General features: G+C 43.2%; 1 protein-coding gene across 4 annotated transcripts; it reads left to right on the top strand.

Annotated features, from left to right (window-relative positions):
* The first annotated feature begins 54,201 nt into the window (after positions 1-54,201).
* Positions 54,202-264,866, top strand: SRL (sarcalumenin). 4 transcript variants are annotated; one of them, XM_069210460.1, is made up of 9 exons: positions 54,217-54,308; positions 145,548-145,625; positions 145,701-147,152; positions 170,680-170,778; positions 177,142-177,237; positions 222,988-223,023; positions 233,447-233,563; positions 234,712-234,945; positions 260,451-264,866. In XM_069210460.1, the coding sequence occupies exons 1-9, from the start codon at positions 54,248-54,250 to the stop codon at positions 261,260-261,262; spliced, it is 2,985 nt and encodes a 994-aa protein (XP_069066561.1). In that variant the 5' UTR covers positions 54,217-54,247; the 3' UTR covers positions 261,263-264,866. The 4 variants fall into 4 exon arrangements, with proteins under 4 accessions (XP_069066562.1, XP_069066561.1, XP_069066559.1 ...); XM_069210458.1 differs by having other exon boundaries at positions 145,548-147,152; XM_069210459.1 differs by lacking the exon at positions 222,988-223,023 and having other exon boundaries at positions 145,548-147,152.
* The last annotated feature ends 23,492 nt before the right edge of the window (positions 264,867-288,358 follow it).

The raw sequence follows: 288,358 nt of genomic DNA, 5'->3' as shown, positions 1-288,358 counted from the left end.
TTTTGCTTCCTGCAGGTCTCCTTCCCAGCTGTTCCCTTCCTAATCCCCTTTTCCCCACTTGGACTCTCTTAGACTCTGTGACAAAACTAATCAGAGTATTGGAGCTGTCTTGTGGTGGAATTGTTGGGAACGTGCACAAACCCTGAGGATCTGGTGACTCTGACAGGTTTCCACAAACCATCCCTTCAGAAACTGACAGAATTACAGTAAAAGAGGTAACAATCTGTAGCTTGTCCTGTCACTCGTTCTTTTCCTCCCCCATACTTTTTATGTCTGCGAGAAAAAAATCATCCTCACTATATCGCACAAAGATACTGCCAATTTGAGTTTTGCATGATCAGTGTCACCGGATATGAATGGCAGCAGGCAGGACATGTTAAAAACAGAAACCTCCTTTGGATAGGGGCAAAGGAACAGTGACATAGTCACACTCATTTGGGTAGTGCCCATGTAGGTAAGTACAGATTATGACATTCGGACCATTGGCATCTGTGAGCAGGTGAACTCAGAACCAGCAAGAAGATTTTGTCAGTATTTTCACTGTACAATGAACGTCGATCCTGAGTGCGGACTTGTGCAAAAATTCAGTTGGTCTCATGGCACCAACCACTCGATTTTCAAGACATTCCAACACACAGAGCTAGACTACAAGGCATAAAGTGAAACATGCTGGTCAGACCCACCTCAAGATCCAGTAACTGGAGGTCTCACAGCCTAAGTTGGTGTTGGTGGAAAGGATGGACTGCATTTTGGCATGTGTGAGGTTGAGAATGATCACTAGCTGGAACCACTTCTTAAGAAATTGAAGCCTCAAGCCTTGTGATTCAGTGATCAGTGAATCCAGAATAGTTTGTGTAAAAGAAGCTTGAGTACCAGGTACAGCAGATGGAACAGGGCTCGGATCTCGAAAGTTAGTCCTTTTGCAGTGGCTAATATGAATCCAGGCTGGAATCCCATGACACTTCACAGTGGAGTTAATAATAAGCAAGACCTGGAGGGGACCATGCCACAGAGGTTGGCTGGTGGACCTTTGCTGATGCACACATATGTGGGGCTAGGCTGCAGGTAATGACAGGCTTCAGTTGGGCAACGACAAAGGGCAGCGTGGACCTGAGAATGGAAGTTGTAGTGTCACCAAACGCGCTGCGTGCAGTAGTGAAGGACTAAATAATCATCTAAATGTAGGTCAGAAAAGAGAATAATGGGAAAACCCATGACATTCTGACAGGGACTGAGTTTAGTTTTCTGAGTGTAATGGTTGAATCGACAAGCATGCCAGGTTCATGTGTCCTGCCACTTGAGGCCAGTTTTAGAATAGATTTCTGCTAGCCTATTTTTCAGTATACAGCTCACAACCTTTCCTGGTGGCTCACGATGGTATGCACTGTGGAAGTGTTGCATAATTCCTAAAGCCTGAACTACAACTCACACAAAGTGGGGTGCCTTGTCACTGGATAGCTGGAGAAGGACCCCAAACCTTGTATGAGAACTCAGATTAGCATTTTTGCCACTGTGATAGAGCCTGCTGATGTACAAGGGTGTTCCTCAATCCAACGTGAAAACATTCAATTACCAGTACACAAGAGAAAAACAGCATTGACAGATTTGGATAAGATCCATCTGCTAATGAATGAAAAGACCCATTGAGGAGGGTGGACATTGAGGGTGGTTTTAATCCCTTTTGCAATATGGGCAATAAAACAGGAGTGGCAGTATTGAGGGTTAACAAAAGGAAGGATCTGAGCAAACCAATGGGAGCCTACAGCACATATCAAGAAATCTCAGTTGACTTGGGCAACGGCAAGGTACAACTTAACAAGGTCAGGTAGAAGAAATGTCAAGGCAACCACTCTCTTCATGCTGTCTCTGCCCCCTCCATCAGGGTCCCATTTACAATTTTGTTTCATCCATACCTGTTTCTCAGCTGCTGCCGTACAATGCTGTGATTCACATTTAGCATTGAGTGCAGCTTTAACTGATACAGCAGTTTTGTCTATGTACAGAGTCACATCATAATTTGGGGAAAACAAAGATTTCATAGCAGTTTTCACAGCAAAGGCATTACACCATGACAATTCACCCCAAGAAGAGTGATGAACAGCATATTTAACAAAATAATTTGAAAAGGTAACATAAGTGCATCAAGCAAGCCTTTAGGTATGTAACCCAAGTCACAGGCCACTTTGAATGTGTATTTCCGGTCAGCAAATATGGTTAACATTTTTCGAGCAGTGACGATGCATGCATGGGTAAGAGCGATCAATTTAGATATTTTTGACAAAATGCACTTGAGGTAAACCATGTTTCTCGAGAACTTTGTATAGTGTTCATACAGCATAACCGGCCACTAGTGTGCCACAATTATTTCTTAGACGTCAACCATCAATATAGTATATTAGTTCACAATTGGCTATTGGTGCTTTAGAAAGTTCAGTATGGGGCTTAGTCAGATATGTGGTAACCAGTAAACAATCAGGGGGTTTCCTGTCTTAGGGATCAAACCAGTGTCAGGGCAATGGACTAGGGTTGTGTGAATGCAAGCATTAGGAGAATTTTGTACTGTGACAGTCTGGCAGTGGATAAATCCTGGGTTTTAATGGTGAGCAGAAGAGCAGCCATAGCATGGGGCACTGCTGCAATGCGGATAGAGCCAAGAACCATATTTTTGGAGGCTTCTATGAGATGAGCGGTAGCTGCTACAGCTCCTAGACAGGTCAGAAGACCCACTTCAACTGCATCAAGTGTGGAAGAGAAATAGGCTATAGGCTTCTTTTGATCTCAATTATCTGATTTCAGTACACCTGAAGCAGACTTATCTTTTTCATGACAGTATGGACTAAATGATTTAGAAAAAGCCAGATGACCCAACACAGGGGGAAAGGGGTAAAGAGCTTGCATCAGATTTACAAGGCCTTACTCGGTCTCTCTAGTCCATTGCAAAGAGTCTGGAAAGTTTTTTTATTGGAAAGACTTAATCATCAAAACAAAGTCCACGAGTCATACTTTACATACTTTACAATAGTCTGCCATTCCCATTAAAGTGCTTTCCTGAGCAAAGATGACATGTTGTGGTAACTTACGAGTGGTTTCCAACCAGTATGTAGAGAAGTACCTCTACCCTGCCAGAATGTTGTGACTTAAATTGTTAATACGGAGAAGATAAATTTGAAATATCTCCTATGGCGCCTTAGGTTCCCTTTTAGCTAATTTAATGAGATGATGAACAAGAGAGACAATCTTGCATTGGTCTAGCGAATCAAATGCAATGAACAGATCATCTACATAGAGAACCAAAGTAGATCCAGCGGGAAAGACAAGGGCATCCAGGTCCTTCTTCAAGGCTTGCGAGAAGATGGCTGGTGACTCAGTAAGCCCTTGTGGGAGTTGATACCACATCATATGTCCCCAAAAATGAGAATGTGAATAATTATTGACAGTCTTCATGTATAGGGATAGAGAAAAAGGCAGAACAAAGACCTACAACAGTAAACCATTTGACAGTGAGCAGAATACAGGGCAATATGCTTGTAGGGTTAGTCACAACAAGAAAGCTGGGTATTTCTATTACATTAATAGGTCTAACTTCTTGCACATATGCAAATGAGTTCTTCCCTGTTATCTGCAAACTGGTAGTATTACACACACTCATGGTGGGGACTAGGATCCCCTGCTTTGCAGTCAGAGATATCCAGTCAAATTCTTGCTTCTGTTTCAGGTCCTAATGGGCATGGGGAGATACAAAGCATTTTCTACACAGGATTTACTTTGATTTTTAGCAGCTAAAGCCAACATCACTAGCGTGTTTGGATTATAAAGTAGAAGGGCACTTGATCAAGAATGTCACATAGAGATTTAGGTGCATCTGTTTTACAGTTGAATCATCCATGCAGTCAGTAGTTTCACATCAAACAGCTAAAATTTAATTTTCATTTACTTTCGGTACAGTCTAATATATATGATCATTACAGCAGTACAATGTACAATTCAAATTAGGTAGAAGGCCTCTTCCAAACAGGTTCAAGGGAAGGCAGGGTTCAAAATGAATACATGCTGATCAGTAATGGGGCCTAGGATAATGGATGGAGGACCAGTAGTAAGAAGCAACGGTCCACAGTTAAAAACATGAACCTCCCCCTTGTCTACCCCTCTCATTCTGTAAACTCATTCCTCCCTGTCCCTGCATTTTTTAATTGCATTTGTAAAGACATCAATCTAGATTTGTTTCACATCTTTTTCCTTTCTTGCACTGCCAAGCACTGGTTAGCAATATAAAAAATGTGGTCAATACCTTAGTCTGCTGGACAAGGACTGGGTGGAACCCAATGATCAGAGGGAGATGGAGAAGGTGTAGGACCCCCTGGAGTACCCACGGGTCAGTAGTGGTACAGGCACGGGTGTTGAGCCAAACTGAAGGTAATCAGAGGGATGGGTGAGGATGGACCTGAGTGGTGAAATGTGTGGGGCCCACAGGCCTGGGCTGGGCAGATGCATGCTAGATGTTTGACTGTTTGATGAGGAAGCCTAAACCCCCACCCCCACTCCACCCCCCAGTGAGGCATGGTGGAGTTCCAGCTAGTATTCTGTAATCCATGTACGGAGCAATGCTGCAATGTTTTGGAGTCATTTTGTTATTGTTGTAGATGTCTGTTTTGGAAAATCTGAAATAAACTATCTTTAAAGAAATCTTAGTCTGCCACCCAAAAACAATTGTTTCAAGCTGTTCTTGCACCTTTGGCAACAAGTCCTGATCAAAGAGACCACCTGCATCTTTGTGAGTGTTCTCAAAAGTTTGGGAAATACTAGAATATACAGTATTTTAAACATACACTTTAATCGATCTAAATAATCAGCAAGAGATTTTCCTTCGTTCTATTAACAATTTGAAATTTTGGTCCAATCAGCCTTGAATGGACATACCTCAATTATTGCATGTAACAAACCATCCTTTGGGGCTGCAAAGTCAGTGCTATCATCCAGAACATGCTGTGGCCAATTCATCTTTTCCATCAGTCGGTCTGCAACTTTACTTGGCGCCACAAGTCGCAGCAGTTCATTCATATCAGCCCAATTACGTGTGAAGCATACAAACACAGTTTAAAGGTCCTTGCAGAACTTCATCACCTTATTATTAACAAGACGTGCAGAGGACCGCCGGTCCAACTGGTCCGGGGTATTCTCAGAAAGGGAAAGGGGTATTCTTGTGATTACTGCATTCAACATCACTAGATGAGGGAGTATGTTGACCATTCTGGGGTATCTTTAAGATCTTCTCAACTTAGACTATCCCGGCTTATAGTTGAACTGCATACCCCTGCCAAGATACTGGCTAGATTGGTCCAGTAGGGGTAAAAACACTTGATATTAAAATATTAAACAACAGAATAACAGCATTAAAATAATTACAAAATCACTACAAAAGATAAATAATACAACATTTATATTAAACAAAATGTTAACATTAAAACATAAAATACATTAAAATACATATTAAAACCATTTTTAAAAATGCAGATGCGAAAGAAAATACACTTGGGGGTTCAAATTCACTACTCCCACTCCAACCTGACTAACAATAGGGTAAGCGTGGGACTTTGTGGGGGCAGGTTTACTATTCCCACTCCGATCTGAGCAACAGTAGTGAAAGTGTTGGTCTTTCTAGGATGAGGCTTACTATTTCTACTACAACTTAAGCAAAACTAGGAAATGTTAGACTACAGAGGGGTCACATCTACCTTCCCACTTCAATCTAAGCAGCAGTAGAGAAAGTGCTGGACTATCTAGAGTCAAGTTTACTATTCCCACTCCAACATACGCAAATGTAGGGAATGTTTTATACTTTGGAGCGGTCAGATTTACTATACCTATTCGATAGAAGCAAAAGTAGGGAAGTGATGGATTTTGTAGGGATCAGGTTTACTACTCAAACTTCAATCTTAGAAACAGTAAAGAAAGTGTTGGACTATGGAGGGGTAAAATTAACTATTCACACTCTAATCTTAGCAACAGTAGGGAAACAGTTAGACTTTGAAAAGGGTTCAAATTCACTATTCCCAATCTAATCTGAGCAAGTTATGAAAGTTATGGATTTTGTAGGGGTCAGATATACTAATCCCACTCCAATATAAACAATAGTAGGAAAAGTGGTAGACTTTTTGGAGGAGTTCAGATTTACCTTTCCCACCTCAATCTGAGGAACAGAAGGGGCAATCCTGGAATGTGGAGGGGTCACATTTATTATTCTTACTTCAACGTAAGCAAGGTAGGGAAAATGTTGGATTTTGGAGGGGTCAGATTTACTATACCTACTCCAATCTGAGCAAGAGTACCAAAAGCGTTTGACTTTGGAGGGGGTCAAATTTACTATTCACACTTATAAATATAGACAAAACAATTTAAAAACATCTTTAAAATAATACCATTGTTAAATACAATTACATACAATTACATCTATTAAATACAAATTTTATAGTACAAACACAATAAAAAGTCTCTCTCTCTCTCTCTCTCTATATATATATATATATATATATATATATATATATAAATATATACATATTACCAAATAAAACATTTCACACAAACTTTACATACTACATGTGATTTCAGTTCTCATTCAGGACCCTTTTCCTCTTAATAGTAATAGGACTCTACCCTGGCTAAAGTGTAAAGTTGAGTTATTGCACTTGACACTGTAAAAAAAAAAGACCCAATCCTTTAAAGTAGACAACGTTACCAATATTAAAGGGGTCTTTCATTACTGCTTATATAGAGTGCATTCACTTCTACAATTAGTGTCATTGCCAGTTCTTCAGTTGCACTTGTTCAGACACTTTTCAAGCTATCATAGGTCTTTAGAGATTATTATTAACATTGATACACAACCACAGAGCCAATTCCAAGGATGCCCATCATTCAAGGGTTGCATAGCCCATGGTCCAGGTCATAAGCAATGTACCTTGAATGTTTCATACAGTACAATAGTAAGTATTGCAAAAACAGTACATTTACTGTTGCAGCAGCTCAATATTCATTCCTGTAGCTTCAAACCATTTATTCCAAATCTTTGCATGTTTAGTGGAGCAACCTCGTGCCTCATACACTGGCTTTTCTTATTGGGCACACCTGTCGTCTCCCCGCTTCTATTTCAACAATGTCAGAGGCCCAGGTGCTTTCCAATGGGCTGCAATATCCCCTTTAGCCACCACCAGGGTGGTGGCAAGTAGTGTCCTGTACGCCCTGGAGCCCCCACCCATTCATCTACCCCTAGCAGAACTGCAGGAGGAGAGTGGTCCAATGAGAGGCCCAACACCGTGGAGAGCTCAACCAGCACCATTTCCCTGTAGCGCAATTACGGGGCATGACCATACCATATGAAAGACATCAGCCGGAGTGTGGGAGCAGCGGCTACACGCTGTCTGGCTAGCAGGCCTGCCCGGAGCAGCCTGACAGTATAAAGATACACACAATACTAGTAGTATACTTGCACTAAGCAGAGTCTGGAGGAAATTGTGAGGACTCTAGGCCCCATCAATGCGTCTCGCCAGCCCTCATTGTCTAGAGGTTCAAGCAAGTCTTCTCATCGGGCCCTGAGGGAGTGTAGAGTTTCAGGGGCATTTATTATCAGGGTGTGACATATCTGGGAGACCACTCCCTTACCGAAGGCCCCCATCATCACACTTGCCTCCTTGGGGCTTAAGTCTGGGATGGAAGTGGCAGGGGAAATGTGCACTCACAATGCATGATGCAAGAATTTATAAAATTGTATGCAAGATAATGCATTTGTCTGCTGGAGTTCCTGAAAGTTCATGTGTGTGCCGGTTCACACATCTCCTAAGAGTTTGATGCCTATGGCGTCCCACCAACTAAATCCCTCCCAAAACCATGTGCCATGCACCTGTCACCCATTTAAGAAATGAATTCAAAGTCCTATTGTCCCCCCAGTTCGTTTTCATAAGTGTCTTCCTGGTTTGGGATGGAGTTCTAGGTCAAATGTTTTCAAAAGGCTGTGTCCAAACTGCATGTGATCCCAACAACATCAGGTATATACTAGACCAGTATAAAGCAGTGGGGTGTATTGGGGATATTTTTGATGATTTTTGCTTCACCCATTCCAAGCTTTATTTAAAAGACTAACTGAAAACTTGCAGATCAGATGCAAGAAGATTGTCCAGGCAATGTGATTGGGGATAGACAGTGATGTATTCAATAATATGTATTTGCTTTATGATCAGTGAATGCCTCTGATAAGCTCCTTTATGAACACAACACCTTTTCTATATGTTTTTTCTTTGAAAATAATATTGCTGAATTACTTTTTAATTCTAAGTTTTTTTCAAGATATGGAGCATGTTTAATTTGAACTTAAAATGCAAAGATGAAAAAGGATGATGAGTGGCAGTAAGCTATATTTGAATTTTTGGTTTATATATTTCTCTATGACTTTTATTCATGTTTCGGGTGCCTCATTATTGCTTACCCATCCTTTGCTTGCTAATGCTACTGACTGCGTAATTAACTTTTGGTACTCATTTACCCCAATACAATAAATGTATTCAAAATAAAGTGTGTGTTAACTGGAAATTGCATTATGCACTGACAAGGATCAGGTGAATGTGAATGAAGTTTGTCTTTGCAGCATTCTACCTACGTCATACTGGAAGGAAACCAGATTCTGAGATTAATGCTGATATTTTACCTTACATTCCAGCTTTGGAGAGCAGAATAACACATTATTAACAATTGTAACCATGGTAGTAGATTAAGATGAAAATAACCTTTTTGTTCAGCAAGAAAATGATTGTTTTTCTACCCATGTCCTGCATGCCCTATCGCCTCAATACCTGTCTTTAAAAATACATGTGTCTAACCAATGGCAAAAATATTTCAGTTCGCCTATGAAATATGCTTTAAATCTGACCTGTACTATAGCTTATTTTATCATTACCTGTTGCCATGAAATTATCATTTTCCTATTGAAACCCAGCTCAATATTCATCCAGACCAACGGATTTAACTTTAAAATGGCAAGGACCAGAATGACATCATGCCATAAGGCACTTTTTACAACGGTGACAGTCTGTCAGCTATGATGATTTGACATATATAGTAGCTGAACTGTGCTGAAAAGTCAACTAACAACTCTGTCTTCCCACAATCTAATGAGGACAGACTATAAATGCATTATTTTGTACAATGTGCCAATGCTCACTATGCATTGAATTATTACCTCTATATGCATCTCAATTTTGACATTTGTCAGGTACAGGAATTGGCAACCTGCGCATTATCATAGAATTTGGTCAACAGAAGATGCTGGGAATTGACCCATGGCCCCTTGTTCTAAAGTCTGAAACTTAGATGCTACTCATCATCTAATGGTAAGGGGACCAGCAACGATTGGAGGATTGTTTCCTTCTGCCTGACTACCCTACATCATGTGGTGGTGTCACTGGGAAATACGTAATAGTGGGAAATGGAGGTAGTTGAATGACTTAGCTTGCACAGCTTATTGGTTAAATAGCCACATCTAGACCAAAAGCAAGAGCCTGCCTTCTGTGTGAACCGTACCAAATCTATGTACAATTGTTCGCTCTGTTTTTCCATCTCGCTTACGCCTTCTTGCTCATTGGAGGTGTTGGAGACCTGAATGTAAAAGGATTTTGCATCCATTCTGCCATTTTTAAGTATGACGATACATTGACCAATATGTCATGATTGTAGATGTATTGAGATTTTTTTTTTATTTAGTTCTGGTGCTGTATATTTTGCACTGTCGGAGGTGGAGGGAATCTGGATAACTCAACAGCATATGAATTTGAATTGTGAGCTGTTGACCAACAATAATTACAAAAATACATATAAATTGTTGCAGGCAGACTAAAAAAATAATAACAATAATTAAGATTCATGCCTGAAAGACACATTTTGAGATCCACTTTCTCTTTTCAAAAAGGGTTCAATTATTCGACTTAGAACTTCATTTTCTGGTATGCTTTATGTACCTAGGATCCTTGGGGTAACAACATTCCCTACAAAACTGATCCCTTTGCAACCTTTGGTATTTTTTTGAAGTGATGTCCTTGTGTAAAGAATAGGTTTGTTAAGTCTTGTCAGCTGCAAAAAGTCATCTGTAGCTCATAGTGTTGATCCCAGAGATCAATCCAGGGCTACTTGAATTATACGATTGTGCGCCCGCTGCATTTTTTGCATAGTTATGGATTTGCCTCATTTGCCACTTAATCCCTCATCTGCTGCATAATTTCGAGACTTTCACATAAAACATTATTTCTATCTTAAACGGGTCAAAAGTTACTAAAAACATAGTAGCACATGTTGCTGCAAAGTGGATGGCCCTTTGCAAAGGTTGACTGGTTATATTTCTGTTGCTTTATTTTGATGTTAAACTGGCACTAATAAGGTGCAACGTATGCCCAGACAGTATTAAGGAGTGTAAAAATGACAAAATGATGAAGTAGTGGTACCACAGAATATGCTGTATAAATAGCCAATCTTGCCACATTATTTGATCCTCCCCTGCTGCATAATTCCAGTGGCCCTGATCACATGTAACCCCTTGTTCATGACTTCTTATGATTTGACCATTTCTACTGTTACATGAACTACCTATGGGCATACCCAGACCACTTACTCACTAAGAACAAAACCTGATTGATACAATGTTCACATTTTCAAAAACATGAATTACATTCAATTGTGGCTATTACAGCTAATTGAGCCCAAAACATTGCTTAAGTATGAAACAATAAAAGCACTGTTGTGTAAACGTGTTTAGGGTTCTTCTCCCTGGTTGCTAAGGTCCATGGGAAGGAACATGTTGGTAATTGTTTCCATACAAAAGACAGATACCACCATAGAAAGAAAAAACATTTGTTCAACGCTGGCTGTTTCCTTCTTTGACCACCACTCACATCAAGCATGTTCTTGCAACCACAACTACAAACACGTGGAACATTCAAGACACACACACATCCATGGACACACATGCAGAACACAATACAGTACCTACAAGTGTGCGTGCGTGCCGACACACACACACACACACACACACACACACACACTGAGGGCAAGAAACAAGCCCCATAATTGGCCACTAAATAGACTTTACCATGAGGCGTCTTCCTCATCAGCAGTATAGAAAGGCATGAGCCCCTAAACACAGGATCATTTGACACCAACTACTGGTCTCTTAATTACCTATGTTACAGGGGCAGATAGTATAGATAGATGGGGTTGGAAGTACACTTTGTATCCCCCAGGCCAGAAGAGTCTGGTGGATTGGTGGGGAACATAAAAAAAACATGGACCACCGCCAAAGGGCTTACATTCTGTAAAGTCCACAGGGTTGAATCATAGGGCAAGCCACAAAAAATATGTACTGGTGCAGTGTGACACAGCTTTCCTAGCAGTGCTAGGAATTTCATGCTTACAGTCTGAAATGACACTACCTGGAGCACACAAAGGAACGATAAACTGGATTTAGGCATGCTAGCCTGGTGCTCACACTGAATGAGGTAAATCTAACACACACATTCAAAAGCATTACAGTACTCATTCTCCCTGATTTGGTTGTTAGCCCTGGCCATGAGACTACTTGTGTGCATCCGCTGAGTACTGAAGACACAAAAGGCAGCATGCATGCAGTGGCCTGCTGGTTGCCTGTACAATATGCTGATTTCATGGCTCGGGACACTTTACTCACAATCTCTCTAAGGAGTGATGTATTCGGACTAATAGTCAATCCATACACACAAAAATGTGGAACAGTACCAGACCGCCCTGACCAATGATAGCCCCTGTAAAATTGCAGAACTGCTGTCTAGCGGAGCTGAATTACTCTGCAACTCAGCACTCAAACAGAAAGGTAGTCTCAGTGGATGTCAAAGGAGACACATGTTAGACAGCAAACAACTTCCAGGGCAGAGACTGCAACCAGAATGCGAGAGATATGTGTGAAAAGATGCCGGGATACAAAATTAAAGATAAGTTGTCCTTTTTAAGCGTCAAGGTTCACGACTGTCAGGGAAGCAGGAACACAGCAACTGTCTTACACTTCAAACAACAATACTAAGTTTACTGGTATATGCTGACCATAACAAAGCTCACTTTATAACATTCCACCTAGTAAGGACCCAACACATCTTCCCGTGTTACACACAATCAATAAAAATAAGAGAAAATGAACACAAATGAGCAATGCCACAAAAGAGAACTAACGCAATATTACAATTTGAACTGTAAATACACAATATAGATAATAACATTTCAGAAGAAAGGTTTAATTGCTTCGTAATAAATCAAAGCATATAATCATGAAACTTAACAGTAAGAGGACTTTTCCTGGATGATCTTCTCGGACAACCAACTTGCTGCTGCGACTCTACAGCTCTCTCCTGCCCTGATTCTACAACTGTTTGCTCCGGTTCTGCTCAATGAAAAATGTATAACTTATCTTTATTCCAACATTTCCCATTATCTAACGTTACAGAATGTTTACTCAAATTACCTACGTTGTTAGGTGCAGATAATCAAGAACTCTTGTCCCTTCTATTGGAGGTTTCGTTTTACTCTCACCCAATTTCCTTTCACATTATATTGTCGACCTTTATCCGTTACATAATTTTCCTCTCCTTTTCAATGCATCTCACTCACATTCCATAATACATTTTCTGATGGCAATTTATTTAGATCCATTTTGGACTCAGGTAACCTACCCTTTAACAAGATAAATGAAGAGACATTGGTTTCCGAATTAGGTGTGGTATCAATCGCCCACAAAAGATTTTTCACTTCTTGCATCTAGTTTATTCACTTGCATGCATCCAGTTTAAATCATTAACCAAGGATAGTTGTATATTATCCTTAGGTATGCAGTTCAAACCATTTACCAAGGATAATTTATGTTTTCTTTAATTACCCTGTTACAACGTTCCACAAGACCATTAATCTAGGATGATATAAAGAAGCAGTAACATGTTTGATTCCAAACTCTTTTAGAAAAACCTCAAATTCATAGGAAATAAATTACAGTCCATTGTGTGTAACAATTCAATCAGGAACACCCTCTCTGAAGAATACATTTTCTAACATAGTCTTAACTGTTGTAGATGTAATACTGCTTACAAAGGCACCATCTGGCCACTGGAAATAATAATCTATTACTATGATACCATACTTGACCTGACTCTTAACTGCTCCCAAAGGGTAGTATACTGTTCCAAAGTCAACAAACAACCAGCCTCCGAGATAGGATTACTACACACACATAACAGTTAACTTACAACAATTTTCTCGTTCTCCTTGGAGGCAATGTTTTCCTCCTCATCAAACAGCAAAGGTAAACTTGAAAGGCAATCAGCCACCATAATGTTTATACCTGGAATAAAATCCACATGGCAATGAAATTCCTGCAATCTGTACTGTTGTTTGGCAATTGTAGATGTGACTCTACCTGCTTCTTTAGTGGTAAAAAGGTTGACAACATGCTTATGATCCACCGGTTTAACAAACTCAGACCCTTTGCATACTGGTGAAAATTATTCATGCCCCACCAGCAAGTCAAAGCTTCTCACTGAACTACGAGTATGAGGACTCAGCCCTTCATAAGGCTGCGACTGGCAAAAGCAATGACTTTGTCTTTTTCAATCCTTCTCTTCAGCAACACATCCCCTAATCCATACTGACTAGCATCAGAAACCACAACATTAGGGTCTTCCTTATTGAACGTCGTGAGCGGAAGTGTATTTGCAACACCTTTCTGAATTTTATTAACTTTTTGAATGCATGCATCTCTGTAAACAAATCTTTCCCCTTTTGTTAGTAAGAGGCACAATGAATAGGTTCTTTCAGCACATTTAGGTATAAAACAAGAGTAGAACTCCATCAAACATATGAATGATTGTAATTGATCACTTTTTTGTGGCACAGAGGCACCAACAATGGCCCTAACCAGTTTCTCTTTGGGTTCTACACCCCATGCAGAAAATCTGTGTTCTAAATAATCCACAAATGCCACCCAAATTTACACTTTTCTGCCTTCAGTCACACCCGTTTCCTCCAATGTGACTAACACATATGCCAATCTTCTATCATAGCTGAGATTGTCTTCAGTGTATATTAACCAGACATGTTGTAAACGTGACTTTCTAAACATCTTTAAACAACATATTGTTACTGAAAATATAGAAAGAGGAGAAGGCCCATTTTTGCTAATGCATGAATTAGGAGGAAGATATGCAGAGTCGTACATGATCAGAGAAGAGTATAGGCCCTGAGTGCTCATGGCATCCAAATAGAGAGCTCAGTGCAGGAGGCATGGAAGCAAGACAAAGACAAAGTTATTCATAATGCAGCTGCACGTAGAAGGCCGTAGAAGCTTGAATCATAACTCGATAACATATACACAGGAAAGGCGCACATTCCAATCCACGTTCATAAGGGAAGGACACACCACAGGAGTTTTAGGAAGGGAACACAATAAGCATTGATGCTTGAAGGCCAGCAGCTGTGTGAGGGAGGCCAAACAGACAGGGTTCCAAGTCTAGAGTTAGACAAAGGAGGAAGCACAGACAGCCTTTAGAACATGAGATAAAAGACATTGCTGTTTATTAACAAATGTGGCCATGACAGATGTGTAACCTTCGCTTTCCTGCAAACGTGTAATTAGATGGTTTCTCACGAGAAATGTGGCTTTATGCTGACGTAGGTAGAGATACATGTACCAAACAAGCGCTTAAATCAAAATGCATGACAAGTGATAAGACGCATTCAAGGTGCCGAAACTGTATAAAAAGGGCTGTTTGAGTTGACAAATTTGAGTGCGGTTTCAGTCACAGAGCTGTGCTGCCCTCCCGGCCGTTATTCATAAATGCTCATATTAATTGCCAAACTGAGTCTTGTCATTCTTTATTCTTGACCCTACAACATCTGGTGAGCCAGCCAGGAGCCCCTTCTCTTCTCCAGACCGCAGCTGAAGGAAGAGCCGCCTGCACTGCTTGAATAGAACACTGCGCGCAACAAAAACAGGTGAGCTTGCACCTGCCTATTCAAACACGTAGTCGGGATTCCAGATGTTGCTGTCCTAAAGGGTGGAGAGAGGTTGGGCTTGTACCTTATTATTTTTAATTGCATGATTCTTTTTGGCAACTATAATATGACAAAAGGCATGCATGATTTATGTGGGGTTTAAATGCAATGTTATGTTGTTATATTAAAAATGTATTGTGATTCCCCGGTTAGACCGGAAGACTAGTCAGGGGGTTAAAGCAATGTTTGATGGTATGGTATTAATAAATTGTGATTTCCCGGTCAGACCGGAAGACTAGCTAGTGTAACAGACAGTAGTGTATTACCCAAGGGGCAGCCCCTGGAAGGGACATTCATTTGGGAATCCCTACCAGATATCCCGATTAGATCCGGAGGGTCAGAGTAGAAAATAGTGAGGTGGACCGATTTAGTAACATCTGGAAGGCGTCTTTGAGGGAAAGCGACCAGGGCTGAGATATTAGTGGGAGTCTGAGTACAGCCAGACCCTTGGTTGCAAACCTACAAAGCGCAACAGGGACCAGTGAATGCATTTAGTGAGTAATGAGTAAAAAAGAGGACAAAAATAGTACTGTGTTTTAAAATCATAAAGGTCAGGTTATCTAGAAATGGCAGGTGTCCCCACCAGCTGTCACGCAGTCAGATATAAGTGAGGAGGAGAGGGTGCGAGATCTCTGCCATATTTTTGACATCCCAATAGACATCCTTAAAGCGTCCCGTTAGGGGGCAATAATCAGTGTAAATAAAACACAGGAGGTTGAAATAAACAATCCCAAAGCAAGTAAAGGTTGATAATAAAACCCTATGAATGAGGTTGATGATTCTCTGTGGCAGGAAACAGATACCCTTGGGTTAACATTAGTATTAAATGGCCAAACGGGCAACCCCCATACCCCGCGGTTTGAAATAATAACACAATCACCCTTGATATTAGAGGCTCTTCTTGATGCAATTCTCACAGATATTCGTAATTTCACAGCCTTAAATAATGAATGTCTCAACACATCCCTGAGCACCGCAAATACTCATCTACATACATGACAACGTCATAACACGCATTGCTTCAGCTACGAATCCACTTAGACCCCCCATAAATTCACCCGCCCCAGATATCACCATAGAAGAGGTGTTACACAGACTGGCGATCAGTATGGCTGATGTTCACCAATACGGTCTCACAACCATGTATGTGAAGTCAGGCAATACTGAGTAGGACTGTCCTTACATAACACTGCTATAGGTTAGTAACAGTGATAAAACTAAAATACACACAAGACAGGAGACAACAAGTTGAAAGGAAATACTCAGCGCATCGGTTAAACTGCAAGAAGTACGCATAGGAAACACCTGTCCTATGGGGATCATGGATACCCCTCTGGACCACATGATGAAAACGTTCCCTTCAGATAAGAAAAGAATACTAAAATATTGCAAGCAGTGGCATAAAGGCACCGAGGGTCACGCTCAACCATGGCCTAAAGAAGGGACATTTGACCACGACATAGCTGAACACGCATTAACTTACATTCGCTCAACATATAAGAAAAAGAAAAGACAGAAGAGGGAAACTATTCTGTCACTATGGCGAGTATTCTGTCATGAAAAAGAAAAGGAAAAGTCTATTGCGCCCGAAGAGGCAGTGGCACAAACACAAGAAGTGGCAAAAACACAAACAGAATCCCCAGGAGACTCACTAGGGGAGCCCCCACCTTATGGGTTGTACCCTATCCTGCCAGCTGCAGGATACCAAGATCCAGTTCGGGTTGAGCCTAAGGAGGAGAGGTTGGAGGCACACAGAGCTGAGGTGACCCCCGCTCCTGTCCCATCAGCTCCTCGAGCTGACCCCAAACAGAGCAGAAGAGATAGGCTAGTAAGTGAATTGCAACACACAGTGAGACAGGCATAGCAATCTAAGAGCCTTGCGCCCCTTCGGGGACAATGGACTACAGGGCATGTCATTCTTAAGCTTGGAGACACATCTGCAGACACACTGAGAGAGGCAGCAGAGGAATGGATAGAAGAAGAAGAGGAGTGGGGAGGAGGTGTAGAGACGCCACTGTATGAGGAGCCCCCAGATGGCTCACAGGTCGTAACAGGGGCAGAAGATGATGAGGAATGGGACAATGGGTTTAATAGGGGTGCGCATGAGCAAGGAGTCAACAGAAGGTTATACAATTTTCGTATGGGCCCTCCACGAGAACTAGTAATGACAGCCAGAGATGTCTCAGTCACAAAAAGACCGTCAATACTCAAAAAGAGGTCAGAATTGACGCCTATAGAGATAATAGAGCAAGAGGAGGGTAGTTATTATTGTTACCCCTTCTCAAATGAATTGGCGAGGTGGACTAAAAGAGAAGGAGGGAAGCCATGGCCCGACAAGGGTCTTTTCAACCCTTTCATTTAGGGACTGCGGAAGATTGCATACGGCATGGACAGGGTGACCCAAGTTGGAATTACCCTTACATGCAAGAATGCCTTGCAGTTTGGGAAAAGTATGCCGAAGATAAACCAACTCAAGTGACACGCAGTACTAGACCAGATCCAAGATTAAGCCTCAGATCAGGAAGCCCTCTACCAATAACTCAGTTGCCCCTTATTTTTAAGGGAGGGCAAGTGCCAACGTACGTACCATGGCCACAAAAGGACAAAGAGAATTTAAAACGAGCACTACTCCCGTTGTCTGAAGGTGCAGGGAAATGAATAGGATGTTTTGAAAAACACACTGCCGGGGTCAACCTTGCCTTAGGTGATGTCAAAAGCCTGCTCAGCTCATTAGTGGGAGATGAAGTAAATACAAATTTTTGTGAGGGCAGGGTTCCCTCAAGTAACATGGATAAATACACAGTTTGACGGGTCATCTTTTAAACATGTCCGCCAACATGTTTGGGTTGCGCTCAGACGGACGTATCCAGACAGGCCGGACATTGGAGCCCTTATGGCAGAAAGTATAAAGCCAACTGAGGATATTGCAGAATTCATTACTAGAATGAAAGAACGATGGGTGCAGGAGGTAGGATGTAACTGGGAAAACACGGGAGGAAATGCAATTTTGTTTTATAATGTATTAAAGCGAGGCCTTCCCACTGATATTCAAGCAATTCTAGATGGAGTGGTGGGAATAGAGGCTAAGCCATGGCCCGAAATACAGGCCCACATAATACATTATTTTAAGCGAAAACAAGAAAAAGACAAGGAGAGGACAGAGCAGGCAGAAAGAGCCGCAGCAAAGCTGGTGCAACAAAAACTTAAGAAGCTGAGTACAGAAGGGGCACTTGTGACTGCGCCACCAATGTCTGTCACAATGCCAGTACAGGTGCAGACACCAGCAGGACAATCAGCAAGTGATATAAGGAAGGGACAGGGGAGTTTTACAGGACAGCAAGGGACAACACAAGGGATAAGACAGGGAAATTATAGGGCAGGACAGCAATGTTATTATTGCGGTAAGATGGGCCATTTTCCAAGAGAATGCAGAGCTAGGAAAAACGATAAGAGAGCGCAAGGTTGGAATACCCCGCAGGGGCAGATGAGGCCTCAACAAATGCAATGGGCACCCCAACAGCAAGCAATGCAGGGACCCCCACCGGGCCCCCAAGCCCAGTGGGCTGCACCTTAAGGGCCAATGTCGCAAGGCGGGCCCCAAGGCGTCAACAATCCTACGGGAGGACAGGCACAGGTGGGAGGGGTAATAGTGCAAGGAGGCAACCCCTTCCAGGCATCACCCCAAATGTTCGGGGGAGCACCAACTCAAAATTATACGCAATGACAGAGCCCGCAGATATCCACTGTGTGTCCAATACTATCGGTAACCCGCAGGTCAGATAAGGGAACCCACTGTGACGGTAACCATAGAAGGTCGCCCCTATAGGTTTTTAATCAACACTGGGGCCACCAAATCGTGTATTAAGGAAGGGAAACTACCTCTTTCTTGCTACTCAATGGACACACAAGGGTTTTTTGGGGCTGTGAGCAGGGTTCCATTCACCAAATCAGTGAACATGACTGTGGGATATAAACAAATTGAAGGACCACTATTATACTCCCCAGAGTCACCAGTCAATCTTCTTGGGAGAGATTTGATGAGTAAACTGAATATGATCATCTCCTTCCTGGAAGATGGGTCAATGTATGTTACACACCAGGTGTCACACCAAGCAGGATATTGTCCCTCATAGCTCATGGGGAGCTAGGACAACAGGTCAGAGCAGTTCCTGTTGACACAGAAGCTTTTTTGCACGGTGTATATGCCTTGATGGCACACACACCAGCGCTGCAGGGGAAAACAGTGCAGTTACCGAAGGAACTGTTGTTCAGGCCTTACGAGCCTGTGGATCCTATTAAAGAACATAAAATGATATTGGAAATATCCGCCCTTGAAATAAGATCAACATATGCCATGTTGTTTGCAACTGACAGAAGAGAGGAGATGTGGGCATCAATAATATTCACAGATCCTGGGGTTAAATTAAGAGATATATCAGATGAAGAGCTATTCGATGATTGCCCACTAACTGAGACAGTTGTGTTTGAGATGGACATTGACATTAGAGTACAGCTACAAAACAGATCATCGTCCAGACATGCACGAGACCCAACAATAACTGAGAGAGATTTGGCAAAGGTCCCAGAGGTGTTGTGGACAAAGGATCCATATGATGTGGTACTAATCAAAAAGGCTGAGCCTGTGAAGATTACCTTGAAGCCTGGAGCAATTCTGCCCAGGATACACCAGTACCCCTTGTCCAAGAAGGCAGAAGAGGGAATTCTCCCCGCAATACAAGCATCACTTGAGCAGGGAGTAATATATGAGAGGTCGACACCGTGCAACACTCCAATTTTCCCGATAAGCAAGGCAAAGGGGGGAACTTGGCAAATGGTTCAAGATTTTCGCTCTCTTAATGATGTAGTGATATCAGAATTTCCAGTGGTACCTGGCCCCTCAATCATACTAATAAACATTCCTAAAGAGGCCACTTACTTCTCAGTGGTCGATCTCAAGAATGCGTTCTTCAGACTCAATTCTGCTACAGGCGTTTGCCTCAAGGCTACTGTGAATCGCCAAGTATTTTTAACAGAATAGTGAAGAAGGATTTAGCAAACATAGAGTGCAGGAGTACATTGTTACAATACGTAGACGATATCATGGTTTGCAGCACCACTGAAGACATATGTAGAGATGACACCATTGGTGTCCTCTGCATGCTTGAGGAAAAAGGTTACAAATGGGACAAAAACAAATTACAGTACGTGCAGACAGAGGTCCACTACTTGGGGCAGATAATATCTAAAGATGGGAGGAGGGTGACACCGGACAGAGTAGAGAGTATTAGAAACATGTCTAAGCCCACAACCACAAAACAAATGCAGAAGGTTTTAGGACTCTGCAATTATGTGAAACAGTGGATTTTTGACTATGCCACCCTGACCGCACCACTTCTCACTGCCCTAAAAGAGGCCCACGCAAACGCAAACAAAGTAGACTGGACCGATGACAGGGAGACAGCCTTCCTGGAGCTAAAGAGAACAATAACGAATGCTCTAGTGTTAGCTACACCTGATTATAATAAAAATGTCTACCTCTTTTGTCATTGTAATGGAACAACGATGACAGCAGTACTGACTCAAAAGACATCTATGGGACACAAACCAATTGCCTACTACAGTGAGCTGCTAGATCCCGTCATGAAAGGGCATTACCCATGTGAGCAAGCTCTGGCGACAGCAGCATTTGCGGTTCAAAAGAGCACAACCATAGTGATGGGATCACCTTTAGCACTGTATGTAGAGCATGCGGTATTTGCTATCTTACAGAAGAGCAAGAGCACTCTTACAACTCAGAGAGCATCTGGATATGAAGTAATACTGTCAATACCATCCTTGCAAGTGGTACGGTGTCACACAGTTAATCCTGCAACATTCTTTGCACACCCAGTTTCTGAAGATGAACAAGTACATGAATGTGCCACTTACACCCCAGAGAAAGAAAGTGAGATAGGAGAAGACCCTATCCCTGGGAGCATGTTGCTCTTTGTTGATGGGTCTTCTTTCATAGATCAGGAGACTGGAATTCGGCACTCAGGAGCAGCAGTTGTAAAAGCCGAACAGCAGGGATCCTCTGACACCTTACAGATCGTGAGACAGATACCACTTCCATCCCATTTCTCAGCACAAGCTGCAGAATTAGTAGCTATGATTGAAGCGCTGCAACACGCTGACGGATTAGAGGTTACCATTTATTCAGATTCAGCATATGTCACCACCACCGTGCATTCTAGCATTCACCGGTGGGAAAGGAGGGGATTTCTCAAATCTGATGGATCCCCTGTAATGCATAAAGATCTATTGGCGCAATTGATAAAGGCTTTAACTCTGCCATCTAAGGTACTAGTTATAAAATGTGCAGCACACACCAATCAGCCAGACCTTGTCTCCAGGGGAAACGCCTTGGCAGACTGGGCAGCAAAAGAAGCTGCTAAAACATCTCTGAATTTTAGTGAACAAGATGAACACACGATAGGGATTATGACAAGCAGACAATAGAGTGCTACTGAGTTACCACCCCAATACACTGAGACAGCACGATTGCATTTACGCGAATTGCAAGAACAAGCACTACCTCATGAAAGGGAGCTGTGGGAGCAGCGAGGGTGCATACAGTCACCAACAGATTTTATCTATAGGCAAGAAAGTACAGGCAAGCCAGTGATGCCACAAGCCCTGCTGTATACCGCCCTTGAGCAACTACACCTCCCTGCACACACTGCCAAGGAATACCCTCTTGCCACGTTACAGACTGACTGGTTCATTCCACAATTATCTGAAATGATTACGATGTATATTGCAAAGTGCGCAGTATGCCAACAATACAGCCCTAGGCCTACACTAAAAGTAATTACATCGACTATACCACGTCCGACAGGCCCATTAAAAAATTTACACATAGACTTTGTTGACATCATTGAGAGATGTAATAACTACAGATACCGTATCGTAGTGGTCTGCCCCTTTTCAAGGTGGATCGAGGCAGGACCATGTGTACATAATGATGCCAACTTTTTGATAAGAGAGGTCATACCTAAGTGGGGAATCGCAGAAGCGATCCGCTCAGATAATGGCACTCATTTTGTTAATGCAATGTTTCAGCACATCTGCACCTCTTTAGGAATAAAACATAAATTATCATCTGTTTATTATCCCCAAAGTAATGGTATAGTGGAACGCCTTAACGGCCTGTTGAAGAACAAAATTAGTAAATTATGTGTCACAATGAAGAAAAACTGGCTGTACTGCCTTCCCCTAGCCTTGTATGCCCTCAGGGACCAACCAGGAAGTGACCATCATTTGACCCCTCACCAGATAGAAACAGGACGGCCCATGCCAAGTCCCTTAGCAATAGCTCGATAGAGGACAGATGCTCAAAAGACAGCTGAGGTCTTAGGATAGGAAATGAGTAGTTATTTATCTCAGTTATTGAAGTCTGTCAAGTTCTTCTCTAAACAGGTGGCACGACAGGAGAAGTGCACCACCGCAGCCCAGCAGACCAGTCCAATCTCCGTGGGCCAGCAAGTGTACATCCGCAATTTTGTACGACGATGGAAAGACAGCAAGTTCGAGGGCCCCTACCTAGTTACCCAGAGCACCCCCACAGCGGTGAAGGTGGAGGGCAGGATACACCTGTCAGAGGTTCGATTGTCCCCGGCTTCATGTCATACATCACCATCTTCACAGGAACTTTTAGAGAAAGACAAAGACAAAAACGAAGGACAGCGTCCTTCCTAAAGAGGCCAGCGGAGCTCCTATTCGACACTGCTGGTGGACAGTTATGTATTTCGATTTAGTTTTTCTGTTCATGTTTTGTTATGTTAGCAATTACCTTTCAATGGTATTTTAGTCCACGCATTGCAATGTGTCAGTATACTAAGCGCTTGCAGAGAGAAGTATATAAGTATGAAAATGTATCCCACAATATTCATGCTAGCTTACTAGACAACGGATGGTATCAGCACATGACAGAGATAGGCATGCAAACTACTAATGAATCATATTTTGTTTGTTCTCTGATTCCACATGCTAGTGACACAGACAGGCTGCACTCGTCAAAAAAGGTATCTCCAAATATTACTCAATGTTTATTACACTTGTACCTTTGCAGGATGAGAGCCCGGATGCAACCCTTACAGATAAGACAGGGAGCGTTTTTAGTAAACACCACACAATATGAGGAGGAGTTAGCCGATATAACCGATGTCCGGACAGATCGCAAGGAATTAATAGTGAAGTTAGGGAAAATGGCTGAGATAGGGGTAATGAAGTACAAGAGTAGAAATTGGAAAAGCAGAATATTAGAGCAGGGATTCCTAGGAATATCACGATCTACACTTTTCTGTAAGAATTATTCAGCTTCACCTATGCCCCAAGATTGTCAGGAGAGGCCATATTTTCAAGTAAATGGATCAGTATATGTCCATGGTCAGTGGTACCACGGTGCAACATTTGGATGTAGAGCTCTCTCTCTATGGATGGGAAATCAGACTGATAATAGCACACAACAGAAGTGTCAGGCTATATGGGATGAAAATATATCCAGATTAACTTGGGTGGAAATGCCAACAACTCTTCGAGCAGGTAGAACACCAATTGTTTTCTTTTTATGTTTCAGAGGGAATGGAACAGTCCCCGTAGGGAGGAACATCAATTGCATCACCACAAAGTACAATGCCGATATGAAATGGGGCACCTCCAGTCTGATGGACTATTATTGGCAATGCGGAGAATGGCTGTATTCGTGAATTCCTTCCGGATGGAGAGGTCTTTGTTCCTTAGTGACTGTGCACACCCCCTCCCTGGTGATTCCAGGGGTGGACCGCTCAAAGTTACATGAACACCCCATGAGCAGTCCAACGACCTTATTGCATCATCGGAAGAAGAGATATGCAGAATATATGGGTACCACAACCTGGAGAGACATTCCACGAGAGCACAGGTTGTTTAATGATGCCCAATTGTTCTTCGGAAGCATCTTCCCCTTTGTTCCAGCAAAGGCCACGGCCCGCTGGCTGCAAATAACAAGATGGGAACTGATGAAAACCATAATGCAACCGAAGATGGGTTCAATGCAGTCAAGGAAGAGATGCGGGCTCTGAAAGTGATGCTTATGCAACATAGGTATGTGCTAAACTTGATGACGGCCATGGAGGGTGGGGTCTGTGCCAAAATCGGAACTGTCTGTTGCACATACGTGCCAGCCAATGATGCAGACAATGGAACAATAACGGAGGCCATACAGACTCTACATAACTTACGGAAGAAGATGGCAGACGAGGGGGGTGCCCCCGACGAATGGTTTTCAGGGTGGTTTGTATGGATACCATCCTGGTTGTCAGGACGGGTTAAGGGGTTATTCCCGATATTTGTGGTGATCTTATTGATGTTCTGTATTTTTCAGCTAGTGATAAGATTCTGCAAGAGGGTTAGCCAGAAGTTAGGTGGGATGTTCACTATTAGGGTAGCCAGGAAAGTGCAGGAGGATGAGGACCACATATATACCCAAATGAATGAATGTAGCAGGGATGGTGTAGTAGTAGTTGAAAGTTCAACTAAAGGGGGGAATGTTACTAAAAATATAGAAAGAGGAAAAGGCCCATTTTTGCTAATGCATGAATTAGGAGGAAGATGTGCAGAGTCGTACATGATCAGAGAAGAGTATAGGCCCTGAGTGCTCATGGCATCCAAATAGAGAGCTCAGTGCAGGAGGCATGGAAGCAAGACAAAGACAGTTATTTATAATGCAGCTGCACGTAGAAGGCCGTAGAAGCTTGAATCATAACTCGATAACATATACACAGGAAAGGCGCACATTCCAATCCACGTTCATAAGGGAAGGACACACCACGGGAGTTTTAGGAAGGGAACACAATAAGCATTGATGCTTGAAGGCCAGCAGCTGTGTGAGGTAGGCCAGACAGACAGAGTTCCAAGTCTGGAGTTAGACAAAGAAGGAATCACAGACAGCCTTTAGAACGTGGGATAAAAGACATTGCTGTTTATTAACAAATGTGCCCATGACAGATGTGTAACCTTCGCTTTCCTGCAAACGTGTAATTAGATGCTTTCTCACAAGAAATGTGGCTTTATGCTGACGTAGGTAGAGATACCATGTACCAAACAAGCGCTTAAATCAAAATGCATGACAAGTGACAAGACGCATTCAAGGTGCCGAAAATGTATAAAAAGGGCTGTTTGAGTTGACAAATTTGAGTGCGGTTTCAGTCCCAGAGCTGTGCTGCCCTCCCGGACGTTATTCATAAATGCTCATATTAATTGCCAATCTGAGTCTTGTCGTTCTTTATTCTTGACCCTACAACAATGTGCATTAGGCACTGAAAAACAGCAGCAGCTGAAGGCAAACAAAAGGGTATTTTTATTAAAATGAAAAACACCCACTGGAGTGACAAAAGAAGTTAAGTGGCTGTCATGCAAAACAATATTATGGTATGCGGAGGCCATGTCCAGGGTAGAAAATATATTTTGACACCTTTAATCAATTATAACATGTATATAATGTTGGACAATGGATTCCTATCCACTGAAATTTGAGAATTGATATACACACAAATCCTCAAGCCTCCATTGGTTTTGTGTTCAAGAGCCACAGGGGTCACTCTTTCTGATCTTTCAATGGGCACTATGATGTCTTGCTTGCACAACTTGTCTAATTCCTTTCAGAATTCAGGTTTAACTACTAACGGAACCCTTCTAACTCTGTGAACAACTGGTTCCACCAATTTAAGTTGAATCTTATGCTTGAATCTTTTGAATCTTCTAAGATTTTCTGTAAAAAACTTAGGAAACCTAATTTTCTGCTCAGAAAACTGCAATGTCCAAATGCCCAAACATTTGTTCTTCAACAAAACTTGTTCCAGGTTGTTTGGGTCCAAAATGATCTCCAAATTACATTGTTCCAACCCCCCCAATAATGATGAATCATATTTAACCACATACACTGTAGCATGTGTGAAATTGCCTTTAAAGGAAGCAGTAGTATTGATTCCCCACACATTTTCAAGAGGTTTACCACCACATGCTACTGGTTTGATCACAGATCTTCTTATTTCGATGCTTTGGAAATGTTTTCACTCAATCACCCAACTTAATGTAAACGGTGATCCTGAAACTACCATCCTAATCACATCAACACTAACCACACACTTGACAATATGATCTTCCAAAGGTGGTCATATCCATTTGCATTATACTGTTCTCATAAACTTCTGATTCCTGTGGAGATATCGCTACACATAACAGAACAATCTCAACACTTTAATCAGGGGATTTTGAACTGAATTCTTGTTTACTGATGATGCTCACCACTTACCTTCTCTTTTCTCTTGGATGTGTACACTTTTGCAAAATTTACCTTTTTTATAGTTCATACATATCTTATCAACAGCAGGACATGACGCAGAATTTTGCAATTGAATGGTATTTCAGATAACCACAGAACAGAACTCTTACATGGTGAGTTTGTGATAATGGTAGCAGTGGGGAATACGAAACTACAGCCAAAGGCAGGACAACATTTCTCAATCAATGATGTCCAATGCTGATTCACTTCGAGTTTTAGACACCACTGCCTATCTTTGGATGCTCATGAAAAGCTGCCAGGATACAAAATTGAAGGAAAGTAATCCTTTTTATTTAAACATCAAGGTTCACAGCTGGTAGGAAAGCAGGGACACTGCAACTGCCTTACACTTCAAACAGAAACACACCATTTACTAAACATGCTGATTCTAATCTACATGTCATAACAGACCTGGCATAATAATATTCCAACAATTAAGAACCCAGCAGTGTGTTTTGGTTATTTTACATAAGGATCCACAATTTACTTGCCACTGAAGTCAAAATGGAAGAGAAGCATTTACTTCTACAGCATGCTTCCATAGCATTCTATTAGCACTCTCAAAATGCACATACAGTCTTAGTGTACTTCAACAAGTATGAGAGCAAAACTCAATAATGGTTTACTTTTGTGTTTCCAAAACCTTCTTTCAAGCATACTAGATAGCTTTGTGTTGGGATCCAAACCACAGATTTCAGCTCAATATGACTAAATGCTTCTCACTCTGGAATGGAACACTTGATCCACTTCTGACAAATGTTTGTTACTGTGAGATCTCAACAATAAAATTGCCCCACTGGCTCCCCTACACTGCATTTCACTGATGATATTATACATATTATATATTTTTCATAAGTAGGTAAATTCCATGAATATGTTCAAATGTATGCTAGCCCGAGAAAGTGTGAAGATAACATTTATCAGAGAGAGGCCATGAATCCTAATTTTAACTTCATTTTATTGATGGCCAGCCTTTGTTACATACATTTCCACTGCTTGATGGTTAGTCACAATTTGCAATGTTTGGTCTAGCAATAGGGTTATAATCCAATGGGAAGAAGACAGTGGAACTTTAGGTACTGATTAATAACACTGTTAAGTAGAGAAGACCTCATCCTATATCCAGTCTATACAGAGCCTTCTCCAGTTCTGCACTGATGAGACCCTTTATTGATTCAGTAACTCAAGTTTCTTAGTGCCTCCATAGCTTCAACATTTAGCTGCAATGACTTAAGATTGATTGATCTGGAGCCATCAACTGACTCCACTGCAGGTTTCTGCTGATTCAAGGGTGGTTCCTTCCAATAAACATTGACACACAGGTTCTAAAAGGCGCCCTTGTATTACTCTTCCTGTGGCTTTGTACCATTCACTACATTCTCCCTTATGCTCAAACTTTACTTAGGCTGATATCTGTGTTTGTAGTGCTGTCATGATTTTAAATATGATGCGGTTAATTTTATGTCTCTTAATGTATTCATTGTCTATCTATTTAGTAGTGAGCTGAAGAAAACATCAAGAAAATTCCTCAATTGGGTGTTTAGGTTTCTGCCAATTACAAATATCTAACAGTCTCATTAGGAGCTTTTGGTGGATAGACAGTTTGGTTTGCTTCCCATTTTGAGGTACAGGGACTGCCTATTTGGATATATCTCATGCCTTGACACTAAGGGCCTGATTCCAACCCTGGCGGGCGGCGGTAGCCGTCCGCCAGGCGGGAACCGCCATTTGGCCGCCATGCGGCCAAAATACCGCCTCCCCCATTCTGACATTCCCGCTGGGCCGGCGGGCGCTAACCAAGTTAGCGCCGGCCGGCCCAGCGGGAATGGGGGTCGCAACACAGGAGCCGGCTCCGAATGGAGCCGGCGGTGTTGTGGCGGTGCGACGGGTGCAGTTACACCCGTCTTGCTTATCACTGTCTGCTAGGCAGACAGTGAAAAGCTTCATGGGGCCCTGTTAGGGGGCCTCAGGACACCCCTTACCGCCGGCCTCTTCCTGGCGGTGAAAACCACCAGAAACAGGCTGGCGGTACGGGGGTCAGAATCCCCAGGGCAGCGCTGCCCTGGCGGATTCTCCCAGCCGGGGCAAAAACGGCGGATGACCGCCGGCCCCGGCAATCCAACCGCGGCTTTACCGCCGCGGTCGGAATGGGGATTGAAGCACCGCCAGCCTGTTGGCGGTGCTTCCGTCATTCGTGGCCCTGGCGGTCAGAATGACCCCCTAAGTGTAGCCCCTGCCTCTCATCACCCCCCTGTTCCCACTATCCTTTGTCCAAGTCAAACGAGAGGTGATTTAAATTTCAGCATCAACCCAGATTTAAGAACATGTTGTTGCTCAGCTGGCCACTGAGAGTTGTTGCTGTACTACTGCAATGTGTACTGTTCCAGGGTGCATTGATGATCCTCTGCTGATAACTTGTCATTATCCACAAAGAGCTGCATGGTGCCACATGCATCACTTTGTCTACAGAGCTCTGTCAAGTTTCTTAAGAGCGAGGACTAACTAGCATTTTTTATGACATCACAGAAAGTGGTGTCACACACATTTTGATATTAAAGACAACACGAGCAGTGTCATGAGGGAAATAAAAGAAAAAGTTAAAATAAACAAAAAATGAATAAAGCAAGACTAAAATTGCACTACAATTGACTATGGCTTACAAATGTATTGAGCAGCTTTCAGCTTGTTGGGATTCACAACTTAATCCATACTCTCACTCACAGTTAGTGAGCCTTGAGGCTTCTGCCTCTGGGATAGTTTGTTATCATGTGATGAAGGAGTATGGAATTAGAAAATGTTCATTTAAGGCAGGATCAGCTTGATTAACATGTGGGTGGTCCCCTTCGTCAATAAGACAGCCAAACTAAAAGACGGATAAGCAACACTTGCTTAACTATTTACATCGCATTTTTCAAAATCTGTAATGCTGATGTGTATATTACCCAGAAAAGGCCCACTTATAGGTGCCAGAAGTCAAGGCTGCCCAGCTAGACCATTAAGGCATGGGAAACAACTGCACTTGTGTTTAGCCCTCAAAAGCCAAAAAAAAGAGGTTTTACTGGAAAGAAAAACTCATTGCTTGCATCCTTCCTACCGAGACAAAGATAAAGATGAGTAGGTAGAGTAACAATATAGTGAGCTATGTTAAACCAGTAATGGCACTGATTTCCCACCCATGAATATGGGTGAAAAGACAACACACACACAGTGGGGTTCTTTTGCACTCTATAGGCTTGTTCTCTGTGGAAGTAAGGTGGATGCTGATGGTCCAGAGACAAGTAACAAGAAGGGGCAATTTTCCTACTCCAAGAGAAACAACATCTGGTGTGCTGTAACCAAGAGATTTTACATCAAGCAGTAATGTGGAAGGCTGTAAAACAACAATCTAGGCGTCCCCTGCAAGTGTGCCAGAAAACCAGCCCTACTACATCTGGCATGCAAATGGTTCAGTCTTAGAGAAAATTATGAGCCCATATGTCAATACTTTGGGGATCCTCAGGTCGATTATGGTCTAGAACCTGTTAGCAGTACAGAAAATAGTCAAATTTTTTAGGACTGTCTGAGATGGCTCTTTAGAGCTATACAGAGGCTGTAACATCGGCATCCTTGGAACTTGGTAAGTTGAAAGAGACTTTCTAGTTTTAAAAAAGAGATCAACTGATTTAAGGATCAATAGACTTCTATGAGGTGCCAAAGGTGGAATATTGGTAGAAGACTGGTGAGGCAAGGGTGCAACAACCTACTGATGGTATTTTAAGTGTAAGGGTCAAGATTTTGTTGAAGTTGTAACCGGTAACCAAATGTTTTTCTGTTCGGATATTAGTGCAAGAGCTCTAATATTTAATTTGTTTGGGACCGACCACCTTAGGGTGAGTTGCCTGTGGTTTGTTAAGTAAATAGCCTTGCTGTAATGATAAATGGAGGGTGAAAGAAAATTAAAGTTATGTTTTATGGTGGAAAGCTATTGGTCCACCATGATCATAAATTGTCTTTCACTACATTCACATAGCACCTCTCACCAAGCCCCTGCATTTAGAAGTCAACAAATGCCACAATTAGATTATACAGAATGAGACTATTTATATATAAATCTGCAGTTTGTGAAAAATTTAGTATAATGCATGGAGAGATACACAGATATTTAGAGATGAGACTAACAAAAAATAACTAGTAAACATGAAGTCATTCCCTGAACGCTAAAAAATAATGTCTTATTTGTTAGGAGTTTTGTAAAGGCCATTTTATTAAAGTACCCTCAAACACTACCAAATTTATTAGTGTGGTGTCAGTGGTGCATTCACTTCTCAAAGAATTAGATATGCAAGAGATTTTGCATACAGTAATGTGAATCAGGAAGAATGGTATCCCACCAATAACGACCAATTTGTAGGTGGGCAATCAAGATAGGCCTTAAGAGAAAACTATTACTGATTGTGGTGGTGATCCCAAATATAATCAGCAACCTTCTAGGCAAACTTTGTAAGTTGAGTGCCTGGGGGATTATGGGGAAGCAGGGTCAAAGGATAGGACATGAGGCAAACATGAATCAGATCCTTATTTTAACAATGACGTTGAGTGTACTGACAAGATGTTCCTGCTTCAGCAATCCATCGAAGGATGAGATGGAGTAATGTACAAATCAAATTTGGAGCAGTAATGGTGTTGTCTAACTTTAACCACAGAAGTAACTTGATTTACCTTCATAAGTGAGTCCACAAAGAGATCCTGGTTAATAACCCAACTGAGTCATAAAGCCACTTCTTGGTCCATTTGGTAAGAGAATCTTCTGTGGTGCTAATACAGAGCTTATATAAAAAGTAAATTTTGAATGAGGGGGTATATATATAATGTCAAGTAGATTATTTTTAAAAGAGTATCAGAAACCTCGACACAACTTGAACAGTTTACAAGTCTGGCAGTAATGGTAATACCCCACAGTGCAAAAAACAATACTAAGTCAACTTCAGTGCTTAAACCCCAAAGTTCATCTGCCAGGAAGCCTCCTACATTACACATAAAACACACCACAGAAGGAAGCACTCACAATTTAGTGTGGTCCTTGATCCTTTGTCACATTTCAAATCATTGGGATCCCAAATATACATGATGTTAAGGTAAAATCATTTATTTTTCATCTATCAAATGCACTACAACATAGTTGATTGCAAAAATGTATAATTCATATTTATTCTTCAACCTTCTTGATATCTCATAACAAATATCATATCAGCCCGGCCAGGGTGTTTCATCCAAGGGACCTCAACAGGGCTGCAGAAAGCATATTCGGAAATATTTTATATAAAAACATTCTGTAGCAGAGCAGCGGCGGTGGAACCAGGAAGTCAGGACGATATCATGGAAGAGACAGCAAGCATCATTGGCGGGTGCCCCGGGGCACAGAAGACCAGTGGACTAGAGCTCTAGCCGATTCCCAGGACATGCCCTCCAGTTACGACATGACCGCTCATAGGAGGAGTGAGCCGGCCTTGGCCGTGAGAGAGAGACACTGAAGTGGAGGAAGATGCCAAGTGAACAAAACAAGAGGAGCCATTGTCAGGACGCGAGAGCAGACAAAAGGAGGACAGCGAGAGTGCAGATCCAGAGAGCCACCGACCCCACAAGACGCCTGGCCACGTTCCTGGAGGAACATAGCTTGCCCAGGTACGAGCTCTCCTATGTGGGCATTGCAGGCGGTGGGGAGGAGCAGCGGATGGGATGGGGTAACAAGGGACACTGGTGGCGACTGTTTTGGGTATATAGGCCTGGTAGAAGTGGTTTCACTGCCCAGTGGATCCTGGGAGAGCGATCTAGTGACAGCGAACTAGACAAAAGATTTTCTTCTATCTGCATGTCGGTACCTAAGGGGAGGTGAGCACAAAACGGTGTTGGAGGCACCATATAAAAGCATACGCACAGGGCGTTACCCTTGTCCCTCACCCACACTCCCAGAGATATTGACCCCAAATTCCCCAAACACTTACCTGAATTATTTCCTTTTCTCCCGAGGCGCACGTTCGTGAGGTGTCGCATGAGAACCAGGAACCTAAAGGAAGAGAGAGAAAAGGACAATGAAAATCCTATGTGTGGAGCAACACCTGACTACCTCATTTTGTTTTATGTAGCCGTACAGAATAAAAAGCAAAAGGGAAATAACCTGGACCTCTATCTGGTTATATCACCTGTTGAACCCCTATAGCCATTAGTCAGCCGATCACCCCCTAGGCCTAGTCACACACGCCTCCTGACTTGTGATGGAAAATATGATTTGTTGCTCTGATACTATAAATTGTTGCCCATGTTGTTTTGGCAGTGTAAAGACAAGTGTTGAGGAATATAGGTGACATGTGCGTTGTTTAAATCCCATGATGGGAACTCACACTTAATTTGTTTTTTTTTGTTTTTGTTTAGGTAGCTACCAGCGAGGTATAGTTGGAATACGAAACAATCAAGAAGAGTGATAAAGTTGACTTTGTACTAATGTAGGCAATACATTAGGATTGATAATTTGGCAACTAATAAAGGTCGCTAGAAGTGATATCTGTGGCATTTGACTTGGGTGGATGGGTATCAATGACGTGAGGTACTAGTATCTCCAGGACAGAGAAATACATTCTAAGATGGCGCCCACTCGATGAATGATTATGTACACACTCCATTTAGTGGTCGGAACAGAATTTCAATTATCAACCCTTGATATATGAGATAAGTGGGAATAGAGGAGATACCAGGTTTTAGGAGTACTGGTGACATTGTGGGATACCAAGGAACCAGAGCTATTTAACTATATGTGTAGGAAGGGAGTTTCTTAAGGGCCGATTTATATATTGGCAGATAGAGGTTTTGCAGTCAAGGCAACAGAGTATCTTACTCTGTGCCTTGACTGCACGTCTGCCTGCCAAATTGCCAAATCATGAAATGACAGCTAAACTGGTGTTCATTTCCTAAAGCACTGGCAGGAACTGCGGTCACGGCAGTTTCGTGCAGGGCTCTGACAAGAAGATGGAGTTCTGCACCAAACTGTTTTCCTAAAGCATAATTTTCTTTTTGAAAAAAAAGAAAGAAAATGCCCCCTCGCCATGGGAGCCATATCTCAGGGCAAGGGGGGCATTCTTTGTTTTACTGCCCCTTACACCCGGGGTTTGCCTGAATAGCATTAGAGTTACTTTTTACCTATACTAAATGACAATGAATATCCTTTTGTCACACCATTCACAATAATAAGAAAGTTATTCATTTCAGATCTATCTGCAACTTCCAAACACCGTAGCAGTGCTACGTAGTATTACTGTCAGTGAAATTGTCAAAGCGATTGACTGGATTACCCCAGGGAAAGGGCCATGGTTGGAAACGGTACACGCGGAACCTGATCAAAGTCGGTAAGGATATCTGGAACCCCTATTTTGCCCTGTATTTTAATAGTAATATGGGTGGCTCCCCAATGCAACCTATCTGGGCAGAGGCTGAGATCATCCTGATTTTTAAGAAGTGCTAAGGTCCCGCCCTTCCAACTATCGGCCAATTAGCCTTATGGATAGCTCTCAGAAGCTTGCTAGCCGAATCATGTTGGACAGATTGCTTGACTGGATAGAGGATGTGACTCCCTTACAAGCTGGGTTCAGGGGGGGTACTAGTACCATTGACCAAGTTTTCCTAACTGCCACTACTTTATTGGAAATATGTTACCAAAAGGGAAGGACGACTTTATGTAGTCTTCGTTGACGTTCAATCAGCATTTGGGCTAGTACCAAGGGAGGCCCTGTGGAGGATTTTGACTGACCTGGGAATTCCTACATACCTTGTAGATATTAGTAGACTCCATTTAAACAACTACACTTAGGTGAGATGTGGCTTACTTAGTGAATTGACAGCACTGCCCCCAGCCACAGGGGGTGTAAGGCAAGGTTATGTACTAGCCTTGACCCTGTTATAATTATATATCAATGACCTGGTGGCCCAACTAGAGTTGTGCAAGCATGATGCCCGAGCCTGGCCAATGGGAAGGTCCTGGCGCTCTTGTTTGTGGATGACACCTTATTAGCTTCTAAATCCCCTATGGGAATTCAAAATCTGCTAGGCTGGTTTGGTGTCTTTTACAGACAGAGCAGGCTGGAGATTAACCTTTCAAATACCAAGTATGTGGTTTTGAATACCTGTCCAACGACTCAAACACATCCAGTACTTAACTGTGCTCCCCTGGAGAGAGTCCGTACATTGGAATACCTAGGGTCCACACTCAGAGAGCAGTTTGGCTGGTCATAACAGATAAAGAAGTGCAGACTTAGGTTTCAACACTATACGGGGGTAATTGATGGCTCTACGTGGCTCCACTAAATTTGTAATTTACAAGCACTTGGGCGGTCTTTATATGGTGGGGAACTTTGGGGGCATGAGAATGCTAATGATATGGAGCTGGTGGAGAACCGCTTTCTTCGACTCCTTACTAATCTCACTGTTAGTACCCCACTCATTCCCCTCTGGTTAGAACTAGGCCGCAGACCCTCACCCATAGACTAGGACTCAGACCAGTGCTGCATTGGCGGAGGGTCTGGGCCTCTGCAGATTGAGCACCCTATCAGATGGCTTAGCGGGCATTTTAAAACTACCTGGGGCTGCTAGGATCCAATGGTTTGGGTTCATTAAATGCCGTTTGATTGAGCTTGGGTGCAAGAATCTTTGGACGGACCCATAGACCGCATATAGGGTACTGAAGCCTCTTCTCAAGGGGATTTCCTGGAGGCATATGGATGGCGAGATCAGCAGGACTGGAAAGGTGGGCTCTCCTTCCTCGAGTTCAAAGATGTCTACTCCTTGGAAGTGTATACTGTACAGATGAGATTGAGCCCCGCTCACCAGGGCACTATGTATAAAATTTTGGATTGGGATGTTGCCACTTTGTACAATGACAGCCAAATGGCAATGTACCTATACAGAACTAGACATGACCTGTGCCTTTTGACCTGAGATAAAAGAATGTATCGAGCATGTTGTCTTTTTTGCCATCATTATCATGTCCATAGGAAGTGGATATTGCTGTTTTGCTGCACCACTGGGGCTAGGGACTTTAGGACAGTGGCTAGGATGTTAAGAACTAATACAACACAGCCTATCATATTTGCTGTTTCCCGCTTCCTCTTAAATATGTGGAGATGTAGGCAAAAAAGGTAGTCCCTTGAATGCTGTGACGGTTGAAAATTGAGATAGCATTATCAGTTGTGTTATGGATAATACGATCAAATGATTTTAGACTTTGTGTCGGATGGACTATATTGCTGCTTGTAGCTACCAAAACAGGCTGCGATTGTAAGAATTTTATGTGTACTACCTACCACAATCATAGGTTTTCAGCAGAGTTTATGTATTTTATGTATTTTATGAATACAGTTTGTTTTTTGGATTATAATTGCACTTTACTAATTATGCTGCTATTGTACGGATTTCTTTTTTAAACACCACACTAATTTATCTTTAAGATGATTTTAAACGGTTTTACTATACTGATGTTTTATTTCTATGTGCTTTTATGGCAACCTTGCTGAATAAATAGTATTTGTGTGTGTAAATGTGTTTTTTGGGAATAGCAAGTTTTAGGGTTACCATTGTGATTAGTGTGACAATAGGGTATTTATTGTCATTTAGGGATATGGATAGTGTGGGCATTCTATATTCCAACAAGGCAGAACCCTATGATGCACCCTTGTAAATAGGTAGTTTCATTATATTCTGACCTTTGACCTTTAAAAGTGATCACTTTGACAAAATAGCTGTTATGCTGCTGGATTGAATAGAGAGTGTTGGTACTGCTCTATTTATCTCTATTTATTTCTTCACAGGTAAATGTTTGGGGTGCTCCACAAAATGTAGGTGATTCACATAATGAGTGGATATTGCGGGTGGCCAATTCTCTACTGAGGAGTTAAATACAGAAGGTTTTGATTTTTTTGTACGATATTTTGGTTATGGACATTGTAAAGAATATTGTCAATTACTGATCCCACATTTGATGAAGTTCAATTGATATATTCATGGGGAGGAAATTCCAAAATGGCTGTGTAACAGGGTGTTAATTTGTTAAAAATGTTTATATGGCTAGAGCTGTTCTTGGGATTATAGAAACAGTAAAAGAGAGATGGGTTTGTCCATTTGGGATTCCTACTTATGATTTGGCTCTTAGAATTAAATGTGATAGACATGTATGAGAAAATCGCTGTAATGTATGTAAGTATGGTTAATATTAATGTAGCATTTGGATTTATAACTAATAGCCATAATATATCCCTGATGAAGTCCCTTGTATGGTTTTGAGATAATATCCTACACTGCTGACACTCAATCGGTCAGCTTTTGAGCAGGATCTGGACAGGGTGAAATCCCGCTTTTCTGACATGGGGCCGGATGTACAAATCTTTTTTTGGGTCGCAAACGGTCCGATTTGCAGAATCTGACCGTTTACAACCAGAAAAAAGTATTTTCGAAATGTACAAAACCCCTATTTGCAATTTGGTAACCTATTACCGAATCGCAAATAGGGTTTGTGATACAGTATTAGGAAGGCATGTGTTTAGGGCATCCCTTCCTAGTAATGACTCACAGTGGTATGTGTGAATGTTTTGTGACCAAAATGTGGTCACAAAACATATGCATTTTACTGCCTACTTCGAGTAGGTGGTAACCCGTTCGCAAATAGGAAGGGGTCCCCAAGGTACCTCTTCCCTTTTGAGAATGGTAAAAATATTTTTTAATAGCAGGCAGTGGTCATTTTTGTTTTTGAAATGCATCCCGCTTTCCATTAAGGAATACAGGCTTCATTAAAAATAAATTGCTTCATTTAAAAAGCAATCACAGACATGGTGGTCGGCTAACTCCCGCAGGCCAACATCCTTGTGATTTTAGGGATTCCCAAAGGGGCGCAAATCGAGACCTAGCTCATGAATATTAATGAAGCAGGTCTATCTGCGACTCACTAGGAATCACAGATAGTGTCAAGAAAACCTTCGTACATGGGTGTTTTTGTGAATACCAAATAGCAAATTACAAAAATTTGATGTTTGGTAATCGCAAAGCTGGCCCTGTATAAGGAAAATAGCTCTTTGGATGTCCAGCAACTGCTTACAATTACATGGAGACAAAATTGAAATACTGTTATTCGTTAAAGCTCAGCATCTGTGGAATACGGACTGGTGGCCATTCGAACTGGGACAAGTTCCATCCCCAAACCTAGCAGCAAAAAACCTTGATGTAAAGTTACATGCTGCTCTGTCCATGAAGGAGCATGTCTCGACTAATTGTGGAACTTGCTTTACCACTATGCTTTTACTGAAAAATTTATTTCCTTGGCTTCCCCCAACTTCCAGAAAAACCTTAGTTCAAGCATTAATTAAGACTTGCTTGAACTACGGAAATGCTTTATTGTAGGCAGCCAATGATACCTTGCTGTCTAAACTGCAGGTGGTGCAGAATACTGCAGCTAGATTAGTCTGCAATCTCCCATATGGTTTCACTTCTGCTCCGATTTTGAACTTTGCATTGGTTACCCATCAGGTGACTTTTAAGCCGTACTGTCTCACCCATAAATCTCTGAATGGCAACACTCCATCCTATATACATAATAGGCTTAATTACTATCGGCTTGTCAGACTGCTGAGGTGTCAAGATAAAGCTTTACTTCAGAGTCCACAAATCTGTACCTCAAGATTCAAGGGGAGGTCTTTTTCTTATCTGGCCCCCTTTCATTGGAACAAACTCTCCCTGCTAATCCATTCATGTATGGAGTATGGTAAGTTAAAAAGAACTCAAAATGTGGCTGTCTGAGTTAGTTTGCTTGCCTCATGTCAACTAAGCACTGAGATAATCCTTCGGATATGATTTGTTGCACTATATTAAGTGATGTTAACATAACCTAAACATAACGTAATGTATTTTAATGTATCTACAAAAATGGAATACTGATACATTTTGTAAATAATATCTTACCATGAATACTGTAAAATAATATATCATGAGTAAAGAGGAATATTTTGAATTGTCCGGTAATAATGCTGATAGTAATGTCAATGTACACAATTTTGGGGGATTATGTTTATCTGACCTTGTGCAACATAAAATGTATATATATATTTTCTGTATATTTGCTCCTTTGAGTGTTTTTAATTGTAAATATTTTCATATATTTGTTTTTGCAGCTCTGATGAAGTCCCTTGTAGGGACAAAACATGTTGGCTGGGCTGATATGATGTTTGTTATGAAAAATCAAGAAGACTGAAGAATATTGATTATACTTTTTTACCACCAACTGTGTTGGAGTCTATTTGATGGACAAAAATGCACTTGAGATGTTAATGTAAGGATCTGAGTTAGAGCATAGAAGCATATCTTTACAAGAGTGGAATAGAAGGCCTCCACTCCAGTGACACAAATAAAATGGCCTTGTCACAACTGCTGATTCGCAAAATAAGGTATGATGGCACCACCCCTCTCAATGCTAAACCTATTATGGGGATAGAAGTCCACTGTCAGTCAAAGGAGAGCATGATTGGTGCCCCTCCCCAAGTCACAGTTCCTCACTCATGTAAAAGGAAAAATCCAGGCACACACTAGATTAGCATTCGGCTAGGGTCAAAATCAAACATCAAGGTACCAGATACTTGCAGTCGGGCACTCAAGGTAGGGAAACATAATTGTACACCATGCAAGGAACATTTCTGTCCCAACAGTGTGCTACAGATAATGGCGCCCAACTGGTTTTCTATTCAATAAAGACTTTTTACAGTGCCATAATATGTGGTGTATCACATTTGTCTTTTATGCTTCTCAATTTCAGTGAGAAAGGGTAATTTGAGCAGGGAGGTGGTGACGGGCCACCCACACAACCAGATACACACTCACTCACACCCATGCATTCACACAAACCTGCTGCAGCATTTCAACTTCGCAGCACAATGCTTTAAAAAAAAGTCAATAAATCTTTAGACCCAGCATAAGGGTGTGGAGAAAACGTCACTAGAATTTACAGCAAATCAATTTAATTACACAGTATGAGTAATGTGACAACACAAGGAAAACTCCAATCTGAATAAAGTTACGGGGTTTTATTACAAACTCAAAGTCATGTAGACAATCCTCAAGACAAAATTATAAAGATGCACGATCTCCAAGGGTTCACCAAGGGGACAAAAAAGATTCAAGCGAACTAACATTAGCAAAACTAAACATTTAACATCACCTGATGTACAGCAAACAAGAGCTGTTCGGCTCTTACAAGCATCAAGACAGTTTAAAGTCATCTAAGTTTAGCTATTTTGGGCAAGGAAAAAAGCTACAGATAAAACGATCAAGAATTAACATGTCCTGGGCTAAACATGTGGGCTAAAAGTAAAAAAGGACAAAAATTATTTGAAAAAAGGGAAATCTGGGGTAACAGGTTACTAACTAAAGTGGGAAAAAGGGAAATAAAAAGGAAAGATGCTAACATTTCAGAAGCTTGGTCACGAGTCTTCTTCTCTGGGTCAGTGGAAAAGTCTCTTAGACTCAACAAGGCATTTCAAAGGGGCCGGGGTAGAGAGGACTATAACTCTCAGAGTCCAAGGGGTTCAGCAAGTGATGAAGAATGGAAAGGATTCTGTTCTGCGGGGTCTGGAGATGGACTCTGCTGCAAATCTGTCTGGAGAACAGCATATTTAAGTTCATAGGGCAAGATGGTTTGTCAATCCATCACTCCATATGACGCATAAGATGTAAAATCCGATAGAAATTGATCATGCGACACAGACCGCAACACTGCCTAAAATTCTCATTACCAATAGGTAGAACATTTTCCATCTGGTATCATCCATGCGAATTGAAACATTTGTATATGTTACCAGTTCCAAAGGTCTCAAGGCCAGGTTCCCAAGCACTCCATGCATAAATCCATAGAACGTCTATTACTAAGCTAGCTTTCTCATGAGAATTAAGTCTGAAAGAAAGGTTCACGTTAAGAAGAATGACTAAACATTTTGTGCACAAGCACAAAACAGGCCTCACTTAGGTTAATGCAAATGAATTAAAACAGCACATTCATCTATGCATTTAAACACGTTTAGCATCCTAAACCATAACTCAATATTAACAAGTTACCAGACTTGTTCATGTTACAATACATGTAAAATGAAAAAGATTCTGTTAAACCTTTCATGTAGCTATAATATATTAATACAATTTCTACATTCGCATGTCACTTTTAAAGTATTTTTTACATAAAATTCATTATCGTTTTGGTGTACACTATTCATTTTCATCATGAATTACAACATAATGATGAATCAACTGATCATACAAGAGCTTCAATGGCTATACCACATATTTTTCGACTACTGACCTAGAGTGAATGAACATTAATATGGCTTATCAGTGCACCACTTTACAACTAAACTGTTAGTACTTTGATTAACATAATGCATACACTGTCACGTATAGATGATCACTGTGACATGAGGGACAGTACTACAATTTCTGGTACATCACATCCATTCCCAGCAGGCTCTCACATATACACATACATTAAAACACTATGCACACACCAAACATTAAAGAACATCAAATGTACTGGCTGCAGTGTCTCGGGTGGCAGGAGAGAAGCCTTGGGGGTTCCTGATGGTCGGAACTGTCGTCTCACCTTAGGTGAGCCAATGAGATGAGGTAGCAGTCCCTTACTTGTCACAGATTGGGATGGGGTCACTGAGACTGCTAGCCCCTCCTGACTTTGTGACGAGGAGTGATTGATAGACCCTGGGCACTTCGGAGCTTAAAACTGAAGCTCCTAGGTCCAAGGCTATCAGTGACGCTCCCCCATCGTCATGAGAGGGAGGACCACTAAGTGCTTTGCCTGACTGAAGAGGTCACGCCCACAGGGTAGTGACATCTGCATCTTCAACCTGACAAAGTTCAGTTCAAGCAGCCAGGTGCCTGCACATTTAGCGCAAGTACAGTGTCTGGCTGCCTGAGCTGAACATGAAGAGTGTCTGTCAGGCTGACCTTGGCTGAGCCTGACAGACACTATTCATGTTTGGAAAAAAGTGAGGAGCCCTTAATGACATGCCACCGCTGCTCCATGTAGCAGTAGGGTGGAGCACTTCAAACATGTTCTAAAAGAAAGTGGTCAGTGAACAAAGTCAAACGAAGCTCACTAAATTAATTAACATTGAGAGAGAAAAGTAGGATGCTAATAGGTTTACACCCTATTCAGTTACTGGGTAAAGTTCATTTCAGCTGAACAGGTAGAACACCTGTATCTATTGTTTTCAACTGCTAGTTATAGAGAAGGGAACCTGAGGATGAAGTAATGTGAGAAGGTTGAGCGTCAACACGTTTTGAAGAATTATTATGATAGTCAATGAAGTGTTACCATTTATTTTAGTTTAGGAGAACAGGTGTGCGTTTTGAATCTTAGTTGTAACAATAATGTTCAAGTTTAAAAAATGTATTAAAATAGTGAGTAAACTCTTCCACGGCTGACACTGAGGTAAAATAAATGGAAAGTAAGATGTGCTTCCAGGTGTGACAATTGAAGGTTCTAAAAGGAAATACTGAAAATTAATTTTGTTGGAAGTAAAACTGGGTGGTGGGTGTGACAATGCCAGGTTTAATAAAGAAATATGTCACTGGTTTATATAACATAGAGGGTGGAAAGACATTTAGGTTCCTTATCCTTTCTTCAGATGATTTTTTAGTCTCCAAAGTGAAAGAATTTAGAAGAATAAGAAAACCTTCCTGCAGATTTGCTTGACTAATGTCATGCGGTGTTATATTGTGGTATTTCCTCACATGCTTTTTCTTTAAGGGAAGAGATGTATTCTTATCTTAACAATTATCACTTGCCCTTACGTTATCTGTTCAATATATTTTGGTGGTCATTAATTTCTTATTATCATTCTTCCTGCCTTGCACTTGTTGACCTCTCAGCCAATTGCACATCCTTTGGAACTCTTGGATCAGAGTTCTAAAGCTGACTGGCTTTAGGACTAGAACTGTGCCGTTTCTCTTTTACCTTTATGATTCCCAATAAATACATATGTCACTGTAAGGCTGCAACCTGTCTTCTTTCAGAATCCTCAAAAGTGTACACTAATAACATCCATCTATCCCTCAAGGTTGAGCAAAATGTGTGTAATTGTAAAATGTCTGTGAACTGCTGTGTGCGCTTCCAGGACCTGATGCTATCTATTTGCATAGTGATACATGCTTCCAAGACAGATATCCTACTCTTTGAGGGCTATGGATCCAATACCCTTTCAAACATTCAATTCACGTGGCTTCTCTCCATGGGCTTTATCTCAGTTTCTAATCCTCCTGTCCTCAGTCTTATCATGAGTGACAGGGGCAATAAGGAGGGTGACTCTTTGCTAACTTTTGTAAAGGCACTAGAGAGGAATCATATAGAACAAGCAATGCAGGAAGATAATTAATTCATAAGAGCAACCAGGTGACAGACATGGTAGGGGACAAGCTCTCAGCAAGTCTGCTGGGGTAACAGCTAGGGCAATATATTGTAAAGTGTTTCGCCTATGATTGTGTGTGCGGTGGTTCGGGGGACACTATGGGGGTCATTCTGACCGCCAGGGCCAACGACCGCGGAAGCACCGCCAACAGGCTGGCGGTGCTTCCTGGGCCATTCTGACAGCGGCGGTAAAGCCGCGGTCAGAAAAGGGGAACCGGCGGTTTCCCACCGGTTCTCCCCTGGCCCAGGGCATCCTCTGTGGCGGCGCTGCTTGCAGCGCCGCCATGGGGATTCCGACCCCCTTCCCGCCATCCTGTTCCTGGCGGTTCTTACCGCCAGGAACAGGATGGCGGGAACAGGTGTCGTGGGGCCGCTGGGGGCCCCTGCACTGCCCATGCCTCTGGCATGGGCAGTGCAGGGGCCCCCTAACAGGGCCCCATAAAGATTTTCAGTGTCTGCTGTGCAGACACTGAAAATCGCGACGGGTGCCACTGCACCCGTCGCACCCCTTCAACTCCGCCGGCTCAATTCGGAGCCGGCTTCATTGTTGAAAGGGCTTTCCCGCTGGGCCGGCGGTCGCCCACCGGCCCAGCGGGAAAGTCAGAATGACCGCTGCGGTCATTTGACTGCGGTACGGTCTTTTGGCGGTTCCCGCCAGGCGGCCGGCTCCCGCCGCCCCCCCGGGGTCGGAATGACCCCCTATATCTTCAGTCTGCGCTTCTTCTTTGTGCCACAGGTTAACGTGGTCACCCTTCCGCCAATTTGGACTTCTTTTAAGCATTCTCTCTTCTGAGAAGTAGCACATTGGATAGCATTACTTTCTGCAGTCTCCAGTCCCGGCTACGTTCTGCATACCATCTGTGTCATGCTGCATGCTACAACTCCATTCAGTCTACAATGGTCAAAAAACAATCATATCTGTCTTATCTGCAATCTAAAGTCTTCTGACCATACACCAATGCCCTGAAAAGCTATTCTGGCTACTAATAAAATATTATATTGACTTGAAAACTTTAGGCCTCACTGGTCAAGCGCCTCTCTATCATTGCTTTCCCATGCTACTAGTTGATCATATGTCCACGGTTGGCCCTTCAAAACATGCTGACTATCTGCTAGCTAAAATAAAACATTTTGGAGGTAGATTTCTCCACTGTGATGTCTCCTCTCTCTAGATTTACCTACTGTAGCAAACGTGCCATGTACCTCAAGATTTAATGTTAAGAAAATTACTTACGACCTTCATGTTCTTCGCTACACAAGTTCTTAGAATACTGAAATTGATTATGCTGCATTGGCGGAGGGTCTGGGCCTCTGCAGATCGAGCACCCTATCAGATGGCTTAGCGGGCATTTTAAAACTACCTGGGGCTGCTAGGATCCAATGGTTTGGGTTCATTAAATGCCGTTTGATTGAGCTTGGGTGCAAGAATCTTTGGACGGACCCATAGACCGCATATAGGGTACTGAAGCCTCTTCTCAAGGGGATTTCTTGGAGGCATATAGATGGCGAGATCAGCAGGACTGGAAAGGTGGGCTCTCCTTCCTCGAGTTCAAAGATGTCTACTCCTTGGAAGTGTATACAGATGAGATTGAGCCCCGCTCACCAGGGCACTATGTATAAAATTTTGGATTGGGATGTTGCCACTTTGTACAATGACAGCCAAATGGCAATGTACCTATACAGAACTAGACATGACCTGTGCCTTTTGACCTGAGACAAAAGAATGTATCGAGCATGTTGTCTTTTTTGCCATCATTATCATGTCCATAGGAAGTGGATATTGCTGTTTTGCTGCACCACTGGGGCTAGGGACTTTAGGACAGTGGCTAGGATGTTAAGAACTAATACAACACAGCCTATCATATTTGCTGTTTCCCGCTTCCTCTTAAATATGTGGAGATGTAGGCAAAAAAGGTAGTCCCTTGAATGCTGTGACGGTTGAAAATTGAGATAGCATTATCAGTTGTGTTATGGATAATACGATCAAATGATTTTAGACTTTGTGTCGGATGGACTATATTGCTGCTTGTAGCTACCAAAACAGGCTGCGATTGTAAGAATTTTATGTGTACTACCTACCACAATCATAGGTTTTCAGCAGAGTTTATGTATTTTATGTATTTTATGAATACAGTTTGTTTTTTGGATTATAATTGCACTTTACTAATTATGCTGCTATTGTACGGATTTCTTTTTTAAACACCACACTAATTTATCTTTAAGATGATTTTAAACGGTTTTACTATACTGATGTTTTATTTCTATGTGCTTTTATGGCAACCTTGCTGAATAAATAGTATTTGTGTGTGTAAATGTGTTTTTTGGGAATAGCAAGTTTTAGGGTTACCATTGTGATTAGTGTGACAATAGGGTATTTATTGTCATTTAGGGATATGGATAGTGTGGGCATTCTACAGTATATTCCAACAAGGCAGAACCCTATGATGCACCCTTGTAAATACTGTAGGTAGTTTCATTATATTCTGACCTTTGACCTTTAAAAGTGATCACTTTGACAAAATAGCTGTTATGCTGCTGGATTGAATAGAGAGTGTTGGTACTGCTCTATTTATCTCTATTTATTTCTTCACAGGTAAATGTTTGGGGTGCTCCACAAAATGTAGGTGATTCACATAATGAGTGGATATTGCGGGTGGCCAATTCTCTACTGAGGAGTTAAATACAGAAGGTTTTGATTTTTTTGTACGATATTTTGGTTATGGACATTGTAAAGAATATTGTCAATTACTGATCCCACATTTGATGAAGTTCAATTGATATATTCATGGGGAGGAAATTCCAAAATGGCTGTGTAACAGGGTGTTAATTTGTTAAAAATGTTTATATGGCTAGAGCTGTTCTTGGGATTATAGAAACAGTAAAAGAGAGATGGGTTTGTCCATTTGGGATTCCTACTTATGATTTGGCTCTTAGAATTAAATGTGATAGACATGTATGAGAAAATCGCTGTAATGTATGTAAGTATGGTTAATATTAATGTAGCATTTGGATTTATAACTAATAGCCATAATATATCCCTGATGAAGTCCCTTGTATGGTTTTGAGATAATATCCTACACTGCTGACACTCAATCGGTCAGCTTTTGAGCAGGATCTGGACAGGGTGAAATCCCGCTTTTCTGACATGGGGCCGGATGTACAAATCTTTTTTTGGGTCGCAAACGGTCCGATTTGCAGAATCTGACCGTTTACAACCAGAAAAAAGTATTTTCGAAATGTACAAAACCCCTATTTGCAATTTGGTAACCTATTACCGAATCGCAAATAGGGTTTGTGATACAGTATTAGGAAGGCATGTGTTTAGGGCGTCCCTTCCTAGTAATGACTCACAGTGGTATGTGTGAATGTTTTGTGACCAAAATGTGGTCACAAAACATATGCATTTTACTGCCTACTTCGAGTAGGTGGTAACCCGTTCGCAAATAGGAAGGGGTCCCCAAGGTACCTCTTCCCTTTTGAGAATGGTAAAAATATTTTTTAATAGCAGGCAGTGGTCATTTTTGTTTTTGAAATGCATCCCGCTTTCCATTAAGGAATACAGGCTTCATTAAAAATAAATTGCTTCATTTAAAAAGCAATCACAGACATGGTGGTCGGCTAACTCCCGCAGGCCAACATCCTTGTGATTTTAGGGATTCCCAAAGGGGCGCAAATCGAGACCTAGCTCATGAATATTAATGAAGCAGGTCTATCTGCGACTCACTAGGAATCACAGATAGTGTCAAGAAAACCTTCGTACATGGGTGTTTTTGTGAATACCAAATAGCAAATTACAAAAATTTGATGTTTGGTAATCGCAAAGCTGGCCCTGTATAAGGAAAATAGCTCTTTGGATGTCCAGCAACTGCTTACAATTACATGGAGACAAAATTGAAATACTGTTATTCGTTAAAGCTCAGCATCTGTGGAATACGGACTGGTGGCCATTCGAACTGGGACAAGTTCCATCCCCAAACCTAGCAGCAAAAAACCTTGATGTAAAGTTACATGCTGCTCTGTCCATGAAGGAGCATGTCTCGACTAATTGTGGAACTTGCTTTACCACTATGCTTTTACTGAAAAATGTATTTCCTTGGCTTCCCCCAACTTCCAGAAAAACCTTAGTTCAAGCATTAATTAAGACTTGCTTGAACTACGGAAATGCTTTATTGTAGGCAGCCAATGATACCTTGCTGTCTAAACTGCAGGTGGTGCAGAATACTGCAGCTAGATTATTCTGCAATCTCCCATATGGTTTCACTTCTGCTCCGATTTTGAACTTTGCATTGGTTACCCATCAGGTGACTTTTAAGCCGTACTGTCTCACCCATAAATCTCTGAATGGCAACACTCCATCCTATATACATAATAGGCTTAATTACTATCGGCTTGTCAGACTGCTGAGGTGTCAAGATAAAGCTTTACTTCAGAGTCCACAAATCTGTACCTCAAGATTCAAGGGGAGGTCTTTTTCTTATCTGGCCCCCTTTCATTGGAACAAACTCTCCCTGCTAATCCATTCATGTATGGAGTATGGTAAGTTAAAAAGAACTCAAAATGTGGCTGTCTGAGTTAGTTTGCTTGCCTCATGTCAACTAAGCACTGAGATAATCCTTCGGATATGATTTGTTGCACTATATTAAGTGATGTTAACATAACCTAAACATAACGTAATGTATTTTAATGTATCTACAAAAATGGAATACTGATACATTTTGTAAATAATATCTTACCATGAATACTGTAAAATAATATATCATGAGTAAAGAGGAATATTTTGAATTGTCCGGTAATAATGCTGATAGTAATGTCAATGTACACAATTTTGGGGGATTATGTTTATCTGACCTTGTGCAACATAAAATGTATATATATATTTTCTGTATATTTGCTCCTTTGAGTGTTTTTAATTGTAAATATTTTCATATATTTGTTTTTGCAGCTCTGATGAAGTCCCTTGTAGGGACAAAACATGTTGGCTGGGCTGATATGATGTTTGTTATGAAAAATCAAGAAGACTGAAGAATATTGATTATACTTTTTTACCGCCAACTGTGTTGGAGTCTATTTGATGGACAAAAATGCACTTGAGATGTTAATGTAAGGATCTGAGTTAGAGCATAGAAGCAGATCTTTACAAGAGTGGAATAGAAGGCCTCCACTCCAGTGACACAAATAAAATGGCCTTGTCACAACTGCTGATTCGCAAAATAAGGTATGATGGCACCACCCCTCTCAATGCTAAACCTATTATGGGGATAGAAGTCCACTGTCAGTCAAAGGAGAGCATGATTGGTGCCCCTCCCCAAGTCACAGTTCCTCACTCATGTAAAAGGAAAAATCCAGGCACACACTAGATTAGCATTCGGCTAGGGTCAAAATCAAACATCAAGGTACCAGATACTTGCAGTCGGGCACTCAAGGTAGGGAAACATAATTGTACACCATGCAAGGAACATTTCTGTCCCAACAGTGTGCTACAGATAATGGCGCCCAACTGGTTTTCTATTCAATAAAGACTTTTTACAGTGCCATAATATGTGGTGTATCACATTTGTCTTTTATGCTTCTCAATTTCAGTGAGAAAGGGTAATTTGAGCAGGGAGGTGGTGACGGGCCACCCACACAACCAGATACACACTCACTCACACCCATGCATTCACACAAACCTGCTGCAGCATTTCAACTTCGCAGCACACTGCTTTAAAAAAAGTCAATAAATCTTTAGACCCAGCATAAGGGTGTGGAGAAAACGTCACTAGAATTTACAGCAAATCAATTTAATTACACAGTATGAGTAATGTGACAACACAAGGAAAACTCCAATCTGAATAAAGTTACGGGGTTTTATTACAAACTCAAAGTCATGTAGACAATCCTCAAGACAAAATTATAAAGATGCACGATCTCCAAGGGTTCACCAAGGGGACAAAAAAGATTCAAGCGAACTAACATTAGCAAAACTAAACATTTAACATCACCTGATGTACAGCAAACAAGAGCTGTTCGGCTCTTACAAGCATCAAGACAGTTTAAAGTCATCTAAGTTTAGCTATTTTGGGCAAGGAAAAAAGCTACAGATAAAACGATCAAGAATTAACATGTCCTGGGCTAAACATGTGGGCTAAAAGTAAAAAAGGACAAAAATTATTTGAAAAAAGGGAAATCTGGGGTAACAGGTTACTAACTAAAGTGGGAAAAAGGGAAATAAAAAGGAAAGATGCTAACATTTCAGAAGCTTGGTCACGAGTCTTCTTCTCTGGGTCAGTGGAAAAGTCTCTTAGACTCAACAAGGCATTTCAAAGGGGCCGGGGTAGAGAGGACTATAACTCTCAGAGTCCAAGGGGTTCAGCAAGTGATGAAGAATGGAAAGGATTCTGTTCTGCGGGGTCTGGAGATGGACTCTGCTGCAAATCTGTCTGGAGAACAGCATATTTAAGTTCATAGGGCAAGATGGTTTGTCAATCCATCACTCCATATGACGCATAAGATGTAAAATCCGATAGAAATCGATCATGCGACACAGACCGCAACACTGCCTAAAATTCTCATTACCAATAGGTAGAACATTTTCCATCTGGTATCATCCATGCGAATTGAAACATTTGTATATGTTACCAGTTCCAAAGGTCTCAAGGCCAGGTTCCCAAGCACTCCATGCATAAATCCATAGAACGTCTATTACTAAGCTAGCTTTCTCATGAGAATTAAGTCTGAAAGAAAGGTTCACGTTAAGAAGAATGACTAAACATTTTGGGCACAAGCACAAAACAGGCCTCACTTAGGTTAATGCAAATGAATTAAAACAGCACATTCATCTATGCATTTAATCACGTTTAGCATCCTAAACCATAACTCAATATTAACAAGTTACCAGACTTGTTCATGTTACAATACATGTAAAATGAAAAAGATTCTGTTAAACCTTTCATGTAGCTATAATATATTAATACAATTTCTACATTCGCATGTCACTTTTAAAGTATTTTTTACATAAAATTAATTATCGTTTTGGTGTACACTATTAATTTTCATCATGAATTACAACATAATGATGAATCAACTGATCATACAAGAGCTTCAATGGCTATACCACATATTTTTCGACTACTGACCTAGAGTGAATGAACATTAATATGGCTTATCAGTGCACCACTTTACAACTAAACTGTTAGTACTTTGATTAACATAATGCATACACTGTCACGTATAGATGATCACTGTGACATGAGGGACAGTACTACAATTTCTGGTACATCACATCCATTCCCAGCAGGCTCTCACATATACACATACATTAAAACACTATGCACACACCAAACATTAAAGAACATCAAATGTACTGGCTGCAGTGTCTCGGGTGGCAGGAGAGAAGCCTTGGGGGTTCCTGATGGTCGGAACTGTCGCCTCACCTTAGGTCAGCCAATGAGATGAGGTAGCAGTCCCTTACTTGTCACAGATTGGGATGGGGTCACTGAGACTGCTAGCCCCTCCTGACTTTGTGATGAGGAGTGATTGATAGACCCTGGGCACTTCGGAGCTTAAAACTGAAGCTCCTAGGTCCAAGGCTATCAGTGACGCTCCCCCATCGTCATGAGAGGGAGGACCACTAAGTGCTTTGCCTGACTGAAGAGGTCACGCCCACAGGGTAGTGACATCTGCATCTTCAACCTGACAAAGTTCAGTTCAAGCAGCCAGGTGCCTGCACATTTAGCGCAAGTACAGTGTCTGGCTGCCTGAGCTGAACATGAAGAGTGTCTGTCAGGCTGACCTTGGCTGAGCCTGACAGACACTATTCATGTTTGGAAAAAAGTGAGGAGCCCTTAATGACATGCCACCGCTGCTCCATGTAGCAGTAGGGTGGAGCACTTCAAACATGTTCTAAAAGAAAGTGGTCAGTGAACAAAGTCAAACGAAGCTCACTAAATTAATTAACATTGAGAGAGAAAAGTAGGATGCTGATAGGTTTACACCCTATTCAGTTACTGGGTAAAGTTCATTTCAGCTGAACAGGTAGAACACCTGTATCTATTGTTTTCAACTGCTAGTTATAGAGAAGGGAACCGGAGGATGAAGTAATGTGAGAAGGTTGAGCGTCAACACGTTTTGAAGAATTATTATGATAGTCACTGAAGTGTTACCATTTATTTTAGTTTAGGAGAACAGGTGTGCGTTTTGAATCTTAGTTGTAACAATAATGTTCAAGTTTAAAAAATGTATTAAAATAGTGAGTAAACTCTTCCACGGCTGACACTGAGGTAAAATAAATGGAAAGTAAGATGTGCTTCCAGGTGTGACAATTGAAGGTTCTAAAAGGAAATACTGAAAATTAATTTTGTTGGAAGTAAAACTGGGTGGTGGGTGTGACAATGCCAGGTTTAATAAAGAAATATGTCACTGGTTTATATAACATAGAGGGTGGAAAGACATTTAGGTTCCTTATCCTTTCTTCAGATGATTTTTTAGTCTCCAAAGTGAAAGAATTTAGAAGAATAAGAAAACCTTCCTGCAGATTTGCTTGACTAATGTCATGCGGTGTTATATTGTGGTATTTCCTCACATGCTTTTTCTTTAAGGGAAGAGATGTATTCTTATCTTAACAATTATCACTTGCCCTTACGTTATCTGTTCAATATATTTTGGTGGTCATTAATTTCTTATTATCATTCTTCCTGCCTTGCACTTGTTGACCTCTCAGCCAATTGCACATCCTTTGGAACTCTTGGATCAGAGTTCTAAAGCTGACTGGCTTTAGGACTAGAACTGTGCCGTTTCCCTTTTACCTTTATGATTCCCAATAAATACATATGTCACTGTAAGGCTGCAACCTGTCTTCTTTCAGAATCCTCAAAAGTGTACACTAATAACATCCATCTATCCCTCAAGGTTGAGCAAAATGTGTGTAATTGTAAAATGTCTGTGAACTGCTGTGTGCGCTTCCAGGACCTGATGCTATCTATTTGCATAGTGATACATGCTTCCAAGACAGATATCCTACTCTTTGAGGGCTATGGATCCAATACCCTTTCAAACATTCAATTCACGTGGCTTCTCTCCATGGGCTTTATCTCAGTTTCTAATCCTCCTGTCCTCAGTCTTATCATGAGTGACAGGGGCAATAAGGAGGGTGACTCTTTGCTAACTTTTGTAAAGGCACTAGAGAGGAATCATATAGAACAAGCAATGCAGGAAGATAATTAATTCATAAGAGCAACCAGGTGACAGACATGGTAGGGGACAAGCTCTCAGCAAGTCTGCTGGGGTAACAGCTAGGGCAATATATTGTAAAGTGTTTCGCCTATGATTGTGTGTGCGGTGGTTCGGGGGACACTATGGGGGTCATTCTGACCGCCAGGGCCAACGACCGCGGAAGCACCGCCAACAGGCTGGCGGTGCTTCCTGGGCCATTCTGACAGCGGCGGTAAAGCCGCGGTCAGAAAAGGGGAACCGGCGGTTTCCCACCGGTTCTCCCCTGGCCCAGGGCATCCTCTGTGGCGGCGCTGCTTGCAGCGCCGCCATGGGGATTCCGACCCCCTTCCCGCCATCCTGTTCCTGGCGGTTCTTACCGCCAGGAACAGGATGGCGGGAACAGGTGTCGTGGGGCCGCTGGGGGCCCCTGCACTGCCCATGCCACTGGCATGGGCAGTGCAGGGGCCCCCTAACAGGGCCCCATAAAGATTTTCAGTGTCTGCTGTGCAGACACTGAAAATCGCGACGGGTGCCACTGCACCCGTCGCACCCCTTCAACTCCGCCGGCTCAATTCGGAGCCGGCTTCATTGTTGAAAGGGCTTTCCCGCTGGGCCGGCGGTCGCCCACCGGCCCAGCGGGAAAGTCAGAATGACCGCTGCGGTCATTTGACTGCGGTACGGTCTTTTGGCGGTTCCCGCCAGGCGGCCGGCTCCCGCCGCCCCCCCGGGGTCGGAATGACCCCCTATATCTTCAGTCTGGGCTTCTTCTTTGTGCCACAGGTTAACGTGGTCACCCTTCCGCCAATTTGGACTTCTTTTAAGCATTCTCTCTTCTGAGAAGTAGCACATTGGATAGCATTACTTTCTGCAGTCTCCAGTCCCGGCTACGTTCTGCATACCATCTGTGTCATGCTGCATGCTACAACTCCATTCAGTCTACAATGGTCAAAAAACAATCATATCTGTCTTATCTGCAATCTAAAGTCTTCTGACCATACACCAATGCCCTGAAAAGCTATTCTGGCTACTAATAAAATATTATATTGACTTGAAAACTTTAGGCCTCACTGGTCAAGCGCCTCTCTATCATTGCTTTCCCATGCTACTAGTTGATCATATGTCCACGGTTGGCCCTTCAAAACATGCTGACTATCTGCTAGCTAAAATAAAACATTTTGGAGGTAGATTTCTCCACTGTGATGTCTCCTCTCTCTAGATTTACCTACTGTAGCAAACGTGCCATGTACCTCAAGATTTAATGTTAAGAAAATTACTTATGACCTTCATGTTCTTCGCTACACAAGTTCTTAGAATACTGAAATTGATTATGCTTTGACTCTATCTTTTTCATATCACTTTGTTTCTGAAAAAAAAACACAAAAACGGGAGTTCTCAGACATATCATCCATAGGGCATGAATGGCTACAAAACATATAGACAACGGTCATGCTGTAGCCCGATTCTTTGACCTGCACCCCTGTCAGTGGTCTTACAAAATCCCTTAGATGAAGACATAAACATTTGAAATAAACATTTAACACTAGGAATGAAAGGAGAATCGCTTCAAAGATTTGGTATGGTTGTCAAACTATCCCTATATAAATATTGGAATAAACAACGAGAGAATTGTCAGGCCAACCAGGACTCATTAGGTTGACAGGCAGGGTCTGGATGTCATTAGCCAGGCAAAGCTGTTGGAGTAACTGCCTGGTTGTTGAGTGCAGCTGATGTCCTCATTTCTGCGACAATACTCGGCTATTTATGTCATAGGGTCTGTGACAGCAACTCTTGTTTCTGTGACGCAATGTTTTAAATTCATGGGAAAAGGGAAAGTGCCAAGATATTTTACAAAAATAACTGAAACAATGTGTTCGTTTGTCTCGTATGTATTGTAAACCCACTAGCGCATGGTGCCCTGTCCCTCCGGCTGCCGATTTTCTTTCCCCCAAGGAGCCTGCTCCGCCGCGCTGGGCGCCGGTTCGAGGCGGAGGCCGCGGTTTGAGCGCCGGACAGAGGGGCAGCGGCATGTGCAGAGGGTGTGTGACTGCCCGTGCCCCGGCCCTCCTCTGCTGACGCTGGTATAAATAGCGGCCGCAGACAGCTGGGAGCTCCTGGCAGCCACCATGAGGGGATTCGGCCTGTTTTGCTGCTGCGTGGCCTCGCTCCTGCTCCTCGGGGCCTCAGGTAAGTCCAGCGCCTTCGCAGCATAGTTTTAATTCCGGGGTCTTGACCTTTCGGGCAGTAAATGTTAGTAGCACTTTTTATTGTGTCGCTGTACTCCGGTTTACTGTGTTTCTAAATGCTCATATTTTGAACACAGATACGTTAACTTATTAAATAACTTTTATGGTTAAGGCAACACTTTCTGGGCCAAAAAGGACTTATGCTCTGGACTTTTGAAGTTATAATTTGAATCTAAAGCTAACTACGATCTTTCCTGAAACAACAGCGGCTGTAGAGACATTTTCGAGGTTGTCATCGCGTACAGGTTTGCCTAGAGTTGCACGCTTCTCCGTGGAAGTGCGCAATTTTAAGAACATCCTTGTCCACGTGACGTGTCACTCCGAATTTAGAAGAATGTGTGAAAGTGACCGTTTAACGATGAGGGCGTCTGTATTGTACGAGCTAGAATTATTCTTTAGCAAACCCCCTTCAGTCAATTGAGTGTTGCAGTCAGTCAACGTTATGTAATTACTTTTTTCTTGGACTTTATAATCTCGCTCCTCACTCACTGCGCCTACTCTATCGCAGAGCTCCCGCGCTTGCTCTTGCAGCAAATTGCCATTCGCATATGCTACATTTTATGCAACAGCAGTGACCGTAAGATTATGAAAACGGACCCCTTTTTGTTTTTTAAAGAAAATATCTATAATGTTTATTGCTGGGGCCGTGCTTAATTTGAATAAACAAGGGAAGCGCAACCCCACAGGATTAAAGCAATTTGTCCAGGATCACTACTAAGCAAGTGCGTGCATTGAGATTAGGTCTCACATATCCATAATTCATTCTTGACAATTTATCACCGCTAGAACTGAATGCTGCACTTCTGACCCACTTAGCACTTTTTTGCTTGCAGTTCCTAATTCGTTGTGTGATATTGCTCTGCCTCTAGCACGTATCATGGTTTGCATGCTCCATTCATAGCGATGATACTAATTGTTTTAGCATCGCACTAAATAGATCGCATTGGCGCCACTTTAGAGTGCTTCAGGCTGGGCATAGGGGGTGTAAGAATGTCATGTAGTGAGATGAGTGTCACGGGGAATCACAGACAATAAACTGACAGGACCCAGGTGGTTTTGGTGGGATGTGATTTGTGCTAATCTGTTTAGATGCTCTAAGAAGGTTTGAATGCTAGGGTTATCTGATGCTTTGTAGAGCTTGCTGCTTGGCTGGTAGAAAATGTTTTCTATTGGCATACTGAACATCTGTGAAATATTTATGTGTGATCGAGGTAGTTGATTGTGGGGTTGTAGGTAGGGCTCTAAATTGGTGTGCAAATTGAACGGACAGTAATTTTATTTGAATTATTTTCTTGGTTAAAAGAGGTTGATGTCTAGAGCTGTTGCATTTAATGTCGAACTGCAAAGAGCCGTGAGGCAGAGACGGGGTCTTGCTCAGTCTATATTTTTGGACATGCTAAACAAGAGGTGGTTCAAACTGGATGTTTATATCAGAATTGGGGGTTGTTGCATTTCAAAGTGGGTTTTTTAATGTTCTCCCTTGATGCATGTGAAACATCTCTAAACGTAAATAAATAGCCATTGCGGAAATCTCAGTCAAAGGAGTGCTCATTGTTTGTGCATCCAAGCAGGTACATTCCCCTCACCTTCATTCTTGCACCTGTTCTTTCTTTCTCCTTGTAGGGTCTTCTCTCACCTATTGTGTAAACACATGCTTACATGTTTAAGGGACCTCATACTCCCAGTTTACTCTATAAACTAATGCATTATTCTGTGAGTTGTAGTTTTTGGGTCATCTAATCGGAATCGGCGAGAGTTACAGTGATTTTTAGCAGGACCCTGCATGGCTGGAAACGTTGTGCCCCCTTGACATGCATCCATGTGGTCACATTAATTTAATTGTCCTAATCTAATCTAATTCCCCTTGGCTTCTTACACCTTAGTTTTCTTTATTCCCCATTTCACACTGACTGCTGAAGAGTGTTTATCTGCAATCACTGTTCCACTTTCACTTGTTCATCTTGACAAGCCCCTTACTGTTTTCTCTGTAAGGGAAAGAACCAATTTCACCTCTTGAGTAAGGATTCCTCTAATATAGCTCCGCTCTTAGGATGCCCTTTTATTGTATGCTCAAGAAGTCATGACGCCTAAGTCTCTGCTGGGAATCTTCAGTCATATATTTGTATGCTCCTTTCACAAATTCCTACTTTTCCCCTATAAGTTTCCAACTTTCAGCGTTCTTCGGGGGAGATAATCTCTTCAGCATCCGTTTGAAGGAGTTAATATCTACAACAAATCTTGGAAGGTATCTCAGCTCTTTTTTCTTTTGTGGAATGCCATCCTTCACTTTGTGTTTGTCATGTTTTATAAGCATGCCCCACTGTGAAAATTCTTACCCATGGTGGGTTTTCTTATTCACCAGTGCTCACCTCACACTTTGCTCTGGGCCAGTGTTTGTGTAAGCAACATGCATTAATCCACTTTCAACATAATTTTCTTTTTAACCTTATATTGGGAGAAGCTCCTGTACTCCATAATCAAGCAAGCCTGTATATCCACTGTCTGATGCAGTTTATCAATGCGTCCCACAGGATCATTCAGTAGAGTCTAATTTGTACCTTCTTCTGTTGGAGGCTGAGGAAGTGATGAGTCTGGGATAGTCCTCATCTGACTGCCTGTCTTGTAAATAAATACATATGTCCAACTGTGCATAGACAAGGCTTCATTTCCTCCCCTTCCAATTGGGATTCTCCATCTACAGTTCTTGGCAAGAGGATTATCACCTCTCCTCCCTCATTCCATCCCTTCCTCCCTCCCTCTGGGGTGAAGTCAATCCCTGACCTCCATCTTGGGTGAGATGAGTTCTCAACCCACACTTCCTAACAGATGTCTTTGAATCCCTCCCTCTCTGGGGGTGTCTCTCTAAGAAGCATTGACCTTCTTTTTTATGAATGTTTAACCATCTCACTTTCCATTGTAAAGGAGTCTGAATCTCTTGAAGGTTTCACTGGACCAGATCTTTAAACTGCTTGGATGGCACTGTAGTGCAGTAGTAGGTAAATGCATTTAATATACCTAAAAAAGATGGCAATTTTTACCATTTGAAACAAAAACGTACACTGGATGTATGAATAGAAATAATTTGAGACATAGATTTTTGGAATCTGATTTTGGTTTTGGCATTTACTACTAAGATTGCTTTGAAGAGGTGGTGATATGCATATTAACTTTTTTTAAAATACCTAAACAAATTAGATGTGATCAAAGTCCTTGGTTTATCTCTCCTCCCTGCTTCTGTGGACCATGCTGGAGTTTGCACAGCCCCTTGAAATGACAGGGTGCTCATATCCTCTTTCATTGATTATCGCTGCACATGGTGAGCTCTGACCTGACTTTGGAAAAACCCTCCTAGACAGATAGTGGAATTTTACCTATGCGTACTTCAATAAGCTGCCAAATGAATTCTGCTTGGCATGCTGTAGTAGTTTAGTGCTCAGTAATGGGCACCCAAACCTAGGCTGGCACTGCCAGTCACTTTAAGGCTGCACCCTAACCCATCCCATGGTAGCACCACTGTTTCTTTATTGTCTTGTAGTTGGAGGAGGGCTGTGAAGTAAAGGGTGTGTAGGAACTAGAATGAGAGTCTGTTTTGTCCCGTTACCCTTCCATGACCTTGGTTTAATTTGGTCTGTGAGCACTCCTATGGAGGAGGCTAGAGTATTCCTGGTGGGAGCCAGCTGGCTAAGAATGGAAACAGTTCTGTAACTGAACACTGTGCCCAAAAGACATGCTGGCCCTGCCCTTCATCTCCTCTCTCTCCAGCTGATCCCTCATGGCCACCCACAGCTGCTGTCCTCCCGCACTGTCACAGGAGAAGGGGTCTGCCTGTTTTCTCCTTTTATGGCTATTATTTGTCATTCAGAAGCCGGTGCAGGAGTGCGCACTAAGGTGGCAGATTATCTGACATCATTGTTTCCTGCTCCCCCATTATTCAGAGGCGCAGGGGTGCTCTTCACCCACTGTGCTTGTGTCCCAAAAACGTAATTTAGTCCTACCTCTTTTATTTAGAGCATGTTACGTAGAGCCTTGTTCCAGGGCAACATATGAGGCAAGTGACTGCAGTACTTTAATACCTGCGTGAGAACGAAGTGTGTAGGTAGGTTTGGCTCCGCTCTCACACACATCATGTAGTACGATTTGCCAGCAAAGTCTCCTTGCACCACTCCACATAACGCAAGCAGCAAAAATGCTGTCTAATGATTTCCCTCAGTTGTGTCGCATGGCAAAGCTTTCTATAACTTTGTCTGACGTCCGGATTGTGTGGCAATTTTAAAGTCCGACTCAAAAAACTAATTGCGAAACACTTACGCCGTATATATAATCTGTGTGCATAAATATGTTCTTTGTTTTGAAAAAAGACGGTGACTGTCATTGTTTTTCTATGGCACCAACACCACAGGGAGGAGGGATCTAGCAGGAAACCTCTCGAGGATCCTGTGATCGAACCAGGCCCAAGGGTGAGAAGCGAGTTTTTACCCAAGCTCTAAAGACTCCATTACCGTAGGCATAGATGGGGCGGAGTTCCCCAAGGTTACAGTTGGAGATTGACTAAGACCGAGGCAGGAAGGTGGCACCTCAAGGGTTAATTACAATGGCAGAGGCAGGTTTGGCCGAGGCTTGAGACTAGCCCGCCGTTATTTGCAGAGCAGAGGATATGGTTATTGTTAGATGTTATGCAATTGGATACTTGCTGACTCTTACTAAAGGGGGAGAGAGCTGTGCCTCGGGGGATTTGAAAAACAAAAGAAAATCTTGAAGAAAAGCCAGGACCGCATATAAAGGCAACGGAGGAACCGGATTCTCTCAAATCTTTATAGAGTTTAACAAGAATGCTACTGGAATTTGTCCAGTGTGGATGGATTCAGTGTGCAATTTTGCCCGTATTTTTGACCGTAAGTGGGACTGCCAAGAGAGAGTCTACAAAATATGTGTGCGAGTGTCAGAGCAATGTCACCCAATTACATAGTGGGCATTCCAGAAATGTAGTTTTGAACAAGCCTTGTTGTGATTAAATATTGAGAAAGCAAGATGCAGAGACTTGACTCCAAGGGCCTGATTTATGAAAAGTTAACGCCGCCTTTTTATTTTTTGACGCAAAAGAGGTGCAGACGTATAATTATATTTTGTAAGTATGTGCCGCTTTTGCGTAAAAAAATGACGTAAAGGCGACGCTAACTTTTTATAAATCAGACCCCATGTGTTTACAACGTACAGCGCATAGCTCCATATTGACCAATCTTAGCCAAGGCAGCAGCATAAATCCTGCTTTACCAAAGGAGCTGGACTCATATATTTAAATGACTACCCTAATTTCACCAATCTAAATTAAGACTAAGTAATGAACATGCTCTGAAGTTACCACATGACAATGTCTGTCTGTCTACATATAAAGGCCGAAGGGTATTTTATTACTTTTAGTACATGGTCACAACCTCACCTTTTCCGCAAACTGCTTAATCCTTGATGTTTTGCCTTTTCATATTGAAGAGACGGATGTTTGCAGGCATCAAGAATAAAAATATAGGATGTAGCCTAAAATTAAAAATTCTAAAAGGAGTTGATAATTATTTGCATAAGGATATTAGAATCATTTTGATATAAGTGGGATAAAAATACTGTAGATCAGAATATGTAGAGACCTACACAGGGGTGTGGAATTTAATAAAATACCTACTTGTCCATGGGGCAGGTTGCGTCATAAATTTATTTGTCCTGTGAAAAAATCTACTTGTTCCTTTGGTGCCATATAGTGCGGTGACAAGTTATTTCAGTAATCTCATTATGTAAGAGCTCTGATAATAGCCTCTCTGATTAAGCCAGGGCTAATACCATTGTACTTGAATACTAACAATTTCCTTATTTTGCTACCTTTCTGCAGATCTACATACTGAGGCTGGAGGTAACAGTAAGCAATAGTTCCAGGGTTGGGATGCCCTTTTGAGTCTGTGCAAACCCGCTAACTTGCACGTTTTAAGGGTTTTCATCAGGTCTTCCCATATCGTTTCCCATGCTGAGAAAAGTTGGAAAATTACTCCTAACAAGGGTCAGAAGTAAAACTTCTTCCAGGGCTGAGAAAAAAGTAGTTAAAGGGAAATTGAACTTCTAAACGTTCAACAAATTTTCGCATGAGCAAACCTACACCTGCATATGTGCTCTTGCTAAAATACAGTTCCCAAATATTGTCTAGAAGTGTGATTGTCTGGTCTACATCTGTGAATTCCTGTGAGTTCATGAATTAAGCGAATCTGCACTAATGGAAAGTCATATACCATGGATGCACTTTAGTGACTTTCTTTATGGCTTGGGCCCCTAATTAGGTCTGGCTCTAACCAAGAGCTTTTGTATTATTAAAATTATATTTCTCTCTCTATCCATCTCTCAGCTTGCTTCACTGTGACTGATCCTGCTGTAGAACCTGCTTCTACTCAGCGCCTATATACCCTCACGGGTGACAAGTTCAATACTCTACAAATCCATGTTACATTACATTACAATGATAGCAATCTGCTCTTTCACAGGGAGCATATCAGCACAAAGTAGTTTTGTTAAGTGCCAGGAACTACTGTGGCAGTATGTGCTTTTTGTGGGCAAAATATATTTTAGCTTTTTGCTAATTTTTGTTACAATGGTGAGGGCCCAGCAGGTGCCACAACAATAAAATTTTGCAAAAGCCATGTCAAAACAAGACATGCATTGGCAAAACCAAAAGATTGACCACCAATATCGGACCTATCTTTGCCAATGTTTGTTTATAATCATGTTACTCAAAATCTTGTTGAAACTGGTAACAATGACTTCCAATTACGAATATTTTTGGGAAAAAAATGGTACCTAAAATTTCACAGTAGTTTAAAAGAACGTTTTTTGTTCTTAGTTGCATTGTTTTTGTAAACGTTTTATTTTGAAATAAAAAAAATAAATTTTCTTTTTAAACTTCTGCAAATATTTGCATTTAATCACAGAGCATTCTTGGAGCATGATACGTAGGCTCATATTTTTACATTTTACAAACATGTGTACACATTTTTTTATTGGAACCACTGTCAGTAGTGCAGTTTGAGCTTACACTTATTCAGAACACTCAACCTAACAATGAAGATGTTGCATTAATGAACCATAAATACAAGTTTGAACGGCATTAACACAAGAGCACCAGTATTACTTCAACTGCAGGCATTTACTTTCTTTCCTCTGTAGTGTGGTATCTTAAATTGGCAGCCAAAGGGTTTGTTCGGCAGGGGGTTGGGCCTACTTGTCCCAAGAACAAAATAAACCTGAAAACCTGTTGTTCAAGAACCCCAAACAATATGTCCTGGGTTGAGCTATAGGAGTTCTGCACCACTGCATACAGAGAGACTCTATCTTTCAACTGATTATTGTTTCTTTAAAAAACAGATTGAAGAACGAAAAGCCAGTTTACATTTTTGTTCTTTAAGTTGCAGCTGTAAATATTTGTATGTGACTTGCCTTTCACTTTGGATGGTACGTCTGACAACAGGCCTTATTATGACATTACAACTGAACTGCAATAATTTATTAGTTGAGCAGCTGTGTCACAATTGGACAGTAACGAGGAAACTAGAGATTTGCTTTTATTCAGGGATTGCAGGCTTCCATGCATATAATTATATATAGGATAAAGTACTCCCACCGGACACTACAGGGATATTGCAAGTCACTTAGGAGTTCCATGACCATATAGAGAAATGAGGTCAAAGGTCACCCACACACCCCCATCAATAATTATACTGTAAATGTTACAGTGATATTTTAAATTATGTCATAGAAGATGTCATGAGTAATATAATATCTTGGGTGATTAGTAGTGCATGGCGAAGGCGCAAGTTATAGTTACCTTAGGGTACAAGTTATTGTTTCTTGAGATAACTGTAACTATAGCAGTTGGATTTCTTGTTGTTGGTTTTGTGCATGTACAATCTGAACCTATAACCTCCTTGTAACCTTTGTTTTTTTTTTTTGTGAACTTTACATTTAAAAAAAGCTCTACTCCTTAACTATAACACCCCTGTAACCTTTGTTTTTTTCAGTTAATTTCTAGTGTTTTTTAATGTTAACTAAGATGCCTGTCATAATGCACGGTAGGAGGTGGTGGGTGGTGGACACAGGGCCTGGCATTGTGTTGCCCCCACCCAAGCTTGCTGCTCCTGCACTGCCCGCTCCTTGCCATCCATTGCCCAAATCCATGCCCCTGCTCCCTCATTAGAGCTGTTTGTGACAGTTGTTGTGAAACTGCCCTTCCCACCTGCCCAGAACAGTTAGCTTGCTGCCCCATCCACCTCCTCCCTGCCCTCTGTTGTCCGAATCCATGCACCACCCCATCTCCCCTGCCTTGCATGGTCCTATGTGCTGCCACTGCCCTCCATTTAGCTTAATATCCCTACCCACTCCTCCTGCCCTCCTTTGCCCTATTCAGTGCCCCATTATTGCCTCTCTCCTTAGCCTCTGTGCTTAGCTTGCTGCTCCTACCTTCCTTGTCCCTGCCCACCGATGTCTGTGTGCATGCCCCTGCTCCCTCCTTTTTGCCCACCTTGTTCCATGGACCTGCCACTGCGCCTCTATCTACTGTAAGTGTTTTGTTGAGCTGCCACTGCCCCTCCTACCTGCCTAGCAAGGTCAGATGGCTGCCGCCTGTCCTGCCACCTTCACCCTGCCTGTCTGAGTTCCATGCCCCTATCCCCACCGTCATGTCCTCCATGGTAAAAAATGTTCCACTTGCTTCTGCCCTCCATGCTCTGTTGTATCCCAGCTGCTCCTCCTGCCAGCCCTGAGTTTACTCACACAGAACAATGGAAGAGAGCTTCTCTGAGCACAGGCCGGCCCTGGGAAGGTGGTGGTACCTGGGGCTTATTAGAAGCCCATGAGGATGGTCCACGCAGCCTCCCTCTATTATTAAAGATAAAGCCATGGGGAGGTGGTGGTCCCCAGGGGATCAATGAGCCTTAAGAGGGGGGCCCCATGCGCCACCCTCCTTCCTTAAAAAAAAAATGCCCCAGGACCTGGTCCACCTGGGGGCTCCATTCAAAACAAGTGCAGGAGCCCAAGACCAGAACTCAGGGGTCAGGGTGTCTCTACCCTGCCCCCTTTCCTTTTTGTTTTCTTACATTTTGTCTGGGACTTTGATGAAGTCGAGTCCCAAGATGGCTGCCAACATTTCCTGGTTGAAGTATTGGCAGCCAATCAGATCTCAGCACAAGACAGGGAGCATTTGCATCCCTATACATACAAATTAGATTTTTCTTGATTATCTTCCAAACTACTGAACGGAATCACACCAAATAACAAAAAGTTTTCTTTCTGGATCAAGAGCTACCTTTCTGCCAAATTTGGTGTAATTCCGTCCAGTGGTTCGGGCTCAAAATCCCTAAAAGTGCATGGGGAAAATGCGTTTTAAGACCGCCCTTTTTCTCGGCCCCCGCTTGACGGATCACCCCAAATCTTTCCAGAGAGCAGCTGAACTGAGCGTCAAATTTTTTTGGGAAAACTTTGTAAAGATTCATCAAAGGCGCCAAAGATACAGAGAAGTCAAAAAATGCTTTTTCTTTAGAAACTAGTTCCTAACTATAACTACCTAGTGGCAACCACCACTAGGTGTGCATATGTATGTATATATATATATATATATATATATATATATATATATATATATATATATATTACATCTATTGCCACTGGGTAGTTACAGTTAGGATCATATTTTTTAGTTTACTTATATCTTTTGCACCGTTTGCTGAATCTTCAGGAAACCTTTCCAAAAACATTTTTTTGCAACTCAGGAAACTTTTCCCAAAACATTTTTTTTTTCAACTCGGCTCCTTCCTGAAAAGTTTTGGGGTGATTGATCAAGCGGGTGCTGAGAAAAAGGTGGGTCCCAAAACGCCATTTTCCATAGGAACTTTAGACACAGCTCCATCCCAAACCGCTGAACTGATCTACACCAAATTAGACAGAGAGCTAGATCTTGGTCCAGAAAGAGTGTTGTTTGTAATTTGATGTAAATCTGTTCAGTAGTTTTTGAGTAATTAAGGCTCACACACTTTGTATATTTTGTGCCTCAGAGGACCCGCAGCAGATCCTCAACTGATTTGCAGATCTGTATGCTTAATCATGCGTTGTGATTGACTGGTGCAACCTGAAGGAAAAAGTTGCGGCTACAATCTTAGGACTCGGGAACTCGGTCAGAGTTCTAAAAAAGACAACAAAAAAGATATAAGGGAGCAGGGCAGGGTTATCATGACCCCGTGGGCCTTGTGTATTGAGGAGGGATGTTCCCAAAGGGACCCCCACTAAGGGTTAAATTTTAAAAAAAATTTCTTGTTTCCATGAATCCACTACACCACCCCTAGTTTTCACTCCGGATCCACGGATCCAGCATGGCACCCAGGGATGTTGCTTTGAGTATCGCTGTGGATCTGCAGATCCAGGAAACCCCCCCCAAAAATAATAAAAAATAGGAATGGGTGCACTCAGGGGGTTGGGGATGGGCTGGACGCAGGGCAGGCCCTACCACTAACCCCAAGCTGCACAAGGTCACAGGCCATTCTTAGAGGGGGCTGCCCTGAGGGGGTTGCCCGGGGGGGGGGGTTAGTTGGTCACAGTGCCTGGCTGGAGGGCAGGCCTTTCAGCCAACACTGCACGTGCCTGGAGGTGTGCATGGCATGAGGTTGCTTTCTTGCGAGGTTTGGGGTTGGCTTTACCTCTGGTTACTTCTGTAGTACTACTGTACTACTAAATTACTTCACATAAAAAAAACCCCAGAAATTCCCTGAAAAAAAACAAAACAAAGGTTAAAGTGACGTTATAGTTAGAAATTGTAATTATATTGTACTTTACACAAAAAAAGTTTGAAATTCATTGAAAAAAACAACAATTAAAGGAAGATTATAGTTAGGTGAAATCGTCAGTTAAAACATGCTGTTTAAAATGAACAGAGCCACAGAAATTCACCAATTATAGTTATCTCAAGGAATTACACCTCATGGCCTAAAGTAACTATAACTTGCGCCCTCACCATGCACTGCTAATTTCCCCACCTATAACATCACGCTTGACATGATCTACAATCTCACTGATACATCTGAAATTACATCATTGATGAAAACACTGTGCTTGGCATGGGCGGATTTATACCAAACTTAGCATTAAAGTAGAGCAGTGATTTCCAATCTGTTGATGTTTGTGGACCCCCACTTTATTATTACTGGAACCCGGGGACCCCTACTGAATCATGATTGGATTCCGGGGACCCCCTCACTGAGGCATTATTGAAAGCTGGGGACCTAATCTGTTAATATTATTTGATTTTCTAACCAGTCGCGGACCCCCAGAGGAGGCCCCAAGGGTCCCCGGACCATAGGCTGTGAACTACTGAAGTAGAGCTTTACTCAAAAACAGTGCTGAGAAAGCATGCTTCCAGGATGGATTGGAATGTATGAGAAATAATTTATTTGTAAAACCTTTGGATTCTTAAATGGTAAGCCTTCTTAACTTGGTCCATTTAGAATTGCCAGAGTCAAGAAGAAAGCTGTGATTCTTGAGTCACATGAGACTTGGAACATGCAGAGACTAACATAACGCAGGTGATTCTAAAGTTCTCCCTAGAGATGTTCTGGCATGGAGCCTGGTAATGGGCTCCTAATGATTAGGCGTGGCTGGTAGAGCTGGTTGAATTGGGGGTTTCCAAGTTGAAGCCGAGACATTGGAAGATGCCGCTCTGGGAATGGACAAAGAAATGGACAGCTTCCAAACTTGTAAAAAGGAAGTATTCTCGAAGTCCCCTGAGCCTGTCAGAAGCCAGACTACATTGAAGACTTTGGGCCTGATTTAGAGTTTGGCAGATGGGTTACAGTGACTGAGGGTGAGTGTTTGCATTGTTCAGCACTCCGTCCATCATCCTTTAGTGTTGCTAAAGTTGCCCTAAGTGGAAAGGGTATGCCCAGACGTGGGTCCTGTGCTCACTGTGCCACTGGATTCAAGCGAGCCTGGCTGGTGAAGGGTGATACCCTGAAACCGGTCCCAGGATGCTTGCTTCCGGTCCTGGGAGGACCTGGATGTGCAGTTCAGGCTGGACTGTTCCCATGAGGAACAGGTTCAAGACTGATTTGCATATGGCTGGGTCCAAACTGGGGTGGCATGGTGAGCAAAAGAACAATGGATTAAACCCAGATCTGTGACTGGGGGTGAGTGTTTCATTGTTCAGCACTCCGTCCATCATCTTTTTGTGTGGCTGAAGATGGGTTACAATGCCACAAACATAATGGGTATCCTGTCCACCATATTATAAGTGCCATTGGGTACAATTCATATTTAACAAGGCGGATAGGACATCTCACATTTGTGACGGAGTAACCCATCTGCCGAACCCTAAAACAGGCCTTAGCTCTAATGAGTCCATGTTGTGTTGTTTCTGCTGAACTTCCTCATTCTCCCCTAAGAGTTTTGTATTTCCTCCTTTGCAGTCAATAGTGTTTTGACCCAGTCTTTTGATTTTCCTTCTTTTTGGCTTTGTAATATAACTTTTTTTGCTGCTGTTCCTTCCTAACTGCCTAATTGTGGTTCCCCATGTCTGTCCTTGTATAAGAGGAAGATGTGTCATGGATTTTCTTTCCTTTCATGCAGTCCTGACTAGTGAATGTTCTTGTTGATATGAACTGCTGAGTACAGAGATTCCAGGTCAGTTGGCCTCAACTGTGGTTCTGTCACCACTGAGAAGCATTGCTCTTCAATCAATAAACCTTGAAACTTCTACTTATTTGCATCATATTTTAAAGGTTGAACATAGCACATCTGCTTTTGATTCTGTGTAAAATCTTTCAGTATGTTTTGAAATATTTCCATTTAAGTGGCAGTGGGATCTAAAGGAATAACATTTTAGTCTAGCTTGTTGGTTGAAAAGCCATTTGTTATTGCGCTTATAACATGAGCACTGTTTGGAGAATATTGTTGAAAATTGTCAGACACTTAGTACTTCATATTACTGCTGGTATTGTCAAATGTGTGCAAATCTTTAAAGGGTGAGGCCAGTTAAAAACTGAGGAGTGTTCATTTGCTAATAATTTTGACAGGGCGTGATGAATCTGCACAAGATTTTGCAGAAGTTATAAAGGATTTGTTTTCGATTGATGTGTCAAGTTTTGTGAAAATCCTTCTGACTTGTGCTGAATGTGTAGCAAGTACTTAGCAAGGGATACTCAGTGCACTTATATTAGGGTTTGTGAAGACCCATTGGAGAGGAAACATTAAAGAAGCCGGGTTAAAGAATTTTGGCTGTAATAATAACTTTGGCACCATTTGGTGGAACAGTGTGAGATTTGGCAGTGGCTTAGGTCAGTGGTTCTCAACCTTTTGACTTATGTGGACCCCCACTTTATCATTACTGGAACCCAGGGACCCCCACTGAATCATTATTGGAATCTGGGGACCCCTCACTGAGTCATTACTGAAAGATGGGGTCCTAATCTGTTAATAATATTTAATTTTCTAAGCAGTCGCGGACCCCCTGAAGAGGCTTTGCGGAACCCCAGGGGTCCCCGGACCACAGGTTGGGAACCACTGGGCTTAGGTTGTTTAACTTAGTTTTAGTGTATTTAACCCCTTTGGCACCAAGGACGTAATAGTTACGTCCGGTGGCGCAGCACTGGGGTGCCGTGGACGTAACCATTACGTCCTGGTACTGGCCAACGGGGGGGAACCCTAATGCTCCCCCATGAGCCTCCCACCCCCCCTCCCCTGGGGAGGGATGGAAGGGAAATTGCTTCCCCTTCCACCCCGCTCCCAGTGACATCTGATGATCGCGCGCTGACCTCATCAGAGGTCGCCCCAATCTGAGCTTCCAGCGTGATTGGAAGAGAAATTAAAGCATTTCTCTTCCAATCGGGGATGGGAGCGGACAGAGAGACATGAAAGGCTTTTTCTTTCCTCTCTTGTCTTTCTGAGCATTTCTGTAGCCTGATCGTAAAGCAATCGGGCTGCAGACATGCCCACTAGACACCAGGGATGTTTTTTTACAGAAAGTAAACAATAAAGGGGAGTGACCCCTTGGGCAACGGTCACTCCCATGGGGGCATTTTTCTAATAGGTCTTTTCTTCCACCCTGGGGGCAGATCAGCCTATTTTAATTAGGCCTATCTGCCCCGGGTTGGTGGGGGCAGAAGCCACTAGACACCAGGGATAATTGTTTAAAAAAAAAAAACTTTTTTACACATGGGGAGCGACCCCTTGGCAAGGGTAGCTCCCCTGGAGGGGTGGCAAATTTATTTTAGGCCATTTCTGCCCCCCCCCTATTTTAATTAGACCGATCTGTCCCCAAGGGGAGGCAAAAACCACTAGACACCAGGGATTTCTTTTGCGCCAATTTCAGGCAAGGGGAGCGAACCCTTAGCAAGGGTCGCTCCCCTGGGGGCAAATTTATTTTAGGCCATTTCTGTCACCCTTAGGGGCAGATCGGCCTATTTCTATTAGGCTGATGTGCCCCCGAGGGGTGGGGGGGGGGGGGCAGAAACCACTTAGGCACCAGGGATTGGTGTGTATGTGTGTGTTTTGTTTGGGGGGCCAGCCCCTTGGGCAAGGGTCGCTCCCCATGAGGCCACATTATTGTTGGCCATTCCTGCCCCCCCTTGAGGGCAGATCGGCCTCTTTTTGTAAGGCCCTCTGCCCCCAAGGGGGGCAGAAAGCCCACGAGACACCAGGGAAGATTTTTTTTTCAATAGGAGATTGGGGGTATGGCCATACCCCCACCCCAAATAAATGGGGACAAAGTTGTTCTCCCCACCGGTGGGCAGATGGGGCATTTACCCCCGATCCACTCCCTGGGGGGACAGAAAGCCTACTAGATGCCAGGGAATTAAAAAAAATAGTGGGGTGGTGGCTATCAACGGGTATGGCATGGTTATGTCCCCCCCCAACTGAAGAGGGTAACAGTCTTTCAGCTCTCCCCCCCTGCATACTAAAAGATCTTATACCAACAGGAAGCAAGAGGACATTTGATTATTTTGGGTTTTGGTATTACTCTTGGGCCATGAGAGCTTGTCTTAAGCTCAAAATCATCCCACTTGGAATGATGAGGGCTGCACTTTTTGGACTTTGGGACGCTGCCATGTAGAAAAATCTATGAGACCTTGACACATCTGAAAACTAAACATGTAGGTGAGTCCAGGGTGGTGTACTTCACATGCACCCCGCACCATTTTCTTACCCACAATGCCCAGCAAACCTCTAACTTTCCATGAAATCACACATTTCCCCCACATTTTTGTGATGGAACCTTCCGGAATCTTCAGGAATACACAAAATTCCTACCACCCAGCATTGTCACATCAATACCTATAAAAATTCTGTCCCACTTGTCAGCCTAAAAATGTTTTTTTACCAAACTGCCTTTTTGGGCCCGCTTTGGTTCCCCCTCAATTTCAAAATGTTTTTGGCTCTTCTCTGTCATAGGCACTTGGCCCACCTACACAAGTGAGGTATAATTTTTATCAGGAGACTGACGGTATGTTGGGAGATAGGAAATTTGTGCTGGTGTGGTGAAATGTGGAGAAATTAGATTTTTTAGCTAGATTTGAGGTTTGCACACCTCTCTGGACTCCCTCGGGTGTCTAGTTTTCAGAAATGTCTGGGTTTGGTAGGTTTCCCTAGATGGTTGCTGAGTCCAGGACCAAAAACGCAGGCCCCCCTTTGCAAAAACAGGTAGTTTTGGATTTGATCATTTTGATATGTCCACGTAGAGTTTTGGGACATTTCCTGTTGTGGGCACTAGGCCTACCCACACAAATGAGGTACCATTTTTATCTGGAGATGTAGGGGAATGCTGGGTAGAAGGGAGTTTGTGGCTCCCCTCAGATTCCATAACTTTACAGCACCGAAATGTGAGGAAAAAGTGTTTTGTTTGCCAAATTTCGAAGTTTGCTAAGGATTCTGTGTTACAGAACCTGGTGAGAGTGCCACAAGTTACCCCATCTTGAGTTCCCCAGGTGTCTTTTTTTCAGAAATGTCCTGGTTTGCTACGTTTTCCTAGGTGCCGGATGAGCTAGAGGCCAAAATCCACAGCTAGGCATTTTGCAAAAGACAGGTCAGTTTTCTTTGGGAAAATGTGATGTGTCCATGTTGTGTTTTGGGGCATTTCCTGTTGTGGGTACTAGGCCTACCCACACAAGTGAGGTACCATTTTTATCAGGAGACTTGGGGGAATACTGGGTGGAAGGAGATTTGTGGCTTCTCTTAGATTCCATAATTTTCTATCACCGAAATGTGAGGAAAAAGTGTTTTTTTTGGCCAAATTTTGAGGTTTGCAAAGGATTCTGGGTAACAGAACCTGGCGAGACCGCCACAAGTACCCCATCCTGGGTTCCCCTAGGTGTCTAGTTTAAAAAAAATGCGCAGGTTTGGTAGGTTTTCCTAGGTGCCGGCTGAGCTACAGACTAAAATCCACAGCTAGGCACTTTACAAAGAACACGTAAGTTGTCAATGTAGAAATTTGATGTGTCCATGTTGTGTTTTGGGGCATTTCCTGTTAGGGCCACTAGGCCTATCCACACAAGTGAGGTACCATTTTTATTGGGAGACTTGGGGGAATGCTGGGTGGAAGGACATTTTTGGGTCCTTTCTGATTCCTGAACTTTCTCTGACTGCAATGTGAGGAAAAAGTGTTTTTTTGCCAAATTTTGAGATTTTCAAAGGATTCTGGGTAACAGAACCTGGAGAGAGCCCCACAAGTCACCCCATCCTGGATTTCCCTAGGTGTCTAGTTTTAAAAAATGCACAAGTTGGGAAGGTTTTCCTAGGTGCCGCCTGAGCTAGAGGCCAAAATCCACAGGTAGGCACTTTGCAAAAAACATGTCAGATTTCAATGTAAAAATGTGATGTGTCCATGTAGCGTTTCCTGTCGTGGGCATTAGGCCTACCCACAGAAGTGTTCAACCATTTTTACCTGGAGACTTGGGGGAACACAGAATAGAAGAACAAGTGTTATTGCCCCTTGTCTTTCTCTACATTTTTTCCTTCCAAATGTAAGACAGTGTGTAAAAAATACATCTTTTTTGAGAAATGCCCTGTAATTCACATGCTAGAATGGGGACCCCGAAATTCAGAGATCTGCAAATAACCACTGCTTCTCAACACCTTATCTTGTGCCCATTTTGGAAATACAAAGGTTTCCTTGATACCTATTTTTCACTCTTTATATTTCACCAAATGAAATGCTGTATACAATGAAAACCCATTGCAAGGTGCAGCTTCTTTATTGGATCTGAGTACCTAGGCTTCTTGGTGAACCTACAAGACCTATATATCCCCGGAACCAGAAGAGTCCAGCAGACGTAATTATATATTGCTTTTGAAAATCTGCCATAGCTGGAAAAATGTATAGAAGAAAATGGGGACAGAAATGGCTGTTTTTTTTCACCTCAATTTCAATATTTATTTATTTTAGCTATTACTTTCTGTAGGAAAACCTTGAAGGATCTACACATATGACTCCTTGCTGAATTCAGAATTTTGTCTACTTTTCAGAAATGTTTAGCTGTCCGGGATCCAGCATTGGTTTCACACCCATATCTGGCACTAACTGGAAGGAGGCTGAAATAGTAAAAATGGGCTATGTCCCAGTAAAATGCCAAAACTGTGTTGAAAAATGTGGTTTTCTGATTCAAGTCTGCCTGTTCCTGAAAGCTGGGAAGATGGTGATTTTAGCACTGCAAGCCCTTTGTTGATGCCATTTTCAGAGAAAAAAACACAAGCTTTCTTCTGCAGCTCGTTTTTCCCATAAAAAAAACGCCAAACTTTTAGCTATATTTTGTTAATTTCTTGGTCTCCTCAAGGGGAACCCACAAATCCTGGGTACCTCTAGAATCCCTATGATGTTGGAAAAAAAGGATGCAAATTTGGCATGGGAAGCTTATGTGGACAAAAAGTTATGAATGCCTAAGCGCGAACTACCACAAATAGCCAAAAATAGGCTTGGCACAGGAGGGGGAAAAGGCCTGGCAGTGAAGGGGTTAAGTTTATGCAGATCCACCAAGGTTGTGGGATCAAAAAATGTTCAGTTACTAATAGCATTTGCACTATGTGATGAATCTGCACACGATTTTGCAGAAGTTTGGAAGGTTTGGTTTTTGATTGGTATGTCTATATTTGTGCCTATCAATCAAAGGTGGCAGGCAAAGTTAAAAAGACAGCATTCAATTGCCTGTACCTTTAGCACTATTTGCTGAGTCTGCATAAAACAAGACAGGCAGTTAACAAGTTACATCCACTGCATATATTGTAGGTTTTGTGCAGATCAACAACAATGTCACACCGTGAGCATGGAATCCATGTCTGGACATTCGCATCACACTTAGCGTGTCTACTGCATCAAACAACTGAACAAGTGGAAGCAATGCCTGAATCTCAGCCACTGGTGATCATTCCAGACAATAGTTTTTCATCTACCATGCTACTGTAGGCAGAGACCAGTCATATGCAAATCAGCCTTCATACTACTACAATAGGAACAGCCCAGAATTAACTGCCAGCCCAGGCCTTCTCTCAAGAAACCCCAGATTACTTTCAGCCTTCTTGGGGCTCCTCACTGAGGCATGACTGGAGGTTTGGTTCAATGATCACGGGACCCATTGGAACCCATGTCTGGGCACACCAGGCACACTTAAGGCGTCTGCTGCAAAAAGCAATTTTTTACTGTTTATAGTAGACATGAGCATCCTGAGGAAGCTTGGAAGGTCTGCAGCTCATCAGTAATGTTTATCTAGTATTGAGTAGTTTTAGTTAGGACCATGGTTCCATAGGAAAATCATTTTTTGCATGTTAAATTTTTTTGCAGCATTTGACAAATCTTCACAGTACTTAAAAAAATCATCCACCTCAGCTCCTTCTTGGAAAGTTTTGAGCTGATCCGTCAAGTAGGTTCAAGAAAAAAAAGAGAGCGGGGTTCCAAAATGCTTTTTCCTCATTTGTTTTTCTGTAGGAAAATTGAACAGTGATATTGCAAAAATAGCAAAACTGAAAGACATCAGATTTGTGAGAAATCTCGTTCTTGGTCCAGAAAGCATGCTTTTTGTGATCTGTTGTAAATCTGTCAGTAGTTTTTGAGAAAATAAGGTTCAAAATAGATACTTGCATAATGCCACAGAGGATCCATGAATCCAACCAATCAGAAGATATGCAGACAGTATTTTAGGATTTGAGAACTCTGTCCCCTGTCCTGCAGAATTTGTTTTTAAAAACCTATAGGCGGTCAAGGTATGGATACCTTGCCCCCATAGGCTTGGTGAGGAGACGGGGCTCTGGGACGCCCCAGGGCCAAAAATTAAATTTTCTTTTATCAGCGAGGCCAGGGCCCTGGGATAGGCACTTTTATTTTGTGGGTAGAGGGGTTCGCAGCCCCACTCCCTAAGCCTTTTTTTAGACCACAGGAACCCCATTCCCAACTGCCTTTTCATAAATAGGGAGGGGCATGCATGGCCCGCTCCCTAAGCCTTTTTAGGCCCATGGACTGGATTCCTGCAGCTGATTTGTCCTTTCTTTCTTTTTAGGGGATGGGGGTCATGTGGGCTTTCTCCCTGGGCCTCTTCGGGGCCCCGGGGACCCCATCCCCAGGTCCAGTGTGGTTTATTTTTGAGGATGGAGCATTGGGCCCCCTTCCCAGATGTAGGTTGGCCCTGGGGATCCCATCCATTGGGTCCAGTACCCAGTGCTGTGTCCTGGAGACCCTACTCCCCAGGGCAAGCACCATGCATGCTTGCTTGGGAGTCGTCTGTTCTGCTGGTCCTTGGGACTCCCCCTACAAATTCCACAAAGGCAGCATTGTGGGTATGCACTTTTAAAAAACAATCTTGGCTCCCGCCAGCACAACAATGGGGTCTCAGTTGTACAGTGCATACAGGCTTTACTTAGGACAATGTGTAGAGTATTTATGCAGTACCAAAACAACTAAAAACACCAAACAATAAAAATCCCAAACCGAAATACATGAATGGAAAAAGAGTTCATAAAATGGCTCCAAAACAACAAAAATCCAATAAGGGTACCTGAGATATGAGTTTTCTAAGTTTTAAGAGAGGATAGTGCCCAAAAGCACTATGCACCAATGATAGTCTATGGTTGTAGTAGACCGGGATATGCACGATTTGAGGCCAATCGCCATGGAGCGCATGTCAGGTACTCTGACTTAAGCCTCTTTTATATCCTGGCAGACTGCCCATTGCCCCACCAGGGTATTGGAGTAAATAACTCCATTGCCCTGGATGAGGTACTGCCTGCCAGACTTATAAATGACCACCAAACTGGTGGTCAGTTATAAAGCTTTGGCAAGAACTGCTGTGATGTGCTTTTTGCAGTTTTGTCTAAAGCGCTGTCAACATGTACTCTGTTTTTATTTTTAAAAAAACTAAGTCACAATAACTCTCTCATGGCAAGAGAGGCATTTACAAGTTTTCAGTGCCCCTTACTTCCAGGGTATTCCTGTCGGTGACAGACAGTGAAAACTGACTTTTAATTTTGCCATCTAAACTAGGTGTGCGGAATTACAGGTATGTCTCTGATGTCTCTTACTCCACTGGGCTGTTGGTGGGGTTTAATCACAGGAGAGATGGATTAGTCTCCACTGTGATTTAACCAAGGTCTCCTGCATCTAGATTCGGCAGGCAGACTGCATTTTTGGTGGTAATAATGTTAATTTGCCATTGCAACAGAGTATCTTTACTGCCAAGAATTAAATCAGACACTTAGGCCCTCATTCTAAGTTTGGCGGGCGGCGGTTGCCGCCCGCCAAACTTACGCCGCCACTTGGCCGCTCCGGGGCCATTCAGACTTTCCTGCTGGGCCGGCGGGCGCCCGCCAAGGGAGCGCCCGCCGGCCCAGCGGGAAAGGCCCTGCAACACAGAAGCCGGCTCCGAATGGAGCCGGCGGTGTTGCAGGGGTGCGACGGGTGCAGTTGCACCCGTCGCGATTTTCACTGTCTGCAATGCAGGCAGTGAAAATCATGCTGGGGCCCTGTTAAGGGGCCCCTGCACTGCTTGGGCAGTGCAGGGGCCCCCAGGGGCCCCACGACACCCGTTCCCGCCATCCTGTTCCTGGCGGTGAAAACTGCCAGAAACAGGCTGGCGGGAAGGGGGTCGGAATCCCCATCCATGGAGGTTCAGCCCAGCCAGGGGAAATCCGGCGGGAAACCGCCGGATCCCCTTTTCTGACCGCGGCTTTACCGCCGCGGTCAGAATGGGCAGGAAAGCACCGCCAGCCTGTTGGCGGTGCTTTCCGTCGTTCACGGCCCTGGCGGGTTTTACCGCCAGGGTCGGAATTACCCCCTTAGACTTTTAAGTCCCAACTTCTCAGGGTTTCTGCAGCAGCAGCTCAGGGTCACTTCCAAGGCTGCCAGAACCTCAGATGCAGCACATAGGGCCAGGACGTATTCCAGCAGAGGCCACCAGCAAGGTCCAGTCCATGTCTAGTTGCAACTGGTTAGCTAAGCAGTCCAAAGAAAATGCCCGTTGCAGCTTGTTTTGTCTCTGTAGCAAATTAAGAAGTTAGGCTACTGATCCTTGGAGTCTACTTCCTCCTGGATATAAGAGGCAGCAGGTCCAGTCCTTTTGGGAATTTGCTTGGGTCACAAAGAACAGGTCCAGTCTTGTTGTAATCTTCTGCAGGTCCAGAACTTGTTTTGAGGAGAGTTTCTTGGGGTGTCATATTTAGGGTTGGGCCTAGCTAGTGGGTGGGAGATGATTTCTGACTCCCACCTAACCAATGGGGATAAAGAGGTATCAACTTTCCCAGGGTCACCACTACCTACTTTCTGCGCAGTTCCTGTTTACCCTGCTGCAGCAATCCCACATTGCCCCTACTCAAATCCCGGATGGATTTTGCAAAGCTCTTGTGTCCGCTCAGCAGTGTGGACAGGGAAATGAGTAGTTTCCTCTTTTGTGGTCTCTCAAATCCGTTTCTGGGGATAACTACTCTCCCACTAGGCTTAAAGACAGTCTGAATGAAAGCCCAAAGTGTTGCCTCTTACATTTCCCAGTGAAACTCCATTGAGTTTCTGGGTCCATCCTTACAGGTCTTCCTGCAAGGGGAACAAAAACACCTCCTCACACCCAGGTCACTGTTCCTTCTCGGTGAGCAGTATTCACACGTCATTGAGACCAAGTATAAACTGAGAAGCTTTTGTCATGATAATGTATATTGGCTCTTGGGAGATTCTGGCAGGCAAAGGGTAACTTTCTTATAGCAATGTTTCCTAAATATGTATTAAAAATCTGACTTCACCAATGAATTGGACTTTTAATAAATATGCAAATTTGTCTCCAGACAACCAGTTTAGCCGGTTCCTGTCAGAGTTACAGATTCAAGTTTAAAAGGGTTATTTTGACAGGTTGGACTGCAGGTTTAAACTGCAGCATTCAGGCTACAGTGGTACGCCTGAAGCCATATATTGCAGACCAACCCTGTGGATGGCACAATAGGTGCTGCAGGTCGTAGGTGGCATTTAACTTCTAGACCTATATGCATTTTATACACCATGGCAAGTTAAATATGTCTATCGGGGTAAGCCAATTTTGTCATGTTTAAAGATGGAGCACAAGCATTTACTCCAGCTTAGCAGGGGTAAAGCATACAGAGTTATAAAGCTAGAAAAAAATAGGATCCAGACAAAGGCGAAAATCTTAGTGTAATGAATATTACTTGCAATTAATCCCAACATTATTAAAAATACTCCTTCATCCTCTTCTTTGTACAGTCCTTACACTATTAGTGTTTAGCAAGAAATGGCCAGTTTGTGATCAATACCTGAAAGTAGTTGCTAGCAAGTCCTCTTTGAATTCTTGTTTGGAAAAGCCACTATTTATTCTTAATGCTTGGAATTACAGCCATCCATTTGGCATAGCGTTCTTAAATTGACATATTGCAAGGAACGTAATGAAACTAATACAGAAGACTCATTAACTTTTCCACCTCCATTAACTGAAACAGAAACAGAAACACAGCACATGAAGGCAGGCAGAGCACGGACCCAGTGTACAGTGAGGTGTCACAAGGTCTATTCAACCTGTTCCCAGTCTTTGACAGTAGAGGGGTAACAGTCTTATTCTATTTATTCCAGAAAGTAATACAGGTGCTCTAGCACAACAGGGATGTGGAATTCCTATAGCCCAACGCCCAGGTCATATTGTTTGTAATCAAGGACAACAAGTTTTTATTTTGTCTTTGAGACAAGTAGGGCAAACCTCCTGCAGCACAAGCCCTTTGACTGCCAGTTTACAGTTCAACATTATGCAGCAGACAGGAGCCATCTGCAGTTGAGGCAATATTTGTATCCGTATGGTAATGCTGTTCGAACTTGTGCTTATGGTAATTAATGTGAAGCATTTATTATTAGGGTGAGCGATCTAAATAAATGTGAGCATGGCCTGCACTACTGACTGGTTACAGTAAAAAAAATGTGTACTTACATTTGCATATATTAACAATATGAGGCTATGTATAATGCTCCAAGAATGCTCTCTGATTAGATGCAGATGTTTGCACAAGCGTGAAAGCAAGATTGATGATTTTTTGCTATTAAAATGAACATATTCACAAAAAATGCAACTAGGAAACAAATGTTTTGCTAAATTGCTGTGAAATCTAAGGCACCATTTTCTCTGATGCATCGTTCAGCAAAATGTGTTGGTGCATGCTGGTATTTCCAAAAAATATTCACAATGGAAAATCAGTGTAACCAGTTTCAAAAAGATTATGGGAAACATGAAAGTAAACAAGCATGGGCAAAGCCAATAGACTGGACATTGGTGGTCAGTCTTTTAGTTTTGTCAGTGCGTGTCTTATTTCAACATAGCTTTGGTATAACTTTGTTGTATGAGCTGCGGGGCCCTCACCCGTGTAACAAACATTGGCAAAAAGCAAAAATATTTTTTGAGCTCAAAAAGCACACATTGCTATAGTAGTTCTGGGCGCTCAACTAAACTACTTTGTGTGCTGATATGCTTTTTGGGAAAGAGCAAATTGATGTCACTCACAGTGAAGCCAGCCGTAAGATGGATAGAGAGAGAGATAACATTTTAATGAAAACAAAAGGTCTTGGTTAACGCCAGACCTAATTAGGGTCCCAATTCTTGAAGAAAGTCACAAAAGTGCACCCAAGGTAAATGTCTTTATATTAGTGCAGATTTATGTATTTCATGAATTCAGAAGAATTTACACAAGTACTACAGGAAATTGTACTCCTAGAAAATATTTGTGAACTCTATTTTAGCATGAGCAAATGTGAATGTGTATGTTTACTAATCTGTTGAGCATTTATAAGTTCTACTTCTGCCCTTGTCAGGAGTAAATTTCCAACCTTTCTCAGAATGGGAAAAGATTATTGAAGAGCTGATAAAAAGCCTTAAAACATGTAACTTAGAAGGTTTGCACAGACTCAAAAGGTCATTCTAATCCTGGAACTATTGCTTGCCGCTTCCTCCAGCCCCAGTATATAGATCTTTAGAAAGGTGGCAAAATAAGGAAATTCCTGGTATTCAAGCCCTAAAGAGTATTAGCCCTGGCATAATCAGAGAGGCTATTATCAGAGCTCTTATATAATGAGACTGCTGCCATAATTTGTCGCTGCAATACATGGCACCAAATGGGCAAGTATTTATTTTTACAGGACAAGTAGATATACGAAGCAACTCGTCACATGTTACTAGCAGTGCACCTTAAAAATCGGCAGCTGTTGCAGGTACTTTCTTGTCAATTTCTGACTGTTTTAAATCGGCACACATGCACAGTCATGGACCTATGGTTGTACTTGGTAGACTTTCCTTAAGAAAAGGGACAGTAATTTATATTTTTTTACATGCTGGCCACAGTGGTTTTGCTATAATACCTCTTCATTATTATTATTTTTTTTGGCATAGTGGCATAGGTCAAACATATTACTAAATGATACCTTAAACTAACCGTGTGTAAAGTTGCTCTTAAAAAAGCACCATAGTTTTGAATCTGTCTGTAACCTTCACATGTTTTTTTCAAGTTGCAAATATCTTTTGAAAACATTTTATTTAGAATGCAAACAACATGCACAGTATTTAATACAACTCTAAGAAGCTTTACAAAACCCTTAATAAATATTACATACCTGAGGGCTTGACATTCCTTCAATACAAATTGATTTACAAATTGTTTTTTAAGACTGTTTCCACATTTGTGGAATTCAGTTGGCTAAATTCATAAAATAAATTCACAAACCATGCGAAGCAACAAGTTTATCACAGATCAAGCCACTGGCAAATAAATCACTGTTAATCATCCGAAATTTGGTCTGCCTTCATCTGGACCAGAAAAGAAGAGCTGGCAAAGTGGGGAATTAAATTGAAATCTGTTGTAGGAGAAAAATAACCTTACATGTAAAAGAAACAACATCAGGAACTAATCCACCACACCAACTTATAGCAGGTCCAATAAAATAGGGTAGGATGCACTTTTTTATCAAATTAGACACCCTAAAAATAAAATTAGCCAACGAGCATGAAGCAAAGACAAATTACTATTTTTCTTGTCTGAATATCTAGAATTGCCATGTCAGGGTCTAATGGACTGTTAGACATTTAAATGCGGGCTTGGTGGTGCTCAATACAATTCCTGATAAATCACCTGATACTCTCACTATGATATCAAGATATGCTAATGGAACATTGCAAGATTGAATCGACAATTAAATCACAGTGAAACATACCTGACCAATTTTTTTTTAACATCATATCAACTTGTATGCCTTCATAAAACCTGGAAAATTGAGGACAGTTATATCCTCAGTTTGATGTATTTGAGGCACTAGCCTTTAAGAAAGGAATGGGAAGACCTAGCAGAGTTTTTTTGTCTCTTGATAATTAATAAACTAGACATAAAGCTTCATCACCATGAAAACTCTGTAACACATCTTTCCCCACCTGGGGTTTCCACACAAGGTTCAGGCTACCATCTCTCTTGTACTGTCTAAACTGCCAGTGGCTTCCACCACGGATCATCTCTATCAACGATGAAAAGATTACAACAGATTCAGAACTCTGCTGCTAAACTGCTTCTGCATATAAAACCACAAGCCCACATCTCCCGTGCCTTGAGGGCCCTACATTGGTTACTGGTTGCCAGAATATCCACTTTCAAGTTGCTTTGTATCACCTACAAAGCAATACATGAACGGGATCGCTTTTCATCAGTAATAAAATCAAATACATTCAGCAAAGGAACCTTCACCGCAAAACCCCACCTCAAAGCCACACCATACAAGAAAAACATAACAGGTGGTACATCTTACTCTGCTCAAGTGGCCAAACTATGAAAATAATTACCCCCAAATATAAGTTCCATATTATTTTCAGAAGACTACTCAAGAGTTGGCTTTTTCCTACATAAGCAACATACTCAAACAACAAGGAATAGCATATCCCTGTGTGTATAAACATTTATAATTTGACTATCCGTATATATCTATAGATGCGTATTTCTGTTGACAATCGTGTATAATAACTGTGTTTTTTTAAAAGCTGCATCCATTAACTCCTTCTCTTCCTGGGCCAAAAGCGACTCCATGAAGAAAAAGGCAGCACAACCAGGTGCAAAGTTTTTTCTGTACTTGTGTACTACTTTTTTTTCATCAAAAAGTGTGAATGATGACAGACAAAAAATATGGCGATGCGTTTCGGCCAAACCTTCAACTGACCATAAAGTGCAGATAGTGCAGATGAGTTGAAAGGAGGCTCTACACTCCTCCCCGTTGGTAGAAACAGACAAACCATTGAGCTATACAAAGATTACATTGAGCTATACAAAAGATTATGGGCCTGATTACCACCCTGGCGGAGGGGATAACTCCGTCCCAAACATGAGGGATATATAATGGAACTTGTAATACGGCGGACGGGATATCCGTCACGTTTGGGATGGAGTAATCCCCTCCGCCAGGGTCATAATCAGGCCCTATGTGTTTTTGTGCCACATATATATAAAACTTTATATATATAATTCTATGCTTACCATGTTCATATTTCATTGCATAGTTGCTATAGAAATTGTTTGATTAGATGCTTATTAGTCTATTTCATTTATTTATCACAGTAAGTAAATATTATCATAACTATCTACAAGCACTTCACTATTGAAATATTGAGGAAAAGATTTTAAAAGGCGAGTTAAAAAAATACACAAATAAATTACCTTCAAATACTGCAACACTTGAAAGTCTGTGTTTATACAACTTTAAATCTCAATATATTATCTTCCTAACACATATATTCCATTTCTATGTAATCATGTATCTATTTATTTATTACTTTACTCCTACTGTACAAAAGGAAAAAAAAGCACTATCTCCAATGCACGACTCTGACTCTACCTCTATCAATATATCCTCTGTCTCCACTCTCTGACTAATATCAAACCTCATTCTAGTACTATGATCTCCAAACTAACCCTTCCTAGACTCTCACCTCCTCTTTCCCTCCTGGCTCACCCCAAACCTCAGTTTACTACTATGATCACCCAAACAACCCTACTAAATTTTTCCCTCATGTATCTCTCCTTTGACTCATCCCAAACCTCATTTTGCTACTATGATCTCCCTAATCTTTCTACAGACTCTTCCCTCCTCCATCTCTCCTTTTACAAAACCCAAACCTCATCTTACTACCATGATCTCCCAATTAACACTTTCTAAAGTCTTCCATCTACTATCCCTCCATTATTCAGTTCAGTCCCGCTAAAAGACTCACATATCCACTGCTCAAATTAACTTATATTTCCCTATACTAATCCACTACCAATTTTCTTTGGGTTCCGAAGTAGAGTGCTACTTGCCGAAAAGCACTTCAACGCCTATCAGGTGTAGTAAGCACTATATAAATACAATTAAAATAAAACAGTCTAGAACAGCCATGAACACCAATAAAGTTATTGAGGTACTATTAGAATTTAATTACTTTTCACAACTGCTGATAGTAAACATTTATATACCTCCTCGACTATATAAAGAGAAATGCACATTTTTTCATACTTTGAACAACCTTGAGAATCTAATTATACTATCAAAAATGCAACCGTAATTATAATTTGATAGTGACTTCTAGCCACAGATTCCTTACTTTAGAACATTCCCCAGGGATCAGACTGGATCCGGAAAATCTGGAGCAGTATCTACGCTCATTGGTAGGTGGGATCGATCAGCTCTGCACTGGTGTCGGCTGTGCCAGAAATTATGTGTGCAGTGCCTATGTAGGCGCCACCTCATCGTGGTGACATCAGTACTTTTCTTCCCACACCATTAGTACAAATCCAGAGAGATTTTTCTCAGAACAATTTTTGGATTAGTTTTCCAAGGATTTATAATCTTTTTGAGCTTTTCCTCCCACTATGCACGTAGAGATATCCCCTAAAAAAACCTGTGCGGTTTAAAGCCTGGGGATCCTGTCACTGGCAGATGTCTGTGACACACCCTCCCCTCCCGGTTCCTGGAGCCAGTCATGACTCCAAGGCCTATCCTGAGTGTCGCGCCATGAATCCCAAGGCAGTTCGGGAGCGTTCCCTGAAGGTCTTGGTCACACAGTGCCAGTCGACTCAGAGATGTTCTAGGTCCCAGTCACGTGTAAGGTCCCAGACCCATTCAGGGACGCGCTCCCGTCGCTCATTATCAAGCTCAAAGTCATTGGTAAGTCTCATAAGAAATTGAAGTGGAAGAGCTCTTTGACTTCACCCTGACAATCCAAGTCTTTGAACAAGGTGAAGGAACGATGCTACATGTCTAGGCCCTACTTCCACATGTCAGTGATGGAGCCTGAGTCTGGGTCCACTTTGCACTTCCCAGAATTTCCTGGAGCCGGAGCAACCTGTGCACAATTAAAGGCGTTTTAAGAGGCCAGCTCTTCAAATGTAGGCAGGCCAACCACGCTCAAATGACTTTGGGACCACAGGTTCGGCAAGTGCCCCCACTGATTTCCTGCTGGCAGATTTGGCCTCAGTGGTGCCAGTTGGGCCCTTTGGATCCATTCCTGGATTGGTTCCTGTTGCAAGGCCACAACCTTCTTCTGAGCCTGTTAAAGTGGACCTTACACTGACTTTAGTGGCACTCAAGATAAACATCCTGACAGGAGTTTCAGCTGGCATTGCCTCCAGAGAACCTCTACTCCGTTTTAACAGAGCCCTCATGGATGTCCTGCTCAGGGTTTGGGCCAAGTCCTGTACAAGATCTCCTGTGCACAAGAGGATTGCCTGCTGCTAGTGCCCTGTGCCAAGGGACCCAGCTTTCCTCATCCAAAATCCCACCATGGAGAGTCTGGTTGTTCAGGCCTCCACATCCAAAATCAGCCCTGGTGCCTTCCCTAACACTTAATTGGATGGGGAATCAAAGAGGCTGGATACCTTTGGCAAAAGGATGTTCTGTACCTTCAGCCTTACACTGTGTTTGCTGAACAATGTGTGCCTCTTGGGCCGCTATACCTGCCAAAGCCATCCTGACCCAGACCTATTGTCAATTGCAGGGAGGCAGCAAAGTTCACCATACACTGCGGACCGGATACTACTGACTCACTGGTCAGAGCGATTGCATCGTCTGTTGCACTCTGTCGTCATGCGTGGTTGCGATCCTCTGGCTTTTCAGACGATATCCAGGCATCCCTTAGGGACATCACCATCAGCAGTAGCTTCCTATTTAGTGAGAAGACAGACTCCGAACCTGAGTGCTTTAAGGACAGGAGGACCACCTCCTCGTTATTGGGGCTATCCACTGCCTCACGTCAGTCCCACTCTGCCTTTTGCCTCTTTGTGGCTACAGTAGGGGCTAGCAACTGTGTCCTATTCTGCCCAGCCACCAATTACTTGCAACAGGCTTCCCGGTCCGTTTGTGAATGCAGACTTGATTCCCATAAGCCCTGTGGCACAAAAGGCCAACAATCTTCCTAGTCTGCCACTCACCTGGCAGCCACAGCCTCAAACCCCTTTAGTCTGCCATCCCATTATCATGGACAATGGGTCGATGGCAAAGTCAAGCACCACTTTCATCAATGGCAGTTCATAGCCTCGGACAAAAAGGCATTGCAAATTGTCCACAGAACATCTGATGGAGGAACAACTCTTTCAGCTGTGTCAGGAAGTACAGGCTCTTTTGGCTAAAGGAGCCATAAAGAAGGTGCTGGCATCAGCAGGAGGTCATAGTTGCTATTCCTGCTACTTTCTGGTGACAAAAAAGGGGCCTCCGTCCTAAACTAAACCTGCTCTCTCTGAACTTCTACATGAAGAAGGAGAAATTCAGAATGCTTATGTTAGCTCGGGTCCTGTCTGCCCTGGACCCCCAAAACTGGATGGTAGTGTTGGACTTACAGAATGTCTATTTTCACATACCCATCCTGCCAGCTCACAGACGTTACCTGTGGTTCACGGTGGGTCACAAGCACTTTCAGTTTGATGTGCTTCCCTCTGGCCTTACCAGCGCTGCTTGGGTGTTCATGAATGTGATTGCAGTGTTTGCAGCCCAGCTACGGAAGTCAGGGGTCCCAGTCTTCCCCTCATTCGACGACCAGCTGTTGAAGGGGGGCTTTCCCTCCAGACTATGGCAGACCTCCTGCATTTGCTGGGGTTCACTGTTAATCGTGCAGAAGTCACATCTGACTTCTTTTCAGATGCTCTCTTTCATCTGAGTCTTTCTGGACATGGTGTAGTTTCGGGCCTATCCTCCAAAGGGGCGAGTCTAGGATATTTTGACTATGAATCTCATGTTTTAGCTTCTATCCTGGAATTCGGTAATACTAACTCTGAGGCTGGTGGGCTTCATGGCCTCCTCCATCCTGCTGGTAGCACATGCCTGCTGGTAAATGCAGGCTCTGTAGTGGGACCTGAAGTCCAAGTGTATGCAGCATCAGGGGAATCTTTTATACTGGTCTAGATATCCGAGGGAACTGCGCAAGACTTCTAGTGGTGGCCTACGAACCTCAATTGGGTCAGCGGCAGACCCCTTTCCCTTCCCTACCCAGAGTTCACAGTGGTGACAGATGTGTCATTTCTGGGTTGGGGCAGTCATCTTGGAGAGGTGGAGGTCAGAGGACTCTGGTCTCTGGAATAGTCTCTGCTCCACATAAACCTCTTGGAGTTGAAAGCAATACACCTGGCATTGAAAGCTGTCCTTTCTTCCGTTCAAGGGGCGCCTGGTTCAGGTGTTCATGTACAATACCACTGCTGTGTGATGCTGTAATAAGCAGGGTGGGGTGTGGTCGTGGACCCTGTGTCAAGAGGCTCTGCCCCTCTGTACATGACTTGTAAGCCAGGATATCTTCCTGGTCGTACAACATCTGTCTTACTCTCTGAATGCCAGAGTGGACTAACTCAGCCATCAGAGCCTTGTGTATCATGAAAGGTGTCTCCATCCGGAGGTGGTGCAAGGTCTCTTCCATGGCTGTGGAGAACCCTGGTTATATCCACCGCATGAGATTGTGCATTGTCATCACTTCTGCATGTCAGAGTTTCTAAGGCTGCTCTCACTCTGACAAGGATTTTGTCTCCATTGGACTTCAGGTCTCCTGTATGCCTTCCTGCCAATACCACTTCTGCCCAGAGTTCTCAAGAAGATCACTAACAATGGTACGCAAGACATTCTTTGGCTTCTGTTTGGGCACAGAGAGTATGGTATCCTGAACTCTTGAATATGAGCCTTGGTCCTCTGGTCAGGCTGCCCCTATGGGAGGATCTTCTGCTGCAGCAAGAGGGCAGAGTTCTGTACCTGAACCTGGATACACTCTGCCTTCATGCATGGATATTGAGCAGCGACAGCTGACAGCCTTTGGCCTCCCTTCGCAAGTATGTGATGTCATTCTTGCAGCCAGGCTTCCTTCAACTAAGACCGTATATGGCTGCCTTTGGGACAATTTTCTGACCTGGTGTACTTACAGGAAGGCTGATCTCCTCTCTGCACCTTTGTCCAAGCTCTGGTTGTTTCTTCTTTCTTTAGCTTAGCAAGGCTTTGGTTTGGGCACAGTTAAATGGTATCTTTCGGCCAGTTTGGCTTTTTTATGGTTGCCGAATCAAACATGGTTCTCCTTTATGCCTCTTTGATATCAAAGGTGATGACGCCTTTCCACATCATCCAGACTATCATGTTGCCAACCTTCTTTGCTCCGCCTCACCCTTCTAAAGAGGAAGAGAGACTCTATTGACTGAAATCAAAAAGAGTGTTGTTGTTTTGCATTGATTGCACCAAAGAAATCCAGGAGGACGATCAACTCTTCATTGGGTTCGCCGAAGCAAAAAAAGGAAAAAACTGTGCAGGAACTGACCATCTCCAGGTGGATTGTGCTCCGCATTAAGATCTGCTGCGCATAGGCCAAAAACAACCCCCTGAGGGTTTGCAGGCTAATTCTACCAGTCAGAGCTGCGACCTATGCATTAGCCTGAGGAATTCCCATACTGGACATCTGTCAGGCTGCTGCATGAGCTTCTCTGCACACCTTCACCAAACACTACTGTCTAGACAGTCAGGTCTGTTGCGATAGGCACTTTGCCCATTTATTGCTCCAGGACTTGGTTCAATCTCTTTGCAGACCCTATGTCACCGTGCCCTTTCCTCGGGATCTGCACGCTGTTGAACAAAAGGCCCACCTCCCGGCGTCACCAACTCAGAAAGCTATTATAGCACAGAGTTATGATAAAGCCAGGTGGGGGGAAGGGAATTAAGGTAGGGAACTGCATGTAGAGAGATCTAAAAAAAAAAGGTTAGAACAAATATGCATATAAACATTCATAACAGTATAACTCACCAATAGACTCTTGAATAAAGGCGTCTCCATGATATCAGATTGAGACCCTTTGTGAATTGGGCGTGGCCCCTTCTTTGTATCATGGAACAAGAACAAACTGCAACCTCTGAACCTAGAGAAGGCAAAGGCCTTGGACTATGGACATACTCTGATTATCAATCATGTAATCACTATACATTCATAAACAAATGTTTGATCTCAGCCTAGAAATTCTCAAAGACTTAAATATGTATCTCACATATTCTCAAAGACTTAAATATGTATCTCACATATTATGCTTCCCAAAAAACAATGACACTATAATTTGTTTATCTCCGAAGCTTTTTCACATTGACTACTTGGCCTGAAAGTTTTACTCATTGAACTTGAAGCGCTTTGTTCGTTGGGTAGAAGCGCCTTGCTTGTTATACATGAAGCGCTTTGTTCAATATGCCAGAGAGCGCTTTTACTTGCTTTGTCTGAAGCGCTACGCTCATTATGCTAAGGGGCGCTTTACTCATGTGGCCTGAAGAGCTTTGATTGCTATGCCAAGGGCGCTTTACTCATGTGGCCTGAAGCGCTTTGATTGCCGTGCCAAGGGTGCTTTACTCATGTGGACTGAAGCGATTTGACTGCTGTGCCAAGGGCGCTTTACTCATGTGGACTGAAACGCTTTGACTGCTGTGCCAAGGGCGCTTTACTCATGTGGACTGAAGCGCTTTGATTGCCGTGCCAAGGGCGCTTTACTCATGTGGATTGAATCGCTTTGATTGCTGTGCCAAGGGCGCTTTACAAGTGTGGCCTGAAGCGCTTTGCTCGTTGTGCTAAGGGGCGCTTTACTCATGTGATATGAAGCGCTTTGAGTGTCGCGCCAAGGCCGCTTTACTATTTGAACTGAAAACGCTTTGCTCGTTGTGCTAAGGGGCGCTTTACTTTTGGAAGCAACAACCCCCTTCAAGAATGGGGTCATCAAGACCTTACCGCTACGAGTACGACCTACTCATATCTGAATTCACCATGGAAACAAGGATACTCCGATTTACTGTCAAGTTGCCATGCAGGAAATCTGCTCTTCTTTAGAGGAACCCCCATGAGGTCTGACTGCATCGAAGTCTTCAAAATAGTGAGCAATGTGCTTGGGTGTGGCTGGGTTTTATAGGCCTGCCACACCCCAAGATGGCCGCTGCCCCTAGAAACATGGGAATTGTAGTCCATTCCTAAAATAGCAGGCGACGCTGATGACATCTTTTAGAACAAGAGGGGATGACAAGTGGTGCGGATGAAGCACCGCAAACACACGCAGCAGAGTTTCAGGCGGGACCTGGACCGCACACAGCCTTATTCCTGACACCCTAGTCCGGGGAGGTATTGCTTGAGTATGTATTCTAAAGTAAGGAATCTGCAGCTAGAAGTGTCTGTCAGAAGAACAAGTTACTTATCTTCGGTAATGCCTTATCTGTAACAGACACTATCTAGCCATAGATTCCTTAGCAACCCTCCCATCTTCCACACGTCTGCGAACAGAATTTCTCTTTTTAGAAGCCCCTTGGCTGCAAACTGGTTCATCGGTTTTCTATGTGACCATGTGCTTCTGTTGCAAACGTCACAAAAGAAACTTATGTCAGGGCTAGGATGGTGCCAACATAGGCACTGTGCATGTAATTTCTCGCACGGATAACTCTGACATGTAGCCAGTCAGCGACACCTATTATTTGGCAGAGGTACTGCTTAAAATTTTCTGAACCCAGTCTGACGCCTGGGGAATATTTTCAGGTAAGTAATCTGCAGCTAGAGTCTCTACCGGATAAGGTGTTACCAAAGGTAAGTAATTTGTTAATCATGAACTTTAACAAAAGCTTATTGCAAACCATAAAAAGTGCATGTGGAGGACACAAAAGATGTTTTTTACTCAATTTCCCAGTCATTTTATAAGTTGTTAAGACGGAAACAAACAGTTAAGATTATTAGTATTTTCCTATATGACCTGGACTTTCTTCATCTATAGAAGAGGTTGGCAGTTAGCAGCTTGCACATAACACCTTGCAAGCAACCGGGAAGGAACCTACTATTCATTACACTTCTTTTTATATCTCAGTATTCCTCAAAGGTATTGATTTTGAGATAAGAACAAGAGTTAAAAGTAATCGGGAACCTCAGCATATAACTTTAAAATTTACCTATCACTGGTGTAGTTCCAAAGATAAATTTTAACTCTGATATCATGGTTAGTGCACCAAAAACAGTTAAATGGAACTGCTGTTTCAATCTTCAAATTAACAAATTATGGCAACAAAACTTTATGAACGACATACTATTAAACAAACCAGAAACAACGTCTAACTTGTGGGCTGCTGAAAGGGAATCTTTAATAACTAAATTTCATACATTTCTTTCATCCTCGACCAGTCCTCAACCAAGGTTGTGCAACTCACGGATATTCTCTGACTTCCTGGTACAAAAAATAATTTGCATATACAGAAAAATATTAAGATGCACCCTAAACCATCCTCCCTCAGTATAGAGGGACCGGGTAATTAAACGCCTAAAAATGAATTCATGAGGAAAATACATGCCAATAGACTACATCGACAGCAAGAACTTTGGACAGAGCTTCAAGAGGTAATTGGTCAGCAAAATACTTCTAAATTCTGATCCCTAATAGTATTTGTAATTTATGGTTACCTACATAATGGAGAATATCACATTACTGTAAGAAATGAAAAGTCTTTATCACTCACCTGTATGGATTCAGTGACTATCCCTATGGCAAACAATAAAGTTTAAAAGGCTTATCCAACTAAGAGGTCATTTAGGGTAATCCAGGCAAACTAATAATATCGAGCAGCTCATCCTGTGTTCCTGGGCCAAATAGTATTCCAATTGCCCTATAAATAAAAAAGATAGAATAAAGTGAACCAACATCCTGCTAATTCTTTTTACAGTGTACTAGTGTACCCCAAACCGTTTAAATATTACCCTCCTGGAAAGGCTCTATTTTGCAACAGATAAATAAATGGGTTAAAAATCAGAACCACATAGCTATCAACTAATTGTACTTCTTGATGCTGAAGGTAAATCTTCACAAAACAGCTTCTAAATTTCCTAATAAAATGCCCCCCATAGAAAGAAATACAATTCTATCAAACACGTTTTAGAAAGTTATGTTCAACAACTGACAGCATTATAACAATGCACTATCTGGCAAACAATCTTACACTCCAAAGAAAAATGGTCATTTGCATGTTGCATACGATATTCTGCTGCATTTGATAGAGTTGATAGAAATAAACTCCGAACTAAACTGACGTCTTGGCGAATCAACTAAGTTATCTTGCATTTAATAATTGATCCTAACATATAAACCTGGGTCCAGAGAAAATGTGTGATGGAAAATGTCTTACCCCCATAATTAAAACAAACAAGTAGTTAAATCAGGATAGTATCCCAGCACTGCTTCTTTTCTGTTTTTATATTTCATATCTTCTTGTCACACTGGACCATAATGAGGGGGATCCTCCAAAACGTGGTTATTTGCCAGTAACGCAAATAGCATATGAAAACGTCTTAGTCAACCCATCTACTACTCAATACAGCCTGTAATATCAGCTAACCTGTTTGCAAGAATATAATAATTTTACCAAACTAAAAATAAACTATAATAAAATAAAATAATTGTGTTTTGGGAATTCTGCAACAGGCTTGAAAATAAAACAGCTTACATTGTAGCAAACTATTCATACCTTGGTGTTGAAATACATGCAAATCTTAAGCAGACTAATTACATCACTCATTTAACAATTAAAAGTACACCAGAGGTGTGAGACCTGTCAGTTCTTGGCTTGGTTTCCCCATGTCATTTCTGGCTTCCAACCTCTTGTTTTGATCCTGTGCTGAACTTCGTTTTTGCTGACTTTAGGACTCAGGGCACTCTACCACTGCTGACCAGTGCTAAAGTGCTACTGCTGACTAAATTGTATTGGTGGGTGGTTTATCCATGATTGTCATATTTGATTTACTGGTATAATGTATCATGTGTGCTAGGAGCTTGTAGTCAAATGCTACTAGTGAGCCTGCAGCACTGATTATGCCACACACGTGAGTAGCCCCTTAAACATGTCTCAGACCAGCAACTGTAGTGTCTGTGTGTTGAGTTTTAAACTGCCATTTTGACCTGGCAAGGGCACCCACTTGCCAGGCCCAAACCTTCCCTTTTTACTACATGTAAGTGACCCCTAAGAGTAGGCCCAGTGCAGCCCCGTGAGCAGGGGCCAGTGTATTTAAAAGGTAGGAAATATACTGGTGTGTCTTACATGTCCTGATGGAGAAATACTGCTAAATTTGTTTTCACTATTGCAAGGCCTATCTCTCCTGTAGGTTAACAGGGGATTTGCTTGGAAATACCTTTCAAGTGTAATTTCCAATTCGGGGCAGATAGAGATATGGCGCTTGCAGGTCTCTGAACTCACAATTTAAAAATACATCTTTTGGGAAAGTTGGATTTCAGATTGTAGTTTGAAAATGCCACTTTTAGAAAGTGAGCCTCTTCTTGCTTAACTATTCTGTGGTGCCGCCAGTCTGTGGAATACACGTCTAGGTCCGGTGGACAGTTGGGCTGTTTGTGATTTCACTCTAGGCAGTCACACAAAGGGAGCCGAGGTATGCCCTGCATATCCTGATGGGTCTTCCTGAGCTAGAATGGAGGGACAACTTGACACTTGCACCTGGATAGGACTGTGCCTGTCCTTACACAAGGCAGTCTCCAACCCCCTGGAGTGTACCTGGGGCCAGGGCAGGAAAGGGAGGGTCTTGTGGACTGCCAAGACTTTCCTTTGAAGTTTGCCTAGTATAAGTATTGGACCTTTGAGACCACAACTTTAGAACCCTTCTGGACTGAGGAAATTCTGACAGGATGGAGAGCTGGATGCCGTAGGAGGGGTTGCCGTTCTGCCTTTTGCTTTGTTGTTATGGTCTGCTGCTTGCTGCTTTTTTCCTGGGAGTGAAAGACCTGGATTTTGCTTTCTACATCCTGCTTAACCAGGTTCTCCAAGGGCTTGAACTGAGCTTACCTCTTGTTAGAAGCCTGGACTCTTCTGCTGAGAGTCTCTTTCTGAATGTGATTCCAAATCCAGTCCCTTGAAAGTGAAAACTGGTGTCCTGATGAAAAAGTATCCACGCATTTGATCGGCTGAAAATCGACGCAACCGCCTGCCTTGTGGCTGAAGAATTGACGCAGCGCCTGTCTTGCGGCAGAAGAATCAACACAGCGCCTGTCTTGCAGTGGAAGAATAGACGCAGCGTCTGTAGGACCAACGCACTGCCTGTTGCACTGTGGCTCCATCATCACAGCGCATATGGATTTTCTCACGTATCGTCCCTGGGCATCAGTGTCCCTTTCGCCCCGCACCACAGCAAAGAATCAAGGCTGCGTGATCTGAAACGGGCGCATCACCTCTCTTGCAAGGATAGAATCAACGCATCACCTCCCCTGCTAGTAAGGAACTGACGAGTTACCCCTCCCCCTGCCAGTAAGAAACCGACGCATTGCCTCTCCTGCGAGGTGAAAAACAATGCAACAACTCACCAGCCAGTAGGTAACCTGTTCTGCTGCCCGCATCATCTTTCTTTTTGATGCGTCTAAGGTACTGTGTGTGAAAAAGATACAACCATTGATTCCTCTGGATTAAGACTCATTTCAACTTTTAAAAAATTATACCTTTGCTTGTGTATGTTGGATTTTTGGTGTTTTTGGTCGTGTTTTATTCAGATAAATATTGGCTATTTTTCTAAACTGGTGTGGAGTCTTTTGTAGTGTTTTCACTGTGTTACTGTGTCTGTGTACAAATACTTTACACATTGCCTCTGAGATAACCCTGACTGCTTGGGCCAAGCTACCAAGGGGACGAGCAGGTGTTAACTTAGCTGTGTGACTCCCTTATCCTGACTAGAATGAGGGTCCCTACTTAGACAGGGTACAAACCACTGCCAACTAAAGACCCAATTTCTAACAAGATGTTTTGCTAAGAAATATGGGTGTGGAGCTATTCGCCTTGTCCTGTATTTACAACCATCAATTCAAAATGAATCCCCATAATTTTATATGGGGCATTGGTCATGAAGATAAAAGTTGTTGAAAAACTTGATAAGCTATTTCTAAGCTGCGTACAACATACTTATTAAGATCATCAATACCGCATTCCAGACAGAGGTTAAGACTTGGAATTCCATTACTGACTGCAGCGAATAGGACTACTTCTACGAATTGCCTTTGCAACTGTTTTATCTCTGATGAAAATGCATTAAAATTCATAATTAAAAAGGAAGTCCTAAATTTAACTGCGAAGAAACAAATCCTGCCCCAGCATCACTTAACTATAATGCTGACAGAATAAGGCTTACTCTGTGTTTATTCTTATAATGATAAGGACAGAGCAAAAGTGTTTAATAAAAAGCCTGTAAAATGAATAAGTTTGATTTTGATCAATTGACCATATATATAAAAACACCAATTTTCTGTAATTTTCTTACATTATGAAAGACATACTTTGACTTCAACATAAATATGCAAATCAAAAACGTTTTCTCAAGTCTAATCTTTATATATCCCTCTCCTGTAATTTGATGGATTGTGGAACAGCATAACAAAGAAACACTATTTGTGTTGTCTTTGACTCTCTCTTGAAGAAACTTTAGAGCATGGTCTGTGCAAATACCCTAAATTAATGGATACTCAGAAGAAATTCTTGAGACCTATTTTTCGATTTTACTCCATCCGAGCAATAACTGAAGAAACTGTATCATGCTTCGAGGGCTGGGCCAGAAAACTAATAGGTACACCATGACATTTTTGGCCATAATTGAGGACATATTAACGTCCCATAATTAACTAAATATTATTGTATTTTGAGGAAATTATTGAACCAAATATTTCCAAATGCCTTAAATTGGGCGATATCTAGAAGAAGAATTAAAATCTGGAAACAAAAGCATCAAACATTGAAGGCTGAAACAGATAAATTATAGAAAATACAGTGAGACTGTTGTGACACGATTGAGCAGATCTTAAAAGTTTGTAACACTTAGATATTACATCGTTGAAATTCAATGTGTTTACAAATGGTGAGGTAACGCTTATTTGAAAACATCTTTTAGTCATTTATTGTATTATGTTTAATATTTTTCATATTATTGTAAATGTTTTGAAAAATCTAATACAATAAAGAATTTTTCATTCTGTAGTTTTAACAGGCTGTGTGCATCTATCATCCCATGTTTCAAGTGTTAAATATCTTTTGGATACATTTTATGTTATGTGGAAATAATTCACCAATCTTAATTCTGTTCTTCTGAATCTCTGCGCATGCTATCATGGAATATTCTTGGAGTGTAATAAACAGCCCCAAATTGAAATATTTATTACAAGCCGAATTACACTTGGCCATTGTATTTCCTAATAGTGCTTGTTCTAACTCTAAAGATTTTAAATTAATAAATCATATATACACTTTTGAACATGTTATTCGTAGGGTTACATATCTTGCTTTAGCCATAGCAGACCACCATCCTTCCCACAACCATATTGTGCTACTGTAAACTAGCAGCCAAATGGTTTGTGCTTCAGTTGGTTGGGTCCACCTGTCCAGAATAAACACAATGGCTTGTTCTTCTTGTTGACCCTAAACACTATTTCCAAGGATTTGGGTGATAGGAACTCCCACTTCCTGCACATTAGTGCCCGGTGCCCTACAAGATCACAGTGCAAACATTTCTAAAATGCTAAAAGGTCACTATATAGATTGCAGAAGTTATTTAATAACAAATGTCCAGTGGTACTCAGTGGTTGTAGCAGAAACTATAGCACATATTTTCCTGTGTAGACTCAAACCTGGGTGAAGTTTGCTTAGCTATGGAGAGTCATAGTAACAGGATGTACTGTGGCCAAAAGCCCCTACAATTTGTTCTGTCATAATCCTAGAGATGGTAGCTTTATCTCATTAGTTCTACTGCCAATAACATTCAGAAGACGCAAGAAGCTAACGTTGCTCTTGAGCTTGCCTGAAATACTGCTGCAGCAAGAAGTTTTTTTGTGTCCCAAATTATAAAATGTAAGAACAACACCTAAAACAGATGCTTAGGAGCACAGCAGTTTTAGATTGGAGAGTAAATATCATGGCTCAGTGCTTATGGTTCAGTTCTTCCTGCACTCAAACATTTATTAAGGATTGTTTTGCACCCATACTCTCCGTGGTGGCTAAGGAGGGTAGCCATAATCCCCGAAAGTTTTGGGTAACTAAGGGCCTGATTTATACTTTTCTAGTGGCGCATTTGCCTCATTTTTTTAAGCAAAAGCGGCGCAAACTTACATAATTAAGTTATATTTTGTAATTTTGCACCGCTTTTGCATCAAAAAATGGTGCAAATGTGGCACTAGAAAAGTATAAATCGGGCCCTAAATGTATCCAAAACTGGACAACAATCCAGATAGCATGAGCTACATGAATGTTGTACGATGCATATAAACATATTTGTCTGTCTCACATCGCCACTGTGCATGTTTGAGATTCACTTCCCTAACAAAAGGCTATAACCCTTGATAACATATTGGCACTTATGTTAGGACGTGCAAGTAAATACAAGTCACTCAAGTCTCACCTCTTTTTAACCTTATTAGATACAGAGGATATAAGATCCCTTAGGTAGTTTGAAATCACCACTTCAATAACTATTGAGTATGAAAGACGTTTCCTACTAAGGTAGTCTACCACCCCGGTATGAATGAATAACTGGCCCCCCTAACTGATGAAGCACAGCACTCGAATAAGTGAGTGAAGGTTTTGCAAAAAACATAAGAAATCCCAAGCCTAATAGATATCCTTTATCGAGTCCTTATACTATAGTGGTTTTTGCCATATCTCTAGGTAGGGTGTGTAGGTACGGCCCATAATTTGCCTTTCTATTCACCTCTTTGTATTTGTGGGGGTCACATAATGAGTCATTTGCCACTCTTTGAGTTACAGAGCAAGCTGTTATTGGCTATTGGATTGTGTCTGAAACTAAATTCAAGCAAGACTGAAGTCCTTCTGTTTGGGAATGACCCCTCCTTTTGGTCCCCTGTCTAGTGGCGGCAGAACCTGGGAATGCTTCCCACCCCTGCCAAGAAGGTCAGGAGTCTGGTTATCATGTTTGATAACAAGCATTTGGGTATCAAATAAATGCGCTCACCTCATCTTCTTTCAAAACCCTAAGGATAATTTTAAAAAATCTCCCTTTCGTTCCTCACGAACTTCAGAAGACTGCTATTGTGACACTAGTCCTGCCAACAATTGTCTAGTGTAACACCCTTCATGTAAATATGCAACAACGTCTGCTGAATAAACTCCCAACCTTGCAAAACGTAGCAGCCCATATGCTGATAGGGATTCCAGAATTCCAGTCAGCTTCCTAGGCCCTACATAGAGTACACTGGCACCCACCTGGAAATGGTTTGCATTTAAGGATCTTTACATTGCCCACAAGGTCCTGTATGGCGCAGTTCCTGAAAATCCTAGGAACAGATTCAAATGGTACACCTCTTCTAGAACTCTTCGGTCCACTTTGGCCAAGAATGTCAAGATCTCTAATTTTGGACTAACCGACTGGGATGGTAGAGGTTTCATGGGCTGCACTGCTAAGCTATGGAACAGCCTTCCTTTATATCTGAAATGCCAGCCAAATTTGCTTAGGATTAGGAAGGATCTAAAAACCTGGCTTTTCCATAGGAAGACCCTCACCTGCACTGCAGCACCATGAGGCCTTATAGCATATGCGCGCTTTACAAACAAATTAACATTGCTGTTAACATAACATTGACATTCCAAGGCTTCATCCATTCCCAAAGATTTGGATGCTTCTGTCAAGAGGAATGATCTCCTTGCACTGCTTAATCTACACATCAGTATGTACTGTGTGAACAAACATTAAGACAGTAGGTTTTGAATTTGAATTAATAGCTGAATGCCTGTGCAAGCTGAACTTGAAAATGTGATTATTTCCCTTATTACTCAAAACCAGCCATGGCCATTTTCCTCATTCTCAGTAACCAGAGCTATGACAGGCCATTAGGAATATCAGGAATAGTCTTATAGTAGATTTGTTAGGCGGAAAAACAGTACAATCAGAAAATGCTACTATCAAATTCTAATTTTGTTTTTTAACACTACAAAGTGCAAAATCTTAACAATGTCAAGTCAAACTGCAGTCTTGAATATTCCCAAAAGAGCAAGTAACCAGCTAAACAACTAATAATTCCCAATGTGGAGCTTCAACGTTCTCAGCCAACACGTGTTTCACTGCATTTAAAAAACACTTCTTCAGGGCTGAAAAGAAATAATAAATTAAGTTAACATCAAATTGAGGTCCTTAGAAAAATAATGTCCAAAATCATCACCTGCGAGAGAACACATGTTCACTTTAACTGTCATCACTCCAGATTTGTCTATACTGCGATATAAGTGAAGCCTATTGCCAAATCTTGTTTAACATATTCATTTTACTCAAATTAGGTGATTACTAGCATTAAAATAAAAATGTAGTTGTTAATCCGATTTTTCATAGTTTCTACCTGTATGCAGGCACAACCTTGTGGTCTCTACTAATCTGTATTGATCCTCCAATACCAAGAGCTATTTGGCAGTAGTGTTTCGAAAAGCCCCCACAGAAGTACTACTTATGTCATTCCAATCCTCTTGCCTATACACAAAAAGACACATACTTTTGGAAAAGAACGCAAAATATTTAAAACTAAAAATGATTTTAATTCTCAAGCAGAATTCTCTCAACTATAACCTTATAAATAGCTCCCCAACTTGTAACCGTTACCCTTCTCATTGCCAAGTACAGAGAGGAAATCGTGTAAAAACAGTGTCACCAAAACCAACCCCCCAGCACAGCTTCATTTCACACTTCATCCGTTAGGTCGGTGGTTCCCAACCTGTGGTCCGGAGACCCCTGTGGCTCCATGAAGCCTTCTCAGGGGGTCCGTGACTGCTTAGAAAATTAAAAAATATTAACAAATATTGACAGTTTAGGTCCCCAGCTTCCAGTAATGACTCAGGCGGGGGTCCCCTGATTCCAATGATGATTCAGTGGGGGTCCCTGAGTTCCATTAATGTTAAAGTGGGGTTCCACAGAAATCAAAAGGTTGGGAACCACTGTGTTAGGTGAATAGACTGAGAGACACAAATAGACAATACTGTGAAATGCTGAAAGTAGCACACCTTAAAAGCAACTATCAATTAACCGCAGTATTCTCACCTCATTTGTGCTTCAATAGCATCCCAAGACGTGCGTCCGCATCAGTCCAATGTTAAGTGCCTTGTAAAGCTAGCTCCTATTTACACCTATAGAGTAAACAACAATGCCAAACACCTGTAAAAATGTCTAGTTAAGGAAATTCTTGAGATAAGGGCTGGAGTTGTTCCAGTTCACTATTGTGATTACACAAAACGTGCTTTCTCAACGTAAGGGAAAACCAACCACTCAAAATCCTTCCTCAAAAAAGCTTGACTCAAAAATTATTTTCAGTCCAAAAATAGGGGTATAATATAAAAAAAGCAGCAAAAATCCTTCATTCTGTGATAAAAACAGAACATTATTTGGACTCAAACTTGCTGCTTCAAAATTACCAACATACTCACCAAATAACTTGAGCTACTGCAAATTAACATACGATGCTGAACTACAAGAACTGATTGCGTTAAATTGCATTAATTCCAGAAACAAATACGAGAACAATTAGTACATAGATTTTGTCCTGGGTCTTACACCATCTTAGAAAAATGGATCCCCCACTAATATAAGGCAACAAAAAACATATTCCATAATCAGTATGCGGCACTAAACAGCCATTTCCCCAACTTACCACTAGCCACCAAATGACTGCTACCCATACTATATATTAAGTGAACCTATACTATTGTCTCCAAGGGTAACGATAAAAAATGCGAGAGGTAAAAAACTTGCTCTTTCAAGATAGCCTCTCCCAGTTGCCAACCCAACAAACTGGAACATCATAGTTCAGTAAATACTCATTGAAGCTGGCCACAGGCTTCTGCCGACTCTCTGAAAAGGTGTATGGTCATTCTGCCTTCTGGCATCCCTCCTTCTGGCCTGTTGCTTTGTTAAACTAGCCTTGGTCTCATAACCTCTTATAACCAAGCCTGGCTACATGATAAACATCAAACCATTTTAGGAGGAATAGACAGGAGATGGAATGATTGTAGTATGGTCCTATGGGCCAGTGCTTAGCCCAAACCACGGCAATTAACCACCCTACAACAACAGAACAGGCTGACCACAAAGGACTCTAACTTAGTCTGATGCTGCAGACCCCATTTGGTGTATATACTCTGACCTTCACTATCTCCGTACCATGACAATCACATCTGAGGACTGTATCATAGGCCACCCGGGCAGATCTTTGGTGTTTTCTTTCCTCCGAATATCTGTCTATCCTCATAAGATAGCAACATGATTGACCTTACACTTCCTGTTTAAGCTCAATACTAAAACAGCACTCTCACAACCACACATCCTACACGGTGTACCAATGGGGGCAAGCATTAAACACTGCATGTAGTGTGTAGTAATGGCTATACAATGCTACAATATGATACAAGGCTTTGTAGTCCCCTATTTGGGTGAGGATGGGATCTCTCAAGATCCTCCCAAAATCTTCCTGTCTCAGATCTATTGATGTCTCCTGGAGCGTAGGCCAGTAAAATGCTGATCCGTGTGCCCCCTTTGCATGCCCCAAACTGAATCACTGTGACGCTGCAGCAAGAACTTGAGGCTTGTGTGAAGAGGAGCGTGTAGAGGTGCAAATTAACCCACAGTTTTTGCTGGTCTTCAGGGAATGACAGGCAGTATGTACTGTTGAAGGATAATTTACACTGCAGACACATGCCAGCCTTCAGGATTGCCCGTTGCATAACGGAAGTGCTGTGCCTTAAATAATATGACGTGGGGGTTGCTGGACCTCGCACTGCCCAGGTCCTCCCTTCACTCATTCGGTGTTAGCAGTAGTGAGGCAGTCGTTTCTTCCTCTCGTTCACCGTCATCCTGCCCGGTTAATGTCTGGTAGGTGTCCGTAAACCTCAAGGGCTCGGCATGTGTTTTCAGCTGACTAATGTCCACCCCACGGCCCCTTCTGCCCAGATCGTGCCACTTTCGACCTTTCCTCACACCCAGTCCTTAAAATGGGAAAATAGAAGCGCAGGTACTCTGTATCCGAGTACCCGCTTCTTTCTGAGCAGTGCCGGTGCTCTCCAACGAAAAGTATTACGTTTTTCGTGAGAAGTACAGGTACTCACCCTCTTAAAATAAAAAAGTGCCGACACACAGTACCCGCCCATTTAATTAAAGCACTGCTCACACCCTTGGCTACAACGTTTTTCACACCTTATCTTTCTTCCTTCACTTTCAAGTAGTTCAGACTCAACAGTCCGGCGCTGGTTTGCTTTGTATTTTGTTCTGTTCCTTTTGTGCTTTTAAGTACTATTTAGTTTATGGATTCAGTGAAACAGCACTTCAGCGAGGCGTATGATAGTTGACCAGATACAGGGGTACTATGGCACAGGAGGTGTCGGGCCCGCTACACCCCGGTGACAGCAGTCTGTGACTGCGGCTGGCCACGTCGCGTGAAGCGCGACAATAGAGGGGACAGCACATTAGCGTGCTCCCCTGCCAGGAAGGCATATGGGCATAAGGGGCCACCATAGCGGGGAAGGGTGGTCCACCCGGGTTTATGGCCCCCGAGGTGTCGGCAGGGAGGAGTGAGGCCAAGAGGCCTCAAAAGGAGTGACCCTGGGGTTATTCCTGGAGGCTAAAGCAATTCCTCAGGCCGCTGGGAGCCTTTACGGCGGGGCCTGGGATGACGCGACGGCGCTCCTTAATACCGCAAGGGACAGTTGGAATCCTGAGCAACTGTGGAGACTGGCCTGGGTCTCGCTCTGACTTGTCAGGAGCATGACAAATAAATATGAGAAGAAAGTGGTAAACCACGATAAATTAAAGAGCTGTAAGATTCTAAATACATGGTGCAAAGAACACCAGACAGAACAGCTCGAGCTTTCTCAGGATGGGTGTCGGCCAGCTTTAACAAACTCATCTCCGACACCGGGATCGCCCGTAAGCTAACCCAACCTGTGTAATCAATAAACTTGCGACATATTATACCCACAATTGGTGTCCCAGGTGTCTCATTATGTCGCTTGCAATGTATTGTTGTGATCTCCAGCGCGCGCGCTTCAAGGGCTAGGGGTAGCAGCGCTATGTCCAAACCGTAGGAAAGAAGTCTCATGTTCGCTTCCATCAGTGCCCATGGCACGCTTGCCATGCCACGGAGTTCTCCTGTCTGCTGAATCCAGCATCGAGTGTCTGTAGTCTGTGGAGCGATCCTAGAAGCCTTGGGTGTCTGTTGTAATTGGCGTCAACTTTAAAAAATAATCTGCAGGGTTCTGCCAGAAAAGCTCGAGCTTCCAAAACTATCTGGTTGCCAGGGACATCCAGCTCCTCGACCGATAACGGTCATGTTATCGGACCACGCAGAGGCTGGGGACCTATCAAGAGATTCCCGCATACTGTGACACATTTGGAGAACAGCGCGTGAAAGGGTGACTTGCTCGCTGGGAAGAACCTAATGGCACCAACAAGCCCTGCCCGCTGTGCCTCCGACCATAGAGTGAGGCTGTGGACTTCCAGCATGTGTCCACAGTTACGAAGTCCACAGCAGATCTGTAATTAGAAAGTGGGCATTGTTGTTTGTACCTGAAAGACATAGACACCACCCCATCTCAAAGCTGTCGAAGTCACAGGGCGTCTGAACGCACATAGCTCCACCAGAAAGGCTTAGCTTCTTCAAGACTTTGTGTGTTGCACGGTAATGGAAAGGACACCAAACCTGAACAACTTTAATTTAAGTAGGATACTGTGCTGTTTTTTAAATTCGACGGGGCTTAACACCTATTAATTTATACAAAAAGATAATCTGAAAGGTTTTGATTTTCACGTTTGGACAACAGGGGGTCTGCTAGGTATCTGTTGATCACCAAACCAACTCTCGGTTTACAGCTTTATCTAGTTTGTTAACAGGAGCTGGTCCAGATTTGGATGGCAGTCCTGCGAGGAAAATGTTACAATACCCGCCCCCATTCACCAAGCAAGCAAGCAAGCCCAAACCTTTGTGGAGATGCTCAGGGATGGATTGGTAGAGTTCCTTATACAAACACATTTTGAAAAACTTGGATCACTTTTTATATTTTTCGCGTAGGCGTTTCACTGAATCATGGACATTATTCCTCTGTAGAAACAAACTACACCACGGCAGAGCAGCAGGCTGAGACATATCCAGTTTTGCTGTCCTGACCCTCCTTTGAACAGCAGCATTATGTAATCGTAAATCACCCACACACCCCTAAGACCTCTTTCAAGGTACATTTTTTAACAGATGTTCAGTGAGAGTATACTGCCTCTATTTTATAAGGGGATGCTTTTTTTGCCTAGGCTGTGATAAAATGGTAAGATATGCTGCTACATGCTTTTGTGAATTCGTCCCAAAACATCTAAATGCAAATAACTTAGACTAGTTTTCAGGGAATCTTGTTAAACACTTAGTACAAGTAGAAAAGATAATGCCCCCTTTAAGCTTTCATTAGCAGGAAGTTAGACACTTCAGGGCCGATTTCCAAATGTATATAAGGCGAGGTTAAAAAGTGCTCGTGTATGCTAGCAGGTCTCGTACTCAATAAGTGCTTTTGTGTGCGGCACCATAAATTCTAAACATTGCCTAAGTAAGGTCTATACATAAAAATGCCCTTATGAAAATTTCCACGCACCCAGGCCCGCTCTCGGTCATGTGAACCAAATATGCAACTTCTTGAGTTAGAACAGTAAATTAACCAAGTCCTACAATTGGTTGGGCGTTTGTTTGGCCCGATTTAGGATTTCCAAACCTGTCAAAATATTTGTCATAAGACATTTATGGATGGCCAACATTTTGACAGTCTCTATTTTGAGGCTGTGTTTTGGAGTCCTTTTTCACGTAGAACCTGTAAGCTCTCTCGGGGTGATGGGTATATTCGTTCTTGCCTTCAGGGAATAATGATCCTTTGACAGGTTTTAGATGCTGACCCACAGGCTACATTATATTGAGGCATGACCATGCATGACATTTCACACTGGATTCCATGCATGTTCTCTGCTGTCTGCAACTGGAATGGGCGCTGGCTGAGGAGTGGTTGATCATTTGCTGACATAGTGGGCTCTCCTTCTAGGCAGCACTAGCAAAGACGTCTTACTAGGCTTGACCGTCACCTCGCTCACAGGCATCCCTGCCTCTGTGAATCAATTTGCTTAAGCCTCAGAAACTTAAGTTAAAAAAATTATCAAAGTGGATCCACGTTTTAGATCGATACAATTTGTTTTGTGTGATCTGCACAATGAAGAAATACTTTGCACCTGGACCAGTTCTCAATGAATTTATTATGAGAATAGCAGGTCACCATACACAATGCCATTAATTAACATATATTTTAAATTCAATTTTCCTTCCTTGATCTTCCCTGGCATGTGCCCAGAGCTAAGCTTGCCGGTCAGGGGCCAGGGGCTTGGGGTGGCTGCAGCATTCCCCACAGGTCAGGTTTTAAACATAATCCATTTGCACTCAATGTTTCCATCACCGGATTATCCAAGCTGGTCCGCGAAGTGGAATGTATTTTACAGAATAGAAGGAGCCCTTAAGCCTTTATGTGCCAGGAGCTTTGTGAGTGCTGTAATATTAGGCAGCCCGGAGTGGACAAATGTGAGAATTTCGAGTTATGTGCTTGATTGGCTGAGGCCGAACAGTGAATATATATGTGTGGGTTAAATGTTTCACATGCGCACTCGGATAACTAGAAGCGTCAGTGCGTAATCCAAGTTTTTGCACTGACATGGATTTGATACGGGGGTAATTCACTATTAAAAAGATCAGCAGAAATCATAGGCTCATAGACGCTTCACATATGTGCTTCCAATAAAGCCTCAAAGCAGTTTATTAGAATTACTAGTGCAGTGCTTTGAGAAGGTTCAACTCAAACATAGTAAACCCTACAGTGATGAAACGTGTCCTGGAATTATTTGTATAGGCCTCTAAAGTTTTACAACGGTTTCCTTACCTGCTCTTTTCCTTTCCAGCAAAGCAACCTATATTTATATATTTGTACATTTTTAAAGAGCACTTTTGGCAATAATAACGGTTTCCAGTAAGGAAATGCTCTTAATATGTGTTCCTATGACTCGACTTATGCTACTTAGTGTGTTTTTTACTCATTGCAGGCCTAATTACTAAATAGAGCTGTAGGAGAGTGGGTCAGGTTTTAGGTTGATTGGAGAAATCTCCGCTTGAAGTGCCACCTGTGCTTGTCTGCATGCTCTAGTCTTAACAAATTCTTCTCTCAGCCCATTCCTCAGTATCCCTCGTTTGACTTTTACAATGTCAACGTGGCCTTCTGGACTTGGGCCCACGCGCACACAGCACACACCGCTGACACTGCACCTCTGATTGCAGTGAAGTCAGGTTGCCGTGGTCAACAGGGAAACAGCAGTTCCAGTTTAGTCTCTCAAATGCCCACACCAGCCTCCCCTTCACCCTTTTGACTTCCAGGATCTATTTCTGTAGGAGAGTTTCAATGCTCACCTGTTCTAGCTCATCGGCTGCCTCCAGCCTCCGAATGATCGGCTGTCACATTCCTACTGACTCGGTGCAGCTGCTCTGAAGGCGCTAGCATTTTCATTGCTCTTCACACATGATTTTTTAAAGGCGAGGTACGGGTTTCTGTAGTGTGGTAGATTTTGGTATAGCTACCTTTAGTAAACAGTGGCAGCTCAGCTTTTTCTTAATCTCAATTGACAAAAGGTTTAAGGCATATATTTTTGTGCTATTTGTATGACTCTGACCTGGCCAAATGTCAGCGGATTGTTGTGTAAGTCGAAGACATGTATACGTTTGGAGAGAGATTCAAAGACGAAGTGCTTGATTCTGGGAGACAGTAGAGTTTTTACTCCATCATAAATAATGATCTTTTAAGAGGTGTGTATTTTACTCTTTCTGAATTGAGCAAAGATGGTTGGGGAGGCGTGATGGATTGAGCGATGTCTTTCCTTGCCTTTGTGCATTGATTGAAAAAGCTTGTTGCTCTAGTGTAATGCCTGTCAATTGTGATGTGACCTTACTCAAACTACAGTATGCACCTGGAGGCAAAGGAGTAAGCCTCAGAGCTGAGCTCCTACATTTACAACCCTTTCAGTATGGGATGGGCCATTATTCAGGCGCTGAAGGTCTTTGTATATTTGTTGATGATTTGAGTTTATTTAACTATCTATTTTGGGCATTGCATTTCACAGTATATCCCTAAGGCCCCAGATCACCATGTAAGATGACTAAAGGCAGTGGTGCTAGCAATGAATCAGAACAGAAGCAAATAGCTAGATTTGACGTTGTTTTCTTTAAGAGGGAAGAGTGGGTCTGCGCTTCATAGTGCACTACATAGTGCAGTGATGCCTTTGACTGCTAACACTCGACCTTGTGAAGGAGAAGGGTTGACCAGTTTCCTCGGCTAGGTGTAAAGAGGTCTTTATTATTTTTGGAGTGCTAAGATTATACATATATTAGATGTTCAAATAATGATGAACATTGTGAGTCAAAACCAGAACTGTGGATTTATCGCAGCTTTTATTATGTGGGAGTGAGGCTTCTTCCTGCTGTTTCTCGTATTCCCTGGGTTTAATGTTTCTGATTTATTTGATAGTGGTTGGTTGAGTTAGTGTTTTGTGTTTCATCCGTTTTTGCTTTCAAAGAGGATATTGCAATAATCCAGTTTAGTTGTAATATGGAATGGACAGGTAGCCAGATGATATGCCTTTGGGATTGGCCATCACCTCCAGAAAGCTAATCCTTTCTACGTACGTGGATTGAATACTATTGGTTTTTATCTAGCTGGACCAGAGCCTGCTGCCATCTGCGCAGGAGGTGATGTGATTTGCGCCATACTCGGCAATACAGATACATTAGGTAAAATCTGAGGTATTTCTGCTGACAGTGGTGACAATGCCTTTAGAGACGGAGTATCTACTTCATGGGTGTTTTGAATCTTTTCACTACCTTAGCATCAGAACCCATCATTCATGTGAGGCGGAGATTAATGATAATTACAGCCCTGAAACGGAGACACTGTTAGTTATACTCGATAGGGGGATACTGTTTCTCTCTTAGGCGGTAGAATTGATCTGATTAAAACTGTGCTTCTGCTGTAATTTCTATATTTGTTTGTAAATAACCTGATCCCATTGCCTCAAAACGTCTTACCAGTGTCTGAGCTGGTCTACTTTGGCTACTATGGACCAGTAAATCATCTTGTTTGAGATGGGACATTTTGATGCCGCCCTGTAAGAATGGTAGCTTTTTGGATCCAAGTTGAACTTGAGCTGAACGTTCTGGCTCCTGAGGCTCATTTTGATATTTATTGATTGTATCATCATTTTACCTACCACACATAGAAGTGCAAAAAGACTGCTTTCAAAAGGGCATGTTGCAGATGGCGTTATCTACACAATTCCTCTTTTCCCTTGTGTCACATTGGTAACTGGCAACTAATAATAGGGCGTGTTATGCTGTAGGTCATTAGCTGAAGATACATAGACTCCATTCCCACTTCTCAACATACTTGCAGTTCACCTCATCCTTGAACATTGTTTGAATAAATATCTACATAGTCTGGGTTTGACTTGTATAAGGCACTTCTGTGGTGACAAGAGGTTTGTGATAGCTGATGATTTCACGGAGGGTGGTGTGAACAGAACCGTCAATGCATTCATCTATGTCTGACACCGACATACAGTGCAAATACAAAGCTGTTTTTGTCCTAACAAGGTCCCAGGATTTCTGCCTTTGCCCCAGCCTGCACACATTCTAGACCCTCAGAGCTCAGAAATGGATTCATACAGACCCGTGAAGAAGCACTGTGAGGCAGACACTGGCGAAATACTGACAGGGGACAAGTGGTGGTTTCTGATGTGACCAGACGACCTCTATTTCTATAAATAACAGATACAAGCTGCTTCGTTTTAAATTTGTCGCCTCCTTCATTCTATCCCTTCATTGCCGTACAAATTTCACTGCATGATCGACCATGCCTGACCTATATCTAAATCCCTGACCTATATCTAAATCCCCATAGACTTTTAGGTCTGTCTGGTGTTAGCCAATTTTCCTAAAATTTTAGTATGATATATTTTTTGGGGCTTTCAGCCAGCCTGCTTCATCCGTTGGTCCGTTATGGTGTGATTCACATTTTTCTTCAACAGACTACAGCATACCTAATGGGACAATGGGTCATCCTTCTTAAGCCATTGGCTAACTACACTGTGAGTAACCGCATTCTGGTTCCTCACACGAGCACATTTACACAAAAACTATGTCTTTCAGATTCGGAGACTATGGCAACATCTTCCTTTAAGGGCAAAAAAATATTTGCTCTTTGAGCAATTTTTTTCTTTATAAACTCTGTTTATTGACAGTAACATAACCTTTAAGCAATTTTTATATTGACAAGGGCATGGCAGTTCCCACTTATAATAAAGTTATACAAAAACTATGACAAATAAAACAAGCATTGACAAAGCCAAATCGCTCTTAGTATTTGCCAGGCATATGTGCTTTCCAGTGGTTGTTTTCTTTGCCACATCTTTGTCAGAAAATCCATAATTACTGGCAGAAGTCCTGAGTATGATTTTGAAGTTTGTTGATTATGTTATATAGCCCTCCACTTGGATGGCACTGTTGGGGTATGATTGGAGTAGAACTGGTACTGTCATGATAGATGTTAAATAAACTTCTTCTAGAATTTGAATTTACTTGCTATGCAGTGCTTGTAATAACTATTCAGTGCTAGTAGTTAAGCTGTTAGATACTTTTAGACTCACCTAACTTTGTGTAGTCAGCAGTGCTGGTAACACCACAGAGAGCGATAACAACATATTTGTGTGTTTTTTCCATGTTGTTATGCCCAGTACTAAGTAGACAACATACATCACTAATGATTCCAATTCTGTTTAACTTATATAATTGTGCTAGTGTTGTTGCAGACTGTAAGTAGATAGCAGGTGAAAGGTTAGTCAGCAGATGGTTAGCATGGCACGGGGACAGTGATATACATGCACATTCAGATTCTAGTAGTAGCTCTTTTGTAGAATTATACCAATAGACACAATAGCCAATCCCATACTACTACTATCATGGAGCCTACAGCAACCACAACTTTCCTTATATAATGCAACTTCTCTTGAGAGAACAATCATCTACTTCTGTGTTCCACTGACTAGTAGAATAATTAGACAGTCAGGCCTCTTCAATTTAAAAATGCAAGTATATCTTTTGTATCACCCTATTCCGGTACATTACCCTCCAGATAAACAGGCCTGCTGCTGCAGAGCGTGATTGCTATGTTCCTCTCCCTTCTTATGATCTTCTGTGGTCCTATAGCCACATACGTTTTCTGGCCCAGACATCTTCCCAGTTTATGAAGCAAGGGGGCATCCTGTCTAGAAACCAATAGGCATTTTGCTCAGCCATCTTTCTATACTTTGCTTCCAAGGCATCCTCCATAGTCAGTACTTGTGGACACTTGGTGCAATCAGTCCGATTCACTATCACATTAGAGGCTGTTGGGTCTCTCAGTCCCTTGCTGCAAAGCCCCTCAATACTGATGGAGTCTTTGGAAAACACATCTTCTCACCGGTATTTAACTACTTGCCCGAGGACCCGTTTGCTAGTATATTCCTGTGCTTTCAGTCTCCTTTTTGGGGGTTGGCCTTTCCCAGCATTCTTTTCTTCTGTCCTCATGGTTATTTTACTCCCTCAGGAGAGTGAATGCTTATTCCTGTCATAATCTTTCCGGTCCGTAGGATCGTCTTTGGGTAGACATCACTGCTTTCGTGGTTGCTGACCCTCTGGTTTATTGTGTTGGGACTACATTTCTCTAATCTTTCATTATTTTCTCCAACACTATTTTATTATTTCATAGTTTGAACATATCAACAGTTGCGATAACACTTCCAGAATGACACTAATAGTGCAATAACGTGCTATGACACTTTCTAACTAGTTAGAATAAAACTCACCTCCTCTCTCTGTGATCAATCAATCAGATAGCTAAGTACAGCATATGTACCTGTGCCTCAATCAGTACTGGAACTCTAACAAAACAGGGACACTCTTATGTGTCATTTATTTAAAAAAAAAAATCAATTACTCGATGACCTAAATAGTCACAAATAATTAATGATGGCCACACTGAGTCACGCATATGACCACCACATTTGTTCTGGGAACATTTATCAATTTCGTTAGTGCATAGTTACAGAAACATAAAACATTGCACTCACTGAACATAATAAAAATTATTGTGCAAAGTGTCCCCAATGAAACAGATCCACAAGGAAAAGAAAACAACATCTTTTGTCGTCAACAACTTTAACATCGGAACTAACAAAGGCCACTGGACCACTAATGATGATTTCTTGTAGTTGTTTGTTATGAGAAACACACATGTACTGTGGTTATTGCAAAAGATTTTGCTTTCTTTTCCTTGTGGTTCTGTTTCATTGGGGACACTTTGAACATTATTATCTTCAGTGAATGCAATGTTTCTTATTATCTTATACTTCAGCTCTCTATTTGGGTGGGCACTTAATATGAAAATATCAGATCATAGTTTCTCCGATTATAAAGGCTCTATAGCGACTCTCAAACCCTGGACCATTTTCCATGTATGTCCTTGCCAGGTGAGCGCCCACGGAGCCTGACCCAACACCGCAGTTTCCATATGGGTCGAGGGGCATCCAGTCCCAAGAATCAACCCGTCGAAGAAGATTCTAAGTTTGGTCGCCTGATAGTATTGCTTGATGTCTGAACGGCTCAACCCACCCGAATGCTTGGATGCCAGCAGTACTTATAACAGCTGATCACATTCAGCACTTTAAGCTCTTATTGTTATATATCTCTCTTCCTGTGACAGGGTTCTCTCTGCTTCTGATAGTATAGCACATTCTTAATTCTCACAGCTTCATTCAGTCTCATCTTTAAGATAAATGTGACACTCATGTTCAGATTAAGTGACTGAGACACTATGAATTAACCTAGTTGAGGTATAAGGTCCCAGAACCTTAATACAGATGTATCAGGTCACCAATCAGGCAGAGGCAGTGCATGATCAATGACTGAAACAAGCAGCCAAAATTTTACAAAGCAAGATGAGCTAATTAAAGGTAACTTCAGTTACCTAGATATAAATCTTCTAGCAGTTTTATGTACTTTATAGAAAAAGAGTGACTCAAAAAGGACTGCAGCACATCAAACACTTAAACTGAGGCACTAGCTTGGGCTATGTGTTTAAAGCTGAGGCTGTTTAATAGAAACAGTGGAGTATCTGCTTGGAAACCTGCCGCATGTAGTCTGCATTACCTCCACATTCGTTAATTTATTCCCTTATTGCCCTTCCAGTGCACACCTGACATACCTACACGACTTTCTCATGATTTCCATAAATAACCCCTTGCAATTTACCATTTGCCTTTTTCATCTTACCATTCTACCACACACCTCAACTTTTCCCACCTACCCCCGCCTAGTCTGATTGCTTTCACACTCCTGTTTACACTGGCCACACATGTCACCATTCCCACATTAACCAAGAAACTGTGTGATGTATTATCAAAGTAACCAGGAGCTTTTATGAGAAGTAATAGGAGTGCCAGATGACTGGTGAGGGACAGATGTTTCAATATCGAAAAAGAATAAAAGCGAGTGACCTCAGTTATGACCACACTGAAATTTCTCACATTTTTGCTCTGCACCCACGGACTTTGCAGAGATCTTAATCGATTGGCCAGTTTCCTCTCCGCCTGTGGAAGTTTCCCACGTTATGCCTTTTTGGAACTCTGTCCTCAGTCCTACAGGACAGGCAGTTTCGGGCCTATCCGCTGCCCTGGAGTGAGGGCTATCTGCTCCTCGGATTTATAGATTAAGTCGCCTTTGACTTATCACCCATAAGGGTTTTATAATAGATGCTGGCTGAGCGGTGCCTTAGGAGTATTCTGATCCCCCATTCAAACTCCAAAAAGTTGGTGAGGGTAAGGACCTTCCTTCAGAGTAGCCTCTTCTTGCTCATCAATCTGCATGAATGTGACAACTGGGATGACCCAGAATGTTGGTCTAGTGTCAGGCTCTTATAGATTCGTGAGGGCATAATCTGTGTTGGGAGATTTTGTATAGTGCTTTAACAATACTGAACGGGGTGACAGGCTGCTTTACATAACTGAAAAATCAATTTCACAGCCACAGCACATTTTGCAATACACAAATACAACATTGTATAGCACCGTATGGAAACAGCATATTTTCACGAAGATGCAATATAATATGTGGTGGAGAAGCTAAGTATATAAGACAAGGTAATAGACGGACATAGGGAAAAAGGCACATTGGAAATTGTGAAGATGGTGGTTCTTGTGGAGGGCAGATAAACATTTCTGTAATTTTCAGGAGGCTGAATATAAGAGCAAAACATTCGGCCATTATCTACTAAATGTTAGGCTAAATTTGAAGAGGGCATATAAAGGAACCATGCATAATTTGTTTGGAAGAAAGTTCCAGATTTTGGCTGCATTGCTGGAGAAAGCTCTCTTCATTGTGGCAGACGTCTTCAGCCGATGGAGTTTGAGGTGTAAAGAAACCTTTCCCCCTAGGTTTCTGTTTCCTCTAGATATGGTCATTTTGTTTGCCAGAACTGCAGTGGTGGCTCGATCTTCATTGGATAGTTAATTTGTAAATGCTAGAAGGGGAGTGACATAGTGAAATTCCAGAGATAAGAGATACTGAAAATGAAATGGGAGCAGTTTCCATTAGAGGCCCATTGTAGGTTGTAAATGGCTTTCATAGTTCCATACACATTGTAGGCAGTGCCACAATAATTAATTTCACTGGTTTGCAAGACTCACAGAGGTTTGCCAGTATCCAGAGTCCCTCCAAGAAGCTGCAGATGTCCTAACTGCTAAATGTAATAATGAGGCCATTCCATTTAGTGTTTGGTGGCATCTGCTATTCCGTATTATCAAACACCTCTGCATAAAGAATGGATCCTAACAGTACCATGGCAGTGGCAGAAAAAAACAGTGCACAGCACACTAGCATTCATTATTAGAGAAAAGTGTGTCCATTATATATCCACGATCAGTACAGCAGATAATCATTTTTCTCACATAGTAAGAGGAGTTGAATTTGGTCTTGCTGTATGGCACGACTTAAGTGTGAATGGCATGTACTCACTTCCTAAATTCTACAGAAAAGGGCGATATTTCACAGGCACAATATCTCTCTGAGTCCTAAAGTGAAGTTTCTGTACCTGCTTCCTCACTGTGATGGCACTTTGCAGTCTTGTTCTGGCAGTATCTGTGTTCAAATGAGGTATGAAATATGTTGTGAATGGCAGAACATGTAAGTACGGCACTTCATTACATCTCATTAGATCAGTCAACTGACAACTGCTGGTGTAGGCAAAGTGCAGCTAGTGTTGCCCGATAATCATAGCTGAGCTCCTGGCTCACTGTTACATCTTTTTTAGGAGCTGGTCCATAAACTTTTAGTAGCTGAATACTGACAAGACTGAAATTGTGATCTTCCTCGTGGTGGCCAACAGATCTAGGACAGACACCCACCTACAACACCAGCGCCAAAAACCTTGGGATCATCATTGATAGCAAACTCAACATGACTGTCCATTTAATGCTGCCACTGCCTCATGCTTTCATAACCTGAGGAAGCCAAGGACTATTTTGAAATGGCTCCCAATAAGCACCTGGAAAACCATCACTTACACCCTTGCCTACAGCAAGCTCTACTACTGGAACACTCTCTATGCTGTGATCAACAATAAAACATACTAGAAGGCTGCTGACCATTCAGAATTTGGCGTCCATAATCACTCTCAACTTGCCCCACACTCATATCACACTACATCTGAAGGAGCTCCACTGGCAGATCATCCACAAATTAGCATTTTTCAAACTCCTCTCACACTCTTTAAAGCCACTGCATAATACTGGTCCTGCATACCTCAACAGTTGGACAACCAGATCTGGTGTTTGAGTCTTCTCCCACATCACTCCTGCTGCTACAAATAAGAGCCTCCTCCTCACGGTTTTAGATTCTGTGAGAAGCTCAAGACCTTCCTTTTCAAGTAGTTTCACTAAGCCTTAGTTTTGGCTAGACTCACACCAGTTCAGCACCAGGATCCCTTCCCGGGTGATAGTGTACTGTACTGATCTGCATAACATAACTTTAAATAACCTAATGTAATGTAACAGCTAAGGAGTGGGTGCCATTTGAGGAGGAGAGAAAAACAGAGATCCTAGCCAGCACCTCTGTGCTGAGAATTCTGGTCTCCAAATCTAAAGCTAATTAGGTGCAATTTTATATTGTAGCATTAGTAAACCGCAGATAATTCTTCAGTGAGAAGCTGATAACAGGGATCGATATGTGTCAAAAAATTGTGGTGGATAACCTCTATAGATAGCCCTTGTAATAGTGAGCAGCAGGCTCATTAGGGACATACACTTGAGTAAGAGCAAAAAGCAACTATTCACATTTCCTTCACTTTTTTTGATATCTGGGTGGAACCTCTGCCAGTCTTTTTAAAGGCCAATAAATAAATAAAAGTTTTTATGATGCAAGGAACCAGCAATTCAGTTCAAATACTAATGATGTTATGTTTTTTTCAACAGAACCTCAGACCTTGTTTCTGGCCGTGACCTTGTATGACTGTCTGGATTTAAAGTTAACATAAATATGTCATAGATGCTTGCTCTTTCCCTTTCCTAGGAAACAGCAGAGAGAAGGGTTAGCCTGCCTTTTGCACAGGCAGAGCGAAATACATAGGGGTGATGTTAACTATGGATAAAGACTCACTTTATAAAGAAAACTGTCCTACATTATTCAGAGAAATTACCTTAAAACATCAGTAGTTGGAATTTACACTTTTTCTCCTGGCCAGGCAGAATATCCAGTGAACATACTGCAGAAGTTACTGTGCCTTTTCCCAACACTCATTACTTGGAGTGAATGCACCAACAATGCTCCATTTTCTAGGTGTGGGGCTAAACCCCAGATTTAAATGAAGGATCATTATGGCAGTCTCAGACAACGGAGGCCTAGTGTGCCACATCTGGAATGATAATATTGAGAGATACTACCCAACCAAGGGTAGTAACAGGCTGAATACGGACATTGTCAGAGGGGTATTTGGTATTTATGGAACAGGCATTTGCTGGGAAACCCTTGTGGGGAGGCCACACTCAGCATCAAAGGCCTGAGACTTTCTATATTAACCCTATTATCAAAGTATTTTAAACATTTGGTGGAAGTTAAATGCTCCATATGCTTGACAGAACATTCTGTGCCCCTCATGTCCACTCACACTAACCTGGGCTTTAATACATTTGTTGCAGAGGGGAAGAACTAAACGTCGTGAAGGTGGGGAGTATGCTGGATGTTTCGAGACATGATTGAAAGGGACCATATCAAGTCCTTTGAGATGTGTAAGCTGATAGATGCTAGAGCTTGAAAGAATGCCATATTAACAGGTGAACCTTTGTGATTTATACCCGGGGGTCTTGGTAGGAGCAACTAGGGTCCTCACAAATTTAGAAAAACCCACACTTAGTTCAAAGACCTAAGGTGCTTGCTGTTGGTTGGGAAGAGTCAGGAAAACATGCACAATATGATCTATATCTCAAATGTATGCATCCATCATAGAGAACTTATGGCCTGATTTATATCTTGGCGGAGAGCTAACTCTTTTGCAACAGCAATGGAGTTCCCTCCCTGCCAAGGCTGTGGTATGTGCACCCAATTAAATTTTGAGTGGAGCATAGTTTAGCAACAGCAGAGACTACTACGTCTCCTCTGTGGTCAAACTAATCCAATAGCCCAACAGAGTAAGGTCCCTGGGAGGTTTGGCTATATGTCTGCAGATCTAATTTAGATAGGTAGATTTATATCCATTTTACAATGCCTGTCTCTGCCAGGAAACTTCTGGTGATAAGGGGCAATGAAATGTGCTCAATGTCCCACTTGCCCCAGGAGTAAGCTTTCATGGCAAGGGAACCATTGTTTTTTTTTTTAATTTTGAAAAAGAAAACCCTGCTTGTGGATTTCCTTTTTGAAAAAAAAAAGTAACTTTGACATACAGCTGTCATGCTTGACTGAGTCGTCAAGCAAAGTTACAATGCATTGGCAGGAACCAACATAACAAGTGTTTTTGTCAATCCATGAAATGTCCACTAGGCTAGTGGACATTTCAGAATTTGGCAGGTGGCACCCCCATTGCCCTGGCAGAGGACAGGCTTTCTGCCAAATTATAACTCTTGCACTTGGTCCTAAATTAAAGTATATGTGGCACTAAACACCGGTAAAGATGAAGAACCGGCCCCCAACTTCTTCCAACTGGTGCAGTGGGTCATTTCCTTCATATGTGGTCCTTCAACATACTGTTGGTCCCATTCTGGAAAAAGATACCAAAAACTACTCAGGCCATTCCTGAACTCCTGCCTCCAGAAGACTCTTCTATTTTCTTTTGTGGGTTGTGATTTTGGAGCTCCATTGACAAAAGTGCAATTGGTTCCTTTTAGGGATATTTTTAGAGCCTCTGCATTGGCCTCATCACATATCTGCTCACCATCATTAACTTTCCTTTGAAAGGTCCCAGAATGGAACATATGGGGTGCAAATGATCCTCCAGTCCTTACATTGTAATGTAAAAGACAGCTGATGATGTGCTAAGCCTTTATTTGGCTATTTGGGATAGTTTGTGCTTAGGCCTTCATAACGTGTTTCCCAAATAGGCTATCCATACCAAACTTATGTCCTTTTTTCCCAAAATCTTGGGGTTTCTAAAGGTAACCAGGGTTTGTTGATTCCTTTGTAGAAATTAACCAAAATATTCTGAAATTCAGTTTTTGGGGAAAATGGGAAAAAGTGCTGCAGAAGAAAGTGTTCGTTTTTTTTCTCCTGCAAATGGCTTCAAGGAAAGGTTTGTGGTGCTAAAAACACCATCTTCCAAGCTTTCAGGAACAGGTAGACTTGGTTTAGAAAACCAATTTTTTACAACAGTTTTGCCGTTTTACTCGGAGATAGCCCATTTTTCATATTTTTGTGTGCTTTCAACCTCTTTCCAGTTTGTGGTGGAAATGGGATTAAAAGTGAGGGTGGATCCCGGAAGGCTATACATTTCTGAAAACTAGACAAAATTCTGAATTCAGCAACGGGTCATTTGTATTAATCCTTCAATGTTTTCTCAAACTAACTAAGGGCCTTATTGAGACATTGGAGGACAGGGGTTACTCTGTAAACACAAACGTGATGGATATCCTTCTGCCTTTCTGCTATTCCATTATGTCCAACGGAAATTGCAATATGGCGGAAGGAATAAACGTTATGTTTGTGACAGAGTACCCATCTGCCAAGATGTAAATCAGGCCCTAAGTGTTGAAATAAAAAAGATATTGAAAATTAGTGGGAAAAATGTCAATTTGTGACAATGTTTTCATTTGTAACTTTTCTTGATGGCTGTTTTACAAAATCAATATGCCATTACATATGCTAGATACATCCGGTTACAGATATATATGTGGTTTTTGGGTTTTGCAAGAACTCGAGGTACCCACAGCCAAACACCGAACTGCACCTTGAAATGGTTTTTCATTGTGTACCAAGTATATAGCAATTCAAGTGGTAAAATGCAAAGAGTGAAAAATAGGTTTCAGGGAGACCTATGTATTTCCAAAATGGACACAAGATATAGAGTTTAGAAGCAGTGTTTATTTGCACATCTCTGAACTTGTGGGTACCCATACTACCATGTGAATTAGAGGGCTTTCTCAAAATGTCTTCTTTCTTACACACTGGCCTACATTTGAAAGGCACAAATGTAGAGAAATACAGTTGGTAATAACATGCGTTTTAATATTCTTTGTTACCCTAAGTCTCCCTATAAAAAGGGTACCTCAGTTGTGTGGGTAAGGCTAGTGGCCGGGACACAAAAGGCGCCAACACGTGACATGGACACATCACAATTTTCCATTGAAAACGGACCCTTTTTTGCCATGTGCCTAGCCATTGATTTCGGACCGTAGCTCAGTGGATACCGGCAAAACCTAGCAGAGCTACACAATTTTGGAAACTAGACACCTAAGAAAACTCAGAGTGGGGTGACTTGTGCGGCTTCCACCAGGTTTTTCTATCCAGAAGCCCTTGCTAACCTCACACTTTGACATTTAATAACACATTTCTCTCACATTTCTGTGATCGAAAGTTCTGGAATCTGCAGAGAGCAACTCATTTCCCACCACCTGAAGTTTCCCCAAGTGTCCCAATAAAAATGGTACCTCACTTGTGTGGGTGGGGCTAGTGGCCAGAACAGGAAAAGAGCCAAAACGCAACATGGATACATCCAATTTTGTCCATGAAAACTGACCCTTTTTTTGCATTGTCTAACTGTATATTTTGGGTCCAGCTCAGCTGGCACCTAGGGAAACCGAGCAAAACTACACATTTTTAAAAACTAGACACCTGGAGGAATCCACGGTGAGGTGACCTGCATTACTTTCACTAGGTTTCCTACCCAGATGCCCATACAAACCTCAACCTTTGATTGAAAAAACACATTTTGCTCACATTTCTGTAATGGAAAGTTCTTGAATTTGCAGGGAACAACGTATTTCCTACCCCCAACCTTCCCCACTCCTCCCGATAAAAATGGTTCCTCACTTGTGTGGGTGGGGCTAGTGGCCTCAACACAAAAGGTGCCAAAATACTACATGGACGCATCACATTTTTTACCATTGAAAACTCACCTTTTTTTGCAATGCATCTTGCAGTAGATTTTGGGCTCTAGCTCAGCCGGCACCCAGAGAAACCTGACAAACCTGCACATTTTTGGAAAGTAGACACCTGGGGGAATCCAGGGTGGGGTGACTGTGTGGCTCCCAGCAGGTGTTCCTACCCAGAAGCACTTGCAAACCTCAAATATTGACTGAAAAAAAACACAATGTCCTCACATTTCTGTGATGAAAAGTTCTGGAATCTGCAGGAAGCAAATAATTTCCTACCACCTAACATTCCCCCAAGTCTCCCAATAAACATGGCGCCTCACTTGTGTGGGTGGGGCTAATTGCCACAATACGAAAGGTGGAGAAACGCAACATAGATACATCACATTTTTCAGTTGAACGCTGACCCTTTTTTGGAATGTGCCTGGCTGAGCTGCCACCTAGGGAAACCTAGCAAGCCTGCACATTTTAGAAATTAGAAACCTGGGGGAATCCAGAGTGGACTGACCTGTGTGTGGCTCCTACTAAATTTCCCTACACAGAAACCCTTTCAAACCTCCAACTTTGACTGAAAAAACAATATGTGACATTTTCCTCCCATTTCTATGATGGAAAGTTCTGGAAGCTGCAGAGAGTAACTACCTTCCTATCTCGTAACATTCCCCAAGTCTCCTGATAAAAATGGTACTTCACCTGTATGAGTGGGACTAGTGGCTGCAACATGAAAGGCAACAAAACACAACATGGACTCATCACATTTTTCCATTGAAAACTGGGCCTCTTTTTTGCAGTGTACCTAGCTGTAGACGTTTGGCCCTAGATCAGTTGGCACCTAGGGCAACCTAGCAAACCTGCATATTTTTGAAAACTAGGTACCTTGGAGAAGCCAGGATGGGGTGACTTGTACAGCTCCCACCAGGTTCCCCTACCCAAAAGCCTTTGCAAACTCCAAACTTTGACTGAAACACAATTTCCTGACATTTCTATGACGGAAAATTAATTTCCTGCCACCTAACATTCCCCCAAGACTCTCGATAAAATTGATACCTCACTTGTGTTGGCTGGGGCTAGCAGCCACAACACGAAAGGCGCCAAACTGCAACATGGGCACATCACATTTAGTCATTGAAAACTGACACTTTTTTGCAGTGTGCCCAGCTGTAGGTTTTGGGCCCTAGCTCAGCCGGCATCAAGGGAAACCTGGCTAACCAACTAGACATGTAAAGAAATCCATGGTGAGGTGACTTGTATGGCTCCCACCAGTATTCCCTACCCAGAAGCCCTTGCAAACTTCAAAATGTGACTGAAAAAACACATTTTCAACACATTTCTGTGACAGAAAGTTCTGGAATTTGAAGGAATCCACAAAATTCCTTCCATCCAGCATTCTGCCACTTATCCCGATAGAAATGCCTCCACACTTGTGTTGCTGGGCCTAATGCCCACACCAGGGACAAATCAAACCAAAGTTAGTGAGTGTCCCTGTGTGAGGACTCCCATCCATCCCAAAGTTTGATCTATTCCCGTCGAGGGCACTAGGCCACAGTTGGGCAGCATTTTTAGTGAGGTAAGTGGGGAAATGGTGGGTGGTAGACATTTTGTTGACTCCTAATTCTGGAAGAATATGTCACAAAAATGGCAGTCAAATTTTGAGGCTTGCAGGGCATTGTGGGTAAGATGACTTTATAGGATCCACAAGAGGAACACCAACCTGTACTTTCCTGGGTGTCTAGTTTTCAGAAATACCAGCGTTTAGTAGGTTTTCCAGTGTGGCTGCTGAACCCAGGCCCAAAACTGCAGCTATCCTTTTTGTTGATGTTGCCACATTGTGCCTTGAACCCCACAGGTTTGTGAGTAGTAGGCCCACCCATACAGGTAAGTCACCATTTCTATCAGGAGATATGTGGGATCTTTTGGTGGCAGGAAGTTTGAAGTTCCCAGCAGATTACAGTACTTTGAGGGATCCACGCAGGTCACCCTGGAGTCCCTCTGGTGTCTAATTTACAAAAATATCCATAGTTGGAAGATTTTCCCTAGAGACAATGTACACCCTGGCAGAGAAAGACAAATGTTACCTCACAACCATCTACTCCTCAAGTACACACGCATACTGGTGGAATTTGGCAAGAGGATGAGTGAAAAGTTCACAATGTAAATTTTACTGACAAAAGATTTCACAAAAATTAAATCCAGTGTTAATGATTGAAAGTTCAAAATGCTGAACCAGTAACTCACAGCTCGTGAGCTATAAAACCACAGCAATGCTTCAACCGCTTTACAAGCCATTAACACACATTTCAAGTGTGACACACACAAAACCATTCACACCGCCAGCCGTGGACCCAGCACATAACAACACTCACATCAACAAACAGCGCCATTCAGGAGCCCATCACTTTCAAAGGCCCACATGACTGACACAGCAATCACACTGCCAGGTAGCTGATAGAGTGTGTGAACTGGTGTTTGGCTGGCAATGTATGTGTAGTGACCAGTAGCTAGTCATGAGACACACACACACCCACACACACACTGCCAGCCAAGAGCCAGCTCACACACACTGCCAACCAAGCGCCTGGCACTACACACTGCCAGCCAAGCACCAGTCCACATACACTGCCATTGCATTTCTTTTTAACAAAACTCAAACACAAATCATTTTAAAGGAGATGGAAAACCAACTATGTAGCTGCAAGTTGGCTCTTAACAGACCCAGGAGATCATCTGCCTCTTTGGCGCTGAAAGGCCTCCAGTGGCTTCCACTGTGGCAGCATGTAATTTTCAAATCTCTCTGTATTGTGTTTAAAGCCCTCCAGGGTGGAGGACCTGTGCCACTACGAAATAAATTAAAAAGATACTCTCCTGGGAGATGCCTCCTATCTGTCTTCTCTAACCTTGTGTGCATACCAAAATTTGGAAAATCCAGACATGGAGGTCGGACCTTTACAGTCATGGCCACACAGATTTGGAACCAGCTTCCTGGCTCTATTAGATCCTCGACAGATCTTTTGCATTTCAGAAAAGACTACTTGGCCTTTTTCACAATAGTGCTGCATTATGGCACCTTATATTAGTTGCAGCTTTTTACCTTCTTTAATCCGGTCTTGAAGCAGTTTCTCCTTGCCCCTCCCCTCCTTCCATGTCAAGATAGGGCTGTACCAGCACCAGGATACCTGAATTGGACACAGAGCGCTTTATAAATGTTTAGATAAATGTAAATAAACTATGACAACTATACAACAGATCTAAGTTCAAACTACCGCCTATCGTGAACCTGAACAAAAAATATAAAGCTATACAGACCATTCAATTCACTTTTACACTCACAGTTGCTCCCAGTACTTGAGTTTTCTGTGTGTTACGATTTAAAACATGCCGGCACACATAGCCCAGAATTAGGACACTCAGGCAGTACATACAGCTCTCCTTTCGCATACCTCTTCTGACACATACTCTACATCTCCTACAGGGAAAGTTTTGTTGGTTTTTTTTTGGGTGTGGGAGGATTGTAATCAGGAAAGTGGTGATCTTTCAGTCTATCCACATCATTCTCCACTCCAGTTCTAGGAACATTTGCCTGCTCCACTACAACAAGGCTGCCTATTAAAGACTGCTGAAACTGAACAAAAGTAATCTTTGAATCTGGAGAACAGTCCTTGAATTCAACAAAACATTGAAGATTGCCAAATGAAACAAATGGGCAGCCAACTTCTTATACCAAATGTATGACTTACGACAACACTGTAAGGCTCCAACCTCTGATCTACTCTATCTATACCACCCATGTGCTTAATGTGGTGTAAAATGCACACAGGTTTGCGCTCTTCAGCAACCTGACCTCAAACAGTCAGAGGTAAAGTACTTTCATCAGGAATGGTTATCAGCATGTGGACGTCTCTCCTGTCTGAAACTGTCACAGATCGAAGTTCACGATTACGCGGGGCACTGCACTATCTTCTCTGAAGCTCTTTAGGGTAACCTTTATGGTTAGAGCGGATTGTGCCACATGCAGTTTTAACAATTCCTTAAACAATTGCACACCATTGCAGGGATGGCTCCTTCGCTATGTTGAAGGAGTGTCGCTCCACTGGCTGAGCAAGAAGCAGATAAATAAAACAATAAATTACTGTCTTTATTTTTCTGCTTCTGGCACAGCCAGCATGAAAGCAGCACCAGGATTGCTGGGGAGCCTGTCCTGGTGTCCCATCTGTGAATGCTGGGACACCACAAGAGGAGCGATGAGCGGGGCAGCAGGGATGGAACCAAGGTAAGTGAGTTTTCTTTTTCTTTTCAATTTGTCTCAGACCCCCCTTCATCCCTCCCCTTGAGTTATGCGGCGGCCCCACTGCACCATTGTAGAATTTGTCTACGTATAATTGGAGACCTTTGTTAAAGGGTCCTCTACCATGTTCCCACACAATTTTCTCATTGACTCCAAAAGTGGGCTGACAACCAGGGGAGTCAATCGAATAATCCCTACCAGTGTTCACCCTGAAATAATAGCCAGCACTGCCTTCCGACAGCATATATATCATAATTCCTTAATGTTCCCTCTTGCTAGGAATGTACTGCCTAAGAACCAAATGGCCCTTGAACAGGACCAAAGGCTCATCCACAGCTATTTCTTTGCCTGGAACATAGATCTCTGAAAAGTGATCTACAGAATGATCAAAGACAGGCAGAATCTTGAAGAGACAGTCACAATCAGGGTTGTCACATGGCAGTGCTGAAGCATTATCAACAAAATGCAGCATCAAAAGCAGGTGCAAATACCGATCACAACTCTTGGTTGCAGGATATATAGCATTTGCCAACAGGGACTAATAGAGCAATATGAAGACAGAGACAGCTTCCTTATCAATCCCATTAGCAAAGTTAAACCCCAGAATGTCTTCAACTCATCCAAATTTGTGGGAATCCACCAGCTAGCTCTAGAGTGTGGCTTAAGTCTGGCACTGTTGTCCCTTAAATACTGTTCAGCATACAAATTGGTCTGGTCAATAATCTCATCCAAAAATACATTGTCCATAAACAACTGAAAAATTGTATAAGCAAAAAGTTTTCAGTTTTGACCCTTCTACCTGCGACATAACTGAAAGCAGGCAACACAGACTGTACCATGTTTGGGGCAACCCAGGGTTCAGCACTTCCAATGGGAAACCTTCCAGCCACAGGCTGCTATCCAGATTCTTCTTGCTACACTATCAGCATATCAATGCTCTTCTCTAAAAGAGGCACTTCCTCCACACCGAAAGAGGCTTCATCATCAGATGATTAATCTCGGACAGAAAATTCACTGCCAGAACTTTGGACTTCCTCCTCTGCCTCAGAAGCAAAGTCAGTCTCGGAGCCATGGTCAAAGAACGATTGGAAAAGCAAGCCAAAAACCTGCTGAGCAGCAATCCTGTAGTTAGCCATAATCCTTACTTATTATAGTACCACAACAAATAGGTCAACAACAACTCTGTGTACAATAAGTAATAAACAAACTTTGGCTGTATCAGACAGAAAGTAAAACTACCAACATATAGTAATCTGGAAGGAAAGGTCAATCAATACAAAGCACACAAAGACCTTTATACTCAAAAATATTACCACTCACTTGCCAGAGACAGCAGAACTAAGGATCAACTGCACCTATTATAAACAGCAAGCAGTAAAGAACCCCAGCTGGAAAGGAAAAAAAAAAAAGAAAATCATAAAATTTACACATACCGCAAGGCAGTAAAGAACATGAACAAGTCAATACGTTAATTTGAAAGACAATCACATAAAGAGCTAAAGTTTCAAACATTAGTACATCAGTCCAAAAAATTATACTAACAGGCAAAGGATACACATTAGATGGAAAGATTACAGAATGAGTTGCTTACCCATCACAACTCCACAAACTACAGATCTGCCAAAGCCGCACCTGTAATCAGGATTCACCAACACGACAAAGGAAACAATTGACTCTACTATAAAAAGAATAGATAGTTAAAAAAATTAATCCATTTTAGAACAAAATATCAAAAGACGCTGATTTTTCCCCAAAAAGAGTTGCGACAAAGGTGAAAACGACACCACCAGATAGAAGTAAACCTTACCCCAGAAGCAGATCCACCAATGCATACATAACCTTATTCCCAGGCGACTACATTTTTACCACCCTCCCTGAGCCCAAACCACTCAAAAAAGAACAAAAACCAAAGCAATATGGCCCCCGAGAGCAGCGGCCCTTGCCCCAGGGTCTCTCCCCCTCCATTGTAATCCTTGGTGTCTAGTGGACTTCTGAGGCAGGAATATAAAAATTATAGCCCCCCCTCCCACAGGGGTCGTTCCCCTCCAATAAATTATTCCCTGGTGTCTTGTAGGTTTCTGCCACACCAGAGGGCAAGTCGGCCCAAAAATGGCTGATCTGCCCTTGGTGAGCGGGGGTGTTGGGGTTATAAGGGGGTGCAGAATACACAAAAATGTATTGGCCCTTGGGGGCACATTGGCTAAAAAAAATTCCAGCATAATTAGGTCCTGGGGGTTTGTGCAACACAGATACAATGTATTCCCTCCCAGGTGAGCATCCCCGCAATTTCATTATGTAAAATCCCTGGCCTCTAGTGGGCTTCCACCATCCCAGGGGCATTTCAGCCGAAGAAAGGGCTGAACTAGCCCGCTGGGGGGGTGAAACACATATACCTTATATTACCCCCCAGGGGAGCGACTCTTGTCCAAGGGGTCGCTCCCCACATTTTCATTCTCTAAAACCTCTGGCATCTAGAGGGTTTAGAAACTTTCGGGGCAGATCAATAAAAAAATAAGGGTCGGAATAGTCCCCCGGGGGAGGATGGGCAAAACACAGCTAAAATATATTATCCGCCCAGGGGAGCGACTCAGGCCCCCAGTGGGTCACTCCATGCAATTTTTACATGTAGTCCCTGGCATTTGGTGGGTTTCGACCACCCCTCGGGAGCATCAGCTGAAAAAATGGCCGAGCTAGCCCCCGGTGAGGGAGGGGGAGACGAAACATTGGTAGGATATGCCCCCCACCCTGGGAGGGACCCTACCCTAAGGGGTTGCTCCCCGAAATACACACAGAAAATCCCTGGTGGTTTAATGTGTTCAGTGCTCCTAAATCGTGGACCCCATCCACGATCGAGGAGAAATATCCACTACATACAGACACGGGGAGAAGGAAAAGCTCTTTCCTTTCCCTCTCCCCAAGGTGTGGCAGGTGAAATCCAGTTAGGTCTTGAAATGACCCAAAACATTAACTCAGCATTCGACTTCTACGTTATGCTGAACCTGCAAAGCAAGAATCCACTGTTTTGGAGGAAATTCATTTATTCTCTGATTCACATTTACTAGATTAGAATTGAAACAGATGACAACACAAAGTTTACAAATCCGTTATTTCTTTTAGTTCATCTCTCCCTCTGCTTGCAAAATCCACCGTACCTTCCAGAGAGATGATTTTGTTTTGAATATTGGTACCATTTTTTTTCAGCTGGGATTGAGTTGATGCTAATAAATTCCTCTCATTTAATGAAGGGAGTTCTTCTGTACCCTAAACACTTGAAAGTTTTTATTATTGTTTCCCAAAGTTGTTGTTCAGACTACATCAGAATTATGATTTACTACCTACTAAACACTGTTCTTTTATGTTATTGTTGGAAAATGGGTTATTGGTAGGGCAGGTAGGTACCTACACCTAGCAACAAGCCACAAACCTCCACGTAAGTACAGTTAGGTCTCAATAAATTAATCCCAGCTCTACCCTTGGTAGCTTGGCATCGAGCGTCAAGGCTTAACTTAGGAGACAAAGTGTAAAGCATTCAAATATCACAAAACAGTAATTAAATAAAACACAGGAAACAGTTTAAAAGTCCAAAACCAATTTATAAAAATAGCTTATATTTTTATCTTTAAAATGACACAAAAACGATTAAAATCGGTTCAGGGGAACCGGAGATATGAATTTTTAAAGTATTATTATTTTCTAGCGCATAGAAACAAAAAGCGCCAATCGGGTCATCTGGTTGCACCAGGACCGGGACAAGGTCAAACTTTCAGGCCGACCGCGATGGAGCCCTGCTCGGATACAGGTCGCGGGAAGCCTCGGTTAAAAAGTTACCTTCTGACTTAGTCTTTATTTTGAAGTTTTTCTTCACCGGGACGAACCTGCCAGTTGGATCCGACCTCCTGGAGCCCTTGTCCGGATACGCGAAGTCGGTTTCCTCGGTGGTGATTTCTACCTTCGGACTTAGTCGTTTTTTCGAGATGAAAATCCTTCGACCGGGGTAAACCTGGATCTTGATCCGACGTCCGTGGAGCCCTTCTCGGATACGATGGCTGGAAGGTCCCGGTCAACTTTTTACGTTCGGACTTAGTCTTTTTTTCGGATGTTTTTCTTGACCGGGACGAACCACGAAGTCAGGCCGGGTCGCGGTTGAGGCAGGCCGGCTAGAATTTCCGCGTCGAGTCGGTCACTTTATGGAGCTTTTTTCTAAAATTTCTCCAATCTTTTCCAAACTTCTGGGGCTTCACCCAGATGTTCTTTTAAGGTTCTTTTGGGGTCCACAGCTCACCCCAAGGGTCCAGAAGTTCTGTGATGGTCCTTGGGAAGTGCGGACTTCAACTCCCAGAATGCACCTGGCGCAAACTCCTTTTTGGCCACTGGACAGTGGTCAGCTGGTCACTTTTTCAGGAGTTGGTGCAGGGGACTCTGGTTAGCAATTTTTCACCTGTAGCAAACAGGGAGTCCCTCCTTGAACCAGTGGAAGCCAGGCAAAGTCCTTCTTGTGGTGAAGCCCAAGTGTGCAGCTGGTGCAGTCTTTCTGAGTGCAGGGTCCAGGTGCAGGCCAGGGGTCCAGCAGGGCAGTCCTTCTTCTCCTTGTAGTTCTTTCTTCTTGAAATTTGGTGGGGATCTGAGGCGTGGGTGCAGGTCTGCCAGTTTTATCCTTGCTCCTGGGTGAAAAGCAGGGGGGCCCTGGTCCTCCAATCAGGAACAGGGTCGTCCCCCTGTGATGACCACTTCCTGGGAAGTGTGGCAAAAATCCATCCCAGAAGGCAATAGTCTCTAAAAATCCAAAATGGATGAATCTGATTTTTGGAGGAGAGATCTGGCTGAGCCCACCCACTGGTGTGGCTAAAAATCATAAACACACCCCTCTCCTGCCCTCTCCTAATCTAATCAAGGGGGCACCTAGCTGTCTGGGGTTGCAGGATGTGGGGGTGTTGCTGGGTGCTCCAGATGTCCTTCTCTGCCTTTGAAGACCAGTTTGGCAGCCCTCCCCCTTCCTGCTTCCCCATCTGCTGAGGGGAGATTCTCTCCCCCAAGCACATTCCTTTGTGTGAAGTCAGGCCACTTCACACCTCATTAAAGTAGCCTGGCAGAAGCTGCTGCAGGCTGGCCAATCAGAGCACAGCAGCAAAAACAATGCAGAGCTGAAATTGGCAACTTTTTAGGTAAAGTCTAAACTTTTTACCTGCACTAGTTATATTAAATCCAACAACTGGAAGTTGTGGGATTTATTATAACAATCAATTTGATACCAAATTCTTGGCATGTAACATTTAAGGAGACTTTAAAATTTAAAATAAAGTCTGCCCATTCTAGCCTATGAAGGCCATTTACTTCAATGAGGGAAAAACGAATTTGGCTGTTTTTACCTCACCAGGGCTTATAAATCTATTTTTATAAAGTCCCTGCTTATAGTTACATGGCACCCAGCCCTAGGGGCACATAGGGCACACCTTAGGGGTGACTTATATGTAAAAATAAGGTAGTTTAAGACTTTGGAAGTACCTTTAATTCCAAAGTCGAATTTGCATATAACTTTAATTTAAAAGCAGCCAGCAAGGCAGGCTTGCTTTTAAAATGACACTGGGCACCTCAGCAATGCACCTAGGTGTGCACCACCTATGCTGTGGTCCCTAAACCTACATGCCCTACCATATACTAGGGACTTATAGGTAGGTTAACTTAGCCAATTATAATTAGCCTAATTTGCATATCCATTTTACACAGAGCACAGGCCCTGGGACTGGTTAGCAGTACCCAGGGCACCATCAGAGTCAGGAAAACACCAGCATAAAGTGGAAAATGGGGGCAAAAAGTTAGGGGGCCTCTGCAATCAGCCCCAGTTTCTCACAGTTATGGATTTTGATTATTAAGATTACCATCTAAATGATTAAGTTATTATCACCCCTCATATTGTAATTTATTTAGCTCTCATTTGTACTCCCCTCTGAGTTTTCTAAAGAACCAGTGTTGTCTTCTTACATGAGTATTTTACATATTTTTTCATTTGTCTTCTGAGGATTTATGTGGGATGTTTGAAGGTATTGTGACTGTTACTCTCACACAAAATGTTAACTAGGAGTAGTTGTAATACTTAGCCGTTGGCTGCACACAGCTTTTAGTTGTCTTTCGAAGGACCACTTGTGGACTATACCAAAAACTTACAGGGGCCTTAGAGACAGTCCATTTCCTACTTTTCATAGACTTTCTTGTTACTTATTCAGTTGCTTCCTTCCTCTTTTTATGTTTGTCTTCTTGTTACTTATTCAGTTGCTTCCTTCCTCTTATGTTTGTCTCTCTCCTGGATGATAACTACTTTACCATCTTTTTAATTGGATTACTTGTACCTGACACTTCTCAAATTCGGGGAACTACTTATTTATTTTTCTTTCCTCACTCTTTGAGAGCTCATGTGTTTTCTAACTCTTTCAATAATGTGCAGCTTCCCCCTCAAATACCTGCCACCCAATGAGCACCCTGTTCTTCTCTATTAACCCCCCTAGCATCAGCTCTGTCAATGCTTCTCCCTAACCTTCCCTGGCTTTTATTCTCTCCACTCTTGTTGCTTCCGGCAAAAACATTTACTTACCCCTAATCGCTTCTCTGTTGCGCCCATGCTTTTCCTGTGGCTGACTTTAAAAGCAGAGAAAGTTTCTTTTTACATTTGTTGTACGGACCAAAAGCTGCCATTTGCTGCAGATCCACCCCTTTGCATATGTGTTTTTAAACTGTTTGTTTTTTATTTACCGCTCCAAGATGAGCTTGCCCCGGTAAAAAGAAAATGACAGCTGCATTGTAGCATCATGATGTATACGTGTGCATTCACTATGAAGCGTGCATGAGTTTACATACGCAAAAGCTTTTCTTTTTGTTAATGCTGTACAGCATCAGTAAAAAGTATTGGCAAAGCCAATAGTTTAAAAAGGTAAGACTCATTGGCTTTGCCTTGTAACTATTTAATAACCAAGCAATCGATTGCCCCAAACCTACTTGCACCAACATTTTAGATTGCATGGTCTTCAACAAATTGAACAAAATGAAGTTCATTCCCATTTGTTTACTGCAGCTTATTTGTGAGACAATATTGAAGCTTCTTTAAATTAATGAAATTATGACTTTGGAGTACCCTATTTGCTGCTAACTAGCATTGTAGGTGAAGTAAATTTTCCCAGGTGAAAATTGATACCACTCGTTTCAAATTAAGGATTTAATCCGTAGTTCTTTCATTGGCTCAGACTCCATTTTTAAAGATCAGGACAACTATACTTGACTTCCGTTAATTAGGGACTGTTCCACTCTGTACGACTGAGTTAAATTAAAGCAAAAATAAACAGCCCTGCTGCTTTGAATAAAATAAAAGCATTTTAAGACATGTTTGGTGGCAATGCACAGCCCCTTTATTCTAGTCCACTTATCACCTTCAGCAAAAGAAATATTAAAGGGGGCTTTATTAGAACAAAGCAGTAAATTATTGACCTTAGTGTTTCTGAAGAATCCAGTGATTTTATATATTTTATCCATGCACAGTGGGGAACCTGGAGGGCTCTTCATTGCCAATTTAATGTATGTGACTAGGTCAATGTGGCCCTAAATGCTTAAAAAATGAAGATGCCAAAATGGAGGATTATCATAATTGGAGCAAAACAATCTGCTTATGCTTTTCCTGTGAGTGTGTTTAAATTAGAAGTGTCTCAGAGTGTTATTTACACCTAGAGAATAAGCATCTAGTTAAATAGAAAAAAGATTTTGTGTACCAACGCGCTAATGAGATTCATCTGAGTACATGGTGGCTTATCCTTAAAGTCCATATTTTACGTTTACAAAGCTAAAGTAACTGTTAGATGATACTAAAGTGTTGGGTTAAATTTATCACTGCTAACAAGCCTGTTAGTGTTTGAGGGTAAAGTCTGGCTCGAATTATTAGCAAGGACCCCAGCTTCAGCAATATATACTAAACTAGGCATGTCTCTGTTAAGTATGAGGCAGAGATTTGCTATGTGTTAGTTTTATTGAAAGACCTAAAGGCACCGCAGGCAAAGGGGCATACCTTTGAAGTAGTGTAGTAGCAAAGCCAGATTCTCTGATATTCATATATTCACTGAAGCAAAACTTGTATTAAAATAAGGTTATGTATTCTCTGCTCAGACACTTTAACAGATGTTAAAGAACCTAAGAAATTCCCCTGTAAAACTCTTTCAAAGTGAAATATAGTTAAAAAAACAAAACCTAAAACCTCTTGAAACCAATTATGGTTAGTTAGGCAAACCATAACGTATTCAGCCTCAGTGAAACCATAATTCTTCTACAAAATGCTCTTGGAAGACCCTGCAGCATTACTACCTAAATATAGCATAAAAGCATAATCTAACTTCACTGAATAAGAACATAATGTCCTTTAATTGTAATATATCCTCTCAAGATTCTTTCATTGTCATTTGCAATGTTTTCTGTCACATAATGTGTGAGGTTGAAAGCAATGCATTTGGTAGGCAAGTAATGCTTTCATTGGGCGAGGTGTGAGTTATGACTTGTATTATGCCTGGAAGCATTGTTACATGAGTATAGAACTTTCATGAGTGAGTCCTGACATACTGCCTCCTTTGCCTCAAATCCAGAGCAGTCTTTAATTTCTTTTGAGTCTACCCTAAGATATTGCTTAAGATAAAGTAAACCATCGTTTATCTTATCCCTTGTGATAGGGAGTTACTGGGTAACAAGGCATATATTTTGTTTGCAAGAAGGGTTCTTTGGATGCTTTGAGCGCAAAATGTTTATGTGGAACTTCTTCAGTTAGCACAGACTACTGATCTGTAGATAGCATTACAGGAAATTGTATTGCAGAGCGGCAGGAGAGTAAGAGCCACACTCTTAATAGGAGCCAAGACTGATTCCTCCCAGATTTTACAGTAGTGTGACCCAGTATCTATTCTACAGATAGTGTGTCTGGCAGAAAGATATCCCTTAATCACTTTTGCCACAAAAACCAAACCGATGGGTCCTGTGAATTCTTCATGACAGCTTTCGGCTGAAGACATTGACCAGTGAGGGTAGTGATTGAGAATGTTTTATGCCTCTCATGACTCTTATTCATCTGAATGATATTTCATGCACACATGTAATACTTCTGTTTCTGCCTCAGTGTTAATGTAAGGTGACATTTATCACTAAACAAAACTCACAAATAGATACATTTTTCCTTGAGTAGAACACTCCTTGCCATTTAACTGCATCCTAGGTCAGCCTGGTTACTCGTACCAAGCTTCAAAAGAAATCTCCAAGTTGTGATTAGTTCTAGGCCTCCTATGGAGTTTGGCTGCTGAAGTCTATTTCTCTTCCCCAATCTCAACAGTGAAAGGTGCTGCAAGTGCCAGTGTGATTTTGGAACATCTGGAAGTTAATTGGTCTCCTCTCCCTAGTCCTGGCTTTTGTACCAGTTTCTTTTGTTCTGCTGCCCATGCCTCTAGAGGTGTGACGTATGAATGAGCAAAGCTCAAATTGATAAAACACATCTAGGAAGGTGGATGCCTTTTGTTAAGTATTCTACTGAAAGTAGGCAGAGTATATTTTATATTCCCGAACTGGTATTTGAACTACACATTTTCAGAATCCTTTTCAGAGGCCCAAAGGTCAAGAAGGTGCCAAAAGTGGGGGATGAGGTCTTTTTCTCCTGATGTCTGGGTCCCAACCTACTATGAGCCTTGAGTAACTGGCCCAAGTATTATCCTGTCCAGCTTTTGACTCAAAATGGCAGCACGGGTCGAGCTGTCAAAAGCTTCTTAGGTGGAAGTGGGTGCTAGGCAACACAGGCTTAAAAACAGACTTGCCTGGCAAGATAAGCAATCTACATCCCTCAAATCAAATCTCCTACCCCTTTGTTATTTGCATTCCTTGAAATTACTATTATTGTTCCTGCACCATTTCCCATCCATCATACATGCCCCTAAAGCATGGAACTATAAAAGTGTTTTTAAAGTGCACAGAACCGGCAGCCATCTTGGTCTAACTTAGTAGATACAAGCTTTCTATAATTTGCTGCAAATAATCCCTTTGGCTCACAATCTAGGTACAATGACATGCAAGTTTGCTTCCTTCCAGATAGTGACCATCTTCACTGTCTTGGTTTCTGTTTGATAAATGGCTACTAAATAGCATGGCTAGAATGTGAAAAATGCCTGCAGCTCAATATTTGTTGTGTGGATCTATTTGATTTGGAGCAAATTAATTACAGAGAAATGCTTTCTGTCGCTAGATCTCTTCTAGTTCTCCACCTACAATGGTGGTCACATGCTTGGTATTTTTTGCACTGAGAACGATGTATATGCTTCCTCTTCACCCTTAGCTATTCCTTAGTCTGAGAATTTTGCTGTTGCTTTTTGTTAACAATGCAATTACCCATTGCCTCAGGTTGCTAACACCCCGATTTGACTGAACATGTGAAAATGGATGAAGCTTTATATAGATAAGTAAATTGCAGCAAAGTTCCCTCATACAATTAAATGGTCCTATATGTCTTCTAAATTATTATAATTATCATCTAACTGCAATCATTAATGAATCAGCCCCAATTCATGCCAGAACTTATAGAAGTTTGTGCTCCAAGAATTCCTGGCTCAGTGTTAATTAAGCAGAAATGCAGTTCATTCTTTGTAAACTCGAACAGCGCTGGAGGTTTGATTATTCCTCTGAGGTTAAACATGAATGGCAGTTGTTTGATTATAAGTACAAAGAAGCATCAAAAAGGTCAAGCCTGCTAGTTTTGCCTCAAACATTATCATGGTGCCCAATTTCTCTAAAGTCATATTCTCTCCTATTAAATAGCTCAAAGAAGCCCAATTTTCTGGTAGGTGATTTAACGAACTTTCTGATTACTTCAGTTGCAAAATATATAATATTAAAGCAAACCTTGCTAATGGTAGTCAATCTTTACATTAAGTGGAACTACGAATATGTTGATAATAGAACATGATTATTTGCTCACTTAATTCTCTCTTCTAGATGAGGACATGTTTTCACTGTTAGTGAAAAAAATTATATCCTTTAGCTTGTCAACCAACATTTTTCTGGCAAAATTGCACACAAATATTTTGTAATTGAATCCGATGTATGCTGATGCCATTATTAATGCCTTATTAAAAACTGGCATCATTCTGAGTGGATAGAAAATGGCACAGGTTATCCCCGCATTTGAATAAAACATCCATAGATCCTGAACTATTAAAAAACTACTGACTTATATTGTAATTACCTTTTATGTCGAAGCTACTCAAGAGAGCTGTGAATAATCAAATATATAATAAGGTGGAAAATACTAATCTTCATTCCTTGCAAGCTGGCTTTAGTCCACAGATAGTTGTTACTACTGTATTGAATGAGCTATGCACACCAGATGATTGGGACGTTTGTACAGCACTGAGCCTTTTTAGACCTGCCTGCAGTTTTCAACACCCTGTATCACCTTTTGCTCTGGATCACCTACAGTTCTGTAGTATTAAATGGTGCAGTTACTTGCTAGTCCTTAGGGAAGTTGAGGTTTCTTTGACACCTTTTATATCTGACATAAAGTCTTTAAAATATGGATTCCCCCAAGGATCTAATCTTCCCCTTTCATTATTCTGTCTTTACTTGGTGCTGCTAGCATTTTTTAATTTAAGCTCACGGTCTCGCCCTTTTTAAGTCGAGCCTAGACAGTGCTTGCGCTGTCACTTTGTGACCTGTTGTATATACTTTATGGACTTCATCCCCTCCCATTGCTTTTCATTTGTCTGTGTCAGTATCCTTTATAAATCCTTATTTGCTAATTGTATATACTTTGTGGGCTTCAAGTCCTCCCGTTGCATTTAATTTGTCTGTGTCAGTATCCTTTAAAAATCCGTGTTTGCTAATTGTCAGTCCTTCCTCTTTGTCCCTCCTTTTTGTCTTTTGTTTCCTCCCAAGGAGCACTCGCCATTATACTGTATCTTTACGCTTTGGCCGTTCATCTATTGTTATGTGGGTTAAATTATATTTTTTTTTTATTCACGCTGTTCTACTGTTTGCCTGCACCTCCTACTCTGTTGCTTATTTTTTAAATAGTTTTTCCTGCTTGGGTCTTTGGTGCATGTTCAGCTTTAGTGCCTGTCTGTGCCGTTCCTTCCCCTCACAACCTGCCTATCACAGCTTTAGGTTAAGTCTGTCCTTTTCTAGTCACAATTGTCTGAGGGCACCCAGTGCATACTGTGAATCCAGACTTGTATTCAGCTTTGGTGCTCATCTGTGCCATCCCCCCCATCACCATCTGCCCGTCGCAGCTTTAGGTTAAGTCTGATTATTGTTTTCAAATTATATTTTCCCAAGAGCGATCAGCGCGTGCTCTCAGTCCAGACTTGATTTCTGCTTTGGAGCCCGTCTGTGCCGCCACGACCACCTGCCTGTCACAGCTTTAGGTTAAATCCGATTGTTGACTCCGTCACTGCAAAATGTAAACATTTTTGAAAGCTCATGTCATGTGTCCGCTTATTGGACAGAATTGTTTTCGGTTTAAAGAGTGTGCACATGAAGTGAGCTTTTAAAATGTTTTCTTTTTGCAGTGACTCAGTTTCTGCAAAATTTAATCATTTTTGAAGCTCACGTCTAGTGTGCACTTTTTGGACAGAATTGTTTCTGTTTAAAAAGTGCACACCAGAGGTAATCATTCAAAAATGTTTTCTTTTTGGTGGGACTTCATTACTGCAAAATGTAGACATTTTTTAAAGCTCACATCGGGTGTGCGCTTTTTGGACAGAATTGATTTCTCTTTGAAAAGCGTGTACTCGATGTGAGCTTGCAAATATTTTTTCATTTTGCGGTAATGGAGTCCCCGCAAAAAGAAAACATTTTTGAAAGCTCCCCTCAGGTGTGCACTTTTTAGTCAGAAAGTGCAGAAGAATGAAATGTTGGGCTGGCCACGCCAAGATCCGCACCTGGTCGTCACCGCCACCACCCTGCACACATGCATCATCTGATGTACATGGGGGTATTCTGGAGTGCCACAGACCCCTTCGAGGACACCCCAAATTGCCCTAGAATAGGCTTGGGCATCCTAATGCTTCTCCCCCGGGGTGTGTCAGGCTAGGTTAGAAACTTCAAAGGACCTGGGCCTTGTGATGGGGTTGTAGAAGGATGTGGTGCTCAACAGGTATTGGATTTGTTGTGTGAGTGCTCTTCAACCACGCATAAGGATAAGCATGGACGCATGTCTTGGACCTTTTGTTCAAATTGTGGCCTTAGGGGATAGCGCCATCCAAGATGCATCTCTGGCCTCAGTGCGCTTCTTATTGCAGCTGTGACCCAGTGGTTAATGACAGGAGTGGGGTTATCTGAGCTGCTGAATTCACAGCTCCAGTGAATGCACTCTTCTGCTGGGCAGTGTAGCAAGGACTCAGTGATGAGAAGAAGTGACCCTTAGCGATTAGTTATTTTTGCTGAGACACCGTTAATGCACAATTAAAACATTTTTGAAAGCGCACGTTGGGTGTGTGCTTTTTAGTCAGAAAATAAAGAAATCACTTTCTAAGTTATGTTTAGTTTATAGGCAATAAATCTGCTTTTCATGGTAGTTTTTCTTTCTGTCAACAAGACTTCCCAATGCTAGCCATTGGAAATGTGTTTTTTTTTTCTTATCAAAACTGTTAACTGAAATGAGCTTTCAAAAATGTTTTCTTTTTTGCTTTATTTTCATTTTGCATTGTTCTGTTATTTGTTCTCTGAGGGTAGGTGCAGTCTGGTTCAGTAATCTGTGTCAAGGTGATGTAAAGGTGTTTTTTTCACTTTTAGTCGCAATCTAGATCTTTAGCTCAGGTTTATGTTGCAGGCTGGTGTTATTGTGAAGAGTAATCCAGTAAAACATACATTTTGTTTTCACCTTATGCGCGCTGTTAAACAATACCACAAAAAAGGCAAAAATAATGAACCTGTATTCACACCTAAAAGGCGAGACCTGTTGGATATGCCAATGCTTGTTTTTTATATTGTGATGATACTCCTGTGTTATTTTAAATTGAAGAAAGCGTTAATCAATGTGCTAACAGTTTTTTTTTCTTTTTCTATAAGCTGGAGTTAAATGGTGGGAAAACAGAGCTTTTGTTTCTTTCCAGAATTTCACCAATTTGAGCTCTACCTTTCTGGCTACTCTGCCTAGGTGACAAACCTTTGCCCATGCCTTGCAAAACAAACCTGGGTGTGAAGTTTCTTGCCAGTTAACCCCTTTGCTGCCAGGCCTTTTCCCCTTCTGGTGCCAGGCCTTTGTTTGGCTATTTGGGGCAGTTTGCACTTAGGCCCTCTTAACTTTTTGTCCACATAAGCTACCCACGCCAAATTTGCATCCTTTTTTTTTACAACATCTGAGGGATTCTTTAAGTACCCAGAGTTTGTGGGTTCCCCTGAAGGAGACCAAGAAATTAGACAAAATACAGCTACAATTTTGTTTTGTTTTTCAAAACAATGGGAAAAAAGGGCTGCAGAAGAAGGCTTGTGGTCTTTTCCCTGAAAATGGCATCAACAAAGGGTTTGCAGTACTAAAATCACAATCTTCCCACCTTTCAAATACAGGCAGACTTGAATCAGAAAACCACATTTTTCAACACAATTTAGGCATTTTACTGGGACATACCCCAATTTTACTATATTTTGTGCTTTTAGCCTGCTTCCATTTAGTGACAGAAACTGGTGTGAAACCAATGCTTGATCCCGGAAAGCAAAACATTTCTGAAAAGTAAATAAAATTCTGAATTCAGCAAGGGGTCATTTGTGTAGATCCTACAAGGTTTTGCTACAGAAAATAATAGCTCCCCAAAAAAATATATTGAAATTGTGGTGAAAAAAACAGCCATTTTTCTCCACGTTTTACTCTGTAACTTTTTCCTGTGATGTCAGATTTTTGAAAGAAGTATACCATTACGTCTGCTGGACTCTTCTGGTTGCAGGGATATATAAGGCTTGTAGGTTCATCAAGAACCCTTGGTACCCAGAGCCAATAAATTAGCTGCACCTTGCAAAATGTTTTCCTTGTATACTGGGTTCACAGCAATTAATTTACTGAAATATAAAGAGTGAAAAATAGGTATCAAGGAAACCTTTGTATTTCCAAAATGGACACAAGATAAGGTGTTGCGAAGCAGTGGTTATTTGCACATCTGTGAGTTCCGGGGTGCCCATACTAGCATGTGAATTAAAAGCATTTCTCAAATAGACCTTTTTTTACCCGCTGCCTTACATTTCGAGGGAAAAATGTAGGGAAAGACAAGGGGCAATAACACTTGTTCTGCTATTCTGTGTTCCCCGAAGTCTCCCAATAAAAATGGTACCTCACTTGCAGGGGTAGGCCTAATGCCCGTGACAGGAAACGTAACATGGACACATCACATTTTTACTTTGAACACTGATGTGTTTTTTGGAAAGGGCCTACTGTGGATTCTGATCTCTAGCTCAACCAGCACCTGGGAAAACCTACCAACCCTGTGCTTTTGAAAACTAGATACCTAGGGGAATCCAAGATGGGGTGACTTGTGGGGCTCTCACCAGGTTCTGTTCCCCAGAATCCTTTGCAAACCTCAAAATTTGGCCCAAAAAGAACTTTTTCCTCATATTTGGGTGACCGAAAGTTCTGGAATCTGAGAGGAGCCACAAATTTCCTTCCACCAAGTGTTCCCCCAAGTCTCCCGATAAAAATGGTACCTCAGTTGTATGGGTAGGACTAGTGCACGCAACAGGAAATGCCCCAAAACACAACATGGACACATCACATTTTCACAAAGAAGACAGAGCTGTTTTTTGCAAAGTGCCTAGCTGTGGATTTTTACCTCTAGCTCAGCCGGCACCTAGGGAAACCTACCAAACTTGTGCATTTCTGAAAACTAGACACCTAAAGAATCCAAGATGGGGTGACTTGTGGGGCTCTCACCAGGTTCTGTTACCCAGTATCCTTTGCAAACCTCAACATGTGGCCAAAAAACACTTTTTCCTCACATTTGGGTGAAAGAAAGCTCTAGAATCTGAGAGGAGCCACAAATTTCCTTCCACCCAGTGTTCCCCCAGGTCTCCCTATAAAAATGGTACCTCACTTGTATGGGTAGGCCTAGTGCCCGCAACAGGAAATGCCCCAAAACACATCATGGACACATCACATTTTCACAAAGAAGACAGAGCTGTTTTTTGCAAAGTGCCTAGCTGTGGATTTTGGCCTCTAGCTCAGCCGGCACCTAGGGAAACCTACCAAACTTGTGCATTTTTGAAAACTAGACACCTAGAAGAATCCAAGATGGGGTGACTTGTGGGGCTCTCACCAGGTTCTGTTACCCAGAATCCTTTGCAAACCTCAACATTTGGCCAAAAAACACTTTTTCCTCACATTTGGGTGACAGAAAGCTCTGGAATCTGAGAGGAGCCACAAATTTCCTTCCACCCAGTGTTCCCCCAGGTCTCCCTATAAAAATGGTACCTCTCTTGTATGGGTAGGCCTAGTGCCCGTGAAAGGAAATTCCCCAAAACACAACATGGACACATCACATTTTCCCAAAGAAAACAGAGCTGTTTTTTGCAAAGTGCCTAGCTGTGGAGTTTGGCCTCTAGCTCAGCCGGCACCTAGGAAAACCTACCAAGTCTGTGCTTTTGAAAACTAGACACCTAGGGGAATCCAAGATGGGGTGGCTTGTGGGGCTCTCACCAGGTTCTGTTACCCAGAATCCTTTGAAAACCTCAAAATATGGCCAAAAAACACTTTTCCTCATATTGTGGTGACAGAAAGTTCTGGAATCTGAGAGGAGCCACAAATTTCCTTCCACCCAGCTTTCCCCAAGTCTCCCGATAAAAACGGTACCTCACATGTGTGGGTAGGCCTAGTGCCCATGACAGGAAATGCCCCAGAACACAATGTGGACACATCACATTTTCCCAAAAAAATAGAGCTGCTTTTTTGCAAAGTGCCTAGCTGTGGATTTTGGCCTCTAGCTCAGCCGGCACCTAGGAAAACCTACTAAACCTGTGCATTTTTTTAAACTATACACCCAGGGGAATCCAAGATGGGGTGACTTGTGGGGCTCTCACAAGGTTCTGTTACCCAGAATCCTTTGCAAACCTCAAAATGTGGGCAAAAAAGTGCTTTTTCCTCACATTTCGGTGACAGAAAGTTCTGGGATATGAGAGAAGCCTCAAATTTCCTTCCACCCAACGCTCCCCCAAGCTTCCCGTAAAAGTGGTACCTCACTTTTGTGGGTAAGCCTAGTGCCCGCGAAAGGAAATGCCCAAAAACACTATCTGGACACATCAGAATGATCAAATACAAAACTACCTGTTTTTGCGGTGTGGGGTGGCACCTGCGTATTTGGTCCTGGGCTCAGCAGACATATAGGGAAACCTACTGAACCCAAACATTTCTGAAAACTAGACACACAAGAGAGTCCAGGGAGGTGTGGCTTGCGTGGATCCCCCAGTATTTTCTTACCCAGAATCTTCAGCAAAGCTGAGATTTCGCTAAAAATCACATTTGTCTCACATTTCTGTGGACGAATTTCCTACCACCCAACGTTCCCCTCAGTCTCCCGGTAAAAATGATACCTCACTTGTGTGGGTGGGCCAAGTGCCTGTGACAGGGAAGAGAAAAAATATGCCAAAATTGAGGGGGGATGAAAGCGAGTCTGAAAGGGCAGTTTGGAAAAAAATATTTTTAGGCTGACAAGTGGGGCAGAATTTTTATTGGTATAAATGCAACAATGCTGGGTGGTAGGAATTTTGTGGATTCCTGCAGATTCTGGAAGGTTCCATCACAAAAGTGTGGGAAAAATGTGTGATTTCCAGCAAAATTGAAGGTTTGCAGGGCATTGTGGTTAAGAAAATGGTGTGGGGTGCAAGTGAAGCACACCACCCTGGACTCACCCAGATGTTTAGTTTTCAGATGTGTCTAGGTCTTGTGGATTTTTCTACATGGCAGCATCCCAAAGTCCAAAAAGTGCAGCCCTCACCATTCCAAGTGGGATGATTGTGAGAGTTAGCCAAACTCTCATGGCCCAAATGTAAAACCAAAACCCAAAATAATCAAATGTCCTCTTGCTTGCCGTGGCATAACATGTTTTAGTGGGCAGGGGAGAGCTTAAAGACTGTTATCCCCTTCAGTTGTGGTGGGGGCATAGCCATGGCCATACAGGTTGGTAGCCACCAGCCCCCTATTTTTTTTTATTCCCTGGCATCTAGTAGGCTTTCTGACCCCCTGGGGAGTGGATCGGGGGTAACTGCCCCATCTGCCTACCGTTGGGCAGAACAACTTTGTCCCCATCTTTTTGGGTGGGGGTATGACCATACCCCACCCTCTTTTTTTAAAACAAATTCTTCCCTGTGTCTGCTGGGGTTTCTGCCCCCCTTAGGGGCTGATTGGCCTAAGAAAAATATGCCGATCTGCCCCCAAGATGAGCAGAAATGGCCTAAAATAAATTTGCCCCACAAGGGAACGATCCTAGCCTAAGGAGTCACTCCCCATCTGTAAAAACAAAAAAAAATCCCTAGTGTCTGCGGGGGCAGAAGAGGCCTAATAAAAGTATTGCCCCTAGGGAGAAACCCATGCCTAAGGGGTCGCTCCCCTTATGAAACAAAACAAACAAAGGACAAAAACTAACCCTGGTGTCTAGTGGCTTCTGCCCCCTCTAGGAGCAGATCGGCCTAATCAATATAGGCCGATCTGCCCCCAGGGGGGGCAGAAAAGGCCTAATAATTAGATGCTCCCCTTCATTATAAACAAAAAACTCCTTGGTGTCTAGTGGGCATTTCTGCAGCCCAATCGCTGTTCGATCGGGCTGCAGAAATGCTCAGAATGACATCAAAAGAAAGGAAAAGCTTTTCCTTTCTTTTGATATCCCTACCTGCCCCCTCCTCCCGAGCGGAAGAGAAATGCTTAGCATTTCTCTTCCGCATCGCGCTGGAAGCATGGGAGGTGACCTCTTATGAGGTCAGCATGTGATTGTGTGCTGATGTCATCAGACATCACTGGGAGGGCTGGGGGGTCGGGGTGGAAGCGGAAGCGGAAGCGATTACCCTTCCATCTCTGACGGGGGGTTTGGGTGAGAGGCCTACGGGGGGAGTGCTAGGACAGGTGCAGGACGAGCTGGGCTCGTCCTCAGCACACAGCAACCGTGGCCGAGCCCAGCTCATCCAAGGCACCCGAGGGGTTAAACGTTCTTAAATCAAATGAACAGGTGATCAGGTCATGTTATTTCTGGCTTTGAGTTCTTGAAATCATACTTAACTTGTTTTCCTTTTTCTTTCAAAATAATAATTTTAAATGCTTTTATGTCTATGAGTTTAGACTGTTGCAATATGCATTATGTTGATCTTAGTGATAAAGAAATTAAAAAATGGCAATTGAAATAGAACTCAGAAGTAAGACTTGCTCTCAGTTTGAAAAAAAATGACTCCATCACTCTTGCTCTTGCCTCGCTCCACTGGTTACCGGTAATGCAACACATTCTTTCTAAATCTCTGTGCCTTGTCCATAAGACCTTGTTTGTTATCTGGCTTTCTGCTTTGACTCACAATATCCATTTTTATCAACCCTATTATTCCCTAAGGACTGCCCAATCTTTCTTAGATGTTCTCCCTAATTTTAAATGCAGGACTACAGGCGGCGGAGTCTTCTCTTCTGAGGCGACAAAACATTGCAATGCTCTTTCAGTCACAATAGGAACTTTTACCGAATTGCCAATTTTCAGGAAAGCCTTAAAACCTGGCTATTACCTGCCAGCACATAGGACAGCACCAGGTGCCTGTGGTCCTCTCAACTTTGGAATGTTAAGGTGTATCACCATGATACCTGTCGATGATAGTTTGTGCTTTACAAATAAATATATAAACAAAATAATAACATACATAGCAATCCCCACATATTCACTGTATTCAGCTTCATTTCTACTCCCTGTTCTCTACAGTTTAGAGCCTTTGAACCGAGGTCCATGACAATGACAAAGGCTTCTGTTTTGTTGGTACTTTTATGAAGTGCCTTTTTAATAATTCTTTTTTTTAAAGGAATGGCTTCATATGGGATCACCCTACATCTCTTCACTCTTCTGTGACCCCACAGTAGTTGATCAGATTTGAATACAGCTTTGTTCTTTTTGGGAGGGGTTTTGACATCTACAGAATCTTAAAACCCCTGACCAGAAGGGCCATTCTGTGAAAAACAGTCACCAATTTAAAATTTCAAAAGGGGTTTATGAAAACTTTGTGGGCAACATTAATGGGGCAAATACTGGCTGCCTTATAACTGTGCCCATTACTTCAAATTTAACTCCTAGCACTGTCTGCCCGATGGCTTACCTAGGACAGTGGTGGCACACTCTGGTTCCTCTAGCATGGCCAACTTCTGTCTGTTCCATTTTCATACACACAACAGATCCAGCTTCCTGTGGCAAATCTAGTTAAAATATTTGCCCTGCTTTGTTTTTCACTGAATTGCAGAGATGAAGAACAAGTGCAAAACACATTCGGGCACTGTAGCAGCCCTTCTACTCCACATGCCAAGCATGTGGGTTGCTTGGCCACTTGTGTCTGTCATCTTCACTATTTCTCACAAAAGCGGGAAATGGATTGGACTGTGATTCCTAGGACATTGTCTGTTCACCTCTCCAGTGGTCACCTGTACTATGAAGCATAACCCAATTTTTTGCATCTAGCACTGTGGCATTATGTCTGTCGGCCTCCTTTGACACAGTCTCCCATCACACCCTCTGCTCCAGACTCTAAGCAGCAGGCATCCGTGACAAGGCCGTACAGTGGATACGATCCTACCTGACCGGCAGAACACAGAAAGTCAGACTCCCTTCATTCCTGTCAGAACCTACGGAGATCAGCTGTGGAGTACCTCAGGGCTCATCCTTGAGCACCACACTCTTCAACATCTGCATGTCCTCACTCGCATCCAATGTCAGAAGCTACGGACTAACCATCATCTCCTTCATCTTCAAACTCCTCGTCCATGCCTACAAGGCCCACCACGACCTGGGACCCACCTACTCCAACCACTGCATCACATTCTACTCCCCTGCCATTCTTTTATGCTCCTCTCAACATGCACTTGCATAGAGAAGACCTCGGCTGGAGGAAGAGCCTTCGCCTACCTGGAGGTCACTACCCTCCTACCCTCCGCAGGCAGTCACTGTCCCTACCTCAATTCAGGAAGGACCTTAAGACCTTGCTCTTTGAGTGAAGCTCAGAGGACCGACCCCACAGCTCCTTGAGACCCTCACTGGTGAGTAACGCGTTTACAAACTGATTGCTTGATTGATAGTTGGGCTTGTTCAGAAGGCATATCCAGCCTAATGAGAGAGCTACTAAGCTGAGCATCTTAGAACCCCAATTCCCATTAAATATACACAGTGTCACAAACTGACCAAGGTGGTGTACTTAAGTAATATGTAAAGTTTGAGAAACAATTATAGTTTTCAGAGACAGTCGTTTTAAAGCAAATAACAAAACACAAATGGTGCTGAAGTTGCAGCCTTGTGACAATTCTATTGTTCCTAGTGACATTGATAGGCTCATGTTCTTGATGTGAAATGCTTGCACAGATATTAGGGGCTACTCTACAAACCATGTCAATCCCTAGAAAATCCCATGTCAGTAAAAGCAATCCACATGACTCTTAAGCAAGGATATAAAAACATATATGAGGGATAGTCACACAAAGTCAATCTTAACTTGTAAAAGAACACAATTATGAGAACTTCACTTAGGTTTACTTGTGGACATGTATATGTCGACAGGGAATAGGTACATCCTAGCTATTAAACCACGTGCACAGATCACAAAAGGTTGGTGCACTAAACACCTTAACCATAGATGTGTGTCAAACACAGCGATCTTGGACTTCCTCTGATAGTATGTTCCTCAGAAGAATCATTCCTGCAGGCTCATGTACTTCTTTTACAATAGAGACTTCCTCAGAAGAATCTTCTGTTTTTCCTGAAGGCTCCTGGGCTTCCTCTGTGGTAGATATAGCAGCCATATCCCATAAGCACTCCTAGCCGCTTTCCTCGTTTGTTTATTTCTGTGGGAAAGTAATATTTAATTCCTTTGAAGAAGATTACATATTCCCAGTGTGCTGCTTCCTTTGCTGTAATTAGATCTTAGTTTTCTTGGCCCGCCGATAATGATGAAATGTCTGTTAATGTAACATTTCGCTGATGCAGCCATGCTCATGTCCTGGGTGATCGTTGCTGTAGAAGTAATAATTTGTTTGAACTCCATTAGCCTGATAAAGTACATCATTCCACACATCTTTAATCATAAATAGGTTGGTCTATAACAGCCTTGCATTGATCAGAACATCCTTCCTTAGTCCCATCATGCCCTCCTAGTGGAAACCATTCCTTTCAATAGTAATACTTCTCAAAAGACCCAGGCGGAGCCCTCAAAACTAATGCTATAAATTCTTGATAAGAACGTTTTTACTCAGTTATAATTATTCAGCTCTAGGATAGTAATGTATCATAAACACATATCCTCTGCGGTCTTTAAAGTAATATAATGCATGCTACCTGCAAATCAACTGGTGGTATTAATGAAGGGACATGTCAGCCATAACACTACATATGTGACATCATTTTCTAGCCACAGCACTGAGGTCTGGTCACAGAATGGCTGCCACCAGCACAAGTCACATAGCCAGTTATCTGTGCAACCCAATTGTCATGAGTCATCATTCGGAACCAGCCTTTGACTGATTAACATCAACATGTCTCTGAAGTTGTACTTTTGTATGGTTTTTGGATTGATGAGATATCAGTAGCCACTTATTACATGAAGTTCCTGCTTTATGACTTGCTGAAAATGAGCCTGGACTACAATCAAATAGGGTGGCTTTTACTTTGCTACCATTTATCAGTTTAAACATATTATAGTAAAATAAAAGTCATTTAATAAAAGTTGATATTAACACCTGTTTTAATGGTAAATATTAATTACCAAGATGGAACTGTGATGGTAATAATGACTAATTAACTGTAATAAAATGCACCGTACATTCTGCCTTCTGTAAATGTGTGTTCACTTCTGTAAATGTATGTTCATTACCTTGTTACAAGAACTCTTATCTTAAAGATAGATACAGAGCTTTGCCCCACTCTTGGTGGAGGCTGTCTTCCAAGAGAAGAATTGGATAAAACTGACTGATCATGTTCTAATCATTTAGAATTGCAAGTTTCTGCCACCCAGGGCACTGAAGATGCCGCCAGTTTTGTGGAGAGCCAAGTGTCAACTGGAGATCCAGGTATAGATGAAAAACAAGGGCTACTCTACACTGAAAAGGTCCCAGTTGAAAAAAACATCTTTCTTCATTATACAGAGAGCCATTCAGAGGACTCCCTAGAGAAGAAGAACTTGGCATCCCATGACTGTAACACTAAAGAAGGTGACGATGGAACACTCCCTGCAGATGACAATGCTTCCTTCTTAGTTTCAGAGTGTACACCAATCACTGGTGCTATTGCAGCAGAAAAAGCAGATCACAGACAGAAGAAGGTAGAAGAAGGAGAAACTGGTGAAAAAACAGTGACAGTTCCAATAGAAGAGAACCCTCCCCAGGAAGAAACCAATATTTTGCTGGAAACGTTTCAGGGAGAAATAGGCAGCAGTGTAGCTGAAAACATAAGTGAAAAAGAGCTTGACTACAACCTTGAATTTAAGGACGGCAAACAGAAGGAAAATGATGATGATGAGCAAGAACATTTACTCACTGAAAAGAATCAAGCTAAAGAGAGCCTGGAGTCATCCGAAGAAGAAAGTCAGATTACCCAAGGAGAGATCAGTGAGGTGGAAGAACAGGGACATGAAATTACAAATCAGCATAGCAAAGATGATGCTGGAGAACCTGATTTAAATGAAATAGCTGTGACTACGTCTACTGAGACTACCACCGGTGATGTCAGGCCAAAAGAAAAGAGCTTTAAAGAACAAATCAGAGATTCGTTTGGTGAAATTGAAGAGGTGCCTGCACTAGCAGTTTCAGAAGAAGAGCAACTTAAAGATGCTTCAGCCAAAGAAGATAATGATGAGGATCATGATAATGTGCATGAAGTCTCAGACGAAAATAAGACTCATTGGGAAAATGAATTAAAACCTGAAGCAAGTTCAGGTGAAGCTGAAAGCGGTCACCAGTTCCCAAAGGCTATTTCTGAAGAAAGCCAAGAGCTGCCATTAGAAGATATGAATGAGGAAGATATAAAGGATATCCAAGCACTGTCAGAGAAAACAGAAGCATCTTCCGAGGACTACACTGTCATAGAGGATGTACAAGAGCCTTCAGGAACAAAACACGATTCTTCTGAGGAAGGCTCTATCATAGAGGAAGTACAAAAGCCTTCAGAAAAAACAGAAGCGTCTGAGGAAGGCTCTACTACAGAGGAAGTTCAGGAGCCTTCAGGAAAAACAGAAGATTCTTCTGAGGAAGTCTCTATTGTAACAGAAGTACATGAGCCTGCAGGAAAGATAGAAGATTCTTCTGAGGAACATGCTATCATGGAGGAAGTCCAAGATCACTCACAAAACACAAAAGATTCGTTTGAGGAAGACTCTAGCATAGCAGAAGACCAAGAGCCTTCAGCAAAAACTAAAGTGTCTTCTGAAGATGATGCTGTGAAAGAGAAAGTCCAGGATCCTTCAGAAAATAAAGAAGGTTTTTCTGAAGATGACACAGTGATAGAGGAAGCCCAAGAGCCTTCTCTCAGTGCACAAGATCCTTTAGAAGACACAGATGACAAGATCAGTGAGGAGGAGCCCACGCCTTCCCCTACAGATGGTGAGAATGACCAGAAAAATATAAACCTATTAGTATCAGACTTGATGTAACAAAGTACTATTCCGTGGATCGACACTGAAAGAGTCTGTCTTCTATAACATTTCCCACATTTTCAGTGTTTTATTCTAGAACAACTAATTTCATTAATTCTATTAGTGGACATGCTTGCAATTTAGTAAATTTAATCCAAGTAGCTTCCAAGGATGTACATGTAAAATTCTTAAAATGTAAAAACTTTGCTTTGCTTCCACGCATGGCCTTTTGCCTGATTGCTTAACTTAGGTGAAAGCGCATGTTTACCCTGCTTTCTGTCTGTGAAACTGTCAGCCTGAAGGGAAACATAGGCCCTCATTCTGACCTTGGCGGGCGGCGGAGGCCGCCCGCCAAAGTCCCGCCGTCAGGTTACCGTTCCGCGGTCGAAAGACCGCGGCGGTAATTCTGACTTTCCCGCTGGGCTGGCGGGCGGTCTCCTTCAGACCGCCAGCCAGCCCAGCGGGAAAGAGGCTTCCACGATGAAGCCGGCTCGGAATCGAGCCGGCGGAGTGGAAGCTGTGCGACGGGTGCAGTTGCACCCGTCGCGTATTTCACTGTCTGCGCAGCAGACAGTGAAATACATTTAGGGGCCCTCTTACGGGGGCCCCTGCAATGCCCATGCCAGTGGCATGGGCACTGCAGGGGCCCCCAGGGGCCCCGCGACCCCCCCTACCGCCATCCGGATCTCGGCGGTCCGACCGCCGGGATCTGGATGGCGGTAGGGGGGGTCAGAATCCCCGCGGCGGTGCAGCAAGCTGCGCCGCCGCGGAGGATTCAATGGGGCCGCGGTACACTGGCGGGACCCCGCCAGTGGTGCCGGTCCGACCGCGGCTTTACCGCCGCGGTCGGAATCCCCATTGAAGCACCGCCGGCTTGTCGGCGGTGCTCCCGCGGTCCTCCGCCCTGGCGGTCAAAGACCGCCAGGGTCAGAATGAGGGCCATAGTCTTTTCTCTTGTCCATGGGCTACACTCATGGTCACTGGCCTGAAGAAACAAGTGATTGAAATAAATGAACATTTTCACCCATCAAACCTGTCGGAGATAATTTAAAAACTCTCTAAATCTTTTGTTTGAGGCAACTATTGACTGTGCCTTGTCTTGTTTCTGCTCTAGCTTTGAAAAGGTGGCAGTTCACTAATAAGGAATGATTAGATGACCTTTGAACAGCGGATGAGCCGTTCTCAGTTTGATTTATATTTTGTCCTGACGAGCCCATTTGCATCCTTTCTTATCCTTCTTAAGTGTTCACTGTGAGAAGCCCAATACTTGTCACTGCCAGCCTCCTTACCAGGGGCATATAGAGCATCACATTGTATTTTTGGGCTCTTCCTATTCTTAAAGGCAGTAAATGTCCTTATTGTATCTAGTAATTTTCATCATGTTGAATCCTGCCTTTTTTCTACACTGGCAAATATGTTGTAGTGTGTAGATCCACTTGTAGGGACAGAAAGCAGTTCTACAACCTCTTTACCATGAATTTGTAGCAGGTTCCCAAAGCAAGGGCCGATATATATCTATGCATAAGATAAAGATTATAAGTGCAGATTCTTTACCTTAAAGTATTCCCTAAGCATCAGACTAGATCTGGAATTTTTTAACAATCCCATTGCACGCTGGTAGTTGGCATCATTTGGCTCCGTGTGGCATTGTTGGCATAGTCCGTGCTGGAAGTGACGTTAGGCGCCACCCCAGCACACTGACCTTAGTTGCTTCCTTTCTGCGCCATCAAAGCAGATCCGGATGAGCTCTGTTAAGTAATTTTTTTACTGGATATTTTCAACATTATGTGCCTTTTTCCGCTATGTCTCTGAAGCGACCTGCTAGGGTCAAGACTTGTGGAGCAGGTCGTTAACAGATGTTGGTGATGGACCCCTATTTCATGTGTCTGTGGTGCCTGGAAACGGACCACGCCTTCGGGTCTTGCAGAGAGTGCCAGACCATGAACCCCAAGGTACTCTGTGAGCAGGTTATGAGGCTTTTTGGCTGCTTGCCCTGCAACTTTGCACCGCTCCAAGTCCTGTTCGCGAGGGAGGTCTCGGGACTGTTCTTGGAGTCACTTGCCTCCAACCTTGTCGAGCTCCAGGACTTCTTCTGGTAAATCCCATAAAAAGTCAAAGAAGTCAAAGCTCTCTTCGATTTCTCTGTGTTGCTTCCACTCTACAAACGAGGCCAGGAAACAACACCACAAATCCAGGCCCTGCTCACAAGTCGTTCCTGTGGAGCCGGTGTCCTACACTTAGGGCCTAATTATGAGTCTGGCGGTCCATGGACCGCCAGACTCACGGTGGCAGTCGGATCACCGCCAACAGGGGTGGTCTGACCGCCACATTATGAACGTGGCGGAGCCACCACAGTCTGACTGCAGGCACCGCCAGGTTGCAGCCAGCCGACAGCCTGGTGGTGCCGGTGGTCTTAATCTGGATTACGACCCACGGTTTCCCCAGCCTTTGCATGGTGGTCCAACTGCCATGCAAAGTCTGATGGAAACAGGGTGTCGGTTGCCCCTGGGGGCCCCTGACTGCCCATGCACTTGGCATGGGCAGAGCAGTAGCCCCCATGGACAGCCCCATCGCGCTTTTCACTGCCCGAATTTCAGGCAGTGAAAAGCGCGACGGGTGCTGCTGCATCCGATGCACCGCAACATTGTTGTGGTGAGTATTCCGCTAAGCCAGTGGGTGGAACACTGTTCCATAGGGCCGGCGGGCAGAAAACAAAGGGTGTCTGTTTTCCATCCGAAAGGCCACCCGCCAAACTTGAAATGAGACCCTTAGTCTGCTCCATGCTTCCCCGAGTTTCCTGGATCTTGAGTGACCCCTGCCCAACTCAGTGAATCCCACGAGGCCAGGAGTCTCATATTTCAGTAGGCAGAACGGCTCTGGAGCGCCTTTGGACCCCACAGGCTTGGGAGGGTCTTCGAAAGGAGCTCCACCAGCGGATCCGCCCTCAACATCAATAGGCCCCTCAGGATCTGTTGGCAGATCCAGATCAGCCCTAGCTGCGCATGGCTTTGTGACCTCCATTGGGGAGCATATTCCAGTGGCACAGTCGCCAAAATGGTTTCGGAGTCTGATACGTAGCTGGACAAGGGTTTATGATGTTCAACTCAGGTGCTGACCTGCCTCATATGGCCTGCAGTGGATATAGAGCCCTATTTCTCTGAAAGGCCCACTGAGGAACACAGACGGAGGGGGTCTGAGGATACCTCTAGCTTTTCTGACCCCCTAGTGGAGTCCATGGCTGATGGCACCTGCTACGAGGATTTGGCTAGTTCCAAGGGATGTCATCATGGAGACCATTGATATGCGTCTCAAGGCGAAAAACTCAGTATTGCTCCCTCTGAAGGAGAGTCATATTACTGATATTTTGTTTGTGCCTCCAAAATAACCCATTTCGCAACTTCAGGTGTGCATTCTTATCTCTATAGTGGGTACTCAATCCTGGGTTTTTCGCCTTGAGATGCATATTGGTGGTCTCATCGATGATGTCCCTTGGAATGAGCTTGATCGACACTGAGGCCCGTATTTATACTTTTTTTGCGCCGTATTTGCGTCGTTTTTTGATGCAAAAACGGCGCAAACTTGCAAAATACCATTGTATTTTGTAGGTTTGCGCCATTTTGCATCAAAAAGCGGCGCAAATGCGGCGCTAAAAAAAGTATAAATACGGGCCTGAGTGTGGTACGTTGACCTATTAAACAACCCTTTAACAGAAGCTATCGATCCCTAGAAATGTGGCTTTTTAATTCTGTCATGGGAATAAAGTTGACTGAGATTGGGGGCACCCTGCCGTTCCTCATTGTTTTACACGCAGGGTTGCTGTCTTATCACAACTGACACAGATATAGATCTGTATGACTCTAAGGGTATTTTGCTGTTTTGACTTTCTTCTGTTTCCTCAGTGTACACTTGGCTATTATTTTCGATTTCTTTAGACCCCGGTGTGGCCGTGAGCATTCACCCATTCAAAGTGGATTATTTGTTTATTTTTTTTAAATTGATCCAACTGTTTCTTGTGCCATCTCTGCTTTTCCGCTTTGTCCTGAATTTTAGATTTTTTTGAGATAGTGCTCTTTTTCTGGATTATTCCCCCCTTTTGAGTGAGTCCCCTTTTGATGTTGCTCGTTTCGCTCACCCGGGTCAACGTTGGTTTTTATGACATTAGACCTGTCCAAGATGGTGACCTATGTCTTTCACAGTCCTGTCATCTGTGCGCTTAGTTTGAGAGACGTTTTACTGTAGCAGTGTCACCAAGGGGCACTTCTTCCTGCCGAACTGGGAAAACATGAGGGATTCTGTAAAAGAATGACGGCTCATGCACCCTTATGGATATTATGGAGCCGCCTTATATCTCACACCCTGGGAATTTATTGTCCCCCATTTTGTGTACGTTTTCATCTACCAATCACTCATAGAGGAAGCTTCTCGGAGGGTCATAAAAATCACGCTACATTTAGCATCTTCCACCCATTCAAGATGGCAGCCCTACTTTTTGAAGATCGCCCTGTTTTGAAGACACACGCCTTCTTTCTAGGCCATGCCCCATTCCAGGGCTCCAACACGCTGAGACAGAATTCCCGGTAGATAATTAAGCAGCCTCCCCGGCAACCCAGTCCCCTCCAGGTTTGCAGAGTAGGGTAGGTGGCCGGTACTAGCCATGCTGGATGCCCCGAGTACGCTCCCATATTTTTTACCACAATTTCAGACTGGGTTATACGTGGAACTGACTTGGACTGTTTCCTTTCAGTGTATGCCGCACTGAGCACAGCTTCTCTGCAGAACCTAAGGGTCATAACGTCCTCTCCAGGTCAGGAGTAGGCAAATGAACACGCCACACACAGAGCTATATAACAGTCGTCTTTATTCCTGAGCATATGTTCACACACTGCACTCTTATTACGTCATAACTTTTAATAACCACACGTTAACACCTCCCAACAAGCTACAAAATTTCTCTGTTGAGTCCACCCAGAACCGCATGAACCCTAGTACACACACGGCCTGATTATGACCCTGGTGGTCAGCAGACCGCCAGGGTCAAGGTGGTGGTCAGACTGCCGCGGTTGTGGCGGTCCAACTGCCACATTATGACCGTAGCTGTGCCACCACGGTCCCACCGCTAACACCGCCAGGCTGCCTGCAGCCTGGCAGTCCCGGTGTTTGTAATCTGCCCATCTGACAGCCTGTCCATGACGGTTTACACCGCCATGGACAGGCTTGTGGAATGGGGAACATGTGGGGTCCCTGGGGGCCCTTGCACTGCCCATGCACTTCGAATGGGCAGTGCAGGGGCCCCCATGGACAGCCCTGTCGCACATTCCCCTGCTCAAATTACGGGCAGTGGATTGCGCAATGGGTGCTGCTGCACCCTCTGCATTGGCACATTGCCGCCGGCTCCATTAGGAGCTGGCTGCAATATAAAGGCCCTGTTCCCCGCTGGGCTGGAGGGCGGACACACTGTTTCCGCCCACTTTCCCAGTGAGGAAATCAAATTAGGACCACAGGGTTCAGGCCGATGGTGGCATGAGTTTGGCCGGTGGCCTCTGCCACCCACCAAACTCATAATAGGGACCACAGTCCCATAACACTACAAGGGTTATGACAAACCTTCAAATAAGGTACTTTAATGATATTTTAGTAATTACATGATGGCCCTGGGTGGGCCTGATGAAGAATAAGTTTAGGGGCATGTTGCTTGATGGGTTTGTTATGTTCACGGTCGACTCAAGTGACTTATCCCTAAGCAGTGCAGTTTTTGATACTGTGTACCTCATTGAGATGGAACGCCGACAGCGAAGTTACAATAGTCATTTAATTATGATGTCATGTTTTATGTTTACTTTTCAGGTCAGATCTATTTTACTTAGATAAGCTATTAGTTTCACAAGCTCACTTGTAGGGTGAATTGTGGATTTGGCACCTAGTCAGTACTTTAGACCCATCCATGTGTAGATTAGGTGCTACGGTCCTGATGAATTGTCTAGACCTATTTGCTGTTATTTGGCAAAAAACATGTTTACCCCTTCTTTGTAATACTCTTCAGGAGACTTGTAGCATCATTGTGTCCTGTAGTGATCTTAGTTATTTTAATGACAGGAGACACCGTCCTAATATTTTTTTTAATAGTTCTTAGTGATTTTTATCCCCCTCACTATTCACATCAAATCTACACATTCAGCATCCCTCTTGAAGCTCATCATGGCTGATAATTTTCAAAAGATCTCCTGCAAAGTGCCCCCTCAAGAGGCTTATTGGGCATTGCAGTGTCGGCCCAACGAGTAGCTGTCTGATTGTGAAGCATGGCATCCAGTTGGGTGTGTGAGGACGCTTGCTTCTGATTTATCAGATCCCCATGTTCTGTCTCATTAACAGGGGTGGTACCTTTGGACACGTTTCCAAGGTCCTCTCCCTCCCAGAGCGCACAGTGGTGACAGATGCATAACTTTTGAGTTGGGAAGGCCATCTGGGAGAGGTGCAGATCAGAAGACTCTGGTCTCCAGCGGAGTCTCAGCTCCACATCAGTTTAGTGTAACTGAGGGCGATCCGATTGGTTTAGAAAGCATTTCTTCTGTCCATCAAGGGAAGCCTAGTTCAAGTGTTCACAGACAACACTATTGCCATGTGGTATTGCAACAAGCAGGGCGGGGGGGCAGGAGGGGGGCGTGGACCCTGAGTCAGGGCCTGTGTCTCTGAACATGGCTGGAACATCAGGACAGTTTCCTGATGTTTCAACATCTGACAGGTTCTCTGAACCCAACTGAAGACAAATCAGCTGTTGCGACCTTACGGATCATGAATAACGTCTTCGTCTGGAGGTGGTCTAAGGTCTCTTAAGAGATTGGGGAGAACCTTGGTTTGATTGTTTCATCACTGATTAGAACTCGCAATGTCAGACTTAGGAACGTAGGAGTTTCCAAGGCAGCTATCGCTCGGAGACACATTTAATCTCAGGACTCCTGTACATCTTCCCACCACTAACAATCCTTTTCACAGTTCTCAGGAACATCAAGAAAGACTGGGCCCAAATTACTTTACTGGCCCTGGACTGGGTAAGGAGAGTCTGGTATACCGAACTCCAGAGCATGAGCATCTGTTCTCTGAATAAGCTGCCACTTAGGAAAGATCTCCTGGTGCAGCAGCGGTGCAGGGTTCTGCATCCACACCTGTCCACTCTCCACCTACATGCTTGGAGATTGAGCAGTGACAGTTGACAGTGTTCGACCTTCCTCGTGCAATGTTATCTTGGCAACCAGGCATCGCTCCACAAAAATGATTTAAGCCTGCTGATGGGACACATTTGTGGTTTGTTGTGCATCCAAATGTATTGATCCTTTGTTTGCACCCTTGTCTGAAATTCTGCTGTTTGTTCTATCCCTAGCCCAGCACAATATTACTTTGGGAACACTTAAGGTGTACTTTTCCGCCATTTCCTCCTTCCTTCAGTTGCCGAATCAACCTTCTTTGTTCAAATCTCCCTCTTGTGACTTGTTTCCTTAAAGACTTACAACACGCTTCCTCCTAAGCCCTTCATTATGCTCCAATGGGACCTGATTTAGTCCTCACCTTCCCTCATGTACTCACCTTTTGAGTCTATGCATAGATGCTTTCCACAACTGCTAGTCATCAAAACTGTCTTCCTTGTGGCGATCACATCTACCCAGAGGGTTAGTGAATTGCAAGTGCTTTCAGTTAACCTCCTGTACACATCCTTCTTCCCTGACAAGATGGTTCTTAGAACCCGAGCACCCTTTTTGGCAAAGGTGATTACACTTTTTCATGTCAGGCAAACTACCATGCTGCCTACTTTCTTGCCACCACCCTCATCCTACCAAGGAAGAAGAAAGACTCCACTGTCTGGACCTAAAAAGAGCACTGTGTTTTTATATTGATTGCAACAAAGATTTCTGGGTAGATCAACTCTTTTTTGGTTTTATGGGTGGGAAGAAAGGCAAAGCAGTTCACAAAAGGACCATCTCGAGATGGATTGTCCTTTGTATTAAAATCTGCTATGCAATGGCTAAAAAAACAGCCCCCGTCAGGGCTTAAGAGCTCATTCTGTCATCTCTAATGCTAAATCCACTGCATTGGCCAGAGGGGGGTCCCAGTTCCTGATATCTATCAGGCATCCACGTGGGCATCACTACACTGGTTTGTCAAACACTACTGACTAGTCAGTCAAGTCTGGCGTGTTGGCCATTTTGCCCATTTGGTCCTCCAGGACTTCTTAGTATAACACAGTCGACAGACCCACCTCTGGGGAAAGATTGCTTTGATATCTTTTCTAAGGTATGGAATATGCGGCTATAAGTCTCTATCATATGAACAGTGTACTTACTTTTGATAACGTCTTATCTGGTAGTGACTCTGTCCAGACACAGATTCCTTACCGACGCTCCTGGTTTTGCAAACTGTAAGTCATTTACTGTTGAAGAGGTCCTTCAAGACCCCACTTGACTATCTAGTCATTTCTCCTAAGTTTGGCTCCTTGCTTCTGGTGCAGATGGCAGTGCGCTGGGATGCGCTAGGGTGTGCTGGGGTAGCTCCTATACAGGCACTGCACACATCACTTCCAGCCTGGACGAAGCCAACAATGACACATGGAGCCAAATGATGCCACCTATAGGCACACAAGGGGATTGCTAAAAACATTTCTGTATTTACTCTGATGCCTGGAGAATATTCTAAGGTAAGGAATCTGAGGCCAGATAGAGTCTCTTCCAGATATGGTGTTACTTAAGGTAAGTAACATGTTCTTCCACCACAGCACCTTTTGACATATCAAAGTAGAGACAGACCGGTAATAGTCTGATTGAAGTGAATTTTTCAAGCTACACTCTGACATTTGTATCTCCAATCTTCCATACCAACCTAAGTTTATACTTGTGTGTAATGGTGTATCGTTCAGCTAGAGAATTCAGAGGTGTTAATGGGAATGCAGTGAGCACTATGAGATCTAGAATCCATTTTACCTTTAAGGTATATTTCACTCCTGATAAAGTGTTAGTTTTTGCAGTACATCTGTCCTACTCCTCTGCTCATGCAGGCCATATATGTTTTGTGGCACCCTTCAAGACTGCACATGGAGGACCGCAGTTGAGTATGTGTGACTTTCTTCCACTTTTTTTCAGAAGGGCCCATGTGTTTAAAGGTTGTTCACTGATGCACATAGTCAAGGAGGGGAGAGGGATGCGTACCCAAATGTAATTTCTACACTGATGAAGGAGCTAACACATAAAGACATAGAGACTGTGTAGAAAGTGGGAGAGGGGTAATAATCTTTGATTGAGACTATTTGTGGTTGGTATGTTTTTAAGCAGGCCCTCGAAGTCGGACAGTCTAACTGGACTTGCTTTTTAAGATCTCTTCAACAGTGTTTAAAATAATATGTGGCCTAGTGGCTGTGAAACAAGGGGTCTTAGGCTCTGGTATAGTCTTCCCTGCTTTATTCTGGGGAAAACATGCAATTTTCAAATTCACATTTTCCTTTTTTCCCAAACAAGGGGCCTTTAAAACATCATAAACCTACATGTATAAACCACCCACTCCACTTGTTTAATATTTTAACTTGTATGGTTTGATTGCTTTTCTATGTGATGATAATATCCCAGTGAAGAATAAGAACAAAAGACAGGTAGCAAAATGCGTAGCACCAACCACCACTAACTTTGTGGATTCCCTTGTTAAGTACACTGTTGCGTACGGTGGAGGATGGGTTTAGTTTAAGATAGCTTGATTTGAGAGACAGGGGGTACATTGACAACACACTGGTTCAGAGAGAGACCTGGCTGCTAAGAAGCACCTTAAATAATATGCTATTAGAACTTCTTTCTTTGTTTACTTTTCCTGGGTCCCAAGTTTGTGGCCAAAGTGAAGAGATTATGGGCCTGAATTAGACTTGGGCAGATGGGATACTCTGACACAAACATATTGCAAGTGCATTTTATTCTACCTTATGCCACTTGGTTTACAACAGACAAGATATCCATCATGTTTGTGACAAAGTATCCCATCCTCCAAAGTCAAAATGAGGCCCAAAGTTCCTCTGAGTCTCCTGGGGTATTCTGTCTGCTTGTTTTTCTACCTTTGTCTTCATTACTGTGATAGTGCACTTGAAACCAGTCACGATTTCGAACTTTTACCTTGCTCTTGCTACTGGTTGTAATGCATCTACTCTAGAGATGTATGTATGTGGTGCCTGTCCTGCCAATTCATGTTAAATCCCAGTTGGAGGCACATCCTTGTCATCTTTCTGAGGTTGATCAGATGAGAGACACTTATTAATGTTCCACTTACAAGCAAGATTTAAACCACCTGGAAACAAGAATGAAACCCTTCTTTGTTTTACAAAACTACGTTATTAAAATGTTAAGTTTTTTTGCCGAGGACATCTTCCATTGTTTTGAGAATGTGGTGGAATTTAATCATGTGAACATGCTGGAACTGTTTGAAATCCTAATAAACATTGATACAGCGGAGGGTGGCTAGTGTGAGCAGAATTTGTGCTCCTCTTCTCATCTTGATAATATGCATGTATATAGCAGGAAGCATTTGGCGGTGCATACTCCCTTTGAACCGGTAGACATGATTGAATAGTGTTTCCTTCAACTGGAGGTATACCTAGTATCTAGAAAGACAGTGTGCACAGAGGCTTTCAGCTGGGTCTGCATTCTCTTTCCACCTTTAGAAGATGTGCAACACATGGCTCTCAGTCCTGTATGCTGGTAGATGATCATACAACACAGGACCAATTTTATGGTGTTTAAAACCTTTGTGTCTTTGATTCTATGTATTTATGATACCATGGTTCAATGAAAATGTATGTATATTTATATATGCACACACAAACACACACACGTTCATATGTAATCTTTAAGTCCCGATTTTGTTAAAACAGCTTAAAAATATCTAGGTTCCCATGGGAAATCACTTATTTAAGAGCTATCATAGCCTCAATTTGTAGTGATAATTCAGTAATTTCAGTAAGGAACATCAAGTTAGCTCAGAAGGTGACCCAATTCAATACACCTCCTGTTCTCCGACCTACCCACTTCTTCCACTAATGAAATTTGATACAGGCTGTTCATCTGACTTGGCTGGAATGCAAGCTGGGTAGCTGGATGCATTTCAAAGTTGTCTCATTTCAAGGTCTTCTTCACTTGACTAGAAACATGAACAAAGAGAGGGCTACTGTGCCAATATACTTTAAAATATTGGACAGTAGACTTGATAAGGACAGCAAAGAGGCATTTGGATGTACACAGAGTTCAGGGATTTGCTTGAGGGCACTGTGAAAAATCCACCATTCCTTCAGGGACAGAGATACAAGTACAAAAGGGTATATTTGATAGAGACTTCTAGCTGGAATTTCCCAGGCGTCAGACTGGATCTGGAAACCTTTGCGTGAGCAATACCTCTGCTCTCTGTAGGGTGGCTTTGTTCAGTTCCACTCAGCATCGTTGGCACTGGAAGTGACGTTGTGGTCTCCTATACAGGCACCACCTAGGTTCTGAGGACATTAGTTCTTTCCGCGCCAGTAGCGCTGATCCGGAGAAGAGCTACACCACTGTCTCTTTTTGACTAAATTATTATTTTTTACTGTTTTTCAGAAGTGTGTCAAAAATGCCTGCTAGATAGGCAGGTTTCAAACCGTGTGGCGCCTGTCACCGTGCAATGTGGGTTATGTACCCCCATTTGGTCTGTTTATGGTGTCTAGAGCGAAACCATGATTCAAAGGCATACTCAGACTGCCTGGCCAGCTCCAATGGAGTCCTGCAGTTCCGATCTTGGATCCTGATCAGCACCGGTAATGCCAACACAACGTTCTCCGGCACCGATCCTGACACCGATGCTCCCAGCGCTCACCGGCAATGCCAGCCCTATTCCCATCCCTGAGGACTCAGAATCGGGACAACATTGATTGACGCTGATTCTGGTGCTGACAGGACCCAGTGGCTCTAGGTCATTGCTCTATCTTTTTTTTAGAACAGTCATGCATTGGGAAAGAGTGGGAGGGGCCAGTGGACCTTTGGGATACCAATTATACACCCCTAGAGAACATTTGGACTGGTATGAGGGATTAGGTGATGATAGTGGACCTCTCCTGATACTGGTTTGCTCTCTCCACCTACTGTGGCTACGGAGGATGGAGCATCTTACACAATGGTGGTAAAGAGGGCAGTGGAGGTCCTTGACCTCGAACTTCCCTTAGTGGCCATCAAAACTGACCTCTTGACTGAAGTGCTTCAGCATTGTGCTTCCTCATCTGAACCCCTCTGCCCTTCCGTGAGGCACTGACTGATGTTCTGCTGGGAGCTTGGTACAAGCCCAGCACAGTGGCTCCTTTAAAATAGACAATTAGCTGCCGCCATTGCCATGCCCCGGGTGATCCTAGTTTTCTCACCCAACACCCCACCCCTGAGAGCTTGATAGTCCAAGCCTCAACTTCCTGTGGCACATTCGCTGTCGCTCCCCCGGAGAGGGCATTCAAGAGGCTGGATAGCAGAGGCAAGAAAATGTTTTCTTCTGCCAGCCTAGCATTGCGGTTGGGCCGTTGGGCCTTTTAGGCTGTTATTCCCATACCTTCTGGGATACAGTTGTGCAAGTGCTGCCAACAGGTACTCAATGAGGCCAGGCCATCCTCTCTCAAGCTGTTAGGGACGGGAGGGATGCACTAAAGTTAATCATCAGGAGTGGTTTGGACACAACTGACTCACTTGATAGAGCGGTTTTGTCTACGGTAGCCTTGAGGCGCCTCACTCCTGGCTGAGAACATCTTTTTTTTCAGGGGATGTCCAGGCCAACCTCATGGACATGCCCTTTTACAGGACTTGTTTCTTCGGAGAGAAGGCAGACTCGGCGCTGGAGCTCCTCAAGGACCCGCGGCCTACGGCCAAGTCCTTGATCCTCTCATTGACACCTCACCCCCAGTTTGCTTTTCGTCCCTTTTGTGTCTATGGATGGGACGCGCCACAGCACCACCCTTATGACAACCACCATCCAGCACAGGCTTTCCAAGCTGTGCAAGGACGTGGACACAGTGCAATCCATCCCCTTGGGCCTGGAAGCCAGAAGTCCTCCCCCACCAACCCCCCAGCAGCAGCAGCCTCCAAGCCCTCCCATTCTGGTTCTACAAGACAATGGATGCCCAGTTAGAGGGAGATCCAACATCATCTCCTCCTCTGGAAGTCCATTAGATCAAACAAATGGGTTTTGCAGTTCATTCAGAGGGGGCTACTCGCATTCCAAACTTTCCCACCCCAATAATGCTAACAGAAGTACGGCTGGCAGAGGATCATCTGATCTTGCTCCGAGAGGAAGTTACAGCTCTGTTGGCTAGGGATTTTCTGATTCCCAAAAAAAACAAGGTTTGTTGCTCTATTTTAGACCTGTGAATCATCAATCACTTCCTCAAAAAGTGGAATCCAAGATGCTCACTTTGGGTCAGGTCTTGTCTGCCCTAGACCAAGGAGACTGGCTTGTAGTGTTGGATTTACAGGATGCATATTTTGACATCCCCATCCTACCTGCCCACAGGCATTACCTGCAGTTCATGTAGGCCACTAGCACTTTCAGTTCACTGTACCCCCCCTTTGTTCTTACCAGCACCCATCGGGTGTTCACCAAGGTGATGGTGACTGTTGACCTCATGTGCACAGGTCAGGGGCTTCAGTCTTCCCTTACCTTGACGACTGGCTGTTGAAGGTGGGCTCGCCCCAAGCTGTCATTTCTGATCTACAGAGTAAGGTGAACCTCCTTCATTCACTGGGGTTCACTGTCAATGTGCCAAAGTCACACCTGAATCCTCCTCAGACTTTCCCTTTCATCTGAGCCATTCTGGATACATTGCAGTTTTGGGCTTATCCTCCCAAGCAGTGAGTTCAGGATATTCAGGATTTCAGTAATAATTACTCTAAGGCTGCTGGACCTCATGCTCCATCCCCAGGAGCAGAGGAAGCCAGTGTCTCCTGGACCACTCTGAAAGCACCATAAGTACATCTGTATGATCCCCCTGAATCTTGATTATCGTGAGAATCAGAGGAAAAGGGAAAAACCCATACAGATGGGCAAGCAGCATGGAGTCATGGAGGAGGGAAAAATCCTGCTCAGGGAGTCCATAGGCCCACTCTCCTTCTCTGGAGGAAACACTGCTGAAAAAGAGAGAGGAGATTCTTCTCCATCCAAATTCCTATATTCTAGGAAAGGAGATAAAGAGAGGTCTGCATTCCACTCAGTGGTTGATGTAAGCTCCCACAACCTGATTGACCATCTGTAAACATACGGTCAGATTCTGAAGAAAGGGGGAAAAACCACAGAAGAGCCTTCCATAAGCCGCAGCTAGCATTCTCCAGTTCGAAGATTGAAAGCTCTCTGTGATGTCCTGTATGCTTTGGGCTTTCCATCCCTCCAATACTGCACCCCACTGGCATCTTTTGTCAGAATGGTTGCTGGGATCAATGCTCCAATCTACAGATATATAGCGCTCCAGTGCTGAAGAAGATAGTGCACCAGTGGGTACAAATTGAAGACAAGCCAATGGAAGAATCCATGAAGACATCTTGCCCTGGCTAAATAGCCACCGTCTTGCTGAAAACTGGGACTTCATCAATAGGGAGGACAGGTGTGTTTGTGAGAAACACCTCCTCTATGACCTATGACTGTCCTGAATAAAGTCCTAATAAACATCAGAGTTAGAGACAGTTGAAGATTGGATTTCTTAGGATTAAGCAAAAATGCCAAACTCACTCAGAAGATCGTAGTCCTGTTGAACAAGTTCCAACTTCTCCAGATGTAGATGAATCCCCAAAAATACAGAACTGCATTTTACTGGGTTTCTAAGCAGAGATGTTTGTTGGAAAATTAGATTTGGAAGGGAATGAGATAGTCCTTCCACATCGTCTGAGTGATCTAAGCATCTGTCACAGAGAGACACTTTTGACTGAAGAAATTTAGAGTGCCTCCCACAGGAAGGGATGCATAGTCATGTTTTACAAGAGAAGGATTTGTTGTGACTGGAGGATGATACTGAGACTTGTCGAAAGCAATCCCTGCCCCAAAAGGGCTGACTAATGCCTCTAGAGGCATTGGGATCACATGCTCAACTATAGCAAACCCTCTACCACTCGAAGGCTGACGAACTAGAGTGATCAACTTTAATTTTTCAACAAACTTCTTCACCATTTCCTCAAATTGGTGACAGAGAAACTTAGGGCCTTCAAAGCTTGATTAGTATTGATTTTTGAACAGCGTGGCGTGGAGGGAGTTCTTGGTCTTATTGAAGACGAAGACTGGACTGGGTGGAGGCGGTGCAGTGCCCTCGGGAGGTGGCCATTCGTTCTTGCTTCCATCTGGTCCAACTGAGGATGCTCCAAAGGTCGTGCTGTTTGAGAACGCTTATGGATAGACTGGGCAGGTGCGACTCTGATCTATGTGCCAGGGGTTGTGGCTTGGTGGGTTTTTTCTTCCTCATACTATGGGACTACCCGGTCGTCCAACAATACTGGAGAGGAATAGTAGAAATATGGCCTAGGTTACTGAACTTACTATCCCGCTGGAAGCTCAATGGCATCTCCTGAACACAACAGACAAAGAGGTGTGGCCTAAATACAAGAAAATATGGCTAGCATTGGTGACGGGGTTTGCCAAGTGCAATATAACAAGGGCCAGAGAGACCCCTCACACATTGAGGACTGTGAAACTGACCTGGACCATTGCCAGTGTGCAGAACATGTGGTGTATCAGTCGGGGCTGCCCTAGGAAATGGGAGAAGATCTGAAATAATTGGTGTACCCATTGAGATTGAGGCCTTCGAGTATATGTTAAACGCCACTCAAGAAGTTAGGCATGGGATGTTGACTCCCATTGTTTAGGGATGTGAAGTTCCATTGTGTGTACATTGATGACTTTATGCATGCTATGAATAATTCCTGTGGTTGTACTGTGACGTGACTCCTTGTGATGCTGATTCTGCAATTGATAAACTAACTGTATGCGCAGTACACCAAGCAGCTGTTCAATAAAAAGACAAAAAAAACAAAACATTTTGAGCAGCGCCTGCCGTCCAGGCACGCATCCAAATATGGTACCGTGATGCAATAGAGCTACATGAAGCTGCCACCGGGGCACACAGATTGTCAAAAGAGGCATCTGACAGGAAAATAGCACGATATAGTGCAGGCCATGAACAATCATAAAAATGTTACTAGACCTGCAGATCGAGTAACTCGAATAATCCACTTGATCTAACTGAAATGTACTTGTCCCGTAAACTGGTCTCAGATTGTATAATTCTAGGCAAATATTTTATTTTACAGAGCCACCATTTTCTTCATTCTCATATATGAGGGCACCTTCAGATATGTGATTTTAGCATTTCTGCTGTACAAAAAAAACTCTTTCTTTGATTAAATAGGCTAAATGTTTGCTCCATGTATAATAAGAATTTAGCCCACGTTTAGGATACACATGATCTCTGACTTGCCTCTTAGTTTACTAACGCATTGCCATCAGGGGCAGGAGGGGCAGGAGTGTTTCTCAGTTCATGTTTAAACACCCACTTTTAATAAATACATTACTAAAGCATGATGTGGTAGCACAGTGCCATTTACAGACAGTAAATTTCCCAATGAAAAGGACAACGTTCCCACAATCTAAATAGTGTATTGAAGATAAGCTGTGAAAATTGGGTTTCAGAAAACATTCATCATTTTCACATCACCAAGTAAAGTGTTCTGATTTGTTTTCATCCTATTGAAAATATTTTCCATCCCACAGAAGTACAAACATGGGCTTTCACAACTACTGAAATACATTTTGAAATGTTTGTACAGTTGATTTGTTAGTTATTTAAATGCAGTGTGTTAGGAAAAATCTGATACCTTGAAGCCTTTCATTTTTAACTCTTTGTACAGAAGGTCAGACAGTTCACTTTACAACATCCTACAACTCTGCAGTCAGAAGTCAAATGAATTATGACCTCTTTCTCTAAACACAGAGTTAATGTGACAAGATAAAAAGAAGACTTAAAGGCATTTTTTTGCTCTTTCACTCTCTGAGTGAGCAGAACACCTGTTCTTTGTCAACTCGCAAGAAGGGGTGAGTATGTTCTAAATTAAGCGTGACTTTATAAAATTTGACACACCATAGTGAGTGGGCGAGTAGATTTCTCGAGGACAGGTAGTGTCATAGTGCCCAGCTCCCTGACCAAAACAAACTGTGTTTTCCTCCTTACGAGGCTTACGAGTATGTATCTCCTGCTACTGCACCCTTGGAATCTTAGGTGGTGGAGGAATGGCTCCTTCTTTTACTCTAAGCAGCCTACAGTGCTGCATGAATTATCCACTGGAGGGCTGAAAGCAAAGGAGCCTCAGCAGAAGTCCCAGTAGCTCGTCCATTATGGTAATGCAGAAAGAGGAATCAGGCTGCATCAGGAAACCACACTGCTCGATTTCACCTCAGGTTAAAGGAAACAAAATAACTCTGCTCTCAAAGTCTTGCGGAAGCAGCCTTATTGGAATCAGGCTGTGGGAAAAAAGAAAAATTCTTCGTGTCATTAAATGCACACAAGAGAAAAGCAACAATAAGGGAACAGAAAGCACTGCGCGTCCCACGCTAATACTCATTGTTTTGATCTAAGCCTGCTATGCAGGGCAGAACAACCGAGCTAAAGAGACTACAGTAGCAAATCTCTGCAGGAAAATAATTAAAGGTAACACATTAAAATAAAGGCAAAATATCTCTTAACTGAGGATTTGCAAGGTAAACAGGTCTGTCTCGCAGAAAGAACAGAACAAGAAGTGGTCATTCCTAGTTCCTCCTCCTTAGCATTCTGGGATACGGTGCCCATCTTGAGGGATCTTTTAGACTTTGCCAGGGAATACGTTTCTGCTCACTTGGCAGGCAGTGGAACAGGAAGATGGTTGACTAGATAATGCTGACCTCTGTCTGGTGCAAGGATCTTGTCAGAATTGGCATTCTGTGCTCATGACTACATTTTTTTGGTTGATAACTGGACTATCACGCCACCGAATAGATTCAAAGGAGAACCGTAATTCATGAGAGGCTAGGCTTTAGCTTAAGTTCTAAATATGTTTGAGCAAAGGAGGGACAATGCACTGTCTCTTGAAAGGAGGTCTCATAAGTGTCCATATGCAACTGTAAATATGGGCTTGGTATGGGGTCACTGGGTCGTGGCTTCCGTAGTAATGGTGATGTGTTTCAGTGGTTTGTATTATTGTCGTAGGGGGCATGCTTGGTGATGAAAAGTGATCAGATTGCATCAAAGGGGCACACAATCTTAAAATTAAACTACTAGAAGTTCAGATTTGCTTTTACCTACACTCACTATCATACCAGTGATTCCTCTGTATGCAGCTGGAAATAACTGGAATATTTTGAGAAATGTACTTAGTAAAGCATAAAGTAGGAATATTTCTCCCAGATTCTTCTTGACCAGGCTGTAAAATTTCTGAAAAATATGAGAGATAGCTGTTTTGAAAATCAGCTGAAGAACTTACGAATTGATACAATCTGGACACAAGAGGGTGGGGCATCCAACCTCACATCTTCCCTCAGAAAAAGGATTCAGCCATAAAATTAGAGGCTAAATGTCATCTGACCCTTGCAATTACTTCAAAAGACCCACTGTCCCACACTCACCAGCCTAGAATCAATTAGGCTTCCTCTGGATTTTTTAAAGTAAATATTGCAGGGATGTCTGAAAAAGGACAACCATTAACATTTCTGGGTTAGAATTATATTAAAAAAGAATATATCATATTGGCTTGTTTAATCTTAGAGCCAATAATGGCATGGTGAGTATTTCCCATATCCCAAAACATTCATTACAGCTGGAAAAAGCCTCATAAACGAGAGCCAGATCATTGATCAGTATTACAGGTGTGTTAAAAGATCAACCTGGGATAAGATCTCAGACGGCCCAGTGGTATTATTTTTTGGGGCCTATTTTAGATGTTAAAAAGGTTCACCTGCAGTTAGCACAGGTCCCATGTTTAGATATATATATCCTTGGCCTCTTAGGGTATGCTTAGACGTGGGCACACAATAGGTCATAGGAAGAATGCTTGCAGTAAGTGTAACTACTGGCAATCACTTGGTTTTGCAAAAGACCGGTTCAGTCTGGGAATGCCAAGGCCCCTTGTTCACTGTGCCACCGAAACCAACCTATACCTGAATGAAGAGGCCAATCAGGCTGAAACTGGCCTTTGGTTGCTTGTATTCCTGTTCAAAGAGGACTTGGCTTGGCAGCTCTGCCTGGTGTGTTCTCATTGGAGCAGCAACAAGACTGATTTACTTATGGCTGGATCTAATTTGAGGTTCAATGATGGTCAATAGAACAATGGGTTAAAATGCTACCCTGAGCGATTGCCAGTGGTTAGACTTATTGCAAGCTTCCTCCCATCAGCTTTTGTGTATTTTCCTCACTAGGGCAGTTCCATTAACTGCAAAATCAACCATAGTATCACTATATGGACAGCAAATTGCAGTCAGGCTATAGACTATAATGTCTACTGTCTATGTCTATAATGAGAAGAGGAATCTCTCTGGTTATGTATTTGGAGGTGAGCCAGGAGCTCGCTAGTTTCAGTTTTCCGCCTTAATGCTATGTGGTGTTGTGTCACCATATGCTTCAACTAAAGACAGTGATGGTCAGGAAATTGTGTCCTATATGAACCGTCTATGATTCCTGACATACAACTTATTTATATTAGTGCTCTTTTTGTTCAGTTGTTCCAATGAACAAGCAGCCTTTATTAACACTGTATATGATGCATGCCAACCAACCCACAAAGCCTTCTGTTGTGTTACTTAATAGGAGTGTTTATTTAACCACACTTCACTCACTTATCGTTCTAATGCCAACTCGACCCCCAAAACGATCAAACGAAAGTCTTTTACAACTATGCCATTGGTAACACGTCCCTCTATGACTAATTTACTCACTTTGGGACTCATTTTAGGCCAATTAATCTTTTGACCCTGATTGAAGACACCTTAGGACGAGATAGCTAATCAGCATGTCAATCAATATGTCAATAACGTTATCAAAGTTCACAGTAATACGACAATTCAAATTAATCAAAGACATTTAATAGAACTCGCAAACGACCATGACCTTTCAGTCATGAATAACCACACCAGTTTAGTACGATTTTGTGAAGTTTGTTCCATATTGATTATAATTCTACGAGCAAGTTTATTAGTCTCAAAACCAAGAAACACATTAGCATAGTCACAATATGGCAACTCTGATAAGATTTCATCAAAGCAATTATCACGAGTATTAGAACATAGCACGGCATCAACATAGGTTATCCTTAGCAGAGTATTATCAGCACGTTATTCAACAAAGCATAGATTTAGTCATTTGTCTATTTGCGTCAGATTAGTGAACCCCTTTCCTAACCTCGAATTAGCATTGGCATGTTGGGCTTCATGCAAAACAATTTAGTAACACCAATTTAGAAAAATATCTAACTATGGTCTCTGTCAAAAGAAGCAGTTGGTACCTAAAAAGGAAAAGCAAACAGACAATCACAATTTCATTGTCATATAGTTACCCTCCGTATTGGGTCAGCACTCAGGTTTAGTCTTCGTCCTCAGGACATCAGTTGATTCGCCATCAGGAATTCAACAATCGGGTAAAAGGGGGCACTTCCCTCATACGGAGGTAAAGTGTAAACGGACAATTATAAGGCAAGAATGGTTTTAAGAACCAAACAGCAAAGTCTCTATGCAGAGTGACAAAGTGTCTGGGTCATGGCAAATCGCATCAGCATCTCCCTAACTAATTCTCCTATTCTCTCCTGTTCTGCTTTACTTCCTTGTGTCAAGGGTTTTTATCCCTTTTCTGTTGTACATTCCCCTTAAATTTGGTTGGATGAGGGGTTGCACCCCACTATCTTCCTCCAATAGAGTTTCGATTACTTCAGCAAATTTGTCACCCTATAACAGTTCTCACGTATTTTATTGGTCCTTATGATTGACGTCTTTAGCGGGTGGAATGTCCTGTATGATTTCATAGTCTTGTGGTCCTTTGCACATCTTCAGTCAGTGGCTCCATTGTCTGTACCGGTTCAGGCGACCTTGTACCTGCCAGTAGTCTACACTGTTGCATTCAGCTAAAATGTTTCTACAAGCAAGTCGAACTTCATGAGAACGGATCTACTACAGTTACATTCATCTCCTAGTTGGAAGAAAACAAGAGTTCATGTCCTTCAGCAAGTCAGCACACTGCACGTTAGAAAAACACATTTAATATGAAACCGGGCAGCTAGGCCTCAACTTATGCTAACTAAGGCCTAATGATTTATTAGCAAAACTTTAACGTATAACCTTTTAATATTAGTACAAAATCACATCTTAATATAACATTTTATAATTATTAGTCAGTTTCATTAGTCCCCATATACAGGGAGTGCAGAATTATTAGGCAAATGAGTATTTTGACCACATCATCCTCTTTATGCATGTTTTCTTACTCCAAGCTGTATAGGCTCGAAAGCCTACTACCAATTAAGCATATTAGGTGATGTGCATCTCTGTAATGAGAAGGGGTGTGGTCTAATGACATCAACACCCTATATCAGGTGTGCATAATTATTAGGCAACTTCCTTTCCTTTGGCAAAATGGGTCAAAAGAAGGACTTGACAGGCTCAGAAAAGTCAAAAATAGTGAGATATCTTGCAGAGGGATGCAGCACTCTTAAAATTGCAAAGCTTCTGAAGCGTGATCATCGAACAATCAAGCGTTTCATTCAAAATAGTCAACAGGGTCGCAAGAAGCGTGTGGAAAAACCAAGGCGCAAAATAACTGCCCATGAACTGAGAAAAGTCAAGCGTGCAGCTGCCACGATGCCACTTGCCACCAGTTTGGCCATATTTCAGAGCTGCAACATCACTGGAGTGCCCAAAAGCACAAGGTGTGCAATACTCAGAGACATGGCCAAGGTAAGAAAGGCTGAAAGACGACCACCACTGAACAAGACACACAAGCTGAAACGTCAAGACTGGGCCAAGAAATATCTCAAGACTGATTTTTCTAAGGTTTTATGGACTGATGAAATGAGAGTGAGTCTTGATGGGCCAGATGGATGGGCCCGTGGCTGGATTGGTAAAGGGCAGAGAGCTCCAGTCCGACTCAGACGCCAGCAAGGTGGAGGTGGAGTACTGGTTTAGGCTGGTATCATCAAAGATGAGCTTGTGGGGCCTTTTCGGGTTGAGGATGGAGTCAAGCTCAACTCCCAGTCCTACTGCCAATTCCTGGAAGACTCCTTCTTCAAGCAGTGGTACAGGAAGAAGTCTGCATCCTTCAAGAAAAACATGATTTTCATGCAGGACAATGCTCCATCACACGCGTCCAAGTACTCCACAGCGTGGCTGGCAAGAAAGGGTATAAAAGAAGGAAATCTAATGACATGGCCTCCTTGTTCACCTGATCTGAACCCCATTGAGAACCTGTGGTCCATCATCAAATGTGAGATTTACAAGGAGGGAAAACAATACACCTCTCTGAACAGTGTCTGGGAGGCTGTGGTTGCTGCTGCACGCAATGTTGATGGTGAACAGATCAAAACACTGACAGAATCCATGGATGGCAGGCTTTTGAGTGTCCTTGCAAAGAAAGGTGGCTATATTGGTCACTGATTTGTTTTTGTTTTGTTTTTGAATGTCAGAAATGTATATTTGTGAATGTTGAGATGTTATATTGGTTTCACTGGTAATAATAAATAATTGAAATGGGTATATATTTTTTTTTGTTAAGTTGCCTAATAATTATGCACAGTAATAGTCACCTGCACACACAGATATCCCCCTAACATAGCTAAAACTAAAAACAAACTAAAAACTACTTCCAAAAATATTCAGCTTTGATATTAATGAGTTTTTTGGGTTCATTGAGAACATGGTTGTTGTTCAATAATAAAATTAATCCTCAAAAATACAACTTGCCTAATAATTCTGCACTCCCTGTATATTGACGGCCACTCCCCATGGGCACATTTTTAAGCACACGTTTTGCAAAGTACATTAATACATTTTCTAAGCAACATTATTATACATTAGTTCATTATCATTTCATGTTAATATTGATTATATAAGCTACGCTCTCTCACCATAATACTCGAATGGCCCTTGAGCACATCTTTTAAGTCAGCAATCCAAACATATTGGAAGTTTAGAAAAGTAAAAGATTGTGGAGACTGAGGTACTACTAAGCAGTGCAGTGCCTGGTTCCAGACTGAATCAATGGTGTCGTAAATAATCAGTATCAGTGGCCTGAAAAGTTACCTTTGGAGTGAGTGAGGACAAGTGGACATACGAAATCCTTGAAAACAGATGCATCTTAATGAGAAAATAGCAGGGGATATGTCACTGTATGTTCCCACCATAATGGGATGCTTAGTCAACAAAAGAAGAATAGTAGATGATATAAGACCATGCAAGAATTATATGCTGTTCTTCTTTTTGTCCTTCTTCAGAGGAGCCAGAAAATGTTGACGAGTTTGCCAGGCGGGACCGAACGCACATAGACAGCACCCTGAACTTGAAGGACGAAAAACCATCAGATGATTATGCAGGTAATTAGAACTTTCACGTGATAAAGACAGTTTTTACTTGGGACTGTATCTAGAAATGGGAATACACTCTGCAGTTGACAACAGAAACAGCTTCTGTGGCTCTACATCAGCAGCCCAGTCTTTGCTTAAAAGTTCTGCATTAGCTCATGAGGCTGGCTGGATAATTTTTCATTATTCTGCTTGTAAGTTCCTGGTGCAGAGGTCCTCACTGCAGACAACCTTTTCATGGTAGATGGGAAGAGTGACAAATGCCAAGTTAGAAGGAACTTTTACAAGTGACTAACATTAGGATTTGGCTTACCTTTGTCAGACATGTTACCTTGGCCAACCTAAATTGTACATGTTCTGAATCAAGAAAAGAGCCGGCTAATCCATGCCACCCAATGCTAAGCATCAGGTGTGGAGAATGTGATGGTGCTTTGCATGAATGATAGAATTCAAAGCACTCCCATAAACATATGTGCATAGATACTTCATTGTGTTCATTCCATTCTTCTCCTAAGGTTCCAATAGTTGACTCACTTCCATTTACACAGATTCGATGGTGAAACAGGAGGCTTATGTCCCAATGCAAACGATCTTCATAGTTACTCTGACAAATGTGGTGCCCAAGAGGACCATGTATTTTAAAGAAGAAATCTGAAATGGCCAAACCTCTCCATCTCCCTCACCTTTCTAATGCCATGTCCCTTTTCATCTTCCTCTCACTTTCTCTTTCCCTTCCGCACCCCGCCCTCTTCACCCTTCTACTCTGGCCCATTTATTCCCTAACTCAGATTAATTTACTGATGTAGTGTATTATTTGGGTTTTAAGACAGGCTGAGGTTTGAGGAACCATTGAATTACCTAAGGAGCATACTTATTTTCACCACATTCTTATCGCTGACAAAACACTTTTGTTTTGTCACAGCTTTTATTAATCAACGCCATTAGAACCTAACAAGAGCTGGTGCGTATATTTTGTTTTTATTCCAGCTGTGTGCAACCTTTTTCTTCCCTGCTGTCTAATTAGAAAGGCAATGTTTTGAGAGCATGAGCAAAACTAACCTGCAAGTCTCTTAGGTCCACCAAGACCTCTTGTGGCAAACATTCCACCTCGGGATTATAGGGAAGCAAAGATCATCTATTATCTGTGGTGGCTTTGTTTTCCTTGAGTAGCAAATTTCAGATAGTGGTGTGATCCTCAGCCTTCATTTTCTACATCAAATGTGACTTTTATATATAGTTCCTCTTCTCTACCAGGTTTCTATGACAGCCCTTTGCTGACCCCATTTCCTCCTGCATCCAAAATATCCCAGCCCTTGTTATTGTCCTTAGTGATGTAGACAAGTCCTTCAGAAACGTCTGTATTATCTTTGGTTTATGGCTTGGACTTCACTTTTAACGCAATGAAGTTAAATCGAAACAACTCTCAGCAATAAGAAGAGATGTTACGCACACCATTTAATGTACTGATTACTGCTTCGTTATCATTGTATTTATTTTGTAAAGTTACATAAAGCAGATCAGACCCGGGGCCATTGAAGTGCTTACATATCGCACAGTGAACATAAAGGTTTTCATGTATCAGTAGGTTACACTGATAGCGAAGATGTACAATAATGTTATAGAAATTTAATTTACAAATTAAAGGTTTCTTTTATTACACCAATAGAAATACTTATCTCTGAATGTAAAAGTTAAAAAAACAAAAAAATGCAGTTTACTTAAAAAAGCAAACACAGACGACATTCAAATTAATTTAGAGGAATTTACAGGAACAAAGTATTCAAAGTACAAGTAACATTAGTACAATGTACATAATCAAGAGTGGCAACGCTCTTAGCATTATGTCAAAGGTTGGAAAATAAAAAAGGTGTTCCCAAAGTCAGAAGAAAGAGGTGGTGTCACAGAGGCACCTGAACCTCGGTGTAGCTGAGATTACGAAAATAAAGGTAATGCGTCACTCCTGAAAAAGTCTTTGGAAAGTCGCATTTAAGGTTATTCTCCAAAGAAAAATATGATGTCCAGAGTGTGAGAGAGAGAGAGAGAGAGTTTCAAACTTACATGTAAGTACAGAGCCAGATTAAATAGTTTTTTAAAGCAGGAAGTTCCTAAATTAGAGTTTTACATCTTCAAAGTGAATATGTGCCTCTAGGCATATTCACGTTCTTAGCTTAATAGATTGGTACGCCTCAGTGTAAATTTGTTGTCTTTTACAGTACATTTTGTATATGCCTCGTTTTGGAAGTAGATGCTGTTACCATTTGAGAAGTACATAACTAATTTGATTGTGATGAAAGCTGAAGCTTTTGCACCAACCGCAAAAAAATGGGTAGAGGCTTTCGTGGTTTGGATTGTTTACACCCCACCTTTGATATTGTTTTATTCTTGCTAGGGGGAAGAGGGCCACAGTTCACTCTCACTCCTCTTTGGAGATGGTCTGGAATCCAGAATGGACCTTAGCTTTCAGGAATGGGTATTAAATTGCTTATTTTTTAAATTGCTTCTTGGTAAACGCTGATGTGTTCTCCTGAGAAAATGGTAGTTTACCCTTTCCTTTAACCCAATGACTTGTGATTTCAACCACACAGCGATTTTAACATTCTGCACGTAAGGTCTGCACTTCAAAACCCTGGTTTTCCAGTATAATATAGGGACATTATAACAATCTGCATAGCTGTCTGCATCTCAACAGTTACTGCACACCCCATGAGTAATGGACACTAATATACAGAAGATTTTGCATCACTCTTCTCATTACTGAAGGAACAGATATCACCATTATTTCAACAAAAGAAAGAGCAATACTTTCTACCCTGTGTCTCCCATTGAGGACTGAAGCCAGAGGGTGTTGACTTTTTTAATGTAATGTTCCCCTATATCTTGGCCTATTAATTTGGGAAGCCCCTACTTTTGTAGACAACTTTCTCTGCCAGCATGTATCAGTCGATGTCGTGTGCCCAATATCTAAGCTGTGGTGCCCGATCCGCCCTCCATAATTGCGCAATGTTACGCTTGGCCACCATCAACCCCAATGTCATCCAGATATGGCCCATGCAGATGCCAGATATTCAGGAGGCACCACTTTACGGAGGCACCTATGTTACACCCACAAGCCCTATTTCGACAAGTTATCATTGACTGCCAATATTGGTGAATAACTGGGCAGCTCCTTGTAAAAAAATGTTCCCTTTTTGCCACATCCCCTGTGACAGAGTGCAGTAGGTGCCTTGCCCATCTTTACCATAGTAGTGCATGCGTAGTAGCCTCTGCACACATTTTTTAGTTGTGTGAGATGGAACTAAGATCTTGTTGCCACTACCATGGTGATGCTAAAGTTTCAAGCCACTTGTCTTCTTCCAGGCCTCAATATCTCCCTCCCACTGTTCACGGATCTTAGTTAGAGAATCAGGGGAATTATTGATACATTTTTTATAAGATATGGAGATCACCTTGCAGGGCATTTAGTCATCTAGCAGTTTGTCCTTTAGCGGCAGTGCTTCAGGGAGATCTTCTCACTTTGGCAGCGCCTTCTGCAATACATGGCATATTTGCAAGTAGCTATAGGTATTGGTATGTTCCTTGAGGGGATTTTGTTTTAGTCTTTTTATTTGGTCTTGTGCAGATGTCACAAGATAATAAGACATCAGAAAGAATTATTTTGGTGCTGATGCCTCCAGGTACGGTCAGACTGAAGAACCAGTGAAGTCAATTGGCATCTAACTGTTTGGTGTCCCCAAAGGCAACACATAACAGTAAGAATCACACATTCCTCAGACTATTCCTGGAGGTGACCCAATGTGTTCAACATAGTGAAGGATTCAGGAATGCCAAAGGGGAAATCACCATGGATGGACTATCCTCACATAGGGTGTGTGTGGAAAATGTTAGGATGGAAGCAGGATTGTACAATGAAACCCCCACACTAAAGGAGAGCCTTTTGCTATGGGAATAATGCCAATTTCCCCCATTATCCCACTATTAGGAATCAGCTGTAGCACTACAAGCAGTGAGCAAAGAACTGTGAGGGAACTGGAACTTGTACTGGGCTGACAGTATTATAGGCACATTCTCCTGTTTTATATGGTTTTCACAAGAAGTAGAATTGCTTTCAGGACGACAGAACTTCAGGACATAGGGACTGAGTCTATATACACCATCAGGAAATGTCAGGCCAATTCCTAGCTAGCTCATCGTGCCTCACCTGAACCCATAACCTTCCCAGGGTAACATGATTTCGGCAACCTCAAACATGAACACTCTGACTCCCACGGAAATCGTGGAAACAGATCTCACTCTTTTGTTGTTTACCTATGAGTGTCCAGGGTAAACACAAGAAGGATATGAATAAAGGATTTTAAATAATTCTATTCTTGCATTAAGAGAATGAGCTGTGATTATTAGGTAGATGAAACAAAGCATTATAACCAGTATTACCAACATGGTGGACAGAACAAATAATCCAACCATGGCAATCATATTTCTATATATTCCTACCTATCACCACTCTGAGAGCATAGCAGGTGTACCCCCTGCCTGATCTCAAAGGATAGCCTGAGCCTGCCATACCTGGATAGTTGAGCCAGGGAGCCGGACTAGGGTGAAGTTTACAATCCTTTCCTGCTAGGTGAAAGGTCAGCAGAGCTGCATATTGAACACAGAATCCGTTCCAGGACAGTCAAGTGTTTCTACACTGTGTTAGAAGCGCAGGTATGATGTGGTGATATGTCTAGATTGCAGGAGCTGTCTCTAAACGGACAACGCAAGCACTAGGGTACCTTGTTCTATGTTCCTAGCATTGAAAAGAAAGAGTGTACAGACTACATGGCGAGAAATGCTAGCTAAAAGCAAGCAGTATGTACAAAGTATTCTCAGAATAGTATTGTGCGAGCATAAACATGTAAATTAACTTTGCTAAAGCAATGTCAGTGTAAAAGCGTGTAAAATGTAAAGCTAAAATGGAGAACCAAAGTGGGCCCAAGAAGGCCTCACAATACCATACTGTGCTGGTTCTCTCTTCATTGCGGGCTAACTACGGAGATTTTATTTATTGTCAGATCCAAAATTGTCTCAGAAAATGCCATGCTTAGGGTAGCAGTTTCCTCCCAGGTGCATTACTGTTTGTGGAGAGCCATAAATATACAGCTAGCAGATTTGTGCCAAACTGATCAGATGCATTATTGAGAAAAATAAATAGGACCTGACGGGCTATAAAGTGATAAGTGTTGGTTTAACCATCTCCAAGGATGCAAAAGGGAAACATAACCTTGACATTAACGTACTATCTTAACCTTTGTACTGAATTATATGTGAATACTGAATATAATAGGTTACGTTGTGATTAGAGAGTCTGTAGGACCTGTCCCTTTTTCATCAGTCTCTATGGATTTCAGCCTTGGTCATTAAAACTACAACTAACTTTGAAGCATTTTACCTGCTGGACTTGAATGAAACTAGGCATTAAGTACCTCTCCAAGTAGCATATTAATCACAATGACTACAGCTTCCTAAAAAAACACTTTCCACACCTTATAACTCTGTACTGACCATGAAGAAAATCAATGTTGTACACTTAAGAGGGATTAGCAAAAGAAATAGGCCCTCACTACGACCCTGACGGTGATTTGAAGAAAGGTACTGCCAACAGGCTGGCGGTACCTTTTCCCAAATTATGACATTCGCGGTTTGGCTCAAGCCAAACCACCAATGTACCAGTCCGTCCGCCAGGATAGTAACGGCCGCTGGGCTGGAGACTTCGGTCTCCAGCCAGGCGGCCGTCACAATCACACAACGTACACTCACATTCAGTCATTCACGCACTCATTCAACGCGACTCACACCCGCATGCACACATCCAAAAACAGACACCCACCCCCTGCATACACACACACACATACACACCCGCACATGCACACACCACCCCCCACTCGCCTCTCCTTTCGGAGAACCTGACTTACCTGCTTGCAGGGGGTCCTCCGGCAGGAGACGGGACGCGGTGCTGCTGCCAGCAGCAGCGTCCAGCAGTAAAACACCGCCAGGCCGTATCATTGCTCATGATAGGTCAGCGGTGTTTTGCTGGCGTCGCGATGCTGACAGTAGCGCCACATTACTGCTGTGCGCCGCCATGACCATCAACGGTATTCCGCCAGCCTTCTAGCGGAATCATGTCTTGCCTGTGTAGTAAAATCTACTGGTTGTCCAATAAACAGTATTGGAAAAGCAAACATTGTTCTCACAATCTGAGGGGCTATTGAAGCATGATAGTGGTGTGGGCCACAGATGGAACTAGCCATTTGTTTACGGTGTGAGGTTGGAGGCTTGTGCAAGTATAATATGTTGAAAAAATATTCTAATACATTTGATCATTTTCTTCATCTGTAGCGGTGCTGCAGCGATTAAGAAAGATATACCACTCTTCCATCAAGCCACTGGAACTCAGCTACAAATACAACGAGCTTAGGCAGCATGAGATAACAGGTATGAATTACAAATCTGCATGGTATGCATGGAGCCACACCAGCAATACAACATCCGGTACAGTACCTCAGGACAAGCATGACATGCAGACACTCTACTTCAGCAATGAAAAAACGATGTTATTAAATATTTTGGAATGAGAACACCAACAAAACTAACACTTGTGGCACTTGGGCAGTGTTTCTTGTCTTTCCTTGTTCGTTGTCGTAGTTTCTGATCATTCTTCTGGTGCAGCAGTTCAAAGTATTACAGCTGTGTAACTTATACAAGAACTCCCTTTGGCAAGTAATTATATTACTTGAATCGAAATGCAGAAATCATCAGTGTAAAAAGAGCTATTTACATATTAACTCCACCTCCTCCATTTCTGATTTTGGTGTCCCACCCTTTGCATTTTCCTTTAATGAATGAAGTAAAATCCTGTTAAACCTGTTTTGTTCAAGTCTCCAATTACTGTTCTGGCCTCAAAGATGACGTGTTGCAATTTGTTTCTATAAGTTCTTGTCAAGGAATAAAGAACCATGTTGAAGTACATTTTTATCTGGGTATATCACAACACCACAAAGTAAGGCATATTTATATCTTTGAACTGAAATGGCTAGAAAGGGGTAACTATGAAAGAAATGATGCAGACTCACATTGGAGAGCAGCACACTTAGGGCCTGATTTAGATCTTGGTAGTAAAGGCCTTGCCATCGATTTGTTTTTTCATAGGTGAGCACCCGCATTCGCGCCCGGCAAGAAACTCCTCCCGTGTCGGCGGTGCCATAGGAAAAATTGTCTGCCTGCGGGACTCCAGCCACCTTTCTGCTGTGCAGATTTGGATGTGCCTTACTGCCAAGCATAATGTGGTAGTTCAACCCCCATACTGGAGTTGGGTGGTGTAGGTTTGGGAGGTATGAGGTAAAAACTTACCTTTTCCCCCCAATCCACTTCTGTTTTCGACTGAACACAACTGGATAATACCTGCCGTCACTGCTGCCACTGACCCACATAGAAAATACAACCCCTTCCATTGCCGTTCTCTAAGGTCAGGAACCCTCATTGCCAGTGTACCTGGGGGGGGGAATGCAGTGCACATGAGATGGGGACCACTGCAGGCATATACATGTCACAGTAGTTTTTTTTAAATCACTGTGACATGCATATGTTGAGAACACAAATGTGTCCCACATGGATGGGGGACACACTGGCACAATACTCGTATCATATACATACTCACACCATTGAGGTGTCATTATTCGTTGCTAAATGAATGGTGGTACCACAGCGGCGGTACTATCATAGTTGTCTACTCTGTCCATGTGTGCCAGTAAGTTTGTGGTGCCTGTTGTGTATGCATTTTAGTAAGTGTGTGTTTGTGTGTGTGTGTGTACGTGTGTGAGATTCGATTGGCTGGTTGAGGTGGAGGGAGATGGAGGGGGTGATATGGCTGTGTCTGTCTGTGTGCCACTTTCATATGGTTTTGGTTATGTGATGTGTTGCTGTGTGACACATTCAGGTGTGTGTCGTTATGTGGCAGATGTTATTGTGATGTGTGTAGTTGTGCTTTAGTGTGAGTGTGTTTGTGTAGCTGAGTCTGTAGTTGAGTTGGTTGTTGTCGTTGTGTCATCTGTGGGTGCTGTGTCAATGCTGTGTGTGTGTTGTGTCATGGATGTATGACAATGGGTGTGTTCGGCATGTGCTGGTTGTGTGATGTTGGAATGGCAATGGATGACAGTGTGTGCATGGTGTGTTGTGTCATGTGTTGTGCAAAGGGACACATAGGGCTATGGCAGAGTTGCATGTATGATTTACCTGTATCCCATAACCACTACCATTGTCCACTGGGTCCAGTGACAGTCTCCCTCCATCAGCAATCCGCTGGTATGACACCACCTTCACAGCTGAAACATCTAAATATGGTCCGCGGGAACCCGCCTGCCTAGGAAGGACGCTCTGTTGTGGTGGTCTGCAGCTCAACCACAATACTTCTACATATGGAAGGCAGAACACTGTTGACTTGATGGTGTTTTCGGGTCCGCCGCTGACGTGGTTTGGCGGTAACACCATCAAGATCTAAATAAGGTTCTTAGTCACTGCCAATACTGCTGTACTGTTGATAAAATAGCTGATACACTGCACAGCAGTATGATAATGGGCAAAGGGTTATAACTGGCTTCACTGCTTACTAAAGATTGGGCAGGTCTACATCACAGTCAAATAATACAAGGTTGCATCTTTGAAATGTTATGGAGCTAGACGATTGATAAATACTGCACACTGAATTAATTGACAGTAGGCTGTAACACTTCAGTAATTGATTGAGAAGATGTATCACAACACTGTACCGTGATGAAACAGGATGGTAGACAGCAAAGCATACCAGTGACAGTTCACAATGTTGTAATTTGACTAAATCCATATTGGAATCAAAAGTGACATCACATGCCCTGGAACCCACTCGTAACATCACTGGAAGTGACATCACACATCCTGTGGCCCTCTACTAGGGACCTGTGTACTTATTTTTAACAGTCTTTATTGAAAATGTGAGGCTTCCGTTTTTTGTATACAATGGTTAATTATGGGCACAAATTATCAACTACTAGTTCTAGTAAGGCTTAAATGTGTTCGTACCTTTTTATTTATTTAAACCACTTGAAGTGATTTTCAGTAAACAAAACGGATTAATGATACAATGGGGAGTTTACACATCAAGGTTCATGTCAAGGTGCGACAAAGGTTTACAAAATATGCAATATTTACTGCAGTACTGGTGAGTGGGTAGAGGGCACAACGAAAATTAAGTAGTAACTGGTTGGAGAAAATATAACAGATCAACTACAGCTCATGAATTTCTAAGCAGCTCACAGGAGTTGCAACCCGAAATATTAGGCTTATAATTGTTATTTCTAAATGACAACTGTGCTATTTTACAACCATCAGGATGAAAAACAAGAAAGTGAAATCACTAGAAATCATTGCCCAGCAAACTGAGGGCTAAAGGATAGATGCAAAAGAAACACACGCATGCAGGACCAGCAGCAATCATAATTCAAAATGCTACAAAAAACTAGGCCATTAAACTGAATTTGAAGCTAGATACCACCTCAAGAATCCCAGATAATGTGGCTTGTGTCTACAAAAGGTGCAAGAGGCTGCTGGAATTTACTGCTCCTGTAACGGCATCTGTTCCTAGTGAGCTGGACCTTAGGTATGAATAGTGAGTGACGTTACAGAAGTATGTGGCCATCACTTGGGAGTGTACAGTGCCTGAAGTGCCAACATGCTGATTCTTCCCTTCTTCCCATGCGTTTCTGTAGAAGACCGCAAACCTCTCATCCATTCTTAGTTTCCTTTTGCATAAGTGCATGTGTCTGTTTGACAAAATTCTTTAAGAGTTTCTCATATCAGTCATGAAGGATCAGGGTTCTGACTAACTACTCCACTTTGATTAGACACAGAGTCAGGTGTAAACCTAGCGCTATCCAAATTACCTGCATCTGCAGATGATGTTACATTATATGCAGTAAATCTGAATGGCAATAATTTCCAAAATGAATGGTTACCCCAGTCCAGCATTGATTTGGGACCACAAGGACCTGCATTGGCCAACCCTGGTTTACACTCATATGAGCTGCTTCTTTGCACAAAACCCTTTGGTTACGAAGATCAACTAATCCCTGCCTCCTCTAGCAGGTTATGAAAGTTTGCTCATTCCTGTTGATTATGAAAGCCATTTCTTTTCAGGCTATCAATCCTGCCTTGTTTGTTTATGCCTGCTTCGTATTTTCAGCCATCTAGATCCCTACAGTACACCATCAATGTAGAATGACATACCCACTAGTACGCATAGAATCCACAACATATAGTGCAAAGTAGTCATGCTGCCTCCACAGTATGGTCAGTGTTACATGCTTTATTGTTCATTCTGTCTCATCCTGCTTAATTGTCTTGTGTTTCATGTTCTGAGACATTTTCCAAAGTGATCTCCCCTTTAGCATACCTACTCTTGGTAGAAACGTTGACATTTAGCCTTCCAAAGCAAAGTGTATTTCCTACCCCTCCCGCAAGTCCTTGCCATTCCCCTCCCCGACCCATTGATCAGATGCCTTCTTGCTCTAAGAAGATACGTTATTGACCAACAAAACAAATGAGGGGGAAGCTTTCCTCCAAATCATTCTTTATCATATGGAGTGAAATAAAGCAGAGTCTAATACAGAACGGACATTCTGCTTGGTGTGAATGCAGTGTGTTGGATGTTGCTTTGCCTACTTAACCTAATTGTTTGTCCCATCCCTGGGTCACTGCTCAGGTTATGGGCTGCCTAAAATAAAACAGGGCTCATAACCCATCCTGACATTCTCTTCATTTATTATCCACCATGCTTGAATTTGAGGCATGTGATACAACTGAATACAGACTTGTGTAAGAAGTGGATCTAACAGATGCAATTGTAAGAGCCAATTAAAACGCTAAAGCCAGATAGCAGAGGTACGTTTACATTGATTATTGCAAGTTCTAGTATCGGTTATCCTCCTTACTGTAATCCTGAAAAATCATACTGTACTTCAGCTGTCTGTGTAGCTAGGCACTAGTCACTGCTAAAATTGCCAGAGGGAATATACTTCTTGGTTTAGTTATGTTTTTAATTGTTTATGGTAGTCACCTCCCTTTCTTTGAGAAACATTCTCTCATTTGCCCATCGCACTAAATGTAGTGTCACTATGGTGTTGATCATATTGAGGGAGTGATAAAGATCGTCCCTGTTCTGCAAGAATATCTAGTTGGCTTGCATTCTAATAGCAGGGACCAGGCTGTGCAAAACAGGATGATCCTGCATTCGTGATTTGTGGATGTGTTTTGCCACATTTTTCTTCAAGTTGATGTATGATTCTAACTATTGCTGGCTTTTCTATCTACATTATTTCGCAACAGATCTGCAAGAGACTTTGACTACCTCCCAAGTTCTGTGGAGACGGCTGCTACTCGTAACTGTCTCTTACTTCTAATCCACATGAATGCATCCTAATATCCAACTGGGTGTTTAAAACATTGTTAAATTTCTACAGTTTTCCACAGTATATCACCAACCAGTGCACTTAGCTGAACTCTGAATTGCAGACAGACACCAGTCTCTCCGGATGGCTAGTCTTGACAGCCAGCCTTCCCTTTTCCTCCTGTGTGTCTGTTTCACCAAAATTCACAGTAACTGGCACACTTCCTATCCTCTTGAGAACTGCACCACCACTTTGCTGACAAATGTAGTATTCTCATTGTAAAGAATTCATTATTGTTTTGTGATGAACATAGGAATATGATTTTTATATATCAAAACTGATTAAAACAATAGACCAGGATGCTACTAGTGTGCATTTCTCTACTGTGAAGAGTGCATACCTAGTGTATGGGGTGATCTGTCAAGTGGGGGCTGAAAAAGGGGTGGTCCCAAAACATGTTTTTCTCATGCATTTTCCTATAGGGATTTTTAAAACATGACTACACCCGAACCACTGGATGGAATTACACCAGATTTGACAGAAAGCTAGCGCTTGGTGCAGAAAGGACGCTTTTCATGGTTTGGTGTAAATCCTTTCAGTCATTTCTGAGAAATTGGAGTTTAAAAAATGTAGATACCTAAGGATATGGATCCTTCGTGGATCTCACTGTCCCCGTGCAGATATCTGATTGGCTGCTAACACTTCAACAGGTAAGTGTTGCCAGCTATCTTGGGACTCGGCTGGAGCAGAGTCCCAGATAAAAAAGATTTAAAAAAAGAAAAAGGCCAGCCTAGGGCCACCCTTTTCCCCTAGCTTTGGTCTAAGGACTGCCTCCCAGGGCTAAAAAGCATTTATTAAAAAAAGTCTCGCAAAAATCTGTGGATCCTGCGAGAATTGTTTTTTAAAAATGGCAGTCTACTTCCCTTATATTTTGTTTGAACCCTGGGGGGAACCAGGTCCAGGAGGCATTCAGAAAGGAGGTGGGGTGCACAGGCCCCCCTCCTTGCACTTAAATTAACCCCGGGGACCACCACCTTCCTGGGGCGATTCATGTCATAGGTGCAAGGGGAGGGGGCGCACAACGGCGACCAACAGCTCCCTAGGGCAAAATGTTACATTTATATGTGGCAGTCCCACGGCCTCCCCACAGACCCAGGGACCATCACCTGCCCCCAGCCCCCGCACCCTGGAAAACACAACCATTGCGGACCACTGGGGACCACCATCTCCCTGGGGCTATTGACGTTCGAAGGGGCCTTGCAAAGCCACTGATGTGCCTGGGGACCGCAACCCGCTCAGGACCCGCTCCTGCTATATCCCAAGGTGCCCACCCCTTGGACGTAGATGTTTGCTGTGACTTGGCGGCTGTCAACAGCTCCCTCCAAGCCACAGGAAACAGTCCTCTTGATGTGAGGGAGAGCTATCAAGCGGAGATGCAGGCAGGGAAACAGAGAAAACATTGCTTCCACAAAGCAGCTCCCTCACTGTGACAACAATGCGGGCTCCCAGTAGAGGTGGGGATCCGACTGGGGCTGTGGGGGTCTTCAGTTCTTGGTCCTCTGTCCTAAATTTTATTTAAAAAAATATATAATGGGGCAGGATAGTCATATGCTGTCTTCGTAGTCCTTGTAGGGGAGTGAATTGTGTGAATATTAAAATATGTATTTGGTTAAAAATATTGGTGGTTTTTGGAGAAAGATGATAGATCTGCTTTATATATATTGATATGCTCACCCCAAAATAAAACCAATAGGGTCACTTTTTACACTTTGTTGTATTTGGCCATGTGTGGGGTAGGGTTGATTGCTCCCAGGCCAGGCCCTGCGGCCAACCCCTGCCACACACAGCTAAAGTTTGTGCATGGCGGGGGTTGGGAGCCTGCCCATGGGGCATTGGCAGAGGGCTTGGCTCTAGGGAGACCTGATACCTAAGACCAAGATACAATATACAAGAGATAACATAAGGGAGTTATCAAAGGGCATGCTCACTAGCTTAGTCAGAGTGTCACCACATCCATAAAATGTCATAACAGACATTAAAACTTCTAAGGATGATATCACATTACAATGATGTTCATTAGAATGACTCAGTGTTAACTCGGTCATAATTAGTTATGCATTCCAAACATTGATTTCAGTTTTGCCAATGTCAATAAAATATGCATTTAAATTGAATATGAGCAGGACCTTTCTTTGGCTTTTTACTTTCACAGCTTACTGCAAACACTGGCATTTGACCCACAAACAAGGTTCCCCATTCTCTAGAGCCTCTGAACAAAATCCAAGCAAAAAAACTCACCAGGGCTGACCTATTTTAGCCCTTAGACTTAGTACAATGTATACAAAAACTTTAGTGAGGCTCCTGTGCGGACAGGTGCACTCCGGCCTGCCTCACAAACGTTTAGAAACATGCTTGTGTGCCTCTGACTTTTTGGGGGAATCACAAGCAGAATATACACACTTTAAAGGTCCTTGCAACGGCTTTTGAGGCATACAACTTAATGCCATGCATTAATTTACAAATATGTATATGTTGGCAGTTAGAAATACCTATGGAGACACCCTACTCACAGTCTACACTTCTAGCAAGCTTCAAACTATAATTAAACATTCCCATGACCGTTATTATGACCAATAAAGCATCAGTGTCAATAAAGCATTACAATTTCAATGAAATATGAGCATGAGTCTTTTTTAGGTCGAGAGTCTGCATTCGACCTCGTGTTGACTTTTAGTATACTTCTGATGGCTAAAAGTGATTTCATTTGTTGGTTGAAGTGTCCTTTAAGAATTCTTTCTTGCTTGCTAGTGGTCAGTTATTCCTTTTTCTCCCTCCTTTTTCTGTTTCAGAGCAGTGACAAGCTACTGTATTATTTCACTTTCGTGTCTTTATCTGTTGCCGTGATGGACTATTTTTGTCATTTCTTTGGTGCTCCCCTTTAACTGTGGGTGTTTTAGACTGTAAGCTGCCTGCATTTTATTGCAGCATTCCATTCCTCCCATCCCCTCCCATGTTGCTGACATTTCTTTTGGCTTTATTCCATTGCTGTCCTCCTTTCCCTCTGGCTCCTGAAATAAGCTTATTTTACAAAAGAAACACCTGGTCATTTAGCTCACTGCCCACGAAAGCCATAATATGCCCCTTCTGGTAGAATGTAGCTAAAATGAGAAGCAATGATGTGAAACTTGCTTCTCCTCGCATCGCATCTGAGTCTCTCTCTCTCCAGGGCCCCTCACTGCCAGCACTCACAACACTGCACACTGGGCATTGCTTATCTCCTTTGTTGGGGACATAAAGCTTCTCAGGCTGCTCTGCTCATTGAAATGCAAGGCAAAAATGCTTGCAAGACATTTAGGGGGTGATTCTGACCCCGGCGGTCACCGACCGCCGGGGCCAGGGTCGGCGGGAGCACCGCCAACAGGCTGGCGGTGCCCCGCAGGGCATTCTGACAGCGGCGGTTTGGCCGCGGTCAGAAAGGGAAAACCGGCGGTCTCCCGCCGGTTTTCCGCTGCCCTATTGAATCCTCCATGGCGGCGCAGCTTGCTGCGCCGCCATGGGGATTCGGACACCCCATACCGCCATCCTGTTCCTGGCGGTTCTCCCGCCAGGAACAGGATGGTGGTATGGGGTGTCGCAGGGCCCCTGGGGGCCCCTGCAGTGCCCATGCCAATGGCATGGGCACTGCAGGGGCCCCCGTAAGAGGGCCCCAAAAAGAATTTCAGTGTCTGCTTTGCAGACACTGAAATTCGCGACGGGTGCAACAGCACCCGTCGCACCTTCCCACTCCGCCGGCTCAATTCTTAGCCGGCGTCCTCGTGGGAAGGGTTTTTTGCACTGGGCTGGCGGGCGGCCTTTTGGCGGTCGCCCGCCAGCCCAGTGCAAAAGCCAAAATACCCTCAGCGGTCTTTCGACCGCGGAGCGGTATTTTGGAGGGGGGAAGTCTGGCGGGCGGCCTCCGCCGCCCGCCAGACTCAGAATGACCCCCTTAATTCTGTTAAAATGAAAAGAAAATACCTTTCCAGCCTTATTTTCCAATTTCTGTTCAGATTTATAATGTCAGTAGCCGCCAGTGGCCAGTAAAACATGACAGGAAAAGACGAAATTATGAGATAGGGTTGACCAATTTATGTGGCAAGATTAGTCCAGTTCTGAATTTACGGTGCCAATAGCTCAAACTCAAGAAAATGTGAGACCTATTGCATTGCAAATACTTGTTTCTACTTTCAGCTTGCATGGAAACGCACCGCCTTATGACTCACCAACAGATGTCCAATACACATCTAAGCATAAAGCTAAGGTTTAGGATTACTTAAAGCTGTGTGAAAACGCTCCTGGGGTCACCAGTTTAGCCCCTTAGGAGGTTTAAGGTGACTGTGAAAAAAAACTTTAGAGGGACAACTTTACACAATGACACAGTCCTGCAGCTCTACAAATATTTAGCAACATCTTTGTAGTGCCTTTCCCTCTCTGAGGTACATTGTCCTTTCACTTTTTATGTAGCCCTCCTTTCCTCTGCTGGTCTGTGCCTGATGGTTGCTCTTTGATAGGATCTGTCACAGGGAAACTGCTTCTTTTTGTAGTGCATCTTTTTTCCAGTGAGGGCGCGTGGGGGTACTATAGTCACCCCCTCCCTCTGTCAACTCCCTATATGCACGGTACTGTACTGCAGGCCTACTGCATTTTGTTATGCTCTGAGAGGCCGTTTTGGATGCTTTTGGTGTTGTTTTGTTCCACAACAGATATATTCTGATGTAAAACAATTGACTGAAGCAAGCAGAGGCCCATTTAGCGTTCGAGATGCCTCAACAGATTTAAAAGTTAGTGGGAAACTCACATTTATTATACTTGTCTTCCGGAATCATTGGAACTTCTCGTCCTAATATGGTCCCATGGTGCTTAATTCCAACTTCTGAAAAGGTGATTTTATTGTAGGTACTTCCGTTTCATCATAGGAAATGTGCTCTATCAGTTTAAGATTCTTCCCTTTTGTTTGAAATGATTATGTGCACCTCGAATGTTTACAAACTGCCTTCCCGTGGTAGTAGCACAATACAGGTACCGAAGTATTCAGTTCTTTCCACACCTTTTATTTTGTTTACTTAATAACTGCTACACCCTGCTCTAAAAAACAAGGGTTCACTTGTGAGGATAGGAACATTTACACGAAAAACAGAAAGTTGGTGCAGAAATAACATATTATATACAGTGGGAAAGCAAATGATCTGTAAATCTATGCAGCAATACAAAGGAGGCAAGTTAAGACTATGTACATTTATAGTCTTCAACAGATATGTAAGTAGGATAATAGTATAATTAACACACAGGAATAGCTGGGAGTCAGTTTGAACTTCAGACAGGTGATATTTAAATGATATCAAGTCTAGGTTATTAGTGTAAGTAAAAGGTTCTGGGCAGTTTTATTTATCACCAGGCAACCTGGTAAGAGCGGGGCCGCCATTTTTGTTGACCCTCTAGTCGTCAAGAGCAAGACTATAAATTTAACTAGGCTGGTGCGACCGTGCAGCAGGCTCGTGCAGTAGGTGCTCCAAAGAGAAGCTTGTCTGCGCCCGTGTTCAGTGCCAGTCAAGCTGTCACCTCATGCTTCATTTCCACCTAATGACTCAAGAATTGCGACTTTATCCCAATTTATATGTTATTCTGGTGCTATGAGCACTCTAGACTATGCTAATACCGGTGGGATGCTTGCTCCACTGAAATGTGTGCTCCTTAATGCTAGGTCCTTGGTGAAACACTCTTCTGAAATTAGGCTACTACTTGAATCAGGTAACTGGGATGTACTATTTATTACAAAGACCTGGACTACCGCTGAGACAGCAGTGGATTTAGATGCAGCTTGACTTAGTGGATATAAGGCTCTCTACTGACCGCGGATGAATAAAAGGGAAGGTGGAGTGGATATCCTCTATCAGGAAATGTGGGACTTTATCCCTATTACATTGGATGGCTTGGATAGTATTGAGGAGGTTTTAAACTAAAGACCATCAGGGGATGCACATTTACAGGGGCATTATGTTACAGACCCCCTAGGTCTCCACTCATTTACACTCTTTTATATAAGTGCTCTCTATTCTGGCTTTTGCCCATACAATTTTTTTTATCCTAGGAGATTTCAACTTCTGGGCAGAAATCGAATCCGATTCTTCGGGTAAAGAACTATGAAGTGCATATGAGATCACAGGACTCAAAAAACAGGTTTTTGGCCCCACTCACCAAGGGAGACATACTCTTGATCTAATTTTCTCCACGGAAGGGCTTATTTCTGTGAATGAAGTGTCCTCTCTATGTTGGTCTGATCATGCCCTAGGTTTGTCTAGCCTATCTGTGCAGAAATCTTCACTCCAGAAAAACCTAGGAACCTGGGTAGACTAACTAGAGCTTGGCATAATGCCAGTAAGACCTAACAGGGTCTGAGCCCTACTTTGATTAATTCACTTGACCCTGAGAACTCCATTGAGATCAATAACGATATTCTGGAGGAAAAAATTACAAACAGGCTTGATGTAGTGATTCCGCTCATGCATCCGAGACCAAGAACACGCCCTTCTGCCCCTTGATAATGATATTTTAGGAGCTACCAAGTTATCTTGTAGTCAGTTAGAAAGGAAATGGCGCCAGTTCTATGCTGAAGAGGATAAACAAGAACTAAAGAAGGCTCTGAATAATTATAAAAAGGACATGAGAAAGTTAAGGCTGAATTCTACACTAACTCCATTGTAGCAAATTTAAGCAGCGCAAAAAAAATCTTGGAGATTTTTCATGACATGTCTAACCCTTACTGGTTGAAACAAGAAATTCCTCCATCATAAAAACTATGCGACAAATTGGTGGTATTTTTAAACAACTTTATAAAAATTCTTGATGACATTGATGGTTCTTCTACGAAGGGATTACCTTTCCCATTTTGAAGATATCCCTGGGTGGAAAAAATGGGCTGATGAGCGTTTGCCTCCCGTAAGGCTTCTCTGTAATCAGTCTTTGAGTTTGGAACAGTTGCCATGCAAGTGGAAGAAAGCCATAGTCATGCCCCTTCTAAAATAAAAAAAACCCTCAGCTGGTTCGGCAGTATTAGGTAACTACAGGCCTATCTCCCTACTTCTATTTCCTGTGAAGATATTGGAACGTTATATTAGCAGGACCTTCACCCAATATCTGGAACTGCATTCACTACTTGAGGAAGAACAATTTGGGTTCAGGCCTGGTCATGGCACTGATACAGCCCTTGTGAGTGCATTGGATGAGATGCTCCGAATGCTTGATAATGTCCGTGCTATTGAGCTTGCTGCATCTAGCCGCAGCTTTTGACATGGTAAACACCCTACTCACTAGATTAGGATCATTGGGTTTGGTCGTACAGTGTTAAAATGGATATGATAATACCTTACAGGGCCGTTGCCAGGTGGTGGCTTTGCCCCCCTTTTATTCAGACTTTAGATCCATCCAACACGGAGTACCTCAAGGGTCTGCACTTAGTCTGGTTTTATTTAATCTCTATATGACCCATGATCAAAGGGCACAACATCTCAGTGATCAAATATGCGGATGAATCGCAGTTGATTTTATACTTTTGTGAAGATCAGCAGGATGCAATATCCTCATTCCAGGGGTGTTTAACTTTAGTGGATGAATGTAAACTCTCTTAAATTGAATGGAGATAAAACAGAGTTTCTTTATTTTTCAGCTTATAAGATTCAGCTGCCATTTCCCCAAATTCTCTATTTTTTTCTGATGGAAGTGGAGAGGTGCTCCTAAGAAGAGGTGTGTAACCTGGGTGTCATTTTTGATGCTCAGCTCTCTCTTAAGAAACACGTCGATAAAGTTGCGGGTTACTGCTTTGCTTTACTTCGCGGCCTAAGGAAACATTTTCCAGTGCTGCTGTTACACGCCAAAATTACACGTGGAGTGGTACTCAGCCGGCTCGACTATTGTAATGTTATCCTTTCTTGGAGCTCCAGATTTTCTAATGAAGAGACTTCAAAGAGTGCAGACAGCTGATGCAAAATTAACACTGAATCTGCCTAGATCTTCTGCCTCCGTTGCTCTTGGGGAACTTCATTGCCTCCCGGTGAAACAGAGGATTTATTTCAAGTCCCTGTGCATTGTGTTTAGAGCTTTGCAAGGGGCAGGTCCTGTCCTGTGACAGCATAAACTAAAACATTATATTCCTAAGAGACGCCTGCGGTCTGCCGTGGCCAGCCTTGTGCAGGTACCCAGGTTCCGCAAAACTCAATAAGGAGGCCGAGCAATCTCTACTGCTACTGCTCGATTATGGAGTAAGCTCCCAGCCACCTTGAGGTTGCATACAGATTTCATAAGTTTAGAAAAGCCCTGCAAGCTTGGCTTTTCCCAAAATATTGAACCCTGGCTGCTTTACTGGTGACTCTTCCCAGATTGAAATGGCTTTGTGTCAGTGCCAGGATACCAGAAGTAGTCAAAGTGCACTTTATAAATGCTGTATAATAATAATAAAAATAATAATAATAACCTTAGATCACCAGGATGATAGTTTGTATCATCAGAGTGTTGATTGATGACTCTTGAATTTGAAAATTCTGAAGGAGCTGCAAGCTCTTTCAGAAGTAGAAGCTACCCACGCTCTGCAGACTAGAAGATCACCAAATTCTACTAAACATCCAAGGGTTTTGTGTCAACTGGGATAAGTATTCTTCTTTAACAAGCTTCAATTCTCGAACGTTCCACAAAGCGCCGGCAGGGTGGTATTTATTCCTCGTTAGAGAGGTGGTTCAATTTCAACTTGGATCCTTGTTCTCTGGTCAGGAATGTTTCTGCGCTGGAAGAGGCAGGGGCTCTGTGTATGTTGGATCTAGTTATTACTGGACTTCAGTGTGGTTTGATTATTGGGTATTTAAGTGCATGAGAATATGCCATGCCAATAATCAGTTTTTAAGGTTCCTGCCATACATATTTTCCTGGAAGAGTTAGAGAACTGTTCTTTTGTTCTGAAAACCTGCACAGGAGCTTAGTATTGTTGCTCTCCCTGCTTACGGGTTCTCTGTTTGTGCTGATGCACAAATGGTACATGATGTACCTGGTAAGAAAGGTGGTGCTTTTGATCACCATCACTTTGGCTGGAAAGGTTAGTGAGATCCAGTGAGATCCGGCCTTTCAAGGTTTCTACCAGAGCAAGTGGTATATATCTTCTATTTGTATAGCGCAGGCCTAGCCAAAAGGCAGCAGAGTGTTCTTTTTGACGTAAGGTCTGTCAAATGTTCACATTACCCAATTTCCTTGATTTTTCCAGGATTAAGAGATTTTTGCATTGGTTAACTCTCTGTACTTTGGCATGACAAGAGCATTAAAGTATACATTGAAAGAAAAACTTTGTAATTTGCCCATTGCAATGCTTAGAAGTCTGTTTCTAAGCAATCCCTTGCTAGATTAATTGTGGAATTCATGTAGTGGGTGGTATTTGGAGAACTATAGATTGTTTCTAGTCATCGAAATGCTCATTCTGATAGAGGCCTATGGCTCCTTATTCTTCATCCCCTTCATCTTGAGATAGGTCTGCTGAACTCCGAGCTTGCTTTTGCTCAGAGAGCACCCTGAGGGGAATGAGCATCAGCATGTTAGGGATGGCGGGGCACTGCAGCAACGCATCGGCAGGAGGATGTGGTCATCATAGCTGTCGATGTGGCCTGCATGCCTTGCTACCTCCTTATTGCTTCTTCATTTCCTGCACACAGTTCCACGCCCCCCTCACCACGACCCTCCTTTGGTGCCAGTGCCAGCACCAGACACCAGCACCGGGGCTTTAGCACTTGGTGCTCAGGACTGGACTAGGAGTCCAAGGCAGATGTTGAGGCAAGAGCTGCATGGCACAGCAGGTATCGCTGGGGTATGCCAGTTATCACTGCAATAGTCCGGACGCTTCTGGGTGCTGCTTCCACAGAGCGGAACTGGCCATTGCAGGCGATGTGTGGGTTTAATCCCAATCCCAGTCTGTCCTCTTCATTGTTGCTGTCCTATTTTATGTGAAATGTATTCTTAAAACAGGAGGTAAACATTTACCCCTGTCTGCCTCATGCCTCCTGTTCCTGGTGGAGGAGGTTGCACTGCATGGTACTGCAAGGTGGGAATGGTTGTTGGAATGGTGCAATGGTTGTAACGGTTGTTGCTCAATTATGCATCTAGTGTTCACAATTGTAATTACACCCAAAGCATCTGGTGAGCTTATGTGGCCTGGCTACACTCATGTTTTTTGACCAGACTCTATTTCTCCATTGCTTCTTAGTGCCTTGCACCTCTAGCCCTCCGGGTGGTAAAGTAGGCTACACTGTTGTGCCAGCTGTCAAGTGGGGCATTCATGGAGTCATGAGGCATTTCCTCCAAACAAACCCCTAGCCTCAACCAGACAACCCTGCTGAAATAGTGGTTAGGCTGTTGTCAGATGCCAAGGTTCGAGGAGTCAGGAGCTGCAGCCTTGATCACTGAATAAGTACGGATCCTGGCTGACCTTAGGGCTTTCACAGTTGAGGCAGAGATTCAACACAAGCCCGCAACCCATATTGATCTACCCAAAGCTGAGGGAGACCAGGAGATACAGACAAAGTTACAGACCAAGAGTAGGACCGCTGGGGATTCATTCAATACGGTGGGCCCATCACTGGGTGATGGAAAGATGAAGCCCCACTTCACTCCCTCAAAATGACCAATAAAGCTCAGAAGGGCCTCGTAGAAATAAAAGTAGACATAGAAATTTGTGTGTTCTCTTTGTAGCTCTGTAAGAAGAAAAGATGACCTCTGAGTTTTCATTCGTTCCCTCCACATCTTTCTTTTGAAGAGCTTAAAGCTCTAAATGGAAAACCAGAAGAGATGTTCAACATTATGGACACTACCTGCAGGAGAGACCTTTTACTAGACTGTGCAAAAGCTGCAACAAAGATCAATCTCACAAAGCCCGCCAAGGAGCACCTCATGGCAGGAGACCTACATTAGCAGCAATTCCCGGGAACACATCCTGCCACTGAAGGTGGGCCATTCAACCTGAACCCCCAATCACTACCTCTTCTGGCATAAACAGACTTGTAAAGAAAAGCGGCTAAGAAGTGTAGACCTAGTTGTGTCAAACAGGATAAAAGATCCAAGGAATTTTGATATCTGCAATTTACCCATAGCAACTGAAAAGAAAGGAAGAGGGACTTTGAGAAACAAAATATATAAATGGTTGTTCGAAAAACTGGGACAATACGACCAATCAGAATGATTCACATATTGTAAAATGCCACTGATTCATCTCTGAAGCAAGTTCCAGTTGCATACTAATAGGTACCTATAGTGCAAATCTAATTGAGTATATGGTCAAGTCAGCGCTACTTGCAAACCCATCCTTAGCTATCAGAATAGTTAAGCTAACTTGCTTTCCTGGGCATACCAACACATGTTTGAGCCAAACCCCTCACCATCAAACAGGGCCTATTTATCCCTAATGATAATCAGATTAGGCAGTATCAAGCTCTCAGCCACGAAGTACATCTATCCCTGAACAAGGAGAGCACAAAGGGATCAATCCCCTTAGTAAACAAGCACAGCAGCATGGCGTCCTACAATGCATTTTGAGGTAGCAATACATCTGCTGAAGAATCTGAGGACCTGGCCTGCCCCACAGAGGCCAAAGTGCAAAGCTGGATTTGACTGTCTCAGAGCCACAGGACAGACTTTCAAAACCACCGCGACCAGCTCCCAAGTAGCCCAAGTAGTTCAATTATTTCCTGGAATATTGCAGGAATTTCCTAGAAATTGGTTGATGGTGACCTCCTAAGCTATCTTACGTCTCGAGATGTGATCATACTTTAACACACCTGGTTGACTCAGCATGGGATAGCCCCGGATTTGTTTCCCCCACAAGGCCTGCAAAAGTGTTGGAGAAAACTAGAAATAGTGGCGGCCTGCAGGCATCATGTAGAATAGACATATTTGTTTTATTCAAAACCTGTGAAGATTCCCATTAGGGCCTACAAGTTGTTGATCTACAACTCCTAGACAACTCTTGAGAGTAATACATGTTTACGCACTACAGAAGAAGACTGTAGATTTTTGTGGCCCCCTGAGGGCATCAAGGAGGCACTACATCTCCCCTCTGAGATAAAAGTCATATCCATAATCAGCCGCGATTTAAACTGCAAGATGGGGAAAGGATGATGAGGCAATAGCCGAACTGAAAACAGCACGCGGTATCCCATCAATCCAACATGGTTTCCCAAAGATAGATGCTAAAGGGAAATGTTTGCCCCACTTGTGCTCCGCGGATCTACGAAAATTATGATTCCATTATACCTACGTACAACACCTGCAAAGCCCAATATGAAATAGATTAGATCCTGATCAGGATGACAGATTTACATACATGCAGATGAAATGGAAATTGGATAGCGACCATAGTCGTCTGTCAGTAGAGTTACAAACCATGCTGTGACCGAGCCCAGAGAAACACAGAATTTGAACGACAATAGGGAGCTTGGGGAACAAGTCAGAATAAAATGAAACATTAACTTTGAATCCAAAACTGTAGATTGAGTCAACTACACTACGCCTTCATGATCTTCTGCTGAAATCTCTAACCCCATTCGTTTCAAGGTCTTGTAACTGCAAAACAATCCCAAATCAGCAACAAAAAAAGAATCCTGGACAATCGGGATGGTTGGACAAAGAATTCTAAATAATGAAATCAGAATTGCAAATTGTGCTTCAAAGTGAATCCCGCAAACAGGTTATGAGGGTGGCCAGGCTCGGTCATAAGTCGCTAATTAAGGAGAAGGCAAAGTTTGCAAACAGACAGTGGCTGGATTTAGAAAGATCCACTGTAGAGAAAGACACTCAACCGTTTTGAAGGATGATTGGGGAAGGCCTCGGAGTAAGGAAAAAATTATTTGGAAGCAAATATCTGTGAGGCAGGATGGCTAAAACAATTCAACACAATCAATCAATCAATCACTGCATTTGTAAAGCGCGCTACATACCCGCAAGGGTCTCAAGGCACTGGGGAGGTGGGGTGCTACTGGTCGAAGAGCCAGGTCTTGAGGAGTCTTCTGAAGGCCAGCAGGTCCTGGGTCTGTCGTAGGATGGTGGGGAGAGTGTTCCAGGTCTTGGCGGCGAGGTAGGAGAAGGATCTGCTGCCGGCGGTGGTTTTTAGGATGCGGGGGACTGTGGCGAGGGCGAGGTTGGCTGAGCGGAGGCTTCGGGTGGGGGTGTGGAAGCTGAGTCGGTTGTTGAGGTAGGTGGGTCCGGTGTTGTGCAGTGCTTTGTGTGCGTGGATCAGGAGCTTGAAGGTGATCCTTTTGTTGATGGGGAGCCAGTGCAGGCCTCTCAGGTGGAGTGTGATGTGGCTGCGGCGGGGGACATCGAGGATGAGTCGGGCCGAGGCGTTCTGGATGCGTTGGAGTCGTCTCAGGAGCTTGTTTGTAGTTCCTGAGTAGAGGGCGTTCCCGTAGTCGAGTCTGTTGGTGATGAGAGCCTGGGTAACGTTTTTTCTCGTGTCGAGGGGGATCCATTTGAAGATCCTGCGGAGCATACGGAGGGTGTTGAAGCAGGACGTGGAGACGGCGTTGACTTGCCTGGTCATGGAGAGAGTGGAGTCGAGGATGACCCCCAGGTTGCGTGCCTGGTCCGTGGGTTCCGGGGCTGTGCCTAGTGACGTGGGCCACCAAGAGTCGTCCCAGGCTGATGGGGTGGGTCCGAGAATGAGGACCTCCATCTTGTCTGAGTTCAGCTTCAGTCTGCTGTCCTTCATCCAGTCGGCTATGGCCTTCATTCCTCGGTGGAGGTTAGCTTTGGCGGTGTCGGGATCTTCAGTGAGGGATATGATCAGCTGGGTGTCGTCGGCGTAGGAGATGATGTTGAGGTTGTGTTGTCGTGCGACGTGGGCGAGGGGGGCCATGTAGATATTGAACAGTGTCGGGCTGAGGGAGGATCCCTGTGGGACGCCGCAGATGATCTCAGTGGTTTTGGAGCGGAAGGGTGGGAGGCGGACGCTCTGGGTTCTGCCGGAGAGGAAGGATGTGGTCAATGCCAGGGCCTTCTCTTGGATACCGGCGTCATGGAGGCGTGCTGATAGGGTGCGGTGGCAGACCGTGTCAAAGGCTGCTGATAGGTCCAGGAGGATGAGGGCAGCTGTTTCTCCTTTGTCCATCAGGGTCCGGATGTCGTCAGTGGCGGCGATGAGGGCGGTCTCGGTGCTGTGGTTACTGCGAAAACCAGATTGGGACGGGTCCAGGATGTTGTTGACTTCGAGGTAGCGGGTCAGCTGTTTGTTGACAATCTTCTCTGTCACTTTTGCCGGGAAAGGGAGCAGGGAGATGGGACGGAAGTTCTTGAGGTCCTTGGGGTCCGCCTTGGGCTTCTTCAGAAGGGCGTTGATCTCGGCGTGCTTCCAGCTTTCTGGGAAGGTTGCTGTCTCGAAGGAACAGTTGATTGTTTTCCGGAGGTGGGGCGCGATGGCTGCGCTGGCTTTGTTGAAGACGTGGTGAGGGCAGGGGTCCGATGGGGATCAGGAGTGGATGGAGTTCATGGTTTTGATGGTGTCTTCGTCGCTGACGCTGGACCAGACGGTCAGGCGACTGGTGCGAGTGGTAGTCGCAGGGGTGGTGGACTCGGTGGTGGATGAGGGGGGGTCGGGGTTGAAGCTGTCGTGGATGTCGGTGATCTTGCGATGGAAGAAGGTGGCCAGGGAGTCGCACAGGCCTTGAGATGGCGGGATGTCGTTGGTGATGGAGCTGGGGTTGGAGAGTTCTTTCACGACGCTGAAGAGCTCTTTGGTGTTGTGTGCGTTGTTGTCTAGGCAGTCCTTGAAGGCGGTCTTCTTGGCGGTCCTGATGAGTTTGTGATGTCTGCGGGTGGCGCTCTTGAGGGCTGTGTGGTTGTCTGGTGTTCGGTCGTGGAGCCATTTCTTCTCCAGCTTCCGACAGGTGTGCTTGGAGATCCGGAGGTCCTCGGTGAACCAGGCGGCTTTCTTGTTGGTGTGGTTGGTTGTAAAGGTCTTGAGAGGGGCGAGGGTGTTGGCGCAGTCGTTGATCCACTGTGTGAGGTTGGTCGCGGCAGTGTCTGGGTCGGTGGGGTCGGTGGGTGGTCTCAGGGCGAGGGCGGTAGTCAGTTGGTCCCCGGTGACCTTGCCCTAGCAGCGGCGTGGTAGCTGTTGGGTGCGGTGGTGTGTGGTGGGTTTTCTGAAGGTGAAGTGGACGCATCTATGGTCGGTCCAGTGTGGTTCGGTGGTGTGGTTGAAGGAGACGTGGGGGCTTGCGGAGAAGATGGGGTCAAGCGTGTGTCCAGCGGCGTGAGTGGGTGTCGTTACTAGCTGTTTGAGTCCGAGGTTGGCGAGGTTGTCGATCAGGGCGGTGGAGTTGGCGTTGTTGTTGTTCTCGAGGTGGAAGTTCAGGTCCCCGAGGAGGATGTAGTCCGTGGAAGCGAGGGCGTGGGTGCTGATGAGGTCAGCGATGGTGTCACTGAACTGTGGGCGGGGTCCGGGAGGTCTGTAGATGAGAGTTCCTCTGAGGGTGGTGTTGGGGTCGGTGTGGATCTGGAAGTGCATGTGCTCGGCGGTGGTGAGGGTGTCATCGGTGTTCGTTGAGATTTTGATGGAGTCTTTGTGGATGATGGCGATTCCTCCTCCCACTCTGTTGGTGCGGTCTCTGCGGGAGATCTTGTAGCCCTGTGGGATGGCTATGGCAATGTCTGGTGCTGAGGTGGCGTTCAGCCAGGTCTCCGTCAGGAAGGCAACGTCAGGGGCAGTGGAGTCTAGGAGGTCCCAAAGTTCGATGGCGTGCTTGCGAGCGGAGCGGGTGTTGAGGAGGATGCAGCGGAGGTGGTTGGGTTCTCTGGCTGGTGGTGTGGAGGGTTGGATGCTGGTGAATCTGCAGTTCCGGCAGGTGAAAGGCCCCTGGGTGTGTTTCGGGGTGGCCCGGTAGCAGGGGTGGTCTCGTCTGGTGGTGAGTGCGTGGAGGGTGCTTGCGTCGTAGTGCAGTCTGGCGTTGCGGGGGTGCGGGTTCCAGGGGTTCTGGTGCTGGCTGTGGTCCAGGCACGGACGGGCGCAGACGGGCTTGCCTTAGGTGTGCCTTTGGCGTGCCAGCGGCGCGGCCGCTGCGCGCGTACGCTGCACGCCCGCTTCGCGGCCTCCAAATGAGGGCAGAGGGAGGGAGGAGCAGCTGGGAGGTGGGAGCGGGGCAGCCAATGGGAGTGAACGGGGCGGGGCAGCAGGGGCTCAGCAGCAAGGGAAAAACCCGGGGAAAAACCCAGGGGAAAACCCGGGGAAAAAACGGCGGGAAAAGACGGCGGGAGAGGGACAACAGAGCACAGGGGTACAGAAAGCAAAACACAGGGGCACAGAATGGAAAAAACAAGTGGCACAGAAGCACAAGCTCAGGGGAATAGAAAAAAGGGAGCGAGTAGTCAGGCGGCAAAAGTGGCAACAGAGGTTCAACCCACAGGGGGCTGCGTGGCAGATGGGGGGAGCGACCTGCCTGGTGACAGGCCACAACAGACCTGGGCTATGAAGTCAGTCAATGCCTGTCAGTGAAGAAGCAGGAGCCAGCCATAGTGTGCCAAGTGGAAGCCTGCTAGAAGTGTTCACAAAATATAAAATAAGAGAAGCCATAAAAGTCTTCACAAAGGAAAGGCAGCGTGTCCTAATATGATTTCTTTAGTGATCGTTCTTGCTGACACCGAATGGTGGACGGAGACCCTTACAGAAGGCTTTACGGCAATTATAATGCTCCACCGCTGCCGTATTTCTTGGCTAAATAGTATTATTGTTCCTCTATATAAGAAAGGACAAAAAGATGAGCCAGACTCCTATTGACAAATAAGTTTAATCAACATTGATTGCAGAATCTTTTCTAAGCTGGTATTGACGACCTTGGATGAGTGACTCAGTAATGAGAATATTCCCTCACCCAATCAAGGTGTCTTCAGAGAGGGGCTGTCCGCGATAAACCAGATTTTCACTTTTCTACATTTAATATACAAGCTGAGCACAGTGTCGAAAATGCCCTTTTATGTAGCATATGTAGCATTTTTAGAATTTTCAACTGCTTTTGATTGGATCTCAAGAAACCGCCTACCGGAAAAACTGTGAATAAAATAGTGTGCTGGGCATAGAGCCGGGACATTTGTCACCAATTCAAATGCTATGTTCTGGCACATCAACTCGGTGAGACTCTGCCAAAAGGGGCATGTTAGTAGGAAACTATACACCACTAAAGGGGGCTCAACCAGGGGTGTTTTTTAGCCCCACTTTTTTCTCTCTCTATCATAACTACTTGTACGAAGAAGTCATGAAAGCATCAGCCAATGTTCCATAAATTAATGGCTGTAAGAACCCAGCTCTCCTCTGTCGATTACTTCATTTTTATAGCAAAAAACCCTAAAGCTCTACAGGTTTAGCTTCTGGTAATGGAAACTTACTGCAAGGTAAATAAGTTGGTGCTTAACACCAGTAAAACGAAGGTGATGGTCTTCAGGGGTAAGCGCTCAAAGAAATGTTCATAAACCATTATGGAGGAATTAGCAGCCTTTTAATATCTAGGTGTGATAATTAGCAAAACACTAACATGGACAACCCATATGCAAACTATCATTGGCAACTCGGAAGCCTTCACAAACACATTTCTGAGGTTGGGGTCTCCAGCTTCATTGACAAAGCTTTCCAATCAAAAGAAGGTAGTCAGATATCCTATGGAGCAGAGCTGTGGGGGCTCGACAGGACAAGAAAATGCATAGGACACTATGAGACGAAGTTTTGGAAATAGCTACTTAAACTACCAGCAAGCTTTCCGACAGCAATATTAGAGGCGGATGTCCCTTACTCCCAAGTTGAGTCCAAGTGTCAGATAGCCTCCCTTAAATATGGACTGAAAAAGAACTACTCACCTCATGGAATAAGTATGGAAAACACATGCCTCTATGCAGCTTAAAACCAGCTAGCTACCGAATTCAGTGGAGCATGGAAGAAGAGAGGCTGGGCATATTGTCATCCTCAAACCTAAATCTGTTACAGCATGAGGAAAAATGCCATAATAGTCAAGCTTCGGTCCTAAAATTCCCCAAAACAACGTGGACCTGGAAAGCTTAAAAATTAGTCCTCATGTTGGGCTGTTTTATCCTCCGCCTGTACCCTCAACAATATCTTCTTCTCTTAGTAAACCGCAGAGAAAGAAAATTGTTTGTCTTAGCCAGGGGGGTTGTCTGCTACTAAATTCAGTTAAGAACAGACGCAACCCAAAGGTCTCTGACACATGCCTTTGCGGTGAGAAAGAGGATTTGGAACATTATATGCTGGCCTGTAGCTACTCTGGCTAGGTTAAGCAATTACCATAACTAAGATTCTACGCAAAGAGCAACCTGGAAACAAGGCAGACCAAATGTTCTTTTTGCTAAGTGACTTTGTGGGACGTGACCAGGGCAACCGACCTATACTTCAGGCTCAGCTGGGACCTCTGTACACATTTTCAGAGTGCTTGACTAGAACACTTTCAGTATCAATATTTGTTACCCTGCTTTTATTACCTCATGAGCTCTCTTGACGGTGTTCTCACGATTAATCATTTCCGCCTGTTCACTAAATTGTGTCTGATGTATTTGATTTTGTTTTTTAGAGCACAATGCATTTTACCTTTGTTTTTAACATTTTTAAATACTTTTTATATTTTGTAATCATGTACATGAAAGGCAGCTTTGTTTTGTACTGTGGGTCAGAAGCACTTTAAACATTTATCTCATTTTGAGATATGCAGAGTGGCTCCTTGGATAGCCAGTGCACACCTATGTTTTTTGCTGTTACATATGAACTAGCTGATGATGAAGTACATCATTGTCCCTCACAAATAATTTTGCCTGGTCAAACATTCTGGCGCCTTCCTCCAGGAGTTTGCAGTGCTAGGAGTTTGATTGTAAGGGTATACGTGGGGAGGATCTTTTACTGAAGAGGGAAAATTACTTATTTGTAACATACATTTTTTAAAGAAGACATTTTATAAAGAATTCATGCCTTAAGATACATGAAGGGTTTAGCAAGATTTCTCCAAGTCCAGGTACAAGCTGAAAGAAATGGAATATAACCAAGTGATCTCTCCTACCAATACATGCTCAAGGCAAAACATGGAGAAGTGACAGGATTCCTTAAATGAAAGGACTAAAGATATGTTACAATATCTAATTATTGAAATGCAGGAATGTAACATGGTTCCTCTGAAAAAAATAATTGATAATATCACCAAAATTACAACATTAGATTGCTACAGATCTAGAAGTAAAAATTCATGTTATAATCCTATAAAGCATTGTTTAACAATATAGGTTAAGTTCATTATATAGTAAGATAAAGCTTTAATTCTCTAACTAAACGTATTACACAAACTCCTTCAGCTTCATAGGTGGTGCTCCTTTCTTCCCATTTGCTTAGCTCTGGCAGCTACTCTTTCTTCCACATGACTATCTCGTAATTCCCAACCATTGACCAAATTTCCCTCCATACTTGCACTTCCTTCCCTCCCAGCTTCCACATTTGACCATTCTGCCTAGATTACCCTTGAGAATATACCGCTCACTTTCAAACAAGACTCATAACTCTTTCAGAAATTGATTTTTCACTTGCCTCTCAAAGGGATTTAACAACCCACCTCACATTCCATACCTTGCTATTCTGCATTACCACTCTATTGAGATTCACTTTACCACTCTTACCAGGTTATCAAATTTAGAACATTCTTTAATGATGAAATCAGTTTATGAATCCTAACCCAATAGCTAGCTCTCACATCAGTAAAGTTCACAATCCTTTTACTATCAAGTCATCAGCTTGGCTTCCATTCATGATTTGCCAAAGATTCACAGCTAATATTTTACTAATACGTTTTCTTATAAAGCACTATGGGGACAGTTTAGGAGGAGGCCTTTTTTTACCTTAAGCAAACTGAAAGGACTTTTTTCAGTGGTACTCTTAGATGTAATCCTATAGAGCCATACTTTTTCATGTAAGTACTCTTCCAATTTAAGCTATTGATAAAAGCAGACACAGCGTTTGCCTTAATTACACTGTCAAGTCTTTCCAATTGCTCATTGTACTGGGAATCATGCAACACAGTAGTTATGTGCTTGATCCCCTGCATTTTCAGGTAATCTTTCATCACAGTTAATGTTATTTGAACCCCATTATCCATGGCAGTCATTTCAGGATATCTTTTCTCGCAAAGATTTCTTTGAATAATTCTGTGATTGTCTCTGTGGCAGTCTGATCACCAAACCTATAATATTTAGAGTGATTATCTATGCCTATCATGGAAAATCTAGCATAACTAGGTAGTTTATTGAGTGGTCCAGAAATATCAAAAGTGAATTACTGCCAGAGATTGTGAGGCCAAGTGACCATCATGAGAGGACCACACTTGATTTTCAAAATTCAGTCACTGTCACAACACCGTGGACACCCTCTCACATATTTATCCGCAGTGACATTTATACTAGGCCACCAAAGGGAATTTCTTTAGAGTTTCTTTATAGACAACATACCTGAATGACCTTCATGGTAATTTCGATAATTTTCTTCCAAGTGTCCACAGGAGGAATACACTTCCCTGTTTTAAACAGTAAATCTCCTTGTCCCTAAAAAACCCTGCGTACTTGAAAAAATGAATGGCAAGTTGATTCAACAATTTAGTTCAACGATCAGGCTAACCTCTGACCACAAATTCTAATACCTTCCTTAAAGCCTCATCTTCACTTTCAGCTTCTAACCACTCACTCTCCAAAACCTCTTAAATTTGTCACCCATGACTTCTTGGATATAAGCCACTAATTCTGCATAATTTCCTACAAAGTTAGACTCAAAGAAGTTATTTCCACAATGTAACCTTGACTTGCAATCTGCGAGCACATTTTTTTCTCATATACCTAAATAACACAGAAGCTGTTTTCTTGTAATTACAGCATAATCATGCAATAGGAACAGTAGAATTCCATTTTATGCAAGGAGATAAGATTCTCATTAAGAGTTTATGATCAGGTCGCAATTTAAACTGGCTCACCAAATAGATTTTTTTAAACGTTTAGTCACCTAAATTCATGCCAAAGTTTTTTTTTTTATAACAGCATAATTCCTTTCGGTTCAAAATAATTTTTCCCTACCTGCTTTTTATGATACACAGGACCCAAACCATCTATTTTGCCATCCACAGCCAATATAATCAACTTTCCCTCACAAAATGGTCTCCTATTGGAAGAATTAGTAAAGCCAAACTTAACACTCGCAAAAGCAGATTGTTGTTCCTCCGTCCATACATACTCTGCCCCCTTTTCATGTCAGTCACCTCATAGGCACCATCCATTTAGGAAATAACCAAAAAATCTATTATAATATTCCTACAACCCTGCAACTGATCACACTTTTTCTTTGAATCCTGAGCAGTGGAATTATTAATTGCTTCATCCAGAGATTTGTAGGTATCATTCATCTACCCAAAATAATATGAACTAAGTAATCAACTTCCTCATTAAATAGTTTGCACGTTTATTTTTTCAACATTAAACCACTATCTTGTACCGTCTTGCAAACTACCTCCTTGTGTTTCTTATATTCTTCTTCGTCCTTCAGAGAATATTAGTGTATCAAACCGGAAACACTTAACAATATGTTCAGCTCTAAAAAAATATGGTAGAAGGTATAAACTAATTTGGCAAAATAATGCCACTGTCCCTAATCCAAACGTCATCCTTTTGAAACTGAACAAATTATTTGGTGTTGTATATAGACAGCGAAGGGTTTGGACTCAGGACGTAACTCTAACTGATGGTATGCAGATCTCAGATCTATTGTAGAAAACACACTGGCTCTGATCATGTGGTGGTCAGCTTATTAATATTTGGAAGAGGATGGTAATCAATTACCATATTGGTGTTATGTGCTGTCATCTACACATAATCTTAAGCTAGAGTCTGTACGTCTGATCAAGATAATAGGTGGCAAACATTCAGAAGAGTCTTCCTCCAAATGTACGTTGAAAATATCTTATAGGTATATTCACAGTTTCCGTTATTATTTGAGAAAAAAACTCCCACACATCCTCCATTATATTACTTTTTGTCTATAAAAAATAATATAATTTGTGTGTCCTTCAAATGCTTCAGGATTTATGTCAAATTCATCAGGGTCTGTAACCTGATTAAGTCGCCAAACTTTTGCACAACTGTTTCTTTAGTAACCATTGGCCATGACAAACACCAGCCCACTACAGAAGATAAATCACTTCCTAAATCTAGACCTGAGGGTTTTTTTATCACAATCTTCACTGATACCACTCCTTATACCAGCCTAAACAAAAACATGTTTTTTTGCAGATTCAGAGGTGTCATCATTTTTATCACTGATCACCTCTCTACTTCTCAACACCCACTCAGCTGTAGTTTTGACTTTCTAATTTCGTACTACAAAGACTCGAGCAAAATGTTCAATTTTTCCATTAAAAAAAAAAAAAGGTTTTTCTAATTGCCGGGCACACTTTGTTTCTGACTGACTGTAGCTGCCCTATTTTTAACACACTGTGGTTTTCTAATTCCTTGTTGATTTATTCACTTTTTGATGCTTCGCTTTTCAACACTTTTCCTTCATTTCGGTTTTTGTTTACAGACATCATCACCTTTTTTAATTGTTCTACGGACTTTGGCCATGGCAATGGCATCTTGCAGTGTCGGATCTCCAATAACCCACAGCTGTTTCTGAACTTTTTTGTTTTTTGTGCTCACTATGATTTGATTTCTGATGATTTCATAGTTTCAGAATTGCACCACATGGATAAAGATCCTAAATTGGTCACAACCTCATCAAATGTTTCTTTTTGTTTAGCTGTAGTATAGAACCTTTATCTTTCTAAAGCACTGCTCACATTTGGCTTAATGCATTTTCCATCCTCTTCATTAAACTTGTTTATGTCACCCTGTCTTTCATGAGGCAGAATGTGTGGTAAGCTTCTTACAATGCCCTGCCCTTCCAATCACATGCAGTGTAATACTGTGTTTTTTTTTAAATGTATGTAGCCATTTCATCATCTTCAATAGCACATACATACATTCCAAGTTCTCCTTTCCGTTTCTCTCATGGTTTCAGTAGATTGCCTTTGTTCTTACAAGAGTAGTTATGTGTCATCTAACTATTCCACTCTCTAAAATTAGGAACTTGCTTTAGGAATTTGAGTATTTTGAGAAAACCTTTAAAATCTCATTTGAAATCCAATAAATTGTTTAATGAATAGTAGTCGAGGAACTGTTTTATCTCTATCTACTCTTAAACATAGCTTAATATGAAATATATCCCCACTGTAGGATTACAAAAGAGAATTTATGATTGTGAGACCATTAGCCATAGGTGAACAAGAACTGTTCACCTACTGGTTTGCTAAACTTGACCAATCATTTGCTTACTCAGACAATTCCTGGACAAATCTAAAGACTAGCAAGAAATATTTTGCACTTAGTTACAAACATAGGATAACTTTTGCATGAATCTGTTATAGTTGAAATTGTGGCAATTTAAAATTATTCTCAAGTTTGTTCAAGTATTCTTATAAACGTGTTCTACCTCTCCCATTGTTCCCTTTATCCTACCATTTGCTAGCTTTCTTTATTTCAAGTTATTAGCAGTTGCCTATTTTGCGGCTTTTAGAAATGTTGTCATTCATTCTCAGTTGTGGAATTTAAAGGATGCATTTGGTTGGGAATGTCACTGACAAATTGGATGCAGTTATTTAGAAAAAGGCCATTATTGTGATAACTAAATTTGAAAGGACATCAGAGTAAGGCAAATGTGTTGATCTGCTAGGTGAGCAGTTATAAAGGAAACGCACACATACAAATCTATTTAGGTAAAAGATGAATTCTACTCTATGACATCAAAGGTGTTGTTACTGTCCCCCTTGGCAACATGCCAGAAAGATACAGCCAAACAAATTAATCAACACAACAATTATCAAACTTTAGAATTGACACACAGTTAACTATGGTCTGAGTGGTCACTTCTCAAGTTGTGTGGTTCTTGACAGGTCCTCTGATGCAATAACACCCTAAGTAGGTCATCTGAGAGTTTCAGACTTTATATATGGAAATAAAGCAGCAATTTACTTGAGCAAAGTTGAATGGGAAATTGCAGACAACTGTTCCCCATTTGCCTGTGCCAAACCGTTCAGCAGAAATAAGGATAGAAAGAACTGTGAATGAACAGTCCACAACTATCCCAGATTCAAGTTTAGCTTGAAAGACATTGGTGTTCTTAATATTGATGATTTTCTGTTAAAAAAGTACAGTTTTCTTGATCAAAAACCGGGTATTTCTGCTTGTTCTACAGCATACCCCTCTTAAAACATTCCTGTTCCTACCATACCATTCTTACTTTTTTAACTTTCCATCAATAGCTGTTTGTCATTTTTTCTTCTTTGAACATAGTTCTTTCTTGTTTTAGACACTACTAACACGATTACCCCTCCCACCTTTTTCTTTCCTCTTTATTCACCCTATTCTGCAGGAAAAGCAGTCTTTGTTTTGGAAACATAATTTGTTTTTGATGTTTTGCAAAGCAATGTAACAGTATGTTACCATTACTACTCATCACTTACTAAGACTAGCACTTAAAATAAATTTTTTACATTACAATTTATTTTATATCACATGCATTTTCAACCTATTTCTTAGAAGAGCTTTTTGAAAATATTTCATTCCTGTGGGTCAGTCTGTATCTGGTGTTTTCGATACAAGAGCCTAGTTGAGTCTATACATTTAAAGGGAAGACAGCTTCTGACTTAAATAGCAGTGTCCATAAGATTTCCCAGATCAACACTATTAGAAATGGATGACTTTAAATAGATCTAGTTGCCAAAGGTCTCTCCCAGGGTGCCTAGTCAATTCCAAAATTAAAATCTTACAAGCCCTTTGTAATGACTCACTCTTATCCTCAACAAGATCTCCTTCATAACAGCACAGATTTATTAGCAGTCACAATCAAAATTACCACTAGATGTGCTGAATTCCACCCCTTTTGTAGTTTCTCCTCTCACACTTCCACGGCCTTACCTTGCTCATTTAATTTTCTTTAGTTAGAGCATTTGACATCCCACGCATAAAACACTCAATCAAACACACACATTTTGTACTAGGTCAGCTAACCATATAATTCAGAGAAAAATCTAACCTGTCATATACGTAATCCAGCATTTTATTTGTATTGTGAACACTTATTTGTATTGTGAACCAGAAGACAGTGTTTGTCCTCTACTTAAAATTCCATGACTTTATTACATGATTCTTGTTAAATATTGTTCCATTACTAAGATCACCTAATACCTGTTTTCTCCTCTTCCCAGTCATCTTTCTTACTATCTGGAAACTCTGATAAAACTAACAGTGATAAGGTTTCTCCCACTGAGAGTCAGTCAAGCTTTAGTTCTCTCTAAAGGTGCAAAACTGTACTACTGTCTGTATGGGGCAGCCTATCAAAGAACTCATAAGCAAGGAACTTTCATACACTATCAGAGATCTTTGATCTGAGGACAATCCAACCGAACAGACTGAAATCACTAGTAGACGTAGAAGATAACCCTTCAGATAGGTTGTTTCCATTCTCAAAATGTGTAAGTCTTCTCTATGTCTATATCCTGTTTCATCCTACTATAATATACAGAATGAAGATCATTAATAAATGGACTATACCTAATTTTATTTATGCATCTTCAGGATCAACACTCAGTTCGCAGCCTTTGGAATGTACAGTTCCTTTTCATCTGCGTCTGTCAAGTTGAAAGTTAAGTTTAGATTTAGTTTACTTTCAACTTAATTTCATTTTATGTGTTTTTATTTTTACCTGTAGTGTTGATTTCCTTTTTGTTTTTCTATTCTTACTCAGGAAGTTATCTCCAGTTAATAGATAATTTTCCAGAACTGCTCATTGAAGAGCATTTGTTTTGATGCTGGCAGATAGTCTTAAAACTTGGGTTAACGTGTAGTTTTTGATTTACTCATGTAAAAATTTTTTATAACATCATCCTGTACCATTCAACCTATCAACAGTGCGACAGACATCTAAAGATCTATGATATATTGAATATGCTTCGCACCTTGCGCCTCACCTATTAGCCTTGTATGATGGCTCTCTGATCTTGGACAGGCTTCCACCCTCATTGCATGAAGTGGTCATCGTAAGTATTCTGAAACCTGCCAAACCAACAGACAGGTGTGACTCCTATAGGCCAATGATATCCATTAGAAGTAAGAGATTTGCTAAAGTAATAGCTAGCCGCCTTCTGCCGCTCCTGCCTGCTATTGTCCAGCCAGACCAGTCTGGATTTGTGCCTGGTCAGTTGACTGCGCACAACCTCTGCACTCTGTTTGCACTTATGCACACAATGGACCCTCAGCTTGAGGCCCTTGCAGTGGTCTTAGATGCCACTAAGGTATTTCACTTGCTGGAAAGGCCATACTTATTTTGCCTTCTTCCTCGCCTCGGATTCAGGCAAGCTTTGTGTGCTTGATCAGATTATTATATTCCCCACCTACCTCGCGGCTGCGCATCGATTGGGGGGTCTCCACTTCATTGCCTGTCACTAGAGGCATCTGGCAGGGGTTCCCTTTATTCTCTATTTTATTTACAATAGCTATGAAGCCCTTAGCCGCCAGATTATTCCAGCACCACGCTGACAGAGGCCTCTACTTCACTGCCAGGGGGATTCTGGTATCTATGTACGTGGATGATATCACTCTGTATGTTCAAGACCCTAGTCCAACCTCTCACCTATAATCCTTAAAGTGATTCATTTCAGCAGCCTCTCTGGAACTTCATCAACTGGTCAAAGTCCATCCTCTTCCCTCTCACAGGTGCCACAAGTGTGTTTGAAACAGAGCCTAGTTTGCCAATTACATCTTGGGGACATTCAGAAAGCTCACTTGGGAATGCATTCCACCCAGTGCTTACCATTAGCTTTGTGGATTGTATCTCATATTTGCTTCCTTTCTATTTGCTGGCTTTTTTTGTTTAGGCTGTCCAGCTTTAGTTCGTCCCTTCCCTTGCCCATACCTTACCTAGGTATTCTTGCACCAATGCTAGAGGTCTGTAAACAGGTCATTAAATCTTGTTCTTATTTTGTCACATTTGCTGTGCAGTCAAAGACGGAGGTCAAATGTCAGACTCTGTCTTCCAGGGAGCTTGGTGTTTACCTTTCTTTCTCTGATTTCAAAGTGGGAGGATTTATGTGACAATCATGCTGGCTGCTGAGGGGTGCTGGACGCAAGGCTGTAAATTTTTTTTATTTTAGCACACAAATAAATTTGAATCTTTGTAAATGAACTGGGCAGATATTTCAGAATATATCAGAATTAGGACTGCACAAATGAAGCACATTTTTTTAGTTATTCTAAAGCAGGCCCCAGCTCCCCGTACCAAGTAATTGTTTTTACTTGCCTCAAAACTTACTTTAATTTTGTTCTTGAGACTGTGTTAGGTGGGCGGGACTTTCTTTTACTTTGCTTTTTGGCCATTGCCCTGTACTACGCTGCAGCTTCTCTGTTTGTGCGGAGAGGGTGCAGGCGCTACACAGGAAGTCTTGTTCACTCACATCCTGCTTGTTGAGTACTGCACCGCCATTCTGGTGGTTAGCGGTCTAGTTTTTACAGAGCACTCAGTTCCCTCATTCTACACCTAATTAAGGCATGTGGCAGCGTGTACATGCAGCGGACCCTCGTTCCCTGCACCAAGTCATTGTTTTTAATTGACGCAAAACTTATTTTAATTTCGTTCTTGGGTCTGTGTTGGGTGGGCTGGACTTTCTCTTACTTAGCTGTTTAGCTGTTATCCTTTTGTCTGCCGCAACTTCTCTGGCTGTTTGTGCAGAGAGGTTGCCAGCACAGCACAGGAAGTCTTGTTCATTCATTTTCTGCTTGTTGAACACTCAGTTCCCTCATTCTGCAGAATCTAAGATGCATGGTAGTGCATATGCATGCATGGAGTGGGCACACCACTGGTATGCCACTGACACGCCATGGGGAAGACTGTCTGCTCCCGTTTGCTCCAGAACGGTGCCAGGAGCAAAAAGAACAGATGATGGATGGAATATGGAACAAATCAAACATTTACCCCCAGTCACAGATCTGGTTTTAAACCATCATTTTTTTTTTGCCCACCACGCCACCCCAGTTTGCACCCAGCCATATGCAAATCAGTGTTGACCCTTCTCACCATGGGAACAGTCTAGCCTGAACTGCCAGGCCAGGTCCTCCCTAGACCAGAAACAAGCATCCTGGGACTGGTTTCGGGGTATCAATCCTCATCAGCGAGGCTAGCTTGATCCAGTGGCACAGTGAGCACAGGACTCACGGTACCAGGGGCCAGGACTGCTGTTGGTTCTGAGGTTGATCCAAGTTTTGCCATTTTAAAGTTTTATTCTTATGCCCAACTCATTGGCCTTTAGTATCAGGGTTCTAAGTGGGCTTGTCAGTCTACACTAGATGTTTGGAATAGTAAAGTCGAGCACTGCCTTAGCTGCAATTTCCACTTTAACACCTGTGATGATCCTGTGGTCCCTTCTTCTTCGCCTGCTGGGAATTTGCATTTGTATGAAGCTACTTTTCTTAGACTTCACTGCCAGAAAGGAGTCTGTTGCGCTCTGCTTACCACCCAGTCGCTCATTAAACATAAGACTGAAACTCAGGATTTTATTCTGGCTTTTGCCATGGACTGCCTTTTCATAACCAAACATGGGCCAGAGAAAACTCAGGTCCTTACTGGTGGATGCCACCCCACCAGGGTATACTATCTCTTGACTTGACAGCCAGGGTCACATGGGAGGTGGGCTTGCAGTTATAGCACGGCATGGATTCAGTTGTACTTTAGATTCCGTGGCCTTGAGCAAAGAGGTTACTAAGGAGGCTACCTTTGTTAGGCTTAACATCTCAGCCAACAATACTTTTTGTCTCCTGGTTTACCGTCCTCCTGGCTCAAGGGCCAATTTTCTGGAGACTTGAGGCTGGATGGTGAAGCCATATCTGTTACACAATCATATTACCATTCTGTGAGATTTTAATTTCCATCTTAATGACCCTTTATGAAAGGATATAACCTCCTGCCTTGAACTTATCTCTAACCTAGAGCTTTCCCAGCAGGTCTGTGTGCTTACCCATACTTCTGGGCTCACTCTCAATGGTGTCCTTTCTAATTATGAAGACCTGACTGTCGACTGTGGTCACCCCCTTAGCTGGACAGACAATCAGGCAATCGCATTTAGGGCCTGATTACGAGTTTGGCGGTCCTAAATTTGCCAAACTCACGGTGGCGGTCCGTCCACGCAGTCCTGGTGGTCGGACAGCCAGAAGACCACTGCCACCACCGGGATCAGGGATCCCAAGGGGTTGGTGGCAGTGAAAGTCGTGGTCAGCCAAGGAGGAGCTGATTTTGGCACCTCCGGGCTGATCACGACTTTCCTTTCTGCCAACCTTTTCATAGCGGGATCCCCGCCATAAAAAAAGGCTGGCAGAAAGGCACAGTTGTTAGCCGATCGTACTGTGAGAGGTTGTTGGCCCCCCTGTCAGCACCCTTGAAATGCGCACTGTCTGCTGTGGCAGACAGTGCGCATTCTTAGGGTACTGAGGGAGCCGAGGCCAATGCCACCACACTGTTTCTGCTGGTCAGCCTGGCAGAAACATCGTAATATGACGTTCCCACCAGTTAGCCTGCAGAAACATCATAATACAATGGTGGTGGGGGAGGGGGGGTCGTCTTGACTATCGCCTCCTCAGTTTTGGAGTTTGGACGGTTCAACCGCCGAACTCCTAATGAGGCTCTTAGTGTTCCTCTCCCTCACTCTATGTCTAGGGCAAGTGGGTCTCATCTATAGAAATGTGAGTGACAGGTTTGCCACAGACGAGAGCGGAGATAGAGGTGTACTCTTGGCCCAGGTGAATAAAAAAGCTAAAGGCCCTTTTTCTGTGTTATAAGCTCACCATTAAATCTACCAAGGCTGTTTTTTTGTAGAAAAAATTAGGCTGCCAATAACTCGTCTAAGATACTTTTTAAAGTAAATAAAATATCTGTCTACCTTACGCTCTCTCCCCTCCCTCCACCCCCCTTCACACACGTCTCAGGGCTTGGTAAATTAATCTCAAGACTTTTCTAACAGAATGGTGCTATATTTTCAGGCCAAAATTATGAATAACTATTCAAATTTTGATCTACCTATGGATAATGAAACACTGCCCAAAGTTGCCATATCAGGCATTCAGCTCAATCAGCTTATTGAATTTCCCCTTATTTCTTTGTATCTAACCTAAGAGTTGCTGTTAGGTGTTTAATCTGGATCTCCATCTGATCCCTGTTCTCCTAAAATACTCCAGCAGGCTACCGAACCTATTGCCGATTTCGTGCAGAATGTCTTTTCTCTGATTCTGCAATGAGGAGGTTTTCCCGCCTCCTGGAAAAAAGTGATTGTTACTCCGCTACTAAAAAAACAAATGTGGACCCTTAGGATCTTAAAAACGTCTGTCCTATATTCTTGCTTCCAGTGCCAGCCACGATTCTTGAAAAGTTTTTTATACAGAAACGTGTTAAATTCATTGAGGCTCACGATATTCTTGATCCCTCAAAAAATGGTTTCGGGGGGAGGGTGGGACACAGTACAGAATCTGCTGTTATTGTGGTGGCTGACCGAATTCCCTGCCTGGTCGATTGAGGAAGGGGGCATTCGGATGATGCTTGATTTGTCGGCAGCGTTGAACACCGTTTCGTCTGTATGGATGATTCATCAACTGCAGCAAATCGGGCTCAGTGGGTCTGCTCTTAAGCTCCTTTGCTCTTTTCTTACCAACAGAGTACAAATGGTTAGCTGGGGAGGTTTTGAGGTGGAAGCTTTTAGTCTTCCTTGTAGAGTCCCTCAAGGCTTGCCCTGAGTCTGACTCTTTTTAACATGAATGTTGCTCCGTTGGCTGAATTGGTGCGTTCTTTTGGGTTCCAAGTGCTGTCATACACTGATGACACTTAAATCATTGTGTCCGATTCCAACGACCAGACTTCTGAAGCCGAGAAGTTCCATCACTGCATGTCTAGCATTAGTTGGTGGATAAAAGACATCACCCTTAAACTTAATGCTGACAAAAGAGAGATATTGATCTTTGGCACTTAGGAGTCTGTTTGGTCTAACAACTGGTGGCTGGAGAATTGAGTAAATCTTCCCACCCTGGTCAAATCAGCCAAAAAAACATTGTTTTTTTTACATTCCTTTGTGCGTTGATACTCAGGTCAGCCTTACTACTAGCTCATGTTTTATCAGTATCAGAACTTTGACAAAATGTTTTGCTTTTATTCCAGAGGATTTGCAACAATCATTCATTATCGCGCTTATCACCTCACGATTAGAATTACTACAACTCGCTTTACCTTATTATCACTGCCTCCTGTGTTAACAGCTGCCCGAGTTATCTTTAACATCCCAAGGCATTTTTCGGTCAGAGAAGAGATTTGCTACCTTGACTGGCTTCCAGTTAAAAAATGATTATTTTTAAGGTTCCCTGTATGTTTTTTTTTTAGCTTTGTATGAGAAAGGTTCTACCAAACTCCACTTCCTTTTTCATTGGTACTCTCTGAGTAGGCTTCTCAGATCCTCCTTTTGCAAGCAGGTGGTTATTCCCAGATTCTGCAAGGCCAGATGGGGAGGCCAGTCCATCTCGGTGGCTCCTGCCTGCCCCGTACCTCGGAAGCTGACTCTCTTGCCATGTTCAAAAAGCATGACTTTTTTCTCTCCATTTCCCTTAGCATTGGGACTTCTCTGTTTTCTGTTTGGTATTGGGTGCTTTCTGCTAGCGCTTTGACACCTCAAGGTATAGTGCTCTGTATAAGATTCAATAAGTGTGGTGGAAACAAATGTTAATACGATCAAAACAAATCACTACACTAGATGATGGCATTGCCACACATTGTTTGTGTGCTGTATACTACTATCAGTAAAACGATATGTCTGTGCCAATGTAATGGTAATTTCAGTTGAAAAAGTGTTGTCTGTAATGGCAGTACGATATCACACCAAGCATTCTTCACTGTATACTACTCCACTCGCACCACTCCATGCCACTGCACTCTACTCTGCACCACTTCACACTGTTTTACGGTTTTTATGATTTAAGTAGGGCTGCATAATAGGTCAACCTGAACATCAGAATATAGGGACTCAGTCCAGATACACCATTCGAAAATGTTAAAACAATCCCTCTCTGGCTGACAGAGCTCTGTCCGAACCCCGACTCATGCCAGGGTACCAGATAGTATCAGCAACCTCGAACATGACCAGTCATTCCCAGACAAATCGTGGAAACAGATGTATTCTTTCATTGTTATTCTGCATTCCCATGGTAAACACAAGAAAGAGACAAAAATGGCTTTTTAAACATTTATTGAAACAATCGTATTCTTGTACTAAAAGCATGAGCTGCTGTTATTAGGCAGATAAAACAAAGCATTGTAACCAGCATTATGAGAATGGTGAAAAAGATAAACAATTCAACCATGGTAATGTTGTTACACTGCTGCTACTACCTACACTTTTTAGAGCATAGCAGAAGTACCCTCTGCCAGATCCACTGGGATATCCTAACCCCCAATACATGGGTATGATGCGCCAGGAAGCCGGTCTGATATAGAACAGTCCATCGTCCTTTGCAGGATGGAGGTCAGAGTCAGTAAGGTAGCATCTCAGTCACAGTGCACTACATTCCAGAATAAACCCAGCACAAGTACTCCTCTGCCGAATGGAGCACAGAGGCTGTTTATAAAGCTCATATCTCACTGCGTCAAAGATGCAGAGCTGATGTATTGGTTTGTCTGGAGCCATAGAGCTGTCTCCATTGGACAGCATAACACAAGGGCATCACATTCTACGTGCCTAGCCTTGTACAGAGTATACAGACTACATGGCAGCATTGCTTACTAGGAATAAGCTTCGCGTACACTAGATTATAAGTATATTATCATGTTAAATTAAAACCATGTAAAGAGTCACCATTAGAAAAAGATATCAAGCTAAAACATGAATGCTAAAATGGAGACTCAGTGCAGGCCCTAATTTATTTCACTTCAATCTCAGCTCAAAATAATAGCATGAAAGCTAGCCTAAAATGTCAAGTGAAATGAATATGAAATGTACTTTAATAACAAAAGCAGATGAAAGCCATAAAAATGCCAGTACAAATGAATAAAATTGATTTATTTAAAAAGCAGGGGCTCAAATTAAACGTCTAAGAGGCTCCTGAAATGTTTCCCATGTTAAGAGAGTCAGTGGGGTCCAGGAAGGAACCCGTATCCTCAGACAACAGGTCAACAGTGGCCTGAAGGACAAGGTCTGAGGAACAAACATGGTCATTTCCAGTTTAGTCAGCAGATGCTGGAGATGTGGCAGCCGATAATGTAACCACTGCATGAGACCCAGGAATCCAGGAGCTGAAGCATCCATATGGACCGGTGACAATGGGCCATAGTAAGCATCCATGAGCAATGGCAGGCCCATAGGACAGCACTCAAGGTGAGTCCTCAACTGACGCATTGCAGATCCCTATCCATAAATCAAACCAGTTGCACTTGAAGATACAAGTCTAGCGCACACTCCAAAGCGCATCAGAGATAGCGGGATACAGACTGCACACATTGTAAACACAGAGGTCTGAAGGACAAGGACCAGTTCACGTTAAATTCCTGATGCAAAAACACTCCAAAGTGCTGTATCATGCACTCACTACACTGCTAGATGTGTGCTAATTCCATCACCATTTAGCCTCGAGGTAAAACAACCATTGCAGAAATACAAAAATGGGACTGAAATAGCAATGACCAGAAATTGCACAAGCGATATGCCTCCAAATGCACTGGAAACCAGTGCAGCAAACCACTCTTCTCTAAAACAATCTACTCTATGCCACTGCACTCTGCGCCACTGTACTTGGTGACTCAGCACTCTGCGCAACAGCACTCTACTCTGCACCACTTTACACCACTTTACTCATTACCAATGCACTCTATGCCAATCTACTCTGCTCCACTGCACTGTGCCACTGTACCCTACTCTGCAACACTCCACAGCACTGTACTCTACGCCATTGTACTCTGTCACGCTACTCCACTGCATTTCATGCCAATGCACTCTATGCCACTCTACTATACACCACTGCGCTCTATGACAATCTGCTCTGCAACACTGCACTCTTCTCCACTGCACTCTATGCCACTGCGCTGTACTCTGCTCCACTCTACTCTATGCCACTCTACACCAATGCAATCTGTGCCTCTATATACTAGGCCACTCAGCTCTGCATCACTCCAATTTATGAAAGTACACTCTACCCTGCACCACTCCATTCTGCTCTACACCACTCCACTCTAATTAACGCATCACCACTCTACTCTGCAACACTGCAATCTCTATCACTGAACTCTACACCACTCCATTCTGCACTACAGCACTCTGTGCCACTGCACTCTACTCTGCACCACTCAACTCTACGTCACTCTACTGCACTCTACATCAGTAAACTGTATGCCACTAAACTGTACATCCCTCCATTTTAAACCACTGCACTCTACGCCAATCCACTCTAAGCCACTGCAATCTACTCTGCACCAGTGTACTCTACAACACTGCATTCTACGACACTCTACTCTGTGACACTCTATTCCACTCTCTGCCGATCCACTCTATACCACTCCACACTGCGCCACTGCAATCTACCCTGCGCCACTCCACCCTGTGCCACTCTATTCTGTGCCGCTGTACTCTACGTCAATGCACTCTATACCACGTTACTCAAAACCAGTGCACTTTGTGCCACTGCACTCTATGCCAATCTACTCTTCAAAACTGCAGTGTATGCCACTGCCACTCAACTCTACACCACTGTCCTGCACTCATTGCCTGAGCACTGCATGCCACTACACTCTACATCACTCCACTCTACGGCCCTCAAATCTGTTCTGCACCACTGCACTTTACACCACTGCACTCTATACCCTGCACTCTATGCTGCTCTACACCTCCACACTCTACCTACGTCCACTTCAATGTACACCACTGCAGCCTACACCACTGCCCGTGCGCCACTCCACTCTATGCCACTAAACCCTGCACCACTCTACTCTACTCCACTGCACTCTACGTCACTACACTCTGCACCACAGTACTTTACGCCACTTCACTCTTGACCATTCCACAGCACAACACTCTACAACTCTCTATGATGCTCTGCTCTATTAAACTCTACTCTGTGCCACTCTACCCTTCAACACTCTACTCCACAACGCTCTACGCAACCTGTCTATGATACTCCATGCCACTTTGCAACACTCCACGATTCTACTCCACTCTACAACGCTCTATGCAACTCCATCTATGCCACTCCATGCCTCTCTACTTCACAACATTTATGACACACTACTCCACTCTGTTCCAAGCCACTACTCCACTTTTTGCCACTCCACGTTACATCACTCCACTCTACAACACTCTACTCCTCTCTGTGCCATCCCACTGTCCTACACCACTCCACTCTATGCCACTCTACTCTGTGACAATCTGCTCCACTCCACACTACTTTACAACACTCTACTCCATGCAGTCCTCTCAACCTCACTCAACTGTGTTCTATGCCACTCCACGACACCCTGTGCCACTCCACTCTGACACTCTACTCCACTCTATGCCACTCAACTCTGCTCCACTCTATGCCCATCCACTCTACGACATTCTATTCCCTCCACAACACTCCACACCTTTTCACTCTATGCGATTCCATGACCCTCCACTTCATTCCTGTCAAGTCTATGCCGCTCTACTTCTCTCAACACCACTCTGCTCTACAGCACTGCCCTCCACACCACTTTCCTTTACCCACTGATTTTAGTCATTCTGAACAGCAGCCACGCTGGTGTACAACATGTCTAAAACATATTGGCAAAGCCAATAGCTCTTACATAACCAAGACCTATTCTCTTTGCCAGTCCTTGTCTGGTGAAGATTTCCATGACGTAGAACAGCTATAACAGGGTAAATGTAAGTAACACCTTACAACTTGATCATTCGTTATTCATCACCATTCATAACAGTTAATAAAGAATAGAATTGAGTACTTTCATAAAACCTGGGAGGTGGGAAAAGGAGGAAACAGCTATTAAGCACACAGATTATTGAGGGCAGAGTATCAATCAACCAATCAATCAGGGATTTGTAAATCTATGCTACTCGCCTGTGAGGGTCTCAAGGCGCTGGGGGAGGTGGGGTGGGCTGAGGATCAGTCAAAGAGCGAGGTCTTGAGGTCCTTCCTGAACTGAGACAGGGTGGCAGATTGCCTGAGGTGGATGGGGAGGGTGTTCCAGGCGGCGATGTGGGAGAAGGATCTTCCTCCGGCTGTGGTTTTCCGGATGCGGGGGACGTTGGCGAGGGCCTGGTCGGTGGAGTTGTCTGGTGGGAATGTAGAAGGAGAGTCTGTGGTTGAGGTAGGCTGGTCTGTGTCGTGTAGGGCATGTAGGCATTGGCCAGGAGCTTGAAGGTGATTCTCTCGTCGATAGGCAACCATTGTAGGTCTCTTAGGCAGGTGGAGGTGTGGCTGTGTCGTGGGGGCGTTCTTGATGAGACAGGTGAGGCATTCTGAATACATTGTAGTCTTTTCAGGGTCTTGGCTGTGGTTCTGGCATCGGGTGCATTGCTGTAGTCGAGGCGGCTGCTGACAAGGGCCTGGGTGACTGTCCTTCTGGCTTCGGTTAGGGATCCACTTGTAGATCTTTCGAAGCATGCGCAGGGTGTGGAAGCAACCTGATGAGACTGCACTCACCTGTCGGTCCATTGAGAGCAATGAGTCTAAGATGACGCTGAGGTTGCAGTTGTGGTCGGTGGGGGCACTTCCGAAGGTGGTGGGCCACCAGGACTCGTTCCAGGCGGAAGGTGTGGAGCCGAGGATGAGGACTTCTGTTTTGTCTGAGTATCTGACTGAGTGCATGCCCTCACATCAGAGGCAAGGAAATGATACTTACAAAAACATATACATGGACTTCCACATGTCTGCTCAACATATTCCAAAGGAAGGCAGCAGTAACACCTTTAATCTGATAGATGAGACCCTTTTTGTTCGGACCAGAAAAATTCAATGTATCTGTCTTATTCCATTTTAAAATTATTTTGGATGATTTTAGAACTTTTCAATCATACATCAGCAGTTGAAGATTAATTATATAATTGATCTACCATATTTGTTTACTATAAGCAATCCATCAAGAGGACCCTAAACCCAAACTCTGCTGACGAGTTTTGTTGAAGAAACAAGGTCTTCAACTTTCTATAGTTTTATCTATAGCATACTGAAAAACTTATTTTACATCCGGTGAAGGAGCTGATCTATGCAAGTTATTTCCATGTATTAATGTTGTAAGCAAATGGAATGGATTTCATCGGATTTTCAGGCCAGTGTTATGGCAATAATAAAAGCTAATTTCTGAAAATTAACAAATTTACAGTTAGATTTTTCTATTTGTTGTGACAGCTAAAATGTTACCTCTCAATCTTTGCAAACTGGAGAAGTTGAAGCAGTAGTTCTTCCTTGTGATGGCGGAGAGGGTGAAATCATTAATTATTTTTCAGTCATCCAAATTTGAAAGGTTTTTCTGATTAAGGGAGTATTTTTTAAGGAAATCCCATTTCACCTCTTTTAAGAAGGTCGTGAAGTCCAAGGTTACGGCAATATGTCTATACTAGTGTACTCCCCACCCACTTTACAGGATGTGGTGAAATATCTGGCCCTCAGCATGAATAACAAATCTTTTTTGCATGACAAACTCCAGTGTGATAACTCAGATGGGTGTAGGAGATTGGGAACTATTGTTGGCATTACCAATTGGAGCTGATTAGAATTACTCTTGACATTTTGGAAGACTTGAAGTTTTGGATCATTTGGAGATTAGTGTAACGGGGCGAAAGCTGTAGTTAACGCTCTCTGAGGAAGGATTTAACAGGCATTCTATACTAACTTTGAGTCAAGGCCTGAAACCTGGAAGCATAGTTTAGCTAGATTGCATCATCGGACTTCGGAAACAAATTGATGTCTGGATAACTTCATACACTGAAGATATTGTAACTGAGATCTCAGATTAAAATTAATTGAAATAATTGAAAGCCATTTTTAGTCTTCTAACAGAACCCCCCTCAGTTGGTCCAATCTGTCTTTCTGCTCCCCTGGCATGTAAGTTCTGTGTGGGATAGGTTTCTTATTAGTGCCAGATGCCAGAGTGACTAGGCTACTATGAGAGATCTCTTGACCCCAGTATTCTTGTATTGCGTTCTAAAATGTGGTCTTGGTGTTGTATCTCTGAATAGGACCAGACGTGTTGACATTATAGGTAGAAGGTTTTTTGTAATTGTGAACTGCTGTGAATTTCAACATGTTTATAAATAAAGTATGTTCTTGAGGGTATCACAAGCATGACACTATGTGCCCCCCCCCAAATCCCCTAAAGCGAACACTAAAACCTTAATCAAATGGATCTAAGATAATAGTGTCTTTATTTTCGGATTCTTTTATCACATTAGTGTTCTGACCCACCTGTGCAGAAATTCCTCAGCTTCTATCTGATGGTTTTGTCACCCTTCCGACCTCCAGTTATCTGATGTACTTGGTCTTCTGGGGATTGAAAAATTCTGACTGATGTCTGTCTTTGAGTCTGAAGGAAATGCCCCTTTTCTAATAGGAATTGCACACACACTGGTTGCCTGAATGTGATCCTTGATGTGTAGTTGGCATAGCTGAACAGGAAAATTAAATCTCTACTCCAAAGGATACTCTAATTCTGTTTTTGTTTCTTTTATTGATCACAGCGAATTAGTCATTTCATAGTTTACCAATGCATTTCACTAACAGTTCAAACATAGGTACGTTAAAAGCAGGTTAGAAGTGGTGAGTAATCGACAGGAAAAAAATAATTTGAGAATGTCAGAAGAAAAACTCTTTAATGAAAAAACGGTAGGGTAAACTACATAGAACTCTTAACTGGTTTAGCAAAGTAGGAACAACTGAAAACTCTTTTACAGTGGAGAAAACCATGTTTATGTTGTACACCACAGGCATGTTGAAATTCATTTTAAAAATCTTCCTGACCATGAGACAAGATGGTGAAGAAATCTGCTTCTCCTGTAAAACATTCCACTTTTCCCATTTGTTGTCATGCAGTGCCGTAATGTTGTGGTAATGTATTCACTGTGTCAGAGCTCTAGTAGAAATAAGCTTTTGTGAACCTAGGGTTCATGCTATACTACGGGTTGGCTAGTAGCAAGAGCCTTATTATGCCCTCTTTTCAATTATACCGAAATATAAGTATGGCAGGTCTCTGCCTGCACTCTGTTTAGGTAAGGATTGGGATTAGACTAGTGCCAACACCCTCATTAGAGCCGAAGTACAATCACAGCCCAGTTCTGGGTGTGATGCGGTTCTGCTTATCCCCGGCTCTTCTCTCGCTTAGCTTCTTCTGGAGGGTGGGATCTTATGATTGTTTTGGCAGAGAGAACACTTTTGCTTGAACACGTTCAGTTGATTTTGCAAAAGGTTCGTTACTGTAAAGAAACCAGGAGTATAGTTGTGTTCATGGATACTATTGACAGTTTGACCATCACTTGACCAGAATTTTGTTCATCGGGCAAAATTTCAATATCTTTTTTTAATATCTGTGTGCCAGAGAACGAGTTTTAGACTTTTTATATCGACGATGCTTTCCACAGGGAAGCCCTCGAGTGACTTTTAAATTTGAATCTGTAAAATCACCAGTGTAGTCACTCAGGTTTATTTCAAATCTCACCCCTAAACGTACACAACAAGTAGGGATACCATTTACAGTTGCTCAAAAGGGGTCTTCTGAAAATTAAATTCTTTGTGACAAATATCAAGGGAAGAAAGGAAGAGTTTAACTATTGTTTAACCAAATCTGATGGTAAACCAACACAATACATAACCGCCCGCATATATTTCCACTCGGATATTGGCTTGTCCATTTCATTGGAAAGACTGGTTTAAATGTGCGTGCTCTATGTATGTTGTGAAAATGATAGACGTGCAATCTGAGGGGGAAAACGAGTTTGCACTTTTAATTGCTCATGGCGAGGGGCGGTAGAATCATGATCTATGTGCATTTTTGCAGTCCCACTTTTGCCACTAAGTATGCTCTGCAGCACAGAACGGTCCTTGCGGAAGCACCAGCTGGCGCTGCCCCATTCTGCACAACAACTGGGGGCATTATGTCTTTCACCAGTGACATCACCCAACCAGAAATAGTGTCAGCCTTGGAAAGAACTGACTCATGTGAAACAGTCTCTATTTTTACGCCGCTTTAGTAATGTGTGGCTTTGGTCTGGTGCTTGCCTTCTTAGTGCCAAATCTCCCTGGGCAGAATGCAAAGGAGCATTTGTTCTCACCTCGGAAAGGCCAGGTGGGCTGGGCGCCATGTCTGAGAGCGGCAATAGTACTCTGCGCCATTAGAGGCAGTACTGGGCAGAAGCTTAGCTCCAATAGGCTTACATAACCTCGTGGTTCCTTAAAACGACTCCTTTTTACATGGTGTTTCTTTACTTAATGTTCCTTTATTCTTGTTTGACGAGGAAGCAGAGGCTATACTTCAGTTATTCCTAACCCCCCTAGACATTACCTGTAATATGCGTGCCTTTCCCTGCCTTACTCACTCCCTTTTTTATCTCCCGTTCCCCTCTGCTAACAGCTTACCAAGGACGAACCCTTGGGAACTCTGAAACAGGTTGGTATGACTTTCTCCCACCAGCATGCTACCATTAGAGAGTTGTCATTGTTGTTGGCCTCTCACCTTTCAATGATCCATTAAAATGATGAAGCAATACAGTGTTGGGTTCCAGTCTATGAGCTTTTACTAAACAAGTATTAAAGATCGAGCTAGGTAGAAGCTGGTGTCTTAGGATAAACTGTATTCAGATTCACCTACTCTGGTAAGAAATAATATTTTCTGATATTTGGGCAATGTGTACAACCTAAACCTCAGAGTAGAGGGTCGGAGGCTTTGATGAGCAGGAACAATGACTGACAGAGAACATGTGTTGAGCCGTGCTGTCTCTGACTGGTTGGGACTGTCACTTTAATTTGTGAAGCCTCCCTTTCCTTGATTCATTTGAGGAACGACTAAAGTATTGGCCTCCCCTTCCCTTCATTGTCTCAATAACCCATTTTTTTGTTTCTTCTTCGTCCTGTTTGGTGTATGAGCTTACTACGTTATTTGATATTCTTCAGTATTGTCCTAAAAGTATTTGTGGCTCTGTGCATTGCTTTGCAATTATTACTGCCTTTGTATCAGTCAATGCATGTTCGTCTTTGTCTTCATTTCAGTTTTTGGGTGGATTTTGTTCCTAGTTGCGATGGCTGCCTTTCTATCTCCTTAGTTGCTTTCTTTGTGTCTTTTGTCTTTTTCGCTGTCCATTGTTTCCTTTTCTTAATCCTTTCCCAGTAAGCGGTGTTGCGGGATCATATGTTATCAGACATGAAGTCTGAGGCAAGGGATGGCTGATGTCTTTGTGAGACATCGTACATTTTAGGTGGTTTTCACCACCCAATTACAACACTTGGCACCTTTACAGACCTCATCAGGTGAGAGGTGAATTAGTAGCCTCTCTGTAGGGATTGTACCTGAAGATAAGCTAAATTGTTGTTTCATTTCCCAGTTCAAGCACATAACGTCAGCAGAGGGCGTGCAGAGCCCCAGCACCTGAACTAGAGTGTCACGTATATCCATACACTACACTGTCACTATAAGTTAGGAGCTAATCATAGATGGTTGCTGTCCTTGTGTTGGTGTCTATGCTTTTATTAATCTTTGGCTTTCTATGTACTATTGTTAGTGTTTGCTCTTTAACAATGATGCTTCAACTTGGCTTATCTTTCCATTTTTTAAAAAACTTTTTCCATTTGTTTTTCTACATATTTTTTCCTTTGACTTTTGCACTGCTTTTCTTGTTTTGTGTGAAGCTTTGTTTGCCTTTAGGCTGGTTTAGTTTTTGTGCAGTTCTTTATCTTCCGATCAGCCTGAGCTGGTGCGTTTACTAGGATTCAGTTTTAAAAGAACTCACTTTTGACTGTATTTAGTGTTAAAGATTAGGGTTCATGAAGCACCAAGTTGACCATTAAAAGTGAGGGGTAGGCCAACCACGCTTTGGATCTTATTTGAGGAGGCTATAATAATGATTGGGAACTAGAAAAAAGTAGTACAGTTCTTATAGAACTTAGGTGTCATAGTAGAATGAACTACTCCATGCCTTATAAAACAGTCATATGTTTCATGTGCCTGGGATAATGATAACTTCTAAACGCGCTGGATTTCCTGAGTTGTTACATGTTTATATTCTGTCTTTACATCCACTTCACATGTTCTCAGGCGATCTATAAAGGGAAATTGACATTCAGTGGAATAGTGAACAGTTGCTATTACCCACTTTCTCAAGAGATACAGAATAAAAGGTTCAGGAAAGTGAATATGTGAAATTGCTCATGTAGCAAATTAAGGTGTTCACCTGTCATTGATATGTAGTTAGAAAAGAAAATGTTTTGGTCTTGTTTTAAAGTTGTTGAGGAGAAATGTATTTGCTTTCCTCCATGTTTGTTTCTTTCATTACTTTATTCTTGCTGAGGTCATGGTATTTTATGTAGCCTTTGTACCTGACAATATCTGTAAGAATAGTTTACAGAATCAAACAACTTTTGCTATAACAAAAAGCAGAGGTGTCATGTGGGGTAGAATAGTAGAACACAGTTGTATACATCATGGTGTTTGACTACAGATAAGAGGCTGGGGGTGCCAAAGATTTGCTGTAACAAATGTATGCCAGACATCTTAATGGATCTTGTAAGGCAGGAGTGGTTCATTTCACTTTTTACTATTAACATTGAAGTCTGCATGTGTTTCTGTTATCAGCGTGGTAACTCCCTTTATGCAGGAAGCTGTTACCAAATTCAGTATCAACCAATCAGACCCATGGGTGAGTCTCTTACCCCTCTGATTTCAGTCTATCGGATATTTGTAGTCCTCTCCATTAAGAACAGCTCCAAGTAATTCTGACTGTAGCACTATTGCGCTAACAGGCTGGCACACATGAATAATTACTTCTGGCTCTAAGAGGAGATATAGTGGTTGTCAGCTGTCAGGCATGTGCACGTTTTACAGATATTGAATGTGTTCTCTAACCTAAAGGGGTATCTGATTGGTTGAACTAAAATTCTGCATGGTGTATTCTTTTGCCAAATCCCAAGGCAAGATATTTTATATAGATATAGTATACGCCCGCATATTCACCATAGATCAGCTGTTCCCTGATGCTAGCATGACGTGCATGTCTGCATATCCTACTTCAATCAAAAGTCCAGATAATGGATTTTAATGCAGATAAAGCATAAATAAGAAAAACATAATTTTAAGTGACTCATCAAACAACGTTGTAACATAGCAAAAAATATACTTCACTAGGCTCCAAGGGAAATACACTTTAAAATAATTCAAAAACTTAAAAATGTATTTGGAATTTAAGGTAGAACAGTGACAGAAAGGAAAACTGAAAACAAAGTTAGCAAGGAAATGTAGATCTTCTCAAGTACTTCTTTCCATGTTGTACAGAAAATGACACTAGATCCTTTCCGCAGTTTTTTTACTTAGCTTTATTGTAAATAAATTAGAACTATACAGGTATAAAATACTTCACATGTAAATATAAATGGGTATATAATGCCTGCTTTTGATGTGATCATCTTTGCTTATGGCAGGAAAACTAACTTCTGCTTTGCATATTTGCTTGGCTTTTTATAACAATTTAGCAGCTTATGGCAGCAAACACACTCGTTTCTGCAATACATGATTGGGGACAGTGGCTCAGCTGAACCTCTTCCGAACATTCAACCTTTCATAGCAAATAGGCATACTAATCTTTAGAGACACATTCTTCTTCCAGTAGCACTCCTGTTCATGCCTCTTCTCTGAATCATAGGAAAAGCTTGCCCAGTAAACCTTGTAACCTTAACGGCTACATGAGAGTGATAAAGGCCGCTGCTGCGGGTGTGTTCAGTATAGTCACGAGTTTTCATTTTATGTTAAAAGGGCCAGTGCTTCCCATTTACTTTATTAAAAATAAGAAAAGAGGTTTTTATGTTAAAAGTGACAAAGCTTCCCACTTTCTTTCCAAAGAATAATAGGGGTTTTATGTTAAAAGTGCCAAGGCTTCCCACTTATTAATCTAAAAAATAAGAATAGAGGTTTTGTGAGAAAGTACTTGTGTCTTTAATAAGGCAAAGGTGGGGAAAAATGGTAACTTATTTCCACTGCAGGAGCACGCTTAAACAACGTCAATCATATTAGTTTACATTGGTGATAAAGCGCTACACGTTACAGGAAAATAAGGTAAAACATTGATAAAAAGGAAAAATGAAAACACAGAGGTGTAGTGTTCTGCAAGTACTACATACAATACAATTGGTTAATTCACCATGGGTCTGATTCAGCTAATTTATTGTTAAGTGTGTAGAATTTTCCAAATGCTGCATACAATGATGTTTGTTTTAATTCCTTACTTATGACTCAGATTCTTATGAAAAGAACATGTTGTTTAAGAAGTGTATACCGTGAAAAGAAGTTATTCTTCTCATACCTTTTGTGCAAACCTAAGTGTCCTATTTGGTTTTTGTGAACAACATCCTACTTGGGAGCTCCTTACTCAAAGTACACCTATTAGAAATAGGGTCTCCACTTGGCAGTCGGTTTGCACCCTGTCTAAGTAGAGACTTTCACTCTAGTCAGAATAAGGGAGATACCCACTCAGATAACCTCTGCTCACCCCCTTGGTAGCTTGGCACAAGCAGTCAGGCTTGTCTCAGAAGCAATGTGTAAAGCATTTGCACATAACACACAGTAATAAGTGAAAACACTACAAAAGGACACCACACCAGTTTTAGAAAAATAGCCGTTATTTATCTATATAAAACAAGACCAAATATGATAAAAAATCTAACGTACAGTAATGAAGATATGAATTTCGCAAGAGTTACTCAAAAATACAGTTCCTTGAAGTCAATAGCTCCACCTGGGGCTATCACGGTGTTGTGATCAACAAAACCAACAGTTCAGGCTGGCCGCGGCATCGCGGGCAAGTTACAGTGTCACGAAGACCCGAAAACAGTACCTTTGGAATTGCAGGGCGTGGTGATCTTCGCTTAGAGCGGCTTCGCTGGCGTTGCGGTGTCGGTTCCGGAGTCGGTGCAGAAGTCGTCTGGTCCTTGAAGTCACACCCGCATTGCTGATTGAACTCTGGGCTGATATAGTCAGGAGCGCTGGGGTGGATGGCGTCGGGGCTGCGGTGCAAAGCGGGACGATACGACGTGTGGTGCCCACAGGTCACAGTGCAGGTAGCGGCTTGGTGACGGGGTCCATCGGCGTCGGTGAGACCAGTGCTGCGATGTGAAGCGGGGTAGTGCGATGTGCAGTGTCACCAGGTCACGGTGCAGGCAGCGGTGTCCTCACTGAAGCGCTGTCATTGGAAGGCCCAAGCCAGTGGTGCGGGATGGGATGGTGCTTCGTAAACCTCACAAACGGTGTCCACAGGCCACGGTGCAGCCAGGGATGCCTGGAGACTATACTGGAGTCGATGGTGCTGGTGTCATTGGACCAGGGCTGCGGTGCAGGATGGGACGGTGCTTCGTGTACCTCATGAGCGGTGTCCATAAGCCATGGTGCAGGCCGAGGCGCCGGTGTCAGCAGGAGCATTGTAGTCGGGGATGTCCAGGCTGTGGTGTGAGCAAGGCGATGCCGGAGTGCGGGGCTCCCAGGTCGGGGTGAGCAGCGGCTCGGTGAAGTCGTTTAGACCAGGGTCACAGTGTGAAGTGGGGCAGTGCAGCTCCGTGCGGCGTCGGCAGTCACGGTGGAGGCCAGAGGCGGCGTTGGCGGCGTCACAGTGGTTTCTCCTCTGGAACAGCACAAAACACACAGTTTCCAGTGCTGCAGGTCGAGGAAACTGAAGTCTTTGGTGCCCATGAGACTTCTAACAGGAGGCAAGCTCTACTCCAAGCCCTTGGAGAACATTCTCAAGCAGGACACACAGCAAAGTTCACCCTTTGCACTCTTTTAAGGCAGAAGCAGCAACTGCAGACCAGTCCAGCAAAGCAACACCGCAAAGGAACAGTACTCCTCCTCCAGTTGTTCATCTCTTCTCCTTAGCAGAGGTTCCTCTTGATTCCAGAAAGATTCTAAAAGTCTGGGGTTTTGTTTCCGATACTTATACCCCTTTCTGCCTTTGAAGTTGGCAAACTTCAAAGCAGTCTCATGTGTTTGCAAGATCCTTCTTTGTCCAGGCCAGGGGGCTGGATACTGCATTGTGTGAGGGCAGGCACAGTCTTTCAGGTGTAAGGGACCACTCCTCGCTCCACTCTAGCTCAGATGGCTCATCAGGATATTCAGGCTACACCCTATCTCCCTTTGTGTCCCTGTCTAGAGGAGAAGTGTAAATAGCCCAACTGTCAAAATGACCTAGAGAGGGAATCCACAAACAGGCATAGTCACAGAATGGTTTAAGCAAGAAAATGACTATTTTCTAGAAGTGGCATTTTCAAACTCACAATCCAATTTCACTAAAAGATGTATTGTTAAATTGTGAGTTCAGAGGCCCCAAACGCCATATTTCTATCTGGCCTCAAAGGGAATCTGCACTTTAAAGTTATTTAAAGGCAGCCCCCATGTTAAACTATGAGGGAGATAGGCCTTGCAACAGTGAAACACAAATTTGGCAGTATTTCACTGTTAGGACATGTAAAACACACCAGTGCATGTCCTACCTTTTAAATACACTGCACCCTGCCCATGGGGCTACCTAGGGCCCACCTTAAGAGTGCCTGACATGTAGTAAAAGGGAAGGTTTAGGCCTAGCAAGTGGGTACACTTGCCAAGTCGAATTGGCAGTTTAAAACTGCACACAGATACACTGCAATAACAGGTCTGAGCCATGTTTACAGGGCTACTAATGTGGGTGGCACAACCAGTGCTTCAGGCCCACTTGTAGCATTTGACTTACAGGCCCTGGGCACCTCTAGTGCACTGTACTAGGAAGTTACTAGTAAATCAAATATGCCAATCCTGGATAAACCAATCACAAATTCAGTTTACATAGGGAGCACTTGCACTGTAGCACTGATAAGCAGTGGTAAAGTGCACAGAGACAATAAACCAGCAAAAACAGTGTCCAGTATACCATAAAAACAGGAGGTCAGAAGGCAAAATGACAGGGAGACATACCAAAAAGCTGCCAGGTCTAACAACACCTAAAATTCATTTGGACTAACAAACAGACTACACTGGACTTCACTTCAGGGACTGAAAAACTGGAATGGGTACTACTGCAAAAAAATTGTAAACAAAGCAGAGCACTGGTAATCAGCAGAGCTTAGTGAAAATTCAAAGTCCCAGAGTCTGTATTTGATATCCAGTAACTTAAATGAGTGTATGAGGCACCTATTAAAATAGAGGACCTCTAGGAATAGACAAGGCATACACATTGATTACTGTCTGTCAGTGGCCACGCAAACTGTTCCCAAAGGAGGCACCTTAACCCTGGCATACAGATTACCATGCTATTCTAGGGAAAGTATATCCACATATGTATGTGAGTACACCTCATCTCTGTTGTACAAAACTTACTGGTACATTCCTACAAACTGTTGCACTATTAAACTTCAATTTCAGCCTTTCACAACTCCTGATCTTCATATCAAATTCAGGCTTTTCTTGCATCATCCTTTCTAGTTACAGACCCTACCCCAGTATAACATAACATTCACACCCCTGTTTTTGCAGTGTTTTAACCTAGATTTAACTCTCCTGATTTATCTGTGCTGAAGTGCACCACCAATTGATTGTGTGGTCACTTTCTCATCCAGGGCTGGATTTGCATTTTATTCCATCAAGCATTTTACTTTTGGGATGGAGCCACTGTATGCAGGTTTTAAAAGCCTGGGGCCAATGATAGTACTTTTCCCAGCTCTCCAGTATTATTTGCAGCAGGCACAGGCGGCTTCATGAAGGGGTGAAAGAGTTGGAAAGAGAAACTGTTAACATGCCAGCTATCAGAGTGAGAAAAGAGGTACAGAGAAATAGAGAGAATGATGGCTAGAGAGAGCGCGGAGAAGAATGGAGTTGGGCTGGTGTGAGTATTTATGTCAGAGCTTTTTTGGTTCCCCAGTCCGGGCCCCATTTTCAGCTTTGCCAGTAAAGCACAGCCCTAGCTCATTCACTACTGAATTTCAGGAAAGTGAGTCAGTGTCTCCTTTAAATTGGGATTTATGGCAACACGTACATTATTTTGATTTAAAACTATTTCCCATTGCCAAAGTTGAATTCACTTTTGCAAATGTAATTGCCTAAACTCTAAGATTTGAACCTATTCAGAATTAGTATGTAGTCAGTTGGACCATGGCCCAACACAAAGAATAATCATATAGCATCATTAAGTAATTATATTAATAAATATATCAACATATTTAGTCCTTTCAACTTTTTTTTAAATACATGTGATATGATTAAAATGTAACATACATACCTAGAACATAAAACAAATATCAAGAGGTTAATTAATTCCTCCTAATAGACAAAAGAAAATGATTTAAGAACCAGTTTTCACATATTTTCATTGCATTTTGCCCTATCTATATACTCATAGGTGAGACCGTGATAACACATTCTCATAAGGCTCATCTTTGTTTGGTACAAGTGGCCGAATGATATTAATGCAGAGTTTTCGGTAGTTACATCCATATTCTACCTTTCTCAGTACAAAGTAACCATCCTTTCCTTCAAACCTATACATTTCATCAGTACAATCAAAACTAGTGTGTGCTGTAGGCTCCATCTGGAAACAGCCCTACCAAAAGGTGCTAGGACCAAATTAAGTTTCTCAAAGCATCAGTATACTTCAGTTTCAAATGCTTAAAGAACCCCTTCTACTTATTCTTAAAAATACATCCTTTCCTTAAAAAGGAAATCTTAACTTACCAGTCTCCTTTTTTGGAAAACATATTTGCATAAGAAAGTATCCTGTTTTGTCTTTTCTTTCTGTGGATCTTTTATTTTAAAAAATCCATATTTTCGTAAGGAGCAATGGAATTGTGTTACATAGCAGCTTCTATGACGTTTCATGCACCTTGTGCTGACAGATATTTTGGCACAAATCGCATCATGATGGAGCTGCTTCCGCACACAGTGACTGTCCTGAGGAAGAATACATGAGTAAGCACTGAAATGCTGTGTTGAACTCAGTGGACCACTAGTACCAGGGACTACTTTAAATGAGAATGTGTAGTCATCACTAGCTCTCCTGTGTGTACAGGGACATACGTTGTTTTGTATTGTGTTTTTGGAAAAGCAAGTGAAATTAATTGATGTTTTTTGTTTTCATTTTGTGTTGGACTTTAACAATTGGATTTTAACAATTTAATTTATGAAAAAGGTAGAACATTTTTATACATATTCAATAAAATTGTTAAAGGTTGATCTACTACTTATCTTTGTGTTGGGTGTATGGTCACACCTAACAACATAGTAATGCTGTAGAATATTAAATCATAAACATGGTAAAAGTTAATTTTCTTTTGGCAAGGTGGAATTGTTTTATGATTGCATAGTGTGTTATTCTTTCCCTCGGCTACAGTCAGAATCCCTTTTTGTTTGGTGTTGCAAACCCATATTATTGATCATGGAATAGAACTAGCTTTTGAAGAGCACTGGCTGCATTTGCAAATACAAACTAGAATTGGAGAAGTAAGATTGACTATGTAACCTGGAGTGAAAGAATGGAAAGAGAATACTGGTAATTGCAGACTTGCTTTCTAGCTCTGTCTGTAAGAGAAGTGCCAGTAAACGCAGAGGTTGATGTCACAAAATAGATATTCTGAGACCCTTGGTGAAATAGTAGCCCAAGGAGGCAAGACAGTGAATTGCTTTGGGAATGGCGTTGGGTGATCCAAATGTTCTAGTAAATAGTACGGGACAGGGCCTATTATTAGTGATATGTGATGAAGGGAAAATGGGGATGTCACTGTTCTCCTGCATTCCCTCTGTGATGGTTTGATTAGATGGTGACAGGATAACGTTTATAGACACTAGGGTTGACCATGGTGCTAGAGGAGGCAAGTTTGGATTGCTGTTAGTGATTAAATAAAATCAGTGAATTATGAGTATAGACAGGACACACTGAGTATGGAGAAACAATTAGAGAATTATAGGTCATGAGGAGATATTTGTGCTCTACAGATGTTTGTGGTCTACTTTGAGATAAGATGGAATGAGAAGATGAGGAAACTAAGTGCAATACGTAGACTTGGAGATATAGTTGAACAGGAGGCGTGTATTTTATACCACAGACTCTGTGCATGTGTGTGTGACAGAAAAGTAGGTGTGAGCAGGAGTCTGGGCTGTAAGTGAATAAACAGCTATGTGCAGTTCACTTGTGGAGTACAGTACAGTCCAATGCTTTGGAACAGTGACTCAGGTAACAACAGCCAGTTGTATACATTTTCTGTGGCGTGTTACCTTTTATTCTTCAGGGCACAAGTGGAAGCCCTGGAAAGGAACGTGTTGAGGTTATGACGAGTCACTTTCCTCTTGACCTGGTACCTAGTTTAATGCTCTGTATCTGCGGATCTCCTCTCCTTCCAGTAAATCTGTTGTCTAGGGCTCCTAACTGCCAGCCCAGCTTATTCTAGGTCAATAATGACATATGCTTCTTTTCCAGAACACTGTCAGGTTTCAATAAAACTTAACTATGTGCAAAACAATGTGGTTGAGAGGGGGCTTAAAACAAGGCTGACTAAAACGGTCACTTGGGCCTGGAGTTTATAATCAGCTGTGGGATAGCTGTGACTGTAACCTTTGCCTCCTGCCCACAGAGAGTATTCTGCATGACCCTCGCTTGTTCATTTCGAAAGGCATGTAAACTGTTTGAGGCTTTGGCTATGGCCTATGCATCTTTCTGAATGGAGGAGATGGAATGCAGTCTCTAAACTGATTCTGCCTTTCACAGGCCTAGAATTCTAAAACTCTTTCCATTTGTTTTTATGGACTGCTTGTTGGGGTCAGTTCTAGGCTGGCGTATAACAGAGGCTTACTGTTTATCCTCTCTTGCCTCTTCTCACAGATGGGGAAATCACCTCAAAGCCAATGGTGCTGTTCCTTGGGCCATGGAGTGTCGGCAAATCCACAATGATCAACTACCTTCTAGGGTTGGACGAATCCCCTTACCAGCTGTACACAGGTAACATGAGCTGACAGATGTTGATTTAAAAACTCTGAGTATGTGATAAGGCTATTAACCCTAGGGAGGGGGTGACTTATAATCTCTGACTACTGGTCTAAGCTACACAATCTCAGTATGCAATTGATTCAAGGCAGAAACATGGGTGGCATATAGGCTGATGACATACATGCAAGTTCTAAGGTAAGTGCTTTGTAGACTTTTATTCCTGAATTGTTAATTACGGCTGCAGAAAGTTGTAGAAGTTGGCTCCTGGTAGATTTTCAATAATAAACAAATACCTGGATTAGACATTAACAAAAATGTGTGTAGTGCACTTTCAACATACTTCCCCATGAACAGCGCTTTTACTGTTGGCAGATGAGTATGGTCAACAACATTCTGCCTTTCCGCTGCTCTCTACATCATTACCACAGAAACTGTACCAGCAAGTCCTCCACAAGCAATGCAATTCCTCTCTGGAGTATGTAAGTGCTTGGAGTAGGTTACAAAGTATTCTATAGGAGCAACCCATCCAGACAGAATACCTTGCTTTCTATGGGACATATACATTCTGAGTCTGTAAACACTTGATAATGAATCAGTACTATTATGGGAAAGGGATATCTGTGAACTATGATTGTACAATGAGATAATTGGTATACATGCTAATGGACCTGCAGGTGGAGGAATATTAACAACTTTAGACATTTAATTCAATAGACAATAGCATTTAATTTGGAAATGAAACATTGGAAGAGAGAAGTTATTAGTGGGGTTAGTGGTTAGTTTGCCATCTTTTTTCCAATGCCACCAACTTCTCATCTTAGTTTGCCTTGTTTTTCTCTAACATATAATGTATCTTCTTGATATAAGAGACAAAAGAAAATGGAAGAAAGGATGGAAAGGAATATTGCGCTTCTACTTGGTTAATCTGGAAATGGGGTGATGACGTCAGTTTGTTTGTGAAGGGGGCAGATATGTTTTTATATATGTTTGTGGTATTTGTTTAGTGTGACCTGGCCAAAGGGCAATGAAGTGCTGCACATGGTCAAAGCACTTTGTCAAGTAGAGGCTGGAATGCCGCTGGATTTTGGGAGCAGGAGTGTAGTGCAATTGTAACATTATAGTATTTTAGCTCTTGACCTGGGTTCTCTCTCTCTTGTCAGGTGCGGAGCCAACTACCTCTGAGTTCACCGTCCTTATGCATGGGCCAAAAGTGAAGACCATTGAGGGTATTGTGATGGCAGCCGACAGCGCACGATCCTTCTCTCCTCTGGAGAAGTTTGGCCAGAACTTCCTGGAGAAGCTGATTGGAATTGAGTTTCCTCACAAGCTTCTTGAGAGGGTGTCCTTTGTGGACACGCCAGGTATCATCGAAAACCGGAAACAACAAGAGAGAGGTATGTCCAAAATCTTCACAGAGAGACATCGGCTTCCTAACGACAATATCAAATAAGTAGAATAATTTTTACTTTCTCTTTAACTATTTCAACATTGAATGCTGGAAATGTGATAAGATGGATAACTATATTAATTTCCCTGACAGTAATCTGTGCATTAGTACATGTCACAGGATTTGATTGTGGTGCGTTGATAACATTAATACCACTAAGATTGGCTGTGGTGCTTTTTAAGTACCAGCTGTTAGCGGTGTAACTTTGGCCAACCAATGAGCAGGATCTCAAATTAGATCGTGCACATTGACCTTTACTGACCACTTAGAGCCACGAGCCCAGCATATCAGGAGAGAATCATTTGTAATTATAGTTTTGGCTGCCATTTGTAGTAGTAATGTGCCATGGCCTTCAAGGCATCAAAACGCTCTGAAACGTAAAGCAGGATTGTAGACAAGTATATGCATAGTGAACTTTGACAGGAAGTGTGACAAGGCTGTTTGCCTTTTATACCATAAGTGAGTGCAACGCCCATTCCACCTTTACCTTTTGTACTTTGAAACCGCTTTTTCCTTGACACCAAAACAAATCTTTACATGCAATTGTATTGCCACTGAGGATTCTTTAGTTCTTTTTCTCTTCATATTGTATACCTTTTTTATCAGGGGAGTGAAAAATTATTCAGTACTAATAGAAATATTACCAAAGGAAACTGGAACAGAAATTGATTGGCATGTAAATCGAAAGCCAAATGATTGGCACGAAGATTGTAAGCAAGACAAGGCAAAATATTTACAGTTAAAAACTGTCAAAGGATAAATTTAACAAACTCGTCAAGTTAAAATCAGCTAAAGTTTACAAGAAACATCTTCACTCACAGTTGTGCATGTCATTTGAGAGAGCCATTTATGTGCACTGTTAGAACTGTATTTTGAAGTTCTCTAAGTGCAATCGATAACTGCATTAGTTTCTGTTTGAGGAACTTTAGAGAAACCCCAAAAACGTAGTATTTAAAAAAAATAACTGAAAAAGGCCACAGAACTGTGTTAAAGACTTGAGCTGGCTGCCAAATATGGAGCAAATTGTGCAATGTATAGTGCAAATGATCATGGCCTTTAGCAGCGACCATATTCTTTCTATCTGAAAGAATACTTCGTCCTTGTGTACATTGTTTGGACCTCCTTTACAACTTCCAAGCAATCGTAAGGAATATAGTGAGGTTTGTATTCTAAAAAAGGCTGGGGTTACACTGTGAAGATTAGGAATGCTGGACTATGATGCAACCTCTCGTCTGCGTCAGCAAATCTGATCTGTTAAGCAATCTTATAGGAGGGAACTGTGAGAGGAGAAGATGGTGTGTGCATGATAATTGCATTGTTGAGGTCTGACCTTGAAGGTCCGTCTGTGCTTCAATGGCGTAACCTTGTAGGCGGCCTTGTAGATTACTGGATGATGTGAAATAATGTGTAAAGCAGTTCCTCCACAATCCACGTCTGTTGTTGAAATACCATTTTACATAGCTCCCTAAAGCTTGATAAGTCACAGACGCTAGATTCTGTTCCTCCTTTGATTCCCAAGTTCCTAATGATGGTCTTTGTGGGAAGTGGTTTAACAGCAGACGTGATTGTGCAGGTGAAAGAATCAACTTGTATACTTTTCAATTCATATTTGAGAAGACATATATTATCACTTGCACTGAAAGAGTGAACGAGTTCACCAGAGTTTCTCTTGTTTCTTTCTTGAAGATTGATGTGGAAGGGCTGTCTGGAGCAGTGTGTACTTCCCTGCCAAGATCTATAGACAAATGTTAGTTTAACAGTACAATGTCAGCAGCTAGGTAGCAGCGATTGTCTAATACGTCTCTGCAGTCCCATGAATATATCGAAACTGAAGACATTTTATTTCATGATTAACTTTCCAGTTTTTTAGCTAAACTCTTTAGACTAGCATTTCGTAATGGTTGAATGTTATAATCTTTCACTTCAATCACTTTCCAGGTCAGAATTTACTTTACTAAAGTCACTTATTCCCGCTTCTTGTTTTCTTTATTTCGTAATATTTCTGAATTTCAAATGATGCTTAAACTTGGTGCTCATTTCTGTTCTTGTTTACTTAGTTAAGATCTTGTTCCTTCTATTTTGTATTCTGTTTCATACACCCACACTGAAGTAGAAAAAATCGTGTAACCTCCTTATGGGGAGGAATCTATCACTTTCTCTGTTTTAATGAATCTAAGGTTGAATTTAGTATTCGACATGTGGCGATTGCCCTGTCCTTTACATCATTAAGTCTGGATTAGGAGCAGCCTGTGTTGCGTGCCAGAACAAGCGTCTTCACTCTCACCTCAAACGTCTCTGCAAAAAATAGCTCCTAGTATATTTTTAAATAATAGACATGAATTTCCTACTCACAGTCTTCATATTTGCTGGAGGGATCCAGATGGTGATTGGTGTTTCAGTCCTAAAATGGTTTAAATCTTATCAAAGTAACCATTCTCACCAAGTTAAATTGGTGAACTGTATATCTCATGCTGTGCCTCTTAAACTGGGAGTTTAACAAGACTATACCCTTCCTTAATCTCCTCATTCCGGACAGGTAACTACCCTCCCAAGGCAATTTAACATTTACTTTCATCTCTGAGTAGCTGATACTCAGTTGTACGTTAGTGTGACCTCAGTAGAATACATAAACTATCTTGACGTGGTCCTAAAAGACCTTCATATCTGGAGGAACCAACTTAAGCGGAATACCAGGAAACCAGAGTTTCTGCCGGTCCCTCTCCCTTAACTTGAACTCCTAAACTGAAGCATGGCTGGATGTGAACAGGTGACTCAGCTACACGTTCTCCATTGTCACTAATGCTAAATCTCTGATATTCACTCCCAATAAGAATCTCAGGGGCTGATTTAAGAAAAGTGGTGCTGCACTCAGTGCAGTGCCACTTTCCTTGCACCCTTTAGCGCCCCCCTACCGCCACCATGTGTGCGCAGTATTTAAAATACGGTGCACCATGGCGCAGAGTAGGAGGCAATAGCGCCATTTGTTTACGCTATTGATGTACTCTGCAGGAGTAGCTCCAAAAGTTTGGCACTACTCCTGCAGAGTACATAGGGGCCCATTGGATTCAATGGCATGCCCCCTTGTACCACCTGCAGGGATTAAAAGTGCACAAAAATGGCGCAATGCACCATTTTTTCAGCCCCTCTTATGGGGGATCGCCCCAGTGCATATATTGCGCCTGGCACAGGCATAATGTGGTGCAAGGGTTTACATAGTGGTGCAATGAATGCATTGCGCAACTTTGTAAATATGGCAAATGTAAAAAGCTACTTTAGCGCACCATAGCGTCAAAAAAATTATGCTATGGTGACGCTAAGGTGGTGCTTGTGCCTCTTAAATCCGGCCCTCAATTTACATACATCTATGTTGTAGCAAAAGAGCTCAACATCAAGTAAGATTAGTATGAGTTATCAACCCGCCCATCCACATTGATGACTTCAAATTCCTGGTTCAATCCATATGTTTTTTTAAGGCTCGGCTACGGTAACATGCTACTGACCATCATCTCTGATATCCATTTACCAAACGAAAGGGTGCTCTCAGTCTTGCTGCTAGATTGATTTAAGACACACACGATCTGAACATATCGCTCCAATTCTGATTGTATTAAATGGGTTGCCAGTACAAGCCAAATGCTGGTTCTGCTTGGCCTTCATAGTACACAGAGTAATACACACTAATGCAGCTACGTTGCCTGACAGAAAATAATCTCAGGAGGTTCCTGCGCGCTTTGAAGTGTTGATATTTTTTTTCTAGGAACCCTCTTATTCAAAAAATCAAAAACACTTAAGCTTTCCAAGAGAAGGTCTCAATTGTATGGAACAGGCTCTGGTGATCAGGAATAATCCATCTAAAGGAAGTTTCAGAAAAATCTTTTAAGTCCCTACTCTTTAACCACCACTTCCATTCTTGTTCCAAATGTCTCCAGCATGCTGCTAAAGATTGTGAAAGAAACCAGGCACTGGGGAAAGCTCATAGAAGTTTTACACATGTTTAATGCAAAAATAACTAGCAGACATCAAAATATTCCAATGGCAAATTGTCCCCTTATCAGTTGAAACGTCATGATAAAGATCTAAATACTTCGGCACTACGTTTATACACTTTTCTCTCAGCGAAATGAGTGGTTGAACAAACAGGTAATTCAAATTACAAATAGACAATAACGAGCAGGTGCTAGGCTTTTTTGTGGGAAGAATACAGGAGGACGTTGACAAGGGATACCGTAAGCTAGGGTGCAAAATGCTGACTTTACTAAATGTACACATTACATAGCTCCAACGTCTATGACGCAACGCTTACTAGAACCGTTAGGCTAAATGTGCATTCTACATCATGAGATAATAAAATGATGGAATAGCAAAATTGCAGTGCATTGAAAATACGTGTACATGTACAGTAATGCTAAGGCTTTAGTGTATTCTAAGCCATTATAAAAATGTATTCACAATTGTTAAAACTATCAAAAAAGGTATTTTTTAAAGAACATTGCCATCCTGGAGACCATCAGACTGCAGACTAAGAAGTATAAAAAGCAAGAAGACAAACAGAAGGCCTTTTATGCACTCAGCATCTGCAAGACATCCCCTTATCCAGGAGGAACACTTCAATTTAGAAAAGAGTTGAAAGCTCACCTCTTTAGAAAACACTACATTATAATGTATTGTATTAATCATCCATAACCAAGCCTCTTTGAGTGTTGAATTTATCAAATTTTCAGACCAGCTTCTTAAACTTTTTATTAAGTCTCATAGCAACATCCAACTGCATGGTTACAGTATTATTCCAACTACACCATTAACAGAGTGTCTTAACATCAGCCATATTAATGTGTTTACCAAAAGTAGTGCACAGACCATACACTGCCCACGAAGCCCAGCATAAGATTTTCATTAACAGGTTTCTCAGTGTAGTTTCTTTCTCCCACACCATTCAGCATTCATGGTGGTCTATTATTTGGAGGATCAATCAGTCTGGTCAATATCTTTTCTCATTTTCCAAGACCTTCCATTACTTTAACATATTTTTGTGTTTATATTTTGTATGTGCTGTTCGTCCTCCATGCCCCAATCCATCAAGTCTTTTTTCACCAGGTTGCCCCTAGTGCAGAGGTACTTCCCCAGCATAATGCTATGTGCCTTTTCACAAGGACAGTTCCAAGGGACAACATGCAAAATTTCATTTTGTAAACCATTCCTTCTACCAAATATTCTCAATAAGCATTATCGTGCAGATTTCTCAAGAGGCATACCTGTAGCCAGCCTCAAATAGTCCATCACATAATTTCAAAACCCAGCGACCTGAGGACAGTTCCACGTCTTATGGAATAAATTTGCCCCCAGGGTATTGCACTTATTACAGGCAGATGATCTACCAGGTTATATTATCGCCAGCTTCTTGGGGTAATGTAGGTTTTATGAAAGAAATTGAATTGTATTAATTTAAATCGTGCATTGGTGGAGAAGCTCTTAACCTGCTCACAGGCCTTCCTCCAGTAAGATTCCTTCAGCGGTCCGGAAAGTCCTTGGCCCACATTTCATACACCTGTTCCGTTCGTCTCGCTAACCTTCATCCTGCACTAGTGCAGTGTAGAGATATGTGATCACTTGCCTGCTCCCTGCCAGGGCTATGATTTATTTTATAACATGTTTGCAACAAATCCTCTGGAATGGATTGCAGATTTCTATGGCAATGAGTGCCAGTCCTGCATATTGGAAGAAGTGCCCTTGTCCAGCCTAAACTTTGCTTGTGCCTGTTCATGGTTCAAAAGCCTTTTTATTAAAGAATAGGTCTCCCACCATGAGACAACCATCCACTCCTGCATCTGACAACCATTATATCTTCCGCCATTTGCTTGAAAGGTTTAATGGACCATAAAGATATGTCTGGTGTAAACAGGGGCCCCTTTAGCACAGAGGGCAACACCTACTTGTGTTAGATGAGGGCATCTTATGTAGCTCTTTGTCCATCAAGAAGGCCTTCAGCAGAATGTAATGCTGACAGGAGCCAGCCAGAGTGTCTTCTTCCGGTTATCACCTTTGTCAAACCAATGTATAGCATGCCACAACTATGCTACTGCATAATACAGAAATAGGTCAGGAAAACCAAGTCCTCCTTCACCCATGAAGGCTTAAAAATGGCCAATTGTATGTAACTGAATCTGCTCGCCCGGACCAGTGAGCACATTAACTTATCGAGCTCCCAGAAAGCTTTCCCTCGGGATTCAACACATGGAGGTTTGCCACATGTAAAGGCAGTGTGGAAAAAATATCATCTTTGCCAATGTCTGTCAATCGACGATAGAAACTGACAAAGTTTTGCAAAAAGCCACCATATGTTCAAGTCCCACCAACACTCTACCCATATTAAGAGTGCTTTGAGCAACAAAGTTGTGTGTGACCTAGATCAACCAGGTACCTAAAGTTTTTGGTTTCTCACTCTGTGCCCAAATCTGGCAGGTGGATTCCTGACAGCACCACCATCCCACCCCGGGAGGGGAGGGGGGAAGAGAGCTTGGATTCACTTCAAATTGATTTTAACCCAGAAACTCCTCCAAATTTGTCTGACTCAGCAAGGAGGAGGGACACAACCTGGACGAGATCCCTCACATTGACCATTGCATAACTCACATTGACCATTGCATCATCAGCTTATAATGACAGTGTGTCACTGTTCCAATCTTTATACCCCAAGGCTGCTTCATCTCTCTTTGTCTACTGGCCAAAAGCCTGACTGCTAGTGCAAATAATATAGGAGGCAGCGGATAACCCTGTTGTGCCCCATCTTCAAAATCCAGGAGTCTGAAATCACGCACGTATGCACCCTTGCCATAGGTTTTGAATATAATAATTCGACCCAACTAATAAAATTGGCCTCAGATTCTAGGCACTTCATAATTGACCACGTGTAGTCTGAACTCACAGTGTCAAATGCACAATCTTTCTATCGAAGCCCGCAAGGATATACCCCTCTCATGAGGTCTCCATCTAGAACATTATATATGTGTTAGCCATCCAATACTATGCATTGTACTTCTGCGCCGGCATGAAACTATTTTGGACTTTTAAAAAAGGGTACACACTGAGGGAGGAGCCTGTTAACTAAAGCTTTACTCAATAATTTTATGTCTGTGTTCTACATTGACAAGTGACTTTCCCCTCACTAGGACGATCACAGCTTTTCACTGCGAAGGAGGGGTGGGGGGCCTACACAACCCACAGCGCAAACCCCAACCTCCTCTCCCATAGCAGTTTATAGAGAGTAACAATGGCATTGTCGGATAGAAATCAGAAGGAATGCCTTCCATTCTAGGTGTTTTATATTTTTACATCCCATCTAAAACCTCTCTAAGTTCCCAGAGATGAAGAGGAGCTGTCTGAAGAAAAGAAGCCTCCAAATCTGCCTCTGTTCATCTGCAGACTCGTGAGTTGCACCTCTTTAGATAAAAGATCTCTGGCTCTTAAGTATTATTTGGGTGGCCAAAGGTACTTGCTAAGTAGTCTCTATATTTGGCATCTATTATTCCCTAGCCGCTTTGTCCTGTCCATCCTCCTGGTGCAGACTTAGTATATGTGTGCAGTGTTTTTCACATTTAAATGACCATGCTAACAGCCAGCCAGTTTTATCCTCCTCCCTGAATAGCCTTTGTCTGTATTTAACTAATTCATCCCAGTTGTCCTCAATCTGACACTTCAACTCCAACAGCTGCCATGTCTTATTAAGACCTGTGACTACTTTCTTTTCTATGTCCACCAAGCAGTCTTGTTGTCTAGGAGTGTGCACTCTGACGGCGTTTGTACCTCAGTGACCTGGGAAATGCATCCTCCCCTACGCTCTCCCTTGTATGTCTTCCATTCTGTTTCCAGCTGTTCGTCATCTCATTATCAATCTGAAAAAACGTTTTAGTGTATCGTGCGTTTGTAAAATGAAGGACAAGTCCTTCAACAATTGAGTTTTGAGTCTCCCAACTGCTATTTGGAGTTTGGTTTGCATTTGTGTTAATGTGAGATTCTAAAGAGAGTGGTCATAAAACCTTTTTAAGTAGGTTGTGTCTCCAAACGTCTCTATATCCTTCCTCCCCAAGACATAGGCCCTCATTACGACTCCGGCGGACGGCGTTATTTTGGAGGAAGGTACTGCCAACAGGCTGGCAGTACCTTTCCCCAAAATATGACATTGGCAGTTTGGCTCAAGCCAAACCGCCAATGTACCACTTCGTCCACCAGGGCGGTAACAGCCGCCAGGCTGGAGACTTCAGTCTCCAGCCAGGCGGCCGTCACAATCCCACCCTCGGGATTATGACCCCGCTTACCGCCATGGTTTTCGTGGCAATCTTACTGCCACAAAAAACATGGCTTTAGGCACTATCAGTGCCAGAGAATACGTTCCCTGGCACTGATAGGAGTCTCCCCCACCTCCCTCCCCCTCCCTAGAGTCTTCCCACACCCTCCACCTCCCCCACCCGACCTCCTGACATACACACACCTACACACGCAGACATACACACTCATACACACATGCATACCCACATCCACCCACGCATGCATACATTCAGATACACACACTGCAACACACACTAACATACATAAAAGCACACATAGATTCACACAACACATCATACACTCATACCCATTCATGCACACAGGCATTCCACACACCTCAAACACACATGCACGCACACAAAAATAGTCACACACACCCCCACATACACACACAACACCCCCACCCTCCTCCCGTGTTGGAGAACCCGAGTTACCTGCTTGCAGGGTGTCCTCCGGCAGGAGACGGGATGCGGCGCTGCTGCCAACAGCAGCATCCACCAGCGGAACACCGCCAGGCTGTATCATGTGTCATGATACGGTCAGCTGCGTTCTACTGACAGGGCGCTGCTGCTGGCAGCAGCGCAACCTTACCGCCGTCCGCCACCATGACCATAGCCGGAATTCCGCCAGCCTTCTGGCGGAATTCCGGCTACAGTCACATTATAGTGGACAGTAGGTACCCACGGCGACGGTCTTTTGGAGACGTGGTTGTAGGAGGGATTTACCGCCAATGTTATAATGAGGGCCATAGTCTCTTCTACTGTTTGTGTTGTCGACATGGGAAAAGTACAAAGAGACTTTATTGCCTCCATACTTCTGTTAAGTCAAATTCTGCAGAGCAGTCTCTGTACCTTGTTTCAATCCAGGCCTAGGGTACTGTTTACCCATCTGCCTATTCACAACGCAATTGTAGTCTCCTTCCCATTTGAATCTCTTCCCCAGGTACCATGATTCAACCCACATTACAGAATCCAAAAATAATTTGTCTTCAGCACTTTGGGGGTAAATATTTACCAGGCAGGTTTCAATACAGTCCATAAGGGCAAACACAATAACGTACCTAGCATGTGGTTCCGTTACTATATCGTATGCGTTAGGAGAGACTCCTGGAGGACTCCTGGAGGAATCCGTCAGTAACCTCCTGGCATAATTTAAATAAATGGCAACAAATACGTCTCAATTTTTGTTGCAAACGTTTCTAACTCAACTTTGAGCAAATGCATTTCTTGGAGCATAGCTAATTGAATTTTAGGGCACCTGTGTATATCGTAGGAAACACAATTGGGCACCTAAGGAAGGCATATTCTCTGTGTCCCATAGGAAACACATTTAGGCCTCACATATTCCAGTTTATCAACTTTCTCTGCATGATGGCCCTATTAAAAGAAGGTGGTACCTTCTCAGGTTCTTTCTTGGCTTCGCACCTACTTCAGTTCTTTAACTTGACAGCTCTTTGCTGTATCCAGTTAGACATTTAAAAGCGTGTGGAGAACATAAAAAACAAGAAATCAACTTTAAACCCTAAATCACTCATTTCCACCCTAAGGACAGACGCAATCTCAACCACAGTCACGGATGTGTGTGTTGCTGCTCCGCTCAACTGGAGATAGCAGCGACCCACAGTTCCCTTCTGCATCCCCAACTACTACAATAATGATAAATCAATCACATATACAGATTCTGGCCTCTTGCCAACTACTTTTGAACAGTTCTCTTGCAGGCTCTAGTTCTGTCATGAAGTATCTAACTACATACTAATAGAAACTTCACATAGATTTGAAGATGGCCCTCAGGCAGCCCAAGGCCACAACTGCAAACTAGCAAGGCCCTGGACCAGTTTAGTCCACTAGCCTTCTTAGAGCTAAAGGTAGGTGAGGACAAGTCCTTGCACAACAAGCCCTTTCCCCAATCTTTTAATATCAAGTGAGTTCTTGTCTCCTATTTCGAATTCTACTTTGTCCTATAATTCCTACCAATATTTTGACTAAGTTTTAGACCTCAATCATATTTAACACTGTTTTTCAGCACTCATTTGTCTGTATCCACATTCTCGGCCTCCACACTCCCAGTATGGCCAGGCAAGTCTGAGAGCATTTGAGAGCATTACTGGGAGGACACCCTCTCTAGCCACATGGTGCAATCTTCCTTTACCAAAATGTGCAGCATTTGCCTTACCTCTCTCAGCCGCCCCACTGTGGCTCAATGTTCATTCAAGCCCCTCTACCTATTCCTCCCTAGTTGTGCCTTGTCCATTCAGTTCTGTATGGCAGAGCCTTGTTTAAGTGTTCAAGCCAAGCCCAAACATCCACAGGGTGCTCAAAGCAGTTACTTTTTCCATGTGCAATTATTGTTAGAGGAGACAGATAGAGAAGTGTTTACTGTAGATTGATAGCCTTCAGGTTTTGCTTCTCTTCCAGAAATGGCTTCCTTTGAGACTTTTGTTTCCTTTTGTAGTCCAGATGAATGGCAGTGTTACGGTTCTTGTACCGCAGCTTGCTGGATTCTTTTGTCTGTTTTAAAATGCATTCTCTATTTTTATAATTAAACCTTTGTGTGATTGGGAGTGCCCCAAGATCCGTCTGTTTTGGGATTGTGTAAAAGTTTGGTTGGAGAAGTCAATCATAGAACCAATTACATTTCAAGCTCAATGGACAATATTAGGGATCTAGGGGACTTCAGATCTCACCTCATATCAAAAGACTTTGGAGAACTTAGGGTTTCTCCTAGCAAAATGAGAGATTGCTCAGAAATGGGAAAGGAGGTGAGCCCATGATTACAGGACTGGGCCCGGGATATGGTTATCTGCTGTAGACAGGAAAATTGGTCTGTGAGGGGTTGGGCTGTCAGTGGAAATATGAGAAGGTGGGGAGGGGACTGTAGGTGAATGAGCGGTAGTGGCTACAGGTTGGTTGAAGGCTCTTTACTGGACGATGGTCATGGGAAATAATGAAGGGGTTGGACTGTTTGGCAATATAACAGATATGCCTCATCATTGTTTCCCGTGGTGAAAGACTTCATTTGTGATATTTGGTATATTATGTATTTTCGGTCATTGTCGTGAGGAGATGTGGGGTGGGGCTGAACATCACTGCAACTTTTTGTTTTGTGGGTTGTTGTTGGATCATATGTTTAAAATCAATAAATATATTTTAAAAAATAAGATGTGTGATCATATCCCTGGTGTGCCCCCAGCAGTGGTCTGGCAATCAAAGCTCTATGGGCTCTTTCCAATGAAAGTATCTTGGACAGCCCTAGAGGCTAAAGGTCACAGAGGATTCACTTCTCCAGGAATTGTTCTGCAGATTCTCCAGGTGCCCACTGATGGAAGTCCAGCATCTTAGATTACTGTGGTATGATCAATCATTTGAATTTTGCAACTGCTTTTCAAGTTCTCAGTCAGGGTTGTCACTGTAGCCATATATTCTTTGCGTGAAGCCATCACTGTGTGGAGTTCACTAAATGTTCCTTTAGGCATGTACCCCCTTTTTTATATGTATTTATTGGCATTTCAGCATTATACAGTTCCACATCACAGAAAATATTACTGATCATTACAATCATATCAAGCGGCCTGTAGAATTTCAAACGCTAAGACCACGTGAAACAAAGCACAAAAGCTAACCAGCAAAATTGCTCTGCTCGTTGCCTAGATCGTCACCTAAAGAACCCATGTATAATAGAGAAGCCACAGCTGTAGGTCACACTGCATGAGTTCGGGCCACTCTACCAGTGTGTGACCATTTGATGGGGTCACCCCGCCCCCTACCCCTTGAGGTCAGAAGCGCTATACCGAGGTCTGTTCCCGACCGCCATCACTCATCACAGTCGTGGGAATAGTGTGTTCATCACCCGTAAGGTGATGGACCATGGACACCCAGGCCAGCAGATCATCGGCCAGTTAATCATTGGGCTGAATTTTTTTCATGTGTGCTTTTTCCGCACTAGCCCACTCAGTCATATCACACAACCAATCAGTCATCAAGGGGAGTGTCGGGCTAAGCCATCTAATGACTATACATCTTTTGTCCAGAATCAGCCCAAGAGGTATGAATTTCCTGCTGTGCTTTCTATTTTTTTTTTTGTAGAGACTAATCCTAGAAAGCATTGCTTCAGTTCCCAAGGTAACAGCCATCCGGTAGCATTATGTAAGTGTCCCAAGATCTAGTCTCAATGGTGTACAATCTGAGGACAGCTCCATACAATATGAAGGAAGTCCGCAGGCGAATATCTGCTGCATGGGCACCCTGCATTTTTGTGTAGACATTTTTGCGAGTAGTATGTAATGATGACTATGTTGTATTGAATGAGTTTAAATAGCACATTGGCAGAGACCATCCCCCATGTATCTTATTCCATTCTTCAGCCGTAATCAGAAACTCACTCAGCCGCTGCCATGCGTCCTCCACTTTGAGAGGAGATCTGGGCCTGTCTGCCCGCAAAGTGCTGTAGATTTGGGCGATAAATCTCTGATTGCCCACCAGTGTCAGCAAAGCCACCATAGTTTGGGTAGGAGCAGGGGCATCTGGAAATTCAGGCCATGTCTCCGTAGCCGTGGACGCAATTTTGGCATATTGGGGAAACTGGCCCTTTTCCAGGCCAAACGTCTCAATTGCCTCTGGTAGAGGAATGAACCAGCCTGATGGATATAAATCATCCAAGGTGATGCAACACACCTCTCGCCAACTGGCTATAATTATGGTTTGAGCTATATCTGCAAACAGCCAGATGTGCCCTAGCTCCAGTTCCGGTGCATACAGTTCCCTACAAAGCACAACCCATACCGCCCCCACAACCTGTACCCTAGCCTCAACACATGCAGCAGAGACTTAGGCGTTCTAATACCACACAACAAATGGGTCCCCAGGTCTTCGCTCCCAGTAGTACCAGCTAAGAGGGATTTCTCCCAATTGGGTTCGGCATGAAACCACTGGACTGCATGCTTTAGGTGCAATGCAAGGTAGTATAATTCGAGGTTGGGTATTTCCATTCCACCTATATCCCATTCTAATCCTTACGTAGAAAGCCCATCCCTACACTGTTTCCCAGCCCAAAGTAGGTCCACAAGGAGCTTGTCCAACTCCCAAAAGGCATTCCATGGGGCACTGGGGCAACACATCCATTTTAATAAGAACAATCTTCCCCATCAGGGAGAATTTAAGGGTATTCCAGAGTTTAATGGATGGTTTAAGGTTATTGAGCACGCACCCTGTAGAACTCAGTGGGTAACCCACCTCCATCCGGGGCCTTAGTTGTTTTAGGGAGGCAATAGCCTGTAAATTCTCTTGTTCGGAGAGGGGAGCCTCCAGCTCCGCCCGCTCAGGACCCTCCAGCTGCAGTAGCAGCAGTAAGTCAAGGTAAGCCAACACCTCAGTAACCAGGGTAGCGCTGAGTGATCTATAGACCTCACGGAGGTAGTTTGCCAGGGTCTTGTTAATAACCTGATGCGTACGTATCATGCAGCCTGTTGAATCCTTAATCTGTAGTATAGGGTCATTGTGGCATTTCTGTATTATTCTGGCTAAGAATCTGCCTGCCTTGTCCCATTCCATATGTAGCTTCTGCCTATAGGTGAGCCTTACATGTTTTTCAAGGCTATCGCACAATGAGTGCACTTGTTTTTTGGCGCCTCCCCATGCGGGGAAGCACAGTTGGGTCATGCCGTAGTGCCCTTTCCAGAATCATCAGCTTCCCCTCCTGCAGCATGAGGTCCCTCTCCATTGTGTGACAGATACCTGTAGTGGTCGCCATACCACCTCCTTGAACTCCACTTTAATGGCATCCCATTCTGTTGCCCGGTATTGGGTGCTCTCCCAATTGAGGGTGAAATACTCAGTCAAGGCATCCACAGTTGCACCTCTATAAATCATATCTGTAGAGATTCTGTTTGTATCCTTCATAACAGGACTCTGTGCACTCTCGTGACCAGATAATTGGTCGAATGTAGGGGCAAGTGGTATAACATATATCTAGCCAAGTATGTTGTGTCCAGCACTTGTTGTGTGGCTTCCACCAGTAGAAGAAAGTAGTCTAGTGTACTGTGTGTATCCGCTGCCGGTGTGTAACAGGAATATGTGCGTGGAGTGGGTGTTGTGCCCTCCAAACGTCCACCAACCCTACACCTCACGTCATTTGTTTCAGGACATCAGTCAGGTGTGGTTTATTGCCCTGACATGTGGGGAACTGGTCCAGATCCCCATCCAACACAGTTAAAGAACCCGGCCAATATCAACTCCCCAGGCAGAAACCTCTGAATCACCCAAAGAAGTTCCCATTGTCTACATTGGGAGCATACACATTGACTAGGCAGAGGTTGTGGGCGTCTAGTGAACCATGCAGGATGACATACTTTCCGTCCTGGTCCATGCACACCCCCAACTTTTGGAAAGAGGCACCACAAGCCATCCATACAAGGGCCTTGCGTCCAAAGCCAGAGTATGAATTTGCATATACCCAGGGCCACTGGAACTATGTGGCAGGAGAGAGCCAAATTATGTGTCAGGGTTTAGTAAGTTATGCAGCAAGGAAAGGCAAATTATGTGGCATAATGCGGCACATTTTATAATAGTATTACTTGATTATTTTGTCTTTTTTTTAAACTTGGTAATACTGTCTGAGCATTAGACCCTTATTAGTACCATATTAATACCCAAATATAGCAATAAGCAGCAAAAAGGTGAAAAGTCCAGCTTTCAAAGGGTCTTTTACTGCTCAGCAACATGTGTCGCTGCATTTTTTGTAACTTTTGACTTTTGAACCCTTTGAGCTAGAAACAAGTTTTTTTTTGCTTACAATCTGCAGATCATGCAGGCGATAATGGGTTGTGTGGCAAATGCGGCAAATCTGTAACTATGCGAAAATTGCCATGGCCGCACAATCAGATCATTCCAATGGCCCTGCATATACATGACCTCCAACAGCGCATGGCAGTAAGGTCTTGCAGGCATGCGATTGAGATCCAATAGCGTTTATGGTAAGCAAGGACACAATGGAACTTCTCATGCCTGTTCATCCCCCGATGTTATTCGTAAGAAACTTGTAGTCATTCCCCCGACCTGATATGCCACAGTGAGCCAGTCCAATGGGCCCTTCCACTGGACTTTTCCATCACAGATGATAAAGTCCGAGGCATATGAGCATCAAGAGCACGAGTTCCCATATGAGCAAAACCAACAAAAGTAATAATCAACAACACCCCAATCACCATTTCCCCCACCTCAGGCAGAATATACAGAACTCCTCCCAGCACAACTAACAACCAGCAAGGTACCGATCATCACCCCAGGACCAGCCCCACCCATTAATCTACTAGAGCAGGTGGTAAGTATGTGTAATACAGGCCAAACAGCCTTGCCGCCTCCAATCCGCGAGCTAAAAATAGGCGCTTAGCAGACCACAAGATGACAGGACCCTCGACACCTCCTGCCACAGTGCAATCCCGTACATAAATCCTCATGCATTTTCCATAAACAATAGCAAGTGGAACACCCACGAGCATGCTCTTGTCCCTGCAGAGAGCAGTCCCTAGGCATCTTGTAGTAACAAATTAGCAATACAAAAACAAGCATGAAGTAAATAAAAAGTATAGTGTAGTGATCACAGTACCAGCTGTAAGTCATCTTGTCCTGTGGATCATAGAGTTATGTCAAAGCCTAAAGAAACCCACAATACCCACCCTCCCGAAGGACTCAGTGTTCGATGACAGTCATTGATGGAGGATCTATCCAGCGTCTGTAGTGTCACTCAGGGTGCCAGGCACCTGTCTAATCTGTGAAAAGGCACTCAGATCCTAATACTTCCGGTCCTCCAATCTCAGGGTGTCATCCGGGCAACCAAGAATTAGTGGGGCCTTCTGGTTCTCCGGAGTACCTGATGTCCATGTACCCTCTTTAGTCACCATTTCAGATCAGTATGCAATAGATAAACTTGTGTCAGTTTTACCTTCCAATACATTCCTTGATCTTTGTATTGCCACCAGGATAGTTCATCAGATGTCGTTCCAAGGTCTGCTTCCATCAGGGCTCCCAAATGTCCTGGGGTTCCCTGGGATTCCATTTTATCCCGGCACCTCCTATCTCAGGGTGTCATCCGGGCAACCAAGAATTCAATGTGCTGCTCGGGCTTCCTGATCTTCCGCAGTCCCTGATGTCTATGTACTCCCTTTTAGTCACCATTCCAGATCAGTATGCAGGTCAGTATGCAGTAGATAAACTTGTGTCAGTTTTACCTTCCACCACATTCCTTGATCTTTATATGGCCACTAGGATAGTCATTAGATATTGTCCCATGGTCTGCCTCCATCAGGGCTACCATCTGTCCTGTGGTTCCCAGGGAGGGTGGCCTGTGAGGTGATACACTGTGTGATGGTGTTGCCTTTTTGAGTTGTAGTCCCTTTGTCCTTCCCATTCTTTAAAATATTGCCAGAGTCAGTCAGCAGGGCACAGTGCCATTTCCTGATCCAAACATTGCTGTATTCAGACTCCAGCCTCCACAGTAAAAAATCTTGTGCCCTTCCAGGGACCCCAAGTATTATTCACCAGCCTCACACATTTGAGGGCTTCCCTAGCACATGGAAATCAGCTTTCCACTGTACCTGAGATCATGTATCTCCAGCTCCAGGCCAGAGTCCAATGGCTAACTAACACAAGGATGAACCTCAGTAGGTTGGCTGCCTCTAAGCACTCAGGTCCTGAGACCAGTCCTTCTCAGATGTAGTTCCCTCAGCCTCTGAGGTCCAATTCCCCAGCCTCATCCTGGTCCTCTCGGGCACAAGTAGATCGGGTACTGCTTCTGGTCTGGGCTCCAATGATAACTGCCAGGGGGCTGGTCTTCCACATCCTCAGGCCCACCATTTCCCACCCCTTATTCTTGCTGCACTGGTGTGACCCAGTATCATCATGACAACTGCCCTTTGAGGACCACATTTCCTATGTCCTTACCTCCCCAACATAGTGGATGTGTCTGTCGCTGAATCAGACCATAGGCACCCCTCCAAGGGTCTTCAGTGTATCTTCTGTCTTTTGCCAGGGGAGGTGCTACTCTTCTACCATCACCTCCTCCTTCCTCCAACACCGGCATGGTCACACTTTCAGTCACTTTAGGCTCAATACAACCTGCCAGTGACCAGTCCACCTGTAGCTCTCTCCCCAACTTGCTTGAAAGTGCACTGGTGCCTCAGGGGGACTCACCCCACATGTCATCTGTGTAGGAAAGTACCATCTTGCCTGGCATGTTACCCCCATTTTCACTGTATGTATGTATGTTTTAGCCCCTGTGTCACTGGGATCCTGCTAGGCCCCAGTGCTCATAGTATGTGCCCTGTATGTGTTCCCTGTGTGGTGCCTAACTGTATCACTGATGCTCTGCTAACCAGAACCTCAGTGTTTATGCTCTCTCTGCTTTCTAAACTTGTCACTGCAGGCTAGTGACTAAATTTACCAATTCTCATTGCCACACTGGTACACCCATATAATTCCTTTGTATATGGTACTTAGGTAACCAGGGTATTGGGGTTCCAGGAGATGCCTATGGGCTGCAGCATTTCTTTTGCCACCCATAGGGAGCTCAGACAATTCTTACACAGGCCTGCTACTGCAGCCAGAGTGAAATAACGTCCATGTTATTTCACAGCCATTTTTCACTGCACATAAGTAACTTATAAGTCACCTATATGTATAACCCTCACCTGGTGAAGGTTGGGTGCCAAGTTACTTAGTATGTCGGCATCCTGGCACTAGCCAAGGTGCCCCCACATCGTTCAGGGCAAATTCCCCAGACTTTGTGAGTGCGGGGACACCATTACACGTGTGCACTATACATAGATCACAATGGTAACTCCGAACATGGCCATGTAACATGTCTAAGATCATGGAATTGTCCCCCCAATACCATTCTGGTATTGGGGGGACAATTCCATGATCCACCGGGTCTCTAGCACAGAACCCGGTACTGCCAAACTGCATTTCCGGGTTTCCACTGCAGCTGCTGCTGCTGCCAACCCCTCAGACAGGATTCTGCCCTCCTGGGGTCCAGGCAGCCCTGGCCCAGGAAGGCAAAACAAAGGATTTCCTCTGAGAGAGGGTGTTACACCCTCTCCCTTTGGAAATAGGTGTGAAGGGCTGGGGTGGAGTAGCCTCCCCCAGCCTCTGGAAATGCTTTGATGGGCACAGATGGTGCCCATCTCTGCATAGCCAGTCTACACCGGTTCAGGGATCCCCCAGCCCTGCTCTGGCACGAAACTAAACAAACGAAAGGGGAGTGACCACTCCCCTGACCAGTACCTCCCAGGGGAGGTGCCCAGAGCTCCTCCAGTGTGTCCCAGACCTCTGCCATCTTGGAAACAGAGGTGTTGGGGGCACACTGGACTGCTCTGAGTGGCCGGTGCCAGCAGGTTCCGTCAGAGACCCCCTATGATAGGCTCTTACCTCTCTTGGTAGCCAATCCTCCTTTCTTGGTAGCCAAACCTCCTTTTCTGTCTATTTAGGGTCTCTCCTCTACGGAGTTCTTCAGATGACGAATGCAAGAGCTCACCAGAGTTCCTCTGCACTTTCCTCTTCGACTTCTGCCAAGGATTGACCGCTGACTCCTCCAGGACGCCTGAAAAACCGCAACAAAGTAGCAAGACAACTACCAGCAACATTGTAGCACCTCATCCTGCCGGCTTTCTCGACTGTTTCCAGGTGGTGCATGCTCTGGGGGTCACCTGCCTTCACCCTGCACTGGAAGCCAAGAAGAAATCTCCCGTGGGTCGACGGAATCTTCCCCCTGCTAACACAGGCACCAAAAGACTGCATCACCGGTCCTCTGGGTCCCCTCTCATCCTGTGAGCGTGGTCCCTGGGACACAGGAACTCTATCCAAGTGACTCCCACAGTCCAGTGATCCTTCAGTCCAAGTTTGGTGGAGGTAAGACTGCACACCTGTGTACTGCGTGATTTGCAGCTGCTCCGGCTCCTGTGCACTCTTCCAGGATTTCCTTTGTGCACAGCCTAGCCTGGGTCCCCAGCACTCCGTCCTGCAGTGCTCAACCCTCTGAGTTGACCTCCGGCGTCATGGGACCCTCCTTTTTGACTCTGAGCCAGCTCCGGTTCACAAATCTTCTAAGTGCCTGTTCGGGTACTTCTGTGGGTGCTGCCTGCTTCTGTGGGGCTCTCTGAGTTGCTGAGCGCCCCCTCTGTCTCCTCTTCCAAGAGGCGACATCCTGGTCCTTCCTGGTCCCCAGCAGCACCCAAAAACCTCTACCGCGACCCTTGCAGCTAGCAAGGCTTGTTTGCGGTGTTTCTGCATGGGAACACTTCTGCAACCTTCTGCACGCCGTGGGACAACTTCCATCCAAAGGAGAAGTTCCTAGCTCTCTTCATTGTTGCAGGATCCTAAGCTTCTTCCATCCGGAGACAGCTTCCTTGCAACTTCATCTGGGGTTTCCTGGGCTCCTGCTCCCCCTGGATACTATCGCGACTCTTGGACTTGGTCCCCTTACCTTGCAGGTCCTCAGGTCCAGGAATCCGTCTTCAGTGCTTTGCTGGTGTTTGTGGTTCTTGCAGAATCCCCCTATCACGACTATTGTGTCCTTTTGGGGTAGTAGGTGTACTTTACTCCTACGTTTGAGGGTCTTGGGGTGGGGTATCTTGGACACCCTGACTGTTTTCTTACAGTCCCAGCGACCCTCTACAAGCTCCCATAGGTCTGGGGTCCATTCGTGATTCACATTCCACTTTTGGAATATATGGTTTGTGTTGCCCCTAGACCTATGTTCACCTATTGCATCCTATTGTAATTCTACACTGTTTGCATTACTTTTCTTACTATTACTTACCTGTTTTGAGTTTGTGTACATATAACTTGTGTATATTACTTACCTTCTTACTGAGGGTACTCACTGAGATACTTGTGGCATATTGTCATAAAAATAAAGTACCTTTATTTTTACTAACTCTGAGTATTGTGCATATGATATAAGTGGTATAGTAGGAGCTTTGCATGTCTCCTAGTTCAGCCTAAGCTGCTTTGCCATAGCTACCTTCTATCAGCCTAAGCTGCTAGAAACACCTCTATTCTACTAAGGGATAACTGGACCTGGCACAGGGTGTAAGTACCATAGGGTACCCACTATAAGCCAGGCCAGCCTCCTACAATCTGCCATTACCGTTCCTCTACAAAGAGGAGACTCCTGTATCTGTAGGCCCACATTCCCCTAAATGATCCAGGATTTAGCCTTGGCGGGGCCCACCGAGGTCAGGATTCACCCAGGACAACTCGGAAAATGGCCACTGCCTCCACACGCCTTAGGCCAGGGCAGGCAAAACCAATTCCTCCTCTCCTCGGGAAGCACATACGTCACACCAATTTTTAGGGTCGAGCCTGCAATAGCATGCACTAGCACATGCATCTCGCTTGTGAGACAGTGTTGTTAACAAAAGGGTTTGGAGGCTGCCCATTGCTTATCATTTGTTGTCTAGTGTAGCACTCTTCACTCCAGGCCCAGCATTATTTCCGTTCCTTTCTAAGGAGTATGGACCAAGCACTGATTGATTTGAGTTAATCAGTACCCATCTGCTGCCCACAGCATGATTGAGGTACTATTTTGTTCTTTTTAACTTCTATTGCCCTGCAAACCGAAGGCATGGGACTGCCAAAAACATCCCAGCATGACAAAGTTTTATTTTCTATAGTCAACTTTCTTGTGTTTTGCTGAGTCTTCTTTTCTCACTTTACCCTCATATTTTGTTATGTTTTTACTCATGGGTGCTGTTCTCAAAAGATGACGATTATCTTGTTCTAAATATATCAAAATGAGGCTGTTTCTTTCTTATGTGTAATGTCCAAAGTTATGCTTTGACACATAATCGTACAGTAAAATTATGCTTTAACACATAATCGTGCAGTACACCGCAATCCACCCCACACTAATCCAATCCTCCCACTGCAATCCACGCTAGTCCATACCATCTCACCCACACTAATCCACCGACTCAATCCAGTACACCCCAGACCAGTTCAGTCCACCCCACTCCAGTCCTCCCACCCCAGTCCAGTTTGCCTCACTCCAGTTTTCCCCACTCCAATCTGCCCCACTCCAATCCGCCCCACTCCAATCCACCCCAGTCCAGTCCAATCCACCCTACTCCATTACAATCAACCCAACTCCAATCCAGCCCAATCTGAGCACACTCAAATCTACCCCACCCCACTCCAGTCCAGCCCAATCCAATCCAGCTCTATCCAATCAACCTCACTCCAATCCAGTCCACCCCACTCCATCCCAATTCACTCCAATCCGCCACAGTCCACCCCACTCCAATCACCCCTCCTCACACCAATCCAATCTAATCCACTCCGCTCCAATTTACCCTATTCCAATCTAGTCCACCTCACCCCAATCCACCCCACTCCAGTCAAATCCACCATACTCCACCATACTCCAGTCCATTCCACCCCAATCTAATCTTATCCACCCCACTCCAATCCACCGACTCCAATCCAACCCGCACCATTCCAGTGCAACCAACCCCATCCTAATTTACTCCACTCCAATCTAACCCTATTCCCCCACTGCAGTCCACCACATTCCAGTCCAGTACAGTCCATCCCACTCCAATCCAATCCACCCACTCAAATCCATTCCACCTTATTCCAATACAATTCACCTCACTCCAATACAATCCACTGCAACACAATCCACCGCGCCCCACTCAAATCCAATCCGTTCCACCTTATTCCACCTCACTCCAGTCCAATTCAGCCCACCTCAATCTACCCCACTCCAAACCACCTGAATCCACCCCACCCAAGTCCAATCCACCCCACGCCACTCCAGTCCAGCCCACTCCAATCCACCCTTCTTATCCATCCCACTCAATCCAATCCACCCCCCTCAAATCCAGTCCACCCAACCTCAATGCAGTCTAGTCCACCCCACTCCAGTCTACCCCACTTTACTCCAGTCCTTCCCACTTTACACTAGTCAAATCCACTCTACCCCAGTTCTGTCCACCTCAACTCTAATCCACCGGACTCCACTGCAGTCCAAGCCACGTAATCCAGTCCAGTCAACCTCAGTCCAGTTCACCCAACCCCATTTCATTCTGCTCTCCCAATCCAGTCCAATCCACACCAACCCAGATCAGTGCACCTCACGCCACTCGAATCCACCCCACTGAAATCAATCAACTGCACTCCTATCCTATCCATCCCACTGCACTCCACTCCACCCCACCAAATCCACCCCATTCCCATCAAATCCAACCCACCCCACTCCAGTCCTATTTAACCCACCCCACCCTACTCCAGCCCATGCAAGTCCAATCCACCCCACTCATGTCCAATCATCCAATCAAGTCTACCCCATTTCACTCTACTCCAAACCACCACACTCCAATCTACACCTCCCCTCCCCATCCCACCGCAATCCAGTCCACCCCACTGTAGTCCTATCCTCGGTCTAAACCACCAACCCCAGTCCAGTCTAATCCACCCCACTCCAACCGACCCCAGTCCAATCCACCTCACCCCATTTCAATCCACCCCACTCCATTCACCTCACTCCAATCCACCTCACTCTACTCCAGTCCACTCCCCTACCTCAATCCACTCCAAGCCACTCCACCCTATTCCACCCCCTCTATGACACTGCACTTTACCACACTCTCTGCCCTGAACCACTGAACTCTACTCAACTCTACAACACTGTGTATAACATGGCAAAACCACATTACCAAAGACAATAGCTCTTTCATAGGCGAGACAAATTGGCTTTGGCAATGCTTGTTTTTCTAGGTGGCAGCCTCTTTACAGGCCAGGGAGATCGCTCGATAAAGGGTACCTGCCTCTGCCAGCAGCAGCTCGAGAACACACGACTGCAGTCTGATGTGGCATAAGACCGTGCTGCAGGGCCGCTAAGGCAAATGTCAAGGGGAATGAATTCCGATACCGCTTTATTCTAGGCAGGATTTTGAAGGATGAAGCCACGTGTCCTGTTGGCTGCCTTGCCAGACCATGCCCTTAATAATAATTTTGAGTTCATGCTAAACCATATCTGTTTTTGTTTATTCTTATCCAGAAGTATATTTTTGACCACAATTGTCAGTGAATGTCATTCCAGAATTTGCACAGTTTTCTTTCTGTATGGCCAAGCAGTATATGAAGGGGTCTGACAAATGAACAATTTGTGGTAAATGTATCTGGCAAACGAACAGACTTTGCTTAAACAATTAAGTTATACTGTAAAAAGTTTCTATCTCAAACATTGTTGAATAGTGTGCCCATGTGTGTGTTTTCATTCTCATCTTGTTTACAATGAAGTATTCATTTTTTTTCTCAAATGAATGATTTTACAAATGTTCTCACAGACAAATACTGCAACGCACCCCAGTTAGCAAATCCCCCTTTTGCCCTCTGAATTCCCCCTTATGTTGAGTATTTGCATTTATTTCAGCTTTTAAGGAATTGAAACCCACTCGTTTTTGTGCCAGTGTATGATTGCTTGCAATTTCCTCAAAACTGTTTAGCTCAGTACTATAAATAGCACTTTCACTGCTTGCAACAGAAAACACTTACGTGTAGCGCCACTTTGCTTGCGCCCTAGCGCGCCCACCTACTGCCATCATGTGTGCACTTTATTTAAAATACGACGCACCATGGCGCAGAGTAGGGGGCAATAGCATCATTATTTTTTACGCTATTGATGTACTCTGCAGGAGTAGCGCCAAAGTTTTGGCGCTACTCCTGCAGAGTACATAGGGGCATGCATTGCGTCACTTTGTAAATATGGCGCGGGGAAAATGCTACTTTAGCGCCTCCGTAGCGTCATAAAAATGACGTTATGGCAGCACTAAGGTGGCGCTAGGGGCTCTTAAATCTGCTCCTTAGACCCATATTTATAGGCTTTGTGGCGCAGGCAAACGCAGTAAGTCACCTTGCTGCACTGCCCTGCGTCACAGGGAAAGGGCAAGAATGCACTGCATTTATCTAATATGGCGCATTCCTGTCCTTTCCCCCTGTGCTGGCGCCATTTTGGTAGCCTAGTGCGAACGCAGGTACCCATGCACCATGGTGCAAGGGTGCCTACGTTGCATGCAGGATTGTATTTGTACAGGAAGTGACACCTTCCTGCACAAAAACAATCCTGAGAGGCCATTTCCTCCTTCTGTGTGTGCTGCAGAATGCAGCACACACAGGAAGGCAAACAAACCTAGGCGAAATAAAGATATTTCTCCTTGTTACGCCTCTACTGGGGAGTCGTACTTTTTGGCTTATTCACAGATTTACAAGTCTGGGAATGCTTCAAAATCCATGGAGGTTGCGTGGGAACACCCACATAACACCCATGAAATGCCTCTCTGGCGCAGAGTAATTTAACACTGTGATTTGTGCTGTTACATTACTCAAGATGTATGAAGCCATGCAGGGCCACGCAAGGTGGCCTTGTGTGGCTTCATAAATCTCACTTAAGGTTTGCGACACTCTTGCACCAGGTTGCATGGTGCAAGAGCGATGCAAACCAGCCATGAATTTGGCCCTTAATCAGGCATCTCAAAATCCAAATATGCCCTAGTGCTTCAGCAAGGTGTGTTTGGCCACTACCCTAAGTTGTTCTACTGGAATCCCAGACAGTTCTACCAGAAGCGTGAAAGCATCCTTTGGTACTCCACTTGTATCAGATATTATTAAGACCCAGTTCATCTCTTGCTACAAAATCATAAGCTTTGTAGAACGGGTCATACTCTGGAAAATCTGTGTCCTTAATAATAGATGTTTGTCCCAATTTTATAGCTCTACATTGAGAGGTTATTAAAGTATAACATTGTTCAATCACTATAGAAATTCCTCGAAAAGGTAAACAGAACACAAACTTGAATAGAGATACTTTCATAATTACTGAAAATGCCTTACTAAAACAAGAACATAAGGGTGCATATCAAACAATGCAAGCAATATTGTCTAGTATTATGGGTCCCATTGTTCTACTATGCATTCTGTTGTCACATTGACGAGCCGTACAATGCCTCTAAACATCAAGGGCAGTCTTGCTGGTCTTTTTGTTTGTAAAAGCATTAATACATTGGATTTCTAGGTATTGGTAACTGAATACATTTTTGTTATAATCATTTCAATATCTTCTCTTCCTTTGTTAAAGGTTACCCATTCAACGATGTGTGCCAGTGGTTCATTGACAGAGCTGACCTTATCTTTGTAGTTTTCGACCCAACAAAACTTGATGTTGGATTGGAGCTGGAGATGCTTTTCCGCCAGTTGAAGGGTCGCGAGTCCCAAATCAGAATTATCCTGAACAAAGCAGATAGTCTTGCAACACAAGAGCTAATGAGAGTATATGGTGCCCTCTTCTGGAGCTTGGCTCCACTGATCAATGTCACAGAGCCACCGAGAGTGTATGTCAGCTCCTTCTGGCCTGCAGAATACCATCCTGAGACACACAAGGAGCTGTTCCTCAAAGAGGAAATATCCCTTCTTGAAGACATGAATCAGGTGATTGAAAACAGACTGGAGAACAAGATCGCTTTCATTCGTCAACATGCCATTCGAGTCCGCATCCATGCCCTCTTGGTTGACCGCTACGTGCAGACATATAAAGAAAAGATGACATTCTTCAGCGATGGTGAGTTAGTCTTCAAGGACATTGTTGATGACCCAGACAAGTACTTCATTTTCAAGTCCATTCTAGCCAAGACCAATGTCAGCAAGTTCGACCTTCCCAACCGTGAGGCCTACAAGGACTTCTTTGGAGTTAATCCCATAACCAACTTTAAGCTTCTTTCACAGCAATGTTCCTACATTGGAGGCTGTTTCCTTGAGAAAATTGAAAGAGCCATTACCCATGAGCTTCCAGATCTCCTGGGCAGCATTGGCCTGGGGAAGAAGCCAAGTGCTCTCAACTGTGACACAACTGGATGTGGAGAGACCCCAAAGAACCGCTATAGAAAACAATAACCTTTGTGTGTTCTGTCAGCCATTCATGTGCTCCAGTGGTGAATGAGCTTTTGTCTTATCTGTCAAAGAAGTCATGGTTTATTAATCCTTTCAGTCCCAAGTGGACAGTAGCCACGACTTAAGTCAAGGCATAGACAAGGGAGGAGAAGTGGGTAGGACATGGAAAGGAATATATAAATGTAATGAGGGGCATGCTGTTTTACAAATTGTATTATTGTAACAAAAAGAGCATTAAAATGGATGAAAACACTGCATCACAGCTAGATTCATAGTTGCATTGAATAGGCTAGAAATTGCCAAAGGATAGAGGAAGCAAAATGTTTAAAGGCTTACGTAACAAAAAGATTTAAGTGGGTCTTTCTACAACACTACGGGGCACTTGGTTCTGGTTGCTACATCTCCTTTTGGAAAATACATTTAAGGTCCCAGAAAGATCATTTTTCAGGCAACATTTGGTTATGGCAGAATATTTTTGATAAAGCGTTATCTGGTAGGATTTTTCAATACGAAGAATCCCTCCTAGTCCAGTGACTCCAGGCAGGTTCAGCCTTGTTACACTGTGGTAGGACTACCAGTGTCATCACTTTTCTTGTGGCATATCTGAATTTACAGTTCAACATATTTTGTAAAATGAAGACACACTCGAAACACGTGTGCCTTTTAATCATAGAAAACAGGTTTAGCTTTGGGATCAATGGGTAGGTTTTATGAACAGTGCAGTATCAGGGTAGAGTCTATAGGACAGTTCAGTATTTGCATCTTGTTTAATGTCGTCAGAAATTTGGGTCCAGTCTGAGCCATTTTGTAATCATAGGATTTGAACTTATATTGTGCAAAACACCATACCAGATTGATGTATACATAAATTATTCATAACATATTTATTACACGTTAGCTTTATTGATCCATTACTGCGTCAATTTTTGCATTGTAACCCTTAACATAATCTGGTGCCAATAGCCCAAGAAGATAAAACATCTTAAAAGACAAGAACAGTATTAGGCTGGATATTCTTCTACTAAAAAGGCAGCGATATACCACTGTGCATAATAATGCATTTTATCTGAAAAAATAAAAAGGCGCAACCGTTTCATCCATCTTGGCCTTCATCTGTATTCTATAACAGGCGCTTGAATACAGAGGCCACATAGTGTAATTGCCAAGCTCTGGGAAGAAGGGGGATGTGATAGGCAAATATTACATAGTGAGGACAGTGGTGGTGGCCCTGGTAGTAAAGGCTGCGGAAGAGTAAAGCATGCTGTGTCTTCATTGGAACAACAAGGGTGTGTCAAGTTTTTCTGGAAGGTTGTGTGCATTTTCTTTTAACATTTTCAATAACATTTTGAATAAATGTGAGGGAGTTGTTAGATTGAGAACATTTCTTTATTTCACCGAAGTGGCAACATTTAGGACAGGTTCCGAGTATATATTTATTTGAATAAATCTTGAAATCATCCCTTAGAGAATAGGAAATTGCACATCTTGACTTCAGGCAGATGTTTAGTGAAGGGGAGTGAGAAGTGTAACATGTGGAACAGGATCAAGAGAGGGAGCTAAAGAAAAACATTTTGTGATCAATAATGATGATATAAGAAGGGACTCTAGCAATGGAATGCAGTGGCCTTCTATTGCTGGAAGTCCAACGCCAGGATTTAGCAAATAAAATGGTGTTGTGAAACAAGGGTTAGTTGGTTGACGCTGATGCTTCGCATAGAGATCCACAGTGATTTATAATTTTAACTAGATGTTTTATAGCCTGTGAGAATTAACTGGCTGTGGTACTAGATCAGGACTGTACTGCGCTTATTGTGTTCTGGAATGAGATTGCCAACGATAACATTAACATGAATACCTCACACTGACGCGTTTACTAAAAAGGTGCATAGTTAGGCTGCGTGGAAAAGATTCCATTAACATTATTGTCCCAATTTGTGTTTATTGAGATTTCAGTCAGGTTCATGTCCTAAACTTGTTCTACTAGCCTCACTGATGAAAATATGGACGCTAAAAGATACAGTGTGTGAAAAATTAACTAATAGGGGAAGACCTAACGGAGCTGTCTGGCGAGCTAGTTTGTGGCTATCTAATGAGTGATCAAAGTGGAAAGAACATTATGAACAACTAGGAGGCGTCCTTGAGGGAGAGTTCGCCAACTTGCCTGCTGAACTTCAACTTCCAAGAGCTTTCATCAAGAGTCTCCTCCTCGAGCTTCCAGGCTCACCCTGCTATGCATTTTAATTCCCACCTTGTTCCTTGAGGTGTAGCTCGGCCTTCGTGTACGGCTATGTTTTATACTTTTTAGTAACCAGAGAGGGTGGTTCTAAAGGACAATGGGGTGCTTTAATTGTTATTACGTTTGATAAGCTATCAACATGGACTATTCCAACCATTGTTAGTCAGTGTTTTTTTCAGCTGATTAATGATTTCTTCCTACTGGACGCTTCAAACTCCCCTAGATTCGTAGCTTCCATCTATTTTTTTTTCAAATGTCTAGTTAGAATGTTTAATGTAAAATGTTTAGTTAGAAGTCAGCGATACCATAAAACTGCTGGCATAGCTGACCGGAGTTTTTCGACCTAGAACAAGCTTTTGTCTTAGTGAGGACGACTTGGAAACGGAAAATATGCAGTCTGCTGTAAAATGCTTATAATAAAACATACAGTCTGGGCGGGGGGGGGGGGGGAGTATAATTGGATCAACAGTAACTGGAGAAACTTTAACTGTACCGCAAATACTAGAATACATGGATCCATTTGGGTCTCTGGGCAAAGTTTAAAAGGGCTCCATGCACTCTTTGGGATACAGTAACATAGAGATTCAGTTCCAGAAAGATGTTCATATAAAGGATAGTGGTGAGGCAGTGTTGTGTTTAGGGGCCAAATTACTTCCATCATGAAGAGAGTCTCCATTTATTCTTTACAGCTCAGTCTGCTAGAGTTGACTATCAGGACCCACCAACTTTCCTTGGTTGAGTGAAGCAATGATGGCCTCTTCACTGTAAGCTAAGACTCTGGCTGTAGAAACGTTCAGTGTGATTTTTCCAGAAAAACAACCGACCATAATATCTTGCAGCCTGAAAAACTCAGCCCTTCTGTGTCACAAACAGCACTTCCCAGAACAGTTTGCCGTGGCTGTTAAAAAGGTTGAACAGAAAAGGTAGCATTTATATTAGGTCACACCATATGCAGAAACAGACTAGCACCGAAGGAGATAAATCAGACTAGATTAAGGAGTAAAAGAGAAAGCAGCTCAGAAGCAGTTTACACAAGTCTTCCATTTATATGTACCATTTGTTTGTCCCTCTTTTCCCTGTCTGTTTCGTAAGCTGTTCTCTGCCTCCACTCCCCATCCTTTGCTCAGCAAACATATATTGTGACTAGTTTCCCATACAGCCTTTGTCCTTTAGGTGCATCCCATTTTTCCGATATGTAATCTCCTCTTTGATTTTCTTTGTTGCGGTTCCAAAGTCGCTCAAATGTTAATGAGCCTTCACTTCCCTTGTGGCTTTGTCGTGATGGGAAGCATGAGAACTGTCACATTCTTTCCGATTTTCAAGGTTAAAGTAGATGTTGATGAATCAATAAAAAGCTGAACAACCCTCTGACTGCATCTGTTGTTTCCCATTCTCTGAATATTGTTGTTCTACCCTCATTCTTGCAGAGGCGGCCGCCGCAAATCTCACTGGGAGAGGAGGGGATACGGGAGGGGGTGGAGGCAGGTGATAGGGGGGGAATAGAAAATAAAATAAACTTACCTTACCGCCGTCTCCGTGTCCTGCTGCCTCACGCTCCTCTTCCCTCCATGTGGCGTCTCAGCATTCACTGGGACACCAGCACAGGCTCCCCAGAAATCCTGGTGCTACTTTCATGATAAACATAGCATGAAAGCAGCGTCAGGATTGGTCTGACAGTGCTCTGGGGTCTGCGCAGTTTCTCCAGCTCTGCTCTTAAACACAGCCAGGCTGGAGAAACCTAAGTGCGCATGTGTGTTTGGCTGGCTATCTTAGGCCGGCCAAACACACATGCGCACTTAGGTGCAAACTCTCTCCTCCTGCCACCTCCCGTTACCCTGCCCTGCCCCTCCCTGTACTGCTGGCTGAGTCAGCCGATGGAAAAAAAATAATACTGCAACTATTGGTTTATTTTTCATCTCATGGTTCTTGGCCACGGGGGCAGTGCTCCTTTGCCGTAGTGAAGGAGCCGTCCCTGCAAACTTGATCTGCTGTTCTATTTTGTCCTCTTAGTTTTATTTTCTTGAGCATGTAAATGGGTCTTGAGGGCAAAATGAGACTTGCTTCCAACTTATGGAATTGAGACATAGTTTTGCCTATAAAATATAAATATATATATGTTCATAGCATGTGTGGCAGTAGATACAAATGCTCTTCATACTCCTGCCATCTAGTTTTGGCCTCAGATGTTTGCAACTTGTTTTTTTTTAAAATCCTTTGAATCGCATGGTATAGTGATTGCTCTTTTAGCTTGCAATGCACCCAGACATCTGCTCTATTGTTAGATTGTTTTTTCCACCATTGGTTTCCGACATATACCGAACTAGCTGTGCCATTTACGCCTGATAGCATGGTGCCTTTTCTTTTTAAACCTTCTATTTCGTCTGCCCTGTAGCAATCTACATGGATCCATATGCATACTTCATCCTCGGTCTATGATCCTCTAATCCATCGATCTGTTTGTTGCCTTTTGGCAGTGCCTTGGCCCGCTCCCAGGGTCTTGCATGTCTCAACTCCACGTTGAGAATGCCAGGTCAGTGATGGAAAGGACACCCTTCCAGTACTGCCCCCAGTGCCACTCCAAGTACCCATGGACTGATCACCGTCAAGTCTTCGACATCCGCCTCTCTCCCAAGCACGACAAGCCCACATGCCAGGACTGCCTAAACTGTTTGATACTGACGTTAACAGAGGTAGGCTTACCGAAGGTTTCAGACATAGGACGAGGACAACACCACCACCATCTTCAGGGAGCACGACTTTGAGGTGGAGGATGAACTTGGTGCTCAGCAGCTACAGTCCAGCTTGGAGGCAATTTCATCCTCCGAATCCGATGGGGAGCACTAGCAAGCCCTGAATCTCATCAAGAAAGAAATTCTGAATATGGCCACAACCCAGTCCCAATCTATGGTTAGACAACAGACCTATCCGCAGGCAGAACAATGCCCTGCTGCTGGTCATTGTCGAGCCTATAGACTGTAAAGTAGCCTACAGGTTGGCCAATGCCTTTAGGCCATGGTGGGCTCTGACACAAACCTTCAGAGACAATGATGCACCCCTCTCCAGGTTCAAAGGCCCTGGAGAAGCCATGGCCTACATCAGAACCAGTGGGCTCTTCCACTTCGTCATCGAAGAAGACAACATCGAAACTGACACCAAAGCCCCTTTCAGGCATCTAAGCCACCATCGACACTGACCACCTCAACGGGGAGGACATCAGAGCAACCCATTCTCCAATGACTACAGGAGGAGTTAGATGCTCAACAGAACTGCCTCTTTATGCACCTTGACTTCATGACTTTACGCACTGTGACAATCTTGACTAATCTCGCACCCAAACCTCAGGAAACAATCGCCAAGAAAAGGAAATTGTCCTTCAAGGAACAAATTGCCCAGCAACCCACGGCTCCCCAAGGCACAAAAGATATAGTCAAAGATAAGGACCAGTACCCTTCTCCTTCTCCCTCTCCGCCTTGTCCTCCACCTTCTCCCTTACTGCCAGCACCATACATGCCACCTCTCTCAGGTTCACCAGAGTAATCACAGGAACCCTATGATGCTCCCTTAGACACAGAGCACATGGAGGATCCATGGAATAGCTACGATGTAGATGCCCTGATACCCTACAAAGCCTTCTCCTGATGCACTGCCTCAAATCACAAGGTTATACAGAGGCTGGTATGTTTCATAAGATAGATATGCATGTTGTTCAAAAGAACAATGACTTTGTTTGAAAAACCTCTAAAAAATTCAGTGCACCCTGCAGTTTCTCTCCATGCTTAATGGGATGTGCAAAACAGTGCCTGAAACTATTAAGGACCCAGACGGCTAGGGTCATCACACCAGGTGTTGATAAGAAGTATAAAACATCACCCAATGATCCACCCACCTACATCTGTGGCCACCTTCCACCTGACTCCCATGTAGACCACACAGCATGGAAACGTGCCAACGCACAGGTTACTGGAGATGCACCACTTCCTCATAAGGAGAGTGAGAGGATTGATATAGCGGAGAGGGAAAACGAGTGGCAGTACATTCGGCCCCCAGCTGGCAGATTGCAAATTCTGACTGCCTGCTTTCCCTATGCTACAGGAAGCGATGGGATAAAATAGAAAAGCTCCTCCAACACCTCCCTGACCAGTATAAATAGCATAGGTAAGAGTTGGTGACTGACAGTAAAGCCATCTCTAATGCCACCATCCATTGCGCTCAACACCAGAATACTGGTCATAAAGCCAGAAATTCAGCATCATCAGCTAAACCTGCTTTTTGACAGAGAGCACCTGTTCGGACCACAGATCGATTAGATGGTCTGAAAATCTTAAAAAGGACACAGGAGGCAAAGGTGTGTACTCCATGTACTTTTTCATCCCAAAGAAAGATGGGTCTCTAAAGCTGATACTCAATCTCAGGGCCCAGAAAAGGTACATCCTCTCGGAAAACTTTCATATGGTGAATGTAGAGGACATAATCCCTCTCCTCTATTTAGGAAACTTAATGATGGCTCTCCATCTGAAGGACACCTACTATTACATACCCATCCATCCTGCACATCACCCCTACCTACGCTTTGTGGTAATTGGTCGCATTATCAATGCAAAGTGTTGCAGTTCGGGGCCCCCAGAGGATTTACAGAATGCCTCACTGTGTTAGCTGCCCATTTCAGAAGGAATGACTTTTATCTATTTCCTTACTTAGACGAATGGCTGTTCAAGAGTGAAGCTGAACAGCAGTCCCTCGCTCATACTCAAACCACCATGTTCATCCTTCATGATCTAGGCTTCACCATAAATATTTTCAATTCCCACCTTCAGCACCTTTAGATTCCACTCTTTCTGGGAGCCGTGCTCAACACTGTCACAAGCAAATTTTATTTTACCCCAGTAAGGCAACAGTACAAGCTTTTCAACAGTTGCTGGCTCTTTTTCAGACAAATTGATTGACGGTCAAGAGTTATGCACCTTCTGGGTATGATGGACTCATGCATAGCCATATTTTTCCATGCGAGGCTTCACATCCATCCCTTACAATAATGCCTCTCAAAGCAATGGTCAGAAGAAGAGGGTCATTGGGAAGAACTAGTTTTGATTTAGGCCGGCACCCACAGCTGTCTGCAGTGGTGGAAGAGCAACAATCTGTTACAGAGCCTGCCTATCATGGACCCAATTCAGCAGTTGACATCACCACAGATGCCTCATTCTCAGGGTCGGAACATACCTTCAAAAGGTGATCAGCACATGTGGGCACTGCAACAAAGATGCCTCCACATCAATTACATCAAACTCCTGGCCATACAGGGAGTGCAGAATTATTAGGCAAATGAGTATTTTGACCACATCATCCTCTTTATGCATGCTGTCTTACTCCAAGCTGTATAGGCTCGAAAGCCTACTACCAATTAAGCATATTAGGTGATGTGCATCTCTGTAATGAGAAGGGGTGTGGTCTAATGACATCAACACCCTATATCAGGTGTGCATAATTATTAGGCAACTTAACAAAAAACAAATATATACCCATTTCAATTATTTATTATTACCAGTGAAACCAATACAACATCTCAACATTCACAAATATAAATTTCTGACATTCAAAAACAAAACAAAAACAAATCAGTGACCAATATAGCCACCTTTCTTTGCAAGGACACTCAAAAGCCTGCCATCCATGGATTCTGTCAGTGTTTTGATCTGTTCACCATCAACATTGCGTGCAGCAGCAACCACAGCCTCCCAGACACTGTTCAGAGAGGTGTACTGTTTTCCCTCCTTGTAAATCTCACATTTGATGATGGACCACAGGTTCTCAATGGGGTTCAGATCAGGTGAACAAGGAGGCCATGTCATTAGATTTCCTTCTTTTATACCCTTTCTTGCCAGCCACGCTGTGGAGTTTTGGACGCGTGTGATGGAGCATTGTCCTGCATGAAAATCATGTTTTTCTTGAAGGATGCAGACTTCTTCCTGTACCACTGCTTGAAGAAGGTGTCTTCCAGGAACTGGCAGTAGGACTGGGAGTTGAGCTTGACTCCATCCTCAACCCGAAAAGGCCCCACAAGCTCATCTTTGATGATACCAGCCCAAACCAGTACTCCACCTCCACCTTGCTGGCGTCTGAGTCGGACTGGAGCTCTCTGCCCTTTACCAATCCAGCCACGGGCCCATCCATCTGGCCCATCAAGACTCACTCTCATTTCATCAGTCCATAAAACCTTAGAAAAATCAGTCTTGAGATATTTCTTGGCCTAGTCTTGACGTTTCAGCTTGTGTGTCTTGTTCAGTGGTGGTCGTCTTTCAGCCTTTCTTACCTTGGCCATGTCTCTGAGTATTGCACACCTTGTGCTTTTGGGCACTCCAGTGATGTTGCAGCTCTGAAATATGGCCAAACTGGTGGCAAGTGGCATCGTGGCAGCTGCACGCTTGACTTTTCTCAGTTCATGGGCAGTTATTTTGCGCCTTGGTTTTTCCACACGCTTCTTGCGACCCTGTTGACTATTTTGAATGAAACGCTTGATTGTTCGATGATCACGCTTCAGAAGCTTTGCAATTTTAAGAGTGCTGCATCCCTCTGCAAGATATCTCACTATTATTGACTTTTCTGAGCCTGTCAAGTCCTTCTTTTGACCCATTTTGCCAAAGGAAAGGAAGTTGCCTAATAATTATGCACACCTGATATAGGGTGTTGATGTCATTAGACCACACCCCTTCTCATTACAGAGATGCACATCACCTAATATGCTTAATTGGTAGTAGGCTTTCAAGCCTATACAGCTTGGAGTAAGACAACATGCATAAAGAGGATGATGTGGTCAAAATACTCATTTGCCTAATAATTCTGCACTCCCTGTATAGCTAGTTCTCAAGGCCTTTTTAAAATCAGTTTCAGCACAAAGTGGTGCTGATAAAAATAGACCACATGACAAACATGTATTGTCTCTAAAAGCAAAGTGGATCTCACTCTCCATAGCTATCCAAGTTGATGCAAAAGGTTTAGCATTGGGAAATCCACCATCAGATACACTTACTGGTGGAGTACCTTTCAGGAGTGGACAACAACTTTGCAGACCTCCTCAGCACACGAGTGGGAACTTCACCCACAATTCCAACTCCTGTACTTCCACTGTTGGAGGTTTCTAAACATCAACCACTTTGTGAATGCCCAAAATGCAAAAGATTCACCCCCAGGTTCCCAGCCCAACAGTGCAAAGGTTTTGCAGTAACTGGTCAGGGATAGTCACTCATGCTTTTCCTTCTCTCCCACTTTTTTCTCACACTCATCTTGATGGCTCCAATATGGCCCAGAAAACCATGTTTTTTTACCCTTCTGTAGGTCTCACTTGTTCCTCATTAAAAGCTCCCCAACAGGCTGGACCCTCTCACAAAGAACCACAGGGAAACCAGCCACCCCAGCCCTAAAGAGCTCAATCTAGCAGACTGGTCCAAAGGTCCTAAAGTTTGGCTACCGAAACCTCTTTCAATAGTACATGTCTATTCTCAAGGAAGTGTGCAGGCCCACTACTTGGGACTTTAATGTGCCATTCTACCTAGGATGCCCCCAGTCTGAAACCTTAATGTTGTTGTTACCAGATTCATGGGTCCTCCTTTTGAACAACTAAATACATGCCCACTACAATTCCTTTCCTGGAAGGTCACCTTCCTTGTTGCTTTCATTTCTCTAAGACATGTTAGTGAATTGCAGGCTTTCACTCTTGAATAGCCTTTCTTTCAGGTTCATAATGACAGGATTGTCCTTAGAACTAGCCCCCAGATTCATTCCAAAAGTGGTATCCTTCTTTCACCTCAATCAAACAAGGGAACTCCCAGTTTTTCTCACAGCCACATTCTGTGGCAGAGAGGGTCCTTCCAACCCTTAAAGTCAAGTGTGCCCTTGTGTACTACATTGAAAAGACTAGGGGGCACATGTACGTATCATGTTTTCTGTCGCAAACGGCCCGATTAGCAGAATCTGACCATTTGCGACAAGAAAAAAACATTTTGGTATGTACAGAGCCTATTTAGCGAATCAGTAATCTATTTATCGAATCGCAAAATAGGTTCGCGAGTCGCAATTAGGAAGGGGCATTCCCTTCCTAATTGCGAGTCCAAATGCAATGTAGGATTGTTTTGTGACCGTGAATGCAGCCACAAAACAATCACAGTGAGCACCAGTTTTAAACTGGTACTAACCAACTCGCAAACGGGAAGGGGTCCCCATGGGACGCCTTCCCCTTTGTGAATGGCAGCGAAAAAATTAAAAGAAAATTTTCATTGTATTTCTTTAAGGAAATCCGGCTGCATTTAAAAAAAATATGCTTTATTTAAAAGCAGTCACAGACATGGCGGTCTGCTGTCTCCAGCAGGCCACCATGCCTGTGAGGGCGGCCATTCCCAATGGGGTCGCAAATTGCAACCTACCTCATGAATAATCATGAGGTAGGTCATTTGCGACCCCATTGGGAATCGCAAACAGTGTAAAGTACACTGTTGTACGTCCGGTTTTGCGACTCGCAAATTGGGAGTCGCTAAGATTCGCAGTTTGCGAGTCGCAAAACCGGATCTTTGTTCATGTGGTCCTAAGCCCTTCCCTAAGACTCTGCAACTTTTCATAGCTTTCACTAAGCTGCACAAAAAGCAGACTTTTTCATAGGCAGACATTGCTAGATGAATTGGTAAATGTATCCAAATCTGCAATATTAAAGCTAAAGGGGTGTCACCTGCTTTGCCCAGGCCTCATTCCACTTGCAAAAAAGAGGTCACTATGGCTTTCCTTGCAACATACCCATAGCTGGTAGCATAGGTAAGGCAGCTTCCTGGTCCTCGCCATACACATTCAACAAACACTACAGTGTGGATATTTTAGCACGGCAACAGGCTAGAAATGGCTAAGGTATCCTAGCAGCTCTTTCTTAACGCTCTGCAACATCCTCCAGCTAGCCTCCCCTTGAGGAAGTATGTCTTTACAGTATGTATGAAGCATATGTATCTACAGCCACACGTGCTAAGAACAGAGGAGCATATTTATGAGCCTCTTTGCATCGCTCTCGCACCATGCAGCACGGTGCAAAAGCAAACCAAATGAAAAATTATATTCATGAAACCACACAAATGCGTGGCTTCATAAATCTTGAGTACTGTCACACAGCACAAATCGCTGTGTTACATTACTCTGTGCCAGAGAGGCATTTCCATGGGTGTTGCGTGAGTGATCCCATGTAACATCCATGAATTTTGATGCATTCCCAGATTTGCAAGAAATGGTAAACGTGGGACTGCGGCAAAGAGATACCCCTCCGCAGTAGAGGAGTAACGAGGAGAAATATCTTTTCTCCTTGTTTTTTCCTCTTTCTATGTGTGCTGCATTTTGCAGCACATATATAAAGAAGAAAAAGTCTCTCAAGATTTCTTCAAGCCCCTTCCTGCACAAAAACAATCTTGCATGCAATGCAGGCACCCTTGCGTCGTGGTGCCATTACAGAGCATTCCTGTCCTTTCCCAGTAAAGCAGCACAGCAAGGTGACTTGCTGCATCACGTTTTCATAAATATGGCCCAGAATATGTTAGTTACTGTTAGAAATAGGATTCCTGGTTGGCTGAGATATGCAAAGAGGCAATATGTAAAGTATTTCTGCAAGACACCCAGTAAAACAATGCATACACCACAAAAAGACTCCACACAGGTTCAGATAAATTGAAAATATTTATCTGATCAAAATAAGACCAAAACAATAAAAATCGGATGAATCCTTTTCAAGTTATGAGCATTTGTTTAAGAATATACAGTAAATTCACAGTGCTTAACTATGTGAGCCCTTGAAGGCCACTCACGTATAGATTAGTCACAGTCCCCCTGACGTAGTTGCACTGTGCAGGATTAGCCTGTGCAGTGGTAACAGATTTGACAGCCTGGGACCCAAAGTTGCTAGTGCAAAAGATCTTTAAAAAGGCACCTCGAGACCTTTGCACTAAACAATTTCAGCTGCCTGCAAGAGAGCGCAGTACAGCTACCAGGATGATGTAGGTCCTACTTTTCACAATACTTTTCCTCTGAGCGAGGTTGACGCAAGTTGCCACTGGTGATGGTCTCAGGCATGGGACTTCACAAGCGGTGATCCTCTCCACAGGGACCGTGATGGAGCCATGCCGAGCCGTACTTGTGTGGCACTGAGGTGTCCTCTCGTTGAGGTAGAAGGCGGGGCATACTGTTGCCCTGGCAATGCTGCCAAGGAGAAAGACAGTGATTGAAGGTAATGCGCTGTCATCACTCGGGACTACGCTGCATTCGGCAAATAAAGCGCAGGTCCTTTTGATGAAATACACACAAGTACAGAGCCCAGCTGCAGATCGGACAAGTGCTGACTTTCCCTATCATGGAGCTCTTGGTCTTCACAAAGCAGAGCGCTGGTTCTCATGGAACGGGCCTCGTCAGTAATGTAGGGAAAGCAGAAACAAAGTCTTTGATGGCCCTCTGACTTCAAGAACAGGGGGACAATCCAACAAGCCCTTGGAAAACACATTACGCTCAGTATACAAAAAGGTAGCAGGAAGCAGGCCAGGGCAACAAGGCAGGTCGCAGGGTGGCAGTATCTCCCGTAGCACAGCAATCAAGCAAGCAGCAGGCCAACACAGCAAAGCAGAGTTGCAGTCCCTTCTGGCAGCACAGCAGCCCTTCTGGCAATGTGCAGAAGTAGAGCCAGCAGTGGGTGGTTACAAGGTCATCGTAGTGTCTGTTTTAGTAGGGTAAGAGCCCCAATACTTATACCCAAATGTGCCTTTGAAGTGGGGATGACTTCAAAGCAGCTCTATGAAGTGCACATGTCCCCCTTTAATCTCAGCCCTGGCTCCAGACTATCGGTAGGGGGTAACCAGCCCTTTGTGCCAGGACAGGCGGCACTTCCCTATTGAAGTGTAAGTGTCAGCTCCCCTCCACCCTTTCTGCCCAGGAATGCTCACCAGAATGCAGATGAGTCCTTTGTCACACCCACCCTTTCAGCTTTTGTGGTTGTCTAGAGGGAAGGCACAAGTGTAGCTGTCACCTAACCCCAGACATGTATTGGAGACAGGCTGCAAGGCACACAGAACAGTAAGAGCAGAGAAATGCCCACTTTCTAAAAGTGCCCTTTCTAAAATAGTAATGTTAAATCTGACTTTACCACTAAAGGGGATTTATCATCACCATTCCAATTATATGAAACATGATGGAGCTACTCCTTTCTGATCAGAAATTACAGCTTAAAAGTATATTAAAGAATTCCTAATGCTAGCCTATGAGAGTAGGCCTCACTGTAGTGAAAAAGCAATTTGGGAGTTTTCACTACCAGGACATGTAAAACTAAAAAAGTACATGTCCTGCCTTTATTTCCATAGCACCCTGCCATTTGGGCTACCCTGGGCCTACTTTAGGGGTGACTTATATGTTCATGTGATAAAAGGGGAGTTTCAGGCTTGGCTAGGAGTTTTAAATGCAAAGTCGAAGTTGCAGTGAAATTGCACACACAGGCTCTGCTGCAGTGGCAGGCCTGAGACAGTTTGAAAGGCCACTTGCATGGGAGACACAATCAGTGCTGCAGGCCCACTAGAAAGATTTAAATTACAGGCCCTGGGTATATGCTATACTACTTTACATGGAACTTACAACAAAATAAATATGCCAAATAGGTGTAAACCAATGTTAGCATGATTACAGAAGAGAGGACAGGCACTTTACCTCTGCTGACCAGTGCTAAAGTGCTCAGAGTCGTAAAGGCAACAAAAACAAGGTCAGAAAAAGAGAAGGAGGAAGGCAAAAAGTTTGAGGTAACCCTGCCAGAAGGGCCATTTCCAAAAGTTACCCTGTAAGCATCTGTTCGTACTGAGTAGTGCTGTAGATTCACATGGGCCCGCCTGCCTCTCTGGAAGCCTCAGGTTGTTGCAGATTTACTTTCTTTGCTTAAGTTCTGTATTCCTACCTTCCTGCATGTTGATCACATTTTCCTATCTAATGCTCCAACATTGTGTGCTCACCCACTGGGTGGAAAACAATTGGACAATGGATCAAATGCCCATGTACATTACTAGCTAATAAAGGAGTCACTATGCCTTGTGACTTGAAAGAGTTCTTTGAAGAAAAACAAGTTGCAAATGTTCAAATGATCCATCAAGTGGGGGCCAAGAAAAAGGGGGGCCCCACAATGCTTTTTCCGCAGGCATTTTTTCATAGGGATTTTTAACAGAAATAGCACCCGAACCACTAGATGGAATGACATGAAATTTGGCAGAAAGGTAGCACTTGGTACAGAAAGCAATGTTGTTTCTATTTGGTATAATTCTGTTCAGTAGTTTTTGAGCAATTAAAGGAAAAACAAAATTGTACATGTAGGGACATGAAGGATCCATGAACCCTCCCAAGCTCGTGCTGAGATCAGATTAGCTGGGGGAAGGGTAGGGACATCCTGATTCCTTAGCAATCCCCCAACCCTCCCCCCACCAAAAAAAAGCATTTAAAAAAAAATTCAGGCTGCCGAACGCCGTGACATAGCTCTTTGCTCTGACTTGGCGGGAGCTGACAGCTCCTGCCAAGTCAGAGCAAACACTGCTCGCAGTGAGGGAGAGCTATCAAACAGCTTCCCCTCACTGCAAGCAGAGGTCTCCTCTGTTTCCCTGCCTGTGGCGATAAAGGGGGGCACCCAGGTCACATAACCGGGCCCCTGAGGCCGAGATTGGCCCTGGGGTGGGGGGATGCACAGCCCCCTCCCCAAACTAAAATTAAATATTTATTCTGGGAGATGGGGTCCACAGGGCCGAGATTAGCCTAAGGAGGGGGCAGCGCTCCCCACACAAAAATTAAATATTTAGGCCAAGCTCCGGGGCTGAGATCGGCCTGGGGGCTGGGCTGTGCAGCCCCCCTCCCCCCAAAAATTCAATATTTTGTTTAGGCCAGGCCCCAGGGGATGGGCCCCCTCAGGGCCGAAATCGGCCTAGGTAGGCGAACGGTGGTGCCCTCCCCCTCAAAAAAAAAAATTCTAGAATGCTGAGCCCTGGGCAGTGGGGTATCCGGGGCCGAAATCAGCCATGGGATGGTTGCCATGTGGACCTGTGGCCAACTTCCACTGAACATGGCCAAAGGCTGTCTGCTGTGTGGGGTTGGGTGGTTAGTGGTGTTAGCCACAGGGACTGGCCGCAGACCAGGCCCTGCAGCCAACTCTTGCTGCACACAGCAGAGGGCCGTGTGCAGCATGGGGTTAGCTGGTTATAGGGGTTGGGTGCAGGGCCTGGCCACTGGCCAGGCCTTGTGGCCAACCCCCTTAAGCACGACCAAAGGCCATGTGCAATGTGGGGGTTCAGTGGTTATAGGGGTTGGCCGCAAGCCTGGCAGTAGTTGGATTAACGTATAGTAATGAAAATTACTTTACGTTTAATAAAATCTTAGAAATTCACTGAAAAAAGCAAAGGTTACAGGGATTATATGGGTTGGAAATGGAATGTTAAAAAAACATAGAAATTCACTTAAAAAACCAAAGGTATAAGGGACATTATACACATTTTAAACGTCCCAATGCATAGAAATTCACCTGTTATAGTTAGTAATCTGAAGTAACTGTAACTTGTGCTTTAAGGTAACTATAACTCGTGCCCTCGCCATGCACTGCTAATTACCCCACATAATACATCACTCAGGACATCTTTGAGAACATCATTGATAATAGCAATGTAACATTTGCAGTAAAATTAATTAGCAGAAAACTGTGCATGGTGGGGGTGCAAATTATAGTTACCTTAGGTCACGATTTATTATTTGGAAATCAAAGCCTTGTCTTGTTTTGTATTATAACCAGTAGGTGTTGCAGCAGATCGCCCCCCAGCAGTGCCCCTTGATGCCAACAGACACAAAGAAGCCAGTGGCGTAACAAAACTTAAAGGGGCACCATGGAAGTAGGGGCCCCATCCCCCTGGACCTAATCAGGGGCCTGCCACACATGCACAGTTGGGCTGAGGGTCCCCCTGGAGCTCGGGGTCCCCTTCACACCACAGGGGCTGCAGGGGCCTTTGTTATGCCATTGAAAGACGCAAAACACAGTCTTTGTGCAGAGAAAATTGCTCCTTTCCAACTGAAAATACCTTTTGCCCTGGATCGTAATTACCATGCGCCTCTTTACATCGTGTTGCGCCACCACAACGCCTTAGTACATCTGGGCCTTTGTTTGCAAGGTCTTCAATAACAACACCATGCAAAATTACAAGTTGGGGATTCTAAAAATTATTTTTAATTCTTCAAGTGCACAGGCAATGGAAGTGTGCACTGTAGGAAGACGGCTCGATGTTTGTACCGGAGTCCTGCCTGCACTGTTCGTACTGAATCCAGGGTGGAGTTTAAGGCCCACTACACGGCTGACCGGTTGGCTAGAAATCCCCACCGCTTTAATGAGAACTTCAGAAGATGCATGCCAGTTAAGCTCCTAGCTCTTCCAAGATATTAAGCTGAAGCACATAAACAAAAAAAGGCTACTCTGCAGTTTCGGCGATAGTGTGCCATGAAATTCACTCCCAGAACAAATCCAACAAACAGTGGGCAATTGTAGGTTTAGGTGAGAATCCTAAGGTTTGACTACTAAGTGTTTAGCATCTTGGCCCGTGGGGCCGTGTCCTCTGGGAACCTATCATTTAGGATTCAAGAACAGGGTTAACGTATCTGTTTTAACATAATGTAACACACATCTGAATAGGCTGAAAATGTTGAAGGGCCATCGTTTTATAGGCATATGCATTGTTCATTTTCATAAATTATCCAAGGTACTCTTAATGCACACTTAGGCCCTCATTATCATCTTGGCAGTCGAACACCGCCACGCCGGCGGTGCTCGACCGCCATATAATGATGCAAGTAGTGAACTCGCTGCAAATAGCCAGTTAACTACCACCCACTGCCAGGGCTGAGTCGATCGCCGGTCGACCATAAACCACCAGTGGGATAATGATCCCATTTCCACCAGGGATTTCCATGCCAGGAACCCGCCCCCCCCACTACCACATCCCCCACCCACCCCCCCAAGCCCCTAGACCCAAACCCGCCCCCCTGAACCCTGAACATCGAACCCCAACCCCTCCTCCCCTGATCTCCCTGTAGGCCCTCCCCAACCCCCCTCATCATCCCCCACTCTCCTCCTCCGTTCAGGACCCCCCCTCCTCCCCAAAAAAGATGTACGCATCCACATATGCACACTTTCATTCACAGACATAAACACATGCATACATACACACAGACACACATCCCCCCCTTCACACACACACGCACCCTCCCATGCACGCACTCAATTACTCCACACACACCCACCCCTTTTCCTCTCGGACAGCACTTACCTTTTCCTTGGCACTGCTCCGGGAGGGAACAGGCTCCCTGGATGCTGCTCCGCTGGCAGTGCTTTATCTCCATACACTGCCGTGCCTATTATTGTATCATAATAGGCGTGATGGTGTCTGGCTGACGTGGCGGTGAGGGTGGAGCAGCATCCACCTCCGCCACCAGTATGGCGTCTGCCGGTTCACACCGCCATCAATGGCAGTGTGCCACCAGGCCTCATTATATGGCGGTCATAGGACCGGCGATCTCGGCGGTCCACTGTTTGCACCACCGAGATTATAATGAGGGCCTAAATATTGATAGTCTAGTGTTGGGCTTGGCATCCTTGTTTTTGTTTCCTTTCAACGTTTTGCCCTCTGTCTTGCTTATATGACTTATTTTTGATAACTTTTAGGATTCTGAGCACTTTACCACTGCTGACCAGTGCTGAAGTGCAAGTGCTCTGTACTCTAAACATGGCAACATTGGCTTTTCCACAATTAACATATTTAATTACTTGTAAATCCCTAGTAAAGTGCATTGTATGTGCCCCAGGGCCTGTAGAATAAATACTACTAGTGGGCCTGCATCACTGATTGTGTTGCTTGCTACAGTAGCCTTTCAAACATGTCTCAGACCTGCCACTGCAGAGCCTGTGTGCAGTTTTAAACTGCCATTTCGACCTGACAAGTGTACCCAGTTGCCAGGTCCAAACCTTCATTTTTATTAAATATGTCACCCCACAGTAGACCCTAGTTAACCCTAAGGGCAGCGTGTAGGGTATTTAGAAAGTTGACATGTACATTTAAGTTTAACTTAAACTGTAAGTGGACCCCCCCCCCCCCCCCGGAAGTATTAGACTGCTAGTCCCAGAAGGGAGGAGACGGTTGACAGTGCAAGACGCTAGAGGCTGCCAAGCTGTACAGGAGCAGCCAGCCGGCTAGTGCTGGTCACCACGTGGAGCACCTGGCATTGACTGAGGTTTCAGCTTCCAGTGAGTGGGTGTGGCGGTGGTGCCTCACAGGGAAGCGTCAGTCACACATGTGGAATTGTGACCTATTTCCCTTTGTTCTCTTTGATTGTTCTAACTCTTCCTGGCTCAGGCTCCAGTAATAACGCACCAAGAGACGTCAGGATAGGGGCTTGACGCCACACTGTACATAGCTGAACTCAGTCTATATTTTGGCTTGTTTGTATCTGTATAGCGCTTTCTACTCCTTACATTACTACCCACTCATGGATGCTGCATTTCACTTCCTGCAGTCTGGGGTGGGACTTCATCCCCCAGACTAACCCAAGGCAGTTGGGGAGGAGACAAAGCACTAAAAGCGCTTGAGGAGACCCGCAGCACGGGTCTTGTGGACGCTGCATTTACCGTCCAGCATCTGGGGTAGGACTTCGTTCCCCAGACTAACCCGGGTCAGGAGGGGAGGAATCGGCGTGCTAAAAGCGCTTGGGGAGTCCTCCTGCGCGGGACTCGGCCAGGGTTTGCCCCGGGGCGAGGACCGGGACAAGACAGGCCCGTCTTAGCCTGTCATAGCCCGACAGAGACCGGGCCAGGCCTCATTCAAGTGACAGAAAACGTTTTCCTCTGCATGGCGTGCTGGCGATACAAAAAGAAGCCTAAGGTGTTGTGCTGATTTTTTACTCTATTAACTAACAAGCGCACCTTGCCCTACGATTTAGTTTTATCAGCTTTTCCAGCTTGTTTTGTCGTTCTCTGAACTTGGCAGAAATGGGGAAGAGGCAACCAGTTCGGTGGCATCATGCACTCAGGCACAATCACGGCCAACGATTGACATTTTCCTGGTTAGGGCAGTTGACGTGGTAACAAATGAGACACAATTAGCAGAAAGGAGGCTTTCTTTTACAATAGAGGATTTAGCGTCATCATCATCTTTGTCCCCCATGCCACCAAGGTTAAGTCAAATGAATAATCCCTCTTTTACTGCGCCTCCAACCGGACTGCCCAATTTTAATCCCCCAGCGCGGGCGCATGAGGCGGTCACAGGCGTTATGGCAGACACTGAGGCCCGTATTTATACTTTTTTTGCGCCGCATTTGCGTCGTTTTTTGACGCAAAAACGGCACAAACTTGCAAAATGCCATTGTATTTTGTAGCTTTGCGCCGTTTTGCGTCAAAAAGCGGCGCAAATGCGGTGCTAAAAAAAGTATAAATACGGGCCTCAAGTATTGGTGGCTAGGTAGAATCCATGAGAGGTGAAATCCCTGCTCTTTCACCAGAGCGCAGACCAGCCGCAAAACGTAGGAAGCGGGCCCAATATCCTAAAGGGAACAAAGCAACCTGTTGTAACTCCACTTTTGTCAACATCCCCAAGTGTTTCAGTGTGGGCAAACATCAGTGGGTTAATCACCGATATGCTGGATTCAAAGTTACATCCAGTGCTTGCTCAGCACACGGTCTTGGAGACTGACTTAAAAACCTTTATGGCACATTTTACAGGGGCACCAACCTCCCTACCACCGGGTCAGGTATTGAGGGGTGGACCAGAAAATGGTGTTATACTTAAAGTTATCACAAATATACAACCAGAAAATCTTCCAATAAATGAGGGAGTCAAAGCTGGCTAAAGTCCACAAATGGAAAATACAATTGGAAGCTCGCAGAGAAAGAGGACCAACGACCACCCAAACTGGCCAACATGGGAACTAGGCGGCAGCTTCTTTCGACAGCCTCATCAGCAAATTTTGTTGCCATAGAGCCTAGAGAAGTAGCGCTGCTAGTGATCCATCTTGCCCCATAGCTTTCCCTTATCTAGTTTTTTTGGAAAATGTCCCCTGTTTATCAGACTATGTGGCCGAGCCAACATCAGCCTTGACAAATAAATTGGCAAACTGGTTATCACAGAATATGATTGGCCATTGGGATTTGTTTCAAGAGATTATTCTTGCACAGCATGTGGGAGGTATTTGTCCACTAGCAGGCAAATTCTCAGGAGACCTAATCATCATAAACGTTTGAAATCCTACGCTGGAGGGGCAATGCCAGAGCAGGAATGGTAATACCAAGCCCTATACATTTTTTACCCCTGGGCTACTTTTATAGACATTTAAATCTGTCCACAAGGAAAGATCAATCGGTCCAACCATGTTCCTATGAGGATAACAGACGTAACGCAGACCTACAGGTTTTGACAGGAAATAGATTTAGGGCCCTTACCTCTTTGAAGTAAAATGGTGATTGACTTGCTGTCCCACTGTATGCAAGCCTTTCTGTTCCCTCTGCTAAATATGGCATGCTGGAGTCCCAAAGTTTGCTGTACTGTGCAATTACTACGGTCACTTTCGACCCCCCAGCTAGTGGGGAGCCAGCAGGAGAAAATCTTGTTTCATCGTTAAACCATCAAGGGTCCCTTACTGCATCTGAGCCAGCCGATGGCACTAAAGATTCTCATAGCTCGAAACCATATAGTGTTGGTCCTCTCTCATCATCAAAAATTCATGTGAGTCAATGAGGTTTGAATATTGTTACATAGAATAATGCAGGCGCATGCCATAAATTGGATGACCAGGACTGGCTACACTTCTTGTCAACCTTTGATGTGACCTGTGTGCAAGAGACTTGCATGATGTGTCATTTCAATATGGATGGTTTTTATACCTTGTTCCAACTGGCCCTGCCCTCCACAGCAGGCAGACCAAGTGGTGGCCTTGCCACCTTTGTTTCTGTAAAATTGGATAAAGTTAAAGTAGTTGTGAAATGGTCATTCCAGCAGTTCTTGGTGTCCCAGATATCTATAGGAGGTTAATGGGACATCCTACTAATCAGTTTCTATAGTAATATTTTTAACAACTATGTGCTAAATGTTCAGGATTTTGATGAATTTATCAATAGTTGCTTCCTTCACCTAAATAAGAAAGTAATTGTGGTTTGGATGGGCGATTTCAACATCCAACTGTGTGGTTTGACTGATTGCCATATGTGTGGCACGTTTTGGGATGATGAGGGGATGACCAGGGCACACTTTAAACATAATCCTTTGGGTGATGCTCTGGATATGCTTGTCCATAAATTAGATTTACAGATATTAGGTGGTCCAAGGGGTGATTCTTGTGAAACAATTCTCACTTTCACAGGTGGAACTAAGGGTAGTATTATGGATTTAATAATTTTTTCGGCAGATGCCGTTCATTTGAGAGCATAAAACTGTTGCCAACTGCCTGAGTGACTATAATCCAGTTTGGACCACTTTAAAAATAAATACGTGACTAAATTCCCCAGATATTGAGCAAAAAAGAGGTTTTTATGAGAATAAAGGCAATAGGATCAAATGGGAGTATATTAACCCAGTTAGCTTTTCACACAAAGTAGTATGGGAAAACATAGAATCCATAGCATTGTGTCTGTCTGAGGATTCACACAACTTGACTGTTATACAGGTTTTAACCAATTGTGTGGGTCAATTAGAGAGGGCCTGACAGCCCATAGACCATCTCAGAATACCCCTGTATATCTCTGGTTTAACACTTCATGTTCGGCGGCTCATAAACGCTTAATGTATGCCCTATAATCTGACCCACGGTGCGTTCATGAGGTACGTATAGCTAGACGGGGATATAAAAACATTGTAGAGGCAAGGAAAGGGGAGATTAACATGTCCAGATAATGAAAAAATCTTAAATTCGGTTTTCACTATGGCAAGGCCTATCTCTCCCGTAAGATAACGTTTGGGTCACCTTAAAACATACTTTAAGTGTCATTTCCAATTGGGAAAAGATAGATATGTGGAGTTTGGTGTCTCTGGGCTCATAAATTACAATCACAACTTATGGTGGTAAATTTGAAAATGCCACTTTTGAAAAGTTTTTTTACTTTCTTGGATACTTCATCATCTGATACAACAGAGGAATCAGACCAGGCTGGGACATGAGGCGTCAATTCTACAAGATTTAAAGAAATCTTCAATAGTTAGCTTGTCATCTAAAGTGCTAACTGAAGAGGAAGAGTCTGTACATGAACTAGGTTTGACGTTTGTCCCCACAAGACACAGACTTTGTGAGATTAAAAACAGAAGCCTTGAAATTTTGTTGGAAGATATGATTTAAAGCTTTTTTTGCCAACAAAGAAGAATATCAGAGACTGGAACTGTTAGGATTGTATAATAGATCAATTTTATGTCTGACATTATTGGTGGAGACATCCCTACACAAAGGTTCTTTGATTTGCCAAGAAAACCCTGTAGAAAAAACATGAAAAGTCATATAGAGAAACTTTGGATCTGTGTCAAAGCCAAAAGAAACAAGAGAAATGACAGCAGTGAGGTGGGTGTCACTATATGGCTCCAGTGACATCACAGCTGCACCGCTTCTAGCACTGAGATGAAGCTAGTACTAACCTAGGCATAGGGGAGCTATATGTCACAATTCAAACCTTATTGTTCTTGCAGTACACAATTGTCAATATCTGATCTTCACAAGGTCTTCTTGTGCCTAATGCTGAAGCAAAACCTGATGTTGTGAGGCAAATACAGCCTCATGCAATCCAAGGCCAATAAGAAACACAAATGCAAGCTTATTACGGTCTGTGCTTCGAACAAGTGTTGACTCAATTATGGTTGAGGTCCTTCAAAGTTTCATTACTCTCTGTCTTCCAAATCCTGTAACAAAACACAAGAACTGGAGATGGGGCGAACACACCTCTTAATATCGCTGGAGATCTTCACCTTGTTGCACTCCAGTGGAGTGCTTTTGATAGCTGGAGCTTGTTGATATCACTTCAACTGAGAATTCCCTTATGGCAGCACAACTGACACCTGCACCTACCACAGAGCCCTTCCCATGTTTTCTGCCATTTCTACCGAACGTGGCACCAATGACGGTATATATGGAATTTCTGGTGCATGGGGGAGGCCAGGCTCAAATTCCTCAGTGACATGATTGTTCTATTCAGACAAGCTGTATTCCTTTATGGTGCACCTTTGTCTCCCATGGGTCTGCTTTGGTGCTCCATTTGTGTTTCTGTTAGCAGGTCCTCCCCAAACACCCTTCGACCCATCAGTTCTGCCAATATCCTCACAAGTGAGCCCTCCAATTTCATTGACACTGTTGTCAGTGACATCACAGAAACAGCCTTTAATGACCCAAACAATCCTAATGAGATCCAGAGGAGAAGTCCAAAGAATATTCCAAGAGGCCAGGTACAGAGTGGAATCTCATCCTGAGCCCTTGTCGAGTTAGCACTAATGGAAGCCTCTTGCTGTCTCAGACCATATCCATATGTTGAAAGAGGGTGGCTCATGATGATGATGACAGCAAGAAGGCAGCCAACTTGTTGCCACCTAGTTCTTCATACAATGCCGACTACCTGGCATTGCAAAATGCTAGTGGAATAGAAACATCACAGAGATGGAGTCCGCCACAGGAGGTTTTGGATCAGCATTTACCAACAGTAGAATCTCAGTTGAATTAGTGACGCAGGTCCTCCAAGCAGCTTCAATGGCATCAAAACCTTCATCACCATTTATTGAGGCACTACTTAAAATCATTAAAGCACCTTGGGAGAAGCCCTCTCCTGCAATAGCCCTGAACAGTCTGATTGCAATGAGTAATATGCCAGTCTTCCTTTCTGTCCACCCTCTCAGAAAAGTGTGGTGGTGTAGGGCTTATCTTGCCCCAAACAAAACCCAGGTGCTTTCCCTATATCCCACCAGATAGGGAATCCAAACAATTGCAGGCATGAAGACGTTCTCTGAGGGTAGTTTAGCCATTAGGTAGACGAATGCCACTTGTTAATTTGCTAGGCGTACCCATACCTAGTGAGACATGGCTGCAAGGCAGTGCCAAATCTTCCAGACCTCCTCAAGAAGCATTTTGTGAAGGTAGTAAAAAGAGGCTACAATATTTTGACACAAATCCAAAGAGCATGCCTGCATACAGTGGCCATGGGATCAGCTGTAGGCCTACAAGAGCATGCAAGGCTAAGATCTACCTGGTTTTCTGATGTTGTGCAGATGACGCTAATGAACATGCATTTCAGTTGGACATGTATGTTGGGAGATCATGGCCTTGGAGAGATTCAGGGCAAGGAGAGCAACAGCCCAATTTTTGAGTTGTCTGGCCTGGGACTACAGGCAGTACCAGAAATGTTGTACCCTTTGTAAAGATTTTCCTTTAACCAATGCCAGCCATCCCAGCCAGCTCCGCCCCCAAATCAACTACTACAAGCAGTACAGGCAAAGAAAAAGGCCAGCAAACTCAGCAGCTCACATCCTCATTTCCTCGTCTCCAGCAACACCCGTAAAGCCGCTTTAGCTTCCCCTTTAAGGAGCATGTGCTGCCTGTTTTATTCAGGCCTGAAAGCCATTTACTTCAGACCAAGGTTTTGCAGCTAATAATAATCTGATATGATTTAGTCTTACAACAGCCTCTTACCTATATCCCTAACCCTCAATCAATCAGAGGCTCACTAGTGAACAGTGCTGGAAGAGGCAGTGCCCTGTTGCAGAAAGGAGCTGTGGAGTTGGTGCCCAAGCAGGAACTGGGGAAGGATTACTATTCCTGGTACTTATGTAGTCAGAGTCCAAACCTGAACATCAAGCTCTTGAACTGTTACCTATACAAGGAAATGTTCAAGATGCTATATCTGCCTTAGGTGCTTGTGGCGCTGGAAGCAGTAGACTGGATGGTATCCTTCGACTTGCATGAAACGTCCTGTCATGTGCTAATCCCAAAGTCACATAGGATTTACCTTTGGTTTGTGGTAGGGTCAACACACTACCAGCTTGCAGTTCTCCCATTTGGGCTAACATCAGCACCACAAGTTTCCCCCAAGGTGATGGAGGTGTTTGCTGCACATCTACTTAGGTCCGGGGTCTTAGTGTTCCCAAACCTCCATAATTGTCTGTTCAAGATGAGTTTGCCACATCTCGTGTTGGGTCATCCACAGTGTCCCTGTTATGTAGCTTTGGGTTCTCTATCAATGTGCCCAAGACTCCTCTCAGTGCCTCCTGTTCTTGGTGGCAGCACTGTGTACTTCCTTGTAAGCCTTCCAATATCCTCAAGAATCTATGACATTTGAGAACTGTCAGACACTATCCAGATCTATCAAGCCTTCTTTGCTGTGGACTTGCTCTGGTGATCGTGGGGAAGCTCATAGTTCAAGGGGTGTCCTTTTCCTCCAGCACCAACCACTGTAATGAGATGATGAGATGATGGTTAGCAAGTTAAGCCTGGGATCTGTAGGGTTTCCTAAGAAGCTAAATGAAAGGCTCCCACCAGTACCTAAAGAACCGAGAAGAATAACTAATGTGAATCTGATGTGAAAGGGTATTTCTGCATACTGAGGATTTGACAAGTAGACATGTGAACTGCGCCTGGATACCTTCACGGGTGGCAAGTAGCACTCTACAAATCTACTGATTGATTGACTGAAATAATTGACAATTGATTCTCTGCCTGCAAGCAGTAGTGTGGTTTCGAAATGTTTGTATCAGTTAACTCGGGGCAGATTACTCTGCAAATCAAGTCTGTCGTCCAATGTTTGTTAGAGAAAATTGTTCATAGCCAATTGGCACAAATGCTTGGGTTTTTAAGCCACCCACCCACGCTTTATCTTTACCCAGAAAGCTAGCTTTTGGCGATCTGGTACAAATCCTTTCAGTAGTTTTTTTGAGAAATTAAGGTAAACCATGTATAGCTATCTAGAGATGCCAGTGTATCACTGAATATACTGATCTAAGGATAAGATCTGATTGGCTGCGGTCAACATCAACAAAGATGTTGAGGCAGCTATTTTAGGACTCGGGGACCCAGTCCCTATGTCCTAAGAAAAAAACAAATACAAATAACATATAACAGGGCAGAGTAGGGATACCCTGACCACATAGACCTGCTTGTGGAGTCCCAAAGGAACTCCTACTGGGTCCAAAATGTTAAACAAATGTTTGGTTGCACTGTACTGCAGTACAGCAAAAGAAAAGGCAGTGCTTCAGTTTTCTTTAAAAAATGCCTTGGGGACCCCATTGAGAGCGCTGGCACGGAAGACCTAATTTCTTCCGCTCATCGGGAGCAGAAAGGCTCCCTCCAGGTAGAAGCTGAAACGTATTTCCCTGCCCACACTTTTGCAGTCAGGAAACACGATTGCTCCTACCCAGCAGGAGCAAAATGAAAAGTTGCTCCTTTGAATTGGAGCAAGCTGGTTCCCACCAGCACCAAAGATGGGTGCTGGCGGGGAAGCTGGCAGGGGCCATGGACCTTAACCTGCGGCGTCAAACGCTGGCAATGGTGTGCGTTCCCTGAGGGGGACCGGGAAATCCACCCACAAAAACACATGGTCAACCCCACCTTACACCTTGCACCCAGGATATCTGCTGGCTGGGGAGCTGGAGGAATCGTAGGGCCATGGCCCTCCCTCATTGGCCACCAAAATACTTAAAGATGTGGGAGCCCTGTGTGGGACCCCGGCATCCAGAAAATAAAAATAAATAAATAAGCTTAGGCCTCACCGCTTCGTTATCAAAAAAGTGAAGCACTCATTGAACAGTCACTGCTCCCTCCGGGAGTACCCCATAATACTGTACGTGGGCTTATTA

The sequence above is a fragment of the Pleurodeles waltl genome, chromosome 10 (genome assembly GCF_031143425.1).
Source record: "Pleurodeles waltl isolate 20211129_DDA chromosome 10, aPleWal1.hap1.20221129, whole genome shotgun sequence".
NCBI classification, from domain to species: domain Eukaryota; kingdom Metazoa; phylum Chordata; class Amphibia; order Caudata; family Salamandridae; genus Pleurodeles; species Pleurodeles waltl.
Note: the sequence above shows the minus strand (reverse complement) of the source record. Positions and strands in the feature narration are given on the sequence as shown.

Excerpts from the sequence above, each read along its gene's own strand:
- SRL (XM_069210458.1), top strand. The coding sequence starts at position 54,248 with ATGAGGGGATTCGGCCTGTTTTGCTGCTGCGTGGCCTCGCTCCTGCTC. Across the intron at positions 223,024-233,446 it reads CCTTGGGAACTCTGAAACAG|ATGGGGAAATCACCTCAAAG; the intron begins GTTGGTATGACT and ends CTCTTCTCACAG. Across the intron at positions 233,564-234,711 it reads CCCTTACCAGCTGTACACAG|GTGCGGAGCCAACTACCTCT; the intron begins GTAACATGAGCT and ends CTCTCTTGTCAG.